Here is a 288,358-nt window from a genome sequence, read left to right on the forward strand (position 1 = left end):
ATGGAAAACTAAAAACAAGCCTTTCTTATAGGACAAGTTCAGTTAGTCCCTTGCAGTTTCAGTCCATTTTCATTCTGTTTGGTGCTGATTGAATACGAGCCTGTACTGCCTCCAACCAAGTCCCAGGCTTTTGTGGGCACACTGCCCCACGACGGCTCATTTGCTCTTCTATAGTTTCAGTTTAGTTTTTGTGTAGAGTAGTCTGGTCCATTGGTTGTTGACCAATGGCCGACCCAGATCAAAAGGAATAATGTGACGGACTGGTGTGGTCTCCCGTCTCATCTGTGTGTTGTGCCTTTAGATTGGTCTGTTACACTGGTCACAGCAAGACTCTTTATTGCCACACAGAGTTGGTGATAATTTATTTTGGTACAGCATGATAGGAAAAAACTCCCACAAAGCTTTAGTTTGAATTTATTAGTAGACAAGTAGAACATTAAGGCCAAGTGTGAATTGCATTGACTCTTGAATTCCAAGAGACAAAATAATATAGAACAGCAAAAGTACATGAAAAAACAGACCTTAGGTTGGGCTGAGGATGGAGGTTTGGCTGAGGATGGAGGTTTGGCTGAGGATGGAGATTTGGCTGAGGATGGAGGTTTGGCTGAGGATGGAGGTTTGGCTGAGGATGGAGGTTTGGCTGAGGATGGAGCTGGAGGTTGGGCTGAGGATGGAGGTTTGGCTGAGGATGGAGGTTTGGCTGAGGATGGAGATTTGGCTGAGGATGGAGGTTTGGCTGAGGATGGAGGTTTGGCTGAGGATGGAGGTTTGGCTGAGGATGGAGCTGGAGGTTGGGCTGAGGATGGAGCTGGAGGTTGGGCTGAGGATGGAGCTGGAGGTTGGGCTGAGGATGGAGCTGGAGGTTGGGCTGAGGATGGAGCTGGAGGTTGGGCTGAGGATGCAGCTGGAGGTTGGGCTGAGGATGGAGCTGGAGGTTGGGCCGAGGATGGAGCTGGAGGTTGGGCCGAGGATGGAGCTGGAGGTTGGGCCGAGGATGGAGCTGGAGGTTGGGCCGAGGATGGAGCTGGAGGTTGGGCCGAGGATGGAGCTGGAGGTTGGGCCGAGGATGGAGCTGGAGGTTGGGCCGAGGATGGAGCTGGAGGTTGGGCCGAGGATGGAGCTGGAGGTTGGGCCGAGGATGGAGCTGGAGGTTTGGCCGAGGATGGAGCTGGAGGTTTGGCCGAGGATGGAGCTGGAGGTTTGGCCGAGGATGGAGCTGGAGGTTTGGCCGAGGATGGAGCTGGAGGTTTGGCCGAGGATGGAGCTGGAGGTTTGGCCGAGGATGGAGCTGGAGGTTTGGCCGAGGATGGAGCTGGAGGTTGGGCCGAGGCTGGAGCTGGAGGTTGGGCTGAGGCAGGAGGTTGGGCTGCACCAGGACCTGTATCTAATTCCCTGGAGGTTGGTAGTAATATATGCATGTACACAGTATAATAAACATTAAGGACACCTGCTCTTTCCACTACAGACTGACCAGGTGAATCCAGGTGAAAGTTATGATCCCTTATTGATGTCACTTGTTAAATCCACTTCAATCAGTTGAGATGAAGGGGAGGAGACAGGTTAAAGAAGGATTTCTAAGCCTTGAGACAATTGAGACATGGATTGTGTATGTGTGCCATTCAGAGGGTGAATGGACAAGACAAATTATTTAAGTGCCTTTAAATGGGGAATGGTAGTAGGTGCCAGGCGCACTGGTTTGTGTCAGGAACTGCAACGCTGATGGGCTTTTCACGCTGAAATGTTTCCTGTCTGTATCAAGAATGGTCCACCACCCAAAGGACATCCGGCCGATTATGGGAAGTTTGAGTCAACATGGGCCAGTATCCCTGTGGAATGCTTTTGACACCATGCCCTGACGAATTGAGGCAGTTCTGAGGGCAAAAGGGGGGGCCGGGTGCAACTCAATATTAGGAAAGTGTTAATGTTCTATAAACTCAGTATAATTGTATGTTATATAGTTAGTGTGTATGTTATGAATGATGCTTGGATTCGTTCAATACTCAATTCCAGATAAACAGTGCACTGCTGTCACGCCCTGACCTGAGTATTCTTTGTTTTCTTTATATATTTTGGTTAGGTCAGGGTGTAACAAGGGTGGTATGTGTGTTTGTCTCATCTAGGGTGTTTGGACTGTCTAGGGGTTTTGTAGATTTATCGGGTTGTTTCCATCTAGGTGTTTATGTAGGTCTATGGTTGCCTAGATTGGTTCTCAATTAGAGTCAGGAGTTTATCGTTGTCTCTGATTGGGAACCATATTTAGGCAGCCATCTTCTTTGGGTATTTTGTGGGTTATTGTCTGTTATGTTGCACGTTAGCACATTGTTTATATGGCGGTCACGGTTGTCTTATTCGTTTTTGTTTAAGTGTTCATTAAATAATGTATTCTAACCACGCTGCGCTTTGGTCTGCTCCATACGACGATTGTGACAACTGCACGATAAGAGTAATTGTAGTCAATGACCAGAATCTTGGCTGGCGTAGAAAGAGTCAGTTCAGAAATTGGGTAAATGTGTGGAAACCCATTTACCACACTACGTAGTGAATGAGGTGTTTCAGAGCAGACACTATTTAAAAATACATCTGTTTGACTGTATTTTTGTCCAAGTGTACTGTGAATGTAGCCAACAAGTTACCCTGTATTTTGTCTTTGATTGTGAAGAAAATACTTCAATACCTTACATATAGTCCTCCTTGCAGTTGCAATGACCATTTTTACTTACCCACAATGAATTGTTTTTTAATAAGTGTTATTGAACATTGTGTTGGGGGAAATTACATTGATAGATCTAGTGAACATTGGATAAGCAATACTGAACTGCTCTGGTTGGGCGTGACAGAGAGAAGTTGTCACTAAAGGCCTTACATCAAAGTGGTCTGAAGCTGAATGGAAAGTGCTATGCCCTGATCAGTTATTCAAAGAAAAATGCCATCATGCTCCTTTTATTTGGCCTCCACGGCTGGTTGGCACTTTACCCTAATTACCTACACTTAGCTGTCTGTGACGGGGTGCCCAGCTCCCGTATTCCCAGCAGAGGGAGCCAACGTCGCCTCACGTACCTCCCCTCTATTACCATCCCCCAGGGTAGACCTCCTGGGATACCACAGTATGATTTGTATTATTATGATAGGGCTCTTAAACCCATAGCCGATTGGCTTCAGACTGAGCATTTCACACTGGAAATGGCTGCCAACAGTGAACTCAAATTAGGGGTTATATTTAATGTCAGACTGTCCTATACCACTTTGCCCAACACGTTATACCCCAGAGGTTGTAAATAAACCCTTTAAAGGTTGGTATGATTTGTATTATTATGTACTAAAAGCTATTAGCCGAATGGCTATGCTTGAAACAGAACGAGCCATTCTCCAATATGGAGAAATCATGTAGCACAATGGAACGAGCCACAATTGAAAGTTATGGTGTAGTTTACAATGCACTGCTGGAATGGGTTAAGTGTATATTCGATTCCTAAAATTATTTTCATCGATACACTGGGTCACATTTATTTGGATAGTCCGGATTTTTCATCTGTAGATGCGCTACAGATAGTCATACTATTAACTATGTGTTCTGCCCTCCCCATGTGTAAGCTACAAAGCTTGGCAGACAGCTTACACTCTTCCAATAAAGAATCAGGGAGACACTGGTGCCGTTAAGAATCTTTAGTAGAATATATTAGAACAATTACAATATACATCACACAAATGGATACAAATAAAGAACAGCATTTCTATCACGAGCTAGCAGCAAGCAAATAAGCTGAAAGGAATTTTATAATATCTGTACATTATAGGAACACCTGTAATTACAAAAGTACCATGATTCATGTTTTGCATTAGTTTGAGTTCAAGAATCAGTGGTAGAAACTTTGTAAGTGCATGAAGAGGTCAACTGTTGTTACGGCTCTTGTTTGTGGACCGGACCAAGGTGCAGCGGGGTAGGCGTTCATCGTTCTTTTCATTGATGACACCAACAGCAAAATGACAAAAACGATAGCGCACAGTTCTGTAAGGCAAAATAAACTATACAGAAAACAAGATCCCACAAAACCCAAAAGAAAAAAGACAACCTATATATGATCCCCAATCAGAGACAACAATAGACAGCTGCCTCTGATTGGGAACAAAGAAATATAAAACAGATTTTCCCACCCAAGTCACACCTTGACCTAACCAAAAATAGAGAATAATAAGGATCTCTAAGGTCAGGGCGTGACAACTGTACAAAATTCATATGCCTGTTTGTTTAAACTATACTTTCAGTTCCTGTTGATACTAAACTCAGCAAAAAAAGAAACATCCCTTTTTCAGGACCCTGTCTTTCAAAGATAATTCATAAAAATCCAAATAACTTCACAGATCTTCATTGTAAAGGGTTTAAACCATTTACAATTAAGATTTACAAAGGGTTTAAACCCTTTACAGTGAAGATCTGTGAAGTTATTTTCTTTTTTTGCTGTTTATGGGTCGAGCTGTGAGTGCAGTGAGGACTTCATGTGTGAGACGAGTAGAACAAACTTCCAGAATCATGGGAGGATTGAAAGTCCATGTGCATCCTTGGTCTTGAAGGTAAGTACTCATCTCAGAGTCAGCTGTTCTGATCTTCAGCTCTTTGCAGGCTCCAATGAAGTTTGTGCCACGATCCAAGCATAGTTGCTTTGCAGGTCCTTGGATAGAGAAGAATCTTCTCAAAGCATTGATGAAGCTGGGGGTGAACATGGACTCTATCACTTCAATGTGTACCACTCTTGTACCCATGCAGGAGAACAGGACGGCCCAGCGTTTACTTTCATCGCTGCCTCCTCTGGTCCGAAGAGAGGTGATGATCCAGGGTCCCAAGATGTCCAGTCCAACATGACTGAACGGAGGATCAGAGGCAAGTCTGTCTGCAGGAAAGTCTGACATCTTTTGTTCTTCCAGTTTTCCTCTACGTTTTCTGCAGATCACACACTTATAGATTATGCTGGATACCAGTCTTTTACTTCCAATGATCCACAATCCAGCTGACCAGAATGCGCTTTCAAATAAAATCAAATGTATTTATATAGCCCTTCGTACATCAGCTGATATCTCAAAGTGTTGTACAGAAACCCAGCCTAAAACCCCAAACGGCAAGCAATGCAGGTGTAGAAGCACTGTGGCTAGGAAAAACTCCCTAGAAAGGCCAAAACCTAGGAAGAAACCTAGAGAGGAACAGGCTATGTGGGGTGGCCAGTCCTCTTCTGGCTGTGCCAGGTGGAGATTATAACAGAACATGGCCAAGATGACCAGCATGGTCAAATAATAATAATCACAGGCAGAACAGTTGAAACTGGAGCAGCAGCACGGCCATGTGGACTGGGGACAGCAAGGAGTCATCATGCCCGGTAGTCCTGAGGCATGGTCCTAGGGCTCAGGTCCTCCAAGAGAGCGAAGTACACCGGATAGGACAGGAGAAGTACTCCAGATAAAACTAACTGACCCTAGCCCCCCCACATAAACTACTCCAGCATAAATACTGGAGGCTGAGACAGGAGGGGTCAGGAGACACTGTGGCCCCATCCGATGACACCCCCGGACAGGGCCAAACAGGAAGGATATAACCCCACCCACTTTGCCAAAGCACAGCCCCCACACCACTAGAGGGATATCTTCAACCAACTTACCATCCTGAGACAAGGCCGAGTATAGCCCACAAAGATCTCCACCACGGCACAACACAAGGGGGGGGCGCCAACCCAGACAGGAAGATCACATCAGTGATTCAATCCACTCAAGTGACGCACCCCTCCTAGGGACGGTATGAAAGAGCCCTAGTAAGCCAGTGACACAGCCCCTGTAATAGTGTTAGAGGCAGAGAATCCTAGTGGAAAGAGGGGAACCGGCCAGGCAGAGACAGCAAGGGCGGTTCGTTGCTCTAGAGCCTTTCCGTTCACCTTCACACTCCTGGGCCAGACTACACTCAATCATATGACCCACTGAAGAGATGAGTCTTCAGTAAAGACTTAAAGGTTGAGTCCGAGTTGATTGCCTTCAGTGAAGTGACGACCCTGATGTGCAACTTGCTGGTGGTATTGCCTCACCAACAGAGTGGTGACGTGGTGGTTATTGGGCATGATGAGAGGGTGTTTCTCTTCCCATGACATATCAGCTACCCCTGTGCGACCTCCAATTCTTATCAATCCATCCCTACCGATGATAGTGTCCAGCTTCTTTAGTGGACTGTGTTTGGAGACCTATTCTATTTTGGTGAGGCAATTGAGTTAATCTTTGAAGACTTTTTGCTGTACACATCTGATGATGTTGGTTTTGGCTTGTTTAAGATGTTTGCCCTCGTCACTGTCTGGAGCCCTGGAGCTTGGGCTATTTGGAGTAGTTTTGTGATTGCTCGATGAGCGACTTCCAGCTGGAGAAACATTCAAAGCCAAGTTGGACTTCAGTAGCTTCTGTAGTGAAGGTTGTGACTTTCCTCCGGATCTCTGTGTCAGTATCTGATCCCATAAGTTTGACGGTTTCTGACTGAGTAGTCTCTTTTATCTCCAGCTTTGTCAGGAAGAGTGGGCCTGAGAACCAGGTGGTGTGTTTGAGGATGACTGGTGCCACTGGTCTGGCTGTGTGGACTTCCTTATGCGTATTAATCTGACACACAGACAAATAATCTTCTTGAGGTGTTGTGATATATCCAAGCACAATCTTGCTGTCTGTGTTGAACTTCACAGCATGAATCTCAATGTCCATCTCATCAATGATAAGGTCTGCCATCTCAACTGCTAAGACAGCGGCACAAAGCTCTAGGCGTAGAACTGTGTGAGCAGGACGTGGAGCCAGTTTGGACTTTCCCATGATGAACCCAACCTGACTTCTTCCTTCGACATCGACCACTCTGAGCTGATATGGCCATAGTGGATGCATCTGAGAAGACGCACAGTTCTCTTTGCTGGGTGGAAGACAAGGAGACAGGGACATAGGCCCTTCGGATGGTGAGCTGTTCGAGTTCCATCAGTGAGTCTTTCCACATTTTCCACTGCATCTCTTTCTCTTTTGGTAGAGGGGTGTCCCGTTCATGTTCAGTAGAGATTTCTCTCATTAGAGCCTTGCCTTGCATAGTGATAGGTGCTACAAACCCTAGGGGGTCGTATAGGCTGTTGACCATGGACAGGACACCTCTTCTTGTGAACAGTTTCTCTTCTTGGGATACACGAAAGGTGAAGCTGTCTCTTTCCAGATTACAACTGATGGCTAAGCTTTGCTGAAGAGGTAGTGGGTCTACCCCTAGATCCAGATCTTTGAGATCTTTTGCGCGAACCTCTGGAAGAAATGCTTCCATGACTTTGCTGCTGTTGGAGGCTATCTTGTGCAGCTTTATGCTCGACTAGGCTAACATTTCTCTTGTTCTTTACAGGATGTCAATTGCTTCTTCGTCGCTGGAGAATGAGGTAAGTCCATCGTCTACATAGAAGTTTCTAGTGAAAAACTGTTTCACATCTGTGCCGTGCTCTTCTTCACCCTTCTGGGCTGCACGCCTCAGGCCGTAGCTGGCCACAGCTGGAGAGGGGCTGTTGCCGAACACAAGTACTTTCATCCTGTATTCTGTGGTATCTTCGCTCAGGTCGTTGTCTTCATACCACAGGAAATTCAGGTAATCTCGGTGGTCATTTCTGACAAAGAAGCAGTAGAACATCTGTTGCACATCAGCTGTGACTGCAATACGTTATTTTCGGATGAGGACTCCGAGGAGTGTGTTATTCAGGTCTGGTCCACTGAGGAGGGAGACTCCTTCATGCTTAGAGCTGGAGTCAAACAACTGGATCCTGGACTTCCTGACGGGCCGAACCAGGTGGTAAGGGTAGGTAACAACACTTCCGCCACGCTGATCCTCAACACAGGGGCCCCTCAGGGGTGCGTGCTCAGCCCCCTCCTGTACTCCCTGTTCACTCATGACTGCACGGCCAGGCACGACTCCTACACCATCATTAAATTTGCCGATGACACAACAGTGGTAGGCCTGATCACAGACAACAACGAGACAGCCTATAGGGAGGAGGTCAGAGATCTGGCCGTGTGGTGCCAGGACAACAACCTCTCCCTCAACGTGATCAATACAAAGGTGATGATTGTGGACGACAGGAAAAAGAGGTCTGAGCATGCCCCCATTCTCATCTATAGTGGAGCAGGTTGAGAGCTTCAAGTTCCTTGGTGTCCACATCACCAACAAACTAACATGGTCCAAGCACACCATGACAGTTGTGAAGCGGGCATGACAAAACCTCAGGAGACTGAAAAGATTTGGCATGGGTCCTCAGATCCTCAAAAGGTTCTACAGCTGCACAACTGGTTGCATCACTGCCTGGTATGGAAACTGCTCGGCCTTCAACTGCAAGTCACTAAAGAAGCTAGTGCGAACGGCCCAGTACATCACTGGGGCCAAGCTTCCTGCCATCCAGGACCTCTATACCAGGCGGTGTCAGAGGAAGGCCCTGAAAATTGTCAAACACTCCAGCCACCCTAGTCATAGACTGTTCTCTCTGCAATCAGACGACAAGCGGTACCGGAGCGCCAAGTCTAGGTCCAAGAGGCTTCTAAACAGCTTCTACCCCCAAGCCATAAGATTCCTGAACATTTTGTCAAATGGCTATCCAGACTATTAACATTGCCCTCCCCACTCCACACAACTGCCACTCTCTGTTGTCATCTATGCATAGTTTCTTTAATTAACTGTACCTACATGTACATACTACCTCAACTAACCGGTGGCCCCGCACATTGACTCTGTACCGACACCCCCTGTATATGGCCTCCACATTGACTCTGTACCGGTATCCCCTGTAACAAGCCTCCACATTGACTCTGTACCAGCACCCCCTGTATATAACCTCCACATTGACTCTGTACTGTAATACCCTGTATATAGCCTCCACATTGACTCTGTACCGTAATACCCTGTATATAGCCTCCACATTGACTCTGTACTGTAATACCCTGTATATAGCCTCCACATTGACTCTGTACCGTAATACCCTGTATTACGGTACAGAGCCTCCACACACCCCTGTATATATTGTTATTTTTTACTGCTCCTCTTTAATTACTTGTTACTTTTATCTCTTATTCTCATCTGTATTTTTTAAAATCTCTTATCCATATTTTTTTAAACTGCAGAAGTCGTGGCATACTGCATGGTTTGCTTTCTCCGTAAAGTTTTTTTAAAATCTGACAGTGGTTGCATTAAGGAGAAGTTTATCTAAATGTCCATATATAATAGTTGTATCTTTATCGATGTTTATTATGACTATTTCTGTAAATTGATGTGGCTCTCTGCAATATCACTGCATGTTTTAGAACTACTGAACGTAATACGCCAATGTAAACTCAGATTTTTTTATATAAATATGAACTTTATCAAACAAAACATGCATGTATTGTGTAACATGAAGTCCTATGAGTGTCATCTGATGAAGATCATCAAAGGTTAGTGATTCATTTTTATCTCTATTTCTGATTTGTGTGACTCCTCTCTTTGGCTTGAGAAATGGCTGTGTTTTTCTGTGGCTTGGTGGTGACCTAACATAATCGTTTGTGGTGCTTTCGCTGTAAATCCTTTTTGAAATCAGACACTGTGGCTGGATTAACGAGAATGTTATCTTTAAAATGGTGTAAAATATTTGTGTGCTTGAGGAATTTTATTTATGAGATTTTTGTTGTTTTGAATTTGGCACCTTGCACTTTCACTGACTGTTGCGGGGGGGGGCGCTAATAACTATAATTTAGCTCTGTCACAAGAGATATCTGAACACTTAAAATAGTTGTATACATCCAAAACCCAAAGAAGCTAAATTCCGTCACGAAACATTAGCTAGCATGGTAACACACAATGTTAAGTGAATGGGCAATAGTTAGCGCAATTAGCTTAGCATCATCGGAACTTAGAAACTAGAATAAACATGTAAAAAACATTAATATTCTCGAAACACAATTTGAATTAGCAAAAGCATGTCCTAATAACTAAAAGTACTTATACTTTAACCAAGGCCTAGTAAAATGGTAAAATAGAGGTAGTCTGTCTGTTGTTCTCGGAATGTTCTGACAGGAAATAGCTCTGCCCCGAGAGTTAGCAAATTAAAAGCTACAGTACCCAACTTCGCAACTAGATGACAACATTTAAATAATAATTGTGTTCTTCAAACTTTGATTTCTTACGGTCAAGCTTATCTCACAGCAGCTCAATAGGTTTGCGATCCGTTGACTGTGCTGGCCACTCCATTAAAGACAGAATACCAGTTGACTGCTTCTTCCCTAAATAGTTATTGCATAGTCTGGAGCTGTGCTTTGTGTCATTGCCCTGATGTTGGAGGAAATTGGCTCCTTCTTCAAGATCCCGTTTACCCTGTACAAATCTCCCACTTTATCACCACCAAAGCACCCCCCAAACCATCACATCATACTTGACAGATGGCGTCAAGCACTCTTCCAGCATCTTTTCATTTGTTTGCGTCTCACGAATGTTCTTCTTTGTGATCCGAACTCCTCCAACTTAGATTTGGCTGTCCATAATAGATTTTTCCAATCTTCCTCTGTCCAATGTCTGTATTCTTTTGCCAAAAAAGTGTTAAACAAATCAAAATATAATTTAGATTCTTCAAAATAGCCACCCTTTGCCTTGATGACATATATGCACACTCTTGGCATTCTCTCAACCAGCTTCACCTGGAATGCTTTCCCAACAGTCTTGAAGGAATTTTCACATATGCTGAGCACTTGTTGGCTGCTTTTCTTTCACTCTGCAGTCCAACTTATCCTAAACCATCTCAGTTGGGTTGAGGTCGGGAGATTGTGGATATCAAGTCATCTGATGCAGTACTCCATCACTCTCCCTCTTGGTCAAATTGTGTTTTGAGTCATTGTCCTGCTTTAAAAACAAATGACAGTCCCACTAAGCTTAAACCAGATAGGATAACATATCTCTGCAGAATGCTTTGGTAGCCATGCTGGTTAAGTGTTCCTTGAATTCTAAATAAATCACAGACAGTGTCACCAGTAAGTCACCCCTGTACCATCACACCTCCTCCTCCATTCTTCATGGTGGTACCACACATGCGGATATCATCCATTCACGTACTCTGCGTACATAGCGGTTGGAACCAAAAATCTCAAATTTGGACTCATCAGACCAAAGGACAGATTTCCACGTCTAATGTCCGTTGCTCGTGTTTCTTGGCCCAACCAAGTCTTTTCTTCTAAATTGGTGTCCTTTAGTAGTGATTTCTTTGCATCAATTCAGTCATGAAGGCCTGATTTATGCAGTCTCCTCTGAACAGTTGATGTTGTGTCTGTTACTTGAACTTTGAACTTTGGCTTTATTTATTTGGCCTGCATTTACATCTAATGAACTTATCCTCTGCAGCACAGGTAACTCTGAGTCTTCCTTTCCAGTGGCAGTCCTCATGAGAGACAGTTTCATCATAGCGCTTGATTTTTGCGACTGCACTTGAAGAAACTTCAAAAGTTCTTGAAATTTCCTGATTGACCTTTTCGGTGTCAAGAGATATGACGACAAGGTCCACGTTGGGTAACCTCTGAGAATACATAATGTTGAAGAGGCGCCTGAGATTGAAGAATGAGTTTCTGTTAGGGATAAAGCCGGTCTGGTCCGAATGGACCAATTTGCCAAATAAAGTGCTAAGCCTCTTAGCCAGAGTTTTTGCTAAAATCTTTTGGTCTGTATTAAGGAGAGGTATTGGTCTGTATGACCTCTTCCGGATCTTTATCCTTATGTATAACTGCAATGAACGCTTCATCCAAAGTAGATGGGAGAGCTCCATCCTCATTGGCCTGAACCAACATTTTGTGCAGGTAGGGAGAGAGCATGTTGCTGAATGTTTTATAGAATTCACCAGGGTATCCATCTGGGGTCTTGCCACTCTTTAGATATTTAATTGTTTTTCGAATTTCATCGAGATATTTCCTTATTCAGGAAGTTCGAATATTCCTGATTCAGGGCAGGAAGATTACAGTCCTCCAAAAAGTTTTGCATAATTAAGGGGTTAGGATCCGTTTTAGATGTACAGTACATATGCACATACAAACATTCATACTGTCACGCCCTGGTCTAAGTATTTTGTGTTTTTCTTCATGTATTGGGTCAGGCCAGGGTGTTGCATCGGGTTTTTTGTATTGTGGTGTGTTTTGTCCTGGGGTTTTGGTGTGTATGTTTTGGGATTGTAGCTAGTGGGGTTCTCTAGCAAAGTCTATGGCTGTCTGGAGTGGTTCTCAATCAGAGGCAGGTGTTTATCGTTGTCTCTGATTGGGAACCATATTTAGGCAGCCATATTCTTTGAGTTTGTCGTGGGTGATTGTCCTGAGTGTCTTGATGTCCTTGTTTGATGTTAGTTGACATAAGTATAGGCTGTTTTCGGGTTTCGTTTATTGTTTTGTAGTGTTCGTGTTTAGTCGTGTTTACGTTTGTTTAAATAAACATTGATCACAATCGACACGCTGCAGTTTGGTCCGACTCTCCTTCTCATACAGAAAACTGTAACAGAATCACCCACCACCAACGGACCAAGCAGCATGTTAACAGGCAGGAGCCACAGGAGAGGCAACAGAGGCAGCAGCAGCAGGAGCAGCAGCAGCTGCAGTGGGAGAGGCTGCACCACCTGGAGAAATGGACATGGGAGGAAGAACTGGACGGTAAAGGACCCTGGGCTCAGCCTGGAGAATATCGCTGCCCCAAGGAAGAACTGGAGGCGGCGAAAGCTGAGAGGCGCAGATATGAGGAGGCAGCACGGCGTAGCGGATGGAAGCCTGAGAATCAGCCCCAAAAATGTCTTGGGGGGGGGGGCTCAGGGAGAGTGTGGCAGAGTCAGGAGTCAGACCTGAGCCAACTCTCCCTGTTTATCGTGAGGAGCCAAGGAGGAGACCAGAGCCGGTGTTGGACGTGAGCGAAACAGAGACTGTGAAGGAGTTAATGGGGAAATTGGAGGAGAGAGAAATGAGGGAGTTGCTGTGTTGGTGCTTTTTGCATGGAATTCGCCCGACGGAACGTGTTGGGGATTTGATGGCACCTGGGTTAGCGCTCCATACTCGTCCTGAGGTGCGTGTCAGTCGGCTGGTGAAGTCGGTGCCAGCCTCACGCACCAGGCCTCCTGTGCACATCCCTAGCCTTGCACGTCCTGTGCCAACACTGCTCTCAAGATCTCCAGTACGCCTTCACGGTCTAGCCCATCCTGTGCCACCTCCACACTCCAGTCCTCCGGAAGCAGCTCCCCGCACCAGGCTTCCTGTGCGTGTCCTCGATCCAGTTCCAGCACCACGCACCAGGCCTTCAGTGCGCCTCGCCTGTTTAGCGCAGCCAGAGCCTTTCTCCTCTACAGCGCTGCCGGAGCCTCCCGCCTGTTTAGCGCAGCCAGAGCTTTTCTCCTCTCCTGCGCTGCTGGAGTCTCCCGCCTGTTTAGCGCAGCCAGAGCCTTTCTCCTCTCCTGCGCTGCCGGAGTCTCCCGCCTGTTCAGCGCAGCCAGAGCTGCCAGCCTGCATAGAGCGGCCAGAGCTGCCAGCCTGCATGGAGAAGCCAGAGCTGCCAGCCTGCATGGAGAAGCCAGAGCTGCCAGCCTGCATGGAGAAGCCAGAGCTGCCAGCCTGCATGGAGAAGCCAGAGCTGCCAGCCTGCATGAAGCAGCCAGAGCTGTCAATCTGCATGGAGCAGCCAGAGCTGTCAGTCTGCATGAAGCAGCCAGAGCTGTCAGTCTGCATGGAGCAGCCTGAGCTGTCAGTCTGCATGGAGCAGCCTGAGCTGTCAGTCTGCATGGAGCAGCCTGAGCTGTCAGTCTGCAAGGAGCTGCCAGTCTGCAAGGAGCTGCCAGTCTGCACGGAGCCGCCAGAGCTGCCAGTCTGTAAGAAGCCAGAAAACCGTGACACATACCCCAGAATAACAATCTACACTGATTTAAAATATACACATACATAATACTAAAATGCTAAAAGAAAATAATAATAAAGTACAAATAATAATTACAGTGCCTTGCGAAAGTATTCGGCCCCCTTGAACTTTGCGACCTTTTGTCACATTTCAGGCTTCAAACATAAAGATATAAAACTGTATTTTTTTGTGAAGAATCAACAACAAGTGGGACACAATCATGAAGTGGAACAAGATTTATTGGATATTTCAAACTTTTTAACAAATCAAAAACTGAAAAATTGGGCGTGCAAAATTATTCAGCCACCTTAAGTTAATACTTTGTAGCGCCACCTTTTGCTGCGATTACAGCTGTAAGTCGCTTGGGGTATGTCTATCAGTTTTGCACATCGAGAGACTGACATTTTTTCCCATTCCTCCTTGCAAAACAGCTCGAGCTCAGTGAGGTTGGATGGAGAGCATTTGTGAACAGCAGTTTTCAGTTCTTTCCACAGATTTTCGATTGGATTCAGGTCTGGACTTTGACTTGGCCATTCTAACACCTGGATATGTTTATTTTTGAACCATTCCATTGTAGATTTTGCTTTATGTTTTGGATCATTGTCTTGTTGGAAGACAAATCTCCGTCCCAGTCTCAGGTCTTTTGCAGACTCCATCAGGTTTTCTTCCAGAATGGTCCTGTATTTGGCTCCATCCATCTTCCCATCAATTTTAACCATCTTCCCTGTCCCTGCTGAAGAAAAGCAGGCCCAAACCATGATGCTGCCACCACCATGTTTGACAGTGGGGATGGTGTGTTCAGGGTGATGAGCTGTGTTGCTTTTACGCCAAACATAACGTTTTGCATTGTTGCCAAAAAGTTCAATTTTGGTTTCTTCTGACCAGAGCACCTTCTTCCTTCTTGTGGCAAACTTTAAACGACACTTTTTATGGATATCTTTAAGAAAATGCTTTCTTCTTGCCACTCTTCCATAAAGGCCAGATTTGTGCAATATACGACTGATTGTTGTCCTATAGACAGAGTCTCCCACCTCAGCTGTAGATCTCAGCAGTTCATCCAGAGTGATCATGGGCCTCTTGGCTGCATCTCTGATCAGTCTTCTCCTTGTATGAGCTGAAAGTTTAAAGGGACGGCCAGGTCTTGGTAGATTTGCAGTGGTCTGAGACTCCTTCCATTTCAATATTATCGCTTGCACAGTGCTCCTTGGGATGTTTAAAGCTTGGGAAATCTTTTTGTATCCAAATCCGGCTTTAAAAGTCTTCACAACAGTATCTCGGACCTGCCTGGTGTGTTCCTTGTTCTTCATGATGCTCTCTGCGCTTTTGACGGACCTCTGAGACTATCACAGTGCAGGTGCATTTATACGGAGACTTGATTACACACAGGTGGATTGTATTTATCATCATTAGTCATTTAGGTCTCATTCAGAGATCCTCACTGAACTTCTGGAGAGAGTTTGCTGCACTGAAAGTAAAGGGGCTGAATAATTTTGCACGCCCAATTGTTCAGTTTTTGATTTGTTAAAAAAGTTTGAAATATCCAATAAATGTCGTTCCACTTCATGATTGTGTCCCACTTGTTGTTGATTCTTCTTCTTTTGAAGCCTGAAATGTGGCAAAAGGTCGCAAAGTTCAAGGGGGCCGAATACTTTCGCAAGGCACTGTATATGTACGCACACCTACACAGACACAAGCACTACAGAGAGCTGGTGGGAATCTAGTCGGGAGAGCGGCCCATGGCTAGACAAAGGCAGAATGGCACAAAACATCAACTTGCTAACCAGGTGTCTTCGTCTGCCCCTTCCCAACCATCACCACCAGTCCCCTGCAAGCAATAAGTAAATGGTATGGTAATAAGAATAATGTAAGGATGGAAAAATAAATAACGAAACAAAACAAAAATGGGGGAATATAAGTATATCCATCCGAAAGTTTCAATGATCAAACCTGGAAGGCATCCCAAATATGCATCGCTCTGAACACAGCCAGGAAGAAAGTAAACTTAACGTTAAATGAGAGCTCTGACCGACATTGGTCGGCTCATCGTCTTACATGTTCTCAACTAGCCTGAGACCTGGCCAAGATAAAGCATAGCAGTGTGAACAGACAACAACATAAGAGTTACACATGAGGGCCTCCCGGGTGGCGCAGGTGGATCAGGGAATCGCCCGCAGCAAGAGCAACATCATTGATATATACAGAGAAAAGAGTCGGCCCGAGAATTGAACCCTGTGGCACCCCCATAGAGACTGCCAGAGGACCGAACAACATGCCCTCCGATTTGACACACTGAACTCTGTCTGCAAAGTAGTTGGTGAACCAGGCAAGGCAGTCATTACAAAAACCGAGGCTACTGAGTCTGCCGATTAAAATATGATGATTGACAGAGTCGAAAGCTTTGGCCAGGTCTTTTATTGATGGCGGTTATGATATCGTTTAGTACCTTGAGCGTGGCTGAAGTGCACCCGTGACCGGCTCGGAAACCAGATTGCACAGCGGAGAAGGTACGGTGGGATTCGAGATGGTCAGTGATCTGTTTGTTGACTTAGTTTTCAAAGACCTTAGATAGGCAGGGCAGGATGGATATAGGTCTGTAACAGTTTGGGTCCAGGGTGTCTCCCCCTTTGAAGAGGGGGATGACCACGCCACCTTTCCAATCCTTGGGGATCTCAGAAAGAGAGGTTGAACAGGCTGGTAATAGGGGTTGCGACAATGGCGGCGGATAGTTTCAGAAATAGAGGGTCCAGATTGTCAAGCCCAGCTGATTTGTATGGGTCCAGGTTTTGCAGCTCTTTCAGAACATCTGCTATCTGGATTTGGGTAAAGGAGAAGCTGGGGAGGCTTGGGCGAGTAGCTGCGGGGGGGGGGCGGAGCTGTTGGCAGAGGTTGGAGTAGCCAGGAGGAAGGCATGGCCAGCCGTTGAGAAATGCTTGTTGACGTTTTCGATTATCATGGATTTATCGGTGGTGACCGTGTTACCTAGCCTCAGTGCAGTGGGCAGCTGGGAGGAGGTGCACTTGTTCTCAATGGACTTTACAGTGTCCCAGAACTTTTTGGAGTTAAAGCTACAGGATGCAAATTTCTGCTTGACTGCGTGTATTGGTTCCTGACTTCCCTGAACAGTTGCATATCGCGGGGACTATTCGATGCTATTGCAGTCCGCCACAGGATGTTATTGTGCTGGTTCGAGGGCAGTCAGGTCTGGAGTGAACCAAGGTCTATATATGTTCTTAGTTCTGCATTTTTTGAAAGGAGCATGCTTATCTAAGATGGTGAGGAAGTTACTTTTAAAGAATGACCAGGCATCCTCAACTGACCGGATGAGGTCAATATCCTTCCAGGATATCCGGGCCATGTCGATTAGAAAGGCCTGCTCGCAGAAGTGTTTTAGGGAGCGTTTGACAATGACGAGGGGTGGTCGTTTGACTGCGGACCCGTAGCGGATACAGGCAATGAGGCAGTGATCGCTGAGATCCTGGTTGAAGACAGCGGAGGTGTATTTGGAGGGCCAGTTGGTCAGGATGACGTCTAGGAGGGTGCCCTTGTTTACAGATTTAGGGTTGTACCTGATGGGTTCCTTGATGATTTGTGTGAGATTGAGGGCATCTAGCTTAGATTGTATGACTGCCGGGGTGTTAAGTATATCCCAGTTTAGGTCACCTAACAGAACAAACTCTGAAACTAGATGGGGGGCGATCAATTCACAAATGGTGTCCAGGGCACAGCTGGGAGCTGAGGGGGGTCGGTAGCAGGTGGCAACAGTGAGAGACTTATTTCTGGAGTGTAATTTTTAAAATGAGTAGTTCGAACTGTTTGGGTATGGACCTGGAAAGTATGACATTACTTTGCAGGCTATCTCTGCAGTAGACTGCAACTCCTCCCCCTTTGGCAGTTCTATCTTGATGGAAAATGTTATAGTTGGGTATGGAAATATCAGAATTTTTGGTGGCCTTCCTAAGCCAGGATTCAGACATGGCAAGTACATCAGGGTTGGCAGAGTGTGCTAAAGCAGTGAGTAAAACAAACTTAGGTAGGAGGCTTCTGATGTTGACTTGCATGAAACCAAGGCTTTTTCGATCACAGAAGTCAACAAATGAGGGTGCCTGGGGACATGCGGAGCCTGGGTTTACCTCCACACCCGCGGAACAGAGGAGGAGTAGTATGAGGGTGCGGCTAAAGGCTATCAAAACTGGTCGCCTAGAGCGTTGGGGACAAAGAATAAAAGGAGCAGATTTCTGGGCATGGTAGAATATATTCAGGGCATAATGCGCAGAGGTATGGGTATGGTGGGGTGTGGGTACAGCGGGGGTAAGCCCAGGCACTGGGTGATGATAAGAGAGGTTGTATCTCTGGACATGCCTGTTGTAATGGGTGAGGTCACCGCATGTGTGGGAGCTGGGACAAAGGAGGTATCAGAGGTATGGAGAGTGGAACTAGGGGCTCCATTTGTAAACTAAAACAATGATAACTAACCTGAACAACAGTATACAAGGCATATTGACATTTTGAGAGAGACATACAGCGAGGCATAAAGTAATCACAGGTGTTGATTGGGAGAGTTAGCTAAAACAACAGGTGAGACAACAGCTAATCAGCTAACACAACAACAGCAGGTAAAATGGCGATGACTAGGCAGAGAGGGTCGGATTAACTACACACAGAGCCTGAGTTCGCGGCTGGGGCCGATAGATACAACATTAAAAAAAAATAACAGAATGGAGTACCGTGATTAATGGACTGTCCAGCAGGCATCAGCTATGTAGCCAAGTGATCATAGTGTCCAGGGGGCAGCAGTAGGTGGAACAGGTAACGCCACTACGCTAGCACGCGGGCGACACAGCGTTTAAGGTTAGTAGCCCGGGGCTAGTAGGAGCGTCTGCTCCGACGGAGGCCAGTTGAAGGCACAGTGGATGGAGTATTCGTCGGCAGGCCAGTCGTGGTGGCGCGGAGGGGCGCCGTGTCGACAGAGAATCCAAGCCAGATGGCGAAAGAGGTATTGTAGAATTTAGTTTGCTAGCCGGGAGATTCGCCTGGCTCACGGCTAACTGGTGCTAGCTTCGTGGCAGTGGCGTTAGCCACTATAGCCAATCGGTAGCAGTGGTGATCCGGTGCCAAGGTCCAGAGTTTACAGCAAGGATCCGGTGGAGTATTGGGCTCTAGCCGTGTATCATTGGGGTTCTGTTGAACAGCTGAGTAGATCGGGAGGTGGGCCTCAGGGATAGCTTCAGTACTGGGTGCCACGGTGAGTGCAAGCCAGCTGTGAGCTAGCTAGCTGCAAGCTGTGAGCTAGCTAGCTGCAAGCTAGCTGTGAAGATCAGAAGTAGTGGTCCAGGGATTACGGCAGGAATCCGGCGTTGTGGAGAGACAGTCCGATACTGGTAGACTGGCGAGTATTATCCAGGCAGAAAAACAGGGCTGGTATCTGTGCAGAAGGTAAAAGCTGCTAGCAGTGGCTAACAATGACTAAATAGCGTGTAGCTAATTAGCTGGTTAGCTTCTGGAGGTTCTTGTGTTCTAAAATAAAAAATAATAGCGATTCTGTATCACATTGGGTGACGCAGGTTACCGGAAGGTATAATCAAATTAAAAATCGAAAAGAGATTGAAAATAAAATTGATATATATATATATATATATACAAAAGTACACGAGAAGACGAACAAAACACGTCTTCACTGCTACGCCATCTTGGACCTGTACCGGGGATTGGGGTATATTCCTGGGTAAACTTATCTGTGTCCAAAACCAAGGAGAGCCAAATCTTCTCACCGGAAGGCGGGGTAATTCTTAGTCTTGCAGGGAAGAGCAAGGCTGGGCGAAGATGGAGTTTATAGAGTTTGGTCATGACATCTCTGTGGTCGGTGCGATGCTTTGCAACATCGGGAGCATAATCTTCATAGACACGGAATGGGTGCCCTTTATGTGACAGGTTGCCCCTCATTCGAGCTTCACGCAGGATAAGATCCTTGGTCTTGAAACTGTGACAACTGGGTGAGGACGTTGGCCCGGTCCAGGCACTGGGACAAGGGAGCGATGTGCACGGTCCAGCTGGGGATCCGAAGCCAAAACATCCGATCCCATTGCATCCTTCAATAGCTTGGCGAAGAAGTCGGTGGGGCGAGAGCCCGCCTCCACCCCCTCTGCCAGACCAACAACGCAAAGGTTAGTACGCCTGGATCGGCTCTCCAGGTCGATCACTTTCACAGAAAGCCTCTGCACACTATCCTGCAATGATGTGCATAGCTTCTCTAACTCGTCGATCTTACCAGCGTTGAATTCAGAAGCTTTCTCAAGGTCCACAATACCCTGGCCATGCGAAGCGACCGTTCGAATGATGCTATCGATTTTGGTGTCCAGTTCAGCAATAGTAGCCTTAAGATCCTCAGCTATAGCAACACGTAGCTCCCCCAAAGCCCGGGTAAGTTCTGTAAGTGTCACGTTGTTGCCTGTGCCTTCCACCATGTCTGTCTCGTTGTTTAGTGGGGAGTAGGCCTCCGCTGTGGATTTATTGTCCTTTGGTCGCTTATTACTTGGCATTTTCACATAGAAAGTTACAATCTTGTATTAGAAAGAAACGTTTGTTGTAAAAAGTGCTATAAAGTAGGTTAAATTAGATTATTTCGCAAAAAAGTTGCAGGAGCCTCTCACACACAGCGGTAGTGGTTCACTCCAACATGCTAGCTCCGCCCCCCTATCCAATTGATCTTAAATGTATTATTTAAGGTAGGAAAGTCCAGAACATTCAGCCCACCAATCATAACTGTTCATAACAACAGTTTTCCTAATGTAATGAGTACGGTTTATCCACAGAAAGTTGAAAAGCATCTGGTCTGTCTCTGCTTTTTTTACTGTCAAAATATAAAGATACCCTCAGACTTGATTATTACTCTTTCTTTTAAAGATAAGTCCTGCTATAGCCATTGATTTAGCGTCTTCTGAGTTTTTTTTAATATGAGGGATAAAATTTAGTAAGCCTCGAGACTTCTGATCCTTAGGAATGGTTATGCCTAAATATGTTCTTCCTTCACTGGAATATCATAATATGAGGGTGTTACAGTCTTTGACAGCCATGAGTTCACACTTATTAATGTTAAAGACATAGACCAGATGCTTTGGGAAAGGATTCTATCACATTGATCGACATGGGAATACTAGCTTCTAGCTTAGACTGGCTTCTTTCAGAAAAAGTGTAGTATTGTCAGCCAGTTGACTTATAATAATTTCTTTACCAGCTATAGATATACCTTTTATTTATAGAAACTGTAAGAAGTTGGGTGACTAATAAAAACTGAGACAGTGATTGGTTGGTCAAGGTTGTCCTAAATCCTCCTCCTTAACTCAAATCTACAGTGCCTTCGGAAAGTATTCAGACCCCTTAACTTTTTCCGCATTTTGTTACGTTACAGCCTTATTTTAAAATGGATTAAATCAAAAAATAAATAATGACAAAGTGAAAAGAGGTTTTTAGAAATTTTGCAAATGTATTAAAAATAAATAACTGAAATACCTTATTTACATAACTATTTAGACCCTTTGCTATGAAACATGAAATTGAGCTCAGGTGCATCCTGTTTCCATTGATCATCCTTAAAATGTTTCTTCAATTTGATTGGAGTCCACCTGTGGTAAAATCAATTGATTGGACATGATTTGGAAAGGCACACACCTGTCTATATAAGGTCCCTGTTATGATTTTACTGAATAATGACTAAATTATGTACACATTTAACGTAGAACTATAACTGATAGAATTCTACCCTGTCACTGTATGATTGTCTGAAATGTATTAGAATCATACAGCTATAAATCTGATGTGTGTAGTTTTAGTCAGAATGAGAACAAGGACTTTTTGTTCCTTTTTAGTATGCAAGCAGGGTGCAAGTGTGAAACAAATAAGAGGAGCTATCGACAGACAAGCTGTACTACTGTGTTCCTTACAGGACATTCTGTCCCCACCCAGGGAGGGGAGAGACCTTGGGCTTGTAGTAGATTGTATAACAGGTGGCAGACAATGTACGAGTAGGAGAAGACTTGTGAACTATATTGTCATTGTTTCTGAGAAGAGGCGGGACACTTAATACGAAATGTGAGGTATATAGACCAATGTACAGGAAATGATAAGCAGAGCTCTCGTAAATAAACATGCTGACTATTGTAGTGGCCTCTGTCCGTTTCATTTTAATAAGAACCTTACAAATTCTTAGTAACAGAGTATTTTAATTGAAGTTCAGTTTATGAACATTGAGAACAAAATTCTCCTGGCATTCCTACAGTTGATAGTGCATGTCAGAGCAAAAACCATGCCATGAGGTTGAAGGAATTGTCCGTAGAGCTCCGAGACTGTGTCGAAGGCACAGTTCTGGGAAATGGTAGCAAAAAATGTTTGAATCATTGAAGGTCCCCAAACACACAGTGGCCTCCATCATTCTTAAATGGAAAAAGTTTGGAACCACCAAGACTCTTCCTAGAGCTGGCCGCCCGGTCAAACTGAGCAATCAGGGGAGAAAGGCCTTGGTCAGGGAGGTGACCAAGAACCTGAAAGGTCACTCTGACAGAGTTCTAGAGTTCCTCTGTGGAGATGGGAGAACCTTCCAGAAGGACAACCATCTCTGCAGCACTCCACCAATCAGGCCTTTATGGTAGAGTGGCCAGGCGGAAGCCACTTCTTCAGTAAAAGGCACATGACAGAGATTGCCAAAAGGCACCTAAAGAGTCTCCGACCATGAGAAACAGGATTCTCTGGTCTGATGAAAACAAGATTGAACCCTTTGGACTCCATGCTAAGCGTCACATCTGGATGAAACCTGGCACCATCCCTACGGTGAAGCATGGTGGTGGCAGCATCATGCTGTGCTGGTGTTTTTCAGTGTTATGGCTGGGAGACTAGTCAGGTTTGAGGGAAAGATGAATGGAGCAAAGTATAGAGAAATCCTTGATGAAAACATGCTTCAGAGCATTCAGGACATAAGACTGGGGTGAAGGTTCACCTTCCAACAGGACAAAGACACAAAGCACACGTCCAAAACAACGCAGGTGTGGCATCGGGACAAGTCTCTGAATGTCCTTGAGTGGCCCAGCCAGAGCCCGGACTTGAACCCGATCAAATATCTCTGGATAGACCTTGAAATAGCTTTGCAGAAATGCTCCCCATCCAACCAGATAGAGCTTGACAGGATCTGCAGAGAAAATTGGGAGAAACTCCCCAAATACAGGTGTGCCAAGTTTGTAGTGTCATACCCAAGAAGACTCGTGGCCAGTGGAAATTTTAGCATGTAAATCTTGGTGTGGCCCCAACAAAACATTTGTGGGATGCATGCCAGCAATGCCACTACACAACACTAAACCTTACATTAATTGCACTATAACGGTGACAAACGGTGCCCACAAAGTACCAACAGCAGTCCCAACACCTTACCACTGCTACACCTGGCTACCAGCGGAGCCTTGTCTGGCAGCGAAACAGTTAATTCAGCCTAATTTACTGCCTTTGAAAATAGCATAGCTGATATGGCTGACTTTCATAAAGAAATGTGGTTCTATTGAAATTGAGATGTACAAACTATGGCGTAAAATGACAAGCGGATAAGAGGCAATCCATAATTTCGATTAAGACAATGTGCGAGCTCCAGTGGTTCTTCCTTTAAAAGTTGCGTCATACTGCAGCACACCTTGTGGGCTGCTGAAACATTCTATTGCACGTTCTTTAATTGCCAGCCATTTTTTACGTTAATGCAAGTTAGTGCTAGTTTGACCACCAGAGAGCATCTTTGAGAAGCATTTGACAGTTTTTAATATCATCTGTACTAGATAATTAAAAAACAAACATTTGTAAGAACATGGGATTGATATTAACTAATTTGATTAATATTATGGTGTTTATATTCGAAGAAATACTAAAGCCTCAGGGTTTCAGTTGTTAGGAAACTATGGCACTGTACAATGTGACCATTCGGGAGTGGGCTACTAAGAGGAAAATAATCCTAAAATGTCCACACCCTAATTGTAGGCTAACCAATTGTCACGTTTCTTCAAAATCAAACCCAGAAGCAGACCAGGACAAGGAGAGTAGGAAGAAGGTGAGTATTTATTTACAAGTGAATGTGAATGGGTAGATATATCCAGGTGGCGTAGCGGGTAGCGGTGGTGAGTTGATGGGAGTAAATAGGTGGATCCAATGGGGAAGCGGAATCCTCCGACGACCAGGCGGGAATGGGGTAAATGATTCGGGTGAGTAACTGAAGACAGAACAAACGGAGATAAGTTCAAGGCAAGCAATACGTAACAAACAACAAAACAAATTCTATCCAACTTGAGGCTGATACTCTGGCACAACATACTGTTCATGGCTAACGATCCGGCAGGGAATGGATGTCAGGTCCGGGCTTATGAAGAGGAGAGATGATGATCAGGACCAGGTGTGCAGATAGCTGATGGGATACAGGTGCGGGTAATCAGAAACCCCAACTGGCTACATTGCCCGGCAACCAGACAGGGTGCGTTCCAGGACGCCGGAAAAAACTCTCCAGGACAGAACGTCAAAAAACAGACTCAGGAAATGGGATTCGTGACAGTACCCCCCCTCCGACGAACGCCACCGGGCGGACTACCCGGAGCGCCAGGGTGGAGGCGGTAAAAGTCACGAAGCAGGTCATCGTCAAGGATCTGACGCCGAGGAATCCAACTCCTCTCCTCAGGACCATATCCTTCCCAATCCACTAAATACTGGAACCCTCGACCCCGCCGTCTGGAGTCCATGATGCGGCGCACCGTGTAGACAGGACCACCTCCAATCATCCGAGGAGGTGGAGGGGGTAACAGAGGACTGAGTTGAACCGGCTTGAGGCAGGAGACATGAAAGGTGGGGTGTACTCGAAGCGTTGCCGGCAATTTGAGTCGGACCACAACAGGGTTAATGATTCTCTCCATCACGAACGGACCAATGAACTTTGGTGACAGTTTCCTCGACTCAGTCCGTAGAGGAAGATCCCGTGTAGCCAACCACACCTTATCTCCGATGGTATAAGCGGGAGCAGGAATACGGCGACGATTCGCCTGGATCTGATACCGGTCAGAAACTCTAAGGAGGACCTTCCTGGCCCGATGCCAGGTCCGGTGGCAACGACGAATGTGGGCCTGGACAGAAGGGACCGAAAGATCCCTCTCCTGAGAAGGAAACAAGGGAGGTTGGTATCCGTACAGGCATTGGAAGGGGGACATCCCAGTGGCAGATGAAGGAAGGGTATTATGGGCATACTCGACCCAGGGTAAATGAGATGACCAAGAGGTGGGATCAGAGGAGACAAGACAACGCAGCGTGGACTCCATCTTCTGGTTGGCTCTCTCCGCCTGACCATTAGATTGGGGGTGAAATCCAGATGTGAGACTGACTGTAGCTCCAATGGCCAAACAGAAGGATTTCCAGACAGCAGAGGTAAACTGAGGACCACGGTCAGAAACAATGTCACAGGGCAACCCGTGGACCCTGAACACCTCCCTAACCAGGATCTCGGACGTCTCAGTGGCAGAAGGCAGCTTGGAGAGGGGAACAAAGTGGGCAAACTTGCTGAACCTACAGTGCCTTGCGGAAGTATTCGGCCCCCTTGAACTTTGCGAGCTTTTGCCACATTTCAGGCTTCAAACATAAAGATATAAAACTGTATTTTTTTGTGAAGAATCAACAACAAGTGGGACACAATCATGAAGTGGAACGACATTTATTGGATATTTCAAACTTTTTTAACAAATCAAAAACTGAAAAATTGGGCGTGCAAAATTATTCAGCCCCCTTAAGTTAATACTTTGTAGCGCCACCTTTTGCTGCGAATACAGCTGTAAGTCGCTTGGGGTATGTCTCTATCAGTTTTGCACATCGAGAGACTGACATTTTTTCCCATTCCTCCTTGCAAAACAGCTCGAGCTCAGTGAGGTTGGATGGAGAGCATTTGTGAACAGCAGTTTTCAGTTCTTTCCACAGATTTTCGATTGGATTCAGGTCTGGACTTTGACTTGGCCATTCTAACACCTGGATATGTTTATTTTTGAACCATTCCATTGTAGATTTTGCTTTATGTTTTGGATCATTGTCTTGTTGGAAGACAAATCTCCGTCCCAGTCTCAGGTCTTTTGCAGACTCCATCAGGTTTTCTTCCAGAATGGTCCTGTATTTGGCTCCATCCATCTTCCCATCAATTTTAACCATCTTCCCTGTCCCTGCTGAAGAAAAGCAGGCCCAAACCATGATGCTGCCACCGCCATGTTTGACAATGGGGATGGTGTGTTCAGCTGTGTTGCTTTTACGCTAAACATAACGTTTTGCATTGTTGCCAAAAAGTTCTGACCAGAGCACCTTCTTCCACATGTTTGGTGTGTCTCCTAGGTGGCTTGTGGCAAACTTTAAACAAAACTTTTTATGGATATCTTTAAGAAATGGCTTTCTTCTTGCCACTCTTCCATAAAGGCCAGATTTGTGCAATATAAGACTGATTGTTGTCCTATGGACAGAGTCTCCCACCTCAGCTGTAGATCTCTGCAGTTCATCCAGAGTGATCATGGGCCTCTTGGCTGCATCTCTGATCAGTCTTCTCCTTGTATGAGCTGAAAGTTTAGAGGGACGGCCAGGTCTTGGTAGATTTTCAGTGGTCTGATACTCCTTCCATTTCAATATTATCGCTTGCACAGTGCTCCTTGGGATGTTTAAAGCTTGGGAAATCTTTTTGTATCCAAATCCGGCTTTAAACTTCTTCACAACAGTATCTCGGACCTGCCTGGTGTGTTCCTTGTTCTTCATAATGCTCTCTGCGCTTTTAACGGACCTCTGAGACTATCACAGTGCAGGTGCATTTATACGGAGACTTGATTACACACAGGTGGATTGTATTTATCATCATTAGTCATTTAGGTCAACATTGGATCATTCAGAGATCCTCACTGAACTTCTGGAGAGAGTTTGCTGCACTGAAAGTAAAGGGGGCTGAATAATTTTGCACGCCCAAGTTTTCAGTTTTTGATTTGTTAAAAAAGTTTGAAATATCCAATAAATGTCGTTCCACTTCATGATTGTGTCCCACTTGTTGTTGATTCTTCACAAAAAAATACAGTTTTATATCTTTATGTTTGAAGCCTGAAATGTGGCAAAAGCTCGCAAAGTTCAAGGGGGCCGAATACTTTCGCAAGCCACTGTATCCACAATGGTCAGAATAACCGTGTTACCAACAGAAGAGGGCAACCCCGTGACAAAATCCAGGGCCAGATGCGACCAAGGTCGCCGGGGAATAGGTAGGGGGTGAAGAAGCCCAGAGCTGGCCCGATTGGTACTCTTATTCTGCGCACAAACAGGACAAGCGGCAACAAACCCCCGGGTATCTTCTCCCATGGCAGGCCACCAAAATCGTCTGCGCAGTAACGCCATAGTCCGAGCAACACCAGGGTGACAAGCTATCTTGCTGGCGTGGGACCACTGAAGGACAGCAGAACGAACCGACTCAGGCACGAACAACCGACCGGTGGACCGTTATCGGGCCCGGGCTGTGTCCGAAGAGCCGCCATCACCTCCTCCTCAATCCTCCATGTAACGGCTCCCACGACAACGTTCTGGGGAAGAATCGTCTCAGTCTTGGCCCCACTCTCCTCCGTCTTGGAGAACATCCGGGACAGGGCGTCCGCCTTCCCGTTCTTCGACCCAGGTCGGAACGTCAGGGAAAAATTGAAGCGTCCAAAAAACAAAGCCCACCGGGCCTGACGGGAGTTGAGACGTTTAGCCGATTGCACGTAAGCCAGATTCTTGTGGTCAGTCCAGACCACAAACGGTTGCTCCACTCCCTCCAACCAGTGACGCCACTCCTCCAAGGCAAGCTTCACAGCGAGAAGCTCCCGGTTACCCACATCGTAGTTTCTTTCAGCTGGAGAAAGACGACAAGAGTAGAAGGCGCAGGGATGGAGCTACGCTGGGACAGGATGGCGCCCACCCCCACACCTCCACCTCCACAACGAACTGATGGGAAGTGTCAGGTTGAGAGAGAATCGGGGCGTTGGTGAATCGGCTCTTCAAATCTAGAAATGCTCGGTCTGCCTCAGGAGACCAACAGAACTTTCTGGTGCAAGACGTCAGTACAGTTAAAGGGGCGGCCACCCGGCTGTAATCACGGATAAACCTCCGATAAAAATTTGCAAACCCCGGGAATCTCTGGAGCTGCAATCTCGTACCGGGCTGGACCCAATCCCGAACCGCCCGAACCTTCTCTTGGTCCATCTTGATCTCTCCCCTGGAGATGATGTACCCGAGGAAGGACGTCGTGTGGGCATGAAAATCGCACTTCTCAGCCTTCATGAACAGACGGTTCTCCAATAACCGCTGCAGGACCTGCTTGACATGCTGAACGTGGCTAGAAAGCTCCTTCGAGAAGATGAGGATATCATCCAGGTAAACTAACACAAAAAAAACAATCATATCTCTCAGAACGTCATTCACCATACTTTGGAACACAGCAGGAGCGTTGGTCAGTCCAAACGGCATCACCTGGTACTCGAAATGTCCCATCGGAGTATTGAACCCAGTCAACCACTCGTCCCCCTCTTTGATCCGAACCAAATGATAAGCATTACGTAAATCAAGCTTCGTAAAAACCGTAGCACCCTGTAAAGAATCGAAAGCCGAGCTCATCAAGGGCAGGGGATACTTGTTCTTGACCGTAATATCATTCAAACCCCGATAATCAATACACGGTCGACGAGAGCCATCCTTCTTGCTCACAAAAAAAAAATCCTGCTCCCAGAGGTGATGACGAGGGCCGAATGAGACTTGCAGCTAGAGACTCCTTGATGTAGGTCTCCAAGGCCTCACGTTCAGGTCGAGAGATACTGTATAACCGTCCCTTGGGAAAGGCGGCTCCAGGAAACAGATTAATCGCACAGTCATAAGGTCGGTGGGGAGGACGGGACTGAGCCTTCTGTTTACTGAATACTTCACCCAACTCGTGATATGTTTCTGGAACCAGGGACAAATCAGGAGGAGCAGAGTCACTGACCTGACTGGAAACGGCAGGAGAACAGGCAGTCCTAAGACAGTTAGCATGACAATCAATGCTCCAACTAGTTACCTTACCCGTCACCCAATCAAACGAGGGATTGTGTTCCTTCAGCCAGGGGTAACCAAGAACCAGAGGAACATGGGGCGAGGACAGAATGAAGAAGGAGATAAACTCTGAATGATTCCCCGACAACAACATCTTAACCGGTTCAGTCCTCATAGTGATCCGTGCCAGACTACTGCCGTTCAGAGTGGTTGCTTCAATGGCTTCCGGCAATTGCTCCTTGGAAAGCCCCAGCTGTTCCACCAAGTCGGCATCAATAAAGCTGCCATCGGCACCTGAATCGATAAAAGCGTTCATCTCTAAGCTCTGATCCTTATTCATAAGGGTCGCAGGAAAACGGGGTCTGACAGGATTCTTGAGAGGTTGAATCTGGCTCGCTAAAATTCCTCCCAAAACTTGCGAGCCGGGCAGTTTAACGAGCGCTGTGGACAAGCGGAGATGTAATGTCCTGAGCTACCACAGTAGAGACAGCTGTTGGTCTCACGTCTACGTTGGCGCTCCTCCTTAGTTAGCCCGTGTCGCCCCACTTGCATTGGTTCAGGATCTGGTGGCAAGACCCCTCCACTAATCCCGTGTGGGGAATAACGATCAATACGTTCTGGTTCACTTCCTGAACCGAATGGTAACCGAGTTGCTGATTGATTTGATGGGCCCCACTGCTTCTCCCTCCTTCTCTCTCGGACTCTATTATCTACCCGAATAGATAAAGTGACCAAGCTGTCTAGGTCACTAGGCTCTGGATAGGATATCAGCTCGTCCTTGAGTTGCTCCGACAACCCCTGGTAAAAAGCCGCTTGTAGTGACTCCTCATTCCAACCACTCTCCACAGACAATGTCCTGAACTCGATCATAAAGTCTGCCACACTGCGAGCTCCTTGGCGAAGAGTGAACAAACGTTTAGCTGCGTCCTTACCTCGGACTGGATGGTCAAAAAGCCTTCTCATCTCTCCCGTGAATTCCTGGTATGAAGCCATGCAGGTCCCCTGTCGTTCCCAAACGGCTGAAGCCCATTCCAGAGCTCTTCCACGCAGCAGTTCAATAACAAAGGCTATCCTAGCCTTGTCAGTGGCGTAAGAATGGGGCTGCAGATCAAACACTAACCCACACTGCATAAGAAACGAACGGCATCTTCCCAAATCCCCTTCATATTTATCAGGCGTCGGTACTTTGGGTTCACGGAAGGAAACCGCATCAGACACGGCAGGTGAGATGGGTGAAACAGGTGGTGAATGAATCGCCAGCAAACTGAGCTGATCCTGGATTTGTGTCAAGCTAGCAGATAAGTTCTGGATTGCAACCACTATCTCCTGTAGCGCCGTCTTGTGTTGTCCCAATGTCTTCCCCTGCTGGGTAATGGCATGGCAAACGGAATCCAGGTCCGCTGGGTTCATTCTTGGCCGGATCGTTCTGTCACGTTTCTTCAAAATCAAACCCAGAAGCAGACCAGGACAAGGAGAGTAGGAAGAAGGTGAGTATTTATTTACAAGTGAATGTGAATGGGTAGATATATCCAGGTGGCGTAGCGGGTAGCGGTGGTGAGTTGATGGGAGTAAATAGGTGGATCCAATGGGGAAGCGGAATCCTCCTCAGGCGGAAATGGGGTAAATGATCCGGGTGAGTAACTGAAGACAGAACAAACGGAGGTAAGTTCAAGGCAAGCAATACGTAACAAACAGCAAAACAAATTCTATCCAACTTGAGGCTGATACTCTGGCACAACATACTGTTCATGGCTAACGATCCGGCAGGGAATGGATGTCAGGTCCGGGCTTATGAAGAGGAGAGATGATGATCAGGACCAGGTGTGCAGATAGCTGATGGGATACAGGTGCGGGTAATCAGAAACCCCAACTGGCTACATTGCCCGGCAACCAGACAGGGTGCGTTCCAGGACGCCGGAAAAAACTCTCCAGGACAGAACATAGGCAAAAAAACAGACTCAGGAAACGGGATTCGTGACACCTATACCGAATGGCAACAATGGCTGACACTTAAATAACGTGACATAAAATGATATTATTCCAAGGTGGCGTAGCAGTCAGACGTCTTTGTCCTGTCGTGTCCCTTGTATACAGTGGGGCAAAAAAGTATTTAGTCAGCCACCAATTGTGCAAGTTCTCCCACTTAAAAAGATGAGAGAGGCCTGTAATTTTCATCATAGGTACACTTCAACTTTGACAGACAATGAGAAAAAAAAATCCAGAAAATCACATAGTAGGATTTTTAATGAATTTATTTGCAAATTATGGTGGAAAATAAGTATTTGGTCAATAACAAAAGTTTATCTCAATACTTTGTTATATACCTTTTGTTGGCAATGACAGAGGTCAAACGTTTTCTGTAAGTCTTCACAAGGTTTTCACACACTGTTGCTGGTATTTTGGCCCATTCCTCCATGCAGATATCCTCTATAGTAGTGATGTTTTGGGGCTGTTGCTGGGCAACACGGACTTTCAACTCCCTCCAAAGATTTTCTATGGGGTTGAGATCTGGAGACTGGCTAGGCCAGTCCAGGACCTTGAAATGTTTCTTACGAAGCCACTCCTTCGTTGCCCGGGCGGTGTGTTTGGGATCATTGTCATGCTGAAAGACCCAGCCAGGTTTCATCTTCAATGCCCTTGCTGATGGAAGGAGGTTTTCACTCAAAATCTCACGATACATGGCCCCATTCATTCTTTCCTTTACACGGATCAGTCGTCCTGGTCCCTTTGCAGAAAAACAGCCCCAAAGCATGATGTTTCCACCCCCATGCTTCACAGTAGGTATGGTGTTCTTTGGATGCAACTCAGCATTCTTTGTCCTCCATACACAACGAGTTGAGTTTTTACCAATTAGTTATATTTTGGTTTCATCTGACCATATGACATTCTCCCAATCATCTTTTTTTTTTTTTTTTTTTTTTTTTTTGTGAATTTTTACCCCTTTTTCTCCCCAATTTCGTAGTATCCAATTGTTGTAGTAGCTACTATCTTGTCTCTTCGCTACAACTCCCGTACGGGCTCGGGAGAGACGAAGGTTGAAAGTCATGCGTCCTCCGATACACAACCAACCAAGCCGCTGCTTCTTTAACACAGCGCACATCCAACCCGGAAGCCAGCCGCACCAATGCGCCGGAGGAAACACCGTGCACCTGGCCACCTTGGTTTAGCGTACACTGCGCCCAGCCCGCCACAGGAGTCGCTGGTGCGCGATGAGACAAGGACACCCCTACCGACCAAGCCCTCCCTAACCCGGGCGACGCTAGGCCAATTGTGCGTCACCCCACGGACCTCCCGGTCGCGGCCGGTTACGACAGAGCCTGGGCGCGAACCCAGGGACTCTGATGGCACAGCTGGCGCTGCAGTACAGCGCCCTTAACCACTGCGCCAATCCCAATCATCTTCTTGATCATCCAAATGCTCTCTAGCAAACTTCAGACGGGCCTGGACATGTACTGGCTTAAGCAGGGGGACACGTCTGGCACTGCAGGATTTGAGTCCCTGGCAGCGTAGTGTGTTACTCATGGTAGGCTTTGTTACTTTGGTCCCAGCTCTCTGCAGGTAATTCACTAGGTCCCCCCCGTGTGGTTCTGGGATTTTTGCTCACCGTTCTTGTGATCATTTTGACCCCACGGGTGAGATCTGGCGTGGAGCCCCAGATCGAGGGAGATTATCAGTGGTCTTGTATGTCTTCCATTTCCTAATAATTGCTCCCACAGTTGATTACTTCAAACCAAGCTGCTTACCTATTGCAGATTCAGTCTTCCCAGCCTGGTGCAGGTCTACAATTTTGTTTCTGGTGTCCTTTGACAGCTCTTTGGTCTTGGCCATAGTGGAGTTTGGAGTGTGACTGTTTGAGGTTGTGGACAGGTGTCTTTTATACTGATAACTTCAAACAGGTGCCATTAATACAGGTAACGAGTGGAGGACAGAGGAGCCTCTTAAAGAAGTTGTTACAGGTCTGTGAGAGCCAGAAATCTTGCTTTTTTGTAGGTGACCAAATACTTATTTTCCATGCAAATAAATTCATAAAAAATCCTACAGTGATTCTCTGGATTTTTTTTCTCATTTTGTCTGTCATAGTTGAAGTGTACCTATGATGAAAATTACAGGCCTCATCTTTTTAAGTGGGAGAACTTGCACAAATGGTGGCTGACTAAATACTTCTTTACCCCACTGTATATCTTTTTATATATTTCTATTCGCATATCTTTTAAAAATATTTTCCTAAACCTCAACTTCTAAATACTCTCCTGCAACCCGCCTCACCCAAGGCGTGGATCTGATTTTTTCTAAGGTATTTCTATTTACTTCGGATCTGGAATCCCTCAACTGAAGCTAGCCAGCTAACTAGCTACCAGCTTTCAGTCAGCAAACCACTGCTAGCGGTCATCAGCTAACCTTTAGCTCGGAAAGCTCTCGCCAGTTCGTACAACGTGACTCAAACCAGAGCATAATGGACCTTTTCTTCTCTCCATATCCCCAGATTCCTAACGCAAACTCTGAACCTTTTCATCTGGAAACGGATATACCGTTTTAAAGGTAATATTGTTGTTAATCCCACCACAGTGTCCGATTTCAAATATGCTTTACAGCGAAAGCACCACAAACGATTATGTTAGGTCGCCACCAAGCCACAGAAAAACACTGCCATTTTTCCAGCCAAAGAGAGGAGTCACAAAAAGCAGAAATAGAGATAAAATGAATCACTAACTTTGATGATCTTCATCAGATGACACTCATAGGACTTCATGTTACACAATACATGTATGTTTTGTTTGATAAAGTTCATATTTATATAAAAAAATCTAATTGGTGTGTTACGTTCAGTAGTTCTAAAACATGCAGTGATTGTGCAGAGAGCCACATCAATTTACAGAAATACTCATAATAAACATCGATAAAGATACGACTATTATACATGGAACTTTAGATAAACTTCTCCTTAATGCAACCGCTGTGTCAGATTTTTTAAAAACTTTACGGAGAAAGCAAACCATGCAATCATCTGAGTACAGCCTTTAGACAACAAAGCAGCCAAAAAGATACCCGCCATATTGGGTGGTCAACATTACTCAGAAATAGCATTTTAAATATTCACTAACCTTTGATGATCTTCATCAGAATGCACTCCCAGGAATCTCAGTTCCACCATAAATGTTTGATTTGTTCGATAATGTCCATCAGTTATGTCCAAATATCTTCTTTTGTTAGGGCGTTTGGTAAACAAACCAATAAGCGTGTTCAGGTCGCGTCGAACGTCGGATGAAAAGTTTAAAAAAAAGTTCAGTTACAGCCCGTAGAAACATGTTAAACTAAGTATGGAATCAATCTTTAGGATGCTTTTAACATAAAACTTCATTAATGTTCCAACCGGGCATTTCCTTTGGCTGTACAAATGAAGTGGAACGTAGATACCTTTTACGTGAGTGCGCCAGACCGAGGCTGTGGCACTCTGCCAGACCACTCACTCAAAGAGCCCTTATGAGCCCCTTCTTTAGAATAGAATCATCAAAACAGGTTCTAAATACTGTTGACATCTAGTGGAAGGATTGGGAAGTGAAACATAACTAATATCACCCTGTATCTTCAATGGGGGCTGAGTTGAAAAACTACAAACCTCAGATTTCCCACTTCCTGGTTGGATTGTTTTCTCAGGTTTTTGCCTGCCATATGAGTTCTGTTATACTCACAGACATCATTCAAACAATTTTAGAAACTTCAGAGTGTTTTCTATCCAATACTACTAATAATTTGCATATATTAGCATCTGGGACATAGGAGGCAGTTCACTCTGGGCACGCTATTCATCCAAATGTGAAAATGCTAGCCCCTATCCCAAAAAGGTTTAACATCATAGTTGGGTTGGCTGCTTTATTGGTTAATGCATCATATGAAAGAGGATAGATGTTGGGGTAATTGTAGTCTAAACATTTTGAAGGCATTAACGTGAAAGCATATACAGTGCTGGGTTACCTCAAGAGGATGCAACGTTGATTAGGGATACACACTTGCATATCAGGTGATGTCCCTATCAGGTGAAATGGCGGAGATGGGGAACAAAGTGAAAATGACATAACTTGGGAACAACTCTCGGAACCTGTGGCCAGAAAGGGGACGACTGGGCGAAAGCATGAGGAGGCTTTTTATGTCCTTCATTTTTGTGGAGTCCAGCAGAAAAGTATCCTGGAGGCATATAGTCAGGTGAAAAGAGGTTGGGAATTTTCATGGTCTCAGACTTTGGTTTTCATGCATCTCTACTTATGCATAACTTATCACATTGTTAATTCTGTTATGTTTTGTGTTTTTCGTTGCTTTCCAAGTCTTATGCTATCACTCTCTTAGGAACCAGGAGGAGAAAGTGAAGAAACTAAAAGAAGCTCAGCTGAAGTGAAGGAAGTCACCAGCTTCAGCTGGAATGTCATTCTGTCATTCTGCTAGGACCTACATGGTGGTCCTAGCAACACAAACAGCCGCCCAGGTGGAAGGAAGCATCATGTGGTACCATCTAAATCACTGCACCAAAGCTCCAAGGGTGATTGAATGACCATTGAGCCTGGAGAGAACGGAAGGAAAGGATGCTGATACACCAGGCAGGAGTCCGGAGGGAATGGATGGAGAGGATGCTGATTCGCCAGGCAGGAGTCCGGTGGGAATGATTGGAGAGGGTGCTGATACTCCAGGAAGGAGTCCGGAGGGAATGGAAGGAGAGGATGCTGATACACCAGACAGGAGTCCGGAGGGAACGGAAGGAGAGGATGCTGATACTCCAGGTAGGAGCCCGGAGGGAACGGAAGGAGAGGATGCTGATACTCCAGGTAGGAGTCCGGAGGGAATGGAAGGAGAGGATGCTGATACACCAGACAGGAGTCCGGAGGGAACGGAAGGAGAGGACACTGATACACCAGGCAGGAGTCCGGAGGGAACGGAGGAGAGGATGCTGATACACCAGGCAGGAGTCCGGAGGGAACGGAAGGAGAGGATGCTGATACTCCAAGTAGGAGCCCAGAGGGAATGGAAGGAGAGGATGCTGATACACCAGGCAGGAGCCTGGAGGAATGGAAGAGAGGATGCTGATACTCCAGACAGGAGTCCGGAGGGAACGGAAGGAGAGGATGCTGATACTCCAGGTAGGAGCCCGGAGGGAATGGAAGGAGAGGATGCTGATTCTCCAGGTAGGAGCCCGGAGGGAATGGAAGGAGAGGATGCTGATACCCCAGGCAGGAGCCCGGAGGGAACGGTAGGAAAGGTTGCTGATACACCAGGCAGGAGCCTGGAGGAACGGAGGTGAGGATGTTGATACTCCAGGCAGGAGTCCGGAGGGAACGGAAGGAGAGGACGCTGATACACCAGGCAGGGCCTGGAGGAACGGAGGAGAGGATGCTGATACTCCAAGCAGGAGTCCGGAGGGAAGGGAAGGAGAGGATGCTGATACACCAGGCAGGAGCCCGGAGGGAATGGAAGGAGAGGATGCTGTTATCCCAGGCAGGAGTCCGGAGGGAATGGAAGGAGAGGATGCTGATACTCCAGGCAGGAGCCCAGAGGGAATGGAAGGAGTGTTTGCTGATACACCAGGCAGGAGCCTGGAGGAATGGAAGAGAGGATGCTGATACTCCAGACAGGAGTCCAGAGGGAACGGAAGGAGAGGATGCTGATACACCAGGCAGGAGTCCGGTGGGAACGAAAGGAGAGGATGCTGATACTCCAGGTAGGAGCCCGGAGGGAATGGAAGGAGAGGATGCTGATACCCCAGGCAGGAGCCCGGAGGGAACGGAAGGAGAGGATACTGATACTCCAGGTAGGGGTCCGGAGGGATTGGAAGGAGAGGATGCTGATATTCCAGACAGGAGTCCAGAGGGAATGGTAGGAAAGGTTGCTGATACACCAGGCAGGAGCCTGGAGGAATGGAGGTGAGGATGTTGATACTCCAGGCAGGAGTCCGGAGGGAACGGAAGGAGAGGACGCTGATACACCAGGCAGGGCCTGGAGGAACGGAGGAGAGGATGCTGATACTCCGAGCAGGAGTCCGGAGGGAAGGGAAGGAGAGGATGCTGATACTCCAGGCAGGAGTCCGGAGGGAAGGGAAGGAGAGGATGCTGATACTCCAGGCAGGAGTCCGGAGGAAACAGAAGAAGAGAAGATCCACTGCGCAACTCCCAATAGTCAACAGATACACTAGCCTGAAGATCCGGAGAGTCCAGGGATGGGGAGGAGTGACATGCCTGTTGCTTCTGATGACACACCTACTCTGGCAGATACCACTGACAGAGGCACTGTCAAAGTGGATGGAGAAACATCGGCAGGAGGATGGGGAGGAGATTTCCCTACCATCGACTTCTCTGCCCTCACATGGTCTGTCTGACAGTGGAAATCAAAACAACTGAAGAGTGGTAAAATAGCCTTCACAGCAACAGCAGCAAACCTAGGAAACGTGGTAATAGATCCACTTATAACTACAGAGTATGTCAGAAGTAGGGTAAGAAAACAAGTGTCTATTAAATCTCCTTTGGATAAAAGTAGGATTAGCATCCCCATTCCATCACAAATAATAATAATATCGGGTGCAGAAGTTCAGAGGTCCCTCTCAATTAGGAGAATCAGACCTCTACCAGAAATGGCACTCTGTGGATCATCATCAGACGTTGGGAGAAGCCATCTGGGACTTAAATGGATGTAAAATAAAAATAAACAAAGGAGAAGCTAATTGGCTGATTACCATGGACAAGTGTGTTCAAAAGGAAGGTGAAGAATATATAATAGAAATAATTAGCACTAAATGGTTTGAAGGGAATAATGTGTCTATTATCCAACTTGACCACAAACTAGAGCCTCTGACAAGACAGACAGAAGTAACGGCTGTAGTAAAGACAACAGCAGTAATAGATGTAATTAAAACAGCAGCAGTAACAACCCAGCTACCGCCCACTGTCATTAGAGATACGTCAGAAACGTCAGTGCCAGTTTGGTACCTCCAAAACATTTGGAACACTCCAATCAATCCCAGTAGTTTACGCCAAGAAATGGTGACTGTAACCCCAATTGGTGATTCAACCCCAGAACAATCAAGGACAAAATAGTAAAGAAAGTAGCAAGTAATGAATGGTATGAATGGGCTCAATATACAGCGTGTAACGGCTGTTGGAAGGAGGTGAGGACCAAGGTGCAGCGTGGTACATGTTCATCCTTTATTAGTTGAACTGAACACTGAATAGCAAAACAACAATGAGAACAACCGAAACAGTTCTGTCTGGTGCAGACACAAAAACAGAAAGCAACTACCCACAAAAACCCAGTGGGAAAAGCTACCTAAGTATGGTTCTCAATCAGAGACAACGAAGACAGCTGCCTCTGATTGAGAACCACACCCGGCCAAACAACAAAGAAATACAAACCATTGAAATTGAACATAGAATGCCCACCCTAGTCACACCCTGGCCTAACCAAAATAGAGAATAAAAGCCTCTCTATGGCCAGGTCATGACAGACTCACCAGGCTGGAGAGACCTATTGGAGGCCTGGTCCGTGGAGGAGGCACAGGATAGACCGGGCCGTGGAAGCGCACTGGAGGTCTCGAACTAAGGGCCTGCACAACCTGGCCTGGCTGGATGGTGACTTTAGCCCAGCACGTGCGGGGCGCAGGCACAGGACGCACTGGGCTGTGCAGACGCACTGGAGACACAGTGAGCAGAGCCGACGCAGGATATCCTGGCCCGAGGAGATGTACTGGAGGTCTGGAGAGCAGGGCTGGCACCATCTGCCCTGGCTGGATCCTCACCCTAGCCCGGCAGATGCGGGAGCTGGAATGTAGAGCACCGGGCTCAGAGCATGTATTGGAGATCTGTAGCGCCAAGCTAGCACAGGACGTGCATGGCTGGGGAGGCGCACAGGAGGCCAGGTGCGTGGGGCTGGCACAGTCTTCATCAGACGGCTAACACGCACCTCAGGACGAGTATGGAGAGCTGACTCAGGTGACATCAAATCGCGGACACTCTTCCTCAGGCGGATGTAGTGCCTCATGCACCAACACAGCAGCTCTCTCATCGCTCTCTCCTCCAATCTCCCCATCAACTCCTTCACAGTCTCGGCTTCGCTTCCTTCGCTCACCTCCAATTTCACCCCATAGCCCGGGGCCTGACCAGTCCCATGATCGCCACGTAAGCACGGGGAGTTGGCTCAGGTCACCAACCTGACTCTGCCACACTCCCCGTGTGCCCCTCCACCATTTTTTTTTTTTGGGGGGGGGGGGGGGCTGCCTCTCGGGCTTCCTTGCCAGCTGTGTTCCCTCGTCATGTTGCCGCTCAGCCTTAGCTGCCTCCAGTTCCTCCTGTGGACGGCGATTCTCCCCCGCCTGCCTCCAGGGTCCCTTCCCGTCCAGGATCTCCTCCCATGTCCAGGAGTCCATTACACCACGCTGCTTGGTCCTTTGGTGGTGGGTAGTTCTGTACGCTAAATAGGGAAGAAAATCAAGCACATACTGTACAAAATAGGAACAGGTGTAACAAATGAGACAAAACTAACCAAAAAGAAAAAGGGATCAGTGGCGGCTAGTAGTCCGGTGACGACGACCGCCGAGCACCACTCGAACAGGCGGGGGAGCCAACTTCGGCGGGAGTCGTGACCCAGCGTCTAAATTAAGATTGACAAATTGCTTATTGTGTGCACCCTCTCCACTAAAATAGTTAGTGGGTGGTACCTAATCCTCATGATTATAGGGACTGTGCTGACTTTAATAAAAACTTTGTTATTGGAGGGAGTCAGAAAGGCCTTATTGTGCAGCTGAATGTTTGTCATATTTGGGAAATCCACACTTTCACAGATATTACAACCAAACAGACTGGGGAAAATGGTGTCAAGAGTTGGATGTACGGGTGGAAGCACAGAGGTTAGAGACCCCATATAAATATTGAATAGATTTTGAACAACCATATGAATGTTTTAACAGCACAAAAGGACAGCATGAGAAGTTTAGAGGCACATGTGAGACCACATGACACTTAACTAATAACACCAGTTGGAATGCAGACACACCAAAAAGGGCTGCGTATCAAGCAGCTGGGAGTTGGGTGGGAACAGTAATTACTCCTGATAGTTCAATCAAACTCTAGCACTACCATTAATTGAACCATATGAAGAACAGACAGTGGTAGTGGCAGATTTATTCTGGATAAGGGCGACATTACCAAAAGGATGGACAGGCCTTTGTGCAAGGGTTAGGTTGATTCAACAGATAACTATCATTAAATGGAATCCCAGTGATGCTAAGCCACAAAGTACAAAATATTGAGAAAGGAGAGAATATAAGTCTGACCCCAAGGTCTATTTAGATGCCCCCAGGGAATACAAAGCAAGAGATGAGTTAAGTCAGGATTTGAATCAACATTTCTTTGGATAACACCAAACAAAAACCTAGAATGGATAAATGACATTTACTATAACCAACAATGATTAATTAACTATACAGACTCTTTGGGAGAACATGTTACGGTGCGTGAATGAGGACCCAAAAGCGAATCAACTTAAACAGAGCTTCTTTAATTACCAAACATAGGTAGGCTCAGATGGACCGGCAGATTCCGACAGGACAGGACAAGGTTACAGCAAACATGACGACAGTCTGGTTCAGGCATGAATGACACAAACAAACAAGAATCCGACAAGGACAGGAGCAGAAACAGAGAGAGATATAGGGACCTAATCAGAGGGAAAAAGGGAACAGGTGGGGAACGGGGTGAATGGGTAGTTAGAGGAGACAAGGGACAGCTGGGGGAAAGCGGGGGAGAAAAGGTAACCTAACACGACCAGCAGAGGGAGACAGGGTGAAGGGAAAGGACAGAGACAAGACAACATGACAGTACATGACAGTACCCCCCCACTCACCGAGCGCCTCCTGGCGCACTCGAGGAGGAAACCTGGCGGCAACGGAGGAAATCATCAATCAGCGCACGGTCCAGCACGTCCCGAGAGGGAACCCAACTCCTCTCCTCAGGACCGTACCCCTCCCAGTCAACTAGGTACTGATGACCACGGCCCCGAGGACGCATGTCCAAGATTTTACGGACCCTGTAGATAGGTGCGCCCTCGACAAGGATGGGGGGGGGGGGGGGAAGACGAACGGGGGCGCGAAGAACGGGCTTAACACAGGAGACATGGAAGACCGGGTGGACGCGACGAAGATATCGCGGAAGAAGAAGTCGCACTGCGACAGGATTAATGACCTGAGAGATACGGAATGGACCAATGAACCGCGGGGTCAACTTGCGAGAAGCCGTCTTAAGGGGAAGGTTCTGAGTGGAGAACCAAACTCTGACCGCGACAATATCTAGGGCTCTTCGTTCTACGCTTATTAGCAGCTCTCACAGTCTGCGCCCTATAACGGCAAAGTGCAGACCTGACCCTCTTCCAGGTGCGCTCGCAACGTTGGACAAAAGCCTGAGCGGAGGGGACGCTGGACTCGGCGAACTGAGATGAGAACAACGGAGGCTGGTACCCGAGGCTACTCTGAAAAGGAGATAGCCCGGTCGCAGACGAAGGAAGCGAGTTGTGGGCGTATTCTGCCCAGGGGAGCTGTTCTGACCAAGACGCAGGGTTGCGAAAAGAAAGACTGCGTAAGATGCGACCAATAGTCTGATTGGCCCGTTCTGCTTGACCGTTAGACTGGGGGTGAAAGCCGGAAGAGAGACTGACGGAAGCCCCAATCAAACGGCAAAACTCCCTCCAAAATTGAGACGTGAATTGCGGACCTCTGTCCGAAACGACGTCTGACGGAAGGCCATGAATTCTGAAAACATTCTCGATGATGATTTGTGCCGTCTCTTTAGCAGAAGGAAGCTTAGCAAGGGGAATGAAATGAGCCGCCTTAGAGAACCTATCGACAACCGTAAGAATAACAGTCTTCCCCGCTGACGAAGGCAGTCCGGTGACAAAATCTAAGGCGATGTGAGACCACGGTCGAGAGGGAATAGGAAGCGGCCTGAGACGGCCGGCAGGAGGAGAGTTACCGGACTTAGTCTGCGCGCAGACCGAACAAACAGCCACGAAACGACGCGTGTCATGCTCCCGGGTGGGCCACCAGAAACGCTGGCGAATGGAAGCAAGCGTACCCCGAACGCCAGGGTGGCCGGCTAACTTGGCAGAGTGAGCCCACTGAAGAACGGCCAGACGAGTAGGAACGGGAACGAAAAGAAGGTTCCTAGGACAAGCGCGCGGCGACGGAGTTTGAGTGAGTGCTTGCTTTACCTGCCTCTCAATTCCCCAGACAGTCAACCCGACAACACGCCCCTCAGGGAGAATCCCCTCGGGGTCAGTGGAGGCTACTGAAGAACTGAAGAGACGAGACAAAGCATCAGGCTTGGTGTTCTTAGAGCCCGGACGATAAGAAATCACGAACTCGAAACGAGCGAAAAACAGCGCCCAACGCGCATTAAGTCGTTTGGCAGAACGGATGTACTCAAGGTTCCTATGGTCAGTCCAAACGACAAAAGGAACGGTCGCCCCCTCCAACCACTGTCGCCATTCGCCTAGGGCTAACCGGATGGCGAGCAGTTCGCGGTTACCCACATCATAGTTACGTTCCGACGGCGACAGGCGATGAGAAAAATACGCGCATGGGTGGACCTTGTCGTCAGAGAGGGAGCGCTGAGAAAGGATGGCTCCCACTCCCACCTCTGACGCGTCAACCTCGACAACGAACTGTCTAGAGACGTCAGGTGTAACAAGGATAGGAGCGGATGTAAAACGATTCTTGAGGAGATCAAAAGCTCCCTGGGCGGAAACGGACCACTTAAAGCACGTCTTGACAGAAGTAAGGGCTGTGAGAGGAGCTGCCACCTGACCGAAATTACGGATGAAACGACGATAGAAGTTCGCGAAGCCGAGAAAGCGCTGCAGCTCGACGCGTGACTTAGGGACGGGCCAATCAATGACAGCTTGGACCTTAGCGGGATCCATCTTAATGCCTTCAGCGGAAATAACAGAACCGAGAAATGTGACGGAGGAGGCATGAAAAGTGCACTTCTCAGCCTTCACAAAAAGACAATTCTCTAAAAGGCGCTGGAGGACACGTCAAACGTGCTGAACATGAATCTGGAGTGACGGTGAAAAAAATCAGGATATCGTCAAGGTAAACGAAAACAAAGATGTTCAGCATGTCTCTCAGGACATCATTGACTAATGCCTGAAAGACAGCTGGAGCGTTAGCGAGGCCGAAAGGAAGAACCCGGTATTCAAAGTGCCCTAACGGAGTGTTAAACGCCGTCTTCCACTCGTCCCCCTCCCTGATGCGCACGAGATGGTAAGCGTTACGAAGGTCCAACTTAGTGAAAAACCTGGCTCCCTGCAGGATCTCGAAGGCTGAAGACATAAGAGGAAGCGGATAACGATTCTTCACTGTTATGTCATTCAGCCCTCGATAATCTATGCAGGGGCGCAGAGACCCGTCCTTCTTCTTGACAAAAAAAAACCCCGCTCCGGCGGGAGAGGAGGAGGGGACTATGGTACCGGCGTCAAGAGCTACAGACAAATAATCTTCGAGAGCCTTACGTTCGGGAGCCGACAGAGAGTATAGTCTACCCCGGGGGGGGGGTGGTTCCCGGAAGGAGATCAATACTACAATCATACGACCGGTGTGGAGGAAGAGAGGTGGCCCTGGACCGACTGAACACCGTGCGCAGATCGTGATATTCCTCCGGCACCCCTGTCAAATCACCAGGCTCCTCCTGTGAAGAAGAGACAGAGGAAACAGGAGGGATAGCAGACATTAAACATTTCACATGACAAGAGACGTTCCAGGAGAGGATAGAATTACTAGACCAATTAATGGAAGGATTATGACAAACTAGCCAGGGATGGCCCAAAACAACAGGTGTAAAAGGTGAACGAAAAATTAAAAAAGAAATGGTTTCACTATGATTACCAGAAACAGTGAGGGTTAAAGGTAGCGTCTCACGCTGAATCCTGGGGAGAGGACTACCATCCAGGGCGAACAAGGCCGTGGGCTCCTTTAACTGTCTGAGAGGAATGTCATGTTCCCGAGCCCAGGTCTCGTCCATAAAACAGCCCTCCGCCCCAGAGTCTATTAAGGCACTGCAGGAAGCTGACGAACCGGTCCAGCGTAGATGGACCGACAAGGTAGTGCAGGATCTTGAAGGAGAGACAGGAGTAGTAGCGCTCACCAGTAGCCCTCCGCTTACTGACGAGCTCTGGCCTTTTACTGGACATGAAGTGACAAAATGACCAGCGGAACCGCAATAGAGACAGAGGCGGTTGGTGATTCTCCGTTCCCTCTCCTTAGTCGAGATGCGGATACCTCCCAGCTGCATGGGCTCAGCACCCGAGCCGGCAGAGGAAGATGGTAGTGATGCGGAGAGGGAGGCGACGGAGAGCGCGAGCTCCTTTCCACGAGCTCGGTGACGAAGATCAACCCGTCGCTCAATGCGAATAGCGAGTTCAATCAAGGAATCCACGCTGGAAGGAACCTCCCGGGAGAGAATCTCATCCTTTACCTCTGCGCGGAAACCCTCCAGAAGACGAGCGAGCAAGGCCGGCTCGTTCCAGCCACTGGAGACAGCAAGAGTGCGAAACTCAATAGAGTAGTCTGTTATGGATCGATTGCCTTGACATAGGGAAGACAGGGCCCTGGAAGCCTCCTCCCCAAAAACAGATCGATCAAAAACCCGTATCATCTCATCAGCCCTTGCCTCCCAGATTGCCGTGCCCCACTCACGAGCCCGTCCAATAAGGAGAGATATGACGTAGGCGACACGAGCAGTGCTCCTGGAGTAAGTGTTGGGCTGGAGAGAAAACACAATATCACACTGGGTGAGGAACGAGCGGCATTCCGTGGGTTCCCCAGAGTAACACGGCGGGTTATTGATTCTGGGCTCCGGAGATTCGAAAGCCCTGGAAGTGGCCGGTGGATCGAGGCGGAGATGGTGAACCTGTTCTGTGAGGTTGGAGACTTGGGTGGCCAGGGTCTCAACGGCATGTCGAGCAGCAGACAATTCCTGCTTGTGTCTGCCTAGCATCGCTCCCTGGATCTCGACGGCTGAGTGGAGAGGATCCGAAGTCGCTGGGTCCATTCTTGGTCGGATTCTTCTGTTACGGTGCGTGAATGAGGACCCAAAAGCGAATCAACTTAAACAGAGCTTCTTTAATTACCAAACATAGGTAGGCTCAGATGGACCGGCAGATTCCGACAGGACAGGACAAGGTTACAGCAAACATGACGGCAGTCTGGTTCAGGCATGAATGACACAAACAAACAAGAATCCGACAAGGACAGGAGCAGAAACAGAGAGAGATATAGGGACCTAATCAGAGGGAAAAAGGGAACAGGTGGGGAACGGGGTGAATGGGTAGTTAGAGGAGACAAGGGACAGCTGGGGGAAAGCGGGGGAGAAAAGGTAACCTAACACGACCAGCAGAGGGAGACAGGGTGAAGGGAAAGGACAGAGACAAGACAACATGACAGTACATGACAGAACAAGTACAGGCCACTAGCAAAATGACATGGCCGAACAGGCAAGCTTTAAATTGGCTCTTGGCAGAGAAAGGTGGGGTTTGTGTTATGTTTGGAGATGAATGCTGAACCTTCATCCCCAATAACACTGCACCAGATGGTTCATTTACTAAAGCAATGACCAAGCTGAAAGGACTACGACATGAAGTAAAGGACAATGCTGGACATGATTCCCATGCCTGGGACTGGTTGGACTCAATCCTGGGAAAATGGGGTGCAATGTTTACAAAAATGGTAATCATGATAGGTATAGCACTAGTGGTGATGGGTGTTGTATTCTGTTATGTTTTACCTTTACTGAAATCTCTCCTCATCCAAACCACAGTAAAACAGATGTCTGTAAAAACTGTCATTACAAACCCATTTGTGGAGGTGTACCCTGTTTTTGGAGCTCCTGGACAATACACTGACTAGAGTGGAAAACCATGCAATACTAAAAAGGTGGACCGTTTGACTGTCCATTTGGAAATCCTGAATGCCTATGGGGTGTAGTTCCAGGGGCAGGATGGGGTTGTCGTACCTATCAAGAACGACCTCAATTGTTATAGAATGTAATAGATGTTGAACTTCCTGACATATATCCAGTTCTGTCGAGGATAATGAGGATCCTGATCCTGATCACAGCTGTTAACCAATGTAAGTGGTGCTCAAAAGACTGAACAGAAGGGGATGGACATTATCATCACATTGAACCTTTGTACATTGTATCAAAGGGGTGATTGCCCATTGTGTTGTGATAAAGAGTATGTTTAGTAAATAAAGTTAGTAAATTAAGTTAGACCTTCTGTTAATATGTTCTCCTAGACATGTGACATAGGGTTTTCCGGTTACAACAGTCCATGGATCATGCCCTTATTCCTTTTAACAGGTATTTTCATTACAGACCCGAATAGTGGTTAGAGAGCTGTCTGTGTGGGAGGGCCATATGTTTAGGTGTCATATTAAGAACAACATTATAAGGGTTGATGACGTTTGGTTTAGTATTTTTTATGTTTTTATTGTTTTTATTTTATTTTACATAACTAAAACTCTCGGGCAAGGCTGAGAAATGCATGCATTTGCTTCTACACTGTATGTTAAATGATAAATGGCTTGAGGAGGGATATTATACTTCTTTATAGCTATGGGAGGAGGTTTGTTTGGTCCTACCTCCTCTTGTACGAATGAGAAAGGGGGGGCTGAGGTGCTTCCTTTCTTACTTGTACTGGGGTAAATTATAAGGTATGGGGCTTTTTAGCCCGAGAGGAGGGATATATTGAGAATTGTCCAGACCATGTGTGTTAATTATTAAATGTAGAAGAGCTATTAAGATGGGTGCACTCTGTATGTGCTCGGTCATTAGAAACCATTAGACATGCACCTGTCTGGGGTGTGGACACGACTGGTTATTCCTGTAACTGTGTTATGGCCTACTATGTACTGTTGCTGTGGTCACACCTCTTGGTTTTTTGTCAGAACATGGGTGTTTCTTTCAGAGGAGTTAGCAGGATGACATGTCTGGTTATTTATGTAAAGTACCTAAGACTGTTGCTTGGGTCCTACATTTATGCACCTGTCTTAGTAGAAAACATGTCTGTCTATTTGAACAGTCTCTGTGGCTCTACGGGTTCCATGCCCTAATATGAAACCAAACTAAAATTAGTGTGAGGCAATAAGACAATGGTGGCTAAATGCCAGAGGGGATGAGTCATTAAGAGGAGTTACTATGGGTATGACGTAAGGAGGAACAATGTATAAGAAGTCTGATTGGAAAGGGAGTTACTTCCTGAATTATCCTGACATTTGTTATATTGATTAATAAAAGTCTATTTGAACACACATGCTCCGCTATTTGAGAATTATTATTGACTGAATATTTCCACGACACCAGCAGCAGACTATGATCGATAATGTCAAAAGCTGCACTTGAGTCTAACAATCTTTTTACCCCACAATCTTTTTATCATCAATTTCTCTCAGCCAATCATCAGTAATTTGTGTAAGTGCTGTGCTTGTTGAATGTCCTACTCTATAAGAACGCTGAAAGTTTGTTGTCAATTTGTTTACTGTGAAATAGCATTGTATCTGGTCAAACACAATTTTTTCCAGAAGTTTACTAAGGGTTGGTAACAGGCTGATTGGTCAGCCATTTGAGCCGGTAAAGGGGCCTTAACTATTCTTAGGTAGCGGAATGACTTTTGTTTCCTTCCAGGCCTGAGGGTACACACATTCTAGTAGGCTTAAATTGAAGATATGGCAAATAGGAGTGGCAATATCTTCCGCTATTATCCTCAGTAATATTCCATCTAAGTTGTCAGACCCCGGTGGCTTGTCATTGTTGATAGACAACAATAATTTGTTCACCTCTTTCCCACTAACTTTAGGATTTTAAAATTACAATGCTTGTCTTTCATAATTTGGTCCGATATACTTGGATGTGGTGTCAGCATTTGTTGCTGGCATGTAATTTCTAAAGTTTGCTAATCTTGCCAATGAAAAAATCATTAAAGTAGTTGAAAAAATCAGTTGGTTTTGTGATGAATGAGCCATCTGATTCAATGAATGATGGAGCTGAGTTTGCCCTTTTTCCCAGAACTTAATTTAAGGTGCTCCATAGCTTTTACATGCATTCTTTATTTAACTTATCTTTGTTTCATAGTCTAGCTTCTTATTATTTTTATTCAGCTTAGTCAGATGATTTCTCAATTTGCAATACGTTTGCCAATCGGTTGAGCAGTCAGACTTATTTGCCATTCATTTTGCCTCATCCCTCTCAACCATACAAATTTTCAATTCCAGTTTTTACAGTCAATTTATTAATGGGTGCATGCTTATTAGCAACTGGAATAAGCAACGTAATAAATGTGTCAAGTCCAGTGTCTGTTTGCTCCTCACTACACACCACAGACCAACAGATATTGTTACATATTGTTTACATCAGTACTAGTCTGAGATTGTTAGAGATATGACTGTGTTTCATCAATGATTGAATCCAGGACTTTTTTATTCTCTTTGCAAGTAGCAATGCTAATATCTTATAGTCATTACTAAGAAGATAAATTGGACGGCAGTTATCAATGAGAAGCATTTATTTTTTAGGCTTAGGGATCAGTGTTATTAATCCCTGATTCATTGTAGACGGGAGAACAATGTTTTTAATTCTGTCTAAAAATACCACAAGTAGGAAGGGAGCAACTTATTCAGGAAATAACTTGCAAAATTCTGACATAATTCCATCAATACCTGGGTATTTATTGTTCTTTAGATGTTTGATACTCAATAATCACTGCAGAGATGATGGGTTCATTACACATGTGTAGGTATTTGCTCTTTATTAAAAAAACAACAGGACCGACAGACTTTCTTATTTTCTCCATTCACCCACCGGGTCAGACACTGGGCACCACCCACACCAGGAATTATCTTCAGTTATTCAACCTGAACACATGTCGTCAACCCTGAGATGACTCCTTTGACATGTGCAGTTGTGGAAAAAAAGTACCCAATTGTCATACTTGAGGAAATGTAAAGATACCGTAATAGAAAATGACTCAAGTAAAAGTTAGTCACCCACTAAATTAAAAGTCCAAATGTAATTGTTTTTGAAAATACTTAAGTATCAAAAGTACAATTAATTTCAAATTCTTTGTATTAAAGCAAACCAGACAACATACATCTATTTTATTTTTTTAAAACATTTACAAATAGCCAGGGGGCACACTCCAACACTCAGACATAATTTACAAACAAAGCATTTGTGTTTAGTCAGTCTGCCAGATCAGCTGCAGTAGGGATGACCAGGGATTTTGTGTAAATACATGAATTCCTGTCCTGCGAAGCATTCAAAATGTAACTAGTACTTTTGGGTGCCAGGGAAAATGTATGGAGTAGAAAGTACATTATTTTCTTAAGGAATGTAGTGGAGTAAAAGTTGTCAAAAATATAAATAGTAAAGTCAAATACAGATGCACCAAAAAACTACTTAAGTAGTACTTTCAAGTATTTTTACACCACAGGACGGGTACTGTCTTCCGAAGTTCAAAACACAACTTCTGTTGTCCGGATTATTTTGCCCAATGCCATCTTCATGAATACAGTTCATCAAAATAAGACCACTCCTGGTCACTCTGATAGACTCCACTTTTCCAAGCGCATACTTCACCATTTGACACCTCAAACGGGTTTCCCACATATGCATTCTTACTCAACAAACGCATCGCAACAAGAAGCGATTCATTATCATTTATACACGTATCCTCCAATCCAATTTTAGACTATGTCCTTTTAGTTCCAGTTTTAGATACTTCTGTAGTCGATTCACAACATTCGTCTTCACCAAATTCACCCGACGCGCTGCTTAATTTGAACTCAGCATCCACTTCCGCCATCTTCCCGTTCAAACCAATCTAGCAAGGATCTTTCCTGCAGTGGCCATGTTTGTTGATGTGTCACCAAAGATGGTGCATTAATGAAGATAGGACCTTCACGTGGTCAATAGCTCCCTCAGGACTTTTACGATTGTCAGTTCCGGGTTGGTCTACTTAGTTAATTGACTTTCATTCAACCAGAAAAAAAACTGGGGAAAAAAGCGAGAGGGGTGTCTCGTTTTCTTTTCCGTCTCTGGTGTTACTGTCACCTCAGCGACTTGTTGGGGGTAACCAGCTGAGCTGGATCAGCTGTCAAGGAAAGTGTCGATTTTTTTGAAACATCGGAACCTTACAAAATGGATATGTCATATAAGGTGGGTATTTGCAATGCAAACTATCAATTTATCGTATTTTCTGTCTAGTTAACAGAAGACATTTTAGTGGTAGCTAACGCGTTGGTTAGCTAGCTATCGTTAGCTAGCTAGCTAACGTAAGCTAACTTGCTAGATGTGTTTATCTAGCTATTTCTATTGGTCGTTGTATCATTACTAGATAGAAAATGACTTCAACATCAATATATATGGCATTCAATATGACTTGCGCTAGCCAGAATACCAGCTATGCATCATATTATCACATTCAAAACAACTGGGAACTCGGAAAAAAATTAGCTCCGACTAGGAAGAATGTTTTGAACGTTAACCCAACTCGGGACAGTTTGTAGAGCCCCGACTAGGACAAATCTTTTGAACGTTAACCCAACTCGGGCCAGTTTGTAGAGCCCCGACTAGGACAAATCTTTTGAACGTTAACCCAACTCGGGCCAGTTTGTAGAGCTCCGACGCCATGATTTCGTATGTTCCGAGTTCCCAGGTGGTCTAAACGCGGCATATGAGCTAGCTGACGAAAGCTGTCTAGCCACCTGCTTGTATACAAACTTAGGTTGTACTTGTTACATAGGGTATGTAGCTAAGTTAGGTTATTGACTTTTGACACAGGCAGAGTCATTACCAGAATCCTAGTTATATGGCACTCGTGCCAACTTAAATTACCACTGCCCCCATCATTTTCTAAAGGACCTCCAGTCGTGGGGTATTCTAACAAAATACTTTAGTTATGTTTGAATACTCACACTACCACACTATTTGTGACGTAAATTGAGTATATAGTATGCGTATTGGTCATAGTATGGGTATAGGTAGTATACCAAAAGTTCCCGGATGTCGTACTAAATTCGCCAAAATACGAAGTATATCAGCAGTGGACACTTTCCGTGCTTTTAGGGCCCATAATGCAGTTCTTCCGGAAATGGGCGGGGCTTCACAACGTTTTCAGATTTGAAGGAAACGAAGGACAATATGCAGCGGAAGTACAACAAGAGGGGATACAAATTCATTGCTTTAACCTATTATACGAAATGTTAAGAAAATGTTGAGCAATGTAATAAATGAATGACTTTAACAATAAGTTACCTTATATTATATTGGCTGACAATTTGTTAGCTACCCTGTCCTTACGAACAACATAGCGTGTCATTACAGCAGTATGTACCGGTATGTTGTTTGCTAAATTTAGTTGGCTACTTAAACATCAAACTTGCCAGTATATTAACTATAGGCTAACTAACTACCCAATGTTTATTGACTTAATTATTCCTGTCATTCTTAGCTGGACATTGAGGTGCTTTTGTAAATTCGCTCTGGCTATCTACTCCGATTTCAGCTCACTTTCGTCTGAGTGTACCAGAGCGCAGAATAATGAATTTACGAGTGCTCAACACCCTTTGAATGTGACCGGTGTCAGTAAAATGGTCAGAGTGAGGTGTTCTCTCATTTGTCTGGAAATAGCTAGCAAGCTAGCCAGCGTTAGCCAGTTAGCTTTGGTGTGTTACAGCAGTTGTGAGGTCAGAACACTCAGATCAACCCTACTCTTCGGCCAGAGCATCCAGTGAATAGCTCTGAGAGTGAAACGCTCTGAAATTACAAACGACAATCTGACAACGCTCTGAATTTACGAGCGTACTCTGGCACTCCCAATTGAATTTAAGAACACACCCGAAGTCGTAAAATTTCTAACTAGTAATTTGTTAAGCTAGCAAGAGGTTCCATATCAACAGAATCAACTTCCGATAAACAGGCGAAGAGAGAGTGCGTGCAACTGAAAGCATACTGTTCGTTTATAGTATACTAAAATTAACTAATAGTATGTAGCATATACTCATTAAGTATGTAGTATACAGTATGTTAGTATGGGTATTCGAACACAGCTACAAATTCATTGCTTTAACTAATTATGACAAATGTTAAGAAAATGTTGAGCAATGTAATAAAGTAACAACTTTTCAAATAAGTTACCTTACACGTTATGTTGGCTGACAATTTGATACCTATGCTATCCTTACGAACCACATAGCATCACAGCAGCATGTATGTTAGCCAATTACCTAACGTTAGTTGGCTTCTAATACATCTAACTTGCCAGGCAGTATATTAACTATAATCTAACTATCCAATGTTTCTTGTTTTGATTACTCACGTCATTCTTAGCTAAGTGGTATAGTCATTGTGCGTTCTCACTGGACATTGTTAATTCTGGTTATCTTCTCTGATTTCAGTGCACGTTTGTCTGAGTGTGCCAGAACGCAGAATAACTGATGAATTTACGAACGTTCAACACCCATTGAATGTGACCGGTGTCAGTAAACATTGTCAATAAAGCGTAATTAAATTGTTCCCAGCAGCACAGTTAAAGTCAACAACGCTCTGGATATCATGAAAACAGCCTAACCAGCTCTACTAGGGCGAGTAAAATGGTCAGAGTGAGGTGTTGTCTCATTTTTGTCTGGAAATAGCAAGCAAGCTAACCAACATTAGCCAGTTTAGCTTAGGTGCTTGACTGATCAACCATGCTCCTCGCCCAGAGCATCCAGTGACGAGCACCGAGAGCGAGCAAAACACTCTGAATTTGCGAACGGACAACCTGACAACACTCTGGCACTCCAGATTGACCTTACGAACATATCTGAAATTGTAAAATGTCTAGCTAGCCTTTTGTTATGCTAATAAGCTAGCACGAGGTTGCATAGCAACATCATCAACTTCTGGTCGACAGGTGAAGTGTTAGTACATGCAACTGAAAGGATACCATTTGTTTAAAGTATACTACAATGAACTAATAGTATATCATATGTAGTACATACTCATTAAGTATGTAGTATACAGTATGGGTATTCGAACACAGCTTTTGTCTTGGGGAAACAGGTAGCCTAGCTTTGTGACATAACATCTGGAGTCAGTGGGGCGTTCGATTGGATCACTTATGACAAAGTGGATGACCAGCCTTTCAAAGTGTTGCATTATGGGCAAAAACAATTCCGACATGTCGACTGCATGGGTGATTCTCATGAAACCAGTTTTAACTATGGCAGTACCAAATTGAGTAAGAAATGAGCACAAGTTCATTTAATTTCTTCACTTATATTTCTTCAGAATGAGAACCTTATTCTCAAACACCCCCTTTAAAACACTTAACCTTCCCTTTCCAAAAAACTAAAATTGGGAAAAACCTTGAGAACAATTACCTCACCAACATGGAGGAATGAATGGGCTTTAGTCATGTGGTCAATTGTTTGCTGGTTCATAATGGCAGTCTCCTATTATTTGCAGATTGAGCTAAGGGCCTTTCATTACTGAAAAACACATTTCTAATTTCCACATTTTTAGGTCAGCTTCGGTAATGATAATAAGCTAATTCTAAGGTATAGTTGCTGGTAACTTTAATTATTTACTAGGACCAATGCTTACAACTATTGTATCGATTATTATTATATATTTTTTGAAAAACAATTGGAATGATTAAGTTAGGGTTTATAGAAATATGAGTTTTATAAACCCTGTTTAATTTACTTAAAGAATCAATCTGGAGTTTTTTCAGTAAAGAGCATCCTCCACTTAAAGGTGTATTTTCCACATTTTGACATGTGTACCTGTTTTAGCCCTTACCTATACTGTTGTTTGATATCCCAAGAAAGTTTTCGGTCAATATCCCACATATTTAGATACTTTATAGGCATATCATGTTACGCCATTTGCCCATAGGATCCCATTAGATGTGGAAATACATCTACAGTGCCTTGCGAAAGTATTCGGCCCCCTTGAACTTTGCGACCTTTTGCCACATTTCAGGCTTCAAACGTAAAGATATAAAACTGTATTTTTTTGTGAAGAATCAACAACAAGTGGGACACAATCATGAAGTGGAACGACATTTATTGGATATTTCAAACTTTTTTAACAAATCAAAAACTGAAAAATTGGGCGTGCAAAATTATTCAGCCCCCTTAAGTTAATACTTTGTAGCGCCACCTTTTGCTGCGATTACAGCTGTAAGTCGCTTGGGGTATGTCTCTATCAGTTTTGCACATCGAGAGACTGAAATTTTTTCCCATTCCTCCTTGCAAAACAGCTCGAGCTCAGTGAGGTTGGATGGAGAGCATTTGTGAACAGCAGTTTTCAGTTCTTTCCACAGATTCTCGATTGGATTCAGGTCTGGACTTTGACTTGGCCATTCTAACACCTGGATATGTTTATTTTTGAACCATTCCATTGTAGATTTTGCTTTATGTTTTGGATCATTGTCTTGTTGGAAGACAAATCTCCGTCCCAGTCTCAGGTCTTTTGCAGACTCCATCAGGTTTTCTTCTAGAATGGTCCTGTATTTGGCTCCATCCATCTTCCCATCAATTTTAACCATCTTCCCTGTCCCTGCTGAAGAAAAGCAGGCCCAAACCATGATGCTGCCACCACCATGTTTGACAGTGGGGATGGTGTGTTCAGGGTGATGAGCTGTGTTGCTTTTACGCCAAACATAACGTTTTGCATTGTTGCCAAAAAGTTCAATTTTGGTTTCATCTGACCAGAGCACCTTCTTCCACATGTTTGGTGTGTCTCCCAGGTGGCTTGTGGCAAACTTTAAACAACACTTTTTATGGATATCTTTAAGAAATGGCTTTCTTCTTGCCACTCTTCCATAAAGGCCAGATTTGTGCAATATACAACTGATTGTTGTCCTATGGACAGAGTCTCCCACCTCAGCTGTAGATCTCTGCAGTTCATCCAGAGTGATCATGGGCCTCTTGGCTGCATCTCTGATCAGTCTTCTCCTTGTATGAGCTGAAAGTTTAGAGGGACGGCCAGGTCTTGGTAGATTTGCAGTGGTCTGATACTCCTTCCATTTCAATATTATCGCTTTCATAGTGCTCCTTGGGATGTTTAAAGCTTGGGAAATCTTTTTGTATCCAAATCCAGCTTTAAACTTCTTCACAACAGTATCTCGGACCTGCCTGGTGTGTTCCTTGTTCTTCATGATGCTCTCTGCGCTTTTAACGGACCTCCTGAGACTATCACAGTGCAGGTGCATTTATACGGAGATTTGATTACACACAGGTGGATTGTATTTATCATCATTAGTCATTTAGGTCAACATTGGATCATTCAGAGATCCTCACTGAACTTCTGGAGAGAGTTTGCTGCACTGAAAGTAAAGGGGCTGAATAATTTTGCACGCCCAATTTTTCAGTTTTTGATTTGTTAAAAAAGTTTGAAATATCCAATAAATGTCGTTACACTTCATGATTGTGTCCCACTTGTTGTTGATTCTTCACAAAAAAAATACAGTTTTATATCTTTATGTTTGAAGCCTGAAATGTGGCAAAAGGTCGCAAAGTTCAAGGGGGCCGAATACTTTCGCAAGGCACTGTACAATACCTTCGAACCACACATCTCTATCTCTATCTCCTATCTATCTATCTATCTATCTATCTATCTATCAATAAAAATGTGTGTGTATAATATATATATGTGTGTAACAACCTGTAAAGACCTTGGAGAAATTACTTAAGCATAAAGTTTTTATTTTGTACTTTTTAAGACCACTTTTTTGACTTTTGAAACTACATGCATGCAATTACAGTCAGGGGCATGACCCCACCACATTCTACAATTTGTGTGTCCCCCAGTTTTATCATTGGAATATGCTACAAAACAGGGCAACAGTGTGCTTTAGGACCACACGGACACCACTGAGTGGGCTGACAGGCTGTGTGAAGGCAAAGCTTCTGGAAGGCTGGCTGGACCAGCACAGGAGAGTTAAGCATATTTCAGTGTACACGTTGCGCTCTTTCACCGAGTTGTTTAAAAATAACATTCATTTTCTACTCTTTAGTTGACTGATACAGCTGGCAAGGTAACTGCTGTTTAACTTAACATACATTTTTTATAACGAGGGGTTAATCGCAGTGCTGAGCTAGGATTTTAACTGACATGTAATGTTAGCTATTGTTTCATTCCCTCTCTTGAGGTGAATGATTAAGCTAAGCTAGTGAGTAGCTACTAACGTAAACTCACTCACTTTTGTACATCGCCTTGGTCCGTACAATTGACCTTATTTTAGTGCCCCAAAAACGTAATACTTTCAGATCAACTGTAATGTCAATACCATTGTAAAGCACATTTTCTCCCCTTTCCAACAAAATTAATGAGATGACCTCCACGCTGCCCGTTTCTGCATAATTCAAGAAGGCAATGAGCTCCTTCGGGTTTAAAAAAAAATGGCGGGTGGGGAAGCGAAACTATGCGTGATAGTGAGAAGGAGAGATCTTGTGTGGGAAAATGGCTTTTTTCACTCGATCTGTCCAACTTATCACCTTATCGCCTCTAAAATGTAAATAAAACACTATAAAGAGTTTACATAATGTGTCATTACACACCTATTTGAAGGTTTATGTCGAATTTGAATCGGGTTTTTAGGGCGGTGCTAAAGTAATCTTAGAAGTAAACAACGGCTTTGAGAATGATGATCGCATGCAATGATGACGCAAAAAAGGACTAGGTATCCCCCCTTACCCCCGTCACTGTCCATTTATTGTTTTTAAAGGATGTTAGAAGTGCTACACCCGGTGGAGAGAGATTTGTAAGACAGAAATAGTTGCTTTATGTGTGCTGTACGTTACGGCATGACACATCACGGTGTAACAGAGGGTCCATTTTTTTCTACTTTTCTCCAATACTATAGAGCCATTACCATGTCGATCAACGCTTGAATAGAAACTTAGTTCACACCCCAGATTTTGAAGTCAACACAGTCGCTACAGTCCCATTCGTTTTCTTTGTAGCCTCGTTTGAATGTCGCGGTTGCGCACAATTGTACGGAATGGGGTGAGTTTACGTTACAGCAAGGTCAGCTCTAGCCTCAAGTTATCTTGTCAAATAGCGATATGAGGTGGCTGTTATGAGGTGGCTATTATTACTATCTAATAGCAGTAGAGCAATAGAGGCAGCAAGAATGATGACAGTGACACTTGCTATGTTTGCATAGGCCTATAGGACATAGCCTACCTTTTAGGGGGACTATTTGCTGGCAGAGACAAATAAATGGGTAATCCATACTTATTGAAAACTGAAAAGGCGCAACTCTCGCCCACCATAGTAGTTTAACCTATGTGCGTGTTGTGCCTTTTTCCTTTTCAATTATGATAAAACATTTTGATTGCACTTTGACTCACGTTTGTTGGGCGCCCTCCTTCTTTTCATCTGGATTGTCCAGTGTTTGCTGAACGGAGAGAATAAAATGTTGTACCTGCAAAAATTCACCTCACCTCTGTCACAGACTGGTCTTCCCTGGCTGCCTGACCCTGAGACCCCTGTCACTACGTAACAGGTTGACCAATACAAGGCTTGACAAATTGGTGGCCATCCAGGCAAATTTGAGGCTTTTTGAGCCTGACAACGAGCCATCCTCAACAAGGTTGGAAAGTGATGATATATGGAGTTTACATCCTTATTAATCATCAGCTGTAATAGAGAAATGAGGGGTGCCATAGCCGAGGGGCTACACCAGAGGTTAATGGTTATCTGTAGGAGGAAAGTATATGGTTAATTAAGCTTGGCAGGCATTGATTAGAGGAGAGTGCCCTGGATTAGTGATGGGGGGCAGGGGGGGTCGAGATCAGGTCAGGTCACGTTAAGGGTGAAATAAAAGTTTATGGCCCTTATCACTTAGTGTCCTGCCTAGCAATAAAGATACAATGATTGTACAGTGTTTGTACAGATGTGTAGGAGGAGACAGCCTAGGAGAAAGGGTTAAATATCAGTGCTTGTGTGAAAAGGTCTCTGTTTAATGCAGCTGTATTATATTCCACATAAGGCATCCAGACCTTGTAAAAGTTGCACAGTATAACTTTAATCTTAAAACAAATCTAGTGATACTGTACATAACTTGACATTTCTTACATACATTGTGGGAGGATAACAAAACTTCCAATTAAATGGCAAAGCATTTATACTATAAATGTTAGGTTACAGTTTCTTCTTCTTCCATTTTTCCTGCTGCAAGCGGGAGCGGACTGTCATATAAACGACCTGAGTATGAAAATACGTTTGGTGTTCCACAGAATATTTTGAAACTGTAATTTCTGCTTTGTTTGCATTAGCCTACCAGCATCAACATTTCCAAGCAAACAAAAAAACAGGGAGAAGAGAAAATCTGTAGACAGAGGTCCACCAGTTATGATTTTTCAGCCCAGATAACAATACCGATTATTGGAGGACCAAAAAAAGCTGATACCGTTTAAATCGGCCGATTTGTGTGTTTTCATATACTCCAGAATGTTATGAAGAGTGATCAGATGAATTGCAATTAATTGTAAAGTCCCTCTTTGCCATGCAAATTAACTGAATCCCAAAACAACATTTCCACTGCATTTCAGCCCTGCCACAAAAGGACCAGCTGACATCATGTCAGTGATTCTCTCATTAACACAGGTGTGAGTGACGAGGACAAGGATGGAGATCACTCTGTCATGCTGATTGAGTTGGAATAACAGACTGGAAGCTTCAAAAGGAGGGTGGTGCTTTGAATCATTGTTCTTCCTTTGTCAACCATGGTTACCTGCAAGGAAACACGTGCGTTCATCATTGCTTTGCACAAAATGGGCTTCACAGGCAAGGATATTGCTGCGAGTAAGATTGCACCTAAATCAACCATTTATTGGATCATCAAGAACTTTCAAGGAAAGCGGTTCAATTGTTGTGAAGAAGGCTTCAGGGTGCCCAAGAAAGTCCAGTGCCAGGACCGTCTCCTAAAGTTGATTCAGCTGCGGGATCGGGGCCCCACCAGTACAGGAATGGCTGCAGGCAGGCGTAAGTGCATCTGCACGCACAGTGAGGCTAAGACTTTGAGGATGGCCTGGTGTCAAGAAGGGCAGCAAATAAGCCAGGGATTGGACTGCTGAGGACTGGGGTAAAGTCATTTTCTCTGATGAATCCCCTTTCCAATTGTTTGGGGCATCTGGAAAAAAGCTTGTCCAGAGAAGACAAGGCGAGGGCTACTATCAGTCCTGTGTCATGCCAACAGTAAAGCATCCTGAGACCATTCATGTGTGGGGTTTCTTCTCAGCCAAGGAAGTGGGCTCACTCACAATTTTGCCTAAGAACACAGCCATGAATAAAGAATGGTACCAACACAACCTCAGAGAGCAACTTCTCCCAACCATCCTTGAACAGTTTGGTGGAGCGCATGATGGAGCGCCTTGGCAAAAGTGATAACTAAGTGGCTCGGGGAACAAAACATCAATATTTTGTGTCCATGGCCAGGGAACTCTCCAGACCTTAATCCCATTGAGAACTTGTGGTCAATCCTCAAGAGGTGGGTGGACAAACAAAAACCCACAAATTCTTACAAACTCCAAATATTGATTATGCAAGAATGGGCTGCCATCAGTCAGGATGTGGCCCAGAAGTTAATTGACAGCATGCCAGGGTGGATTGCAGAGGTCTTGAAAAAGAAGGGTCAACACTGCAAATATTGACTCTTTGCATCAACTTCATGTAATTGTCAATAAAAGCCTTTGACACTTGAAATGCTTGTAATTGTACTTCAGTATTCCATAGTAACATCTGACAAAAAATATCTAAAGACACTGAAGCAGCAAACTTTGTGGTAATTAATATTTGTGTCATTCTCAACTTTTGGCCGCGACTGTAATAGTGTGGGCTCAATACCATCTCATTAGTGTGTGATATTGAGAATCAGCTGCACATGTGATGGAAGAATGCATTGTGCATGCAGAGGGTTGCAATTCCATTGATTTGGGGATAGTTGAACCAAAATTGTTGCCACACATTCTCCTTGTTTGACTGGTGAAGGAGAGTCAGGTGTGTTCTACAGGTCTTTCTGGTGGGAGGCATTAGAACATTCTCCTTGTTTGACTGGTGAAGGAGAGTCAGGTGTGTTCTACAGGTCTTTCTGATGGGAGGCATTAGAACATTCTCATTGTTTGACTGGTGAAGGAGAGTCAGGTGTGTTCTACAGGTCTTTCTGGTGGGAGGCATTAGAACATTCTCCTTGTTTGACTGGTGAAGGAGAGTCAGGTGTGTTCTACAGGTCTTTCTGGTGGGAGGCATTAGAACATTCTCATTGTATGACTGGTGAAGGAGAGTCAGGTGTGTTCTACAGGTCTTTGTGATGGGAGGCATTAGAACATTCAGGTGTGTTCTACGGATGCTGAAAGACATTCCAGATAGCTGTAATCACCGTCAGACACACCTGGCTAACTTGATGGGTCATTGTAATCATCTGGTGAAGTGGAGTCTTTTGTTTAGACATGCTATCTGAACAATGAACCATAATCCTAATCCATAGAGTACTAGCAATACAAACCGATTGTCATAGCTAGCTAAAGTTAACCAAATAGGTTCAATGTTAGCTAGCTAACATTCCTGGCAACAATTTAGGTATGCTTTTTTGCCGACGTTTACTTACACAGACAATATTCAACTGGTGTTGAGTTTTCCTAAATTCATCAGTTATTCTGTACGCTGGTATACTCAGACGAGAGTGCTCTGAAACAGTTTTTGCAGTGACATTCTATTGAAATGGATACTTGCATAGTGAGTCATATAGAGTCTTTTTATTTTTTTACTACGCAATACATTTTATTTTATTTTTAAAAAGCAGTGTTAAATCAGATTAATTATACTGAACAGCTCAAATAGACAGAAGCGTGCTAAATGGCAGACCAATCCAAACTCATCCCTCAGCATGTCCAGCCCACTCATTATCTGAGCCAATCATGGCTGGCGGGAAGATTGCGGTCTTTTTCTGTGGCTAAACCAACTAGGCTCGTAATTTAACAATTGTATTTGTATTTTCAGATTGCATACAAGTTTATTATTAAGACATATGAAAGTTCAGATGTTCGAGAAGGTATTTCTGACAAAAAAAAAAATTTGATAAAAATTAAATTTACGTTCAAACGTCTCTCCTGTGAAGTAGTGACCCTAGTTTCCTGAATCCTGAAGTTTCCTGAATCGGGTCACGTGTTATTTCATAGTTATCAAGGCCACTTAGCGCTTATAATGATGTTTAAGCTGCTGATGTTTTCATCAGTTGACTGCCTGGATTTTGACTGTGGTTGGGGCATTTTAATTTAATTTTTTAAAAATAAGTTGTTACCATCTTCCAACACATGCTTTCTGTTTCATAGCTGTAACAAAGGCACTCCATGAATAATAACATTGATTGAACACTTGAATTTTTTTTTCTCATAAAGCCTAGAGTAACATAAACTAATAAATTCTATTGTGGTATTGGAAATAACATACAAATCATATTCATTTCAAGCTAAAGTGTACTGTTAGCTAGCTAGCTGATAGCTGTTATTATTTGTTTCACAGAGCCGTTTGCTGTTCTAGTTAGAGCCTAATGTTAGCTTGCTAACATTGAACATGGTTGGTTAGCTCCCAGCACTGTGGCAAAATTATATTCGCAATGTCAATAAGCAAAAAACAAACAACCAAAACAGCGATAGCCACTATAATGTCAAATCAGATTTTTTTGTCATGAGTAGAGTACCATTCGATCAATTTTTGTGGCTCCATGACTATGGTGTGTTGACATTAACCTGTTGACGTTAGCTAGCTAGCTATGTATGGAATGCAGGCACATCAGGTTCTGTATGGAATGCAGGCACATTATGGGACACAGGCCAGGTCATTATCAATTATATTTGTATTTATTTTTAAAATGGTGTGACCAAATCATATGCTGTGGGAAAAGTTAGTGTAGAACCCCTGATTTGCCCCGCTGGGTTAATGGTAAGAAGGAAAAGGAAATTAATGCCATCATCGCTGTCTGTTACTGTAAAAGGAAGTGGTGTTAGTCCCATTTTAAGCAAAAGTCCCATTAAAACTATTAGCCTACCTCCTGCCCTGTCAAATTCCAAAGGGTATCCTCTAGGCCTAGGCTATATGTGCAATTTATGCTCGAAGTGTTTCATATTACTCAATCCCATTGATCTCTCTCTACCCCACATCCCTCTCTGTCTCTGTGTGTCAGGTGTGAAGCTGAGGAAAACCATGGAGCAGTCTGACCCAGCCTCTGCCTCAGACCTGGCCGAGGAATCTGAGGTCAACTCCCTGCCAAAGGGGTCATCAGTGGTCAACAAGAGCAACAGGAGTGACACAACGATGGAGGAAAATGAGGTCTGTGCAGAAAGGGGGATTGACATCAAACAGGAGAGTCTGGAGGGAGATGGAATACAACACGAGAAGAAGAAAAAGTGCCAGCAAGAGGGTGGAGAGGAGTCTGTCAATGTGGACATTAGCTGTGATATTGGGACAGCCTCAATCGAAGACGCAAGAACTCTTGTAGATGAGACAACTGAACCTCCACTCTCGGTCTTGGAAAGCACCAACTCGGTTTTGGAGGTGACGATAGAAAGCTTGTCGTCGCTTCTGGGCAAGGCAGTGGAATCTCCACCCGCTATTCTAGTTGGAGTGGGTGACTGCTCAACCGCTATTCCGAACAGATACGCAGAATCTCAACCAGCAGATGTCGATGTCCCCCTCAAGTGCTCCCTGGAACCCTCCCCCACAAAGGAAAACGTCACCAATAGCCCAGCCACACCCTCCACACCCAGCTCTGCCTTTGCGGACCCTGGAATTTCCAGTCCACGAACGATGGCCCCCACGAACACCAACTCTTTGCCCAGCCCCTACGACACGGACTGCAGCCGCAAGCTCATGACTCAGATCCAGCGGTCGGTCTCCCAGGAGTCCCTATTGGATGAGCTGGAGCAGGAGCTGTTCTCCTGCCAGCTGCCTGAGAGAGGGGGAGGGGGGCGCAAGGGTGGACCCCATGTAAATGGCATGCAGGCTGACCAGGACGGCTCCCCAATGGTTTTCGAGAAGTGCATCCAGTACAAGTATGTGCAGCAGGAAAAGGCTATTAAAAGGTAATCCATTCCATGGTGATGTGTAACAAAGTCTTGACGTTTGTTAGCAGTTGATGTTACTCTTCAATAACCCCAAAGCAAATCGGGGACGAAATTTGGTTTATTCAAAGGGGACAAATCATAAATGTTATGCTGAGAGGTAGATGTTCATTCTCCCCTGTCCTCAGTGATTCTCTCTACAGAACAAAGGGACAGGATGTAGTTTTATAACTCAACTCTAGCCTGTGGTTGACCAATTAGAATTCCTTGCAATAAAATTTGGCCAATGGCCAGATAACAAGTATCTTGTTTCAGGCTCAATGCCTAGACAAATTCATCCCATGTCTCTGACCCATTGATAATTAATTCCCCTTTACAGAAAAAAAACACTTTCCATTGATTGTTAATTCCCTCTTGACCTTTAGTACGCGTGGTGTATTTATCTTCAAAATATTCTTACAAGTTGTATGTCGCTATAATTTGGTATATTGTGTGCCAAGTAAACATTCACATGATACCATTGTAGGTCTACTGTATATCCCTGCATTTTTTGCGGATAGATGAATTATCCTATATCCTATCCTTATGCACGTTCTGCAATCACAAGCTGTAATATCCCAAACCTGTTCTGTAGAAAATGGCCTCTTGTCTATTTGAAAAGTTTTGCTAAGCTATGCTTTTTAATAGAGATATTGTACTTTTGAAGGACAAAAACATACTTCATATACAATTTCCATCCCTGTTCATGCGTCTGTGTGGCTGTACCCTTACGCTTGGATTGTTGACCTTTTTATAGGCTACTGGATGAAAACAACAAGCATCAGGAGCTGGTCCTGGGTATCTGCTCAGAGAAGGACACCATGAGGGAAGAACTGAAGAGGAGGGTGGAGACTGAGAAAAAGCACATGGGCACCGTGAAGAAGGTAAGCACTCCAACTCCAGACTGGTGTCACTTCCATTAAGCTGCCTCATGGCTGGCTCGGACAAGGCTGGCTTACTACTTACTCCAACGGTTTCCATTTAGACATCTTCTCACCTGAGTTTCCCTTTTGAATGATCTAATATCGGCAGTTTACGGAGATGCTACAAGTTCACTCAATTGTGAATAATGATACTGATGCCGCAATAATACTGTTCCCCCCCCCCCCCCCCCCCCCCCCCCCACACAAATGCATCTCAACCTACTTTACTAATGAAAACCCAGGTTGAACCTTCAAAAGATCAAGCCATGGTGGCAAGAGAAAACTGACTGTTGAGAAATCATACTCTTGAGGTGGAGCCCATCCTCTTTGCCTGGCTAGGGCTGTGTCGGTAATGCAAATAACTGCCGATCTGATGGTAATCCACTGATCTGATGGTAATCCACTGATTTGATGGTAATCCACTGATTTGATGGTAATCCACTGATCTGATATGGTAATCCACTGATCTGATATGGTAATCCACTGATCTGATATGGTAATCCACTGATCTGATATGGTAATCCACTGATCTGATGGTAATCCACTGATCTGATAAACACTTTTAGCATCTCCGGGCTTCCGTGCACAGCCTAAAAGCCACTGATGCAGACCTTTTGGAACATCTACATTTTAAAATGTCTAACAAATCTATTTAATAGAGCCTCCACCATCACAGTAAATATATTTATTTTAGGCAGGTCTAAAGAAACATGATATGAGGGAAATGTAGCCTATTTCAGATGAACAGAATAGCATATTTTGAGTTGTCCTTATGTTTGGCCTTGATCTGGCAATGTGGGCTACACTTGTTCATTTAGCAGAAATATGTGCTTGTAATTCCCGTGGAATTATTTTATAGTAAGAAGTATACAATTGAACATAGCTGAATAAAATACAAATGATATTGTTCCCAACCGATTTCCAAGGGACTGCGCCCACACGGCTATTCTGTATTGAGCGGTTAAAGTTTATCATTTGAAACAGGTCTTTCTATACAGCTGTATCACAGTCAACACACCTACAGTGCATTCGGAAAGTATTCAGTTCCCCTTGACTTTTTCCACATTTTGTTATGTTACAGCCTTATTCTGAAATGGATTAAATAGTTTTCCCCCCTCATCAATCTACACATCTACACCCCATAATAACAAAGCAAAAACAGGATAATTTTTTTTAACATCTTACCATAAATGTTCCAGTAGATTTTACTGTAACTCGGCCACTCAGGAACAATCACTGTTTTCTTGGTAAGCATCTCCAATGACAATTTGGCCTTTGGAAAAACTACGCAATCCTTAATGATTACAAGCGTACCCATAACATGATCCACTATGCTTGTAAATATGGAGAGTGGTACTCTGTAATGTGTTGTAATGGATTTGCCCCAAACATACTTTTAATTTTTATTATTTTTTTATTTAAATGTTACATTTTTACCCCTTTTTCTCCCCAATCTCGTGGTATCCAATTGTTTTAGTAGCTACTATCTTGTCTCATCGCTACAACTCCCGTACGGGAGAGACGAAGGTTGAAAGTCATGCGTCTCCCGATACACAACCCAACCAAGCTGCACTACTTCTTAACACAGCGCGCATCCAACCCGGAAGCCAGCCGCACCAATGTGTCGGAGGAAACACCGTGCACCTGGCAACCTTGGTTAGCGTGCATTGCGCCCGGCCCGCCACAGGAGTCGCTGGTGTGCGATGAGTCAAGGATATCCCTACCGGCCAAGCCCTCCCTAACCCGGACGACGCTGGGCCAATTGTGCGTCACCCCACGGACCTCCCGGTTGCGACAGAGCCTGGGCGCGAACCCAGAGTCTCTGGTGGCACAGCTGGCGCTGCAGTACAGCGCCCTTTTATTACTTTAGTGCCTTGTTACAAACCGGATGCATGTTTTGGAATAATTTTATTCTGCACAGGCTTCTTAATTTTCACTCTTTCAATTAAGTTAGTATTGTGGTGTAACTACAATGTTGTTGATCCATCCTCAGTTTTCTCCTATCAAAGCCATTAAACTCTGTAACTGTTTTAAAGTCGCCGTTGGCCGCGGGGTGAATTCCCTGAGCGGTTTCCTTCCTCTCCGGCAACGCCTGTATCTTTGTAGTGCTTGGTTGTATTAAAATACCATCCAAAGTGTAATTTATAACTTCACCATGCTCAAAGGGATATTCAATGTGGTTGAATCTGTGTTAGAAATTCACTGCTCGACTGAGGGACCTTACAGACAAATGTATGTGTGGGGTACAGAGATGAGGTCATCACAGAGTGATTTCTGCTCCAGAATGTATTATTGCAAGCGTAAATAAGGAGGTTGAATACTTATTGACTACAAATATTTCAGTTTTTAATTTTAAAATAATTTGTTTACATTTCGAAAAAATGTGATTACACTTTGACATTATGGAGTATTGTGTGTAGGCAAGTGACAAAAAAAATCTACATTTTAATACATTTTTTCGGGCTGTAACACAGAAAAATGTGGATACAGTGAAGGGTTTTGAATAGTTTCTGAAGCACTGTTATGTATGTTGGCATGCTTATCAGTCAGGCAGGTTAAGCCAGGTCTGTCCCTGTCTAACCTGACGGACCTGTCCTCTACTCTTTGTTGCTCCTGGGTGATGTTTCTCCTAGATACAGCTCTAGGATCATCTTTTCCTCCCCCTATCCTAACCATTAGGGGGGGGAAATGCACAAAGATAAGTGTCTAGGGGCAACTTCACCCTACAACGTATTTTGTGTCTCTCCCAGTTGGAGGGCCGGGTGGAGGAGCTGCTGAGGGAGCTGAAGGAGTCCAGGGACAAACTGGTTTACCAGGATGGCGCCGCGAAGAACGCCCTGCAACAGTTGCACAGAGAGACTGCCTACCGGCTGGAGCAGGTAAGCTCCCGGAGAAAGAGGATGTCAAGAAGACCCTTGCATAGCAGTGCACGACAGTCCGAGACAGGTAGAAAAAAAATGTCAGGCAAGCAGTATAATATATTTAAATTAGCTCAATGTGTCTTCAGCATGAAGTGAGAAAACACTTGTCTCCGGATTACATCTTCAAACTAAGGGCAACCATGGCATCCGACAGGAGACGCATCCAATCATGAATGATGTATAGGGGTAAGAAAGTCTAGCTAGCTACTTTATCAGATATTACATGTTTCTGATTTTGACAGAAATAGGCATTTGCTTGGCTAGCTGTAGCCTAATGTTAGCTAGCTAACATTGAACCTGGTTGGTTGGCTACCTAATTAATGTGGGGTAGTGAGTTGTGATTATGGTTCATTGTTTACCTCGCTAGTTAGCTAACGTTACGTGTATGACCTTATTCGTATCTCAGAGCTATTTGCTTAGCTAGCTATAGCCTAATGTTAGCTAGCTAACATTGAACCTGGTTGGTTAGCTACCTGCAGGGATTATGGGTTATTGTTTACCTAGATAGCTACATGTATTTACAAAAGACTATGCAAGTAACCATTTTGAGTGCGTTCGTAAATTCAGTCTGGCCGTCTACTCTGATTTCAGAGCACTCTCGTCTGAGTGTGCCAGAGAGCGCAGTTTAATTTGCGAACGTTCAACACATGTTGAATATGGCTGGTGTCAGTAAACGTTGGCAAAAAAGCAAATTAAAATGTTGCCAGCAGCGCAGTTACAGTCCCCAACGCCCTGGATAACATGAAAACAGCCTAACCAGCTCTGCTTAGGTGAGTTAAATGGTCAGAGTGGGGTGTTCTCTCATTATTTGTCTGGAAGTAGCTAGCCAATGTTAGCCAGTTAGCTTTGGTTCTTGACTGTCGTCGTGAGGTCTGACCGTTCGGATCAACCCTACTCATCGACCTGAGCGTCCGGTGTGCGCTCTGAACGCGAAACTCTCTGAATTTACGAACAGACAATCTGACAGCACAGTTACAGTCACCAACCCCCTGGATAACATAACAGCCTTCTCTGCTAGGGTGAGTAATGTTCAGTGAGCTGTTCGCAAGTTACCTTGGGTGCTTGACTGCTCTTAGTACATTCAGATCAACCCTTAAAGATATGGGTGGGACTAAAATTAAAGTGGGTGTGAACGATGCTGAATTGGTGTAGACAAAGAAGGGGTCTCCAATAGTAGTACCAAAACATTCAAATGCCATTTTCTCAAAAGTGCACAGGGCCAGATATGATGGGCCTTCTGTTAATATTTAGCAGAGAGTCAATCAGCTCTTTAAAATCCAGTTTCAGCTGTTCAGATCTGCCCTTCAGGGAGCAGCTTAGTAATGTAATTTACTCGATCTCCGGGATAGGACATTGTTTTTGCACCAGGAAATGTCACATTTCTTACCATGGAGCTGCCCAAAAAAACAGCTTGTGAGAAGGATGAGGAAATCCTCCCACGCTTCACAGGATTCAGAGAACCCTTTATGGACAGGCGAGAGGCAGGATTACTTGACCCCGTTGCTCCTGGTGCAGGCATCCGACAGATGGAGAAGCCTCCCTCAATCCAGAGCAGGGACGGAAGGCTACTTCGAAATCATATTAGTAGGTACTGTGGCTGCAGACAGAGGCACCCTCAAAGGTGCAGGATGATCAGGCTAGACGGCAAGACGATCCGCTCCGGGCCTCTTGTTGGGAGTGTAGATTGCTTTGCGGCAGGCTGTTGTTTTCGGATTCCACTGCTCGTGACATGCGACCATTGTTGATTGCCTTGCTCCTCTTGCTGTGCTCCTTCAACTCCGCTATCAGATGTGGGAGCTCCGGGCAACACCGGCCAGTCGGATGAAGACAAACATCAAGGTGGAGATGCATCCAACAATCACCAACGCCGTCCAGCGGCGTCCAGCCACCTCAATCCTATAATTGTCCCAAAACAAAGCATGGTAGATACAGCGATGGCACCGTTAATTTATTTCTCCAGACAGTGGGCTCCACTGCAAAACTTATCTGGTACCAAATTTGTTCTCTTGATGGCCTGCAGCTTATCGTCTCTGTCAAGCATGCTTCAACCTGTCTTTTAGGCGGGATTCTGGGAGAAGAAATAGCTCTGTATTCATTTTTAATGAATAGCGGTTTGGTTTTAATCAGAAATAACAAACCGAGTTTTTCCAGCATACAATGTTCAGCTTCGCACTATGGCGAGATCCTGAGGCTCATTGCTGTTCATTTTCATGTCTCACATGATAATGCACGGCCCATGTCACAAGGACATGTACCCAATTCCTGGAAGTTGAAAATGTTCCTGTACTTCCATAGAACATAGTCACCAGACATGTCACCCATTGAGCATGTTAGGGATGCTCTGGATCGATGTGTATGACCGCATGTTCCATTTCCCGCCAATATCCAGTGAGTTCACACAGCCATTGGAGAGGACAACATTCCACAGGCCACAATCAACAGCCTGATCAACTCTATGCGAAGGAGATGTGTCGCGTAGCATGATGCAAATGGTGGTCACACCAGATACTGACTAGTTTTCGGATACAGCTAGCTTTAATGTATCTGTATTCTCAGTCAGGTGAAATCCATAGATTAGGGCCGAATGAATTTACTTCCCTTAATTTGATGCACATACCACTACCCACCGCCAGTTACAAACACAAACAAACTCATCCACATCATACAGGAATATTCATACAGTGAGTAACCTTGTGTAAGACTTGAAGACTTGTGTTAGTTCCCCTGAGATAAAGAAGATTTCACATTTGAATGGTTTTGTGGTTGTGCCTTGCTCATGGGCCCAATAGCGTCTTGGTCTACCTCTCGTCTAACCTGGCTTAGGCTTACATCCTGCCCCATAGATCAGCAAGGTAACAAGAGACCAGGTTTTAACAACAGCAACTGTCTGGCTCAAACCCGCAAGATTTGTTGTCAGCCCTGGAATTTAAACTTTCAACTTTCCATTTACTGGCCTGCCACTCTAACCTCTTTAGTTATCAAATAAGGTTACTCAACATGCAAGCATGGTTTACAGAACTACATTCGTTACACTCCACCACCCATTTGACCTCCTCACAGATCCCAGTCATGGCACCAATGGTACAGACTGGTTTTTAACCTATGTCTCCTGCAGGCCACAAGACGGTTACCCTGCTAAGCTTAAGCGTAGACAATAGCTCAGGAAGTGTACACAAGTCTCCAGGTCTGAGACAAGTTTACTACACACCTACATCAACTTTTCAAGTGCCATCCCCTACTGCCTCTGTCTCTTTGATTAAAGCACTTTCTCCCTAAACTGCTACAAGGGCAATACTGTACTGCTCCAAGCCTGTTCAGTGTTTGGTGTGTCATGGAGTTGGTACTGGGACAGCAAAAACACATGTTTCCATTATGCAGTATACTTTTATTTATATATTTTAATATATTTGTAATATATTTTATTTTTTTGTGCGTGATTTTGTCACGCTCCCCGTAGCCAATGTGAGGAAGACCTTTCAAACAGGTTAACATTCAGTCAGATTACCAGGACGCTTACTGACCAGCTAGCAAGTGTCTTCAATTACATTTTCAACTTCTCCCTGACCGAGTCTCTAATACCTACATGTTTCAAGCAGACCTCCATAGTCCCTGTGCCCTAGAACACCAAGGTAACCTGTCTAAATTATTTTTGCTGTTCACCCACAACTGCGTGGCCGCGCACGACTCCAACACCACCATTTAGTTTGCCAATGACACAATGGTAATAGGCTTGACAACCGACGACAATGAGACAGCCTATAGGGAGGAGTTCAGAGACCTAGCAGTGTGGTGCCAGGACAACAACCTCTCCCTCAATGTTAGCAAGACAAAGGTGCTGAGTGTGGACTACAGGGAACAGAGGGCCTAGCACGCCCCCATTCACAGCTGTAGTGGAGCAGGTCAAGAGTTTCATGTTCCTCTGTGTCCACATCACTAAGGATCTATCATGTTCCAAACACACCAACACTGTCATGAAGAGGGCACGACATTGCCCCTTCCCCCTCGGGGCTGAACCGATTTGGCCCTCAGATCCTCAAAAAGTTCTACAGCTACACCATTGAGATCATCTTGACTGGCTGCATCACCGCTTTGTGTGGCAACTGTTTGGCGAAACGACCGTAAGGCGCTACAGAGGGCAGTTTGTACGGCCCAGTACATCACTGGGGCCGAGCTTCCTGCCATCCAGGACCTGCAGGAGACATAGGTTAAAAACCAGTCTGTACCATTGGTGCCATGACTGGGATCTGTGAGGAGGTCAAATGGGTGGTGGAGTGTAACGAATGTAGTTCTGTAAACCATGCTTGCATGTTGAGTAACCTTATTTGATAACTAAAGAGGTTAGAGTGGCAGGCCAGTAAATGGAAAGTTGAAAGTTTAAATTCCAGGGCTGACAACAAATCTTGCGGGTTTGAGCCAGACAGTTGCTGTTGTTAAAACCTGGTCTCTTGTTACCTGGTCTCTTGCTATACCAGGAGGTGTCAGAGGAAGGCCCTAAGAATTTTCAGACTCCAGCCACCCAACTCATACTGTTCTCTCTGCAAGCAGTACAGGAGTGCCAAGTCTGGGACCAAAAGGCTCCTGAGCAGGTTCTAGCCCCAAGGCATAAGACTGCTAAATACAGTAGTTTGTCCGGGTAGCTATTTGGTTAACTATTTAACAATCTGCATTGAACATTTTTGCACTTTTTTGACTCATCACATACGCTGCTGCTACCGTTTACTACCTGTCACTTTATTCCTAGTTACAGTGCATTCAGAAAGTCTTCAGACTCCTTGACTTTTTCCACATTTTGTTACGTTTCACCGTTACTCGGGCTATTTTCAGGTCTCTCCAGAGATGTTCGATCGGGTTGAAGTCCCAGCTCTGGTTGGGCCACTCAAGGACATTCAGAGACTTGTCCCGAAGCCGCTCCTGCCTTGTCTTTGCTGTGTGCTTAGGGTCATTATCCTGTTGGAAGGTGAACCTTCACCCCAGTCTGAGGCCCTGAGCACTCTGGAGCAGATTTTCATCAAGGATCTCTCTGTACTTGGCTTCGTTCATCTTTCCCTCGATCCTGACTCGTCTCCCAGTCCCTGCCGCTGAAAAATATCCCCACAGCATGATGCTGCCACCACCATGCTTCACCGTAGGGATGGGGCCAGGTTTCCTCCAGATGTGATGCTTGGCATTCAGGCCAAAGAGTTCAATCTTGGTTTTCATCAGACCAGAGAATCTTGTTCTTAATGGTCTGAGAATATTTTAGGTGCCTTTTGGCCAACTCCGAGTGAGTTATGTGCCTTTTACTGAGGAGTGGCTTTCGTCTGGCCACTCTACCATAAAGGCCTGATTGGTGGAGTGTTGCAAAGATTGTTGTCCTTCTGGAAGGTTCTCCCATCTCCACAGAGGAAATCAAGAACCCTGTCAAAGTGACCATCGGTTCTTGGTCACCCACCTGACCAAGGCCCCTCTCCCCTGATTGCTCAGTTTGCCCAGGCGGCCAGCTCTTGGAATAATCTTGGTAGTTCCACACTTCGTTCATTTTAAGAATGATGGAGGCCACTGTGTGCTTGAGGACCTTCAATGGTGCAGACATTTTTTGGTACCCTGCCTGCAATTTTGCTTTAGTAAATAATAGCCTACTTCTTACTACTCATTTATCTATTGTTGTTTAGACTAAGCTGTCTGATCATAACATATAAGTTAGCTTATTTGTACTTTTTGAAGTGTTGATTATATGAAGTGAAGTGTTTAAACTTAAGAGATCTGTTATTAATAATGAACTAGTGTCCAATATCGATTAATCACTTAATCCTGCAATAAAGAGGGAAAAGTGGTTCTGTCCAATGTGTGTGTGTGTTGTATTCTCAAATTAACTTTCCCTTTTTTGTCTAATTGTAAGATCTCCAATCTGTTTTATTTGATACTCACTCACTCACTCACTCACTCACTCACTCACTCGCTCACTCGCTCACTCGCTCACTCGCTCACTCACTCACTCACTCACTCACTCACTCGCTCACTCGCTCACTCGCTCACTCACTCGCAAACCATATACCAGATTCTGTACATGTCCTTTAAGTGCTGACATAAAATTGTTTAGTGGAACCCTGGTAATTTAGGTACAGTATGGAGATGAAAATTAGACTACAGAAAATGAACATTACATATTTTATTCATTTTAATGTTGCTTGCAAAAATGTTGCAGTTGTTCCCATAGATAGACAGTACATGGTTGTTCTATGTATGACTGATCCTGGATAAGCTGGCGACAGGGCTAACACAACTAAACCTTTAGGTCAATAATATGCTGTTTTATAAAAATGTTGTTGGCTTTTAAATCTTAAGAGAATTTGAACTTGCTATTAGCTATCTAATTATACCTAGTTAGCGTACAAGGTTAGCTGACTTTTCTCTAAACAAACCTCAATGTCGCTAGCTACTTCTTGTCCCTCATGCTAGCTTGTGGCTCTTTTACAAGATTCAGACATTTGTATATGGCAGTAATAATCAAATCACATTTTATTGGTCACATACACATATTTAGCAGATGTTATTGCTGGTGTAGAGAAATGCTTGTAAAAGAGCTAGAAACAGAGTGGCCATATTTGTTGGTGCAGTCTTTAAAACCTTGCCTCATCTTAACCTAATAAGCATGATGATCAGATATGATCATATGTCAAATGTATTTTCTTGATGAATGAAAAATGAGGAGTAGATAATCGTACGAAATAGATTCGGGAGTGCTTGTTTGATTAGAAAGTGTACTCTTTAAAAAATATATTTATATTTTTTTTAGGGTTATGAGGTCGCCAGGCATCAATCCGAGAGTATATATGACCCACCACCTTCATTTGGTCCTATGTAGCAACATTTTAATGACTATCTCTGATAAACACACACTATATCAAATAAAATGAAAGTTTGCTCCATGGCAGACCAATCCGAACTCATCTCTCGGCATGTCCAGCCCACCCATTATCTTAGCCAATCATGGCTAAGGGGAAAGTTCCTGTCTTTTTCTGTGGCTAAACCAACTAGGCTAATAATTTAACAATTTTATTCATATTTACAGATGGAATACAAGTTTGTTATTAAGGCACGTGTTCCAGATGGCATTTCTGCTCCAAAGAAATTCTCAAATTCCTCTGCTGTGAAGTAGTGATGTGCTACATATACCTATCTTCCTGGAATAGGTCACATACGTTGGAGAGCTTTTGGATTGTAGTTGGTCTTATTAGATTTGTCCCGCATGTCCAGAATGGCATTCATGTCTGTCTCTCAATAACCAGTTGGAATTAAGTTAAATCTAACATGTATAATGTTCAGAGAATCAGAAAAGATTCAGAAAACTTAGGATCATATGAATTTGGAGCATACACATCAATAAAGGCAATTTTCTTTCCATTATGGATACGTTTAAGGAAAGGAAAGTGATAATGCCTTCTTGGACTTTGCCTTTACCAAGGACGGTGATTTTCATTTTATTATATATCATTATGGTTACACCTTTAGTTTTGTTTGGGGCTGATGAAAAAGGAGTCCATTTGTACAAATAGTACTCTATTCTAAGTGCGTCCTTTTGGAGCAGGTGTGTTTTTGGAGCATTGCTAAATCAATATGGTTTCTTGCTAGAATATCAAGACAGCTGGAATGCTTGATAGGAATATTAAGGCCGTTCAAATTCCACGAGAAATGTGAGAAAGTTATTTAATCAGGCGTCATTTATTTTTATTTAACCTTTATTTAAATAGGCAAGTCAGTTAAGAACAAATTCTTATTTACAATGAAGGCCTACCAAAAGGCAAAAGGCCTCCTGTGGGGACGGGGGCTGGGATTAAACATGATAAAAAAAAAAATATATATATATATATATATATATATATATATATATAACACACATCACGACAAGAGACAACACTACATAAAGAGAGACCTAAGATAAAAACATAGCAAGGCAGCAACAGATGACAACACAACACGGTAGCAACACAAAACATGGTACAAACATTATTGGGCACAGGCAAAAGCACAAAGGGCAAGAAGGTGGCAACAACATAACAGGTGTTGTATGTGGAGGATGAGGGCTGCAGTAGATATCTAAGATGGGGGGAGTGAGGCCTAAGAGGGTTTTATAAATAAGCATCAACAAGTGGGTCTTGAGACGAGGATACAGAGATGACGATCAGTTTACAGAGGAGAATAGAGTGCAGTGACGTGTCCTATAAGGAACATCTAACCGCTCGAAAGTACCCTTATCTGTCCGATCAATAAGGTATTTCTCCGTAATCTCGCATGGGTAGGATGGTCATCTGAATCAGGGTTAGTTTGGCAGCTGAGGTGAAAGAGGAATGATTACTATAGAGGAAACTAAATCTAGATGTATCTTTAGCCTGCTGCTTTGATATGTGCTGAGAGAAGAACAGTGTACTGTCTAGCCATACTCCCAATTACTTGTATGAGGTGACTACCTCAAGTACTAAACCCTCAGAGGTAGTAATCACACCTGTGGGGAGAGGGACATTCTTCTTACCAAACCACAATACCTTTTGTTTTGGAGGAGTTAAGGGCAGAGGAAAGCTTGTTGGACACTAAGAAAGCTTTGTTGTAGAGCGTTTAACACAAAACCCGGGGAGGGGCCAGCTGAGTATAAGACTGTATCATCCACATATAAATGTATGAGAGAGCTTCCTACTGCTTGAGTTATGTTGATGTAAATTGAGAACAGCGTGGGACCTAGGATCGAGCCTTGGGGTACTCCCTTGGTGACAGGGAGTGGCTGAGACAGCAGATGTTCTGACTTTATACACTGCACTCTTTGAGAGCGGAAGTTAGCAAACCAGGCCAAAGACCCCTCAGAGACACCAATACTCCTTAGCCGCCCCACAATAATGGTCTACCGTATCAAAAGCTTTGGCAGCACAACATTGCTTAGAATCAAGGGCAATGGTGACATCATTGAGGACCTTTAAGGTTGCAGCGACACATCCATGAACTGAGCGGAAACCAGATTGCATAAAAGAGAGAATATGATAGACATCAAGAAATGCAGTCAGTTGATTATTGACAAGTTTTTCCAGCACTTGATAAACAGGGCAAAATAGAAATAGGCCTATAACAGTTAGGATCAGCTTGATCTCCCCCTTTAAATAAACGACGAACTGTGGCGGCCTTCCAAGCGATGGGAACCTCCCCAGAGAGGAGAGACAGGTTAAAAAGGTCAGAGATAGACTTGGCAATGGTATCGGAAGCAACCTGGACCCAGATGATGATTTTTTGGGGTCAAGTTTAAGGAGCTCCTTTAGCACCTCGGACTCGGTGACGCCCTGCAGGGAGAAACTTTGTAGCAGGGCAGGGGGAAAAGTGGGAGGAGCATTGAGGCTAGTGACATTGGATGGGGTGGGAGATGAGGAAATGTTGGACGGGCAAGGAGGCATGTCTGAGTCAAATAGGAATCCTGACTTAATGAAGTGGTGATTAAAGAGCTCAGCCATGTGCTTCTTGTCAGTAATAACCACATCAACATTAAGGGACATGGGCAGCTGTGAGGAGGAGGGTTTATTCTTGAGATATTTAACCGTTTTCCAGAATTTCTTGGGATTAGACCTAGAAAGACAGAACTGTTCCTTAAAGTAACTAACTTTGGCCTTCTGGATAACCTGAGTGCACTTATTTCTCATTTTCCTGAATGAGAGCCAGTCAGCCTGAGTATGCCTGTGCCGAGCGATTCGCCAAATGCAATTCTTGAGTTGGAGTAACTCTGCAAGATCATGGTCGAACAAAGGGCTGAACCTATTTTTAATTATAATTTTCTTTTTGTTTGTTAAAAAGAAGGTCCAAGCGTCTTCTACAGAGGGGATCAAGCTGATTCTATACAGTTTTACAGAGGCCAGTTAATGAAGGAAGGCTTGCTCATTAAAGTTTTTTAGCACGCGTTTGTGACTAATCAAGACAGGTCACTTCACTGAGAAGCTATTACGAACACAGGCTGTAAAACAGTTGTGCTTTAAACACCACTAAGGCCATTACAGAAAACACCAGACTGATACCTATCAGGATTATTTGTGAGGATAACATTGAGGAGAAGAGCCTGGCACTTACCTGGCTTCCTAATATTCATGCCCGCTATGGGAGTACCCTACTACGGCCCTCTACCAATGGGGGCCGGCCTGAGTGATTTATGGAAGGTTTAAGATATTTTTTGAAAAACGGATTAGGATATACCTCCGTGCACCTGGTGATTGAAAATAGGCACCTGATAACCCAAAACTAAAAATGTCTGGGTGTTTTGGAGTCATAACTTGTGGGATTAGTAATAATCTGAGAAAGATTTAGGGAGTCCCATTGCTATAGGAATTGGTCAGATGGTTCCAGTGTAGGTCACCTAGCAGGACAAATGCAGACTCATTATAAGGGGCCAGGAGCGAGCTTGAAGGTGCACTGAAGGTGATCCTTGGTAAAGATTGCCACTCCCCCACCTTTGGAAGATCTGTCTTGCCGAAAAAGGTTATAACCAGGAAGGTTGTCAGTATTCAAAACACTCTTCCTGAACCACGTCTCAGTAATGACCATCACATCTGGATTGGAGCTGTGAACTCAAACTTTCAATTGATCCGTTTTAGGTAATACGCTTCTAGTGTTAACGTGCAGAAAACCCAGGCTTTTATGAGAGCAGAAATCAGTGAAGCAGATATCAGAGTCAGAATTGGGGCTAGCAACAGTTGATGGGCTGTGTAACCAATAGACAGTCAGAGTCCTGAGTATGGGAACAAACATAATCTGGCCCATGGTTGGGTAAACAAGACAGTTCATAGTCAACAAAGCATGCAGGAGACATGAGGCAAATAGCAAAATGCACAATATAAAAAAAAATATATAACAACTTTGGGCTAGCCATTGTAAGTTCAGAGTAACTCGCCCCAGAGTCACTCGCTCCAGTGTGTGCTGGAGGCGAGTAAAAGCTCGGGAGAGAGGGGTGAGTGTGGTGGGGGTAGCTGTACCAGATGGGGAGACAGGCCAGGGTAGATGGTGAACAGATCACCAGGTGGAATCCAAGCAGCAGTGCAGCAGGCAACGGGAGTAGGTGTTGTGGTGGTTATTTTCTGTATTATCAAATGAGGAGAGACAAACTTATCACACAAGTCAATTATACTAAATCTGTATTCAGTTATTAATAAGGGAGCAGGTCAATACAACACACACATACAAAGTGAATCGATTGAGTGCTCTGCAATAACGATGGCTGGTCGATGACTCACCCGTAGGTGATTCGTTGAAAGCCCCGACACAAAGAATACATCACCTTTTTGTAGCGAAGACACACCCTCCTGAATGTTCATAACAAACAACAGATGTATGGAATCGTCACAAGGTTAGGATTTGTATGAAAGATACTAATAATTCACAGCAGACAGTATCTGCAGTGAATACTGTTCTTATTGTGTAGAAATCAGGGTCTGGTCCCCAAAACAAGGTTCCTCATAATTATCCATACCTGAGCCATCTATCCCTTGTACCTTCCTGTCAAATCGGCGCAATCTCTCTCACATGATTGGAATGTGGCCTTAGGCATCGTACATCTACTTGTCAGCATTAAGTCAGAGGCCCACTCTCAGTTCACACAGACACAAACTTTTAAGAACCCTATTCAGTTGCATAAAACAATCAGTTGATGTTATAATAGCATTAAAACAATCTTGTAGTTTCACTCTCACATTCCCCCATTTTGCAAAATCTTTCAACTTAAAAGGAAATTACAAGGTTTAAAGAGACATTAATATTTGTAGAAAATGCATACATTCTTCATAAAACAAGAAGCATAAAAGCAATATTTAATTTCATGGGTTCCTGCATGTGACCGGCTGCTATAGCACGGGCTAAGCCTCCTCCCAAGAATCTTGGCACCGTCTCCAATTTAAACCTCCAACACAAATTCTAAGCATTCTACTAATTTGTCTGGGGAGGTCATGCTACACAGTCATCTGCACGAACCCATGAAGAAAACAAAAGATGCATACAGTTTATATGATTCAAAGCTATATCTTCATAGACAGTGAAAAGCACATATTAAAAGCATAATGCAGTGCATGCAACAATGGAGTTTAAGAAAATAAGCTTTAGTTATCTAGCACACTCCAATGGACCAGCCTGGTGGAAAAAATCCCAGAAACTAAATTTAGCGTATCTTGTTGGACAAATCCAGGTAGTGACTCCTGGTTTAAGTAAAATATCTTGTGTTGGTGCCTAATGAATATGACCCAGGACAAGCATCATGATTCCCCTATTTATAAGGCAACTTATAGATTAGGATCAGTTTCACTCTCAGGATCAGAGTTCACCCTCTCCTATCACCAATCAAGCAAAAATACATGAATTGCTTCTCTCATATAATTATTAACATACTAAACTCAAATTTTAAACTCTTTTCTAAACTCAGTTTAAAAAAAAAATCATCCATTTTCCAAATCATAATCAAAACCTAATTCAAAATTTAGTGATATTCTTCAGTGATTCACATTGGTCATATCACTCATTGTGAAAATCCTCAATTTAACACACATTGACCCCACCCCCGTCAGGCACTGATTCTTCTGGTGTCTTCTTCAGATAGCTTTACAGTTCAAAGGGGATGGCCCATGATAATGTCCCAATTTCAATATCCCACCTGGGCCGCCACCACCTCTACCACCAATTATGTCTTGTCCATTTCCCAACCAATATACCAGCAACATGAGCGTAGTTTTGGAACGGATTTCTCTCCTTGCTCACTCCACGTGGACTCCTGTCACACTCCTGAGATAAAAAGCATGAGAGAAAAAACAGTTGACAGTCTCGATTGGAGGCTGTACACTGGTTGTTGGCTCAGACTCAGGTCTCTCGGTAGAAGTGGTGCGGACAGGGCCTTATTGAACACCTTTGTCACTCTTCTTCAGCCGGTTAGAGGGGGTTTTGAGGTTCACACCGTTCTCGGCCAAATTATCCCTGCTATGCATCAAGACACCATCTGACGTCACCTTTCGTGATAACCTCGAGAAAGGACAGATCAGAACAACAGTTTAGTTCAGTTCATTTCTGATTCTGGAAATCCAGACAAACATGGACTATATGACAAATTATTACTTTTACCAATTATTCTTACTACAAATCTCAACATATGTGAAAGAGAATAACAACATATTCTATTGGAACAGTTTTTTTTAAAGTTGGCTTATACTCCCCTCATCGCAGAGCCACAGGATCAGGAAGTTAGATCTCTAACCCACCAGGAGAAATTCCAGCAGACTCAATCTGGGAGATTTGTATCGAAACAGAACAGAACAAGCAACACAACAATATACTCCTTCAAATATCACTCAATACACTCCTACATATCACTTGAGGTGTGTAAACTTCAATCCAAACCCCCCAGAGGACTGGTAATTCCATGTGTCATGTGTAAAAACAAAACAATTTCAAATAACAAAATCGAATTAGGATCACTACCCATAACGATTTTTTTTTTTACCCATATGGTCATAGTAAAATAGACTTAAGACAGCCTACCCTTTTCAAAGGCAACGCCCTCTCCCTCTTCCCGATGGTGTGAATTACAAATATGGCTATGAACTATAAACTTCATCATAATTATCAGTATTACAAATTACCTTAAATTCATCATCCATATGGCTTTCCATTGAAGGCGATCAAACCACACTGGAAAGTCAGGACAGAGGTCATACAAACCCTTAAAAGAAGTGTTTCTCACTGTATTAGACTAATTCATGAAAAACAGTCAAACATTTCATATCCCAGTTGACATTAAGTTTCCAGTACATTTCTTATCAAAATAATTGTTTAATTAAAACTCAGAAAATAAAGACTTCAGAAAATTGTGTGTGTGTGTGTGCCTCTTTAAGATACCTCGGCACTAACCCATATTCATAACTAGTAAGGTGTGTGTGTGTGTGTGTGTTGTAAACCATATGGCAAAAACAAACAGTTTGGATACCTTTATGCTAACAACACTGCAGAATTTCACTCACTGCTCTCCCAAGACCATAGCCTCAGGAAACATTTCAAAGAGAGACAAAATATATCATAAGGTTTTAACTACGAACAAAATATAATGTTTTTATGCACTGTACTCCCCCAAATCATTAATAGTTTGTTTTCATATATCCCAATGTTTATGTGCACTTAATTTAGCATGCCCTACCCTTAGACACCGCAACATATATCTTGCCAACAAGTATAACAATTCACTCCCATATCATATTATATGACTGGTCTCTCTCTTACATAACCATGTACAATTATCCTGATATTATTACTAGGAAAGGAAAGGGGGACACCTAGGCAGTTGTACAACTGAAAGGTGTCTTCGAATTTAACCCAGCCCCTCTGAAGGGGGGGGGCTGGGGTAGAGTTGGTTTACTTCCTTGCTCAGGGGCAGAACGACAGATGTTTGCCTTGTTAGCTCAGGGATTTGATCCAGCAACCTTTCAGTTACTGGCCCAACGCTCTAACCAATCACTAGGCTACCTGCCGCCCCCAATGTCCAACGACATACAGTGGGGCAAAATAGTATTTAGTCAGCCACCAGTTGTGCAAGTTCTCCCACTTAAAAAGATGAGAGAGGCCTGTAATTTTCATCATAGGTACACTTCAACTATGACAGACAAAGTCAGAAAAAAAGAATTCTCCAGAAAATCACATTTTTTTATGAATTTATTTGCAAATTATGGTGGAAAATAAGTATTTGGTCAATAACAAAAGTTTATCGCAATACTTTGTTATATACCCTTTGTTGGCAATGACAGAGGTCAAATGTTTTCTGTAAGTCTTCACAAGGTTTTCACACACTGTTGCTGGTATTTTGGCCCATTCCTCCATGCAGATCTCCTCTAGAGCAGTGATGCTTTGGGGCTGTTGCTGGGCAACACGGACTTTCAACTCCCTCCAAAGATTTTCTATGGGGTTGAGATCTGGAGACTGTCTAGGCCAGTCCAGGACCTTGAAGTGCTTCTTACGAAGCCACTCCTTTGTTGTCCAGGCGGTGTGTTTGGGATCATTGTCATGCTGAAAGACCCAGCCACGTTTCATCTTCTGATGGAAGGAGGTTTTCACTCAAAATCTCACGATACATGGCCCCATTCATTCTTTCCTTTACACGGATCAGTCATCCTGGTCCCTTTGCAGAAAAACAGCCCCAAAGCATGATGTTTCCATCCCCATGCTTCACAGTAGCTATGGTGTTCTTTGGATGCAACTCAGCATTCTTTGTCCTCCAAACACGACGAGTTGAGTTTTTACCAATACGTTCTATTTTGGTTTCATCTGACCATATGACATTCTCCCAATCTTCTTCTGGATCATCCAAATGCTCTCTAGCTAACTTCAGATGGGCCTGGACATGTACTGGCTTAAGCAGGGGGACACGTCTGGCACTGCAGGATTTGAGTCCCAGGCAGCGTAGTGTGTTACTGATGGTAGGCTTTGTTACTTTGGTCCCAGCTCTCTGCAGGTAATTCACTAGGTCCCCCCCGTGTGGTTCTGGGATTTTTGCTCACCGTTCTTGTGATCATTTTGACCCCACGGGGTGCGATCTTGCGTGGAGCCCCAGATCGAGGGAGATTATCAGTGGTCTTGTATGTCTTCCATTTCCTAATAATTGCTCCCACAGTTGATTTCTTCAAACCAAGCTGCTTACCTATTGCAGATTAGGTCTTCCCAGCCTGGTGCAGGTCTACAATTTTGTTTCTGGTGTCCTTTGACATCTCTTTGGTCTTGGCCATAGTGGAGTTTGGAGTGTGACTGTTTGAGGTTGTGGACAGGTGTCTTTTATACTGATAACAAGTTCAAACAGGTGCCATTAATACAGGTAACGAGTGGAGGACAGAGGAATCCTCTTAAAGAAGAAGTTTACAGGTCTGTGAGAGCCAGAAATCTTGCTTGTTTGTAGGTGACCAAATACTCATTTTCCACCATAATTTGCAAAGAAATTCATTAAAAATCCTACAATGTGATTTTCTGATGATATGACAACAGCCAGTGAAAGTGCAGGGTGCCAAATTCAAAACAACAGAAATCTCATAATTAAAATTCCTCAAACATACATGTATCTTATACCGTTTTAAAGGTAGTCTTGTTGTTAATCCCACCACAGTGTCTGATTTTCAAATATGCTTTCCAGCGAAAGCACCACAAACGATTGTTACGTGACCACCAAACCCCAATAAACACAGCCATTTTTCCAGCCAAAGAGAGGAGTCACAAAAAGCACAAATAGAGATCAAATTAATCACTAACCTTTGATGATCATCATCAGATGACACTCATAGGACTTCATGTTACACAATACATGTATGTTTTTTTTAATAAAGTTTATATTTTTACTTTAAAAAAACTCAGTATACATTGGCGCGTTACATTCACTTGTTCCAAAAACATTGTGATTTTGCATAGCCACAAAGATTTAAGAGAAATGTTGATGATAATACAAGTTATACACATGGAATTATAGATATACCTGTCCTTAATGCAACCGCTGTGTCAGATTTCAAAAAGTTAGCCTCCCAGAAACTGTAGAATTTCTGCTACGATCTAAAATAACATCCCGCTCTCAATACCACCCCGAGATATTCTATGATGGGCAGTGATGGACGGAACCCCAAGATAACGTTATATCAAAACTTATTATCCAAATTTCAATCATCTTATTATGCAAACGTCTATATCCTATTATCCGAACTTAAGATTAACTCTTATTTCTACCCTCACACACTCTTGTATCACATTCGCAGAAAACACAAACAAAAGACCTCGCCACTGCAGACCACAGCAATCCCCACTGTGATAAAATCAGTGTCAGGACGGCTTTAACATGCTGTCCACACCGCGAGCGTTGCCGTAAAATCCAAATTCAATTAACTCCAAATCTCTCTCTTTTTTTATTTACCCCCCCCCCCCCCCCTTTTCTCCCAAATTTACGTGGTATCCAATTGGTAGTAGTTACTGTCTTGTTTCATCGCTGAAACTCCCGTAGGGACTCAGGAGAGGCAAAGGTCGAGAGTCATGCGTCCTCCGAAACACAACCCAACCAAGCCGCACAGCTTCTTGATACAATGCATCCATCCCGGAAGCCAGCTGCATCAATGTGTCGGAGGAAACACCGTACACCTAGCGACCTGGTCAGCATGCACTGCGGCTAAACAGTCCCTAACCCAGACGGCACTTGGCCAATTGTGCGGAGCGGAGTAGCCGAGTAGGTCGAGAGCAGCTTTAAGTTCCTTGGTGTCCAAATCACTAAAGACTTAAAATGGTCCTAACACACTCACACAGTTGTGAAGGAGTGACCGCACCTCTTCCCCCTCAGAAGGTTGACATGGGCCCTCAATTAGTATTTGGTAGCCTTACCTTTAAATTGTTTAATTTGGGTTGAATGTTTCGGTAGCCTTCCACAAGCTTCCCACAATAAATTGGGTGAATTTTGGCCCATTCCTCCTGACAGAGCTGGTGTAACTGAGTCAGATTTGTATGCCTCCTTGCTCGCACACGCCTTTTGAGTTCTGCCCACAAATCTTCTATAGGATTGAGGTCAGGGCTTTGTGATGGCCACTCCAATACCTTGAATTTGTTGTCCTTAAGCCATTTTGCCACAACTTTGGAAGTACGCTTGGGGTTATTGTCCATTTGGAAGACCCATTTGCGACCAAGCTTTAACTTCCTGATGTCTTGATATGTTGCTTCAATATATCCACATAATTTTCATCCCTCATGACGCCATCTATTTTGTGAAGTGCACCAGTCCCTCCTTGCAGCAAAGCACCCCCACAACATGATGCTGCCACCCCGTGGTTCATTGTTGGGATGATGTTCTTTGGCTTGCAAGCCTCCCCCTTTTTCTTCCAATCATAACAATGGTCATTTTGGCCAAACAGTTCTATTTTTGTTTCATCAGACCATTTCTCCAAAAATCTTTGTCATCATGTGCAGTTGCAAACCGTAGTCTGGCTTTTTTGTGGAGGTTTTAGAGCAGTGGCTTCTTCCTTGCTGAGCGGCCTTTCAGGTTATGTCGATATAGGACTTGTTTTACTGTGGATTTAGATACTTTTGTACCTGTTTCCTCTTCACAAGGTCCTTTGCTGCTGTTTGCACTTTTCGCACCAAGTACGTTTAACTCTGAGACAGACATCTCCTTCCTGAGTAGTATGACGGCTGCGTGGTCCCATGGTGTTTATACTTGCGTACTATTGTTTGTACAGATGAACGTGGTACCTTCAGGAATTTGCTCCCAAGGATGAACCATACATGTGGAGGTCTACACATTTTTTTCCTCTGGTCTTGGCTGATTTCTTTTGATTTTCCCATGATGTCAAGCAAAGAGCAAAGAGGCACTGAGTTTGAAGGTATGCCTTGAAATACATCCACAGGTACACCTCCAATTGACTCAAATTATGTCAATTAGCCTATCAGAAGCTTCTAAAGCCATGACATAATTTTGTGGAATTTTCCAAGCTGTTTAAAGTCATAGTCAACTTAGTGTATGTAAACTTTTGACCTACTGGAATTGTGATACAGTGAATTATAAGTGAAATAATCTGTCTGAAAACAATTGCCAAACTATAGTTTGAACAAGTTAACAAATGTGTGGAGTGGTTGAAAAACGAGGTTAAATGACTCCAACTTAAGTTTCTGAAAACTTCAAACTACAACTATACTTCCGTCACTCCATTATCCCTGCACATTGTAAATATGGTATTGGATTGACCCTGTATATAGTAGGCTTACTTACTTACTTACCTATTGTGTTCAATCTTTCTTATTTTTTCAAGTTTTTTTTGTCTTTAGTACATTGTTATTGATGATTGCGTTGTTGGGTTTTGCGTTTTCAGGAAAGGCATTTCACTGTACTTGTGCATGTGCCATTAATTTAACTTGTATGTATCATGTATCCAAATAAATGTCACTAGAAAACAGCTTAAACGCAAGTGCATGTCCTTTGCTCTTATTCTATTTGCAGAGTTTGACGTGACTGTGTTAGCTGTAGTTGGCTTGCTAGCAAGCAAGGGATAAGAACGTTGCCAGTCGGCATAGCAATCGAACAAATCAAAGTCCGCTTCTCTAGCAACATTTCAAATTGAATGAACGACCATTCCGCTTCTCTAGCAACCTAACCGATAGAATTAACGACCAGGTTTAGTGAAAGGATGAAATAGTAGGACTTATCAAAATTAAAATATTCATGAAAACATTCCATTTCTTTTGTTAAATGTGTGATTTAGGATTGTTTTCTTTGGCAACCTTGGTATAAGCGGGATAAACGCCTCCTCTGTACATTCTCTGGAACTAAGGAACTCCACGGAGGGACTCCGCTGTGCGTCGCCCTTACCAGGTCGTCCATTATTTCCAGATCATGTACACAACGTTTATCCCTTACCTATTACGTTATCCGGCAAGGTATTACATGAACAGGTTTTATTACATAAAAAATGTGAAAGTTACGCCATTACTTTTTATTATTACAATAACCAGTGTTATTACATGAACTGTTACAGAGCTGTATGTTGAGACAGGCTTGAATATACAAGGAAGCCAAGAGGTTATCCTACGTTGTCTGATTTTCTGTATGGTAATAATGACGATGATGATGATGAATTTTATTTTGTAAAGTGGTTCCCTGCATAAAGCATCAACATGTTCATTCACCTTTCTAGCCCATGGTGTTACAGAAAATGTTTTGTGTGATTTGAGCTTTCGGACGAGTAAAAATTAGAAGGTTAATGTCAAGCCCTGCATTGAAAACACAGTCCCTCCCAATTTAGAGTAACTGAACTAGCTAATTTCGCCTCACGTTGTTCCACGTGAAACCAATCAAAAAGGGGAATTTTGACCGCACCTGTTTGATTTGAACATACATATTTGCCCGTTTTAGAAAAGGTCAGAATGTGAATATTGGATCTGAATGAGCTCTCAAATGTATCTTTTGAAGTCAATTATCTAAATAAGCGTAAATACAGATGTCATCTTCGCATGTTTTACCCACCACTTATTTCCACATCATCTGAGGTGTATGTGTTTTGCCCGCCATCGGATGAGACTAAGAATATTCTTGAATGCAGGGTGGGTGTCATGTTTGGCTGATAAATGTACTAAAATGTGAAAATATTTGAAATTTCAACTTTAAAATGGTACCACAAGATGGTTGCAGGTCCAACCCATTATAAACTGTTGACTTGAATGGGAATACACATTGTTTTAAATTATTTTGTCAATAGTAAACTTTCATAGTCAACTTAATTGAAATCATAGAAACTCAGATAATACAATAGGCACTCCCATTCAAGTTGATATTCGACTGTGTGTGGACAATTCAATTAAAATGTCAGTTGTGTTCCAGCTAGTTTACGGTGGTCTGAAGGGATTTTTCTATGATTGAAATGACACACTGGGCGGCAGGTAGCCTCGTGGTTAGAGCATTGGACTAGTAACCGAAAGGTTGCAAGATCGAATCCCCGAGCTGACAAGGTAAAAATCTGTTGTTCTGCCCCTGAACAAGGCAGTTAACCCACTGTTCCTAGGCCGTCATTGAAAATAAGAATTTGTTCTTAACTGATTTGCCTAGTTAAATGAAGGTTAAATAAAAAACTCACCATGTATTAAAGTGTATGTTGGGTCTCAACCGATGGTGAGCACAACACAAACACCTCAGATTATTTAAAATGGGGTCTAAGCTACAACATTTGCAAGGATTTTGTTTTGTGTGGAGTTTGTGTTTTTGTACATAGTTGACGTTAGTTAACATTTTATTTTAAAGAAATTATACGTTATTTGACAACCCTCTTTGTAAGCCTTCAACTGATATAATTCGCAGCGGTTTTACCTTTTTCAGTGATGAAGAAGTTACATGGTAGCGTGTGGTATGCAAAATGGGTCAACTTTGAGAACCTCTATCACCTGAATGTTTTTGCATTCAGGTCCAAAAGGTATCTTCCTGACCACTTCTACAAACGTGTATGGAAATGTTTTCTTCAAATCAAAGGGGTGCAGTGAAAAAGGCAATTCCATTCCTATATAGTGGGTTCCAGAATTATTGGATCCCTTGATATAGATGAGCAACAAATACTCTATAAAATAAATAATACTTTTCTGAGCTATATTGTATGCAAAAAAATATTATTTTATACTAAGACAATTGCTCAGAGAAAGTAATACATTTTCAAATAATACATTTTTCTTCTCATTGGAACCCCTCTTCAATATTCCAGAACCCTCCGCTTGTGAGGATAATGACACTGAGCCTTTTACAAAAATGTTTTAGGAGATTGGAGAACACATTTGGAGGGATCTTGGACCATTCCTCGATACAGAATATTTTCAGATCCTTGAAGTCCATCTACGTTTATGGACTGCCCTCTTCTATTCAAACCACAGGTTTTCAATGGGGTTCAACTGGAGACTGAGATGGCCATTGAACATTTTTATTTTGTGTTCAATTAACAATTTCTTAGTGCAGTTGTATGTGTGCTTTTGGTTATTGACATGCTAGAAGATCCACTTGCAGCCAAGTTTTTTGGCTAAAATGGTCTGTGACGGTCTGGTAGCTCTGGAAAGATAACACATTCCATTTCACTGTTCGCTGAACAATATAAGATTGTTTTGGGGAAGTTTATTAGCTTTTTCACGCCATCTAAATATTAATCCATATCTCAAGATGATGCCTGCATTCTACCCTCACTAAATCTCTAAAAGTCTCAAACAATTTCTGCCATACAGACATGAACACTACTGCAATATACCACCTCTCTCTCGGTCTGTCTTGCTCTCTCTTTCTATTTCTCTTTCACTCTTTCTCATCTTCCCTCGCACATAGTCCCTTGTGTTTGTGTTGATGGAGATATCAATTGAGGATGAGCATGGTAACGTTTTGCTAATATTGTCTGACAGATCGAGGGGAAAGCGTTCTCTTGAGAAATGAACACACCTGTGTGAGAACACCCAACTGTCCTTCGGCCAGCTGGCATTTTTTACCCTGACCAATGACTGAGGATTTTCCTAACTGGCAGATTACAAGCTGACCTATCAATGCACTGCCCTACCATTTTGTATGGCTCTTGTTTAGATCTCACACATACTCATTGTGGATTTTTGTATTGAAACCTCAACCAAACTGCCACGTTCAATTGCAGCACTATCCACTTACAACATGCAATCAGGGAGACCGTCACTACACCCCCAGATATAATACAAGAGTTTTAATTAAGCATGAATGAGTGTGCACTTGAGCATGCATCATTTCTGTCTATTTTTCTGCATGTCTGTGTGTAAACTTGCATAATGCATGCGCCTGTGTTTCTGTGTAGATCAGTGAATGTGTGTCTGCATGTTTGTCCATGTCTGTGTCTACCTGTCCACATAACTGCATACTAACCTGTGGTGGCTGGTGGCACTTTACATCGGAGGACAGGCTCATAGTAGGACTAATGGCTGGAACGAAGTTAATGGAACATGTGATTGATACCATTCAATCGATTCCATTCCATCCCCCATTTACTATGAGCCGTCCTCCTCTCGCCAGCCTATACTGATGATATAATCAATGTAATACATAATGATATAATCAATGTAACAGCTACTAATTCATGTGTCCCTCCCAGGCTGGGAAGAAGTGTGAGGAGGCGCGTCAGGAGAAGGAGGCCATGGTGATGAAGTATGTTCGCGGGGAGAAGGAGGCTCTGGACCTGCGCAGGGACAAGGAGGGGCTGGAAAGGAGGCTGAGGGAGGCCACCAAGGAGGTGGACCGCCAGGCCCTCAGGGGAAACAGTTTGGCCCAGGAGAAAGGCCGGCTGCAGCAGCTCCACGACGCCAAGGTAACGCAGGGTTAATGTCTAAGGTGGCGCTGGTGCAATATTAGATGGACTTTCTGACACCGCTGATTTATTTGCACTGGAAAATCTATTTTGCCTTGAGACTTTCATATTTATTGTAGGTAATTGGAAGGAGTCTGCTCAAAGGATTTTGATGATGATGAACATGATAGTGGTGGAATGTTTTTCTTTGTACCTGCTGCTTTTTGCATTATCACAACGTGTGCTTTTTACTGAAACTTTACTGCTGTGGACTAATGAACAAAATACTGAAATATGTTTTTTGAGTAAAGTGATCCTTTAACATTAATTACAAATGAAATGGCATACCGTGCCTGTTACATCCTAATGGAATCCATCTCTTGTTGTCCTCAGGAGGGCGAGGTGAGCAGGCTGAATCGGGAGTTGGAGAACGTCAAGGAGGGGATCAACTCTCACCTCATCAAGGTCAAATGGGCCCAGAACAAGCTGAGTAGTGAGACCGAGGCCCATAAGGTAAGACCAACTGCATTTTTTTACACTGTTGAATAGTAAGGCGACAGCCACAAAGAATGAGCATGGATGAAATCCTACATGCGTTCTTCAATTGTCTATTTTTGTCTGTCAAAAGTTCAACTCAAGTTTATTTTTGGACAAACTAAAAAAGCAAACATCGTGTTTTTTGATGGACAATCATCTCCGTTGATGATCAACGGATGACTCCCATTGAAAAACCATTGGCTCAATCTGTGATTTTCAGACACAGAATCGCTGTGGCCAAAGCCTGAATATTAATCGCATCAGAACAAAAGTTAAAAGACAGGAAGAAACATGATGGAAGTGGCAGAAGAATAATAGCATTATATATATTATTATACGCCAAAATACAGTATGATTGTGTGTGACTTAGTTTATGATTTTCAAGGGCATTATGAATTTGCACTATTTGTATAATGGAGATTTAAAAACAAATTCAAGATTTTAATCAAATCACATACATGGGTTTAGCAGTTGTTATTGTGGTTGTAGTGAAATGCTTGTGTTTCTAGCTCTAACAGTGGAGTAATATCTAATAGTAATACCAATCAATTTCACAACAATGCACACAAATCTAAAGTAAAGGAATTGGAATGAAGAACATATAAATATGTGGGCGAGCAATGTCAGAGCGTCATAGACACAGTAGAATAGTATAGAATTGTGTGTAATGCAAAATATGTAAATGTGATTAAAGTGACTACTGTTCCATTATTAAAGTGGCCAGTGATTCCAGGTCTGTGTATAGAGGGCAGCAGCCTCTAAGGTGCTAGTGATAGCTATTTAACAGTCTGATGGCCTTGAGATAGAAGCTGTTTTTCAGTTTCTCGGTCCCTGCTTTGATGCACCTGTACTGACCTCGCCTTCTGGATGATAGCGGAGTGAACAGTCAGTGACTTGGGTGGTTGTTGTCCTTGATGATCTTTTTTGGCCTTCCTGTGACATCGGGTGCTGTAGGTGTCCTGGAGGGCAGATAGTTTGCCTCTGGTGATGCGTTGGGCAGACCTCACCACCCTCTGGAGTGCCCTGCGGTTGTGGGCGGAGCACTTGCCGTACCAGGCGGTGATACAGTCCGACAGGACTCTCTCAATTGTGCATCTGCAAAAGTTTGAATGTTTTAGGTGCCGAGCCAAATTTCTTCAGCCTCCTGATGTTCACCACAGTTTGTCATTGACGTGTTCGCCGTTTGTCATTGACGTGTTCGCCGAAGAACTTGAAGCTTTCCACCTTCTCCACTGCGGTCCCATCGATGTGGGTAGGGGGGTGCCTGAAGTCCACGATCAGCTCCTTTGTTTTGTTGACGTTGGGTGAGAGGTTATTTTCCTGACACTATACTCCTAGGGCCCTCACCTCCTCCCTGTAGGCCGTCTCGTAATTGTTGGTATTCAGGCCTACTACTGTTGTCGTCTGGCAACTTGATGATTGAGTTGTAGGCGTGCATGGCCATGCAGTCATGAGTGAACAGGGAGTAAAGGAGGAGGCTGAGCATGCATCCTTGTGGGGCCCCAGGGTTTAGTATCAGCGATGTGGAGGTGTTTTTTTCCTACCTTCACCACCTGGGGGCGGCCCGTCAGGAAGTCCAGGACCCAGTTGCACAGGGCGGGGTTCAGACCCAGGGCCTCTAGCTTAATGATGCACTTGGAGGGTACTATGGTGTTGAATGCTGAGCTATTGTCCAGATGGGATAGGGCAGTGTGATGGCGATTGCATCGCCTGTCGATCTATTGGGGCGGTAAGCAAATTGAAGTGGGTCTAGGGTGTCAGGTAAAGTAGAGGTGATATGATCCTTGACTAGTCTCTCAATCTTAAAACAAAAATGTTTACCTTTGTTTATCCAGTTGAGAACAAGTTGTCATTTACAGCTGCGACCTGGCCAAGATAAAGCAATGCAACATAAACGACAATACAGAGTTACACACAAACAAACGTACAGTCAATAACACAATAGAAACATCTATGTACTGTGTGTGCAAATGCAGAAGAGTAGGGAGGTAGGCAATAAATAGTCCATAGAGGTCTTTATGTGTTTTGGATACTTTTATTTTTCCACATTGTTGTACAGAGCTTCTACCATACTTATCATATCCACGTTCAAAATTTAAAAAGGCAATCGCATATCTGAGCTATCTTGTTGCAGGTGTATGGTAACAATGAGATACAGTGCATTCGGAAAGTATTCAGCCATATTCTCTTTATCCACATTTTGTTACATTTAGCCTTATTCTAAAATGGGTTAAATAAGTACAAATCCTCAGCAATCTACACACAATACCCCATAATGACAAAGTGTAAACAGGTTTTTAGAAATGTTTGCAAATGTATTAAAAAATAAAAAACAGATACTGATCTGGTGAAGGATACTAAAAAATGTCTGCAGCGTTGAAGGTCCCCAAGAACACAGTGGCCTCCATCATTCTTAAATGGAAGAAGGTTGGAACCACCAAGACTTTTCCTAGAGCTTGCCACCCAACAGAACACGATGGTCACTCTGATAGAGTATACTTTTTTAGCTAGGGTCCTGTGCCCTCTCTTAGCTAGCTAACATTACACTTCAACTTGAAATGAAAACATCTTTCTGACAAAATTAGAAGTGTGTAATATCGGAAAATGTAGCTAGCTAGACTCTCTTACTTGTATACATGGATGGACGTTTCTCCCTCTCTGTCACGGATGTCATAGTTGCCCTTAGTTTGAAGATGTAATCCGGAGACAGGTGTTTTATACAACAGCCCATCTCCTTAGCTATCATACTCTAATTCCACTGATTTCAAAACTCGGTCCACCAGAAAGTAGAGAGCAACAGTTATGCTGTTCTACTACGCGACAGCTTTCAAAAAAAGCTTGCTACATGGCAGACCAATCCGAACTCATCTCTCGGCATGTCCTTCCCAATCATTATCTCAGCCAATCATGACTAGCCGAAAGGTTGCTGGCTTTTTCCGTGGCTAAACCAACTAAAATGTACGTTCAAATGGCACTGCTGTGAAGTTGTGACGCACGACATACGCCTAGTTTCCTGAAACAAGTCACAAATATCAATCAAGCCAATGACTATATACATTTTTTGGACTTCTGTCCACATCAAATTTTCAGCAAAACAAAAAGCCCAATCACACAATTGTCTGTCCCTCACATGCTCTGCCACAGGTGAAAGCCATCCCTTCACACTCATTAGTGGGACTAGGTCCTCATCTACTGGCCTTCATGAATATTGCACCCAAGGGAAAGCTCAAACTAATGACTGTTTATAGGCAGAGTTTCTTGTACATGATGAAGCAGTTGGTCACAGCAATGTCAATGAGATGGTAAAACAGGGTCCTGTGCCATCTCTTAGTCTTGTGGTGCGCAGAGTAGTACTGTAGTGTTCATTCACCTGGTAAGGAAGAGGTTGCCATCTCTGTCCACCTCAGTGGGGTTGGTTGACTCGTCTGGCTCATCTTATCATCTTGACTAAAAGAAAAATAGATTTAGGAGTTAGTTCAACATTGTAAAAATTGCCACATTTCAAAAGCAGAAAATCCTTCATGACAAACATTCATACTTTTTAAACTAAATGATCTACCATTCCCCATAGGGAATGGAGGTTTGAAAGGTAAGAATGTTATAGCCTGCGCTATGCTATTGTTTTGTTAGAGTGGTAGGGGAAATGTAGCATTGTCCTACTAGGCTACATTCAATGTTTATTTTCTGTGCTGTAGCCTATCATGATGTAGGCTTATTCCAATATAAAATAAACCCCGTATCACCAAGTGTGTTTATTTTTAATATCAACACAGTAGAGTAATACTGTGGGGTTGGGGGAAGTTCTGTGCTGTAAAATATAACATACTAGGCTACATTGTTTATTTTCTGTGTTGTAGCCTATCATGATGTAAGCCTATTTCAATATAGAATAAACTCTATCACCAAATGTGTATATTTTCATATACAATTGTATTTATCAATTAAAAACCTCTCAGATGTAATGGCAAAATGTGGATTTCCGCCTAAATAGACATACCCAAAAGTAACTGCTATTCATGTGTAATTACATGATTCTGACATGAATATAACTTGGTATATTTGGAAAGATTATGAGGAAATTATCAGAAGATCGGTAGGAGTTACGTAGTTCAGAATACACAAGATTAAGCACACACAAAATATATTTTATTTTCAGAGTCATCTTTTTGTTTGCAAGCCATAAGTGAATTATTGATGCCCAGAGCTGGAAACACATCAGATGGCTTCCACAACATGTGAACAATATCAGAAAAATGTTGTAGTAAGTGGTGTCAGGTGTGGTCGCAGGACTTTTCCAAGTGTCCCTCCAAACCTCCAAACCTCTCCAAAGTGACATGTCTTATTAGATAATTCCAGTGCTATTACATATTTGCAATTCCTAAATGCTATTTGTTATAAAAACAAAATGTATACAACACCAACCTCTGTCAAACATTGCAGGGGATATCCAAGTGTTTTCATCATATTTTTAATGTGCAAAGATATAGTCACTCGGTGGACATTCGATGTTGCCATTAACTCATATAACATTGGCAATAGCCTAAATTTGTTCCTACCGAACCCTTTGATTCATTTCATACCCCCATGTAGCTATAGCTCAAACACAGACCAAATCGAAGCTTACCTTGTAAAATGTTTGCTGTTTGGTGAAAACGTTAAAAAAAATATTTTGACTCTCGGGGCTGGAGGTCAGTAACGGTAGGTCACAGGCAGACAAATAGGACATCCTCATGATCTTAGGAGACCTGTCTTTCGGTGTGAATCAACGTATTCCGTGTTTATTTAATTTATGCTTCACAACGCTAACCGGAATGTAGGTAGCAGCCATCTTGAAATTAGATTAATCGCCTTCGCCTTCCCTTATACAATCGTATGCCCATATAGGGTAGTAAGTGTCTCCGGTCAATAGCCAAGATACTCAGCTTTCTGCAAACATCCTGCTTTTCCAGATAGGGGCTACCGTTCTCATACCAGACTGAATTTAATAAAATACATCTAATCGGGTCTCCAAATATGGGGACTTTACATTTAAGAGGTTTTAAGTAAATAATAACAGCACATCCAATAAAGATATTGTAGACTAGGCTACTCCCATATTGTATCAACATAGCAAATAATAGACGGCGACTTTACCGTTGGACTATCAACACAGAAAATAGAATGCCTTGGACGTTGCCATTTTAAAATAAACTAAATTGCCAATGTGTTATCTTTCCAAATACTGTCACAATTATGAGGTAGGCCTACTTACGATTCTGCCACAATGAATTTCAGCCTGTTCATCATAATCAGGAAGCTGTCCTGACCAGACAATCTACGATTCTGCCACAATGAATTTCAGCCTGTTCATCATAATCAGGAAGCTGTCAGGACCAGATAATCTACGATTCTGCCACAATGAATTTCAGCCTGTTTGTCATAATCAGGAAGCTGTCCTGACCAGATAATCTACGATTCTGCCACAATGAATTTCAGCCTGTTCATCATAATCAGGAAGCTGTCCGGACCAGATAATCTACGATTCTGCCACAATGAATTTCAGCCTGTTAATCATAATCAGGAAGCTGTCAGGACCAGATAATCTTCTTCATCCTCACTGTTCTTCAAAGTCGCATCTAATGCTTGGTGTTCTTCAAAGTCGCATCTAATGCTTGGTTTTCGTGGTGACGATTTACTTTCCATATTTCTTCATGCACAACACAAACAAATTATATTTCTGCCTCACAGAAGTGTTGACTCACCCTGTTGGAGTCTCTGAGTTTCATCACTCCGTGACCCTTCGTGTACACTAACACGTGGTGCTGTGTGGGGAAACGCCACTTCCCATTCAATTTCAATGGAAGTAAAGTGGTGAAAAGCAGAGTGGGCAGGGGACCGTTGGGCGGCACGAACGTGGTGTGGGAGGCGGTGGAAAAAGTAAATTTTACAACTTTATGCAAATCACTAGCGGCGACCGCTGGGCGATAACCAGTCATATCGAGTGGTTTCCATTACGAATTTGAAGCTATGCAACCCAACGCTGGAGACTTTCTTCAGCAAAGATGTCTGAGAAAAATACTAGGATGGAAGCAAATGTAAGTAACTATAATGTCACAACAAATCATTAAAAAGTGGGCGTTGTGACTTGAGTATGCAATTGTAATTTGTGTTGTTTCATGTTTTCGGGACTCCTGAGAGAACCAGTTGACAAGTCTTGTGAAATAGTGGATGTAAAGAATCTAGCTAGTTAAAGCAGTTACTGCAAATTGAAGAAAAAAAGCTTGCCTTGCTGATATGTTCATGCTATGCACCAGAAGTAACGTAGCTAGCTGACTATGTTCTTGCTTATTGTGCAGTGGAGGATAACCATTCCTGTATGCCTATGGATGTGTAGCTAGCTATGTAGCCGATCTGTGTATGGACCCTAAAACGTTTGGTGTATATATATTAGTCTGGAACCTTGTTATGAACCTCAGCTATCATAGCCGGTTGTATCAACTTCAAAACAGTCTGAATGGTATTAATGAAGCCCATGGATTGAGTAGAATATACAGTGCCTTCGGAAAGTATTCAGACCACTTCACCTTTGCCACATTTTGCTACTTTACAGCCTCATTCTAAAATTGATTCAATTGTTTTTTACCCCCTCATCAATCTACACACTTTACTCTGTACTTTGTTGAAGCCCCTTTAGCAGCAATTACAGAAACAAGTCTTCTAGGGGTGACACTACAAGCTTGGCACACCTGTATTTGGAGAGTTTCTCCTGTTCCTCTCTGGAGATCCTCTCAAGCTCTGTCAAGTTGGATAGGGAGCATTGGTGCACAGCTATTTTTAGGTCTCTCCAGATATGTTCAATCAGGTTCAAGCTCTGGCTGGGCCACTCAAGGACATTCAGAGACTTGTCCAGAAGCCACTCCTGTGTTGTCTTGGCTGTGTGCTTAAGGTCATTGTCCTGTTGGAAGGTGAACCTTCGCCCCAGTCTGAGGTCCGGAGCGCTCTGGAGCAGGTTTTTATCAAGGATCTCTCTGTACTTTGCTCCGTTCATCTTTTCTGCGATCCTAACTAGTCTTCCAGTACGTGCAGCTAAAAAACATCCCTACAGCATGATGCTGCCACCACCATGCTTCACCGTAGGGATGGTGCCAGGTTTCCTCCAGATGTGACGCTTGGCATTCAGGCCAAAGAGTTCAATCATCGTTTCATCAGACCAGAGAATCTGGTTTTCATGGTCTGAGAGTCCTTTAAGTGCCCTTTGGGCCATCTCCACAGTGGAAATCTAGAGCTCTGTCAGAGTGACCATCCTGTTTTTGGTCACCTCCCTGACCAAGGCCCTTCTCCCCCGATTGTTCAGTTTGGCCGGGCGGCCAGCTCTAGGAAGAGTCTTGGTGGTTCTAAACTTCTTCCATTTAAGAATGATGGAGGCCACTGCGTTCTTGGGGACCTTCAATGCTGCAGAAATGTTTTTGTTCCCTTCCCCAGATCTGTGCCTCGACACAATCCTGTCTGGGAACTGGACAATTCCTTGGACCTCATAGCTTGGTTTTTACACTGACATGCACTGTCAACTGTGGGACCTTATATAGACAGGTGTGTGCCTTTCCAAACCATGTCCAATCATTGAATTTACCGCAGGTGGACTCCAATCAAGTTGTACTAACATCTCAAGGAAACATCTCCTTGGAAACAAGATGCACCTGAGTTCAATATTGGGGCGGCAGGGTAGCCTAGTGGTTAGAGCGTTGGACTAGTAACCGGAAGGTTGCGAGTTCAAACCCCCGAGCTGACAAGGTACAAATCTGTCGTTCTGCCCCTGAACAGGCAGTTAACCCACTGTTCCCAGGCCGTCATTGAAAATAAGAATTTGTTCTTAACTGACTTGCCTGGTTAAATAAAGGTAAAATAAAAAAAATAAAAAAAATATTGAGTCTCATAGCAAAGTGTCTGAATACTTATGTAAATAAGGTATTTCAGTTTTAAAAAATGTATACCTTTGCAAAAATTTGTACAATACGTTTTTGGTTTGTTATTGTGGGATATTGTGTGTAGATTGCTACGTTTTACATTAAAAAATATATATATATTTTAGAGTAAGACTGTAAGGTAACAAAATGTGGAAAAAACCAAGGGGTCTGAGTAGGCACTGTAATTTAACTTTATTGTGCCACGGATGCAAGTCGTGTATATACATTTAGTTATTACCAAGCATTAGATCTCCACATTGGAGCCTGTACATTGAATATGCTCATTGACTCTACCTTGGCAAATAAAGGTGCAGTTCAGGAATGCATGTCTTTTTCAGTCCTATCCAATACCAGGAGTATCAAACTCCAGTCTTTTGAGTGATGCTGTGTCTGCATTAATGTATTATAATTATACACTTCAACAGTGTTTACAAGTCCTGGTCCTGGGAGATCAATGGTTACACGTTGTAACTATGCAATAGACTAGAAACATGATTTAACTAGCTTAAGGCTGATTTGTAATTCATATATACAGAAATATAATTTTAAAAACAGTACACTTCCTATGTGCCATGTAAATACTCTAAAACCGGTTAATTTCCTTCATCTGCATTGATCTGATAAGCACAGGATAGGTGTAGTATTTCATCAAATGAGAGAATTTCAACCAGTAGGGAATGTGAAAGGCTTTATTGAAATAAGTTCATTATCCAAGTGTTCTAAATACATACATGCATTATAAAGATTAGAATTGTAATTTAAGTTAAATCTGTAGGTACACACCTGGTGTGCATGATAAAAACAGAGGGAGAAGGTGGGGAGAGAGGTATGAGAGACTGTAAAAGGAAAGAGGTAAGAACAGAGGAGCAGGGAAGACTGCAAATGCTTTATGAGTAACAGTGCAACTAAACATACTATTCTCTCAGTTCATCACAATTACATAATAGTGTCTCTTGCGGTGTGTCCTAACCGACCTTCTGGCCATCTGGGGGCAGACGCTATCTGAACCCCCAGGTCACCCCCCCCCATTTTTTTTTAGAAATATTTAACTTTCACACATTTTAAGAGCATGTTTTGGTTTTGTACAGACATCACCCTTACCTAAACAGCACCCTCACTTGAGAAGTAGAAATAAAAGGGAGAAAAACTGGGAATTTAATAACTACAGTTGACATAGCTAAGTAAATGGAAGATGGACTCTTATTGCTATGCGGAAGGCTCTTGAAAGAGCCTTTGGTTGTGCATAGTATAGTCTATGGGATTGCCAGGGAACAGCACCCTCTTCGAAGAAGTAGGGGATGAAGATCTCCTGCACAAGGATTGCTTCTCTTACTGCGTTGTTCGACCCCATCCTTGAAACATCCTGCAGAGCAGCAGACCTTTCCTCTGGCACACGAGGTGCAGATCCTCTCCTGGAACGCGTGTCCAAGTTATGCAGGACACAGGTAGCCTTCACACGCTCAAATTCCCCCAGGAGGCAGTCTCAGATGGCCCTGGTCACCCAACCGTGCAGTGTCCTACAATGGTTCCTCCTTTAAAAGTTGCGTCATACTGCAGCACACCTTGCATCCTGTGGCACGTCACTTAATTCTCAGCCATTTCTTCTGTTACTGCAAGTTATTGCTAGTTTGACCACCAGAGGGCATCTTTGAGAAGCATTTGATAGTATTCCATATTGGCATTACCAGAGAATTTAACAACTTTTTTGTAGTAACATAGTATATGGAATTGATTTGAAGAAATTTGGCTTAATTAATTTGATTAATATTATGGTGTTTCCGTTGGATGGAATGGAAAATATGGTGCTGTACAACGTGATTGTCGGGAGTAGGCTACAGGATTGGAGGATTCTAAATGGTTCGCCTTTATTAGACAACTTTGTTCCAATACATCTATAAATCAGTGATATTTATTCCCATAGTAATTTGTTATGGATCCATAACTAAATCAACATCTCTATTTTTTTCATCTATTTTTTTTAACAAAATGTGGTTATTTGTGTATTAGGCTACTGTGCTCTGGTATTCTGCGCTCTGGTACACTCGACGAGAGTGCTATGAAATCCATGTAGATAGTAGGCTAGACACATGAATTTTTTAACAACGTTATTTTCTGATAAGAACAAGTTAATTGCATCTGCCGTGGAGCCCAGTTTCATAATATGACCATATTTCCCAGCTGCTTGGTGTCGTTTTGAAGTAATCGTGAAAAAACATGCCTTATTTTAGTGCATTTTTCACCCTGCCAGCTCCTATCAGTTCATTTGAGCACCGTGGCACCAACTCGCCTTCCGAACGTTCTATTTCCAGCATATTGTTCAACGTCACAATGCCTGCTTTGCTATGGTTGGCAATGAGACCTACTCACATTGTTTTATAGTTAAAATGTAAACAACAAAAATAATATTGGAACTCTGCGGTCTTCCCATTGTTTCCTACGGGGAGGAAATTTAGGCATGTCTGTTTATTTCGCAATGTGTATATTTAGATTTTTTCCAAGTCGGACGCCATTTTATTCATGAGAATCTCCTCTTTCTAATTATGTAAGCCTGGGCAGCTAGCTTGGTTGTCATCAAATGCTAGCCCCAAAATACTTTTTGCCCTTGGAACGCTGAGCTCCCCCCATTGTTTTCCTACGGAGAGGCATGTCAGTGTATTTCGCCAAATATCTCACTGTGTATATTTAGTTTTTTTCAAGTCTGGTGTAACCGGTGTGACATGGCCAGCTAGTTAGCAGGGTGCATGCTAATAGCGTTTCAATCGGTGAAGTCACTCGCTCTGAGACCTTGAAGTAGTAGCCGCGGGTTTTGTTGATCGATGGGTAACAATGTTTCGAGGGTGGCTGTTGTTGATGTGTGCTTAGGGTCCCTGGTTCGAGCCCAGGTAGGGGCGAGGAGAGGGACGGAAGCTATTTCTACTTTGCACATTCTTCCATTGCTATCTACCATTCCAGTGTTTTACTTGCTATATTGTATTTACTTTGCCACCATGGCCTTTTTTTGCCTTTTACCTCCCTTATCTCACCTCATTTGCTCACATTGTATATAGACTTGTTTATACTGTATTATTGACTGTATGTTTGTTTTACTCCATGTGTAACTCTGTGTTGTTGTATGTGTCGAACTGCTTTGCTTTATCTTGGCCAGGTCGCAATTGTAAATGAGAACTTGTTCTCAACTTGCCTACCTGGTTAAATACAGGTGAAATAAAAAAATATGGATAGAGTAGAATATAATAATTTTATTGTGCCAAGGATGCAAGTCCTATATACACATCTACTGTAGTTATTACCACGCATGAGATTCCCACATTCTAGCCTGTACATTGAATATATTCACTGATCATGCACCTCTCCTTGGCAAATAAAGGTGTTGTTCAGGTATGAATCTCTGAGACATTCTTTTTCAGTCATATCAAACTCCAGTCTTTGAATGATGCTGTGTCTGCATGTATGTATTACAATTATACACTTCAACAGTGTTTACCGCTCCTGGGACATCAACGATTACACATTGTAACTATGCAATAGTGCTACTGTATGCAGAATTCTTGACGCACAACCGAAGATGCTGCCATATCCTGCCAGCACGCCCACAAGCGAGCCACTCGGGAAAAGAATGATGACGCGAGGAAGAGGGAAAGGAATGAGATGGGAACAAAAATTTGTTGCATAATTGGGGAGGGGTGTTAATAGTTGAACAATAGACTATTCAACCATTACTAAAGAATAGTCAAATAGCCTAGCTAGGTGTGAACCCCCCCCCCCCTCCTCCTATCACAGACCAGATTTGCCCTAACGACCAAGGGGTAGCTTACTTCTCAATGTAAGAAAGTAATGACTTTTCAAATAAGTTACCTTGCACGTTATGTTGGCTGACAATTTGTTAGCTTCCCTATCCTTATGAACCACACAGCATATCATTACAGCAGTATGTAGTAGAAGTTATACATCAAACTTGCCAGTATGTTAACTATAGGCTAACTAACTACCCAACGTTTATTGACTTGATAATTCTCGTCATTCTTAGCTTAGCTAAATGGTATAGTCGTTGTGCTTTCTCAATGGACATTCGGGTGTTAAATTCACTCTGGCTATCTATAGGTTGGACAATAGAACGATCACCCGGCTGAAAAACGGCTTCAGAACGTTGGCTAAACTGGAACACTAGGTCGAGCCCATAGAAAATGAATGTAATCGAATGTTCGCAGACCCTGTTTTGACTGGAGTGATGCTTAGATTCCATTAAAAATGTATCCCTTTTTATTTTACCACTACAATCTGTTCGTCGGACGAAACTGGGAAAAAAACTACTTGTGTAGCAAGTAAACATCCGCACCTCGATAATGTCAACTGTGCTAGCTACACATCCATAGGCATACAGTTATTTTTTATATTCCACTACACAATAAGAAAGTAAATAGTTAGCTAGCTATGTTACTTCAGTTGCATTGCAAGGCAAGCTTACACAATTGTACATTCAATTTTCAGTAAATGCTTTAGCTAGCTAGATTCTTTACACCAATGTTTCACAAGACGACAGCCTGGTTTGCTGGTTTTCTCAGGAGTCCCTAAAACATTAAACAACACGAATTACAAATTCATTCTCGCAACACAAGCAAGTCAGAACTTGCTAAATAGCGATTTCCGTAAATTAACTTTGCGCATATTTTTTTGTTTGTCTCTACATTACATTAACTAAAATATTCCTCTCAATTGTACATTTTGTCAGCCATCTTCACCCAGGGACGGGTGGCTCGCGTCAAAAAAATCATCATTGGAACCACCCCTTGTGGTGGTCAAGAGCAATGAAGCCCTGACGCCTACCTCTAAGTCCCACGGTGCAAGCTCGCAACTTTTAAAGGAGGAACCACTGTACACGGTAACTGTAGGCAATGATTTTGAAGGAATCTCCAGTTGCAAGATATCTGTAGGAATATGGAAGATAATATCATTAGTAATCCACAATGACCTGGCAATGTAAAATTCTAATAAAGTATAATATCTATTATAACAAAGGATCATATCAAGGATAGCATCACAAATGAACACATAAATAACACTTGATGGATGCACATGCTGCGTTAGCACCGTTACAAGATCTAAATGAAACCGACTTTTTAGTGACTAAGCACTAAAAAGCGTGAACGATGCGCACTGAGCAGCTAGCTGCCTGTGCCGCCACCAAATTAAACGGTGTGAGGCAGGAGAGTGGAAGGGATGGCATCGTTGGGATAGAACAAGCCACAGTCTGATTATCAGAACAAAATGTCATCACTAAGAGAGCAGGCCTGACATCTCAAGCAAAAAACATCAGCAACGCGCTCACCAGCTTTTGTTGTTTTCTGACATGCTACGTCACATCAGGCACTGTACTTGCACAGGGAGCAAGGAGACACTGCCTGGTGTATATATGGAGAGCTTCTGGTCAGACATACAGTACCAGTCAAATGTTTGGATTTATTTAGATTTCAAGGCACGCTTAACCATCATGGCGACCACAGCATTCTGCAGTAATACGCCATTCCATCTGGTTTGCGCTTAGTGGGACTATCATTTGTTTTTCAATAGGACAATGACCCAACACATCTCCAGGCTGTGTAAGGGCTATTTGATCAAGAAGGAGAGTGGTGGGGTGCTGCATCAGATGACCTGGCCTCCACAATCACCCGACCTAAACCCAATTGAGATGGTTTGGGATGAGTTAGACCACAGAGTGAAGGAAAAACAGCAAACAAGTGCTCAGCAGATGTGGGAACTCCTTCAAGACTGTTGGAAATGCATTCCAGGTGAAGCGGGTTGAGAGAATGCCAAGAATGTGCAAAGATGTCATCAAGGCAAAGGGTGGCTACTCCAATATAAAATATATTTTGGATTTGTTTAACCATTTTTTTAGTTACTACATGATTCCATATGTGTTATTGTGCATCATTTTGATGTCTTCACTATTATTCTACAATGTTGAAAATAGTAAAAAATAATGAGTAGGTGTGTCCAAACTTTTGACTGGTACTGTATATGGGATACCTTTCTTTGGAGAGAACATTTCATGGGATCGCTTAAGAGAGATCATGCCTTACCTCTGTTTTGATGACAAAGCGAGAATGCGACTCCTGGAAACACACATTTGCAATGGTATCGACATACAAAAATCATGGACTTTTTATCTGCTGTCATATCGACACCTACAGTGCCTTCAGAAAGTATAAAGACCCATTCACTTTTTCCACATTTTGTTACGTTACAGCCTTATTCTAAAATAAAATAAAAAATCCTCAGCAATCTACACACAATACCCCATATTGACAAAGTGAAAACAGTTTTATTAAAAATAAATGACAGAAATACCTTATTTACATAAGTATTCAACCCCTTTTGCAGTGAGACTCGAAATTGAGCCCAGGTGCATCCTGTTCCATTGATCATCCTTGAGATGTTTCTACAACTTGATTGGAGTCCACCTGTGTTAAATTCAATTGATTGGACATGATTTGGAAAGGTACACACCCGTCTATATACTCCTGTCACAGTTGACAGGACAACGACCCTAAGCCCACAGCCAAGACAACGCAGGAGTGGCTTCTGGACAAGTCTCTGAATGTCCTTGAGTGGCCCAACCAGCGCCTGGACTTGAAACTGATGTAACATCTCTGGAGACGTCTGAAAATAGCTGTGCCGCAACGCTCCCCATTCAACCTGACAGAGCTTGAGAGGATCTGCAGAGAAGAATGGGAGAAACTCCCCAAATACAGGTGTGCCAAGCTTGTAGCATCATTCCCAAGAAGACTCGAGGCTGGAATCGCTGTCTAAGGTGCTTCAAAAAGTACTGAGTAAAGGGTCTGAATACTTATGTAAATGTGATATTTCAATTTTATTGCAAACCTGTTTTTGCTTTGTCATTATGGGGTATTGTGTGTAGAGTGATGAGGGGGAAAAACTATTTAAATCTCACGAGAACCGCCAAAGGCCACTGACACTTGATTTTGTAAATAAAAAAAATAAAAAGCTTTGTCCGGCTCCTTCCCTGACTTTCCTAAATGGTGGTATTTTACACTGCTCATTTGTCAGAATTTTGAAATTGCAAATAGAAAAGTATTTAGAGCCTTTTAACCTTTTATTTTTCACACCTATTCGTAACTTAACCCGCCAAGACAATGTGCTATAGGTGCAAATGCGTCTCTCTCCTTACTGAATGAATGACAAATAGGTGAATGGGCGATAATTGTGCACCTACTTCACAATTTAAATTAAATTACGCTTAACTGAATGATGAGGGTGAAGAGGTTGAATTAATTTAGAAAGAGAATTGTGTAATGATGAGTTTGTTATGCTCATATCAGCAGCAAATCATTTGATGCGTGCCTTGGGGGTTGATACTATTCTATTTAATTTTTTTCTTTGTAAAAATAAGCTCTTATGGAACTGTTTTATTTACTATAACTCTATTACTAATCGTATGTCTTGTAAGGGAAACGATAACATTCATCATGTTGCAGTAGACCTCTGGAATAATGCGAAACATATCCTTGACTCTGTCAAGCGACGCAAACTATGTCAATTACTGAATTAATGACAATGGGCGATGATTGTGCAAATTACTTAACAATAACATTTAAATTAGGCCTAACTGTATGTTGAGGTTGTTTTAATTTAGAACAACAATAGTGTAATGAGTTTGTGTTATGCATATTTATCAGCGTTGGCGCTCATGTTAGTAATTTGACTGCACACCTTGCTGGTCGATATCATTCTCTTTTATATTTTACATCGTAAAAATAAGCTGTTACAGTGACCGTATTACCGCCACACGGGCAGGCACGAGTCATGAAGGCAGTCAAATTCCAGGTGACTGTTTAGTCATGGTAATTAGGTTTCTCCAAGCTATGATGCTGCTGCTGGTCATTAGTAGCCTGCCAAACTTCCTAACTGCATGTTACTCAGCACTCTACTGTCCCCCTAATCATTCTGACATCAATGAAAATGTTATCGAAAATCTAATCAAACTCTTCACGAGAGCGTATGAGCTCATGTTGCGCAACATTTCTATAGGCTTTGCAATTGCAGGAGAAAACAGAGTGATGGCCTCTATTAAAAAGAGGAGGATTCCATCAGCTTTCAAAAGGCTAGACCTACTATATTTATCAACTTTCCTAGTATTAAGCACATTGCTTGTCTTTACAACAGGAGTATCGGGTACCTGGCTGGCATGAAAATTAACCATGGGAAAAGCATCCTCCATTTGCTATTTAAGTGCATAGATGACATGTATTTATTTCAGAGACGGATGCATGATAATGGTTCATTCTAAATCAAAAGAAAGTTCACACTTATTTAGTATATGTAAAGACGAGATTAAGGCCTATATGTTGTGATAAGGTTTTAATCACAACTAAAGTGTCCAAATACCTTTTTAAAATGAAGCCCATTAATCTGCTTTACAACTAGTGTACAGCCTAACTGGCATTCATACACAGCGCAGCGCGTGAGTTTCAAGTTTGGGAAGACCATTTTCACCATTTATAAATGCACCTTTATAATAAAAGCATTACCTTCATAATCACATTTGTGGTCACTTGATAATGGTATTTTCCTGCTAATGGAACATTCACGCTTATAGCCTACTGCCTTCCTGCACTTATAATGTGAAGAAATAGCCTAATAGTTTATCACCATTTTAAGCTGAAAATTCTGATCTGTTGTGTCAGGCTCATTGCTTAAAACAGTTATTTTGATGCTCGTGGTTGTATTAATTTGGGATCTAGAGCATGTCCCAGACTGTTTGGAATATGTATTTCTCACACAGAATAGAATGGGTCAACTTTTGTACTATAAGGGATAGTAGATTGACATAGGCTAGTGCATTTGCTGTTCATTAGGTCTACTCATCTTTTAGGCTGACAAAGTCAATTAACCTCCCAAGTTTAGATAAGAATAATAACCTCATACAATGCAATGAAAATTATATTCACTTGAAGTGCTGGTACTGTTTGATCTGTGGCAGCGGCCTGAAGTACAGAGTCAGGTGTTGTTGCCAGCCATAGCTTTCCACCAGCACCGTACCATCCTCCAGTCCAACCAACTGTGGGATGTTGACCTCTGTCACAGTGCTGTCCTTCATAACACCAGCAATCTCAGACAAATGGTCACAATGGTCTTTCTGAAGCACTGCTTGATGAGGCCGAAGCATCCGTCGGAGCAAACTTGATGTGGCCTGTGATCAGGAAGTGAAGGTCCAGACTGTGGTGGAGCTTGTGCATGGTCCGCCAGGCACTTACTTGTTTTGGCCACCGCAGTTATCACAATTCAGGTCCACACATGTTTCCCCAACTCCGTAGTTGGTGAAGAAATGGTGCATGTAGTTGATGACTGCGCTGCTGCCTTTGCTGGATGACATGCCTTCATCAGTCAAGTAGTTGACTTGTGGTATTCCTTCACAGCAGACACCAAACAAGCCACACTTGTGATGGGTTAAAAAGTTGATGGAACCTGGCTGCATAGGGTCAGAAGGATAGTGCACCTGCAAACAACAAAATAATATTAAAATATGTTTATCAAAGGAAAATGTAATGTAAAACGTAATCATTTTTTTATGCATCATTATCAGGTAAGTTTCACTTACCTCCAAATGTGCAGAGCAGGATCCATAATAAATACAAATACAATACTGCATACAGAAACTGAAATGGTCCACCCACTCACACACAGTGTGGTGAAGAAGGCGCAACAGTGCCTCTTCAACCTCAGGAGGCTGAAGAAATTTGGCTTGGCACCTAAAACCCTCAATCTTTTGGATGCACGAGAGCATCCTGTCGGGTTGTATCATTGCTTGGTACAGCAACTGCACAGCCCGCAACCGCAGGGCTCTCCAGAGGGTGGTGTGGTCTGCCCAACGCATCACCGTTGCATTGGGCAGACTGTTAAACAGCCATCACTAGCACAGTAAGGCTGCTGCCTATATACATAGACTTGAAATCACTGGCCACTTTAATAAATGGAACACTAGTCACTTTAATAATGTTTACATCTCTTCTCATATGTATATGCTGTATTCTATACTATTCTACTGTAATGTAGTCTATGCCACTCTGATATTTCTCATCCATATATTTATATATTCTTAATTGCAATCCTTTACTTAGACTTGTGTGTATTGGGTATATGTTGTGAAATGGTTAGATATTACTTGTTAGATATTACTGCACTGTCGGAGCTAGAAACACAAGCATTTCGCTACACCCGCAATAACATATGCTGAGCATATGCATGTGACCAATACAATTTGATTTGAAACATCTTGGAAACTGAAAGTGATAACACACCTAAAATGATAACACATAGCCCGACTACACGTACCTCTGGAAAATACAGAAATAATGTCAGACATATAAATGTAGTGCCAATCATGTTGGAGGTCAATTAAATAATCAAAATGTGTTGTTTATGCTTTACATACCAAGTGTAGTAATTTATTCCTTGTAGAGATGCCACGCTGCTGCTTTTGTCACATGGGATGGCATCAGCTTTCCATCAAAGTGTTTGTGTCCAGGGTGGTGTCTTGATAACACTATTGCATTATCCTCTGCGTAGTTGTTGAAGTTCACAATTCGCTGCAAGTCCTCATGCTTCAGGTGCAACCTGTGCTTGCTTGGGCCAGCTCTCTTTTTGCTGGGAGGCATTAGACCATTCTTCTTGTAAGACTGGTGGAGGAGAGTCAGGCATTTTACTGATGCTGAAAGACTAATTCCAGATATAAATATTTTTGCGTTATTATACAATAAATAACCGTAATCACCGTCAGACACACCTGGCTATTTTGATGGGTCATGTAGTTATCTGGTGAAGTGGAGTCTTGTTTAGACATGCTAGCTAAACAATGAACCATAATCCTAATCCATAGAGCACTAGCAATACAAACTGATAGTCATAGTTAGGTAGTTAGCTTGCTAACATTAGGATATAACTAGCAATGCAAAATGGCATTCTGAAATAATGTTACTACACACAGATCATAAACGTAATGTTAGCTAGCGAGCCAGACATCTAACGTCAGCTTTAACTTGGGGTCTTTTGTTAAGCTAGCTAGCTCCCTGTTTAAACAATTAATCATAATACTAATCCATAGAGTACTAGCAATACAAACCGATTGTCATAGCTAGCTAAAGTTAACCAAATAGGTTCAATGTTAGCTAGTTAGCTAGCTAAAATTTGGCTATAACTAGCAATCCGGAATTGACATTCTGAGAGATCATTACTACACACAAATTATACACGTAATGTTAGCTAGCTAACATCATGCTTTAACTTGCAATGAAAACAACTTTCTGTCAAAATTTGAAATGCATATTTCAAACTGTAGCTAAACTCTTACCCGTATACAGAAGTTTACATACACTTAGTTTGGAGTCATTAAAACTACATTTTCAACCACTCCACAAATGACTTGTAAACAAGCTATAGTTTTGGCAAGTTGGTTAGGACATCTACTTTGTGCATGACACAAGTAATTTTTCCAACAGTTGTTTACAGACAGATTATTTCACTTATAATTCACTGTATCACACTTCCAGTGGGTCAGAAGTTTATGTAGACTAAATTGACTGTGCCTTTAACTTCTTACGGCTGAGATCCCGCTAACGGGATCGATATGACAACAGCCAGTGAAAGTGCAGGGCGCCAAATTCAAACAGAAATCTCATAATTAAAATTCCTCAAACATACAAGTATTTTACACCATTTTAAAGATAAACTTGTTGTTAATCCCACCACAGTGTCCGATTTCAAAAAGGCTTTACGGCGAAAGCACCACAAACGATTATGTTAGGTCAGCACCTAGTCACAGAAAAACACAGCCATTTTTCCAGCCAAAGATAGGAGTCACAAAAAGCAGAAATTGAGATGAAATGAATCACCAACCTTTGATGATCTTCATCAGATGACACTCATAGGACTTCATGTTACACAATACATGTATGTTTTGTTTGATAAAGTTCATATTTATATCCAAAAATCTGTTTACATTGGTGCGTTATGTTCAGTAATGTTTTTGCTTCCAAAACATCCAGTGATTTTGCAGAGAGCCACACTAATTTACAGAAATACTCATAATAGACATTTGATAGAAGATACAAGTGTAATGCATGGAATTATAGATCCACTTCCCCTTAATGCAACCGCAGTGTCAGATTTTAAAAAAAGCTTTACGGAAAAAGCAAACCATGCAATAATCTGAGTACAGCGCTCAGACACAAAAGCAAGCCATACAGATACCCGCCATGTTGTGAAGAAGACAGAAATAGCATTAGAAATATTCACTTACCTTTGATGATCTTCATCAGAATGCACTCCCAGGAATCCCAGTTCCACAATAAATGTTTGCGTTTGAAAAAGTCCATTTATGTTCAAATACCTCCTTTTTGTTCGCGCGTTTAGTTCACAAATCTAAATTCATGAGGCGTGAGCACTAGATCCAGACAAAGGAAATTTTTGACGTTACAGTTCGTAGAAACATGTCAAACGAAGTATAGAATCAATCTTTAGGATGTTTTTAACATAAATGTTCAATAATGTTTTAACCGGAGAATTCTTTTGTCTTTAGACATGCAATGGAACGCAGCTAAATCTCACAGGAGCGTGCGAGACTGAGCTCTGGGCACTCTGCCAGACCTCTGGTTGAAACAGCTCTCTTTCTCTCCCACTTCACAGTAGAAGCCTCAAACAAGGTTCTAAAGACTGTTGATATCTAGTGGAAGTGCAATCGGACCAAATTTACACTGTATCTTGGATAGGCAGAGTTGAAAAACTACAAACCTCAGATTTCCCACTTCCTGGTTGGATTTTTCTCTCAGGTTTTTGTCTGCCATATGAGTTCTGTTATACTCACAGACATCATTCAAACAGTTTTAGAAACTACAGAGTGTTTTCTATCCAATATTACTACTAATATGCATATATTATCATCTGTGACAGAGTAGCAGGCAGTTTACTCGCCAAATGCTAATCGTACTCGATAAAACTCAAACTTCCATTAAAACACACATGCAGGGTACTCAATTAAAGCTACACTCGTTGTGAATCTAGCCAACATGTCAGATTTTTAAAATGCTTTTCGGCGAAAGCATGAGAAGCTATTATCTGATAGCATGCAACACCCCGAAATACCTGAAGGGAACGTAAACAAAATAATTAGCGCAGCCGGCTACACAAAACGCAGAAATAAAATATAAAACATTCATTACCTTTGACGAGCTTCTTTGTTGGCACTCCTATATGTCCCATAAACATCACAATTGGGTCTTTTTCCCGATTAAATCCGTCCATGTATGCCCAAAATGTCAATTTATATAGCCCGTCTGAATCATGGAAAACCTTCGTTCCAAAACACAACGTCATTTTTTAAAATTAAAAAAGTTGCCTATAAACTTTTACAAAACACTTCAAACTACGTTTGTAACCCAACTTTAGGTATTTGTAAGCGTTAATAATCGATCAAATTGATCACTGGGCGATCTGTATTCAATAGCAGCTACTCTTGAAATCATGGTCCATTGTCTCTCTCCCATAAGTCTCTTCCTGTTTACTGGATGACAGGAAGGGCCTATTTGTCATTTTACCAAGGATTTAAACAAATGAAAATGCCAGTATTGGCGACATCGTGTGGAAGTTGTAGGTACTGCAACCTCACCGTTAACTATTTTTGCCTGCAATAAACAATTCAGAGACTGGCGGATGAATACTTTTCTGTTGTTTTTGTGACCAGGTTTTTCTTGGGATTTCGCTTGCTGTTCACGTTCTGTTATAGTCACAGACATTATTTAACCAGTTTTAGAAACTTCCGAGTGTTTTCTATCCACACATACTAATCCTATGCATATACTATATTCCTGGCATGAGTAGCAGGACATTGAAATGTTGCGCGATTTTTAACAAAATGTTGAAATAATTCAGGGGAGCCCTAAGAAGGTTTACCCGCATTTGGCAGGCTTAATTTTTTCCCCCTGTGTTTATTTTTTGAGCTTAAACTAGGTGGTCAGGCTTTTGTTAAAAATGAAAGGAAGTAGATTATTCTGATGAAAATAATCTCTTTTCTTTTATGAACACAATGTAGGGAGAAGAATTGTTGTATATTTCCTTGTTTCTTTGTTGTTGTGTGATGCACATGAACAAATGGAACAGTATAGTCAATGCAAAGTAACGGTTGTCTTCGGGACCAAATTCCACCTGCCTGACTGTTCAGTTCGCCTTATCCCCGGGCCATCAGGCAACCGTTAATGACAACCCCTGCAATGTAATTGTAATTGTAATTGGTTTGTGATTATACCGATGGAACAATCTTTGATTTGATGCCTATGAAATTGTTTGGTGAAATAAGGATAAAATGAGAGTAGCCGAATTACCCATAATTCTGCACATTTTGATGGTTGTATTTGTGTGACTGCATTTTTGATTGACTGTAAAGAAATATTGATTTAAATGTTTTTTATTTATTTAGACAAGCTAACTTTGTTTTGTCATTTTGACTCAAGTGGTATGTATGTTTGATCATCTTTTTGTCGGCAGTCGTGTTCTTTTGTGTAATGTATTTGCAATTTTTATGGTACCAATTATTTTTGATGGCAACTACATTTTGAAAATACATTTACTGTTTTGCAAAAGGCCACAGTTCTGTGTCGTGTGTGTGTGTACAGGGTTCACAAAATGCTTGTCTGTGATTGCGAAAAACTGTAACATTCACTGGCTTCTTCTCGCCACAGGAGACTAAAGTTAAACTACGAGAGACCACGGCCAAACTCACCCAGGCCAAGGAGGAGACGGAGCAGATCCGCAAGAACTGCCAGGACATGATCCGCACATATCAGGTGTGCGTCTGTGTGTTTTCAAAGATGGAAAACCTGTGTTGATGAGCTTTATTTGAAATCCAAGAAAGTATCATGTGATTTATATTCTGAAATCAGGCTAGTTTCTGTCCACTAGGGGCCAGTAGAGGGCTGTATCCTTTCATATGCTATCTGGTGCCGTATTATGTATCAAGCGAAATGCTGTAGGAGTGCAGATTTCTGCCTTTTAGAGCACGATGAAAAAGATTACATGGATATGGGGGGGGGGGGGGGGGCTGCTTAATACATATGACCTCGGATCTTTGCTTTGGAATTGATTATGTTTATTCAATGTTTTACATTAGTGCCGGCTGTGGGCAAATCGGCCAGTTACAGATGGCTACATTTTCTACTACTTTTAATTTAAAAGTTTCAATTTGCCAGTCCGTTTTGTCCTGAATGGAATGATACTTTTTTTTGTTCCACTGCTCCGACCAGCAAAGTTCTGAACTGGTTCGAACCCTCAAAAAGTACCGGTTTACATCATTCCTTTCTGTTCCTTTTTAAACCTCTGAAATATACTTTTTTGTATTATTATGATTTTAGCAAACATTAAATGAAGTGCAGATAAAGTAGCTTGCTGTGGAGCGGGTAAGCAATTTAATCTGTATAGGAAATTCATTAAGATAATTTTATTTTGCCCTAACAGCATGGTTTAAGCATAATGAAAGCCAAACACACTGCTGCCTGTCAGTGTAGGGTGCGAGATGCAACTGAAAGTTTGAGGGTGAGGAGACAGCGAGAGAGGATGGAGGAAGCTTGCTTTGAAGCTGAATTGGGCCCACAGAATTATACCTACAGATGAACGGCTTCTATGGAGGAAAGTTTAATGTCTTTGAACTTCAGAGTTGGTTTAACGTTGGACCAGAGCAAACATTTAGCTAGATTGCTAACAAGCTTGTATGTGCAGAACGCCACTGCAGTCTTACCTTTTTGTTAAGAAATCCAATGTGAAATGTGATGACCTTTAACCTGTCTAGGAACGGGGTTCCGCTAGCGGATGAACAGAAATCTCATAATTCAAATTTCTCAAACTTATAAGTATTTGACGCCATTTTAAAGATAAAATTCTCGTTAATCCAACCAGTGTCCGATTTCAAAAAAGCTTTTTGGCGAAAGCAGAACATATCATTATGTTAGGTCAGCAACTAGTCACAGAAAGCATACAGCGATTTTTCAACCAAAGAGAGGAGTCACAAAAATCTGAAATATTGATCAAATTAATCACGAACCTTTTGATATTCTTCATCAGATGACACTCCCGGGACAACATGTTACACAATAATCTCTTTTCTCTTTACTTCTTGTTTCTTTCCTTCCTCTCTTATGATTTCTCTCCATCTGTCTTTACTCCTCTTTCTCTTACCACATCCTGGTTTATTTTTCAATTCTCTATCCCCATCCTCTCTCACTCCATCTGTTGCTCCTTCCCCCCTGTTCCTCTCTGTGCTTTCTCTCTTTAACCCCCCCGGCTTTCTCAGGAGTCAGAGGAGATCAAGTCGAACGAATTGGACGCCAAGCTGCGCGAGACCAAAGGCGAACTGGAGAAACACAAACAGGAACAGACAGACCAGCTAGAGGTCCAACACAACACACACACAGACACACACACACACCGACATACACTTACACACGGCCCCATATCCACTGCCCTCTTTTAAGATTAACACTTCAGAGAAATGATCAATATTTAAGCAATCGGTCACAACTCAAAACACTTCAGAACTGCTGTTTCTCATTTATGCAATGCCCCGTTGCCATGGATATTACTGCCAAGAGAACTTAATTCAAGGGCACATTTTGTAGTATTTTGGGAAGTTTGTTTTTATGAGGATGTTTTAGCTTCGATTTGATTAATGTTGCTTTACTGGAAGTGATATTGCTGGTTTGCATTCACCTCACCTATGCTCTCCAGATTCAAACCTTTCACGTATTGCTTGAGTAATATCCCAAAGTCACTTCAGGCTACTGAGAAATAGGAAAGCTTTAAAATATTCTTAAAATTATGCTAAATGAGCTATTCTTCTTACTACTGTACATATTCTAGTACATATTCTAGAAAGCATTTTGTAACGTCATCGCGAATAGGTGGCAATTGGATCTGAAACACTAGCTTTTCAGACTGTTAGCTAACCAAGCGAATCCTCTGCTTTAATTGACAGATGCACCGTTCCAAGGCCAAGGAGCTAGAAGACCTAAAGAGGACATTCAATGAGGGAATGGATGAACTGACCACTCTGCGGGCAAAGGTGTGTGTGTGTGTGTCTTGGCCTCTGCGTGTGTGTGTCTGTCTCTCTAGCCTCATTTACACCTTGCACTAACGTGGCTTTCATTATCCAATCAAGATAATCCATTCGCTATCTAATTAAGTTCTGTCACATTTACACATGGTATTGAAATGTGTCTGCCTTACTACGTCCGGAGACAAAACATTTTGCTGACAAAATGTTGCTGTTTTAAATATAATTTCCTACAATTCTACACATTTTGCCATTGGGCAGAGAGAACATTTGACAGTTTTAAAGCTATTTTCCTGTAATTCTACACATTTAGTCATGGGTATGAGAGAAAATTGCAGTTTCAAAGCAAATTTCCTGCAATTATACACATTTTGCCATGGCTTATGTTTTGTTCTTATGCTATCTGAGTGACTCAAACATTATCACAAAATCAATGGGGGGCCCCATGCCATGACATGTCTGGAATTTTTTTTATCTCCCTGACTCTATTTTTTGGGGGGGATGATTTGTTAGTTCTCAAAGATGATGTCATTACAAAATATATAGCTCCATTATCTATTCTACATGCTTTATATCTGGTTTTACTCATTTAAGTTTATACTGAAAATGTTTTACCCCCCCCAAAATTATTGAAATTAAGTCATTTGTATTATAATTTTTTAAATTGCAGTGGCGGCTGCGATTTAGCAGTGGAGGTGCGCCGCTGCTAAATGCATATATGGAAAACACTGACACCTTTCAAAAAATGTGGGCACAAACAATGTGGACAAGATCAGGACAAAGGACACATGTTAGCACCAGGTATAAATTGGGATTCTCTCGTGTGTGTGTGTGTGTGTGTGTGTGTGTGCACTCGCTTGTGCATGCGCGGTGCTGGGTCCTAGGTGAAGTGTCTGGAGGATGAGAGGCCTCGCTGGGAGGATGAGCTCTCCAAGTACAGAGAGATCATCAACAGGCAGAAGGCTGAGATCGCGAGGCAGAGAGACAAGCTGGGAGAGATACACGCACTGGAGGAACAGCACCAACGGTGAGCCAACACTTGTGTACACACACAGACAAACAAAGACAGTCACACTCGTTTTCCCTCTCACACACTATAACATTCCCTACACACACACACACACACACACACACACACACACACACACACACACAGACAAACAAAGACAGTCACACTCGTTTTCCCTCTCACACACTATAACATTCCCTACACACACACACACACACACACACACACACACACACACACACACACACACACACACAAACAGACAAACAAAGACAGTCACACTCGTTTTCCCTCTCACACACTATAACATTCCCTCCACACACACACACACACACACACACACACAAACAGACAAACAAAGACAGTCACACTCGTTTTCCCTCTCACACACTATAACATTCCCTCCACACACACACACACACACACACACACACACACACACACACACACACACACACACACACACACACACACACACACACACACACACACACACACACACACACAAACAAAGACAGTCACACTCGTTTTCCCTCTCACACACTATAACATTCCCTACACACACACACACACACACACACACACACACACACACAGACTAGTCGGTTGATCTTGTATTGCTTGCCTCTGCACCATTTGGCTGATTCTAGTGTGTGACCTTGTGAATGAATGCCAATTCTCTGAAGTGGCATCCTGTCCTATCTCTCCCAATCCTCATTGATTCGACAGCACTGTAAAGGGAAACGCAACACAGTAGAGGTTGACTTTCCATACCATTTTTTTCACCTGTCAAAGCATTCTGAGGACAAATACATGGGCCATAGGAAAGGGAGCAACTTAAGAGAAATGGCTGTCACTGTCCGTATTGACATCCCTGTGCACTAATCCACACGTACACTTCTAAGGGCACACTGACTTATGGTGTGTGTGTGTCTTACTAGCACTGATTTTGCTGATAGCTTCTTTGAGGATAGCTTTACTTGCAATGACTGTGATTTTGTATGAAATGTCGTTTTCTCACCTACCTTAGTTGAATGCGCTGTGACTGTAAATCGCTACAAATAATTGTCTGCTAGATAATTAGAAAAAAAATTTAATGTGCAATGTATCTTCCTCAGGGATGAGCATGAGATGGTCAGTCTACGCGAGGAGGTGGAGAGCGTGAACGTCCAGATCTGCGACCTCCAGCTGGATGTGCAAGGCAGCCGGGAGCGGGAGGCTGAGCTCCTGGGCTTCACGGAGAAGCTAAGCAGCAAGAACGCCCTGCTGCAGTCGGAGAGCAATGGCCTACAGGCCCAGTTGGACCGACTTGGCACCAACTCCATGGAGTTGCAGGGCCGCCTAGACGAGACGCAGACAGCACTGGCCGACCAGGTGAGTTGACACAACACAGACTGTTTTTTTCAATGTTTTTGTCATTTTTGATTGAGGTTTTCAAGGTAATTTCAGGTAGTACATTTTTTCCCAGGGGAAAGGAAGCAATGATCAAACTGACTATAATAGTACAGAAGAAAACAGAATAGAAAGAGAAAAACATAGTACAACACACACGCACATTACAAAAAGGGCAGCAATATTTAATTACCTACAGAGAAAGAGTCCAAAAAGTACTGGCTCCCATTCTTTCCTTTTTGTTTAAGGCCCAGTGCAATCGAAAACAAAATTTGCCTGAGTTTTATATACAGTACCAGTCAAACGTTTGGACACAACTACTCATTCAAGGCTTTTTCTTTGTTTACTGTTTTATACATTGTAGAATAATAGTGAAGACATCAAAACTATGAAATAACACATATGGAATCATGTAGTAAACAAAAAACAAGCATGGCGACCACAGCATTCTGCAGCGATACGTCATCCCATCTGGTTTGCGCTTAGTGGGAGTATAATTTATTTTTCAACAGGACAATGACCCACCACACCTCCAGACTGTGTAAGGGCTATTTGACCAAGAAGGAGAGTGATGGACTGCTGCATCAAATGACCTGGCCTCCACAATCATCCGACCTCAACCTAATTGAGATGGTTTTCGACGAGTTGGACCGCAGAGTGAAGGAAAAGCAGCCAACAAGTGCTCAGCATATGTGGGAACTCCTTCAAGACTGTTGGAAAAGCATTCCAGCTGAAGCTGGTTGAAGGAAGCATTAAGAAGGAAAGAAATTCCACAAATTAACTTTTAACAAGGCACACCTGTTAATTGAAATGCATTCCAGGTGACTGCCGCATGATGCTGGTTGAGAGAATGCCAAAAGTGTGCAAAGCTGTCAAGGCAAAGGGTGGCTACTATGAATAATCTCAAATATAAAATATATTTAGATTTGTTTAACACTTTTTTGCTTACTACATGATTCCATGTGTTATTTCATAGTTTTGATGTCTTCACTATTACCCTTGAAAACACTTGACTGGTACTGTATATTTCCATACTGAGGTTGGAATAGTACTGTGAATTAGTTCACATGATGATAATGCTCTTTTAAGATTGCCTGTGGCGGTCATGACATTTTGTCTGCCGGTTATTTTTATGCAACAGACTGCCGGTCTCATGGTAATTGACCGTTAATTAACATACACACGTTTAGCATCTCCAGGCCTCTATGCATACAAGCAGCTGAACTTTGGAACATCTACATCTACTTGAAGCAAAACTGAAAGAGATTCTGCTTATAAACAGGGCAAGGGCAAGGGGACCGGGGACAATAGTTTGGTTAAACAGTACAAATATGACTTACGCAGATCAATCAAGATGGAGAAATACAAGCATAGGGACAAAGTGGAGGAGCGATTCAGCGGGTTGGACACAAGGCCTATATGGTAGGGGCTCATAACGATCATGGTATAAAAAAAAGAAAGCCAGCCACATCACGGACATGTTCAATCTCTCCCTAGCTCAGGCCGCTATAACTACCTGCTTCAAGATGTCTATCATCCCGTGCCCAAAAAGGGAAAGTAACTGAACTAAATGACTACCGACCAGTAGCAGTCACTTCAGTTATGATGAAGTGCTTCAAGAGACTAAGATCATATCGCCTCCCTCCCCAACCAATTCGGCTACCGCACTGACAGATCCACGAACGATGCAATCGCCATTGCGCTGCACACTGCACACTGCCCTTAGCCACCTGTACAAAAGGAATGCATATGTAAGGATGCTGTTCATCGACTACAGCTCGGTCTTCAATATCATAGTGCCCTCCCTATAAGCTCATTACAAAGCTCACTTCCTGACAAGCCGCCCCCAGGTGGTGAAGGTAGGCAACATTACCTCCGCGACACTGATTATCATCACGTGGACCCACAAGGGTGCGTCCTCAGTCCCTGTATACCCACGACCGCATGGCCTCACACAGTTCCAACTCTATCATCGAGTTCGCTGACGACACAACAGTAGTAGATCACCATCAATGACCATCAATGACGAGACAGCCTACAGGAGGAGGTAGGCACTCTGATTGCGTGGTACCAGGTAAACAACCTCTCCCTCAACGTTAGCAAATCAAAGGAGCTGATTGTGGACTTCAGGAGGAACCCGGCTGGACACGCCCTCATCCTCATCAACAGGGCAGTCGTGGAGACGGTCAATAACTTCAAATTCCTCGGCATACACATCTCAGAGAAGCTGAAATGCTCTAATCACACGGACACCGTTGTGCAACCTCAGGATCCTGAAGAAATTCGGCCTGTCCCCGAGGACCCTCAGTGTTCTACAGTAGCACCATCGAGAGCATACTGTCGGGCAGCATCACAGCCTGGTACGACAACTCCACCGCCGTGGAACACCTGGTCCCCCTGCTACTCCGCCTATGGATGTATTTTATTGTTTTTATTTCACTTGGTCCCCACACCCCTTCAAGGGTCATGTTGCTCTCCCTATGGTCATTCTCACCCACCCCCTCAACAGTCTTTACTCTGCCTCTACCCCAATGGACATTTATTTATTAATCACTGCCACAGTTGTTATGTGTATATTTCTATTATTGTTTTTGACTCTGAATCTGAAAATATACACCATCACAATAAATCCATTATTTATTTTGGTCAGGTCTGAAGAAACATTTAACGAAAAACAGTACTGTATGTTATCTGGCTATGCTCCATGACAGGTTGTAGGCTTGTTCATTTAGCTGACAAGATATAAAAGTGCTCATTTGAAACAGGTCCTATACGCTAGACTTAGGGTTATTTGGCAACTTTAGTTGTGAACAATACAAACCTTAGAATGTCATAGAAATCAAAACATATACGGGCTGCATGATGCAACTATAGGCTATTGATGATATGATACATTTGCAAAAAACCTTGTGCTCTGTTCCTTGTCTCAGGCAGCACAGCTGTTCTCTCATCAAGTGATCATATGTTCACCCATCAGACTATTCTCAATTTAATCTTGTCTTTACTAGTATGTAATATTTAGAGTGGCCCATTTATCAAATGGGCAGGGGAAAAAGACATGCACTCGAATAGCGAATGGAGGCCACACGGTTTCCTACCGGTCCATTTTTTAATGATGCCCATTTCGGTGTTATAGCGGAGCTGTACTTAAAATGAGCAGCTGAGAAATAAATATAAGAACACTTATTTCTCTCCATGCATCAACCACTGTTTGAGGAGCATGCTCACACTGCGCAACTGGTGATATTTATTAATATGCCATGGGCTCTCCAAACCCTGTTCCTACAGCTACCCAGTACTTAATTTGGAAAACCAAGTGAAACATCGATAGTAACATGTTTGGGAACATCGATAGTAACATATACATGTTTTTGCAACAAAACCTATTTCACTAAACGGTTGACAGCCCCTCTGCACGCTCGAGAAAGGAATAAAGGAGAGAGAGGAAATGGAAACGTGGTGGTGATAGTTTTGGCCCCGACAATTTTTTTAAGTAACTCACAATTTCCCCTAAAAATAAGTTGAAGTTGAGTGAAGTATTTGGTCTCGACAGATCTTTATTTTACTGTTAATATTACAGAACCTTTGTTTTTGATTCAGAACTTAATATATAAATTTAAATCAGAAAATAATTATTAACACCCTAGACTAAATACAGTGGTTTGTCTGTTAAAAGTTGCAATGTACTGTGGCGCAGCTTGCATGGTGCCACAGAATTCTATGGCACGTTAATTAAGTGCCATTAAGTGAACCACTGGTACTATTAATGCTAGTTTGACCACCAGAGAGCATCTTTGAGAAGCATTTGATAGTCTGCAATAGTGGCTGTACTAGAGAATGCAAGCACGCGGGAGACCGGGGTTCAATTCCCCGACGGGGAGGAAGAAGTAGGATGTCCTTGTAAATTAGAATTTGTTCTTAACTGATTCCATGTTTGTTATTTCATAGTTGTGATGTCTTCACTATTATTCTACAATGTAGAACATAGTAAAAAATAAATACAAATCCTGGAATGAGTAGTTGTGTCCAAACCTTTGACTGGTACTTGCTTAATTAATTAGATTAATATTATGGTGTTTCTATTCCAAGAAAAACTAAAAACCCTCTGGATTTCCGTTAGGATGGAATGGAAAATATGGCACTGTACAACGTGAAGGTCGGGAGCACACTACTGGGCTATTTAGCTAAAGAAGCTCCGGGCATGCCGGAGACTGGGGTTCAATTCCCCGACGGGGAGGAAGGAGTAGGCTGTCCTTGTAAATAAGAATTTGTTCTTAACTGACTTGCCTAGTTAAATAAAGGTTACACTAAGAGCATAACATTTCTAGAGACTAATTTTCTAATTCTAGTCTAAACCAAGACCCAAACGGAGATTAAGTGAAAATAAAAATCTCATTATCAAGACCAGTCCCCATGCTTGTCTCAGAGCAGCGCGAAATGGTGGTAAAATAGTTGTAGGCTATTGCTTCAAATCCTATTGCTTCTAACTTCAATATGCTCTTTAAATAAATAAGACCTACACCACTTTTAACAGCACATTACTCAATACCAGTAAGACTCTTGTCGCCTATGGTATATCGCAAAATATTACGTGATTCTCCACCAATAATTACATATAGAGGATTGGAGGATATTTCTGTAATTCAGTCATTTTTATTCCCAATAGTAATTTGTTAACTAAATAAACATCGTCATTTTGAAAGAGTATTTTTATAATTATTTTATTAACGAAAGCATAAAGATGTCATTATTAGTTACATTGTTCTAGTTTGAACGTGCAGACTGGCACTAAGAACAGCGGGAACGTTTCCCTAGTCAGCGCCATTATTAGTGCAATGCCCCTTAGTGTTGCCAGTGTGGTGGGCGGCACGGGTATTGAACCAGCATCTGTAGCAACACAGCTTGCTATGCAGTGTCTTAGACCGTTGCGCCACTTATCTCCAATATATCGTCCATGTAAAAAACCTGTCTGCTCAGGATGAACAATATCTGGTAAAACCTTTTTTATGTGCTATGCATTTCGCCAGGATTTTCGCATCACAACATTGAAGTGTATGAGGCCTCCAGTTTTTAAATGAACTGGATACTTACCACCTGGGTCCTGTTTTAGTAGTTATGAAATCAGACCACCTTCTTGAGTACCTGTAGTAGGGTGGCTACTTTGAAGAATCTCAAATATAAAATATATTTAGATTTGTTTCACTTTTTTGGTTACTACATGATTCCAAATGTGTTATTTCATAGTTTTTTTTGTCTTCACTATAATTCTACAATGTACAAAATTGAAAAAATAAAGGAAAAACCTTGAATGAGTAGCTGTCCAAACTTTTGACTGATATATATTTTTAAAAAGTTGCAAATTATTCCTGTACTGCCCGTTCCTGTGGATTGTCATTCCTTTCCCGTCCTGTCCCGAAATTTACTTTAGAATTTCATGCCCATTGCTGTAGGAGTCCCGCAGGAACCTTAAGACTAGCGGGACTCCCAAGGTAATATCAACCTCTAGCGGGAGGGCAAAGCATAATTTAACAATGCACTTATCTGTTCTACGAGTATCCCAAGTCTTTAATTACAAGAGTTTTGGTTAGGTACAACTTTAGTAACAATGGTTTTGAGAAACAGCTCAGATATAACAATGCTCCTATGAGCATTTTAATGATTTAGGAAACGGGGCCCAAGGATTGCAGACCTTCAGAATTGGAGCTGAGCACCCCTGCCCTTAAAAAAATGTGATTCTGTTTGTGTGTTTATCTTGTATTATCTGACTTGCATATTCAATGTATTTTGCAGACTGAGCGTCTCCGGAAGGAGGAGGCCCTGCGGCAGGATGAGGTCGAGGCTCTGCAGGCGGAGAGGGCCACGCTGCAGATGGAGACGGCCCAGCTGAAGACCCGTGTGGAGGAGCAGAGGGACGAGTTGCATACCCAGAAGAGGAAACAGGCGGCCAACATCAAGGACCTGACCAAGCAGCTAATTCTAGGTCAGAATCCGTCCACAGTCTAACTACATAGTTGATGGTGCGTCAGAAATCAACCACACTCAAATCAAGATGTTATCACAAGGTTAGAAACCTTCCACGTTTCAGACCTGGGTTCAATTACATGTGATGTATTCTATTTGAAAGTATTTAAAATGGAAATATTGCCAATTACCATCATCCAAAATTCCATGACCATCAGAGCCCTAGTTATGGTATGTAACCCCGGTTCTCTGAAGGAGTTGAGGGAGACATTTCACTATGGGAAATGGCCTTGTGTGGGTCATTCGCTGAAGACATATTCAATCTCGCCTAACAGGCAAATAAGAGATTTGCGGGTGTAAGCCTTGCCTGCCTATACTGTATAACACGCCCCAAGCCATGGATCCCTCGTGCAAGAGGGTCAATCTGGTGAGAAGTCTCCCTCATCCCTTTCGGGGGAACCTGCAGGTAGCTTAGTGGTTAAGAGCGTTGGGCCGGTAACCAAAAGGATGAAGCCCTACCCCGGGCAGGGTTGGCAAGCAATCAAACAATTGATCAAACAATATCCCAAGTATAAATACAGTAATGTAAGGGTAAAAACAATTTTTTCAGCTAAAATAGTGTTTTTTTTTTAGACTACTTGGGTTTTTTTTCTGCCTAGAAAAGTATTGGGCAGACCGTCTAGGTGTAAAACAATTAATTAAAAATGACAAAAAATAAATAAGGTTTATATGTAAACAAACAGTTAAACCAGATAGGAGGTATTTAGAAAAGTTAAAGCTGCAGTATGTGACTTTTTGGGGCGACCTGAGAAATGTGCGTTTTAGATCTGATCTGTTGGATGTACTGCCAAATTCTCATGGCTTATGGTAGAGAAATTAACATTACATTTTCTGGCAACAGCTCTGGTGGACATTCCTGCAGTCAGCATGCCAATTGCACTCTTCCTCAACTTTGGCATTGTGTTGTGACATAACTACACATTTTAATCGGCTTCATGATATGCCACACCTGTCAGGTGGATGGATTATCTTGGCAAAGGAGAAATGCTCACGAACAGGGATGTAAACACATTTTTGCACAAAATTTGATTAGAAATAAGCGCATGGACATTTTCTTGGATCTTTAATTTCAGCTCATGAAACAAGTCAACACTTTACATGTTGCATTTATATTTTTGCTCAGTGTAGCTTTTAAAACCACAATTCTCTCAATTCCATGACAAAATGTGTAGAATTGGAGGAAATTAGGTTTAAAACAGCCAAATGTGTTCTTCCCTGCCAAGATGGGGGGGCCTCAAAATTTTTATTTCCCAGGTCCCGGATCGAATTTGCAGCCCACCTCCCCACTTGAGCTGTGTCATGACATACCTGAACCACCTATTGAGATGTATCTTTTGTTAAGTAAATCGGTTGATAAATTAAGTGAAAAGGAGACTGGAGTGAGTCTTTAAAATCCACCGTTTCTGGGGGTTCAAAGTGATGGGGGGGGGGTCTACTAGGCTAACATATGGAATAGTGAGTGTTGCACATTTTACCAATACAATTTGAAAAACGGTTCGGTACTAGAATTGTTGTAACTTTCGGTACTGCTGTCAATTCATGTACGAATTGAGCACATCGAGTCTGTCTAGTAATTTGCCTGAATGTTCTCATGGGAGCAGGTGCTAGCCAGGCTACTTGCGCATGCAGCTGATAGTGTGAGACACTTTTGAGAAGCAAGAGAGAGGAGAGAGAAATTGCGAACAGCATGGCTCCTTCTAATGAAAACATCATACCTTTATGTCTGTAGTTTGACAAAACTGGCTGCAGAAGCGAACTATGGGATTACATTGATTACAGAGCTGATGAGGGCCAGCCCACAGAAACAACTAAGTAAAAGGTGAACAACGCAGTGCAGTGCACGGACAATTTAGTTTCTAAACGACATAGAAATCAATTTTACACATAGGCATTGTAACATGTTGTTATTCTACTAAATTATAATAATTTTTGTGTGACAATAGCTAGGTTTCCATGGGTTTCCATCGCATTTTCAACTCTACTGATGTTTTTCCTCACAAAAAATATTGTGCTATATAGTTTAGTGCGCGCTCTGTTGGCTAGAGCGCACGTATAAGCCTACATGATGAGATTATTATGGACAAAAGAGCAAGATAATTTTTATTTGTTGAACGGCAGCCAGGCGTCAATGATCATGTCACCAGAATAAGACCCTCGATATTTATTGGAAAGCAGCATTAAGCTTTCATAACTTATTTCATCTGTATCCTAATGAACTGCATGCTTTCCTGGCGAGTTATAGTGTCATCGCGTGATTCTAAGTTTACTTCGATATGTTGGTTCTTATATCAATATTTATACATAAGTGTTTCCACCTATATTTCTCGCATAATTCATTTTAATGACACTAAAGATCCCATCTAGTCTAGATTATTTTGTTTTGTGGACTTTTGGAAAGTCTACAGAATAATGTTCTGTTTCCATCAGGCCTGACATAATGTTTTATCTGACATGTACTTCACTCGCATAAAACGTTTGGATGGAAAGCTGGTTGTAGTCATGAATGTACATTCAGCATCACATTCATGTGAGAATTATAATATAATTACACAACCCAAAGTAATGGGAAATGCACTCATAACTTGACAGCAATATATTTACACTACTTTGCATTTGTCTGAGCTGCAGAGAAGAATGGGAGAAACTCCCCACGTTCTCATTTACAGCAACGACCTGGGGAATAGTTGCAGGGGAATAGATACAGGGGACATGAATGAGCCAATTGTAAGCTGGGGATGATTAGGTGACCGTGATGGTATGAGGGACATCTTGGGAATTTAGCTAGGACACCGGGGTTAACACCACTACTCTTACGATAAGTGCCATGGGATCTTTAATGACCTCAGAGAGTCATGACACCCATTTAGTGTCCCGTCAGAAAGACGACGCCCTACACAGAGCAATGTCCCCAATCACTGCCCTGGGGCATTGGGATATTTTTTAGACCAGAGGAAAGAGTGCCTCCTACTGGCCCTCCAACACCACTTCCAGCAGCATCTGGTCTCCCATCCAGGGACTGACCAGGTCCAACTCTGCTTAGCTTCAGAAGCAAGCTAGCAGTGGGCTGCAGGGTGGTATGCTGCTGGCAAATAATGAATCATAGGTCTAATGAATGTCATTTAACCCAATATTATGGCCATCAATTAGCAAATTAACCCTGATATGTATCAAATTACATTTAAAACCGTTTAGATGTAATTGTACCATTATTTTGTCTGCTCTGAGTCTCCGATATGGTTTGCATAAGGAAATTGATGGTATTTTTGTTTATTTAATATGGTGTTTTATTTTTGCAAGAAATTTCATGTAGAATAGAAATTATATTTATTTCTACCAGTAATCAACATACACTGAGTATACAAAACAAACTGTTCTTTACATGACAGACTGACCAGGTGAATTAAGGTGAAAGCTATGAACCCTTATTGATGTCACTTGTTAAATCCACTTCAATCATTGTAGATGAAGGGGAAGAGACAAGTTAAAGGATTTGTAAGCCTTGATACAATTGAGACATGTGAATAGGCAAGACAAAATATTTAACTTCTTCGATATAGGGGGAGCTCTTTTAATTTTTGGATGAAAAACGTTCCCGTTTTAAACAAGATATTTTGTCACGAAAAGATGCTCGACTATGCATATAATTGACAGCTTTGGAAAGAAAACACTCTGACGTTTCCAAAACTGCAAAGATATTGTCTGTGAGTGCCACAGAACTGATGCTACAGGCGAAACCAAGATTCAATTTCAAACAGGAAGTGCCCCAGATTTTGAAGGCGCTGTGTTCCAATGACACCTTATATGGCTGTGAATGCGCCAGGAATGAGCTTACACTTTTTGTCGTTTCCCCATAGTGTCGACAGCATTGTGACGTATTTGTAGGCATATCATTGTAAGATTGACCATTTTACACTACATCTACCAGGTGCTCGCTTGGTGTCCTCCGTCGCAATTATTGCGTAATCTCCAGCTGCGTGTATTTTTCCATTTGCTTCCAAGGAGAAACCCAACTGCCACGAATGATTTATCATCGAATAGATATGTGAAAAACACCTTGAGGATTGATTCTAAACAACGTTTGCCATGTTTCTGTCGATATTATGGAGTTAATTTGGAAAAAAGTTTGGCGTTGTAATGACTGAATTTTCGGGGTTTTTTCTTAGCCAAACTTGATGAATAAAACGGAGCGATTTCTCCTACACAAATAATATTTTTGGAAAAACTGAACATTTGCTATCTAACTGAGAGTCTCCTCATTGAAAACATCCGAAGTTCTTCAAAGGTAAATGATTTTATTTGAATGCTTTTCTTGTTTTTGTGAAAATGTTGCATGCTGAATGCTAGGCTTAATGCTATGCTAGCTATCAATACTCTTACACAAATGCTTGTGTAGCTATGGTTGAAAAGCATATTTTGAAAATCTGAGATGACAGTGTTGTTAACAAAAGGCTAAGCTTGTGAGTGAATATATTTATTTCATTTCATTTGCGATTTTCATGAATAGTTAACGTTGTGTTATGGTAATGAGCTTGACGTTATGATTACGCTCCCGGATACGGGATTGCTCGACGCAAGAAGTTAAGTGCCTTTGAACGGGGTATGGTAGTAGGTGCCAGGCACACCGGTTTGTGTCAAGAACGGGAACACTGCTGGGTTTTTCACGCTCAACAGTTTCCCGTGTGTATCAAGAATGGTCCACCATCCAAAGGACATCCAGCCAACTTGACACAGCTGTGGGAAGCAATGGCATCAACATGGGCCAGCATCCCTGTGGAACGCTTTTGACACCTTGTAAAGGCGTGTTTTGGCCGCAGTAGACAGGCCTCAGTGGATAGGGTCAAAACCTTCAAGTTTCTTAGCGTGCACATTACTGAGGTCCTGAAATGGTCTCGGCACACCAACATCTTTGTGAAGAAGGTAAAACAGCACCTCTACAACCTCAGGCAGCTGAAGAAATTTGGCATGGCCCTAGACCGTCACAAACTTCTACAGATGCACCATTGAGAGTATTCTACAGGCTGCATCACCGCCTGGAATGGTTAACAGCTCCGCTCTCAACCGCATGCCTCTCCAGAGGGTGGTGTAAGCAGCCCAACTCATCACCGCCTGGAATGGTTAACAGCTCCGCTCTCCACCGCATGCCTCTCCAGAGGGTGGTGTAAGCAGCCCAACTCATCACCGCCTGGAATGGTTAACAGCTCCGCTCTCCACCGCATGCCTCTCCAGAGGGTGGTGTAAGCAGCCCAACTCATCACCGGGGGCACTCTGCTTACCCTCCAGGTCATCTACAGCACCCGATGTCAAAGAAAGGCCAAGAGGATCATTATTAAGGACCCCAACTCATCACCGGGGGCACTCTGCTTACCCTCCAGGTCATCTACAGCACCCGATGTCAAAGAAAGGCCAAGAAGATCATTATTAAGGACCTCAACCACTCAAGCCACGGCCTGTTCACACGGCTACCGTCTGACAGGAGACGGTACAGGTGCATCAGAACTAAGATGGAGATGTAAAAAAACATCTTCTATTACCATGACAGACAGTTTAACAGTCACCACTAGCCGGCCTCTGCCCAGTACCGTCCCCTTGATGCACACTCACTGACATAAAACACACACACAAGCTATCACACACACACGTCAAACCCTTGCACACACACTTACATACACACTCACACTCGTGCGCACACACAGCCAATCCTGCGGTCTCATGATATAGACACATTGAACCACTGGTCACTTCTGTTGTACATACGTATAGACTGATTTTGAGTACTGTTACAGTGCTATTTGGGTGGATGATTGGATTTGTCCCGGTGTTCTTGATTTCTTATATTTCTTATATATATTATAGAAATATTTTTGTTCCTTATTTTAATTGTTTGACATTTTATTGCATTGTTAGGAGCTAGTAACATAATTATTTCACTGCACCCTCTATTCACCTGCTGAACTGCGTACTCGTGATAACTTTTGATTTGATTAGTTGGCTACTAATATATCAAACTTGCCAGTATATTAACTATATGGTAGGTATAACTAACTACCCAACGTTTATTGACTTGATTATTCACGTCATTCTTAGTTTAGCTAAGTGGGATAGTCGTTGTAGTTTCCGATGGACATTCGGGGGCTTTCATGAATTGGCTCTGGTTATCTACTCCGATTTCAGTGTACAAGATTAGAGCGCAGAACAACTGATGAATTTACGAACGCTCAACACCTGATGAATATGGCCAGTTTGTCACCAACGCTCTGGATAATATGAAAACTGCTTATCCAGCTCTGCTAGGGCGAGTAAAATGGTCAGAGTGCAAGCTAGCCAACATGAGCCAGTTAGCTTGGGTGCTTGACTGCTGCTGTTAGGTCAGAACGCTGGAATCAACCTTACTCCTTGGCTAGAGCGTCCAGTGTGCGCTCTGAGAGTGAAACGCTCTGAATTTACAAACGCCCAGAGCGCACTCTGGCACTCCAGACTGAATTTAAGAACACAGCCGAAGTTGTAAAATGTCTAGCTAGTAATTTGTTATCCTAACAAGCTAGTGAGATGTTGCATAGCAACAGCATGAACTTCCGGTAGACGGGCAAAGCGCTCGCAAGCTCAACTGAAAGGATTGTGTTCGTTTACAGTATACTAAAATTAACTAATAATATATAGTATCTAGTGTATATACTCGTTAAGTATGTAGTATACAGTATGTTAGTATGGGTTTTCAAACACAGCTTTTGATTTGATTTGACGTGCGGCTCCCTTGTGCATGTGAGCAACTTGTCCCAGGAAGGGACGGGGAACTGCCCGGCCTGGTGATGTTGTACCCACAATAAAAAATCTGGACATACCCCAACCAAAAACCCCTCGATGATCGGAGGTATCCATACAATGCTGAGAGCCTGTACTGCAGCATTCAATGTCAGCAGAACGAACCCCGACGACTCAGTGGCGCACTACACGTACAAGGCAAGCAGGTGCAAGCTCCACAAATCCATTAGGAACGCAAAAAGACAACACAAACCCAAACTTGAATTGATGTTTGACAACTCAGACTCGTGAACACTATTGTTCCCTCCAAGCTTGACACCAAGCTGAGAGCCCTGGGTCTGGACACCACCCTCTGCAACTTGATCCAGGACTGCCTGACGGGCAGACAACAGGCGGTGAGGATTGGCAACAACACCTCCACACTGACTCTTAATACAGGGGCACCCCAGGAGTGTTTCCTCAGCCCTCTGCTATACTCACTGTTCACCCACGACTGTATGGCTTTGCACAACATCAAGTTTGCTGACGACACCACCGTTGTAGGCCTGATAACTAACAACGACGAGTCAGCCTATAGGGAGGAGGTAGGTGAATTGGCATTGTTGTTCCAGGACTACAACCTCTCCTTTAACATCAGCATAACTAAAGTTTTGATTGTTGACTTCAGGAAGCAGAGGAGCGAACATGCTCCGATCCACATCAATGGGACTGCAGTAGAGAATCAGCAGCTTTAAGTTCCTCTGCGTCCACATCATCGAGGACTTAACATGTACCAACAACACCACAGCTCTTGTTAAGAGAGTGCAACAGTGTCGCTACTTCCTAAAGTGTCTGAATTGCTCGTCCAGGACGACAAGGCCCTCCAGCGTGTGGTGAAAATGGCCTAGTACATCACTGGGACTGTGCTCCCACCCATCCAGGACATCTTCTCAAAATGTTGCCTGAGGAAGGCCCACAGCATCAAGGACCTCACACACCCCAGCCACGAGCTGTTCACTCCCTTACTGTCAGGCAGACGGTATCGGAGCATGATGTCTGATACCAACAGGCTCAGAGACAGTTTTTATCTACAAGTCATTTCAACTTGCTCAGACTGCTGAACAATTGAACTGGACTGACCACCTGCTCTGATTTTCTGCACCTTAGCACACATGCAATCACTCATGCACACACACACCCACACAGACATACACACATATACAGTGCCTTTGGAAAGTATTGACTTTAAAAAAAAAAATTTAAAAAAAGAAACTTTACAGCCTCATTCTAAAATTGATTCTATCTTTTTTTTCTCATCAATCTACACACAATACCCCATAATGACAAAGCAAAAACAGGGTTTTAGAAACTTTTGCAAAAGTATTAAAAATAAATAACTGATATACCTTATTTACACAAGTATTCAGACCCTTTGCTATGAGACTCTAAATTGAGCTCAGGTGAATCCGGTTTCCATTGATCATCCTTGAGATGTTTCTACAACTTGATTGGAGTCTATCTCTGGTAAATTCATATGATTAGGCATGATTTGGAAAGGCACACACCTGTCTTTTTAAGGTCCCACAGTTGACAGTGCATGTCAGAGCAAAAAACACTAAATGAGGTCGAATGGATTGTCCGTAGAGCTCCGAGACAGGATTGTGTTGAGGCACAGATCTGGGCAAGGGTACAAAAAAATAATTCTGGCCAAAACATTACTGCAGCATTGAACGTCCCCAAGCACACATTGGCCTCGGTTCTTAAATGAAAGAAGTTTTGAGCTGGCTGCCCGGCCAACTGAGCAATCGGGGGAGAAGGGCTTTGGTCAGGGAGGTGACCAAGAACCCGATGGTCACTCTGACAGAGCTCTAGAGTTCCTCTGTGGAGATGGGAGAACCTTCTGAAGGTTCTCCCATCTCTGCAGCACTCCACCAATTAAGCCTTTATGGTAGAGTGGCCAGACGGAAGCCACTCCTCAGTAAAAAGCATGTGACAGCCCGGTTGGGGTTTGGCAAAAGGCACCTAAAGACTCTGACCAAGAGAAACAAGATTCTCTGGTATGATGAAACCAAGATTGAACTCTTTGGCCTGAATGCCAAGTGTCACGTCTGTAGGAAACCTGACACCATCCCTACGGTGAAGCATGGTGGTGGCAGCATGTTGTTTTTCAGCGGAAGGGACTGGGAGACTAGTCAGGATCCAGGGAAATATGAATAAGTACAAAGATATCCTTGATGAAAACCTGCTCCAGAACACTCAGTCTGGGGTGAAGGTTCGCCTTCCAACAGGTCAACGACCCCTAAGCACACAGCCAAGACAACGCAGGAGTAGCTGAAAATATCTGTGCGGCAATGCTCCCCATCCCACCTGACAGAGCTTGAGAGGATCTGCAGAGAAGAATGGGAGAAACTCCCCAAATACAGGTGTGCCAAGCTTGTAGCGTCATAAACATGCAAACATAAAAAATAAATAAATGTTTTTGCATTGTCTTTATGGGGTATTGTTTTTAGATATATGAGGAAAAAACAGTTCATTCCATTTTAGGATAAGGCTGTAACGTAACAAAATGTGAAAAAGTCAAGGGGTTTGAATACTACCCACGCATCACAACTACTGCTTTCAGACTCATTATGATTGCTAATACTGCACAATTTAAATACTTGCCTCCCAATTTCCCCTTCCCCAAAACGTGTTAAAATGGACTGTAAATTATGCCTTCCTGTAGTAAAACATTTATTCTATTCTACTGATCCATCTACTTTATGTGCGTATTCTTTTATTATTTGTTATTGTTGCATTGTTGAGACGGAAACCTGCAAGTAAGTATTTTGTTCGACGATTTATACCATGTGATTCCCATCTTGAAACTTGTAACCCAAACAGAATGGAACAGTAAAGTTGAGAGCAAATTTTTCTGAAGAAAGCTGCTAAACAGGCTCAAAAGCAAACAGACTTGTGAACTGGTGAAGAATGAGGGAACCAGGGCTTTTTTTATATAGGATGGTGGGGCTTACACCCGCAAAGCCATGATTGGCCTGTTGGGCATGATTGAATAAGGCTTCAGCGAATGACCCGCACGAGGGCGTTTTTTGTGCATTGTTTAATGTAGTCAGGGCAAGCAAATTGGCTTGTCCCAGTGGTGATGATTAAAGTTGTAGTGACATATTTTGGGGATTTAGAGAGATCTATTATTTTGAATGCTAGAAAGTAAACTAAATATTTAAAATATAGTATAGAACAATGAAAACAAAGGTTATTAAAATACCTTTTCTATTTATTTTATATAATGGGGCTCCTGACTTCCCTAGTTAAATTAAGGTTAAATCAAAAATAAAAAAATAATAAAATGCTTCTAAGATTTGTAATTGGTGTAACCGCCTTGAAAATCACTAATTACAAAGATCGACAAGGACCTTGACCATTTCCTCCAGTGAGAAACTATAATCGTGGGATGGGTCTATATTAAAGAAAATGATTCGTTAATCATAAATTTGAGCTTCCCAGTGATCATTTGGTGGTATTCTGTCTAAATGAAAAGGTTCTTTACTGTGTTACTCAATTTAATTTAAATTAAATTACATTGTGAGCAAAATGATTAATGAAATGACTTCACTAAATATTATTATTTTTTACCCCTTTTTCTCCCCAATTTCATGGTATCCAATGGGTAGTTAGTCTTGTCCCATCGCTGCAACTCCTATACGGACTCGTATGAGGCGAAGGTCGAGAGTTGTGCATCCTCGGAAACACAACCCAGCCAAGCCGCACTGCTTCTTTACACAATGCCCGCTTAACTCGGAAGCCATTCGCACCAATATGTCGGAGGAAACACTGTACTCCTGGTGACTGTGTCAGCGTGTGCCCGCCACAGGATTCGCTAGTGTGCGATGGGACAGGAACATCCCTGCCGGCCAAACCCTGCCGGCATATTAGTAGATTTGGAGTCGGAAGATGTACCCAAATACATTTTAAATAAATACAAAATCTAGAAACTTCATTTTTTCCAAAATGCCATGCCCAAATACCACTGCTATTCAAGAACAAACTTAACGCTAGGTCAGAAATGTATCACGTTCTAACAAAACAATGAAGTTGCAGACTAGCATTGGGCTAAGCTGTTGGAAGGTAAGGATTTTGCTCCAGTTACGCTGTGAGATGGAGTGAGAAAGAGAGCGAGAGCAGGAGCTAGAGCGCTCAGGGACCCACTCTTAGGACTTTGAGAAAGATAAAGGTGGGGATATTTTTAAAGAGCCACACTGCTCCTTCTCTATAGGTGCTAATAGAAATTATTTCATGTCAGCTGCTCCCTATCTCAGCTGGAGAAGCTCTTAGTTTAAGGTATTTTGACATGCAGTGCAGGCAGACTTTCTCACGGGACAAAGTACTATCATTGGTCATAAGCCTTTGCCATCACTCTGGAATGACGTATACTGTTTCAAATTGAGGTTGGTGTGTGTGATCATGAGCATGTGAGGATGCATCTGTGTGTGTGTGTGTGTGTGTGTGTGTGTGTGTGTGTGATCATGAGCATGTGAGGATGCATCTTTGTGTGTTTGTGCATGTGATCGTGAGCATTCAAGGATGTATCTTTATACTGTATGTTTATGTGCTGAGTGTTTTAGTGCGTGTCCCTTTCTGTGTGTATCAGTTTAATTGACCGGTGTGTTTCTCTGACTGTGAGCAGCCCGTAAGAGGCTGGAGCAGGTGGAGAATGGTGGCTGTGACCGGGATGTCAGCAGCATGGGAAGTCGCTCCAGCTCCTCAGGTATGTTCACTTGGCACCTGTTCATCTCTGACTACATTACTCACAAGACCTCAGTATACACATTCGGCAGACATATGTTGAATCAGTGTTCTTTGATGTGCCTGCAAAGCAATGCACAACTCTAGATTTCTTTCATATTATTATTAGGTGGGACTTGCACAGCAATAGTCCCGACTTTAGATCTTCGTCATACTTCTTCTTATTATTGTTCTTCACGCTACTCTTACATCATTTAAGCTGGAAACGTCTTTCAAACTTTGTAACGTGTAGACTGTGGATTTGGTTGCTTGCGTACAACGTTTTGATATCTTTTAAATTAATACACTTTTTTTCTTTCTTTTGTCCATCTTCATTCACTGTAATGGGAGTTTTTTCAGCAGTCTAAAGCTCCCCACTTTGCAATCAACTTAGACAACAAGTTGGGGAATATTAAATCTTCCTGTACTTCTCTGCTGTTCAAAGCTGAAATAATAGCATATCATGTCATTGAGCAGCCCAAATGGAGACGTTGCTATGGATACCAGTACATTTCAATGCCAAAAAAGTGCCATAGACTAGAATGGTAAAAAAAACAACGCTGAGATATTTAGACTGACCATACTTAGATTACTTGTCAAAAGATTTTAGAAACTATATATACTTTTTAACTATATAAAATACCATTTTATTTCTCACATTTGTACTTGTATTTATTTGGGATCCCCATTAGCTGCTGCTAAGGCAGTAGCAACTCTTCCTGGGGTCCAAACATATTAAAGCACTTACATATAAAACAAAAGATGAAACAGTACATCATATACTATTACACCACTACACATCTACAATACAAAATGTTTAATACCGCCATACAACAATATCACAACGTGTGTGTATGAATGGGTCTGTACCTTTGTGTGTGTCTCTTCACAGCCCCCATTGTTCCATAAGGTGTATATTTATCTGTTTTTTAAAATCTGATTCTAACTGCTTGTTTTGACCATGACCGTTTACAATCTAGGGTTACTCTAAGCAGTTTAGTCACCTCAATTTCCAGATTATTCATTACGAGATGTAGTTGAGGTTTAGGGTTTAGTGAATGATTACTCCCAAATACAATGCTTTTAGTTTTGGAATTATTTAGGACAAACGTATCCCTTGCTACCCATTCTGGTCTTCCTACTAGGGCACACTGCCTCAGTGCTAACCTTATAACTCTGGTTCATAGGCTCATGATTAAGCATCCAATAGCTGTAGGATCAACAGAGGTATTCAGGGAAATTAGAGGGACATAAATTACGTTACTTACATTGTGTCTTCCAATGCCCCAAGGATAATGTACATTTGATGCAGCATTATGACGACTCATTGTCACAATGGTAGGGATTAACTGAACTGGTCTTGGGTCATTGATAAATCATTGTTTCAACGCTGCCTTGAAATGCGTGGATGGAGTCCAGGAGCCAAGCTGCGCCTAATACAACAGGTGTAGACCTTCCCGAGAAATGCTTACTTACAAGCCCTTAAAACTTCTAATGGCTGAGATCCTGCTAACGGGATTGATATGACAACAGCCAGTGAAAGTGCAGGGCGCCAAATTCAAAACAACAGAAATCCCATAATTAAAATTCCTCAAACATACAAGTATTTCACACCATTTTAAAGATACACTTCTTGTTAATCCCACAACAGTGTCCGATTTCAAATAGGCTTTACGGCGAAAGCACCACAAACGATTGTTAGGTCAGAGCCAAGTCACAGAAAAACACAGCCGTTTCTACAGCCAAAGCGAGGAGTCACAAAAATCAGAAATAGAGATAAAAATGAATCACTAACCTTTGATGATCTTCATCAGATGACACTCATAGGACTTCATGTTACACAATACATGTATGTTTTGTTCGATAAAGTTCATATTTATATAAAGAAATCTCAGTATACATTGGCGCGTTATGTTCAGTAGTTCCAAAAACATTCGGTGATTTTGCAGAGAGCCACATCAATTTACAGAAATACTCATCATAAATGTTGATGAAAATGCAAGTGTTATACATGGAACTTTAGATACACTTCTCCTTAATGCAACCACTGTCAGATTTCAAAAAAGCTTTACGGAAAAAGTTAACCATGCAATAATCTGAGTACGGCGCTCAGAGACCAACACAACCCGAAAAGATATCTGCCATATTGTGCAGTCAACAGAAGTCAGAAATAACATTATGAATATTCACTTACCTTTGATCTTCATCAGAATGCACTCCCAGATATCCCAGTTCCACAATAAATGTTTGTTTTATTCGATAATGTCCGTCATTTATGTCCAAATAGCTCCTTTTGTTAGCGCGTTTGGTAAACAAATCCAAACTCACAAAGCACGTTCACTAGGAGCAGACGAAAAGTCAAAAAGTTCCGTTACAGTCCGTAGAAACATGTCAAATGAAGTATAGAATCAATCTTTAGGATGTTTTTAACATAAATCTTCAGTTATGTTCCAACTAGAGAATTCCTTTGTCTGTAGAAATGCAATGGAACAGAGCTCGCTCTCACGTGAACAAGCATCACCAGCTCGTGGCTCTCTGGCAGACCTCTGACTCATTCTCCTCTCATTCGCCCCCACTTCACAGTAGAAGCATCAAACAAGGTTCTAAAGACTGTTGACATCTTGTGGAAGCCTTAGGAAGTGCAACATGACCAATATCCCACTGTATCTTCAATAGGGAATGAGTTGAAAAACGACCAACCTCAGATTTCGCATTTCCTGGTTGGATTTCTTCTCAGGTTTTTGCCTGCCATTTGAGTTCTGTTATACTCACAGACATCATTCAAACAGTTCTAGAAACTCCAGAGTGTTTTCTATCCAAATATACTAATAATATGCATATATTAGCAACTGGGACTGAGTAGCAGGCAGTTTACTCTGGGCACCTTATTTATCCAAGCTACTCAATACTGCCCCCAGCCATTAGAAGTTAACCAACAATGCAGTTCAAGAAATAGAGTTTACAAAATAAACTAAATTAGAAAATAAAATAAAAATGAACAGAATAAAATAAATAATAACAGTAACGAGGCTATATAAAGGGAGTACTGATACCGAGTCAATGTGCAGGGGTACAGGTTGGGGGCGTTCAATATAAAAAGTTTAGGTGGCCGTTTGATTAACACAACCATTTAAAATGTGCCTAAATTAACATGGGTTTGAATGAGAACTATGGCAATACAGAAATAGCAATTAAAAATGGTCCTGCTCCTTGGACAATTAAGCTACAAGATCAACTTTACAATATTCAGGCTATCAAATTCTTTAACGCTTTTATAAACTGTAACTATCTACATTAGACGTATTCAAGCTAGAGATTCTAAACTACTTTGCTCATGTTCATAAGTACATTTTCTTAAACACTTATCAACTAATAAGTATATATATTTGCATAAATTAGCATAACATGACTTACCAACAGTAACTCTTGAACTGTTCAAGCTAGAGGCACCAAACCAAAAATTCACATATTCAGGCTATCCTAACTTCAAATTCTTAAAAATGTTTATCAACCATCCATCAATTATTGAGTAGGAAGTATCTTCACTGTATAATGCTGAATTGTTGATACATTTCAATGTTAAACAAATTACTTTAAACATTAACACTACAATTAAAATGGCTGCTGTATTTGTGGCTATTTCCAGCAATGCAAAAACTAATGTCAAGGAAAATGAGACCTTGAGCAAGGTTGTGGGACAAAATGTCAAAAAAGGAGACTGTTTTACCTATTTTTATCATGAAAGAGAAATTCTGACAAAGGAGGAGGCCATAGCCAACCCCATTAAGGAGGATAATCTCTACCACAGTCTCATACATGAAACTCATCCAAACCATTTCAAATAGAATCTAACTTTATTTGTTAATGCGCCGAATACAACAAGTGTAGACCTTATCGTGAAATACTTACAATCCCTTGACTCTTCTTTAACTGCACTGTTGGTTAAGAAAATATTTACCAAATAAACTAAAGTAAAAATAACCAAAAAGTAACACCATAACAATAACGGAGCTGTATACAGGGGGTACCAGTACCGAGTCAGTGTGCGGCGGTACAGGTTAGAGGTCATTTGTACATGTAGGTAGGGATGAAGTGACTATGCATAGATAATAAAAAGTGAGTAGCAGCAGTGTACAAAACAAATGGAGGGGGGGGGGGGGTCAATGGAATAGTCCGGTGGCCATTTGATTAGTTGTTCAGCAGTCTTATGGCTTGGGGGTAGAAGCTGTTAAGGAGCCTTTTGGTCCAAGACTTGGTGCTCCGGTACCGCTTGCCGTACGGTAGCAGAGAAAACAGTCTATGACTTGGGTGACTGGAGTGTCTGACAATTTTATGGGCTTTCCTCTGACACCGCCTATTATATATAGTTGAAGTTGGAAGTTTACATACACCTTAGCCAAATACATTTAAACTCAGTTTTTCACAATTCTTGACATTTAACCCAAGTAAAAGTTCACTGTTTTAGGTCAGTTAGAATTACCACTTTATTTTAAGAATGTGAAATGTCAGAATAATAGTAGAGAGACTGATTTCTTTCAGCTTTTATTTCCTTCATCAAAATCTAGTGGGTCAGAAGTTTACATACACTCAATTAGTATTTGGTAGCATTGCCTTTAAATTGTTTAACTTTGGTCAAATGTTTCGGGTAGCCTTCCACAAGCTTCCCTCAATAAGTTGGGTGAATTTTGACCCATTCCTCCTGACAGAGCTGGTGTAACGGAGTCAGGTTTGTAGGCCTCCTTGCTCGCAACTGCCCACAACTGTTTTATGGGATTGAGGTCAGGGCTTTGTGATGGCCACTCCAATACCTTGACTTTGTTGTCCTTAAGCCATTTTGCCACAACTTTGGAAGTATGCTTGGGGTCATTGTCCAGTTGGAAGACCCATTTGCGACCAAGCTTTAACTTCCTGACTGATATCTTGAGATGATGCTTCAATTTATCCACATAATTTCCTGCCTCATGATGCCATCTATTTTGTGAAGTGCACCAGTCCCTCCTGCAGCAAAGCACCCCTACAACATGAAACTGCACCCCCGTGCTTCACGGTTGGGATGGTGTTCTTCGGGTTGCAAGCATCCCCCTTTTTCCTCCAAACATAATGATGGTCATTATGGCCAAACAGTTATATTTTTGTTTCATCAGACCAGAGGACATTTTTCCAAAAAGTATGATCTTTGTCCCCATGTGCAGTTGCAAACCGTAGTCTGGCTTTTTTATGGCGGTTTTGGATCAGTGGTTTCTGCCTTGCTGAGTGGCCTTTCAGGTTATGTCGATATAGGACTCATTTAACTGTGGATATTGATACTTTTGTACCTGTTTCCTCCAGCATCTTCACAAGGTCCTTTGCTGTTGTTCTGGGATTGATTTGCACTTTTTGCACCGAGTACGTTCATCTCTAGGATACAGAATGCGTCTCCTTCCTGAGCGGTATGACGGCTGCGTGGTCCAATGGTGTTTATACTTGCATAGTATTGTTTGTACAGATGAATGTGTTGCCTTCAGGCATTTGGAAATTGCTCCCAAGGATGAACCAGAATTGTGGAGGTCTACAATATTTTTTCTGAGGTCTTGGCTGATTTTAAAAAAAAATCTCATGATGTCAAGCAAAGATGCACAGAGTTTGAAGGTACGCCTTGAAATACATCCACAGGTACACCTCCAATTGACTGAAATTATGTTAATTAGCCTTTCAGAAGCTCTGAAGCTCCAATCTGTTTAAAGACACAGTCAACTTTATATGTAAACTTTTGACCTGCTGGAATTGTGATACAGTGAATTATAAGTGAAATAATCTGTCTGTAAACAATTGTTGGAAAAATGACCTGTCATAGATGACCTAACTGACTTAAAACCTCTTACAGCTACCCCCCTACTTTTTTCAATTTCCGCCTGAAGACATACCCAAATCTAACTGCCTGTAGCTCAGGCCCAGAACCAAGGATATGCTTATTATTGGTTTCATTTGAAAGAAAACACTCTGAAGTTAGTAAATGTGAATTGAATGTAGGAGAATATAACACACTAGATCTGGTTTAGATAATACAATGAAAAAAACATACGTTTTTGATTTTTATTGTATCATCGTCTTTAAAATGAACAAGACAAAACAAACATTCAGATAGTATGATGGGGACAATTTCAGTGAAAAATATAAGAGGGCAACAGTACTTGTGCAAAGTTTCAGAATGATAACTTCCAAAATGAGTTTGCTACATGACATGTATCATGAAGTCACCCAGGTGTCCCACACAAGTAGCCCAAATGTACCCAAGTGGCCAAATTGGTGAAGTTATACATTTTCAATTGAATAACTATATACAAAATACCAAAATGGTATTCTAACACCCCCCCCCCCCCAAATTCTTTTGGGGAGAAAAAACATTAATAAAAAAAATACATTTACAAAATAACACTTTCAATATTTGGAAGACCCTCAGTCCTCTACACAATATTGTGCTGCTGATGCCAGGTGCCATAGCAGTCTCTTTCTGCTGTAAAGCAGAGGGGCACCAAGCATGTGCAGGTGATGGGGGACTTCATTTTGCAAAGAACACAGCGACGCCTCTATGCTTGTGCCCTTTTGGCCCTGAGGCACATCCATGCCTGCAGAAATACATTTGGGCAGATGAACACCACTTGTGGCAGGAGCAGAACGTGGTGCTGTAGCCAGCAAGCTCCTTGATGAGCAGCTCTCTGAAGGCTAGCTGTGAGATGGGGGGGCTTTTCACAGCTCTTAGCCATTTCCTTGTGTAGGATGAATGCATTCACCACAGCAATGTCGATGAAATGATAGAAGAAGGTCTTGTACCATTTCATCGTCTTATGGAGAACATTGTAATAGCCTATCAGCACATCTGACAAGTCCACACCTCCCATGCTCTTAAGGTCCTTTAGTGCAGTTGGAATGGGGACATTTTTTGCGGCCCATGCCCCAGTAGCGCTGAGACAACAGGTGTCCGGCTGGATGAACCAGCTTCAGTGGGGGATGGACACCTTGGCACTGGGGGCTCTCATTTGGAGTCAGTGTCACTGTGAAAGAAAATGTTCAGTTAGAATACTTAGAATAAATATGAGCCCTGTATCAACAGGTAAAATAAACATATATACAGTGCCTTGCGAAAGTATTCGGCCCCCTTGAACTTTGCGACCTTTTGCCACATTTCAGGCTTCAAACATAAAGATATAAAACTGTATTTTTTTGTGAAGAATCAACAACAAGTGGGACACAATCATGAAGTGGAATGACATTTATTGGATATTTCAAACTTTTTTAACAAATATAAAACTGAAAAATTGGGCGTGCAAAATTATTCAGCCCACTTAAGTTAATACTTTGTAGCGCCACCTTTTGCTGCGATTACAGCTGTAAGTCGCTTGGGGTATGTCTCTATCAGTTTTGCACATCGAGAGACTGAATTTTTTTCCCATTCCTCCTTGCAAAACAGCTCGAGCTCAGTGAGGTTGGATGGAGAGCATTTGTGAACAGCAGTTTTCAGTTCTTTCCACAGATTCTCGATTGGATTCAGGTCTGGACTTTGACTTGGCCATTCTAACACCTGGATATGTTTATTTTTGAACCATTCCATTGTAGATTTTGCTTTATGTTTTGGATCATTGTCTTGTTGGAAGACCTCTGTCCCAGTCTCAGGTCTTTTGCAGACTCCATCAGGTTTTCTTCCAGAATGGTCCTGTATTTGGCTCCATCCATCTTCCCATCAATTTTAACCATCTTCCCTGTCCCTGCTGAAGAAAAGCAGGCCCAAACCATGATGCTGCCACCACCATGTTTGACAGTGGGGATGGTGTGTTCAGCTGTGTTGCTTTTACGCCAAACATAACGTTTTGCATTGTTGCCAAAATGTTCAATTTTGGTTTCATCTGACCAGAGCACCTTCTTCCACATGTTTGGTGTGTCTCCCAGGTGGCTTGTGGCAAACTTTAAACGACACTTTTTATGGATATCTTTAAGAAATGGCTTTCTTCTTGCCACTCTTCCATAAAGGCCAGATTTGTGCAATATACGACTGATTGTTGTCCTATGGACAGTCTCCCACCTCAGCTGTAGATCTCTGCAGTTCATCCAGAGTGATCATGGGCCTCTTGGCTGCATCTCTGATCAGTCTTCTCCTTGTATGAGCTGAAAGTTTAGAGGGACGGCCAGGTCTTGGTAGATTTGCAGTGGTCTGATACTCCTTCCATTTCAATATTATCGCTTGCACAGTGCTCCTTGGGATGTTTAAAGCTTGGGAAATTTTTGTTGTATCCAAATCCGGCTTTAAACTTCTTCACAACAGTATCTCGGACCTGCCTGGTGTGTTCCTTGTTCTTCATGATGCTCTCTGCGCTTTTAACGGACCTCTGAGACTATCACAGTGCAGGTGCATTTATACGGAGACTTGATTACACACAGGTGGATTGTATTTATCATCATTAGTCATTTAGGTCAACATTGGATCATTCAGAGATCCTCACTGAACTTCTGGAGAGAGTTTGCTGCACTGAAAGTAAAGGGGCTGAATAATTTTGCACGCCCAATTTTTCAGTTTTTGATTTGTTAAAAAAGTTTGAAATATCCAATAAATGTCATTCCACTTCATGATTGTGTCCCACTTGTTGTTGATTCTTCACAAAAAAATACAGTTTTATATCTTTATGTTTGAGGCCTGAAATGTGGCAAAAGGTCGCAAAGTTCAAGGGGGCCGAATACTTTCGCAAGGCACTGTATATCTTCTCAGTAAGGAAGCAAGGGCAAAGCTTCTGATCAAAGGAATAACAGTCAGAGGAAAACATGTGTTCAATTCAAGTTACAATTCAAGTTACAATTAAAGAACTACCTGAATCAGCAGATGATAGTGTTGTGACTGAGTTTCTGGCTAAAGCTGGATGTAAGGTGGTGGGGAGATTGTTGAGGGAAATGATAAGATACAAGGGTCAACTCACAAACTGCTCCTATGAAGATAGTTTTGTATATGTTGAAGCAGCACCCATCACTCCCATGACATGGTCTGTAAAGATAGGCCCTCACTGGATCAAAGTATTTTATAATGGACAAGGCCCTGCGTGTAGACAGGACTGGCAGACACAATCTCACTCTAGAGGGGGTCAGGAGATGGTAGAGTACAGTCCTACTACACTGGACAACATAAGGTGCATAGAGGAAACTTTTTCACACTGTGCAGGACAACAATCCAGTCCCCATGAGTAGGGCAGACGTATCACGCATCCCAGCTGAAATGACAGAAAGTGAGACAGGTTGAAGAACAGAACTTCTCGGCTCCCGAGGACAATGGTGGAGTAAATTAATAATTTGAGTTGGTATCTGGTGAGTCAGAGTCTACAGCAATGACCTCTCATTCCAAGAAAAAGAAGAAGAAGAAGAAGAAGAGGGAAGATGTTTAAAATGAAGCTGGGAAAGGGGCTACTGAGACCAGTGACAATCATAACCCAAAAACTCTGAGGATAATAAGGGACCCCGAAGGCGGTGCAACTCTCTGGGGAATACAATAGAAGGCAGCCAAACATCAATGCTGGCCTTCATTCAAACAATCCGGAATCAACAAACACCCAAGCAGCCCAGGGTAACACGCTCTCTGGAGTTAGGACACCTGCAGAAAAAATGGCTGGTATGGAGGATGTAATTCTGGGAGTGGCAAAGTCCCCCTAATTAGCTATCCAGACCCGAAATCATTGATGAACGGTGGAACATGCATGATTTGAAATAATCTATATTTGAGTAGCCTATATTGCCTGGTTCAGAGAAGGTGATTATGTGTATGTGAGCATAACCTCTGTCACTAACATGGCTTTTCAAGAGAATGAGCAATCTGCAGATAATCTAATTTTAATGCAAACTCTTGATACGTGTCCCAAACAAAATCCGCCTTCGAGACAGAAACTCAGTTCCCTTAACCCAGCTATTAGAAAACATTGTACTATGAACCTTTTTCAAACCGTTAATCAGGCTAAAATACTCTAGGACCCTCGTTCCAAGCCTAGAGAAATATTAGGAGGTCATCTGAAAATTCATCACATTATTTTGAATCTTGATTTCTTTCTGTTTCTTTGAAACATGGCTGAATAAATCCTCTCCTATTTCTGCCTTTACTGTCCCTGGATATCCCATATTCCGGAGGGAGAGGGCAGAGGGGGTTAGATTCGTTATGTACATTAACAATAACTTTAAATGCAATCGTATCATATGTAAACATGCCAATGACCTTGGATGTATGGGGCTGAATGTCTTCTTCTCCCCTAATGTCTTAAACTGTTATTGGATTATATCGACCACCAACATCTGATATCTAATTTTTTCACCATGTTAATGCCATGCTTAAAGAATGTCATCATAAGAAGGAGCTCATCTTCATGGGCGATTTTCAATTTAAACTGGAAAAACAAAACTTGCAGGAAAAAAATTTAATCACAGAGCATTTCAACCTGAGTCAAATAATACAAGGATCAACCAGAGTAACACAGACATCCCAGACTATAATTGATCTGGTGTTCACCAACAGACCTGATTGAATAACTAAATCCTTTAACTTACTAACTGGCATATCTGAAAATCCCGAAAAGTGATGAAGCTATAAGTCAAATTGACTGGTCTGATCTATTACGCAATGAAGACCCAGAGTCTGGATACACAACATTTCTGTCAGCTATTGACAAAGTGGATACCTCTTTTACCAGGAAATTTCAACGTAAGCCAAGATGGAAAACCTCTCTACCATGGCTCAACAAGGACCTCTGGAGGCAGATCAGAGAACGGGAGTTTTCCTTGAAAAGGCACTGAAGTCTGGTAAGAATGATGACAGATGTATATTTAACATCACTGAGAAGTACGGTGGCATATATATATATTTTTTAAGTCTTCAGTTCTTCCTGATCAATGAAGCAAAAGGAAATGGCAAAGGGATTTGGGAAAATCTCAACAAACTAACAGGGAGAGGAGCTGAAAAGTCCAAAAAGCATCCTGAATTAAAGATGAATGGGATTCTAATTCAAGGCTCCAATTTCATATCCACCACCTTTAACAATGTTTTGTTGACACTGTCAGGGAACTGGCTCAAAGATTTTCAACCAAGACCACAGTTCTCACTCCCATAGATAATAATAAACCAATATTCAGAATTCTTGAAATCTCAGCATTAGCAGTGGACAGTATTATTAGCTTCTTCAGGAGCTCTAGAACAAAATATGTATTTGGTCTAGACACTGTATTCCTGAAGAAATACAAATATTATCTGATTGCCCCTATTGTACATACAGTTAATCTGTCCATCAAATATGGGTTCTTTCTCAATGCTTGGAAGTATGCTGCAGTGATACCCGTTTTAAAATCTGGCAACCCAACACTGGTGGAAAATGACCGACCTATAAGCATTCTTCCAGTGCTATCAAAAGGTAGCTGAAAGATGGGTGGCTGACTGATCACCTCATTCAGGGCAACTCCATACATCAAATGGTTCAGAACTAACCATTCTACACAAACAGCCAATTGCTATTTTCTGGAGTGCAATTAAATCTAAACTGGACATAGGTGGTGAAGTGGGCGCAGTCTTTTTGGATCTTAAAAAGGCCTTTGATAGTGTGAATCATGAGGTCCTTCTATCCAAACTATCCTCCCTTAATGTGTCCACTGAAGCCACTAATTGGATTACAAACCGAAGTCAAAGGGTTCATCTGGGGGACACTCAGTTGGACTCTCTTTACTGAAACATTGGCATCCCACGAGGGTCCAACTTAGGCCCCCTTCGGTTTACCATCTACAGTTGAAGTCAGAAGTTTACATACACCTTTAAACTCAGTTTTTCACAATTTCTGACATTTAATCCAAGTAAGAATACCCTGTTTTAGGTCAGTTAGGATCACCACTTTATTTGAAGAATGTGAAATGTCAGAATAATAGTAGAGAGAATGATTTATTTAAACTTTTCTTTCTTTCATTACATTCCCAGTGGGTCAGAAGTTTACCTGCACTCAATTAGTATTTGGTAGCATTGCCTTTAAATGATTTAACTTGGGTCAAATGTTTTGGGTAGCCTTCCACAAGCTTCCCACAATACGTTGGGTGAATTTTGGCCCATTCCTCCTGACAGAGCTGGTGTAACTGAGACAGGTTTGTAGGCCTCCTTGCTCACACACACTTTTTCAGTTCTGCCCACACATTTTCTATAGGATTGAGGTCAGGGCTTTGTGATGGCAGCTCCAATACCTTGAATTTGTTGTCCTTAAGCCCTTTTGCCACAACTTTGGATGTATGCCTGGGGTCATTGTCCATTTGGAAGACCCATTTTGCGACCAAGCTTTAACTTCCTGACTGATGTCTTGAGATGTTGCTTCAATATATCCACATGATGTCATTTATTTTGTGAAGTGCACCAGTCCCTCCTGCAGCAAAGCACCCCCACAACATGATGCTGCCACCCCCGTGCTTCACGGTTGGGATGGTGTTCTTCAGCTTGCAAGCATCCCCCTTTTTCCTCCAAACATAACAATGGTCATTATGGCCAAACAGTTCTTTTTTTGTTTCAGACCAGAGGACATTTTTCCAAAAAGTCTGATCTTTGTCACCATGTGCAGTTGCAAACCGTATTCTGGCATTTTTATGGCGGTTTTGGAGCAGTGGCCTTCTTCCTTGCTGAGTGGCCTTTCAGGTTATGTCGATATAGGACTCGTTTTACTGTGGATTTAGATACTTTTGTACCTGTTTCCTCCAGCATCTTCACAAGGTCCTTTGCTGTTGTTCTGGGATTGATTTGCACTTTTTGCACCAAGTACGTTCATCTCTAGGATACAGAATGTGTCTCCTTCCTGAGCGGTATGACGGCAGTGTGGTTCCATGGTGTTTATACTTGTGTACTATTGTTTGTACTGATGAACGTGGTACCTTCAGGCATTTGGACATTGCTCCCAAGAATGAACCAGACTTGTGGAGGTCTACAATTTTTTTTCTGAGGTCTTGGCTGATTTCTTTTGATTTTCCCATGATGTCAAGCAAAGAGGCACTGTGGTTGAAGGTAGACCATGAAATTCATCCACAGGTAAACCTCCAATTGACTCAAATGATGTCAATTAGCCTATCAGAAGCTTCAAAAGCCATTTTCCAAGCTGTTTAATGGCACAGTCAACTTAGTGTATGTAAACTTCTGAGTCCCTGGAATTGTGATACAGTGAATTATAAGTGTAAACAATTTTTGGAAAAAGTACTTGTCATGCACAAAGTAGATGTCCTAACCAATTTGCCAAAAATATACATCGTTAACAAGAAATTTGTGGAGTGGTTGAAAAATGTTTTAAAGTTTTAATGACTCCAACCTAAGTGTATGTAAACTTCCGACTTGAACTGTACAGTATATACAGCTAACATATACACTATACACATGTACACATGGATTTTGTGTTATAGAAATTTGTTTTTTAGAGTAGTGGCCTGTAGTGAAATGTATTGTAACGCGCTGCCAAAGCAGCAGCTAATGGGGATCCATAATAAATACATAACAAAACTATATACATTTGCTTTAATATTCATAAAATACTTCACCAACTGTAACTCTTTATCCAAAAAAAAGTATTTAAAAAATAGTAAAAATAATTAGACCAATTCCAATTTGGGTTGTTTATGGAGTTGTGAAATTACCTGGGTCCATGTTTTCTACAAAGGATAGGAAACCCCTAACAGAGTTGTGAATTTTCTCTAGCTTGAGATGTTACATAGCTACCTTTTATCCAATGGTTAAAAGTAGGAGGAAACCAATCCTTCCACTTAAATAGTAGAAAACGTCTAGCTAGAAGAGTAGTAAATGCCAGCATGTTGCCCATAGAACTGTTGAGGGGCCTCCCGTGGTGCCACTCTGAATAATTTAATAAAGGCAGAAGGTTCTGTAGGTTTCTCCAGTATCTTAGAAAACCGTTGTTCAGTGAGGAGAACCCTTTTTCAGACCAGATATGAAACACCCGGTCTATTAATGATGGAGAGAATGTATGGTTCTTTAATAATGGGGCAGAAGTTGAAAATTCACTGAGACCAAACGATGGCCTGAACTGTTTCCATATTTTTAGAGAATGTTTCACAATAGGGTTTTTAGTGTATTTGGAAACTAGTAATGCAAGTTTTGAGCAGAGGAAGACTGCCAAGGAAGTGGTGCCGCAGGATGAGATCTCCAACGTCATTCATTTTGGGCCTGTAACATCAGGGATTTCTGTCATCCAATATAGAATGATTCTTATATTAGCTGCCCAGTAATAATATTGGAAGTTTTGGAAGTGCTTGACCTGGGGACGAGATCTCTGTAATACGCTCTTACATATCCAAGGGTTTTTCTTGTTCCAGATAAAAGCAGATATCAGTTTATCTATGGAGATGGAATACATTGAAATAAGTATTACAATTGATGTAATATATTCATTTTAACAGTACTAATTCTTCCACCCAAAGAAAGTAAATCCCAGCGTTCCAGATCCTGTTTCAGGCGGAGGGTTTTCCCTCAAGGGAGGGAAATTGGCTTTGTAGAGATCTTTTGAAATTGTGTGTGACCCAAATTCATAAATATTTACATTTCTGAGTCATCACATGACTAAAATAAGTTTGCATGGCAGAAGGATTAATAGGCATCAATTAACCTTATACCCAAATATTTTACCAAATGTCTTTAGTAGAACCACCCACATAGAGTGAAACTATATGCTCTATGCCCCCTCTTTGAATACCTTTGATAGTGATGTTATTACGTATTGCTATGGCTAAAGGCTCAATTGCGATTGCAAACAACTGAGGGGATAGAAGACATCCCTGTCTTGGTCCACGTTGGAAAATAGGAAGGTCATTATTTGTGCACACTGCAGCCGTAGGTGAAAAGTGAAAGACTTTGAACCAGGACATAAAATTGGGACCGAATCCAAATAGTTTGAGAGTATAAAATAGATAATCCCACTCCTCCCAATCAAACGTCTTCTCTGCATCAAGTGATAACAGTATCTCTGCCAGATGAAGAGGGGTTATAACCTATATTGTAAAGACGTCTAATTTTGAAAAATAGAATGACGATATTTAAGATAATGGAGGGATCGCAATTGAGTAAAGAAATTGGCCTATATGAACCACATTCAAGTTTTTTTTCCCCCTTTTCAGAATAATTGAAATACATGCTTGTCTCACTGTTGAGGGTAAAGAGTTTGAGGAGAATGATTCCTCAAATACGCAAAGCAAGAGAAGAGAGAGTTGATCTGATAATTTATTTGATATATTTTTCCTGGAATTCCATCGGGTCCAGGGGATTTGCCACACTGCATAGATTTAATTGCTAAAACAATCTATTCTACAGAGGAACTGTTTTTCTAATTCAGCAGCTATCTCAGGTTCAACTGTAGGAATAACTAAGTTCTCAAAGAAGGTGTCGAGTAAGGTAGGATTGCCAGCAGATTCTGAAGTGTATAATTGTGAGTAAAAGCTACGAAAGCATGAATTGACCTCTAAATCATCAATACATTTGTTACCCAGCTCGTCAGTTATCTCAGGTATGGTTTGATTTGCGGTTCTCTGACGCAGCTGGTGTATTAAGTTTTTTTGCACTGCAAGTGTGCGACGAAAAGCATTTTCATGCATAAACATTTTCAGTCATCAGCACATGCCATTTACAATTGAAAAACAGTGAGGTCCAAAAGTATTTAGACAGTGACACATTTGTTTGTATCTTGGCTCTGTACTCCAGCAGATTTTAATGATACAATGACTATGAAGTTAAACTGCAGAACTGCAGGCTGTGTCGGTCACTAAATGCTGTTAGCCGGTGATTGTCAAGCTCTCGGTAATTGACCATTAATGAGCATAAACACATTTATCCTCTCCTGGCTTCCACACAACACTTCATCAGTCTCTCATTCACAATTTGATAATGCCTCAAATTTTCCATTGGCATCCCCTTTGTGTGGCCCTAATGCCCCCTAAAAAAAATCCATGGCTTTTGGGGCCAGTGGTCTTTGTGCCCTTGGGCCAAATATAATAATTATAATTCCCTTCTTCCTGAGCGCTGCACCTCTCACTCACAAGACAGATACATCAACTGCGCACGTCCTTACCAATTCCGAGGTGCATATTGAAGATATTGGGAGAAGTCCACATTTACTTTTCGTCAGCCAACAAGATGACTAAGCCTAACGAACAGCAATGTCAATATACTCTCCCCCATAGTACAAAAGTTGACCTATTCTGTGCGAATAAATACAATTCAAATAAATATTCCAAATATAGTTTGGGACAGTTGTGGGATGTGGTAGATCCCAAATTAATTCAACCACTAGCATCAGTACATATTTTTTACGCAATGAGGCTGACGCAACAGATCAGAATGTTTAGCTTAAAATGATGATAAACTATTTGGCTATTTCTACACACACAGCAGTAGGCTATAAGCGTGAATGTTCCATTAGCGGAAAACACCATTATCAAAAGTGACCACAAATGTGATTATTCATTTAATGCGTTTATTATAAATGTGCATTTTTATGGTGAAAATTATCTTCCCCAAACGTGAATGTCACACGCTGCCAGTTAGGCTCTACACCCCTTGTGCTGCGGATTAATGAGGCTTAATTTTAATAAATTATTTGGCCACTTTAGTTGTGATATAAACCTTATCCAAACATATAGGCCTATGGGCTAGGCTACATGATGTGTGCGACTATGATTAGAAAAAGTGCTGGGAATCATTCACAAGTGATAATATATAATTAATAAGTGATAGACTAATATTGTCACTCATCAAACTATTCTTGATTTAATCTTGTCTTTACATATACTAAATAATATGTGTGAAATTTGTTTTGATTTCGAATGGACCATTATCACCTGTGTCTAAATGGGCAGCGGGGGGAAAAAATACATTTCATCTATACACTTAAATAGCGAATGGAGGCTTTTCCCCGTGTCATTTTCATACCAGTCAGGTAGACTATATACTCCTGTTGTAAATATAAGCAATGTGCTTAATATTAGGAACGTTGAGAGATCAATAAAGTAGACCTAGCCTATAGATACAGTGAGGAGAACAAGTATTTGATACACTGCCGATTTTGCAGGTTTTCCTACTTACAAAGCATGTAGAGGTCTGTAATTTTTTATCATAGGTACACTTTGACTGTGAGAGACGGAATATAAAACAAAAATCCAGAAAATCACATGGTATGATTTTTAAGAAATTAATTAGCATTTTATTGCATGACATAAGTATTTGAACACCTACCAACCAGTAAGAATTCCGTCTCTCACAGACTTGTTAGTTTTTCTTTAAGAAGTCCTCCTGTTCTCCACTCATTACCTGTATTAACTGCACCTGTTTGAACTCGTTACCTGTATAAAAGAAACCTGTCCACACACTCAATCAAACAGACTCCAACCTCTCCACAATGGCCAAGACCAGAGAGCTGTGTAAGGACATCAGGGAGAAAATTGTAGACCTGCACAAGGCTGGGATGGGCCACAGGACAATAGGCAAGCAGCTTGGTGAGAAGGCAACAACTGTTGGCGCAATTATTAGAAAATGGAAGAAGTTCAAGATGACGGTCAATCACCCTCGGTCTGGGGCTCCATGCAAGATCTCACCTCGTTGGGCATCAATGATCATGAGGAAGGTGAGGGATCAGCCCAGAACTACACGGCAGGACCTGGTCAATGACCTGAAGAGAGCTGGGACCACAGTCTCAAAGAAAACCATTAGTAACACATTACACCGTCATGGATTAAAATCCTGCAGCGCACGCAAGGTCCCCCTGCTCAAGCCAGCGTATGTCCAGGCCCGTCTGAAGTTTGCCAGTGACCATCTGGATGATTCAGAGGAGGAATGGGAGAAGGTCATGTGGTCTTATGAGACAAAAAATAGAGCTTTTTGGTCTAAACTCCACTCGCCGTGTTTGGAAGAAGAAGAAGGATGAGTACAACCCCAAGAACACCATCTCAACCGTGAAGCATGGAGGTGAAAACATTATTATTTGGGGATGCTTTTCTGCAAAGGGGACAGGACAGCTGCACCGTATTGAGGGGAGGATGGATGGGGCCATATATCGCGAGATCTTGGCCAACAACCTCCTTCCCTCAGTAAGAGCATTGAAGATGAGTCGTGGCTGGGTCTTCCAGCATGACAATGACCCGAAACACACAGCCAGGGCAACTAAGGAGTGGCTCCGTAAGAAGCATCTCAAGGTCCTGGAGTTGCCTAGCCAGTCTCCAGACCTGAACCCAATAGAAAATCTTTGGAGGGAGCTGAAAGTCTGTATTGCCCAGTGACAGCCCCGAAACCTGAAGGATCTGGAGAAGGTCTGAATGGAGGAGTTGGCCAAATCCCTAATGTAGTGTGTGTAAACCTGGTCATGAACTACAGGAAACGTATGATCTCTGTAATTGCAAACAAACATTTCTGTACCAAATATTAAGTTCTGCTTTTCTGATGTATCAAATACTTATGTCATGCAATAAAATGCAAATGAATTGCTTAATAGTCATAAAATGTGATTTTCTGGATTTTTGTTTTAGATTCTGTCTCTCACAGTTGAAGTGTACCAATGATTTAAATTACAGACCTCTACATGCTTTGTGGGTAGGAAAACCTGCAAAATCGGCAGTGTATCAAATACTTGTTCTCCCCACTGTAGCTGATGGGATCCTCCTCTTTTTACTGTAATAGAGGCCATCACTGTTTTCTCACGCAATTCCATAGCCTATAGAAGTGTTAGATTCGATTTTAGATTACATTTTTATTGATGTCAGAGTGATTAGAGGGACAATCGAGTGCTGAGTCAGGCAGTTAGCAAGTTTGGAAGGCTATCAGCTGCATCAGAGCTTGAAGAAGCCTAATTACCGTGACTAGACGGTCACATGGAATTTTTACGACCTTCATGACTCGTGACTCGTGTGGCGTTTAATACGGTCACCATAACAGATCTGGAACCTGCGTTCCTGGCACCAACAATCCTACCACTCTCAAAGTCGCTTAGGTCACTGGTTTAGCCCGTTCAGACGTAAAATAGAATAGTAACTGAATGCCGTGATGCCTGTCTGCCTGCTTTATATACTGCAGACTGTCAGTTTTATCGTGTATTTTCATGCATATCGGGTGAACCGTTTAGAAATCAGAGCAATTTTTGTACATATTTATTGCACCAAAAGTTGCCAGGGGGAAAATTCACTTATGTGTATTAAAGTAGGATAAAGTTTTCTATTTGGTCCCATATTCCTTGCATTTGCAACTAACTTGTTGGACGCCATTTGCCGTTTGTTTTGGTTGTTTCAGATTATTTTGTGCCCTATCGAAATTTATAGTAAATAATGTATTATAAACTGGGTGGTTCGAAGCCTGAATTATGATTGTTTGACAGCGGTGGTATATCAGACTGTATACCCGGGTATGACAAAACATGTATTTTTACTGCTCTAATTACGTTGGTAACCAGTTAATAAGGCACCTCGGGGGGTTTGTGGTATATTTATTTTATTTAACCTTTATTTAACTAGGAAAGTCGGTTAAGAACCCATTCTTATTTACAATGACGGCCTACCGGGGAGCAGTGTGTTAACTGCCTTGTTCAGAGACAGAACGACAGATTTTTACTTTGTCAGCGTTTGGGATTTGATCCAGCCATCTTTCGGTTACTGGCCCAACGCTCTAACTAAGCTACCTGCCACTAGGCTACCTGCCGTCCCTATATTGCCAATATACCACAGCTAGGAGCTGTATTCAGGCACTGCACGTTGCGTTGTGTATAAGAGCAGCCCTTAGCCGTGGTATATTTGCCATATACCACAAACCCCTGAGGTGCCTAATTGCTTCATTTTGTCATTTTGGAGTCACTGTTATTGTAAATTACAGAAGTCCTATGCTCTCCCACATCCTTCTCGTTCAAATCCCAGGGCTGATTTGGTAAATCTGGGGGAATGAGCCGGCAACCAGAGTGTAGCTGGCATCAGAATCTCTGGTGCCACCTACTGAAAAATAATTAGATGTCTATGTTTGTGCCCTTGAGGCACTTAACAACTAACCTGCTGCACGGACGCTCCTCTGTGGCTGAGCCTGTGCTGTTCCAGCGTCTTGTGTGTGTGTGTGCATGGGGTTGGGAATTTAAGATAGGAAAACGTTTCCATAGACAATGAAGTTGTATGTTATGTTCTCCAGGCTCCCTGAATGCGCGGCACGGTGGCAGCAGCATGGAGGAGCGCTCACTGGAGAGCCAGTCGGGCCCGACGGTGGTGGACAGCTACCCCGAGGTGGACAAGGCCGTGCTTGTGGAGCGTATTGTGCGTCTGCAGAAGTCCCACGCTCGCAAGCAGGAGAAGATAGAGTTCATGGAGGACCACATCAAGCAGCTGGTGGAGGAGATCCGCAAGAAGACAAAGTTAGTGAGAGAAGTGTTAACACTCCCAGCAGAAAGCACACATGTACAACTCCAATGGTTGTGGGTTCAATCCCTTATTTAGACTTTTTCTCCTTGCGGCAAAAGAGAGATGTTGGAGACGGATAAGGATTTGTTTTACTGGCAGGTGTTGGCTTGCCATTGGATTTGAGTTTTTTTGTTCTACAAAACTGTTTAGTCTACTTGCTTTGTTGGTATGGTTTGTGTTTTGCCACACTAGATGCTTGGGAAAGTATGGCTATAACAGCTAATACAAGCAGCCTAGAAAAACATGAAGACTAAGTCAAATAGGAAGCTAATGGCAAGCAGAAACATAGCAAAACATGATGCTAATGGTTAGAAAATTCAGCAAACTAATGCTAATGTAAGGGTTAGTAGAGGTCTTACCAAAGTGTATGCTAATGACGAGCAGAGAGTCTCTACCATGGGAGCTAATAACTTTAATTTAGCCTTAACCTGGCTTTAGCCTCTGCTAACTCACTCTGCTCTTACAAACTCTGCTTTGATTTGCTGACACCGTCACAGAGTCAGGTGGTGTCACATGACGTCATTCCTTTTTAGAGTGCTTGGTGGATTCTTGAAGGCTGTGTTTGAGTGATTTTTGGCAGGGGATTGGCACGCCATCTCTTTATCAATGTTTTGTCAGCCAGTAAGCATTTCACTCGTTCGCTCTCTCTCTCACAAACACACATACACTTGTCCATCCCCTCTTCTGACAGACAAGACTATCGGATATTTATAGCTGCTCGTCCATGATGCGTGAGTGTCGATCACTAACGATGGCATATCCATATTCATGCCCACCTCCAAAGCCAAACAGACAGTATGGAACACATCACAAGCTAGGGGGACTCCTTACCATGTTTAATCACATTAAACACTTTATCAGCAGCCAGACTATTGAGTGATAGCTGGAGAGAAGAGTTAGGGTTATGCAATCGTTTTTTTAGGGACACAAGTTTCTGTCAATTTTGCTGTTGGCCAACTGTTTTAGTATCTAGTGAAGAGCTCTAATTTGTCTACAACGATTCAGCATAATTTACACCTTCTTAAGCTTTAGCCCCACCCATCTTGTTTCGCTCTCGGGGGGTTCAGAGCGCACACTCTGGCCAATGATTTGTTTACCTCTGTATAACATGAAAACATCCTAACCAGCTCTGCTGGTAATAATTTCATTACTCTTTTTTGCCAACGTTTACTGACACCGGCCATATTCACCGGGTGTTGTAACACTTGTAGCTAGCTAGATAGATGTGTAGCTAGCTAGCTAGGGAAACAATGATCCTAGCTATGTAAACAACTTGTAAGATCACACATGTAACGTTAGCTAATAAGCAGGCCAGCTAACGTTAGGTAGTTAAACAACAATGAACATAGTGCCAAATCATGTCATTGCTACCCTGCATGAATCTGCTGGGAGCTAACATTAGGCTCTAACTAGCAAAGCAAACAGCTCTGGGATATAAATAATGTCAGCTAGGGAGCCAGCCAGCTAATGTTAGCTAGCTAGCTTGAAATGAAACCATTTTCTGTCAAATTTAGAAATGTGTAATATCTGAAAAGGTAGCTAGCTAACGTTAGACTATCTTAACCGTATACATCCTCATGCATGATGGACGCGTCTCCCTGTCACGAATGCCATGCCACGGTTGCCCTTAGTTTGAAGATGTAATCTGGAGACAGGTGTTTTCTCTTAGCTATCATACTTTAGCTATCATAGACCACTGTGCCACTCGTGCCACACCTTATTTTTTATAGGTATCTGTGACCAACCGATGCATATCTGTATTCACCGTCATGCGAAATCCATAGCTCATTGTAGCTTGTTTATAGACTTTGATTTGGAGCTGATGCTAAGAAAATGAACAAGTGAAACATTGAAGCATTATAGCCTATGCACGCACGCACACACACACATACTGATTAGATGGGTGATTTTGATTAATAGGGTCTTGGCAACCCTCTCTCCTGTGGTGACCTGCTTAATTAACTCTTATGTGCACAACTACTGCCATTAGGGCTCTGATTGAATGTGCCCAACAGTTTAAAATGGGTATTGAGTGTGGATGGCAGTCACCTGAAATGGTAGTCTAATGTGCTCAACTGACTGGACTATTGTTTCTCTGCCCCCTACAGGATCATCCAGAGCTATGTGCTGAGAGAGGAGTCGGGCGCCCTCTCTTCAGAGGCCTCAGACTTTAACAAAGCCCAATTTGGCAGGCGGGGGGGCATTATGGCCTCCCTATACACCTCCCACCCGGCTGACAGCGGCCTGACCCTTGACCTCTCGCTGGAGATCAACAGGAAGCTGCAGGCCGTGCTGGAGGACACGCTGCTCAAGAACATCACACTCAAGGTGGGTCCCCCGAACACACTGTCTCACCTTGTGTTGCTGGGAATAAAAGCCCCAGAGTTCAGTTTATTAAGCTATACAATTAACTTCTGCTCACACTACATACCCCTGCACTATCAGTCAGTAACCATGTTTCCATCCAACCATTTTATGCAGATTAATTACCTGACACATAAAAGAACAGGCATGATGCAAACTAGAAAAATGTACATTACATTTTTTTGTCGGGAATAAAGATGAAGCAACAAATTGCAGTGGAAACGCTTTTATGCACACACAGGGCCGGCCCGCTCATTAAGCAGGATTAGATGGCCACCAATGGTGGCAGATTGACGAGGGTGGCATTTTCTGAGCTAAACCGACCAAGACGCAACTCCAACACATAAAACCTCACATAATTCTGCCTAAAAACAACCTACAATTTCTCTCAACCACTGGCATATTGGCTTTTTAGCTGAGTGCTGATGTCGCCATGTGACCACCTTGTAAAAGGCAGGGACGCAAAATATTTATTTTGTACATTCCCAGCGCGCCTCTCCAGGGTGCTGTTGGAGAGACACATCGCTGGGGGCTCCAACATTTCACCCGAAAAAATTATTTAGCAGATGTAGCATATGGTAGAAAGAGTATGTGGCCTTTTCTGTAGCCTCCAGGCTACAGAAATGAGACGGAAACTTTTTAGATCTTGCAGGTTTCTCCGATCAAATAGCCTAATCTAAATAAAAAATGTGCTGACATGCTAACAAACACTGTATCCTAAAAACAGGACAGGTCAAGGTAAAATGGACCATAGGGAATGGACAATCAGGCTGCTCACAACTGCTGTCCAGAAATGTCATCCTGTGGACTAAATTGTCATGATCAGTGGTTTCAAGTTTGTATCCGTCAATTTTTTAGGTGCTGATCATAGTGAAAAATATAAAATTTCTGCATTTCCCGCTATGTAAACACATTGCAAATAGGCTCATGATAAGTCCTCCTGATAAAGTTGTGTAGCTGATAAATACCCAAATTGAGTAGTCATAGGAATCAAGACTAATAAAGCCAATGCAACCGACTGTTTTACAAACAGTGGGCCTACCACATATATGGGCGTTCATAAAATTCCATAGTGGGCCGACATGGTAGGCTATACCCCAGTAAGCACGGACCAACGCCAACTTCTTTTGGATGTCTTTTTCTGGTCCAGCTGTCTTTTTTTTAATATTTTTTTTACAAACGGTAGGCCTACCTCATAAATGGCCATTCCTAAAATGTAACTTCAGGCCACACTGTAGGCTATACCTCAGTCAGCACAGCCCGACGCTGACACCTTTTGGACATATTTTTTTTGGTCCGGACCGGCGTTGGTTTACATGTCCGGGTTTTTGGTCAACGTCTGGAAAAAAATGTATTTTCAATGTCTGGAAAATACGTCTTTTCAACTTTCATTCAGAGAATAAATTGAAATGAACTTCAACGTCTGGAAAATAAAATATTTCAGTGTAGTTTTGCTTACTGGGATTATTCTAGTTAGTTGGCATGACCAACGGTTTCCTGCAATAGTACACATTTTGTCATGGCTGTCAAGAACATTATAACAAAATCAATGACATTTGGAATTTTTATTTTGGTGATAGTACTCAAAGATGACTTATTAAAAATATATTGCTCCTTTCTACATACTTTGTCTGGTTTTAGATGTTTAAGCAAAAATGGGGAATTCAAGTGGAAACACTGGCTGTAATGTAGCAATGGTTTTTAGAAGACTGCTCTGATCTGTTGAATCTAGCAATATGATCTTGACATTTCCAAGATAGTCATTTGAAAGTTTTCAATGATTTACTTTTACCTCTTAAATCTTTTTTTATTATATGTTTTTAATGACGGACTGGGGACTCATTGTTTAGTATGGCATTGGCCAAGGTACAGTGTGAGGACAATGACATTCTTGTGAGCAAAATTACGTTGAAAATACATATTTTATGGACATTGAAGTCACATTCATTTTTGGTTCTAAGTGAAAGATTAAAATAAGTGTTTTACGGATGTTAAAAATACGTATTTTACGGATGTGGAAAATACTTATTTTACGGACATTGAAAATAGGTCTTTCACGGATGTTGAGAATGTTTTTTTGGGGTCATTGTTTCTATTGGCAAATTTCAACCGTACATTTCACTTTTCTATCTATATGTCAACAAATATTGTCACGTTTAAAAGTTGTTACATTGAATAAAGGATAATGGATTAAAATGAAGATTACAGTATGGAATACGTATTATTACTCCCATTGTGTTAACCAAGAGCTTTGGAACTGGCAGTGGCCATATTCAAAGTTTCCTAACACAAACCAACAGAACCTTTCAACTACAATGACATTCTCAGTAAAGGTTACAGAAACTTTTTTACAGTGGTTGAGACTTAATAATTAATTTAAGATGGAATTTGTGGCTTAGTACTGTACCCTGCGTCACTGCTTCATTGCTCCAGGCCAGTGCAAGGGGGAGTTAGAGCACTGATTATGCTTTTGGGTCCCAAGGCGCTAATGTGTCACTAACTGACAATGAATGGGCGACATAAACCAAATAGAAACTGATAATTGTGCACGACTTCAAAATTGAATTTCAATGACCTGAATGATGAGGATGAAGAAGGTGATTGAATTTAGAACAATTGTGTAAGAATTGCTATTCCTCTGTACAGCACGCACACCCGCACGCACACCTATTTTTGTGTTACTACTCGCCAGTATTACAGTAAGGTTTTTATTCTAAGAGAAATAAACTTTTCAATTATATTGAACTCCCGACCAGTCACGTTGTACAGCGCCATTATGGGCTATTAGCAGTACAATAGACTCTTACCAACATGCAATTGATCAGCATTTAAAACTTTTACAACTTTGTGGATGGGGCCTCCCTAGTGGCGCAGCGGTCTAAGACACTGTATAGCAGTGCAAACGGCGTTGCTACAGATGCTGGTTCGATGCCGTGCCGGCCGCGACCGGAAGACCAATGAGGCGACTTACATTTGGCCCAGTGTCGTCCGGTTTAGGGGAGGTCTTTGAAAACGAAATCATCTCCAAAATATCATTATTTTTTTAAACAAACTATTTAGAATCCTCCAATTCCTCTAAATGTAATTGTTGGTTGCGAGCAATATAGATTGCAAAATAGTTGGGAAGAGATTTTTGATGTTCGATGGCACATGGTTTATGAATTGACATGCAATTTTCCGTTCCTCCTGAACAATAGTGTAAGAATTGCTATTCCTCTGTCCTGCATGCGCACCCGGAAAAATACATATATATTTTTTTGTTACTACATGTCAGTATTGCTTACTAAAAGGGTTGTTACACTAAGGTTTTTATTCTAAGAAAACATAAGCAAGTGATGTCTGCTAAAAAGTCAAACTGATGGCACAGTCATATAGCCTCGGCACCTACATAAAGCTGAGTGACTCATTCATGGCTTTTGATCAAAATAAATAAGTACCAACATTCTTTCTGATATTCTTTTAATTAATACATGTTTTGGTTATCCTGACCTGGACACCATGTATTATAGTCTGTAAAAGGAAAAATATTTCCACCATCTCTCATGATCCATAAGGAATAAATATAACTGAATGACAGAATTATTTTGTATTGGTACAAAATAGGCTAATGAAGGGGAACAAATTGTTGCTTACTGGAAAATACTATTTCAAAATTAATGGAAGAGGCAAGCGGAAGGGGGGAAAGACAGCATTCAGAGGTCAAGACATCGCTGCTCTAAAACAAGCATGGGGACTGGTCTTGATAAATCAATGAGATTTTTATTTTCACTGAATCTCCGTTTGGTTATTGGTTAGACTACAATTAGGGTGTGGAAATGTTAGGGTTATTTTTCTCTTGGTGTAGTACTGTAGCCTACTCCCTACCGGTCATGTTGTACAGTGCCATTATGGGATGTGAGCAGAACAATAGACTCTTGCAAAGAAGGAGGGTAGGAGGAGAATTATATCGTCAAATGTATTCTTTAGTTAGGTTTGCTGTATCACAATAGGCCCAGCGTCGTCCAGGTTTGACCGATGTAGGCTGCCATTGTAAATAAGAATTTGTCCTTAACTGACGTGCCTAGTTAAATAAAGGTCACGTTGTACAACGCAATATTTTCCTAGCGGAAACCCTGGGGATTTTGTTTTTCATGGAATAGAAACTCCATAATATTATTCAAATTAATTCAGCTTTCTTAAAGTCAAGTCCCATTCTAAATGACAAACTGGCTTCATTTACAAATTTGTCTCACCTCATGTTCAAGAATGGCCTTTTTTTCGCTCACTTTCGGTTATTTGAAACCAAAATATGATTATTTTTTAAATAAACCATAGAAAGTTGGTTGCAATTTCAGTATAATCCACCAGAAAACAGAACAAATAATATAACAAATATTATGGTTAAACTGGTTAATGCAAATGTATTACTTAAAAAAATAAATAAATTGGAACCTTTAACAAGTGAAAAAGTAGTACCTTGGTTTTCACAAGCATAGCAGGCAGGGAATTCTGCAAACAACGTTTCTAGGAAGGGCTATTAGCAAGACAATATATATTGGTTATATTGTGCATGGCTCCCGAGTGGCGCAGTGGTCTAAAGCACTGCATCTCCGTGCATGAGGCATCACTACAGTCCCTGGTTCGAATCCAGGCTGTATCACATGATAGAGTCCCATAGGGCTGCACACAATTGGCCCAGCATCATTTGGGTTAGGGTTTGGTGGGCCGGGATGTCCTTATAGGCATGGCGGGCTTTTGGTTTCTCTCCCTCTAAAAATATAAATTATATTTTTGACTTTATAAATATAATTTGGGCCTTTATTCAGATTACAAACACTCACTTTCGGTTATTTGAAAATGAAATAATCTCCAAAATATAGTTATTTTTTAAACAAAACAAATATTATTATTTATTTTAGAATTATATAAAAGTCCCTTAGATATTCTCACATATCAGATTTGCCCTAATGAAAAATGCCCCTTTAGATATTAATTTAGAATCCTCCAATCCTTTAAATATAATTATTGGCAGAGAGTCACGTCATTGAAAAAAATATTTGTAGATATGCTGTAGGCCTACCGTGGGCAACATGAGTCTCACTAGTGTTGAGTAATGTGCTGTTAAAAGTGGTGTATGTCTTATTTATTTTAAAAGCATATTGAAGTTAGAAGCAATAGGATTTGAAGCAACAGCCTACCTGCGTGTGGTCAACTGTTTCAGCATTGTTTTGCACTGCTCTGAGACAAGCATGGGGACTGGTCTTGGTAAATCAATGAGATTTTTATTTTCACTTAATCTCTGTTTGGGATTTGGTTAGACTACAATTAGGTTGTGGAAATGTTATGCTCTTAGTACTGTAGCCTACTCCCGACCGTCACGTTGTACAGCACCATATTTTCCTAACGGAACCCAAGGGTTTCGCTTTTTGTTTTCCTTGGAATAGAAACACTATAATGTTAATTAATCAATAAGGCTACATTTCTTCAAATCAATCCCATATACTATGTTCTTATAAAAAAAGGTTTTAAATTCTCTAGTACAGCCAATATTGAAGACTATCAAATGCTTCACAAAGATGCCCTATGGTGGTCAAACTAGCAATAATTAGCATTGGCAACAATGGCTGACAATTAAATAAACCGGACCAAATCTGAACCAATCATAGACATCTGTTTCACAAGTTTGTACAGTAGAGTTCACTAGAGTACTGTATAGTAGAGTACAGTAAAACAGTATTGACGTCTATGTTTGGGTCAAATCAAGGCCGGTTCAGACCTGACCAAAAATCTACGTCTGTAGACGCAAGCATCTTTCTGTTTTTCACTGTTTTTCTCTCTCCTCTCTCGTTCTTTCTTCTGTGCGTCTTTTTCACCATCTTGTTCCCTCTCTCTGTCTTGTACTCTCTCTCTCTGTCCTCATTCTCATCTTCCATTTCTCCAGTCTTCTAACTTTGATGACCTAGAAATGTGCAAGGCGAAGGACTTCAAATGACCCACGGGAAACAATGTAGTCCAGCTCAGAATATTTCACTGTTGAATGGGTTGCCTGATATCTCTCTCGCTCTCTCTCTCTCTCTCTCTCTGTCTCTGTCTCTGTGTAGGAAAATCTTCAGACGTTAGGGGCGGAGATTGAGCGACTTATCAAACAGCAACGATAGCTGGAGGACATTGCTCAGAGGAAGTTGCGCATGCTAGACGACAGTGTCTGAAGGAAATTATAGAGGACCAAGTGAAGAGGGAATGTTGAAGACCCCACCAACTAACTATCTTGTGCCACATCAAGAATTTAACTGAGACACACACATGCGAACACACACATGCACACGCAGTGTAACGGAGAAATTTGAATGTTGAATACCAGTCGCCTGTTCTTTTTGAAAAACCCCATGTTCTCAACTCTTCTCTCCAATGGGATGAGTACTCAGATCCTCTGACCAATGGATTGCCCCCCCCCCCCCCCGCATAATCTAATACACTTTCCTGGGATGCCAAGGACAGCTTTATTTATGAATGAATTGAAAGGATTATGTTGGTTAGCATTTTCTGAAGCCAGTTGCTAATGCAGGTCCATGTGCATGCCAATCCTTATTACTCTCCCAAAAAAGTGTTTGTGCCAATTTGCTGAATATATTTTTGAATTCCTGCTGTGACCCCTAACGCATACAGTAGTACTCTCACTGTGAACCAGTAACTAAAGACTACTAATGCACTCAACCCACAACCCTTCAAACATTTGTCCACCAGGTCCACTTTCCTTTCTCACCGTAGCCCTACAAAGCACTTAAGGCAAAAATGTTACTTGAGATGATCATTCATAACTTGTATTTGTATGCATATCTCCCATTGACATCAAATGTTCGATTTCTGACAAAGTATCTGGAGTCACGATTCGCTATTTGGCCTACATTCTGCAAACACCAATGTCAAAAAAGAACTCCTGGCTTGACCCCAAATGTCCTACTATGAAGTTGTATAAATAATAATGAGTTCAGCTGGATAATCTAGGGCTGGTCTTTAGTTGTTAATTTAATGTGATTTATTTATTTCTGTCGGTTTTGATTGGCATTTAATGTTTTCTTTGCTTTTCTTTAGTTTAAAATCAAGTCCATTGCTCTCTCCTTTTTGTTCTTCATTTTGTCCATTCACTGAAGGAAATCTTTTATATTATTATTTTATATTCAATTGTTTGTTTCCATCCTTTCTCACACACTCCCTTGTTTTTACTGTCATTAATTTGTAGGACAACGCATTGTAGCCTCCCTCCATTTGCTTCTTCACCAGTATGTTCTTCAGCTGTCATAGTGAGGGTCACCTGGCCGAGCTAGAGGCCTATGGTCCCAGGGATGGGTGTAAACAACATTTACATTTTAAAGGTAGCCCGACCACTCGCAGAGGAGCTGACATGCACCTGCAACACACTGTCTACTGGCAAGGACATGATAAAGAGTGAATTTTCCTCAGCCACGGCTGCCTATGCTACAACCAACACACCACACACACACACAGAAGTATGGAGAATTCTGATGAAGACTAGCTCCTAAGCTGCAGTCTTTGGTTGTAGTTATTTTCCCCAATTTGTTTTTTGTCACCTATGTGTAACTATTTCGAGTATAGTGTAAAGGAGGCCCCTCTTGACTCCTGGGATTTTAGTGTTTCTCCAACCATTGTTTAGGTGGGATGCCTTCTCCCCCAAACAAGTCTACTTGGCCCTTCGCTATTGAACAATCACAGGATCAATTTGTGTAATTTGATTACGGCTTGTTGGTTTGAGGGCTTTTAAGTCCCGCCTAGGGAAAAAAAAATCTAGGGGGAAACACTACTGTTCTTTTTGCACCCTTTCAACTTGGTAAACCTAAAACACAGGATTCCCAGTCTGGCTCTCTACTCCGCAACAGTGTGTAGAGAACATGCAGCGTGGGCAAATGTGTCAATCAATTTTTCAGGAGCAGCTTGAGAGAATATTCAAGAAGGAATTCATCTGAATAAATACATTAACATAATGAAATGGCTGGCAGACATCTCGTTATTATCACTGAGTTACCCAAATACCCCAGAAGCAGAGCTATTTACACTATGGGTAAAACAGTTTATCATTGATCAGCAAACTGTTGATATGGCTTAAAGATTAACGTTGTAGAGTATCTTCAACCAATGAAGACTTTCACCAATCAATGATTTTTGTAACTTATGTTACAAAGGCAACACTTGTTCATTTGACACAGCAAAAATAATTTGCCTGAATCGTTTCATTACTGTTTAATTTGATTGTCAAATGAATAACATACTAGATATCTTGGTAAGACAAATGTAGTGACTGTGGATATTGTGGTACTCTTATGGTTAAAGAAATGTGTCCTCCATGACAACAAAACCATTGGAAGCATAACTGTAGTACCCGTTTCACACTACTAAGCCATGCACTGGCCTGGTTCCGCATCCACCATAGTTGCTGGAACCTTTACTTTGAACGTGCTGGAAAGTACCATTTGAATTGTGAAAAGGGTCAAGCACTCCCATGTGTGGTCCAACCTAGGCCTACATTCTCACAACATGAAAACATTGGAGCAATGTTAAATGAATGTTATTTGCCTGGGAGACCAGTCCACAAAGAGAGAGAGTGGAAAATTTGTCTCCCGTAACAGTGAAATTAGCAATATGAACAGATGTGTTGTGAGTGTAAAATTATGACTGACTATAGCGAGATGTTGGTATTTTCTGTTGATTGTCTTGGTGTTGTTCAATGTGCTCTGTTTGATTGAATATTCAAACTGTGATTATTATACATTTGTAGATATGATCTTCTGTAAAATGGTCAAATGTTTTTAATATTCCAGATCCAATATGTATATATGGTGTTTACAGGGAATAAAAGAGATGAATCTCTTTGTTTCTCTTCATTATTGTCTTGTTTGTATTGTCCCTTACACAGAAAGCAAAAAGAAAGTGAATTAATGTACAGCCCAGAGGAAATTGTCTTTGTAATAAGCATCACTAGAAACATGTAACATATTAATACAAAAAAGTTAAGTGAAATATTAGCTTTCGTCTGAATCCGAAAAAAAACAACAGGAAATCCAAAAGCTAATTTACCCTATGCACTAACAAGGCTTTTCAGCATAAGCATTTTGCCTACTGCTAGGGTAATGTAGTTCAATGAATTGGTTGACAACTTTTTAGGGTTTTTATTTATTTGACTATTTTCTACATTAAATTGAAGACTTCGTTTTTATGAAAGATTCTCTGTAATTAGTATTACGCGATCAAACTGATTAATCATGTAACTGTAATTAACTAGGAAGTCGGGGCACCAAGGAAAATATTCAGATTACAAAGTTATAATTTCCTAATATAACCTTTCAGATATTTTATATCTGATCAATTAGTGTTCGAATTAATTAATTATTTACTTTACCTCACGTTAGTCTCATTCCAAACGTCGTAAATTGTTGGTTATCTGCACGAACCCAGTCTTCACTATAAGTCATCCATACATCAATTGTCTTAAATCATTTATTTACTAAGTAATTCACAGAAATGCATAAACAAACAGATAGTTACAAGGAAATGATAATGGAGATTCCCTAGTGGGATAAACCGGAATCGCGGCTTGGTGGACAAAAGGGGAAGTGGGGGTCAACTGAGATGAGACACTACAAAGTTGATAATTATAACAATTGAAATGCTAATCCTTTGCACATGAACGCTCACTCATTCGGGAACAATTGCAATCAATATACACTGCTCAAAAAAATAAAGGCAAGAATGTTTGCTGTGTCTGTCAGCGTAGTGTCCAGAGCATGGAGGCGCTACCAGGAGACAGGCCAGTACATCAGGAGATGTGGAGGAGGCCGTAGGAGGGCAACAACCCAGCAGCAGGACCGCTACCTCCGCCTTTGTGCAAGGGGGGGCAGGAGCAGCACGGCCAGAGCCCTGCAAAATGACCTCCAGCAGGCCACAAAAGTGCATGTCTGCTCAAACGGTCAGAAACAGACTCCATGAGGGTGGTATGAGGGCCCGACGTCCACAGGTGGGGGTTGTGCTTACAGCCCAACACCGTGCAGGACGTTTGGCATTTGCCAGAGAACACCAAGATTGGCAAATTCGCCACTGGCGCCCTGTGCTCTTCACAGATGAAAGCAGGTTCACACTGAGCACATGTGACAGAGTCTGGAGACGCTGTGGAGAACGTTCTGCTGCCTGCAACATCCTCATGACCGGTTTGGCAGTGGGTCAGTCATGGTGTGGGGTGGCATTTCTTTGGGGGGCCGCACAGCCCTCCATGTGCTCGCCAGAGGTAGCCTGACTGCCATTAGGTACCGAGATGAGATCCTTAGACTTGTGAGACCATATGCTGGTGCGGTTGGCCCTGGGTTCCTCCTAATGCAGACAATGCTAGACCTCGTGTGGCTGGAGTGTGTCAGCAGTTCCTGCAAGAGTAAGGCATTGATGCTATGGACTGGCCTGCCCGTTCCCCAGACCTGAATCCAATTGAGCACATCTGGGACATCATGTCTCGCTCCATCCACCAACGCAACGTTGCACCACAGACTGTCCAGGAGTTGGCGGATGCTTTAGTCCAGGTCTGGGAGGAGATCCCTCAGGAGACCATCCGCCACCTCATAAGGAGCATGCCCAGGCATTGTAGGGAGGTCATACAGGCACGTGGAGGCCACACACACTACTGAGCCTCATTTTGACTTGTTTTAAGGACATTACATCAAAGTTGGATCAGCCTGTAGTGTGGTTTTTCACTTTAATTTTGAGTGACTCCAAATCCAGACCTCCATGGGTTGATACATTTGATTTCCATTGATCATTTTTGTGTGATTTTGTTGTCAGCACATTCAACTATGTAAAGAAAAAAATATTTAATAAGAATATTTCATTCATTCAGATCTAGGATGTGTTATTTTAGTGTTCCCTTTATTTTTTAGAGCAGTGTATATATTTACGCTCAGTGTGTCGTCGGGACCTTTGTTGAAAAGTTAGTTTTCGTCCTCTCTCTCTCTCTCTCTGTCGTTGTTAGAGGGGATAGTTCAGAGCGACATTCATGTTGTTGTAGGATGGATGCTTCGGCGGTTGTCGTTCTTTGTTCAATGATACCGAATTCCTAGCTGCAGACTAGTAATTAATATCAAAGATTTGTTCTTATTCTGTTGGTATCGATAGTCTAAGAGTTTAACCACGTGGGATGGTTAAAAGATTCAGCAATGGTCTGCAACCTTTGTCCCCTCGTAATGGAGAAAAACATGGTCTAGTGAGAACTTCTCAAAAGTTGGGGTGTTATTCGGAATTGCAGAAAAGGGCCTGTCCCTGGATGCCCGACCCTAACTGGGCTCATGGGCGGTCCTCTGATATTAGTTAAACTCAAAAGGGAATTGGAGTTTCCTTAATTAAACAGTCCAAAATCACATTACACAATTTTACAAACAGTATCATCCTCACTCATTCAGCTTATACAACAATTAGATGTTAACCTCATATCTGAGGCTATTATATAAACAGTGTTATGGTAATGTGGCTGCACCGTCTCCCATAAGCTTCACCAAAATGTAACAAACGGACCAGTTCGTAGCTGGATTCTTCACCGATCTTTTATACCTTCTCCGGAACATGAATGTTGTTCGGACCTCAAGTTCTGTGAACTGGAAGAAATTCCTTTGTTCTCTATGAAACTTCACTCTATCTCTATACTGTGTGGCCATGAGGCAGGATCTTCCTGGAATGTACGACCTCTCTGACCACAGCAGCCTAGTTGAAGGAGGCAGGGAGAGGGGGATGGGGCTTGCTGTACCCAAAGAGGGCAACGTCATGACACATGGAACCAAAAAAAAAGTTAAACAAATACAAATATTTTATATTTCAGTTTCTTCAAAGTAGCCACCCTTTGCCTAGATGACAGCTTTGCACACTTTTGGCATTCTCTCAACCAGCTTCATCTTGAATGCTTTTCCAACAGTGTTGAAGGAGCTCCCACATATGCTGAACACTTGTTGGCTGCTTTTCCTTCAGTCTGCGGTCCAAATCATCCCAAACCATCTCAATTGGTTGATTGGATTCCAGAACATGTGTGGCCCTTATACATTTCACTTATACATTACATTTCAGTGTGTGCCAAGGCTGGAAAGGGAGTTACTTCATGAACCAGCTCGGCTTATATTACTTTGTAATTAAGTCTATTTGAACTCGCAGGCTCCAGTATTTCAGAAATATTATTGACTGAATATTTCCACAAGATAAATGACGAGCTTGCCAGGAGTGGCAAAAAGGGACCAGAGACGGTGAAAATCTACAGCTGTGAATGGGCCTCTTGGACGAACAGCACAAACAGCCACTTGAAAACAAAGGTACATTTCTTGCCTATAGTATAGTTTGTGTGGTTCGCTTCAGGAACGTGTCTCAGCGGTAGATCACCAAGTTGGTCTCCAAATTAACGAACCAAAGAAATATTGGGAGCTTTTCAGTTCAAATGAAATGCATGCAAAATATTGGGGGTATAATAAGAAACTTTGAGGGTTGAAAATGTGAATAATGTATAGTAATGGGTGTGTGACCACTGCAGAGGGAGAGTTGTGTGCTTCATCTGTCTTGACTGGCTCAGTTGAGTGGGGTTATTCGCTCATTTGTTCAGATGGTTCATCTGACCAGTTTGTTCAGTCTGTTTGAGTTGTGATTGTGTTGTCTGATTCAGTTTGGCTGGACTTATTTGTTCAGTCTGTTTGAGTTGTGACTGTGTTGTCTGATTCAGTTTGGCTGGACTTATTTGTTTAGACCTGTCTGAGTTTGTGCACAAAATGCAACCCATTCATCTTATTCAATCACTCCAAGTCAGTGGGCCATTCAATTCATCGCTCAGATGCTCATCTGGGGTGGGTGTGTTCAGTCTCATTCAGGTTGTCTGTCTGTTTGGAGTGGCAACCGTCCATCTGCATGGTCAAATAATAGAAATAGAAATCCTGTAATACCACTTATCGTGTTGAGTAAGTGAATCGATAAGGACTGCTTGGATGGGTAGAAATCCTGTAATACTACTTATCGTGTTGAGTAAGTGAATCGATAAGGACTGCTTGGATGGGTAGAAATCCTGTAATACCACTTATCGTGTTGAGTAAGTGAATCGATAAGGACTGCTTGGATGGGTAGAAATCCTGTAATACCACTTATCGTGTTGAGTAAGTGAATCGATAAGGACTGCTTGGATGGGTAGAAATCCTGTAATACCACTTATCGTGTTGAGTAAGTGAATCGATAAGGACTGCTTGGATGGGTAGAAATCCTGTAATACCACTTATCGTGTTGAGTAAGTGAATCGATAAGGACTGCTTGGATGGGTAGAAATCCTGTAATACCACTTATCGTGTTGAGTAAGTGAATCGATAAGGACTGCTTGGATGGGTAGAAATCCTGTAATACCACTTATCGTGTTGAGTAAGTGAATCGATAAGGACTGCTTGGATGGGTAGAAATCCTGTAATACCACTTATCGTGTTGAGTAAGTGAATCGATAAGGACTGCTTGGATGGGTAGAAATCCTGTAATACCACTTATCGTGTTGAGTAAGTGAATCGATAAGGACTGCTTGGATGGGTAGAAATCCTGTAATACCACTTATCGTGTTGAGTAAGTGAATCGATAAGGACTGCTTGGATGGGTAGAAATCCTGTAATACCACTTATCGTGTTGAGTAAGTGAATCGATAAGGACTGCTTGGATGGGTAGAAATCCTGTAATACTACTTATCGTGTTGAGTAAGTGAATCGATAAGGACTGCTTGGATGGGTAGAAATCCTGTGATACCACTTATCGTGTTGAGTAAGTGAATCGATAAGGACTGCTTGGATGGGTAGAAATCCTGTAATACCACTTATCGTGTTGAGTAAGTGAATCGATAAGGACTGCTTGGATGGGTAGAAATCCTGTGATACCACTTATCGTGTTGAGTAAGTGAATCGATAAGGACTGCTTGGATGGGTAGAAATCCTGTGATACCACTTATCGTGTTGAGTAAGTGAATCGATAAGGACTGCTTGGATGGGTAGAAATCCTGTAATACCACTTATCGTGTTGAGTAAGTGAATCGATAAGGACTGCTTGGATGGGTAGAAATCCTGTAATACCACTTATCGTGTTGAGTAAGTGAATCGATAAGGACTGCTTGGATGGGTAGAAATCCTGTAATACCACTTATCGTGTTGAGTAAGTGAATCGATAAGGACTGCTTGGATGGGTAGAAATCCTGTAATACCACTTATCGTGTTGAGTAAGTGAATCGATAAGGACTGCTTGGATGGGTAGAAATCCTGTAATACCACTTATCGTGTTGAGTAAGTGAATCGATAAGGACTGCTTGGATGGGTAGAAATCCTGTGATACCGCCTATTTTTTATTGATTTATTTATTTCATCTTTATTTAACCAGGTAGGCAAGTTGAGAACACCTTTATTTAACCAGGTAGGCAAGTTGAGAACAAGTTCTTATTTACAATTGCGACCTGGCCAAGATAAAGCAAAGCAGTTCGACACATACAACAACACAGTTACACATGGAGTAAAACAAACATACAGTCAATAATACAGTAGAAAAATAAGTCTATATACAATGTGAGCAAATGAGGTGAGATAAGGGAGGTAAAGGCAAAAAAGGCCATGGTGGCAAAGTAAATACAACATAGCAAATAAAACACTGGAATGGTAGATTTGCAGTGGAAGAATGTGCAAAGTAGAAAAATAAAAATAATGGGGTGCAAAGGAGCTAAATAAATAAATACAATATAGAAAGTAAAACACTGGAATGGTAGATTTGCAGTTGAAGAATGTGCAAAGTAGAAATAATGGGGTGCAAAGGAGCTAAATAAATACAATATAGAAAGTAAAACACTGGAATGGTAGGTAAAGTAGGGAAAGAGGTAGTTGTTTGGGATAAATTATAGATGGGCTATGTACAGGTGCAGTAATCTGTGAGCTGCCCTGACAGCTGGTGCTTAAAGCTAGTGAGGGAGATAAGTGTTGCCAGTTTCAAAGATTTTTGTAGTTTGTTCCAGTCATTGGCAGCAGAGAAGTGGAAGGAGAGGCGGCCAAAGGAAGAATTGGTTTTGGTGGTGACCAGAGAGATATACCTGCTGGAGCGCGTGCTACAGGTGGGTGCTGCTATGGTGACCAGCGAGCTGAGATAAGGGGGGACTTTACCTAGCAGGGTCTTGTAGATGACCTGGAGCCATTGGGTTTGGCGACGAGTATGAAGCGAGGGCCAGCCAACGAGAGAGTACAGGTCGCAGTGGTGGGTAGTATATGGGGCTTTGGTGACAAAACGGATTGCACTGCGATAGACTGCATCCAATTTATTGAGTAGGGTATTGGAGGCTATTTTGTAAATGACATCGCCGAAGTCGAGGATTGGTAGGATGGTCAGTTTTACAAGGGTATGTTTGGCAGCATGAGTGAAGGATGCTTTGTTGCGAAATAGGAAGCCAATTCTAGATTTAACTTTGGATTGGATATGTTTGATATGAGTCTGGAAGGAGAGTTTTACAGTCTAACCAGACACCTAGGTATTTGTAGTTGTCCACATATTCTAAGTCAGAGCCGTCCAGAGTAGTGATGTTGGACAGGCGGGCAGGTGCAGGCAGCGATCGGTTGAAGAGCATGCATTTAGTTTTACTTGTATTTAAGAGCAATTAGAGGCCACGGAAGGAGAGTTGTGTGGCATTGAAGCTCGTCTGGAGGGTTGTTAACAGTGTCCAAAGAAGGGCCAGAAGTATACAGAATGGTGTCGTCTGCGTAGAGGTGGATCAGTGACTCACCAGCAGCAAGAGCGACATCATTGATGTATACAGAGAAGAGAGTCGGTCCAAGAATTGAACCCTGTGGCACCCCCATAGAGACTGCCAGAGGCCCGGACAACAGACCCTCCAATTTGACACACTGAACTCTATCAGAGAAGTAGTTGGTGAACCAGGCGAGGCAATCATTTGAGAAACTAAGGCTGCCGAGTCTGCCGATGAGGATGTGATGATTGACAGAGTCGAAAGCCTTGGCCAGGTCAATGAATACGGCTGCACAGTATTGTTTCTTATCGATTGCGGTTAAGATATCGTTTAGGACCTTGAGCATGGCTGAGGTGCACCCATGACCAGGTCTGAAACCAGATTGCATAGCGGAGGGATTCGAAATGGTCGGTAATCTGTTTGTTGACTTGGCTTTCGAAGACCTTAGAAAGGCAGGGTAGGATAGATATAGGTCTGTAGCAGTTTGGGTCAAGAGTGTCCCCCCCTTTGAAGAGGGGGATGACCGCAGCTGCTTTCCAATCTTTGGGAATCTCAGACGACATGAAAGAGAGGTTGAACAGGCTAGTAATAGGGGTGGCAACAATTTCGGCAGATTGTCTAGCCCGGCTGATTTGTAGGGGTCCAGATTTTGCAGCTCTTTTAGAGCATCAGCTATCTGGATTTGGGTGAAGGAGAAATGGTGGAGGCTTGGGCAGGTTGCTGTGGAGGGTGCCGGGCAGTTGACCGGTGTAGCGGTAGCCAGGTGAAAAGCTTGGCCAGCCGTAGAGAAATGCTTGTTGAAATTCTCAATTATAGTGGATTTATCTATCGGTGGTAAGTGTTTCCTGGCCTCAGAGAAGTGGGCAGCTGGGAGGTGGTGCTCTTATTCTCCATGGACTTTAGTGTCCCAGAACTTTTTTGAGTTTGTACTACAGGATGCAAATTTCTGTTTGAAAAAGCTAGCCTTAGCTTTCCTAACTGCCTGTGTATATTTCCTAACTTCCCTGAAAAGTTGCATATCACAGGGGCTATTCGATGCTAATGCAGAACGCCACAGTATGTTTTTGTGCTGGTCAATGGCAGACCGTTCCGGAGTGAACCAAGGACTATATCTATTCCTAGTTATATTTTTTTGCATGGAGCATGCTTATTTAAGATGGTGAGGAAGGCACTTCTAAAGAATAACCAAGCATCCTCTACTGACGGGATGAGGTCATTGTCATTCCAGGATACCACGGCCAGGTCGATTAGAAAGGCCTGCTCGCAGAAGTGTTTTAGGGAGCGTTTGACAGTGATGAGGGGTGGTCGTTTGATCGCAGACCCATTATGGATGCAGGGAATGAGGCAGTGATCGCTGAGCTCTTGATTGAAAACAGCAGAGGTGTATTTGGAGGGCGAGTTAGTTAGGGTGCTATCTATGAGGGTGCCCGTGTTAACGGATTTGGGGTTGTACCTGGTAGGTTCATTGATAACTTACAGAAAACGTTTGACCTCTGTCATTGCCAACAAAGGTTATATAACAAAGTATTGAGATAAACTTTTGTTATTGACTACTTATTTTCCACCATAATTTGCAAATAAATTCATAAAAAATCCTACAATGTGATTTTCTGGATTTTTTTTCTCATTTTGTCTGTCATAGTTGAAGTGTACCTTTGATGGAAATTACAGGCCTCTCATCTTTGTGGGAGAACTTGCACAATTGGTGGCTGACTAAATACTTTTTTGCCCCACTGTATTTATTTTTTAGATTTGTTTAACACTTTTTTGGTTACTACATGATTCCATATGTGTGCAAATGTCTAAATTGTAGAATAATAGTGAAGACATAAAAAGTCAAAAGTTTGGACACACCTACTCATTCAAGTGGAGCTACACAGCCTCTTTAGTTAGCTGCTGCTCATCGCCATATCATCGCCGCAAGTCGGGTTATACTATTTTTATAAGTGTGGCATAGTCTCAGACACTCCTGCTAGCAGCTGGTACTCCCTTTCTAGTTGACCGGACCTCACCCTCACGGGTGAATCACACTCGCTAAGTCCCGGGTATAGGGTTTCAGCTAAGACTAATTTCTTGAAATAAATTTTTAGCTGAAAAGCCGTGGTTCGACACTTCGTCTGAGTAAGGACTAACAATAGATATCCAGTGCTCCTTTTGTGTTTATTAACACAAATTTGCCCCTTTACACAGAATGTCTAGAGTCAGGTACCACATTGGTTCTTTCGTAGGTGACAAAAATCCATGGTGTCATCTGCTTCATGGCCCACGTGCCATCAAGCAACTCTTCCAACTCCATCCCAGGGCCAAGATCTGACGGGATGTCGCCATGTAAGATGAACCTCTGACCGTCATTTCCTCTCTGCCTTTGTCTGGGTTTGCTGCTCCCCAGCTACCTGTGTTTGAGGCCTCTTCCTGTCCTTCTGCTTCATCTTCCTTGTTTCAGTGTTACCACATATCTGACTGGAAGAGTCACCAGGTCATACTGACTTGGCTCATTCACAACACGACATAAGCCTAGTTTCCTGAAACGAGTCACATACATGAATCTGTGCCATTCACTTTGAACTGAGTTTACAGCATGAGTGGTCATGAGTAGATGCGCTTGTTTTGAGATCAAAGCGAGAGCTGCATGTAGAAACGTTTGCACATTTTGTTCATAATCTTTGCTAGTAAGTGAGATATGAGCCCAGTTAAAAATATATTTTATTTATAGACTTCATAGTTCATTGAAGTTGATGGGTCACTTATAACAAAACCTTTCGATATTGCCAATCATTTCGATTACCATTTCCCAAGTAAAGTTGATAAACTCAGAAGTTAAATGACAACATTGAACAGTGAATCATCATATTTTAATAATAAGGGTCAAGTTAGTGTGGGAGAGCTGTAAAATGTATTGTTATCCATCAATAATGATAATCAACCTTGATGTGAAACTATTGAGAATGGTAGCAAACTGTATTGTCACCCCTATTTGCTATATCTTTAACTACTGACTTTCAGCATGCATATAGAGAAGGGCATTCAACTTGAACTGCACTGACTCAGATTACTGATGATTGGTTAAAATAAATGGATAAAATGATAGTTGGAGCTGTATTGTTAGATTTCAGTGCAGCCTTTGATGTTATTTATCATACATTGTTATTGAAAAAAACTCACTTGCTATGGCTTTACATCACCTGGAGAGTTATTTATCTAATATAACAGAGATGTACAGTGTGGTGTCCTTCAGGGCAGTTACCTTGGGCCGTTACTCTTCTCTATTTTTACAAATGATTTGCCACTGGTCTTACACGAAGCTAGAATTACTATGTAGGTAGATGATTCCACACTCTATATGTCAGCACCCAAAGCCAGTGAGCTGACTGAAATTCTAAATAAGGACATATTAGTATCAGAATGGGTGATTAATAATAAACTGGTCTTAAATACATCTAAAACTAAAATCAGTGTATTTGGTTCAAAACATTGTCTAAGAGATAAACCTCAACTGGAGTTGTGCATAAGAAAGTTGAGGGAGCTAAACTAGGTAAAACATTGTATGTTCAGTTATCATGGGCAAAGTAATCTTGACAAATTTGTGAAGATGCATGTCTGTTAACAAAAATATGTTCTGCATTTTTCTACTATACTAGTTGTTCAGGAACTTGTCTTGTCCCATCGTGATAACTGTTTGGTAATTTGGTCAAGTGCAGCAAAACAGAGCAGCACGCCTTCCCCTTAACTGCACATACCTAACAAACATCAACAACATGCATGCCAGTGTTTCCTGGATGACAAGAGATTAACTGCTTCTTTTCTAGTTTTTATGAGGAATGAAAATCCCAGATTGCCTGCATAATCAAATAACATACAGCTCAGACACCCATACATACCCCACAAAATGCCACCAGGAGTCACTTTACAGTCCCCAAGTCCAAAACAAATTCACAGCAATGCACAATATTATACAGAGCCATGATTGCATGGAACACCCATCTCCAATTACCCAAAAAATTAAAACAATTAAAATAATTGATAAAAACAACATCTCATGGCACACACAGACACTGTAACGAACATAATTTAGACACAAATTATTCTTTAGTTGTATTGTTTGTATATCGGTGTATTTTAAATTTGTATAACTGTTCTTGTGTATCAGGGTTTTGTTATTTGTGTTTTAGTGTGGACCGCAGGAAGAATAGCCGCTGCTTTGGCAAAAGCTAATGGGGATCCGAATAAACTAATTAGCTAACACTCAAGTATTGTGTCATATACTGTTTTCACTGTGTGTGAACACTGAAGTGTCCTGTTTTAGATTCCTTTAACATTATTAGCCTCGTAAGCCTCTGTTAGCCACTCGCTGAAGCACCTCTCCATGGCCTTCCGGCTAGCCCAGCTGCCCACGTTGACTGTGGGGATAATCTTGAGGGGCCGCAGCCACTGGACAAAACGCCTCAGCTCCAGGTAGCTGCTGTGCTCACTGTAGGGGATGCCTAGAGTAAGAGAGAGACAGGGGGGGGGGGGGGGGGGGAGTGAGAGCATCAAAATAGAAGTCAGAAACAGAAGCAGCAAAATAGACCAACACCCCCCACCCCTAGGGCCTGATAAGGGGGCCTACCAACCCATCTAACATTTTTGCTGATTCAAAGCTAATTTACTGCAATTTTACATATTTTGCCATGGTTTATGATGTGTTCATATGCTATCATGGAGCCCCCGATCTCCAGTGGGCCCCCTATCAAAATAAATAGAGAAGTGAGGAATCAGGCCAATGGGTTTAAATTACTCAATTTTGGATGTGTTCAGAATTATAGCTAGACAATAATGTCCATAATTTTTTCCATTACATGCTATAAAAAGGGAAGCACAGCTGCGAGCTGCCCAGTGACACGAGCCTACCAGACGAGCTAAATTACTTCTATGCTTGCTTCGAGGCAAGCAACACTGAAGCATTCATGAGAGCACCAGCTGTTCTGGAAGACTGTGTGATCAAAGACCGCCGCGCCACTCGGGAGCCCCATTCACAAGGTCGCAGGGCCAGACGGATTACCAGGACGTGTACTCCGAGCATGCGCTGACTAACTTTCAAGTGTCTTCACTGACATCTTCAACCTGTCCCTGATTTGAGTCTGTAATACCAACATGTTTCAAGCAGACCACCATAGTCCTGGTGCCCAAGAACACCAGGTATGCCAGAGTTTCCACAAGGTTTCTTAGTGTCTCCTTCAAGTCCCTCTTTGTGCACCTGCTGAGCCTATGACTACCATTGTTTGCGGAGCTGCTGTCGTAGTTGTCTTCCTCTGCAGTAGGCCAAGCTTATATGTAGGTGTACGGTTTTCAAGTGCGCGTGACAATGTGTAACCACTTGACATGGGTAAACTGGACAAGGGCAGAGATTTGTTTACTGTGTTGCATAGCACAGGTAGTAAATTCACTGCCGTATTAGGCCTAATATTTAGCTAATAACCGATGAGTTGATATGCATAAGCATTTAACTTAGGCTTGAGATCTCTAGCCTATCTCTCACGGTTCTCTTGCAAAATTACGCACCAGGGCCTGGTTTCCCAAAAGCATCTTAAGGCTAAGTTAATCAATAGGCCCTTCATATGAGCAATGTTAAATCTCTGGGCTGTTTTTGTCAAAATCATTGTTACTAAAGTTGCACTTAAAACCCTTGTTATTTCTGGACTGCCTCAGACCCCTCGTGGAGCAGCTAAGTGCTTCATTAGGTGCTTTTTTGTCTTTCCGTGTGAGACACTTTTTTACACAGAAGATCTGTACTAAACAAAGAATCCAGGTCTATCTATCTCTCTGTGACCGAGCTTATCCGAGGGGCACTGCCTTTCTTTCGATATTTTATATTCTTGATACTGCCTTTGAAAAGAGGTCTAGATCTGGCTCAGAGGAATAAACAGCGATACAATCTAAAAACATTGTCGCAAACAGCACAGATTAAAGTCTAGATTTTTTTTCCACTAAAAGCACTCGTCCTCTTACATAATTCCATGTTGGTCTGCTATTCTATGCCCTTGTTCTTTTTGCATTAAATAATAATACATTTCATTTCTAAAGCACTTATTAAAATGGCGCCGGAAGAAATGGCAGCAGTTTTACGGGCGCCAACCAATTGTGCTATTATGTGTTTTTTTCCCCCGCATTATTTGTAACTTATTTTGTACATAATGTTTCTGCAACCGTATCTTAAGGCATAAAAGAGCTTCCTGATATCAGGACAGCGATCACTCACCTCGGATTAGACTAAATATTTTTCTACAACAAGCAGGACACAGGACATTCTCCAAACACCCGACAGGGCCTACATCCCCGTTATTTGCAAGAGGAAGCGACGCAGGTACAGAGGACAAAGAGCCGGATGCCTCGTGAGGACCCGGAGAAGGCGAGTGGGAAAGATGCCGTTACCCTCAATACTACTCGCCAACGTGCAATCATTGGACAATAAATTAGACGAAGTACGATCGCGAATATCCAACTGTAATATCCTATGTTTCACAGAATCCTGGCTGAATGATGACGTGGATATTCAGCTAGCGGGAAATATGCTGCACCGGCAAGATAGAAGAGCACACTCCGGTAAAACGAGGGGGGCGGTCTGTGCATATTTGTAAACAACAGCTGTGCACGAAATCTAAGGAAGTCTCTAGATTTTGCTCGCCTGAAGTAGAACTAAATTGCAGGCCACACTACTTGCCTAGAGAGTTTTCAGCTATACTTTTCGTGGCTGTTTATTTACCACCACAGACAGATGCTGGCACTAAGACCACACTCAGTCAGCTGTATATAAGGAAATAAGCAAACAGGAAACAACTCACCCAGAGGTGGCACTCCTAGTGGCCAGAGACTTTAAATCAGTCCAACCAAATTTCTATCAACAAATGTGCAACCAGAGGGAAAACATTCTAGATCACCTGTACTCCACACACAAAGACGTGTACAAAGCTCTCCCTCGCCCTCCATTTGGAAAATCCGACCACAACGCTATCCTCCTGATTCCCGCTTACAAGCAAAAATTAAAGCAGGGAGCACCAGTGACTTGGTCAGACGAAGCAGATGCAATCTCTATTGCACTCCACACTGCCCTTTCCCACCTGGACAAAAGGAACACCTATGTGAGAATGCTATTCATTGACAGCTCAGCGTTCAACACTATAGTACCCGCAAAGCTCATCACTAAGCTAAGGATCCTGGGACTAAACACCTCCCTCTGCAACTGGATCCTGGACTTCCTGACGGGCCACCCCCAGGTGGTGAGGGTAGGTAACAAGCTCATATAGGCCTAGTTCAGTTGTTTCATAATATTCCAAATAGCCTACAGTAAGCTAGACTACTACATTGCATTCAGTAATTGAATTAAGCAACACATCTGCCACGCTGATCCTCAACACTGGAGCTCCCCAGGGGTGCATGCTCAGTCCCCTCCTGTACTCCCTGTTCACCCACTACTGCCAGGCACGACTCCAACACCATCATTAAGTATGCAGACGACACAACAGTGGTAGGCCTGATCACCGACAATGATGAGACAGCCTATAGGGAGAAGGTCAGAGACCTGGCCGGGAATAACAACCTGTCACTCAACGTAACCAAGACTAAAGAGATGATTGCCGCCTTTCCTTCCAGTTCTCTGCTGCCTGCGACTGGAACGAATTGCAAAAATCGCTGAAGTTGGAGACTCCCTCACCAACTTTAAACATCTGCTATCTGAGCAGTTAACCTATCGCTTCAGCTGTACATATCCCACCCAATTGACCTACCTCATCCCCATACTGTTTTTATTTCATTTACTTTTCTGCTCTTTTGCACACCAGTATCTCTACCTGCACATGTTCATCTGATCATTTATCACTCGTGTTAATCTGCTAAATTGTAATTATTCACTCCTATGGCCTATTTATTGCTTACCTCATGCCTTTTGCACAATGTATATAGATTATTTTTTTCTACTATGTTATTGACTTGTTTATTGTTTACTCCATGTTTAACTCTGTGGTGTTGTCTGTTCACACTGCTATGCTTTATCTTGGCCAGATCGCAGTTGCAAATGAGAACTTGTTCTCAACTAGCCTACCTGGTTAAATAAAGGTGAAATAAAAACATTAAAAAAAATGGTATACTACAGGAAAAGGAGGACCGAGCACGCCCCCATTCTCATCGACGGGGCTGTAGTGGAGCAGGTTGAGAGCTTCAAGTTCCTTGGTGTTCACATCAACAACAAACTAGAATGGTCAAAACACACCCAGCGGGTTGTGAAGAGGGCACAACAAAGCCCCTCAGGAAACTAAAAAGATTTGGCATGGGTCCTGAGATCCTCAAAAGGCGCTACAGCTGCAACATCGAGAGCATAACTGGTTGCATCACTGCCTGGTACGGCAATTACTCGGCCTCCGACCGCAAGGCACTACAGAGGGTAGTGCGTACGGCCCAGTACATCACTGGCGGTGTCAGAGGAAGGCCCTAAAAATTGTCAAAGACCCCAGCCACCCCAGTCATAGACTATTCTCTCTACTACCGCATGGCAAGCGGTACCGGAGTGCCAAGTCTAGGACAAAGAGGCTTCTCAACAGTTTTTACCCCCAAGCCATAAGACTCCTGAACAGGTAATCAAATGGCTAACTGGACTATTTGCATTGTGTGCCCCCCACCAACCCCTCTTTTACGCTACTCTCCGTTTATCATATATGCATAGTCCCTTTAACTATACAATCATGTACATACTACCTCAATTGGGCAGACCAACCAATGCTCCCGCACATTGGCTAACCAGGCTATCTGCATTGTGTCCCGCCACCCACCACCCCTCTTTTACGCTACTGCTACTCTCTGTTCATCATATATGCATAGTCACTTTAACCATATCTACATGTACATACTACCTCAAATCAGCCTGACTAACCGGTGTCTGTATGTAACCTCGCTACTTTTATAGCCTCACTACTGTATATAGCCTGTCTTTTTACTGTTGTTTTATTTCTTTACTTACCTATTGTTCACCTAATGCATTTTTTTTGCGCTATTGGTTAGAGCCTGTAAGTAAGCATTTCACTGTAAGCTCTACACCTGTTGTATTCGGCGCACATGACAAATAAAACTTTGATTTGATCTCACACCCAAGGCAAAAAAAACCAACATAATCCAGAACACAGACAACAATCAAAGCTATATACAGGTGTCGTCATTAGCAGAGGTTCTTGAAAGCTCTTCTGAACGTTCTTGAAATGTGCCTTAAAGGACGACAGAGACTCCGCAGCCCTATTAGTGTCTGGAAGTAAGTAACACAGCCGCGGAGCCATGCAACTGAAAGCCCAGTCACGCATAGTTTTATGTCTGCTGCGGGGCTGCTGAAGGGGGACGGACCTGAAGGAGAAGGGTGTGGGGCAGTAGGGTAGAATGAGGTCAGACAGGTACTTGGGTCCAGAGTTGTGGATAGCTTGGTAAGTGTAAACCAGGATGCGTGAGCATATGGGGATCCAGTGGATGTTGAGAAGCACTGTGAAGTGCTCTCGGGAGGAGGTGTGGGTGAGGACCCGTGCAGCACAGTTCTGGACATATTGTAGCCTGTTTAGACACTTGGCAGATGCGCCAACAAAAAGGGCATTACAATAATCCAGACGGGATGAAATAAAGGCATGGATGAGTCACTCAGCTGCAGGTTGTGATAGCTGGCAATGTTCAGTAGATGGAAACATTTGACTTTGGGGACACTCTTGGTGTCAAACGAGACCTTTGACAGCTGTAGCTGCTGATGTTGTTTATGATTGTGCGGTTGCCAATTAGGACCTCCTCTTTCTTTTTTTTAGCTAAATTGCAGGAAACTCAACTGCATCTACACTTTGATGTCCTGCAGGCAGCTAACTAGGAGTGCAGTGTCGAATGCTGCACTGAGGTCGAGCAGTATGAAGATGCTGGCAGCCCCATGGTCAGCATTCATGAGGAGGTCATTGGAGACCCTTTCCAGGGCAGTTTCGATGCTGTGTCCAGCCTTGAAACCCAACTGGGTTTCAACATAGGTTGTGAGTGGCCAGATGGTTTTACAGTTGACTAGGAACAGCACGTTCAAGGAGCTTAGTCAGGAAGGGCAGGTTGGAAATAGGCCTGTAGTTCTGGAGGTTGTCAGGGCCAGATCCACATTTTTACATACTGGTGTCACCAGTTTGAGCTGAGAGACACATCCAGTGATGAGGGACTTGTTGAACAGGTGGATCACTGAAGCAGAGCTGAAATAACACAGGAATATTTTTAGGCGGAGCACTGATGCCGTTGTCCACTGAATGTGGTCAGCCGGCCTGGTTGCATTTACACGGAGCAGAGATTGGAACACAATGCGAGCCCATCCACCTCCGGAGGTCAGGCAAATGTGATTACATTCCGAACACAATGCGCATTGTTGCCCTGTCATTAACACACATTTCTTGTTATGTAAATGGGAACATATCTGATGCTGCTCCTCGTTCTGCCTTTTTACCTTGTCAACTCAGGGATTCGATCTCACAACCTTTCGGTTACTGGCCCAACGCTCTAACCACTAGGCCTCAAGTTTCATGATAGTCAATACACAATGAAAGTTATAAGCTACGCAAGTGACGTTTTCTATTAGTGAGCGTTGTGATCACTGGTCTAATGTGTGAATGATAGTTTGCACATGCATGTTTGTATTTTTGCATAGAAATAGTATATTATTGTTCCTGAGATCCCGTCATTTTTCTCTCGGGAAGGAGCTTGCTCGGAAAATCTTGGGATCCCGGTTTCCAGTGTTAATCCCTAGTATGGATGTGTGAAAAGATTAGCCAAAGACCAGCCAGGTTATGCATCCACCACATATCCACCATATTTGCTGGAACCGTGCTGAAAAGGACAATGTGAAAAGAAAATATCTGAGCCAGGTTGTGAATCAGGTACCAGATAGCTCAGTGGTTAGAGTATGGTGACGTTAACACCATGGTTTTAATTCCCCATGGGCCCCATACATCCCTAGATTTATTTCATTTCTTAACTGTAAGCTGCCTTGGATAAAAGAGTCTGCTAAATTACCATGTCATCATTATCATACAGAGCAGTGCCGTAGGTAGAGTCCTATACCATAGACAGGGGTGCACAACTCAGGACCTTGAGTTCCGCAGTCCTGCTACTTTCCCTTCCTACTAGTTCTTCTCCTGGCACGTAATTTATCATTTCATGTGCACACACATTGTTTCCTCAGTTTCTGGTGAAAGGCATTCTTCAGCAAAATTAGAAATATACATCATTGTTTCCGTATGTTGAAAGCAGTCTATGGGCCAGTAGAGACAGCAATCCACACATAGGTTTTGTAAAACTAGCCACAAATGTTCTAATCTGGCATTTTCGAACAAAAAAACAAGAACAAATAATCTTACTTGCGTTCTAAATAGTATGTAACATTTTAATCATTGAGTATGCTTTAAAGGGATAATGCGAGAGTCTGGTAATTATACTTACCCAGAGTCAGATGAACTCATGGATACCATTTATATGTCTCTGCAGTTTGAAGGAAGTTAGAGGTCGTTCTGTGAGCCAATGCTAGCTAGCTGTACCGGTAGACTTCCAGTCATTGGCTCACGAAACTATCTCTAAACTTCCTTCATACTGGACGCAGACATAAAAATGTTCATTAATTGCCAGAATCTCGCACTATCCCTTTAAATGCTCGGATGTCATACTCATTCCGGCTTTTCATCAAGTATAATTCGCTGCGAGCCATTGAGGAAGATTGAGGAAGACTGAGTGAGATTGACCAGTTGATAATTGGCTCATGGGATGCTAAACCAACATTAACGGATGGATGGAAACAGCACAATTGAGCATAAGATGACGCATTCACATAATGGGTGAGCCTAGTATGTTGATATTTGTTGCTAACTGTATGCATTTTTACTAAAACAGTACATTCTAAATAGTATGTAGTATGATTCATTTTAGTAAGTAGTAGGCATGACATGGCTAATGTGAGTCAATGTCTCCTAGTTAGCATGCTTTAAATTTCATGCCTAGAACCAAAACCAGCAGTGCTCTGGGCCTCGAGAGCCACATCTGAGCACACCTGCTATTGATGGTATAGATACTGGGCTGTACCATAGATGCTGATGTTGCCATGGACCATAGGCTTGATATCCTCCACAGCCTCCACCCTCTGACTGAAGGTCCAGCCCGTGGGCTTGAAGGCCACCAGCTGGTCGTACTGCCTCGAGAATCTACTCAGATGAGCCTGCAGGTTCTGGAAAGGAAAAAAGGACATCGGAGTACGTACTTTGGTTTAGTAAGTGTGAGGAGTGAACAGATAGTTTGAGCCTGTTATTTTCTGAGAGGATTGAAAACCAAAGCGGCATTACCGACATGTGACATAGAGTTTGTCATACTCTTGTGTTTGACAATTTAGCTCCACCCTTTACATTTTGAAATGTTGTATTATATCAGGTGCAAACTTTCCACTAGTGCAGGGGTAAGCAATCGTAGTGCTATAATGCTGCAGGTACTCAGCATCCCACTGCTGGCTTGCCTCTGAAGCTAAACAGGGTCAGTCCTGGTCGGTCTCTGGATGGGAAACCAGATGCTGCTGGAAGTAGTGTTTAGATTGCCAGTAGGGGGCATTCTTCCCTCTGAGGAGATCCCATGGCAGTGAAGGGGACATTGCCCTGCGTAGAAGGTGCCGTCTTTTGGACAGGATGTGTCCTGAACCTCTGTGGTCATTATAAAATCCCATGGCACTTATCATGAGAGTATTTTATTTAACAAGGCAAGTAGGGGTGTTTGCCCCGGTGTAAATGGCTAAACTCCCAACGGGGCCCCATTCCATCATAGCCACCTAATCAGCCCCCTCAAACCAAATTGGCATACAGTGCATTCGGAAGGTATTCAGACCCCTTGACTTTTCCACATTTTGTTACGTTCCAGCCCTGTTTTATTTATATATAAATATATATAAATCATATATTTTAGAATATCTACACACAATAACCCATAATGACAAAGCAAAAACAGGTTTTTAGAAATGTTCGCAAAAATAAAACAAACAACTGAAATATTACATTTATGTAACTATTCAGACCCTTTACTCAGTACTTTGTTGAAGCACCTTTGGCAGCGATTACAGCTTTGAGTCTTCTTGGGTATGACGCTGCAAGCTTGGAACACCTGTATTTCGGGAGTTTCTCCCATTCTTCTCAACAGATCCTCTGAAGCTCTGTCAGGTTGGATGGGGAACGGCGCTGCACAGCTATTTTCAGGTCACTTCAGAGATATTCGATTGGGTTCAAGTCCGGTGTCTGGCTGGACAACTCAAGGACATTCAGAGACTTGTCCCGAAGCCACTCCTGCGTTGTCTTGGCTGTGTGCTTAGGGTCATTATCTGGTTGGAAGGTGAACCTTCGTCCCAGTCTGAGATCCTGAGCGCACTGGAGCAGGTTTTCATCAAGGATCTCTCTGTACTTTGCTCCGTTCATCTTTCCCTCGATCCTGACTCATCTTCCAGTCCCTGATGCTGAAAAACATCCCATCAGCATGATGCTGCCACCACCATGCTTCACAGTAGAGAAGGTGCCAGATTTCCTCCAGACGTTATGCTTGGCATTCAAGCTAAAGAGTTCAAATCTTGGTTTCATCAGACCAGAGAATCTTGTTTCTCAAGGTCTGAGAATCCTTTAGGTGCCTTTTGGCAAACTCCAAGCAAGCTGTTACTGATGTGTTACCCATGTGTCTGTTACTGAGGAGTGGCTTCTGTCTGGCCCCTCTACCATAAAGGCCTGATTGGTGGAGTGCTGCAGAGATGGTTGTCCTTCTGGAAGGATCTCCACAGAGGAACTCTGGAGTTCTGTCAGAGTGACCATCGGGTTATTGGTCACCTCCTTGACCAAGGCCCTTCTTGGTTGCTCAGTTTGGCAGGGAGACCAGCTCTAGGAAGTGTCTTGGTGGTTCCAAACTTCTTCCATTAAATGATGGAGGGCACTGAGTTCTTGGGGACCTTCAATGCTGCACAAATTTTTTGGTACCCTTCCCCAGATCTGTGCCTCGACACAATTCTGTCTCGGAGCTCTACAGACAATTCCTTCAACTTCATGGCTTGGTTATTTGCTCTTTTGCCTTTCCAAATCATGTCCAATCAATTGAATTTACCACAGGTGGACTCAAATCAAGTTGTAGAAACATCTCAAGGATGATAAATGGATACACGATGCACCTGAGCTCAATTTCGAGTCTCGTGGCAAGGGGTCTGAATAATTATGTAAATAATTAAAACTTTAATTTGTAATAAATTTGCTAACATTTCAAAAAATCTAAAATATAATTCATTTGAATTGCTTCTATATTCTCTTAGTAGACTTAAAAGCAGGAATCCGCAGGCCGTGGGCGACCCTATGTCGCCCCATTTCTTGTGTAGTGTTTTCACTTTGAACAAAAAGGGGGTTGAGCCCTGGACTGCCTTGGCATTCTGGGCAAGGTGTGTCTTTATGCTAATCCCGTCTACTCGAATAACCCGTTGCCCCGGAGCTGGAGAGGAAGTGAAAGTCACTTGCAAACTAATGTTAGAACTGCCAGAAACAAACAGAGCAGATGAAGCCAACCAAGCATCATTCTCAGTTCTTGGATCTGAATGAACTGGACCCAAAGAAAAAAATAAGCGAGAAAAATATAACATTCTGTATTCGGACTGTATTGAACTCAAAGGAATCTAACGATACCATCATGTCCAGTAGCTAAATCCAACAAGATGCCCAATGCTTTTATTTCAACTAGGCAGCGTTAGCTAGCTAAAGCTAGATGTGCAGATTGTTGACATGATAGTGTTTAGTTTGTAGATGATAATGATAGCTAGCTAGGTGGTCAAACGCATTTTCAGCCCAGGACCACCCCCCCAAAATTATATGAAATTCAGTACAGTAACATTACCCAAACTTGTATTTCTCAGGGAGAGATTGGTGGAGATCGTCTGACAGAGGGAACCTGAGGTTCCACAAGTTGTGGTTGTGCAAACCCCAACACTGAAAGAGGTAAAGAATGCAGTATGCATGTTATGTTATGCTTTGTGATTCAATAATTATTTTGTTGGTAATCAACCAAAATAGTTAGCTATGGTAATACGGTTAGCAGTAGGTCATATACTGCCCATGGTCTCACCTGAGAGAGAAGGTAATATAATGGCAATTGTTGTGACTTTTGGCAAGATTAGATTGGATTGATTAATTAATTTGGTTATCTTATGCAAATTAATCGAAGAGGGGCACCATAAAGGGTTAGATATAGAGAAACTCTTGAATTAACTTAATCAGTAGTTATCATGAACCGTTATACCATTAACAATATAAATCAGTCAATTTGACCATATTCTCATTCTGAAGTCGTCAGCTCTGGAACTGCAAACACCCAATCGCTCACAAATGAACTAGATGCCACAAATAACTGTACAGCAAAATGAATTTTTTGGGGTGGTCCTGGACCGGAAATGCTGTCGACCACCTAGCGTGATCATCTACAAACTAAACAATATCATGCCAACAATCTGAATATCTAAATTTAAGCTAATCTAAGCTAATGTTAGCTAGTTGAAATAAAGGCATTGAGCATCTTGTGGGGTTTATGCAGTGTAGCTACATGATGCTATCATTAGATTCCTTTGAGTACAAAACAATCCGAATACAAAAGATGTTAGCTGGATGGAACATTGGACACACTTAGGTTAGCAGCTAACATAGCTAGCAGGCTAAATACGCAACCCAACACTTACTTAACATGAATAATCCATGACAACGGTTGCCATTTCGGTGTCCTTTCAAAATTAATTCCAATGTTTATCTGGATTGGTCATGGCCAGTCTTTTTCTCGCTTTTTAAAAATATTTTGGGGTCGAATTGATTCAGATCCAAGAATGACGCTTGTTGACTTCGTCTACTCTGTTTGTTTCTGGCAGCTGTAACATTAGGTTGCAAGTGACTTTCACTTCCTCTCCAGCTCCAGGACAGCAGGGTCATTAGAGTAGGCAGGATTAGCGCAAAGATGCACCTTACCCAGAAGGCCAGACCAAGTCGGCTCAACCACCTTGTTTTCGTTCAAAGTGAAAACACTACACAAGAAGTAGGGCGGCATAGGGTCGCCCCCAACCTGCAGATTTCTGCTCTAAGTCTACTAAGAGAATATAGAAGCAATTCAAATGAATTATATTTTACAACTTGAACAGCATTTTGAATGTGTCAATCTAAAGCAGTAAAACGTGAAATATGTCAATATCAACATCCTCTGCCTCGTCATGTCTCATTATTGTATGAAAATGTGGAGGAATCTCAAAAGAAAATACACATTTTCAAAAGCTTCTCAAATTCTATTTTGGACTGCATTTTTAGATGGAAAAGATGGATTTTTTTTTACTTTGTCCAGGGAATTTAAATTATATGCCCTTGTGCAGTACAGGGTTTTTTATTTATAACAGTTTTGAATGAGCACTTCTGTCGAAAGTGTTTGTGTTATGCCAGATCCAGAATAAGAGTAATAACATCTATTTTTCTGAATGTAAAAAAGAAAAATATACACAAAGCTTGCCTTGTGTAGCAAGTTTTTTCTATTATTTCATGTTTAACTGTATCGTGTTCTTTTGCTATAAGGACAGCACAAAAGTGGTTGTTGTTTAAGGTAGACTCAGCAATATACACAGCAGGGTGATTACCTGATTACAAACAACAACATAATTTAAAGCTGACAGGACTTCCACTATTGTCTTTTACAATGTATGCCCTCCCTTGAAATATGTCAACACTGGGAAAAGACAACTGTGGCAGTTTGAATTTTGTTGCATTTCTGTGAGGTTGCTGCCCTGCTTTGTAGGAGAATGTTGTCTTACTAACTCAACCTTTAAGCACTTTTGACATACAGTACCAGTCAAAAGTTGACACCCTACTCATGCAAGGGGTTTTCTTTATTTTTACATTGTAGAATAATAGTGAAGACAAACTATAAAACCACACATATGGAATAATGTAGTAACCAAAAAAGTATATATATATTTTACATTGAGATTCTTCAAAGTAGCCACAACTTTGCACACTCTTGGCATTCTTTCAACCAGCTTCATGAGGTAGTCACCTGGAATGCATTTCAATTAACAGGTGTGTCTTCTTAAAAGTAAATTTGTGGAAGTTCTTTCCTTCTTAATGTGTTTGAGTCAACACAATCAGCTGTGTTGTGACATGGTAGGGATGGTATACAGGAGCTAGCCCTATTGGTAAAAGACCAAGTCCATATTATGGGAAGAACAGCTCAAATAAGCAAAGAGAAATGACAGTCCATCATTACTTTAAGACATGAAGGTCAGTCAAAACAGAAAACGGCAAGAACTTTTAAAGTTTCTTCAAGTGCAGTTGCACAAACCATCAAACGCTATGATGAAACTGGCTCTCATGAGGACCGCCACAGGAAAGGAAGACCCAGAGTTATCCTCTGCAGCAGAGGATAAGTTCATTAGTTACCAGCCTCAGAAATTGCAGCCCAAATAGATGCTTCAGAGTTCAAGTAACAGACTCATCTGTTCAGAGGAGACTGTGTGAATCAGGCTTTCATGGTCAAATTTCTGCAAAAGAAACCACTACTAAAAGCACACCAATAAGAAGAGACTTTCTTGGGTCAAGAAACATGAGCAATGGACATTAGACAGGTGGAAAATCTGTCCTTTGGTCTGGAGTCCAAATTTGAGATTATTGGTTCCAACCAACATGTCTTTGTGAGACGCAGAGTAGATGAATGGATGATCTCCGCATGTGTGGTTCCCACCGTGAAGCATGGAGGAGGAGGTGTGATAGTGTCACCAGCAAAGCCTCCCCACACTGTCTGTGATTTATTTTTAATATTCAATTTATTTTTAATATATATTTATTTATAATATTCAAGGCACACTTAACTTCTTTGGGATAGGGGGGCAGTATTTTCACGTCTGGATGAAAAGCGTGTCCAAAGTAAATGGCCTGCTACCCTGGCTCAGAAGCCAGGATATGCATATTATTAGTATATTTAGATATAAAACACTCTGAAGTTTCTAAAACTGTTTGAATGATGCCTGTGAGTATAACATAACTTATTTGGCAGGCGAAACTCTGAGGACAAAGCATCCAGGATTATTTATTTTTTAGGTCACTCTCTTTTCAATGGGTTTTCATTGGGAATCTAGAATTCTTTAGAAATTGGTTGAGATTTTTCCTTTGTGTAATAAAGATGTACGGCTATCCAGAACGAGGGTAACTTGAAGTGTACTGTTAGATAGAGGCGCATGACCAGAAATGCTCGCTACACTTTGTATCATCCTGTATTGAACGCTGTTTAAATGTTTGGACAATGCTTACAGGTAACTTCTGAGATATTTTGTAGTCACATTGCGCAAGTTGGAACCAGTGTTTTTCTGGATCAAACGCGCCAAATAAATTGACATTTTGGATATATATCGACGGAATTAATCGAACAAAAGAACCATTTGTGATGTTTATGGAACATATTGGAGTACCAACAGAAGAAGCTCGTCAAAGGTAAGGCATGAATTATATTTATATTTCTGCGTTTTGTGTCACGTCTGCAAGGTTGAAATATGCTTTTCTCTCTTTGTATACTGGGGTGCTATCCTAAGATAATAGCATCGTTTGCTTTCGCCGTAAAGCATTTTTGAAATCTGACAAGTGTAGCTTTAATTTGGTATATTGAATGTGTGATTTCATCAAAGTTAAATTTTTATAGTAATTTATTTGAATTTGGCGCTCTGCATTTTCACTGGATGTTGGCTGGGTGGGACGCACATATCCCACATATGCCAGAGAGGTTAACTAGCATGAGTACAACAGCATTCTGCAGCGATACGCCATCCCATCTGGTTTCCGCTTAGTGGGACTATCAATTGTTTTTCAACAGGACAATGACCCATCACACCTCCAGGCTGTGTAGGGGCTATTTGACCAAGAAGGAGAGTGATGGAGTGTTGCATCAGATGACCTGGCCTCCACAATCAGACCTCAACCCAATTGAGATGGTTTGGGATGAGTTGAACCGCAGAGTAAAGGAAAAGCTGCCAACAAGTGCTCAGCATATGTGGGAATTCCTTCAACACTGTGGGGAAAGCATTCCAGGCGAAGCTGGTTGAGAGAATGCCAAGAGTGTGCAAAGCTTCTATCAAGGCAAAGGGTGGCTACTTTGAAGAACCTCAAATACAACACATATTTTGAGTTGTTAAATACTTTTTTGGTTACTACATGATTCCATGTGTTATTTCATAGTTTTGAATTTTTACTTGACATTTTTTAAATTTGAATTAATCTTTATTTAACTAGGCAAGTCAGTTAAGAACACATTTTTATTTACGATGACGGCCTAGGAACAGTGGGTTAAATGCCTTGTTCAGGGGCAGAACAACAGATTTTTTACTTGTCAGCTCGGGATTCGATCTAGCAACCTTTCAGTTACTGGCCCAACGCTCTAACCACTAGGCTACCTGTTGCCCCAAATTGAATGAGTAGGTGTGTCAGAACTTTTCACTGGTACTGTATAGGAACTGTAAAAATCACTACAGGACCCACTTTGAAGTTCAGTTGCATCATGGGTAGCACATGGACCTGTGCGGCCTTCCAGTCGGTGGTGATGAGCTGGCGGATGCGCTCTGACTCCAGACAACACATGGTGTTGAACTTGTCCCGGGACAGGCAAACTTTGGAGCCCAGTACCTCTGCCAGAGCTATGGACAAGACATAGTAAAACAGTTAAGCCAGAGTCATATATACACAGAGAGTATAGACAATTTTTATTCAACGATTCATGATGAGTATTGTTGGATTCTACTTCTAGTAGTTCTGTTGGCTACCCAAGATTAAAATCCTGGAAGTGGCTTTTTAAAATGGCCACACTCTCTCTTAAGCTCTAAGCAAAGCATTTTGTCGACCATCCAATGCATGTCAAATTTTTGCATTGTTCGCAGTTCATGTCCAAATCATCCTAAAGTGTCTCAAATTGATTGTAGCTCGGTGGACACCAACTGTTCGATCACGATCGACTGGTAGATCTTTAAGGCATTCCTAGTCGATCACCAAACATTTCTGTAGAAAAGTCAACGATAGCTATGGAAAGTTTAAAAAATAAATCAGAATTGCGCTGTTGACGGTACATGCACCCGATTAGCCCTTTGATTATCTGTTCAGGAGTCATGGCTTGGGGGTAGAAACTGTTAAGAAGCCTTTTGGACCTAGACTTGGCGCTCCGTTACCGCTTGCCTTGCAGTAGCAGAGAACAATTTTTAGGACCTTCCTCTGACACCGCCTGGTATAGAGGTCCTGGATGGCAGGAAGCTTGGCCCCAGTGATGTACTGGGCCGTACGCACTACCCTCTGTAGCACCTTACAGTTGGAGGACAAGCAGTTGCCATACAAGGCAGTGATGCAACCAGTTCTCTCAATGGTGCAACTGTAGAACCTTTTGAGGATCTGAGGACCAATGCCGAATATTTTCAGTCTCCTGAGGGGGAATAGGTTTTGTTGTGCCGTCTTCACGACTGTTTGTTGGTGATGTTGACACCAAGGAACACAAAGCTCTCAACCTGCTCCACTACAGCTTGTCAATGAGAATGGGGGCGTGCTCGGTCCTCCTTTTCCTGTAGTCCACAATCATCTCCTTAGTCTTGATCACGTTGAGGGACAGGTTGTTGTCCTGGCACCCACGGCCAGGTCTCTGACCTCCTCCCTATAGGCTGTCTCACTGTTGTGTCATCTGCAAACTTGATGATGGTGTTGGAGTCGTGCCTGGCCAGGGAGTACAGGAGGGGACTGAGCACGCACCCCTGAGGGGCCCCTGTGTTGAGGATCAGCGTGGCGGATGTGTTGTTACCTACCCTTACCACCTGGGGGCGGATATCCAGGATCCAGTTGCAGCGGGAGGTGTTTAGTCCCAGGGTCCTTAGCTTAGTGATGAGCTCTGAGGGCCCTATGGTGTTGAACGCTGAGCTTTAGTCAATGAATAGCATACTCACATAGGTGTTCCTTTTGTCCAGATGGGAAGGGGCAGTGTGGAGTGCAAAAGAGATTGCATCATCTGTGGATCTGTTGGGGCGGTATGCAAATTGGAGTGGGTCTAGGGTTTCTGGTATAATGGTGTTGTGAGCCATGAACAGCCTTTCAAAGCGCTTCACGGCTACAGACGTGGGTCGGTAGTCATTTAGGCAGATTACCGTAGTGTTCTTGGGCCTGTGGTGGTCTGCTTGAAACCTGTTGGTATTACAGAAAATGACAGTGAAGATACTTCCAGTTGGTCAGTGCAGGCTCGGAGGACACGTCCTGGTAATCTGTCTGGCCCTGCGGCCTCGTGGATGTTGACCTGTTTAAAGGTCTTACATTGGCTACGGAGAACGTGATCACACAGTCATCCGGAACAGCTGATGCTCTCATGCATGTTTCAGTGTTACTTGCCTGTTACTTGAGAAGTGAGCATAAAAGTAATTCAGTTCGTCTGTTAGGCTCGTGTCACTGGTCAGCTCGCGGCTGTACTTCCCTTTGTAGTCTGTAATAGTTTGCAAGCACTGCCACATCCGACGAGCTTCGGAGCCAGTGTAGTACGATTCAAACTTAGTCCTGTATTGATGCTTTGCCTGCTTGGTCCTTCGCAAGGCATAGCGAGATTTCCAGGTTAGTCCTCCTGCTCTTTAAGCGGCAACTCTACCCTACCCTTTAGCTCATTGTGGATATTGCCTGTAATCTATGGATTCTGGTTGGGGTATGTATGTACTAGAGGTCGACCGATTAATCAGAATGGCCGATTAATTAGGGCCGATTTCAAGTTATCATAACAATCGGAAATCGGTATTTTTGGGCGCCGATTTTGCCGATTTTTTTTTTGACACCTTTATTTAATCTTTATTTAACTAGGCAAGTCAGTTAAGAACACATACTTATTTTCAATGACGGCCTAGGAACGAGGCAGAACGACAGATTTTTACCTTGTCAGCTCGGGGGATCCAATCTTGCAACCTTAAAGTTAACTAGTCCAACGCTCTAACCACCTGCCTCACGAGGAGCCTGCCTGTTACGCGAATGCAGTAAGCCAAGGTAAGTTGCTAGCTAGCATTTAACTTATCTGATAAAAACAATCAATCAACGACTGTCGTTGCTCCAATGTGTACTTAACCATAAACATCAATGCCTTTCTTAAAATCAATACACAAGTAAATATTAAACCTGCATATTTAGCTAAAAGAAATCCAGGTTAGCAGACAATATTAACCAGGTGAAATTGTGTCACTTCTCTTGCGTTCATTGCACGCAGAGTCAGGGTATATGCAACAGTTTGGGCCGCCTGCCTCTTTGCGAACTAATTTGCCAGAATTTTACGTAATTATGACATAACATTGAAGGTTGTGCAATGTAACAGGAATATTTAGACTCATGGATGCCACCCGTTAGATAAAATACGGAACGGAATAAACGTTTTGTTTTCGAGGTGATAGTTTCCGGATTTTACCTAAGGCACGTATTTCTGTGTGTTTATTATAGTTAAGTCTATGATTTGATAGAGCAGTCTGACTGAGGGGTGGTAGGCAGCAGCAGACTCGTAATAGTCAAAGGTATATGGTTTAGAGAGAAATAGTCGACGCGTTATAATTCCTGTAATAACTTGCGGCTGAACTTGAAAGGGGTTCCTTCGTTATTTTACCGTTCACGTCTTCCATAGAGAATGTCTTGATCTACTTCCAATAAGGTCTGTGTTTTGTGCAGGTTAGGGTGCAGGCTTAAACCGCCTCTGTTCATGTCTTCCATAGAGAATGTCTTGATCTACTTCCAATAAGGTCTGTGTTTCGTGCAGGTTAGGGTGCAGGTTAGGGTGCAGGCTTAAACTGCCTTTGCGTTTTGATACCCGTGTAAAACTCACTAGGATAAGGTAACGTTTGTCAAAATATTTTCATAAATCCACTCTACAAAAAAAAAAAGATCTTATATTTAGCCAATATTGATCAGTTACCTTGTCCTATGGATATCTACACAGTTAAAAAAATTGTCAAGGTGGTGTAAGCCTACACGAAACACAACCTTATTTTAAGTTAATCTAAAAATATCCTATGGAATAAATGAATGAAGGAACCGCTTTTCAGATTTTGCTAGAAGGTGTCATGGGAATTATGACTCGCACTTTGGTAGTCAATTCTTACCATGTCCATTATTAAAATAGGATTTCCTGCATATAGAAATTACAGCTTTTGTTTTCAACATTCATCACAGGTAACTGAAACTACTTGAGAGTATTTGTCTCCTAAGCAGACTTTTCAGTATCATTGTCACTTCAGAGCTGTGTGTTTTACAGATGGCAGAGAAAAGCAGAGAACCAGTGTGGGACTATTACATGGAATTGGCACCAGGGAAAGCAAGGTGTCTTATTTGTGATAAAGATGTAAGCATGGGGTCAGCAACGGCTAAATAAAAAAATACCACCAACCTGTGGAATCAACTTAAGAACAGCCACCCAAAAGCCCATATGTATTATATTAAATTAAAATAAAAGTGTTCATCGTTCATTCAGTATTGTTGCAATTGTCATTATTACAAAAATATATATACATTTTTTATTTTTTATTTTTTTAAATCGGCCGATTAATCGCTATCGGCTTTTTTTGTCCTCCAATAATCGGTATCGGCATTGAAAAATCATAATCAGTCGACCTCTAGTATGTACAGTCACTGTGGGGACGACTTCATCGATGCACTTATTGATGAAAGCAGTGACAGATGTGGTGTACTCCTCAATGACATCGTAGGAATCCGGAACATATTCCAGTCTGTTCTTGCAAAACAGTCCTGTAGCTTAGCATCTGCTTCATCTGACCACTTTCTTATTGACCGAATCACTAGTGCTTCCTGCTTTAGTTGTGGGTGTAAGTAGGAATCAGGAGGATAGAATTATGATCAGATTTGCCAAATAGAGGGTGAGGGAGAGCTTTGTATGCGTCTCTGTGTGTGGAGTAAAGGTGATCTAGAGTTGTTTTCCCTCTGGTTGCACATTTAACATGCAGGTAGAAATGAGGTAAAACAGGTTTAAGTTTACCTGCGTTAAAGTCCCTGGCCACAAGGAGCGCTGCCTCCGGATGAGTGTTTTCCTGTTTGCTTATGGCTGTATACAGCTCATTGAGTGCGGTATTAGTGCCAGCATCAGTTTGTGGTGGTAAATAGACTGCTACGAAGAATGTAGATGAAAATTATCTTGGTAAATAGTGTGGTCTACAGCTTATCATGAGATATCATGAGATACCTCAGGTGAGCAAAACCTTGAGACTTCCTTAGATTTCATGCACCAGCAGAGACTGTGAGAGGCAGACCCTCCGCTGACACTGGGAACTCTGCGAACTTGGAAATCTCAGACTTCCGATTTCAGTGTGTTCAAGGCAACTGGGGAAAATCTTTTTGAACGGTCATCCAACTCTGAATTCCAAGTCGAAAACTGGCATCTTTCTAGAGCGCCAACTTTCCAACCTGAAGATCACTGACATCATGATTTGACCTAGTTTTTTTCTTTCGAGTTCCCAGTTGCCTTGAAAGCACCATGACCATCAGATGCATCTCTACCATAAGTCCAGTAAAGTAAAAAAGCTAATTATTTGCAATTTATGCTCAGCTGTGCCTCGCAAGTGCTATACCAACTGATGTGTTTTGTTAACAAAAGTTTGACTTTTGAAATATAATATTGTCTGAGGAGAACAATATTGGCAGGCCTATAGCCAATATGCTGTGACAAATAGGCCTATTGCACAAACGTAATTACAACAGACTGGTTTTTATTAGGTTCATGGTAAAAATAAAATCTGGTTCAACAAAAACAATCTTAGCGGTAGATACCGGCTTACTTTTTGACTGTGAAAGTAATCTTGACTCAGAAAAGGTTGGTGACCACTGGTGTAGCTCAATAAAGTTACTTTAAGGTGATCAAACACTCAAATCAGCACTCACCCAAGAACACTTTCTCTTTGCCAACTGAATAGGAGCCACACACCACCAGAGTGCGAGGGTTGAGGGTCACACACATGAAGGCTGTGTTGGCCGCAAGGTTTATGACCTCCTGCTGCGTGGGGAAGGTGTATTCAGGACTGCAGTAGCTAGAGAGTGAAAGAGAGGAAAAAGGGTTTGAGGTGTTTAACAGCAGTGGTTAAATTGAGTCGTAACCCTAGCTTCATGTCAACACCCCGGCTCAACCCTAACCATAGCCATAACCCTAACAGTGGCTTTATGTCAACAGCCTGGCTCAACCCTAACCATAGCTCTAACTCTAACCCTATCTTCATGACCACACCCCGACTCAACCCTAACCATAGCTCTAACCCTAACAGTGGCTTCATGTCAACACCCCGGCTCAACCCTAACCATAGCCATAACCCTAACAGTGGCTTTATGTCAACAGCCCGGCTCAACCCTAACCATAGCCATAACCCTAACAGTGGCTTTATGTCAACAGCCTGGCTCAACCCTAACCATAGCCATAACCCTAACAGTGGTTTTATGTCAACAGCCCGGCTCAACCCTAACCATAGCTCTAACCCTAGTTTCATGACCACACCCCGACTCAAGCCTGACCCTAGCCATAACCCTAACAGTGGCTTTATGTCAACAGCCTGGCTCAACCCTAACCGTAGCCATTACCCTAACAGTGGCTTTATGTCAACAGCCTGGCTCAACCCTAACCATAGCTCTAACCCTAACAGTGGCTTTATGTCAACAGCCTGGCTCAACCCTAACCATAGCTCTAACCCTAACAGTGGCTTTATGTCAACAGCCTGGCTCAACCCTAACCATAGCTCTAACCCTAACAGTGGCTTTATGTCAACAGCCTGGCTCAACCCTAACCATAGCCATAACCCTAACAGTGGCTTTATGTCAACAGCCTGGCTCAACCCTAACCATAGCCATAACCCTAACAGTGGTTTTATGTCAACAGCCCGGCTCAACCCTAACCATAGCTCTAACCCTAGTTTCATGACCACACCCCGACTCAAGCCTGACCCTAGCCATAACCCTAACAGTGGCTTTATGTCAACACCCTGGCTCAACCCTAACCATAGCTCTAACCCTAACAGTGGCTTTATGTCAACACCCTGGCTCAACCCTAACCATAGCTCTAACTCTAACCCTAGTTTCATGACCACACCATGGCTCTACCCTTAGCCTAACCCTAGCTTAAAAAACGAACGTGGTGTCCAGGTAGAGTGTCTGGACTCGGCAGCTCAGCAGCTCGTGGTAGGCCTCCATAGAAGGGTCAGCTCTAAAATCTCCCGTGTGAAGCACAGTCTGGCCATCAGGAAGGAACAGCAGCAGCATGGCAGCTCCTGGACAGCTGTGGGCAGAGAGGAAGTAACATATTACGACTCAAGACCATTTCTGAATATCAAATAGAATTCAACCCCCTAAGAAGACCAGTAGATGTGCAAGGAATGGGTAGGTTCTGTATGGTAATTGTTTAAAAAAAACAATTCTTATTTTCAATGATGGCATAGGAACAGTGGGTTAACTGCCTGTTCAGGGGCAGAACGACAGATTTGTACCTTGTCAGCTCGGGGGTTTGAACTTGCAACCTTCCGGTTACTAGTCTAACGCTCTAACTACTAGGCTACCCTGCCGCCCCGTGCGGTTTCACCGCACACTGAGTGGAATTCACATCATATGACATTTTTCATACTAATATAGGGAAGAAGAGGCAAGATGGGTCAGCAATTCACACACTATTTAAAGCCATTTGATTTCTTCATACTCACTGGCTGGCGTCAAGCAGTGTGACCTTGAACCCATCCACAGTGACCTGGGTGTTCATGGGCAGGATGTGGACGTACTGCTCAGCCACCCTCAGCTTACTCTTCACCAGGTTACCTGTGATCTGGGGAGATGCACAGCTGTGAGCTGTCAATAAATGGGCTGCAGTGCCGGACCACATATACGGTGCCTTCACACCCCTGGACTTTTCCCACTTTTTGTTGTGTTACAGTCGGAATTTTAAATAAATTAAATTGGGATTGTTTTGTCACCAGCCTACACACAATACCTCATATTGTCAAAGTGGAATTATGTTTTTCAAAATTTTACAAATTAATCACAAATGAAAGCTGAAATGACTCGAGTCAATAATAATACTTTTTTTTAAATAAAATGAAAAAATGGTGCCGACTGGTTTGCTTAATATAAGGAATTTGATATGATTTATAATTTTACTTTTGATACTTAAGTATATTTTAGCAATTACATTTACATTTTATACTTAAGAATATTTAAAACCCAAATACTTTTAGACTTTTACTCAAGTAGTATTGTTCTGGGTGACTTTTACTTGAGTCACTTTCTATTAAGGTATCTATACTTTTACTGAAGTTTGACATTTGGGTGCTTTTTCCACCACTGCCCAGACCCAAATCCAGTTTTACTTAATGAGGAGGTCAAAAACCAGGGCGAAATCAGTGAGTTCAGCTGCCCTTTAAAGGGGCAATCTGCAGTTCCTACATCCAAGACCCAAATCCAGTTTTACTTAATGAGGAGGTCAAAAACCAGGGCGAAATCAGTGAGTTCAGCTGCCCTTTAAAGGGGCAATCTGCAGTTCCTACATCCAAGACCCAAATCCAGTTTTACTTAATGAGGAGGTCAAAAACCAGGGCGAAATCAGTGAGTTCAGCTGCCCTTTAAAGGGGCAATCTGCAGTTCCTACATTCAAGACCCAAATCCAGTTTTACTTAATGAGGAGGTCAAAAACCAGGGCGAAATCAGTGAGTTCAGCTGCCCTTTAAAGGGGCAATCTGCAGTTCCTACATCCAAGACCCAAATCCAGTTTTACTTAATGAGGAGGTCAAAAACCAGGGCGAAATCAGTGAGTTCAGCTGCCCTTTAAAGGGGCAATCTGCAGTTCCTACATCCAAGACCCAAATCCAGTTTTACTTAATGAGGAGGTCAAAAACCAGGGCGAAATCAGTGAGTTCAGCTGCCCTTTAAAGGGGCAATCTGCAGTTCCTACATCCAAGACCCAAATCCAGTTTTACTTAATGAGGAGGTCAAAAACCAGGGCGAAATCAGTGAGTTCAGCTGCCCTTTAAAGGGGCAATCTGCAGTTCCTACATCCAAGACCCAAATCCAGTTTTACTTAATGAGGAGGTCAAAAACCAGGGCGAAATCAGTGAGTTCAGCTGCCCTTTAAAGGGGCAATCTGCAGTTCCTACATTCAAGACCCAAATCCAGTTTTACTTAATGAGGAGGTCAAAAACCAGGGCGAAATCAGTGAGTTCAGCTGCCCTTTAAAGGGGCAATCTGCAGTTCCTACATCCAAGACCCAAATCCAGTTTTACTTAATGAGGAGGTCAAAAACCAGGGCGAAATCAGTGAGTTCAGCTGCCCTTTAAAGGGGCAATCTGCAGTTCCTACATCCAAGACCCAAATCCAGTTTTACTTAATGAGGTCGTCAAAAACCAGGGCGAAATCAGTGAGTTCAGCTGCCCTTTAAAGGGGCAATCTGCAGTTCCTACATCCAAGACCCAAATCCAGTTTTACTTAATGAGGAGGTCAAAAACCAGGGCGAAATCAGTGAGTTCAGCTGCCCTTTAAAGGGGCAATCTGCAGTTCCTACATCCAAGACCCAAATCCAGTTTTACTTAATGAGGAGGTCAAAAACCAGGGCGAAATCAGTGAGTTCAGCTGCCCTTTAAAGGGGCAATCTGCAGTTCCTACATCCAAGACCCAAATCCAGTTTTACTTAATGAGGAGGTCAAAAACCAGGGCGAAATCAGTGAGTTCAGCTGCCCTTTAAAGGGGCAATCTGCAGTTCCTACATTCATTTTTGAACTTATACATTTATGATACAGTATATACTACCCATTGATTCTTGACGAATATAACTTCTAAATGTCCCATGAGCTTAGCTCAACTATTATACCCCCATCAGAACCTATAATATAAGCTTGTTTAAGTCCAATATTTGTAAACAAAGTAAATGTAAACAAATACTATATAGCCTCAAAACATAGTTAAAACTATTATGTTGGTATCATGGATGGTCAGTCATTGCATCCATAGCTCTGTCTATGAATTTGAGAGTGGCTAAGACCGAAGACTTATCTCTTCAGTCAGTCTTATAATTGAGTCTGGCCCAGGGATGGGAAGGTGAACGGCAAGGTACTGGAGTGACAAGCCACCCTTGCCGTCTCTGCTTGGCCCCAACTCTCTATTGGGATACCTGACGCAATCAAAATTAATTTATTGACCGCATGCATTGCTCCACATGTTGCATCTGTTTTAGTTGGGAAGTGCCCTTACTCTGTTACAGTAGATATGGAATGTAGAGCTCTTCTTCAGTCCTCCATAGTGGTCTGAGTGGAAGTGTGTGAGGAAGTAAGTGGTGATGCCCTCAACCAGCCCATACTGAAAAGCATCCACAGCAAACTTAGTGCCTGCGCAAAAAGAGAGAAAAAAATAAAGCTGTGTTTGAATACCCATACTAACAATGTATACTACATACATAAAGTATATACTACATACTATTAGTTCATTTTAGTATACTATAAACAAACGGTATTGTTTCAAGTTGAGCGTATTAGCGCTTCGCCTGTCTACCGGAAGTTGATGCTGTTGCTATCCAACCTCTTGATAGCTTGTTAACAAATGACTAACTAGTCTTTTTACGATTCCGGGTGTGTTCGTAAATTCATTCAATCTGGAGTGCCAGAGTACGCTCTGGGCGTTCCTAAATCCAGAGTGTTGTCAAATGGTCCATTTGTAAATTCAGAGCGTTCAGAGCGCAAAATGGACGCTCTGGCCGTGGTGTAGGGTTGATCTGAGCATTCAACAGCAGTCAAGACCCAAGTTAACTGGCTAACGTTGGCTAGCTACTTCCAGAAAAAAAAATGAGAGAACACCTCACTCTGACCATTTTACTCACCCTAGTAGAGCTGGTTAGGCTGTTTTCATGTTATCCACAGCGTTGGTGACTAACTGTGCTGCTGGCAACAATTTAATTACGCTTTTTTTGCCGAAGTTTACTGACACCAGCCATATTCAACGGGTGTTAAGCGTTCAGTAAATTCATCAGTTATTCTGCGCTTAGGCAAACTCAGACGAGTGTGCTCTGAAATCGGAGTAGATAGCCATAATTAACAATGTCCATTGAATGCACAACAACTATACCACTTAGCTAAGAATGATCAAGTCAATAAACGTTGAGTAGTTATAGTTAGTTAATATACTGCCTGGCAAGTTTGTTGTATTAGTAGCCAACTAACGTTACATACTGCTCTAATGTAACAAATTGTCAGCCAACATAACTCATTTCAAAAGGCATTACTTTATTACATTGCTCAACATTTTCTTAACTTTAGTCATAATTAGATAAAGCAATGAATTTGTATCTGCTCTCGTTGGACTTTGTCTGCATATTTTCCGTCATTTTCTTCAAATCCAAAAAGCCACGCCCATTTTTTAAAAGAATTGCATTATGGGCCCTAAAAGCTCGGAAATAGTGTCCACTGGTTGTATACTTTGTATATTGGCAAATTTAGTGCGACATTCGGGAACTTTGGCATACTAACTATATCCATATTATATACTCATTTTACATCACAAATAGTACGGTTAGTGTGAGTATTCCAAAACAGCTTAAGACAATAAGGCCATGAGAAGGACGCTAGTCACTTCCAGACATACTTGAGAAAAACATGTTGCAAAATTAAATTACTTTTAAATGTGTAGATTTCCACCAGGTGCTCTTGATTTAGCTCTCCTAGAGCTGACTGGAATGTGCACTTTTTTAAACATGTATTTTGTCTTAAACGCTAAAGCCAGGTAGGCCTAAGCCTTTTGCACTGTAGCATAGGGTTAGCCGGAATATCTTGATATTGCTAGCAGTATTCTAAGCCATCTACAGTCGGAGACTAAGGTATAATACAATATGTTTCATGGAAAGGTGCTAGGGGTGGCTATCTTCAAAAAGTCCCCCATAAGTACATTTAATAATACTTTCCTGTGGATAGCCTACGCCAGTCTCCGACTGCACTGTTAGCAGTATGTTAAGTGATTTCAGGAGGTTGTTCCTGCTACCAATTAGTAGAGGTCGACCCTACTAATAGTTAATAATAGATCATTTTGCACGCCCAATTTTTCAGTTTTTGATTTGTTAAAAAAGTTTGAAATATCCAATAAATGTCGTTCCACTTCATGATTGTGTCCCACTTGTTGTTGATTCTTCACAAAAAAATACAGTTTTATATCTTTATGTTTGAAGCCTGAAATGTGGCAAAAGGTCGCAAAGTTCAAGGGGGCTTAATACTTTCGCATGGCACTGTAGTTACTATTGCCTGCTAACATAATTTTTTTTTTAACTAGGGAAATTGTGTCACTTCTCTTGCGTTCTGTGCAACAGAGTCAGGGTATATGCTGTAGTTTGGGCCGCCAGGCTCGTTGCGAACTGTGTGAAGACTATTTCTTCCTAACAAAGACTGCCAACTTCACTAAACTGGGGATGATTTCACAAAATCGCATTTGCGAAAAAAGAACAATCGTTGGAAGAATGTATCTAACCATAAACATCAATGACTTTCTTAAAATCAATACACAGAAGTATATATTTTTTAAACCTGCATATTTAGTTAAAAGAAATTCATGTTAGCAGGCAATATTAACTAGGGAAATTGTGTCACTTCTCTTGCGTTCATTACACGCAGAGTCAGGCTATATGCAACAGTTTGGGCCACCTGGCTAGTTGCGAACTAATTTGCCAGAATTTTACGTAATTATGACATAACATTGAAGCTTGTGCAAAGTAACAGCAATATTTAGACTTATGGATACCACCCGTTAGATAAAATACGGGACGGTTACGTATTTCACTTAAAGAATAAGCGTTGTGTTTTCGAAATGATAGTTTCCGGGTTTTGACCATATTAATGACCTAAGGCTCGTATTTCTGTGTGTTATTATATTATAATTAAGTCTATGTTTTGATATTTGATAGAGCAGTCTGACTGAGCGGTGGTAGGCAGCAGCAGGCTTCATTCAAACAGCACTTTCCTGCATTTGCCAGCAGCTCTTCGCAATGCTTCAAGCCTATCAACTCCTGAGATTAGGCTGGCAATAATAAAGTTCCTATTAGAACATCAAATAGTCAAAGGAATATGAAATACAAATGGTATTGAGAGAAATAGTCCTATAATAACTACAACCTAAAACTTCTTACCTGGGAATATTGAAGACATGTTAAAAGGAACCACCAGCTTTCATATGTTCTCATGTTCTGAGCAAGGAACTTAAACGTTATCTTTCTTACATGGCACATATTGCACTTTTTCTTTCTTCTCCAACACTTTGTTTTTGCATTATTTAAACTAAATTGAACATGTTTCATTATTTATTTGAGACCAAATAGATTTTATTGATGTATTATATTAAGTTAAAAGTGTTCATTGTTCATTCAGTCTTGTTGTAATTGTCATTATTACAAATATGTATATAATGAAAAAAAAAATAATAATAATAATAATATATATATATTTTTTTTTTAAATCGGCCGATTAATTCGTATCGGCTTTTTTTGGTCGACCTCTACCAATTAGCCATCCACAGGGCACACTGCATGCTACTTACACTAGTCACTGACCAACTCACCTGGAATCTTTTTATAAAACGGGCATCGCTTGGACTCCCTTTGCTCTCCATTGGTTCTCCCCCTGTTCCACCTCTTCCTACCTCCCTCACTTGGAGTCTGTGTACTCCCACCGTCTGATCGCACTCCAACTTTAGGGGTCACCGTGGCATTTGCACTTCTGCCTTTCCTCTGACGTCCTCCATGGTCCTCTTTTCCTCCCTTGCGCTCTTCAAGTACAGGTCCCTTATGGAGACTCACCCCAGGTAAAACGTTCCCAGCCTCTTGCTCCTTCCCTTTGTCCTTCAGGGGCTTGAGCCCAAAAAACACCCCAATGTCTGTCTGTTTGAGCCCAGAGGCCTTGCCCTTCCTAGTTGTCATGGTTGCCTGAGAATGTTGGGTGGGGGAAGCTTGGAAAGATGGAGGCATTTGAGGTAATGACATGTTCAACTCCGTGTTTGTGTAAGTGGGGCACTGATCCAAGCTTTTGGAATGGAGGCTGCAATTGCTGCTTGGGCTGAACAGGCTCTCCCGTAAGCTTTCTAATACTATACTTTTTGGAGACTGGAGTGAAGGCCTAGCACTGAAGGCATTACAGTAATCCTCTGTATGCTCTTCTCTTGAGAAGCTAGGTAGGTGATTGCTATGCACTAATGAGCTAATCGATACCACCTGGCTGTCGCTGAATACTGGAGAACCTACAACTTCATTTGTTTCAGAATGAGCCACAAGGTTGGAAAATAACTCATTATCACTTGAGACTCCATCACTGAACAACAACATTGAGTCATTATTTTCCCCATCTTCCAACATACTGCTTGGAAATAGAGCTTTTTTTGGTTGTGTCCCATTAACTTCTATATCTTGGGGAAACTCAGACATGGGGGAATAGGAGATCTCATCATCACTAGAAGCAGAGGGCTCTGCTTTGACAAAACCACCCTCAAGGCCTTCACTCCCCCTATTGTCCTTATGGGGGTTTGATACTGTTGTTTTATTGTCTTGGAGGGTAGACTTCAAGACTTTGGTTGAGGGTGACCAGCCTTTTTTTTTTCGGATTACCTCTGGAGCAGGAGACCGGAGCAGCAGAAGGGCATTTGGCTTTGTGGGGGATGTAGCTCCACTGTGTCTGTTAATAGGAGAAGAACTCTGGCTGTCCTGTGAGCTCTCCACGCTTAAATTGGCCCCGCCATTGGTTACCAACTCCAAGCTGAGGCAGGGCGCCTCATTGGTTGCTCGGCTGTGGGCAAGCAGGGAGTGGCTGTATCTCTGGTAGTGGCTCAGAATTGTGGAGTAGCACTGGACACCATCGGGACATTCTGCACACATGACATAAAAGACAAAGACAGAGCAGGATTAGGAATTACAAGGGATATGAGATTATGGTTAAGAATGGCATTTGCATGTAATATGCTAAAATAGACATGGGACATCATGAAACTAGAAAAAAAGGAAATGCTTTTTTGGAACTTTCTGAAATTCAATACAATAATTTATTGAAGTTGGAATTGTCTGGTTATAACTTGAAATATACTTACTCCTGTTGCTATATTAGACACGATTGATTATGTTATCTGCGTAATGAATGTATATGTTATGTGTAAATGAATGGTGAAGAGGAACTTTGTGTATGGAAAGTTACTGTGAGAGAAAAGGGGAACAGAATGTATGTCCAAAGTCTGTTGAACAGAAAGTCACTTGTAAACATCATGGAGAAGTGACCGGATGAAGAATCACTGCTAACAGACCGCTTGACCACGAAGACAACAGCGCAACATTTAGCTAGTTTTGGGAAACAGATGAATAGTTCTGAGAAGTCACACCCCTCTGTAATGAGTAGTATTTTGATTTCAATAACAACTTACATAAATGTATGAATATTGAAAAATACAATCATGAATAATGTTTATATATGATTCAACATAATATACGGGCATATCAAAATTCCAGAATGGTATCTCTACTTTTAAAATGATGATTCAATTTGTAAGCATTACCAACAGAGTGAATGGTGATTTGAAGGATGTGCAATGATACTAGTAAAAGGAGGGCAATCTTTGGTTACATTGCCTACTATGCCAATTTCTCTGTAGAAAATGCACCATAACTTTGAAGGACCCTCCCCCAGAGGAAGTTGCTGCCACTATTACGACGAAATGCATGTTTAGGTTACACCTCCGAAGAATGACAAAGGCTACTTATACATATTAATGAATTCCCAGAGTTGATAAACATCAACAAATAGGTCACTGTCAGTGGAGCTAGAGTAGCTAGCTATCAAATCAAACTTTGTCACATGCGCCGAATACACCTTAGCGTCAATTGCTAATTTACAAGCCCTTAAGGACAAAGTCAAGGTATTGGAGTGGCCATCAAAGTCCTGACCTCAACCCTATAGACAATTTGTGGGCAGAACTGAAAAAGCATGTGCGAGCAAGGAGGCCAACAAACCTGACTCAGTTACACCAGCTCTATCAGGAGGAATGGGCCAAAATTCACCCAACTTGTTGTGGGAAGCTTGTCGAAGGCTACCTGAAACGCTTAACCCAAGTTAAACAATGTAAAGGCAATGCTACCAGATACTAATTGAGTGTATGTAAACTTCTGACCCACTGGGAATGTGATGAAAGAAATGAAAGCTGAAATAAATCCTTCTCTACTATTATTCTGACATTCTTCAAAAAAAGTGGTGATCCTAACTGACCTAAGACCTAAGGAATTCTTACTAAGATTAAATGTCAGGAATTTTGAAAAACTGAGTTTAAATGTAAATGTGTATGTAAACTTCTGACCTCAACTGTACATACATACATACATACCAGGTACACACAGGCACACTTATCATGTGCTGCTCCTACTGTATTATATATCCTGTTTCCTAGTCACTTTACCCCTACCTATTTGTATATACAGTATCTACCTTAATTTCCCTGTACCCCTGCACATCAACTCGGTACTGGTACCCCATGTATATAGCCAAGCTATCACTACTAATTGTGTATTTATTCCTCGAGTTGGAATTATTATCTTTTATATAAATTGTATTATGCATTGTTTGGGAAGGGCCGTAAGTAAGCATTTCACTATTAGTCAGCACCTGTTGTTTACGAAGCATGTGAATGCATCCAAAAGGTATTTATTTAGGACTTCACAACTGGTCAATTCCCACCTGGTTAAGAACGCAGCACTAAAGGAGGCCGGGTAAGGGCAAAATGTCACAAATATTCCTGTTCAATTAATTATTTCTAAACAATACTTTTACATACAAATGTCAAATAAAGCCATTTCATGTAGGCTTATCGAATTTCAGAAAAATCCAGGTGTTCCAGTTTGGGGGGGGGGGGGGGGGGGTGGCGCCCCCCCCTTGTGTTGTGCCGTGGCGGAGATCTTTGTGGGCTATACTCGGACTTGTCTCAGGATGGTAAGTTGGTGGTTGAAGATATCCTTCTAGTGGTGTGGGGGCTGTGCTTTGGCAAAGTGGGTGGGGTTATATTCTTCCTGTTTGGCCCTGTCCAGGGGTAACATCAGATGGGGCCAGTGTCTCCTGACCCCTCCTGTCTCAGCCTACAGTATTTATGCTGCAGTAGTTTATGTGTTGGGGGGCTAGGGTCAGTTTGTTTTATCTGGAGTACTTCTCCTGTCTTATCCGGTGTCCAGTGTGAATTTAAGTATGCTCTCTCTAATTCTCTCTTTCTCTCTCTCGGGGGACCTGAGCCCTAGGACATGCCTCAGGACTACCTGGCATGATGACTCCTTGCTGTCACCAGTCCACCTGGCCGTGCCGCTGCTCCAGTTTCAACTGTTCTGCCTGCAGCTATGGAATCCTGGCCTGTTCACCGGACATGCTACCTGTCCCAGACCTATTATTTGACCATGCTGGTCATTTATGAACATTTGAACATCTTGGCCATGTTCTGTTATAATCTCCACCCGGCACAGCCAGAAGAGGACTGGCCACCCCTCATAGCCTGGTTCCTCTCTAGGTTTCTTCCTAGGTTTTGGCCTTTCTAGGGAGTTTTTCCTAGCCACCGTGCTTCTACACCTGCATTGCTTGCTGTTTGGGGTTTTAGGCTGGGTTTCTGTACAGCACTTTGAGATATCAGCTGATGTACGAAGGGCTATATAAATACATTTGATTTGATTGAGGAACGTCTCACGTCGCAACCTGAAACAACAATACTGTACCTTTGCGGTCTTCCCCAGGATTGGCAAGACATTCTGCGACATGCCATCTTTGCGATTGCACCACCAATATAGAGAATGGCATCTGACAGATCGGACAGTAACTTCCTCCAGGGGAAGATGCCCGTTGCACGTTCCCTCCAGCAGTACGTTTACTATCATTATCTTGTGTTGACTGTGGAAAGGCGATATTTTGAGTTGAAAGTGTCCTACGCGCCACCTCTTTATTTTGAATAGACTCATTTGCCTTCACACCGAGGGTTTTATTTGGAGCTACTTTGGTGAGCTTCACATGTCTGACTGTGTTCTTCACTTGGACAGACGTTTCTCCTTCGGTTAAACATTGTGAGGCTTGTCTGTACTTAGCCATGGATCCATTAAAAGTTTCAGGTGTCTCTTTGTTCTTTCTTTTCTTCTTCTTGAGAGGCTTATATTCCCATATGTCATCTTCCAAATCGTTCTTTGACATTTGAAGCAGCAGAGAGAAGGACACACAATGTTTTAAAACACCTCGTTGTTGCTACAATGTAGCCTGTTTAACCGCGCTTTTCTGTAACATCCTGCAAAAAGTCAGATGACAACATTCCATACCGTTTTGGAAAAGTTGCAATCACCAAATCAAAACCGAAAACAGCTAATTGTGTTAGAATTTTTTTCTAAATAATAACCTGTCAACAAGAAACTCTAGCAACCAGACTTAAAGCCATTGCAATGCTAAAATTAGCTATTTCGTAAAAATGTATGAAACGTATCCGATTACGGGCGATTCTGATCTATATTATACCCTGCATCATGAATAACTACTACATATTATTTGCACATCAGTCAGTCACAATTTACCCATGATACATCACGGTGATGCTCTCGTCCTGGTTTTCCACTAGTTACCCCAGCCACAAAGTCAAACATGGCAAAACATTTATGAAAACAAAAAAAACATTTTTGTTCTTAACTTGTGCTTACGGTTATGCATAACGTTAACCACACTGCTAAGGTTAGGTTTAAAATATATATATTTATATATATTTGTAGAAGATACATTACAGAAAATGGGCGGGGTTTATGACTTTGTGGCTGTGGTAACTATTGACGACACCCTCGAACACGGACTCGTCTGTATTGTTGTTAGGAAATACAACAGCAGTTTCCAAACAATTAGCAGTTATTTTTTTAATATAATGTACTTTTAAAATAAACATGTATCCAAAAGATCCTATGTTAATAAGAGCACCATTTTTTGAAAGAATTGAATTCCATATACTAAATATTGCTAATTGTGTCACCGTTGAAAAATGCTGGTGCAGAATGTAGCATTGACTTTACTCAATGAAATTGTGGTTGGAAAGATGGCGTCCAAGTGCAACCTTTCTGCTTTATTTCCAATCCAGAGTCAGTTGGACGACGCCCTGGACAACGCTACGAACCAACAAGAGAAAGAAAACCTTGTCTACCAGTACTTGAAAAAACTAGACGACAAAGATGACTTGAGGATTCCCGATTTTGACGAAGGTTAGGAAAATGTACATTAATGACAGCAAGCTGGGTGTTATTTCAAATTAGAATTGTCGAGCGTCGGCTGGCGCAGCCTGAAGATTGTGTGTGTGTGGAGATCACAAGTAAAAAGTTTAGACACACCTACTCATTCAAGGGGTTTTCTTTAATTTGACTATTTTCAACATTGTAGATTAATTGTGAATACGTCACAACTATGAAATAACACATTGCATCATGTAGTAACCAAAAAAGTGTTAAACAAATCAAAGCTTTACACACTCTTGGCATTCTCTCAACCAGCTTCATGAGGTAGTCACCTGGAATGCATTTCAATTAACAGATGTGCCTTGTTATAAGATCATTTGTGGAATTTCTTTCCTTGATGTGTTTGAGCCAATCAGTTGTTGTGACAAGGTAGGGGTGGTACACAGAAGATGGACCTGTTTGGTAAAAGACCCAGTCCATATTATGGCAAGAACAGCTTAAATAAGCAAAGAGAATTGATAGTCCATTACTTTAAGACATGAAGGTCAGTCAATGTGGGAAATTTCAAGAACTTTGAATGTTTCTTCAAGTGCAGTTGCGAAAACTATGAAGTGCTATGATGAAACTGGCTTTCTTGAGGACAACTACAGGAAAGGAAGACCCAGAGGTACCTCTGTTGCAGAGGACAAGTTCAGTAGAGATACCAGCCTCAGAAATTGCAGCCCAAATAAATGCTTCAAGTAACAGACACATCTCAACATCAACTGTTCAGATGAGACTGTGTGAATCAGGCCTTTGTGGTCAAATTGCTGCAAATACACCACTACTAAAGGACACCAATAAGACGAAGAGACTTGCTTGGGCCACGAAGCACAAGCAATGTATTTTGGTCTGATGTGTCCAAATTTGGGATTTTTGGTTCCAACAGCTGTCTTTGCGAGACGCAGAATAGGTGAACGAATGATCTCCGTGTGTGGTTCCCTCCGTGAAGCATGGAGGTGTGATGGTGTGGGGGTGCTTTTCTGGTGACACTGTCAGTGATTTATTTAGAATTCAAGGCACACTTAACCAGCATGATTACCACAGCGTTCTGCAGCGATACACCATCCCATCAGGTTTGGGCTTAGTGGGACTATCATTTGTTTTTGTTGTGTCCAACTTTTGACTAGTACTGTATGTCCAGTTGAAGTCGGACGTTTACGTACACCTTAGCTAACAACATTTAAACTCAGTTTTTCACAATTCCTGACATTTAATCTTAGTAAAATTCCCTGTCTTAGGTCAGTTAGGATCACCACATTATTTGAAGAATGTGAAGTGTCAGAATAATAGTAGAGGGAATGATTTCAGCTTTTATTTCTTTTATCACATTCCCAGTGGGTCAGAAGTTTACATACACTCAATTAGTATTTGGTAGCATTGCCTTTAAATTGTTTAACTTGGGTCAAACGTTTCAGGTAGCCTTCCACAAGCTTCCCACAATAAGTTAGGTGAAATTTAGCCCATTCCTCCTGACAGAGCAGGTGTAACTGAGTCCGGTTTGTAGGCCTCCTTGCGCACACATGCTTTTTCAGTTCTGCGCACACATGCTTTTTCAGTTCTGCCCACAAATGTTCTATAAGTTTGAGGTCAGGACTTTGTGATGGCCTCTCCAATACCTTGACTTTGTTGTCCTTAAGCCATTTTGCCACAACTTTGGAAGTATTCTTGGGGTCATTGTCCAGTTGGAAGACCCCTTTGTGACCAAGCTTTAATTTCCTGACTGATGTCTTGAGCTGTTGCTTCAATATATCCACAATTTTCCTCCCTCAATCTATTTCATAAAGTGCACCAGTCCTTCCTGCAGCAAAGCAGCCCCACAACATGATGCTGCCACCCCCGTGCTTCACGGTCGGGATGGTGTTCTTCGGCTTGCAAGCATCCCCCTTTTTCTTCCAAACATAACGATGGTCATTATGGTCAAACAGTTCTATTTTTGTTTCATCAGACCAGAGGACATTTCTCCAAAAGTCTGATCTTTGTCCCCATGTGCAGTTGCAAACTGTAGTCTCGCTCTTTATGGCAGTTTTGGAGCAGTGGCTTCTTCCTTGCTGAGCGGCTTTTCAGGTTATGTCGACATAGGACTCATTTTACTGTGGATATTGGTACTTTTGTACCTGTTTCCTCCAGCATCTTCACAAGGTCCTTTGCTGTTGTTCTGGGATTGATTTGCACTTTTCGCACCAAAGTACGTTCATCTCTAGGAGACAGAACGCGTCTCCTTCCTGAGCGGTATGACTGCTGCGTGATCACATGGAGTTTATACTTGTGTACTATTGTTTGTACTGATGAACGTGGTACCTTCAGGCGTTTGGAAATTGCTACCAAGGATGAACCAGAATTGTGGCGGTCTACAATTTATTTTCTGAGGTCTTTGCTGATTTCTTTTGATTTTCTCATGATGTCAAGCAAAGATGCACTGAGTTTGAAGGTAGGCCTTGAAATACATCCACAGGTACACCTCCAATTGACTCCAATGATGTCAATTAGCCTATCAAGAAGCTTCTAAAGCCATGACATCATTTTCTGGAATTTTCCAAGCTGTTGAAAGGCACAGTCAACTTATTGTATGTAAACTTCTGACCCACTGGAATTGTGATACAGTGAATTACAAGTGAAATAAATTGTCTGTAAACAATTGTTGGAAAAATTACTTGTCATGCACAAAGTAGATGTCCTAACCGACTTGTCAAAGCTAAAGTTTGTTAACAAGAAATTTGTGGAGTCAAAGAAAAACAAGTTTTAATGACTCCAACCTAAGTATATGTAAACTTCCGACTTGTATACGGGCAGGCAGTTGCTGCTTATTTTGTAATCAGTGTTGAATGGTCTGCATATTTTGACATGAAGCAACATATAACATATATAGGTATAGCTCTTCTTGCAACATTGTAGCCTAAAGTAGAATGTGGTCTAAGACGATGTTTGCTGTATTTTCATTCTCTCACTGTCGACTAGTTTGCAAACGCTGCGACTACAGGCTCTTTCTTGATTAATATTTGACATGTATGAAATGTTGCATCCACAGCTCTGAATGTCATTATACCATTGGTTGTAAAATGGTAATGATACTGTTTGGTAATGCATATTTTTCTGCAGGTCTCGAATGGCTGAACACAGAAGGCCCCCTTTCTTTCACAAGAGAGCTTGCTGGTAAAGTGGTGGTGTTGGACTTCTTTACTTACTGCTGCATAAACTGCATCCATATCCTACCTGACCTGCATCAGCTGGAGAAAAAGCACTCTGTCAAAGGTATACGCACACATACACACCATTTTTAATCCACAAATCATGTTACATCAAGAAGGATTAAAACATGTCGAAGGCTACATGGACACTTAAGGATACAAAGCACATCTGTACCAAATGTGTCCAAAACATCGTCAGACCTTTACTGCATTAATGAGAGTACTTTCACTGGGTGTGCTGAAGTTATGTTAGTAGATTGCCATGATTTGGCACAGCTGCAGCACTCACATCTGCTGCTGGCGGACACACACACACTGGTTCTTGCCCCCTTTTTTAAAATGCACAGTAATGACCCCATATATTGAGTTTAGAATATTATCCTATTTGCACGGTATGCTATTACAAGCTTTTTAGGCAATGTCACTGCTACCAACTCCTAATGGCACTGAATCTTTAAACAGGCTGTATATTTTTTTGGGACCAAGTTCCAAAGCACGTTGTGCTTACTCCCTTGTGCTATAATGTGATACATTTCTAAACAATAATAAGCCATGATGGATTGGAATTTATTTTCCCACCATAGCTACTGGCTTTCTGTGGCTTTACACGTACAGTCAATAACACAAAATAACTAGAAAAATCTATGTACAGTGTGTGTAAATGTAGGGAGGTAGGCAATAGTAGAGATACTGGGGTGCAAAAGGGTAAGTAATAATATGGGGATGAGGCAGTCGGGTGTGCTATTTACAGATTAGCTATGTACAGGCACAGTGATCAGTAAGCTGCTCTGACAGCTGATGCTTAAAGTTAGAGAGGGAGATAGAAGACTCCAGCTTCAGAGATTTCTGCAATTCGTTCCAGTCATTAGCAGCAGAGAACTGGAAGGAAAGGCAGCCAAAGGAAGTGTTGGCTTTGGGGATGACCAGTGAAAAATACCTACTGGAGCGTGTGCTACGGGTGGGTGTTGCTATGGTAACCAGTGAGCTGCGATAAGGCGGTGCTTTACCTAGCAAAGACTCTTAGATGACCTGGAGCCAGTGGGTTTGGTGACGGATATGTAGTGAGGGCCAGCCAACGAGAGCATACAGGTCGCAGTGGTGGGATGTATATGGTTCTCTGGTGATAAAAAGGATGGCATTGTGATAGACTACATCCAGTTTGCTGAGTAGAGTGTTGGGGGCTATTTTGTAAATGCCGAAGTCAAGGATCGGTAGGATAGTCAGTTTTACAAGGGTATGTTTGGCGGCATGAGTGAAGGAGGCTTTGTTGCGAAATAGGAAGCCGATTCTAGATTTAATTTTGGATTGGAGATGCTTAATGTGAGTCTGGAAGGAGAGTTTACAGTCTAACCAGACACCTAGAATATGTGGACAACTACAAATACCTAAGTCAGAACCGTCCAGAACAGTGATGCTTGTCCGACGGGAGTGTGCGGGCAGCAATCAGTTGACGATCATGCACTTAGTTTTACTAGTGTTTAAAAGCAGTTGGAGGCCACGGAAGGAGTGTTGTATGGCGTTGAAGCTCGTTTGGCAGTTTGTTAGCACAGTGTCCAAAGAAGGACCAGATGTATACAGAATGGTGTCGTCTGTGTAGAGGTGGATCAGAGAATCACCAGCAGCAAGAGCGACATCATTGATATATACAGAGAAAGAGTCGGCCTGAGAATATAACCCTGTGGCACCCCCATAGAGAATGCCAGAGGTCCGGACAATAGGCCCTCCAATTTGACACACTGAACTCTATCAGAGAAGTAGTTGGTGAACCAGGCGAGAGTCATTTGAGATGCCAATGCTATTGAGTCTGCCGATAAGAATGCGGTGATTGATAAGAGTCGAAAGCCTGGGCCAGGTCGATGAAGACGGCTGCACAGTACTGTCTTTTATCGTTTAGGACCTCGAGCATGGCTGAGGTGCATCCATGACCAGCTCGGAAACCAGATTGCATAGTGGAGAAGGTACGGTGGGATAAGAAATGGTCGGTGATCTGTAGGGATCCAGATTTTGCAGTTCTTTCAGAACATCAGCTGTCTAGATTTGGGTGAAAGAGAAGTGCAGGGATTTGGACAAGTTGCTGCAGGTGGTGCTGAGCATGGCCAGCTGTGGAAAAATGCTTATTGAAATTATCGATTATCGTAGATTTATCGGTGGTGACAGTGTTTCCTATCCTCAGTGCAGTGGCAGCTGGGAGGAGGTGCTCTTGTTCTCCATGGACTTTAGTGTCCCAAAACCTTTTTGAATTAGTGATACAGGAAGCAAATTTCTGTTTGAAAAAGTTAGCCTTTGCTTTCCTGACTGACTGAGTATATTGGTTCCTGACTTCCCTGAAAAGTTGCACATCGCGGGTGCTATGCGACGCTAATACAGAATGCCACAGGATGTTTTTGTGCTGGTCAAGGGCAGTGAAGTCTGGGGTGAACTAGGGGCTATATCTGTACCTGGTTTTACATTTTTTGAATGGGGCATGCTTATTTAAGATGGAGAGGAAAGCACTTTTGAAGAGCAACCAGGCATCCTCTACTGATGGGATGAGGTTAATATCCTTCCAGGATACCCTGGCCAGGTCAATTAGAAAGGCCTGCTCGCTGAAGTGTTTCAGAGAGTGTTTGACAGTGATGAGGGGTGGTCGTTTTACCGCGGACCCATTACACATGCAGGCAGTGATTGCTGAGATCTTGGTTGAAAAAAGCAGAGGTGTATTTAGAGGGGAAGTTTGTCAGGATAATATCTAAGAGGGTGCCCATGGTTACGGATTTAGGGTTGTACCTGGTAGGTTCCTTGATAATTTGTGCGAGATTGAGAGCGTCTTGCTTAGATTGTAGGATGGCTGGGGTGTTAAAGATTTACCCAGAAATATTCACAGCTGAAATTTCTGCCAAAGGTGCTTCAACAAAGTATTGCCTCAGTAGTGTGAATACTTATGTACTTGAGCTATTTTCAAAAATGTCTAAAAACATGTTTTCATATTATTATGTGTAGATGGTTGAGAAAATAATAAATGTAATACATTTTGAATTCAGGCTGTAACAACAAAATGTGTAATAAGTCAAAGGGTATGAATACTTTATGAAGGCTTTGTACGTGCATGATTCCAGTTGGGTCCGTTGTCATGTTCAGCACTGTCACTGTCCCTTGGATGAGCCACCCCGACACACTTTGGTCACCCAATGAGTATTCCCAATTATTGCGTCTCCATGCCACTCACGACTGTATAGACCTTTACCCTCAACTTCTGTGCGTAATTATTCTCCTGCCACCTTCATGATTGAAGTACACGCTTGTGAAATTTGATCTGTAACTGGTCATTCATTGCATGAGAGTTATCTTGACTGATGAAGCTACACTGGTTACCCCCATCTAATAGAGAATGATTTAATGGTCTCTTGACTGGTGTCTGTATCCATACTGTAGCTGTCTGTAACAGGACTGCATTTCTATTGGAATTCCTTGGAGACACGGATCACTGCGTCAGTGGGTAGGTTGTTATACCTTCGCTTCTACTCATTACTCACATTGGCCGTGTGGTGATGTCTGCCATACTTCCCACATGCCACTTCTTCAGTCCGATTGTACTTTGCTATGTGCATTGTTCCTAAGCACACCAAACATCTTTGTTGTTGTCATCTGAGTCTGTTGCGTCTTTCTTGTAGTCTGCTCTGTGCATTATTTCCATCTGTGGTCTGTTTTGTCGCAAAATTCTAAACGAGCCATCTCTGACTCCGTATATAGGGATTAGATTCATTACACAGCATAACCACACAAAATAAAAAATAAAGGCCAATCAATGGATATTACAAGCACTGGAAAGTATAGGCTGGATTTGTGCAAAATGCAATAATATGCATAGGCTACAGGTTAAAGTGCATACGGTTGTGGAAGTGGCTGTCTCATTGGCCAATTTGGACTGGTCACGTGACCCACTACAGTGACTGTCAATCATTGGATTGAGAAACAAAAAAAGTAAATAAATGACTTCTGCTTATTCGATTTCTTATGCAGATCAAAAACATGAAGAACGACCCATTTTAATATTTTTGTGCGAAAACATTTTATTTATTTATTAGCCAAATACTATGTAGGCCTGTGTGGCCTATGCAATAATTGGACTACCTTCAGCTGCTCAGGTTATGAATTTTAATGTTTGATGGAATGCAAAAAATATACTTCCGTCTGTCTTTTCCATACATAAACCTCTGTGTTTCATGCCCAGGGGATAAGTCACGTCAGAATTGTAAGGTGCAAAAGTGGTTCTGACATCTCGGTTAAATTACACAAACCACAACAGAGTGAGTGGCGGCCATAAAAATACGAGGGAGTCAAACAAGCTAACTTACTCAGAGATGCCGCTGATCTTGGGAATGACTGTGCCTGGAAGCTTCCATTTCCCAGCCTTTTTTTCACATTCTACAGAGTTTTTGCTGACTATATCCCTGGATATATTCATCTCAAGCATAAGAACAAGTAATTGGATGACTGAGATCTCATCATCATCTTGCTGATAGAATGGCTGATGGTCTGGACTACATGTGAAGTGACATTGTGTTAGAAGCTTTATCCCACATTGCTCTTTCATGAACTTACCGGAACAATCTCAAATGTATTACATGTTGTTCCATCCATAAGGTATGATCCTTAAAGGTATAAGGTCACTTGTGACAGACAAATGTAAGATTTGGTTGAGTTCTGCGATTTATATGATCCAAAACATGTGGCCTCCACTTTCCCTGTGAGGATACTTAAAAGGCCTGTTGTTTAAGTACTGCCTTTGTGATGACTCGGTGAACACTGAGTTAAGAATGAACCAGGACATTTTTTATTTACCATTTAATCTTGGATGCACTAAACTACTTCCAAGATATATTTTTTTTTCCAAAGAAATTCTCATTGAGGCTTCTGAGATGCACCGCAATCTGATAAAGCTTTCTGTGCATTTGACCCATTCGAGTTACCAGTGAAATGAATTAGATTGTTTTTCCTATATCATGAAATTTGAATTGAGAGTTGTCTATTTGTAATTGCTTACATGATACATGTTAGTTCTTCCTTATCGTAATATGCAGTTCAAACCCTAACACAATTACACCCAGCCACTGTTTCGGTAATCAGCTGATGGATGGGGCTGGAGACATGTTTCCACTCAAATCCATAGACTGAGCTAGGATACAAGGACTGAACCTTCATGATATCAAAATGATCGTTTTAACCATGTTTTGAGGCTATACAGTGCTTGTTTACAACTACGTTGTTTACAAACGAAGGGGTAAAACAAGCTTATATTATCAGTTTAGACAGTTGAACTAAGCTCATGAGGCATTTCTAAGTTCTATTCTTCAAGAATCAATGGCTATACACTTGTTGTGAAATTATATTGGCACTCTTGCACTTTAAATCAAGTCAATTTTTATTGGTCACATACACATGGTATACAGATGTTAATGCAAGTGTAGCAAACTGCTTGTGCTTCTTGTTCCAACTATGCAGTAATATCTAACAGTAATCTAACAAATTCACAACTACCTTATACACACAAATGTAAAGGGATGAATAGAATATGTACATATAAATATATGGATGAGCGATGGAGTGCAGCATAGGCAAGATGCAGTAGATGGTATAGAATACAGTAAATGAGATGAGTAATGTAGGATATGTAAACATTATTAAAGTGGTGTTATTTAAAGTGACTAGTGATACCTTTTATTAAGTCAATTTATTTAAGTGACCATAGATTTGACTCTGTATGTAGGCAGAAGCCTCTGTGTTAGTGATGGCCTTGAGATAGAAGCTGTTTTTCAGTCTCGGTCCCAGCTTTGATGCACCTGTACTGATCTCACCTTCTGGATGATAGCGGGGTGAACAGGCAGGGGCTCAGGTGGTTGTTGTCCTTGATGATCTTTTTGGCCTTCCGGTGACATCGGGCGTTGTAGGTGTCCTGGAGGGTAGGTGGTTTTCCCCCGGTGATGCGTTGTGCAGACCGCACTACCCTCTGGAGAGCCTTGCGATTGAGGTTGGTGCAATTGCCGTACCAGGCGGGTGAGGGTGGTGCAATCGCCGTACCACACGCTGTAGCACCAGGAGGGTTGTGCAGCATGTTTTAGATGGCAAGCCACATTTCTTCAGCCTCCTGAGGTTGAAGAGGTGAGATCAAGGTGCTGTTGTGCCTTCTTCACCACGCTGTCTGTGTGGGTGGACCATTTCAGTTTGTCCGTGATGTGTACGCTGAGGAACTTTCCACCATCGCCACTGTGGTCCCATTGACGCAGATGGATGGGTGCTCCCTCTGCTATTTCCTGTTGTCCATGGTCATCTCCTTTGTTTTGTTGACGTTGAGTGAGAGGTTGCTTTCCTGACACCACACTCCGAGGGCCCTCACCTCCTCCCTGTAGGCCGTTTCATCATAAGTTGTTTAACTTGTCTGGTTTTACAATGGAGTGCAAAAGAGCAGAATGTTCTGTTTTCAAAACCTGTTGAATGGCTATTTTCACCCTGTAGGCAACCTGTGGTAAACAGGTGAGATCAATTACGCAGTAAACAAGAACCACTTGCCTCCAACCAAATGTAATTTACACTTTTTATAATTTATTCCAGGCCTTTTTGGGACTTTGAAGGTAAATATCAAATAAGTTTTAATTATACATTTTTCAGGTCCAGTACATTTTCCTAAATGAAACCTATACATGAACACCAAAAGTTTTTTAACTCATTTTCAAATATATAGCGAATCGTGCAATGGTGCCAATATATTGGACCTAAACTGTTTATCATTAATTTAAAAGTAAAAAAAATAATGCATGTAGCAACTGCAGATTCTCCCTTTTTAAAATGAGCCACATCAGGATATTTGTTTAATCAGCAATGGCAGTAAGTAACAAACCGGATCCGTTGTGTAGACTGTGTAGAGCCCTTTAGACTCTTCTGTTTGCTATTGTGTATAGAAAGCAAATGTCACTTTTTTGGTCAAAAAAAAGTATGCAAATCCATGTTTAATCTTTTTCCTACCCTCTCTCCGCTTGTTAGATATTATGCACATACCGTAATTTCTGGACTATTATGCACACCTGAATATAAGCCGCACACACTGAATTAAAAAAAATACATGTATTTTGTACATAAATAATGTCTATGAGCCGCAGGTGCCTACCGGTACATTGAAACAAATGAACTTTACACAGCCTTTAAACGAAACACGGCTTGTAACAAAAATAAATAGGCTTTTAAACGAAACACGGCTTGTTACAAAAATAAATAGGCTTTTAAACGAAGCACTGCTTGTAACAATTTTTTTTTAAATAGCAGTAAACCGTAGCCTACCAAGAAAGTCATTGGTCACTATCTTCCTCCTCCTGTGCACTGAAACCACTGAAGTCATCTTCTTCGGTGTTGGAGTTGAATAGCCTCAGAATTGCTTCATCCGATGTTGGATCGTTTTCATTGTCGCTCTCGTCACTTTCATCCGGAGGCAAATTCCCCACTGAGCTCAAGCTGCCCTCTTCAACACGCAGGAGTCCAGCTTTTCGAAACCCGTTGATGATAGTGGATTTTTTGACAATGCTCCACGCTGTCAGGACTCACTGGCAAACTTGACCATAAGTTGCTCTTCGCATGCGGCCCGTTTTAGTGAAGGATTTCTCCCCACTTATCATCCAAGCCTCCCACTGAACACGGAGCGCCACCTTAAATGCACGATTTACACTGATGTCGAGTGGCTGCAAATACTTTGTTGTGCCCCCAGGAATCACAGCTGGAATTGAGTTTGTCCTCTTGATGGCTTCTTTCACAGAATCTGTTATGTGGGCCCTCATGCTGTCCAACACGAGCAATGCCTTGTTCTTGTGAAAGAATCCTCCCTGTCGCTTGCCGTAACACTCCGTATGCCATTCATGCATTAGGCCTTCCGTCATCCATCCTTTCTTGTTGACTTTCACAACAATTCCTCTCGGGAATTTTTCTTTTGGCATCGTCATGCGTTTAAACATCAACATCGGTGGAAGCTTTTCTCCCGATGCGGTGCAGCTCAGAACACAGGTGAAGTGCGTTTTTTTCATGCCCAGTTGTTTTCAGCGTGATGGATGATTCGCCTTTCCTGTTGACAGTCCGAGTGAGAGGCAGGTCAAACGTCAGAGGAACCTCATCCATATTTATGATGTCGTGCGGGCCGATGGAATGCTCTGCCATCTTTGCATCAGTGAATTTGCGGAAGTTTGAAACTTTTTCCTCTTAGTCGGGAGGGAGCTGCTGACACACTCGTCTGTACCCTGATGGACAGGCCTTTACGTATCATAAATATTAGACACCTGGTCCACCTCTAAAATCCTCAATCTTCATTGTGGTGGCGATTGTTTTGGCTTTCAGTCGAATCTGCACAGTTGAAACATCTCGGCCGTCTGCTCTCTGTGTGTTGACCCAGTCTTCAAGCTCATTTTCTAGTTCGGGCCATCTGCTTTTCTTATCTCTGAAAGCTTTTGTTGTCTTTTTGCACTGAGTCAGTTCCTTAGGCTGCTGTTTCCAACATCTTATCATCGACTCATTAAGGCCAAGCTCCCGTGCAGCAGCTCTATTTCCTTTTCCAACAGCCAGATCGATTGCCTTCAACTTGAAAGCTGCATCATTTCTCTGTGTCTTTGCCATGATGAGGGTGACAAAATGACTACACTCAGTTTTTTGGCGGCATGAATCTTGTGAAAAATCCATAAATTAGCCGCGCCGTTGTATAAGCCGCGAGGTTCAAAGGAAAAAAGTAGCGGCTTATAGTCCGGAGGTTACGATAGATAGCTTACTAACAAATGTCCTCGCCATCTAATTTTTTTAATAGCAGCAGCAGACAATTGACTAAACATGATAGTGAACATTTAATAGACAGCTCAAGGACAGAACTACATAAACTCAGCGAAGACAGGACGGACAGCTGATCGTCCTTGCAGCGGCAGACCACGTGTTACAACACCTGCACAGGAACGGTACATCCGAACATCACACCTGCGGGACAGGTACAGGATGGCAACAACAACTACCCGAGTTACACCAGGAACGCACAATCCCTCCATCAGTGCTGAGACTATCCGGCCTATTGTAAGGCAGGTGCTCACCAGACATCACCGGCAACAACGTCACCTATGGGCATAAACCCACCGTCACTGGACCAGACGGGACTGGCAAAAATTGCTCTTCACTGAAGAGTCGCGATTTTGTCTCACCAGGGTGATGGTCGGATTTGCGTTTCATCAAAGGAATGAACGTTACACCGAGGCCTGTACTCTGGTGCGGGATCGATTTGGAGGTGGAGGGTCCGTCATGGTCTGTGGCGGTGTGTCACAGCATCATTGGACTGAGCTTGTTGTCATTGCAGGCAATCTCAACGCTGTGCGTTACAGGGAAGACATCCTCCCCCATGTGGTACCCTTCCTGCAGGCTCATCCTGACATGACCCTCCAGCATGACAATGTCATCAGCCTTACTGCTCGTTCTTTGTGTGATTTCCTGCAAGACAGGAATGTCAGTGTTCTGCCATGGCCAGCAAAGAGCCCGGATCTCAATCCCATTGAGCATGTCTGGGACCTGTTGGATCGGAGGGTGAGTGCTCGGGCCATTCCCCCCAGAAATGTCCCGGAACTTGCAGGTGCCATGGTGGAAGAGTGGGATAAGATCTCACCGCAAGGGCTGGAGAATCTGGTGCAGTCCATGAGGAGGAGATGCACTGCAGTACTTAATGCAGCTGGGGGCCACACCAGATACTGACTGTTACTTTTGATGTTGACCCCCCCCCCCCTTTATTCAGAGACACATCATTCCATTTCTGTTAGTCACATGTCTGTGGAACTTGTTCAGTTTGTTTCAGTTGTTGAATCTTGTTATGTCCATACAAATATTTACACGGTAAGTTTGCTGAAAATAAACGCAGTTGACAGTGAGAGGACGTTTCTTTTTTTGATGAGTTTACATTTAAAAGGAGAGAATAAATGCATTAAAAGCATTTCTGTGAAGCTTTGTAATTGCTTTGTAATTGCCTCACAATTGAGCGTCGTCCCAAAGCCTAGAAATGTTTTTAAGGCTCGGTTTTCAGAGCCGTTGGCGGAATTTAATCTACCGCGTTTGTTCCCGGCTACACCTTTCACATATAAAGGAAAGGCGCTATAAAGAAGACGGTATGGTAAAGATATCGGGATTTAGTTTGGGTATAAAAGGGATATAATTGTTCATGACTTATTTCACATTCTCTCTTTCAATCTGTTTTTCTTTTTTAAGATGGGCTTGTTATCGTGGGTGTCCACTCTGCCAAGTTCCCCAACGAAAAGGTAAGCCATTGTCATGTTTTATTTGAAGATATGTGATCTTAATAATTACATTCTTCATTAATATTGCAACACAGCTTCTCCATTATTAAAGGGATAGTTTACACACCATTTAAGTCATGGTACTTTAAAAATTCCTTGACTCAAAACTACTCTGGAACAGGACCAGGCCAGATTGCAATCCACACTCTGGGTGTGTGTGCATAGTCACAAGTACTATTTGCTCACATTGGCACTGAACAAAAACAATAAAAGTGAATGGTAGAAATATCTTATTTGCATAACATTGAAATGTTAGTTGTTGGAGGTAGTAGCTAAATAGGTAAACAAATCCAAAGTCTGTGTGTGTGTGTATGGAAACAGCAAGTAATATTATAATTCAAGTTAACCATTTACCATAAAATGTTTTACTAAGTGGAATGGATTTGACCTCCTGTTCAAGGTGCTGCAGAACGTGCAGAGCGCTGTGCTCCGCTACAACATCACCCACCCGGTGGTGAACGATGGAGACGCTCGGCTGTGGCATGAGCTGGAGGTGGCCTGTTGGCCCACCCTGGTGCTCATTGGGCCCAAGGGCAACCTGCTCTTCTCGCTGGTGGGAGAGGGCCACCGTGAGCGCCTAGCGCTCTTCACCAACACCTCCCTTCGACACTACAGGGACCAGGTCCTGCTCAGTGACCACCTTGTGGGGACCAAGCTTTACAGGGACTCTCTGCCCCCATCGCTTCTTTCGTTTCCTGGGAAGGTAGCAGTGGATTCCAGTAGGAAGAGACTGGCTATAGCAGATACGGGCCATCATCGGGTACTTGTGGTGTCCAGCATTGGGCTGGTGCTTTACTCTATAGGAGGTAAGGGCTGGATGAGCATCGCCTCAAAATAAATCAGATAAACGGGCATCCCCATTCTACACATTCTAATTCTATGATCGCCTCAAGGCTTGACAGAGCTTGTGGTGAGAAATCCAAATATACCCGTGGGGAATAGAACATGCTGTATTTTCTGACCCAGTTGAAGGGTGGGGTGTCAGAAGAATCTCAGACATATTTATGTAGCAAACCTATTAGGGGATGTTTATGTCCAACAACACCTTAACCCCTGCTTTGACATCAGGAATCAGAAATGGAGCAGTGTTAAAGAATTGTTAACCCCCTAGAGTCGATTGACGCACCGGTGTGTCAGATACAGCTAGAGCGGTGTTAATCAGACCATGAGACATCCTGAAAATCAGTGTTCTCATAAAAAATTGCTCCACAACTGCCACAAGTGGCAGTGAACTAGTCTGAAGTCGGTACCGTCGATGTGCCATCTCCTGTTTTTAGCGTCTGAACCGTTTGGGCTGCAAACTAAAGTGACCTCACTGTGGAAAGCGGTGGTGTTTTGCTGTACTACCCCAACAAGTGTGACGGGACTCGTCTGAAGGTAACCAGTACCGGTTGAACAAAAACTTAAGGTTGTTTTGTGCCTTTGCCAAGGTAATCCCATCCACCTGACCCATCCACCTGACCATCCAATCCCATCCACCTCACCTGTTAATTTCTCTACCATAACCTGCCGTCAATGTCATTTTTGTGAATTTAGCTGTATGTCCAACCATCCTCACAACCGTGGACCTTGTGTATGGCGTCATGTGGGCGAGTGGTTTGTTGATGTCAACGTTGTGAACAGAGTGCCCCATTTGGCAGTGGAGTCATGGTATTTGTATGTATTATGGATCCCCATTAGCTGCTGCCAAAGCAGATACTACTCTCCCTGGGGTCGAAACACACCAAAGCATCCACATTACATATAAAACAAAATATAAAACAGTGAACTATGTTTGTACTGAATGAGCTAAAGATAAAACGGTACATCATATAACATGTCTACACCACCACATAACCACAACACAAAATGTTCAATACCAACATTCAACAATGTATGCGTGTGTCTTCACAGTCCCCGATGTTCCATAAGGTGTATTTTTACCTGCCTTTTAAATCTAATGCTTGCATCAGTTACCTGATGTGGAATTGGGTTCCATGTAGTCATGGTTCTATGTAGTACTGTGTGTCTCCCATAGTCTGTTCTGGACCCTGAAGAGACCTCTGGTAGCATGTCTTGTGGGGTATGCATGGGTGTCTGAGCTATATGCTAGTATTTTAAACAGACAGCTCGGTACATTCAGCTTGTCAACACCTCTTACAAAAACAAGTAATGATGAAGTCAATCTCTTCCACTTTGAGCCAGGAGAGATTGACATGCATGTCATTAATGTTAGCTCTCCGTGTACTTTTATGGGCAGCTAACACAATTGCATTTTATTGATGGCAATTTGAATGCACAGAGATACCGTGAAGAGATCCTGAAGCCCGTTGTCGTAACATTCAGCCGCCGCCATAACCTCATATTTCAGCATGATAATGCACGGCCCCATGTTAATGCACGGCCCCAATTGTGTTCACACCAGATACTGACTAGTTTTCTGATTCATGTCCTTTAAAACATTTTTAGGGCAGGCGTTCCGCTAGCGGAACTCAAAAATATTTTTGAAATATGTAACTTTCACACATTAACAAGTCCAATACAGCAAATTAAAGATAAGCTTCTTGTTAATCTACCCATCGTGTCCGATTTCAAAAAGGCTTTACAGCAAAAGCACAACATATGATTATGTTAGGTCATAGCCAAGTCAAAAAAACACAGCCATTTTTCCAGCCAAAGATAGGAGTCACAAAAAGCAGAAATATAGATAAGATTCATCACTAACCTTTGATGATCATCAGATGACACTCATAGGACATCATGTTACACAATGCATGTATGTTTTGTTTGATAATGTATGCATATTTATATCCAGAAATCTCAGTTTACATTGGCGCGTTACATGCAGTAATGTTTTGATTCCAAAACATCTGGTGATTTTGCAGAAATACTCATAATAAACATCAATAAAAGATACAAGTGTTATTCACAGAACTAAAGATAGACGTCTCCTTAATGCAACCGCTGTCTCAGATTTTTTTTTTTACTTTACGGAAAAAGCATAATCTGAGTAGGGCGCTCAGAGCCCAATCCAGCCAAAGAAATATCCGCCATGTTGGAGTCAACAGAAGTTGGAAATAACACTATATATATTCACTTACCTTTGATGATCTTCATCAGAAGGCACTCTCAGGAATCCCAGTTCGACAATAAATGACTGATTTGTTCCATCATTAATGTCCAAATAGCCACTTGTTGTTCAAATCTAATTTATTTATATAGCCCTTCGTACATCAGCTGATATCTCAAAGTGCTGTACAGAAACCCAGCCTAAAACCCCAAACAGCAAGCAATGCAGGTGTAGAAGCACGGTGGCTAGGAAAAACTCCCTAGAAAGGCCAAAACCTAGGAAGAAACCTAGAGAGGAACCAGGCTATGTGGGGTGGCCAGTCCTCTTCTGGCTGTGCCGGGTGGAGATTATAACAGAACATGGTCAAGATGTTCAAATGTTCATAAATGACCAGCATGGTCGAATAATAATAAGGCAGAACAGTTGAAACTGGAGCAGCAGCACAGTCAGGTGGACTGGGGACAGCAAGGAGTCATCATGTCAGGTATTCCTGGGGCATGGTCCTAGGGCTCAGGTCCTCCGAGAGAGAGAGAGAATTAGAGAGAGCGTGTTAGCGTGTTCAGCCCAGTAATCCATCTTCATGAGGCGTGAACACTTCGTCCAGACAAAAACTCAAAGTTCCGTTAAAGGTCGTACAAACAAGCTAAACGATGTATGGAATCAATCTTTAGGATGTTTTTAACATAAATCATAAGGTTCCAACCGGAGAATTTCATTGTCTGAATAAAAGCACGAGAGCTAACTCTGTCGGAAGCGCGCGTCACGAGCCTGAGACACTCTGCCAGACCACTGACTCATTCAGCTCCCATTCCCTCCTCCTTTATAGCAAAAGCCTGAAACCAGTTTCTAAAGACGGTTGACATCTAGTGGAAGCCATAGGAAGTGCAACTTGACTCCATAGACACTGTGTATTCAGTAGGCCAAGCTTTGAAAAACTACAAACCTCAGATTTCCCACTTCCTGTTTGGACTTTTCTCAGGTTTTCGCCTGCCATATGAGTTCTGTTATACTCCGACATCATTTAAAACCACTTACAGTGCATCAAAATCTGTCCTAAATTGCTAATATATGCATATTATTATTAATATTGGATAGAAAACACTCTGAAGTTTCTAAAACCGTTTGAATTATGTCTGTGAGTATAACAGAACTCACAGGGCAGGCAATCTTCCAAACAAGTTTTGAAAATCCTGAAAGTTGTGGCAACTTTGACGTCATCGCCCACTCCCTTCCCAACAAGTTATGGATCTGGAAACACTTCGTACGTCTTCCAGTAGATGTCCTCATTCAGTAGAAAGTGTAATGGAGCATTTGCTGTGAACTTTGACCTAATGGGAAAGAAAGTAGTCGGTGTCGCAAGAGAATGCCATTTTGTTGTGGCGCATTTCTCTTTGAGTGCTACGGCTGTTCCAATCAGCCCCAGATGAAAACTAATGATCCGGTTGGAATGTTATTGGATATATATGATTATAACATCCTGAAGATTGATTCTGCACTTAGTTTGACTAGTTTCTTCGACCTGTAATATGTCTTTTGGAAGTTTTGGAAGTTTTCATGCAAAGTTATCCTGGACCAGAAGTAATTTTTTGGGCATGTGAGCTGAAAGTGATAGCAAATGCTTCTACTTGGACACTAGAATTGAACATTATGGAACAAAACAATTTATTGTGGAACTAGGACTCCTGGCACTGCATTCTGATGAAAGATCATCAAAGGTAAGGGAATATTTATGATGTAATTTTGTATTTCTGTTGACTCCAACATGGCGGAGAAATATTGTTACGTCTGAGCGCCGTCTCAGATTATTGCAATGGTAGGCTTTTTCCGTAACGTTAAAAAAAAAATGTGACACAGCGGTTGCATTAAGAACCAGTGTATCTTTTTAATTATATGTAGAACATGTATCTTTAGTCAAAGTTTATGATGAGTATTTATGATGGATTTTTGTTTTAGATTTCGTCTCTCACAGTTGAAGTGTACCTATGATAAAAATGACTGACCTCTACATGCTTTGTAAGCAGGAAACACTGCCAATTTTGCAGGTTATCAAATGATTGTTCTCCCCACTGTATATGTCTTAATTTACCCAAAATATAGACTCTTGGCTTTCATTTGACACCCAATCTGATATTATATGTTGGTCCTCAATGGTCCTTTACGTGTAAATGCCATTTGTCTATTTATTGGTAATATTCAATTTTGTTAACCTTGTGTTTTACTAGAGACTGCTACCTAATGAAAAGATGTGATGCAAGTTTATGCTGTGTTTGTATAGAAATGTAATGGTATGAATAGTCTGTTAGCTAGGAGGCAAGGGTCTGTACTCCAACCTGCCCAGGTCTTTGACATGTCAATGCAAATGAAGAAAATACTAACTTAAAAGGCCTCTTTAGACTATTGGCATGCACCCCAAATGAAGTCTTGCATACCTGTCATCCTGTTATGTCACAGGGCCTGAGAGTGGTAGGAAAGACGGTAATCTCGACGAAGCAACCTTCTGCTCCCCACAGGGGATTGTCATCAAAGGAGATACTGTCTTTGTGGCCGACACTGAAAACCATCTGATCAGAAAGGTAAGAAAGAGGGTGCCCAATAATGGCCCTTTGCCTTTTTATTGGCAAAAGATCTGATCTGATTGGTCAAAAGACCAATACTTCCAAATAGAACCTCCTCAGACTCTTTCATCTTTATTACTGTCCAATCTCTCGCTCACTCTCGCTCTCAGATTGACTTGTTGGAGGGACAGGTCAGCACCCTGGCAGGAGTGGGATTTCAAGGCACAGACATGGAGGGAGGGGCCATGGGACCCCAGCAGCCTATCAGCTCACCCTGGGACTTGGCCCTTGGGACTGCAGGTAAGTCTACAGCCAACTTACTGGTAGGTCTCCGCTTAGAATGGATTTAAATTGATCCAACTTGGGGTGACTAAGTACCAAATTAAATACAACAGATTCAAAACCACTGGGTCTATACTTGCGAACATTAGGTACTTTTTTTTCCCATCTCAAAATGCGCATCAACCAATCACAGTCATTGGACGTATTTGCACATGATAAAATGCTACATATTAGCTGTTCCCCTTACATAACCTGGCTCATTTAGCCTTATGCTAACCTGACCAGGTGGCAGTGATTATGTCTGGTAACACATTCTGCATCATTTAATTACAAACGTGATCAAATACATTTTATTGGAAATGGCCTTAACAGAAGTCAAACGGCACGATATGCTATTCAGAGTTACTAAAACGCGCCAGATTTCAACTGAACCAATAGCTCACAGCCTGGCTCCAGGTACTTTTCACCGTTTGCGGCCTAGGTGAGATATTGTTTTTCTTCCTGTGAAATGTACAATTATATTTATTGTGATAGTGTGTTGCGAAAGGAAGTGCAGCCAAACCTTGTCAATACAACTATTCTATCAACAAAAAAAGCTGTTGTCCTTTAAAAAAAAATATTACGAAAAAATAAGCATCCTAGAAGTAACTTGAAGTTAAATAGAGATTGTCAGCTTGTCTTCCTAAAAAATGGACATTTTTATTATGCATTGGGTGCGTAACCCATTAGGGGATCCACCCACACAGCCAGCACCGTCAATAAATAAGGGATATTGGCCAAATGAGCCACATTTTCTTGTCCTTAATGGCCTATAACAAAATACAAAAATAAGTTTTTGTTTCGATGTGTAGCATATGTTAAACTTTTATAGACTATTGTTTTATTGGTTTTTACTTTCCTAAAACAGTAAATGTCCGTGTCCTGGTTCAGCTGTCGGGGATTTGAGCACTAAATGCATCAGGGCATTGCATGCATAGACTTAGGCGTGCACTATATGATATTAATGTTTAAAAGCAAAATATAAAGGAAGAGAAGCTTAGGCCTAGCCCAGAGAGCAAGAGATGGAGATATGCCGGCTGCATGCTACGACACCGACATTTCTTTATCCTTGTCAGATAGGCTACTGCTAAACGGAAATAGGCATAGGCTAATTCATTCATTTTCAATATGAATATGTGTTTATAAAGATAAGCATTATAATGTTAGATTATAGGAGTAACTCTGGTATCACTAAACTAACTCAAGTTCAATTGTCAGTCAATTGGAGCACAAAGTTTTGAACAGGCGATATTGCAGCAATTACCAAGAAATGCTAGTGCCGCTACCATTTCGCCAACAGGTATTAAGAGAATGAAACAAACACATTTAGCATCTTTAAAGAACTCTTTAAAGAACTGGAACTTGATTAATAAAGGGCTCCCGAGTGGCGCAGTGGTCCAAGGCACTGCATCTCAGTGCTAGAGGTGTCATTAGACACCCTGGTTCGAATCCGGGCTGTATTACAACTGGCAGTGATTGGGAATCCCTTAGGGCGGCGCACAATTGGCCCAGCGTCGTCCGGTGTAGGTCGTCATTGTGAATAAGAATTTCTTCTTAACTGACTTGCCTAGTTAAATAAAGGTCAACATATTTTTTTTTGAAGTGGCCTACAGTAACAAGGATACAAGGCTACTGTGCAAATCGCTAGGAGTAGGATGCAATTTGGGAACTTTTTTTTTTTCATATTTAAAATATTTGTTTTATTATTATAACAATGATCCGATTAGTATCTATGAAAGAAAATTGTAAATTAAGTTCCTAACTTGCATCCTACCTGAATAGTGAGCTGCACAGTAGCCTGCATTTGGCCGTGCCAACGTTCTTGTCTTTATACACCGCAATATTAAAACTTGTTCATACGGAGGACTTGTAGGCTTTTCACTATTTGCATACTCTCATTTTATTTCAATGAAGAAGTCCTCCATCTTTGCAATCAACAGTAGCTAAAGGCTCGTCTCTCGCTCTCTCTTTCTCCTAAGGCAGCGCGTAAGGAGTGAGAGAATGGTACTGATGTGCAAAATCGGGGCATACGATATGCAGCTCTGGACAATTTGGCCATCTGCAATTTTATTTATTTGCTTTAAATTATTTTATTGTCCTTAAACAATTGTTAGTTTTTCACGGTGTTTGTCAGAACCTAACGGACAACTAGTCAAAGCTCAAACCAAGTTTATTCACCCACTGGGTCAAACAGCTGAAAAGACAAAGATGTGTTTACACAAGCACATGTATTTATACCCTTCTCCTAGGCAGAGTCCACTCCTTGCAACTCAATACATCTGTTGCTAGGCAGGAACTGAAGTGGTGACTGTTCCTTCTCACTTCATTTGACATGACCTCGGCCCCCATTTCTCACTGCTCCCTAACTCACGGCTGTCCTACCCTTATCAGTGACTGAAACCAGACGATTACCCCTTTCCTCTCTCCCTAAGATCATTGAGATTCAACAATAACACGTTCTAACAGAATGTAAGATCTCTGCCTTACTCACTCAGTAACTTTCCATACACCTAGTTGTAATCTCTCCATCGTCCCCAACATATACATTCATTAAACATGTACCGTAATCAGTAATCTCTCTTACGGTAACATGAATAAGTATATTTCAAGCTAGAATCCAACAGTCCCTTTTTTTTTAATAATATCTCCATACTCTTCAACATTATATAAACTTGGAAATTACTTATAAATAAAACATTTTTATAAAACCTGATTTAACATTCAGTTGATTTGTATATTTCCATCTCTCGTCAGACAACTGATAATGACATTTCAGCTGGAGCTTTTGAAACTCCCCATATCCTCCTTCTGGTTCCTAAGAGAGTTATAGCGCAAGACTTGAAAAGCAAAAGGAAACACAAAACATAAGTATTAATAATGCATTAAGATATGCAAAGATGATGATTCCCACTCTCGCTTAACCTGACTCTATACCTTCGGGATGCTGTTCTGCTGGGTTCCACAAACATTAAGGTCCTAAAAAACCTCATGCTTTCAACCAGTCTTCCACGTTAAGTCACAGGTTACAAAAGGTGTTCTCACGCCATATCATCTCTTCGGCCCCCATCTCCTTCTTCCTCCAGGGCCACCCAATATACACGTGTGGTGACCTTAATCAACTTTACTTTATCTTGAGCCAATTCAGCACCACATATACGTTTCAACGTCAATGCCCTCAGAAGGTGATATCCCCACAATGCTATCAAGGTAACCCCTGCTACCACTAACACTGCCCATGATGCATCCTTCAAAATCCCCCTAATTTGCACCGTAGTCCAGTTCCATGCTTTTACTATAGCATACTTCATCACTACTACTGCCCCTCCAGTTACTGTCCCTACAGCGACTGCCGTGAGAATAGCTATTGCAATGAATCGGTCTCCTGCTCCTGATCTCCTATTGCCTTTGCGGTTCACTGATAGATTTAGGACTGAATCTTTCAGATATTCCCTACCGGTCTCCCAATTCATACCCGGTTTTCTAGCCACCAACATCTCCAATGACATCCTACAGTGTTTCTTCCCGTAAAAGTTGTCATACTGTAGCACACATTGTAGCACACATACTGTAGCACAATTCTATGGCACGTTATTTAATTGTCAGTCATTGTTGCCATTAATGCAATTTAGTGCTAGTTTGTCTTTGGAAAGCAATTGATAGTCATCAATATTGGCTGTACTAGAGAATTTAAAACCTTTTTTTTAAGAACATAGAATATAGGATTTCCACACCCTAATTGTAGTCTAACCAAATCCCAAACAGCGATTCAGTGAAAATAAAAATCTCATTGTTTTATCAAGACCAGTCCCCATGCTTGTCTCAGAGCAGTGGGAAACGGTGCTGAAATAGTTGACCACACGCGAGTAGGCAAAAGTCCTATTGCCTCTAACTTCAATATGCTTTTTTAATTAAAAAAAAAGACCTACACCACTTAACAGCACATTACTCAACGCTAGTGAGACTCATGTCGCCTACAGTAAATCTAAAAATATTTTTTTCAATGATGTGACTCTCCGCCAATAATTAAATTTAGAGGATTGGAGGATTCTAAATTAATATCTAAGGGGCATTTTTCGTTAGGGCAAATCTGATATGTGAGAATATCTAAGGAGTTTTTATATAATTTAAAATTTATAATCGCTTTGTTTAAAAATAATGATATTTTGGAGATGATTTTGTTTCCGAAAGTGAGCAAGAAAAAGGCCATTCTTGAACATGGGGTGAGACATTCTTACTAATTTGTCAATTAAAGCCAGTTTGTTATTTTAAATGATTTATCTCTGTTTTTAGAGGGAGAGAAACCAAAAGGCCACCGTTACCTTATTTTTATAGTTTGGGATTTACAAATGTGTGCTTCTCATGTAATTTATTGTAAGTAATATGCTACAGTCCAGTTACAGATTGTTCTGATCAAGTAGAAACAAAAAAATAAGTGTCTCTTTTTTTGGGGGTGTGCGTGCAAGACCGAGAACTAGCAATTCTTACACTATTGTTCAGGAGGAACGGAAAACTTCAAAACCATGTCCCATCAAATCTCTTAACTATTTTGCAATCTATATGGCTCTCTGCAAATAATTACATTTAGAGGATTCTATATTGTTTGTTTAAAAAATAATGATATTTTGGAGATCATTTTTTCAAAGACATCCTGGCCAACCAAAACCCTCCCCTAAACCGGATGACGCTGGGCCAATTGTACGTCACCTCATGGGTGTCCCGGTCGGCACGGTATCGAACCAGCATCTGTAGCAACGTCGTTTGCACTGCGATGCAGTGTCTTAGACCGCTGCGCCACTCATGAGACCCCATCCACAAAGTTTTTAATGCTAATCAATTGCCTTGCACAAAGTATCAAAATACAGAGAGGTCTAATAGTCTATTGTCCTGCTAATAGCCAATAATGGGGCTGCACAACGTGACTGGTTGGGAGTTCAATATAATTGAAAAGTTAAATTTCTCTTAGAATAAAAACATGCTCATCCTCGGGTGTCAAAGCAAGACGCAGACTACAAGCCTTAATTAACTGTACTGTATCACCCAGAAAGCCATATGTATTGATGCGCTTTAACAAGATTATGATGATATATGGTAAAACAAAACCCCTACTGTCGTGGTTAGCCCAACTACAAAACCCCTGCTATCCTGGGAGGAAACCCTCTCTAGACTCCATAGATTGGAGCACTGCACCCTCCCCTCACTTTGTGCTCTCTCTCTCCTAGCCTTTCCGAATCATCGTTAGAACTATTGATAACTTATTCAACCCAAATTTAGAATGACAGACTCAACGTGAAGCACTATCACTCGAATTCAAGACCCTTAACTTAGCACACACCGACTGTGGCAGAATGTACATTTACAGACAAAGGGAAATATACACTACTGTTCAAAAGTTTGGGGTCACTTAGAAATGTTCTTGTTTTTGAAAGAAAAGCACATTTTTGCCCATTAACATCGAATTGATCAGACATACAGTGTAGACATTGTTTAATGTTGTAATTGACTATTGTAGCTGGAAACGGCTGATTTTTAATGGAATATCTACATAGGTGTGCAGAGGCCCATTATCAGCAACCATCACTCCTGTGTTCCAATGGCACGTTGTGTTAGCTAATCCAAGTTGATCATTTTAAAAGGGAAATTGACATTAGAAAACCCTTTTGCAATTATGTTAGCACAGCTGGAAACTGTGTCCTGATTAAAGAAGCAATAAAAACTGGCCTTCTTTAGACTAGTTGAGTATCTGGAGCATCAGCATTTTTGCGTTCGATTACAGGCTCAAAATGGTCAGAAACAAATAACTTTCTGCTGAAACTTGTCAGTCTATTCTAAAATAGATTCAATAAAACATTTTCCTCATCAATCTACACATAATACCCCATAATGACAAAGCGAAAACAGGGTTTTAGAGAATTTTGCTAATGTATAAAACAGAAATGCCTTATTTACATAAGTATTCAGACCCTTTGCTATGAGACTCGAATTTCAGCTCCGGTGCATCCTGCTTCCATTGATCATCCTTGAGATATTTCTACAACTTGATTGGAGTCCACCTGTAGTAAATTCAATTGATTGGACATGATTTGGAAAAGGCACACACCTGTCTATGTAAGGTCCCACATTTGACAGTGCATGTCAGAGCAAAAACCCAACCATGAGGTAGAAGGAATTGTCCATAGAGCTCCGAGACAGTATTGTTAAGGCACAGATCTGGGCAAGGGTACAAAAAAATTATTCTGGTCCCCAAGAACACAGTTGCCTCCATCATTCTTAATTGAAAGAAGTTTGGAGCCACCAAGTCTCTTCCTAGAGCTGACTGCCCGGCCAAACTGAGCAATCGGGGGACCTGATGGTCACTCTGACAGAGGTCCAGAGTTCCTCTGTGGAGTTAGGAGAAGCTTCCAGAAAGATAACCATCTCTGCAGCACTCCATGAATAAGGCCTTTATGGTAGAGTGGCCAGACAGAAGCTACTCCTAGGTAAAAGGCATATGACAGCCCGTTTGGAGATTGCCAAAAGGAACCTAAAGACTCTCAGACCATGAGAAACAAGATTATCTGGTCTGATGAAACCATGATTGAACTCTTTCACCTGAATGCCAAGCGTCACATCTGGAGGAAACCTGGCACCATCCCTACGGTGAAGCATGGTGGTGGCAGCATCATGCGGTGGGGATGTTTTTCATACATAAGATACTTCTCCATCCCTAGAGCTATCCACCAATAAACTGGCCTCAGATTTAATAACAATGGTTCTATCCACCAGTTACGGAGAGGATGCATCCACCTGTCACAAGCACACACAGGATTTTTCCTAAATAGCCATATCGCCGATTCGCTTAAACATTTTAAAACTTCACTCTCCACATATACTTTGATTCAACAATCTCAAGGCTCACGACAGGTTGACAAACAGAATGGGTAGATGGCCCTTAAGGGGCACATGAGGAATTGGTAGGATACAAGCGTACCTTTATTTATTGGCTGGCCTCCTCCACTACTGATTCTCCTTCCTCCCAAACCTGTTCCTTAAGCTTGAAATCCTGCTGAAAACGGCAATTAATAAGAAGACCAATATACAATAAACATATCATGCAAAAGAAAACTCCCAGTGACGTTTCAAATATTTACTCAGAGAAGATGTACAGCTGAATACCTTGAATCAATTGCAGTGTCAACTTTATTTATTTTATTTATTTTATTTATTTTACCTTTATTTAACCAGGTAGTCAAGTTGAGAACAAGTTCTCATTTACAATTGCGACCTGGCCAAGATAAAGCAAAGCAGTTCGACAGATACAACGACACAGAGTTACACATGGAGTAAAACAAACATACAGTCAATAATACAGTATAAACAAGTCTATATACAATGTGAGCAAATGAGGTGAGAAGGGAGGTAAAGGCAAAAAAGGCCATGGTGGCAAGGTAAATACAATATAGCAAGTAAAACACTGGAATGGTAGTTTTGCAATGGAAGAATGTGCAAAGTAGAAATAAAAATAATGGGGTGCAAAGGAGCAAAATAAATAAATAAATAAAATACAGTTGGGAAAGAGGTAGTTGTTTGGGCTAAATTATAGGTGGGCTATGTACAGGTGCAGTAATCTGTGAGCTGCTCTGACAGTTGGTGCTTAAAGCTAGTGAGGGAGATAAGTGTTTCCAGTTTCAGAGATTTTTGTAGTTCGTTCCAGTCATTGGCAGCAGAGAACTGGAAAGAGAGGCGGCCAAAGAAAGAATTGGTTTTGGGGGTGACTAGAGAGATATACCTGCTGGAGCGTGTGCTACAGGTGGAAGATGCTATGGTGACCAGCGAGCTGAGATAAGGGGGGACTTTACCTAGCAGGGTCTTGTAGATGACATGGAGCCAGTGGGTTTGGCGACAAGTATGAAGCGAGGGCCAGCCAACGAGAGCGTACAGGTCGCAATGGTGGGTAGTATATGGGGCTTTGGTGACAAAACGGATTGCACTGTGATAGACTGCATCCAATTTGTTGAGTAGGGTATTGGAGGCTATTTTGTAAATGACATCGCCAAAGTCGAGGATTGGTAGGATGGTCAGTTTTACAAGGGTATGTTTGGCATGTTTATACCCTTAGCTCTCACCCCCTCCCTTCCACAAAGATGTACTTCAGTACTTTTCCATCACCCAGGATTTCTCATATCACAGGACTTCTTATCAGAGGCATTGAGTTGTTGGGAGTGCACATTCCTACAGTCTATTGCAGTCCACTAAATAATTACACTCTTCTCGTACACAGAGCTGCAAGGAAATAAAAACTATTCTATTCATACTAAGAGGATATAATGATATAAAAGTAATTTACAATCTGTCAAGATAAAATATATATATTTTTAGAATTGTAAACTATCAAAACCGAAACAAAAAAACAAAAAAACTCATGCAAATATATTTACAGCAAGAGCATATTATTTGAAAACAAATGCATTTTTTTTTCAGTTTTCCACCTTCCTCTGTCTATTCAGCTCATTGATTTGGTTACGATGAATCGTCACTCCAAAACTAGTGGACCAATAAAGACTCATTATCTACTCCTCCCTCCAAGCCCTGCCTTCTCAGAAACGTGTTTCCAAAACCATCAAAAACAACTGCCAGTGAAAGCAAAGATCCCATGTAGGCGAAATAGATTCAATAGGTTACATTCAACAAGTACAGCACTTACACAAATGAATGATGATTGGCTAAGAGAAATTGATGATAAAAAGATTGTTGGGTCTGTTTTGTTAGACTTCAGTGCGGGTTTTGACATTATTGATCATAGCCTGTTGCTGGAAAAACCTGTTATGACTTTACACCCCCTGCTACATTGTGGATAAAGAGTTACCCATCTAACAGAACACAGAGGGTGGTCTTTAATGGAAGCCTCCAACAAAATCCAGGTGGTATCAGGAATTCCCCTGGGCAGCTGGGGAATTCCCCTTACTTTTTTCCATCTTTACTAACGACATGCCACTGGCTTTGAGTATTTACTTTTTTTTTATTGAACCTTTATTTAACTAGGCAAGTCAGTTAAGAGCAAATTCTTATTTTACAATGACAGCCTACCCCGGCCAAACCATAACCCGGACGACGCTGGGCCAATTGTGCGCCGTCCTATGGGACGCCCAATCACGGCCTGTTGTGATACAGCACGGGATCGAACCAGGGTCAGTAGTGACGCCTCTAGCACTGAGATGCAGTGCCTTAGAAGGCTATGTACAGTTGATGTCGGACGTTTACATACACCCTAGCCAAATACATTTAACTTCTTGACGCTACCCATCCCTTTAGCGGGATAATTGTCATCAACAACCGCTGAATTGCATAGCGCCACATTCAAATAATATTACTAAAAGTATTTATATTCATGAAATCACAAGTGCAATATAGCAAAACACAGCTTAGCTTTTTGTTAATCCACCTGTCGTGTCAGATTTTGAAAATCCAAGCGTTTGTAAGTTTATCGATCGCTTGACAACATCATGAACACCTAGCATCAAGTAGCTTGGTCACGAAAATCAGAAAAGCAATCAAATTAATCGTTTACCTTTGATCTTCAGATGTTTTCACTCACGAGACTCCCAGTTACACAAATGTTCCTTTTGTTCCATAAAGATTATTTTTATATCCAAAATACCTCCGTTTGTTTGGCGCGTTATGTTCAGAAATCCACAGGAAAGAGCGGTCACGACAACGCAGACAAATTCCAAATAGTATCCGTCATGTCCACAGAAACATGTCAAACGTTTTTTATTATCAATCCTCATGTTGTTTTTAAAATATATAATCGATAATATATCAACCACAACTGTCTTTTTCAGTAAAAGAGGGAAAGGCATTGGCTGCCCAAACTCTGTTGCGCCAAGCAAAACGCTGCTGGCACCCGGCCATAAAATGACACGTTATCTTTCTCGATCATTTTTCAAAATAAAAGCCTGAAACTATGTCTGCAGACTGTTGACACTTTGAGGAAGCGATGGGAAAAGGAATCTGGTTGATATCCCTTTAAATGGAGCAAAGGCAGGCTATGGAACAGGGAGTTTTCAAAATAGAAACCACCTCCTGGTTTGATTTTCCTCAGGGTTTCACCTGCAAAATCAGTTCTGTTATACTCACAGACAATATTTTGACAGTTTTTGAAACTTTAGAGTGTTTTCTATCCTAAGCTGTCAATTATATGCATATTCTAGCATCTGGTCCTGAGAAATAGGCCGTTTACTTTGGGAACGTTATTTATCCAAACATAAAAATAGTGCCCTCTAGCTTCAAGAGGTTATTAAACTCAGGTTCTCACAATTCCTGACATTTAATCTGAGTAAAAATTCCCTGTCATTGGTCAGTTAGGATCACCACTTTATTTTAAGAACGTGACATTTCAGAATAATAGTAGAGAATAATTTAATTCCGCTTTTATTTATTTCATCAGATTCCCAGTGGGTCAGAAGTTTACATACACTCAATTAGTATTTGGCAGCATTGCTTTTAAATTGTTTAACTAGGGTCAAATATTTCGGGTAGCCTTCCGCAAGCTTCCCACAATAAGTTGGGTGAATTTTGGCCCATTCCTCCTGACAGAGCTGGTATGTAGGCCTCCTTGCTCGCACAAGCTTTTTCAGTTCTGCCCACAAATGTTCAAATACGATAGAGGTCAGGGCTTTGTGATGGCCACTCCAATACCTTGACTTTGTTGTTCGTAAGCCATTTTGCCACAACTTTAAGAGTATGCTTGGGGTCATTGTCCATTTGGAAGACCCATTTGCGACCAATCTTTAACTTCCTGACTGATGTCTTGAGATGTTTCTTCAATATATCCACATGATTTCCCTCCCTCATGATGCCATCTAGTTTGTGAAGTGCACCCAGTTCCTCCTGCAGCAAAGCACCCCCACAACATGATGCTGCCACCCCCGTGCTTCACGGTTGGGATGGTGTTCTTCAGCTTGCAAGCGTCCCCCTTTTTCCTCCAAACATAACGATGACCAAACAGTTCTATTTTTGTTTCATCAAACTAGAGGACATTTCTCCAAAAGTACGATCTTCGTCACCATGTGTAGTTGCAAATCGTAGTCTGGCTTTTTTTTATGGCGGTTTTGGAGCAGTGGCTTCTTCCTTGCTAATCAGCCTTTCAGGTTATGTCAATATAGGACTCGTTTTACTGTGGATATAGATACTTTTGTACCTGTTTCCTCCAGCATCTTCACATCTTGTACTTTTCGTACCAAAGTACGTTAATCTCTAGGAGACAGAACGCGTCTCCTTCCTGAGCAGTATGACGGCTGCGTGGTCCCATGGTGTTTATGCCTGCGTACTATTGTTTGTACAGATGAACATGGTACCTTCAGGCGTTTGGAAATTGCTCCCAAGGATGAACCAGACTTGTGGAGGTCTACAATGTATTATCTGAGGTCTTGGCTGATTTTCTTTTGATTTTCTCATGATGTCAAGCAAAGAGGCACTGAGTTTGAAGGTATGCCTTGAAATACATCCAACTTAGTGTATGTAAACTTCTGACCCACTGGAATTGTGAATCAGTGAATTATAAGTGAAGTAATCTGTCTGTAAACAATTGTTGGAAAAATTACTTGTCATGCACAAAGTAGATGTCCTAACCGACTTGCCAAACCTATAGTTTGTTAACAAGAAATTTGGGGAGTGGTTGAAAAACTAGTTTTAACGATTCCAACCTAAGTGTATGTAAACTTATGACTTAAACTTTATGCGGATGACTCAACACTATACACGTCAGCTACCACAGCTACTGAAATGACTGCAACACTTAACAAAGAGCTGCAGTTAGTTTCAGAATGGGTGCCAAAATAAGTTAATCCTAAATATTTCAAAAACTAAAAGAATTGTATTTGGGACAAATAATTCACCAAACCCTAAACCTCAACTAAATCTTGTAATAAAGAATGTGGTAATTGACCAAGTTGAGGAGAGTAAACTGCTTGGAGTAACCCTGAATTGTAAAATGTCATGGTCAAAACATATTGATACAACAGTATCTGTCCAAAATAAATTGCTGCTCTGCCTTCTTAACAACACTATCAACAAGGCAGGTCCTACAGGCCCTAGTTTCTACCTTCTTAACAACACTATCAACAAGGCAGGTCCTACAGGCCCTAGTTTCTGCCTTCTTAACAACACTATCAACAAGGCAGGTCCTACAGGCCCTAGTTTCTGCCTTCTTAACAACACTATCAACAAGGCAGGTCCTACAGGCCCTAGTTTCTGCCTTCTTAACAACACTATCAACAAGGCAGGTCCTACAGGCCCTAGTTTCTACCTTCTTAACAACACTATCAACAAGGCAGGTCCTACAGGCCCTAGTTTCTGCCTTCTTAACAACACTATCAACAAGGCAGGTCCTACAGGCCCTAGTTTCTGCCTTCTTAACAACACTATCAACAAGGCAGGTCCTACAGGCCCTAGTTTCTGCCTTCTTAACAACACTATCAACAAGGCAGGTCCTACAGGCCCTAGTTTCTACCTTCTTAACAACACTATCAACAAGGCAGGTCCTACAGGCCCTAGTTTCTGCCTTCTTAACAACACTATCAACAAGGCAGGTCCTACAGGCCCTAGTTTCTGCCTTCTTAACAACACTATCAACAAGGCAGGTCCTACAGGCCCTAGTTTCTACCTTCTTAACAACACTATCAACAAGGCAGGTCCTACAGGCCCTAGTTTCTGCCTTCTTAACAACACTATCAACAAGGCAGGTCCTACAGGCCCTAGTTTCTGCCTTCTTAACAACACTATCAACAAGGCAGGTCCTACAGGCCCTAGTTTCTGCCTTCTTAACAACACTATCAACAAGGCAGGTCCTACAGGCCCTAGTTTTGTCGCACCGGGGCTACTGTTCAGTCCAGTGGTCAGGTGCCACAGAGAGACTTAGGACCATTGCAATTGGTTCAGAACAGAGCAACATGGCTGGCCCTTGGATGGACACATAGAGCTAACATTAATAATATGCATGTCTATCTCTCCTGGCTCAAAGTAGAGGAGAGATTGACTTCATCACAACTTGTATTTGTTAGAGGTATGTTGAATGCACCGAGCTGTCTGTTTGAACTACTGGCACACAGCTCAGACCCCACAAGACATGTCAACAGAGGTCTCTTCACAGTCCCCAAGTCCAGAACAGACTCTGGGAGGCGCATAGTACTACATAGAGCCATGACCACATGGAACTCTAGTCCACATCAATAACTCATGCAAGCAGTAAAATTATATTTAAAAAACAGACAAATACACCTTATGGAACAGTGGGGACTATGTGAAATCTGTTGTGAATGTTTTTGTTTACAATTCTACACATGTTCCTTTTCATTTGTTTTGTTATCTCAACATCCATCATTTCACTTCTCCTCAAATATTATTTTTTACATTTTCAACTTTATTTTTCATATTTACAATTTATTTTATTTTGAATTCAATACTTAAGGTGTGAAATTGACCCCATAGAGATTTGCTAGCAAATATTACTCTGTTTAAGCTGATATGGGTAGCATGTGAGTATAGGAGAGATGTTTTGTGTCCTTGCTTGAATATAAAGGATTTATTTTAGACTGTATCCAATGACTAAAAGCATTAGTACGAGCTCTGAAATATTTGGGTCCTGTGTACTCAATGTCTTGTTGCAGATCTAAAGTATTCAAGTGTATGGCCCTGGTATATGCCTTGAATACTTTTTTAAAATCCATCTGGCCTTCCTGGTTATTTGAGGTAATCTCAGATCAAGTCAATGGATCTGGTAAAGAAAGGTGGATGTGTGATCAGGCAAGAGCAGTACAGTATAGCTCGGCTTTGCTCGATTCGGCTCGCTCAGTAGTGTGAAAGGTGTATTTCGGTGTTACTTTCCAGGCGGTGAGGAGGATAACATGCTGTGGGTGGCCATGGCAGGGACACACCAGATCTGGGCTCTGTTCCTGGAAAATGGGAAGTTGCCTAAAAGAAGGTGAGCGACTGGCACATAATTGCACTGGCAACTGTTTCAGGGCCTGATAATGTTGTTCTTCCGTATATTCAGTCTAGAATCAAGTAGGCTATTAGCTTCTATCTACCCCTTTTGGTGTTTTCAAATCTGTACGAGAACCCAATAATGTGACAGATGTCAGGGGAGCTTGCACCATATTACTTAAGTAACACCAATCCAGTTCCTTCGGATCAAACAATGGGCCTCCTGTGGCTAGGATTGGTTTACAGACCAATGTTGTGATATTTCACCATTCCATCGATTTGACTGTAAGCTTTAGTGCCTGTGATGGATTATCATTTTATTTTGGAGGGTTTTATGTATTCATTGAGAGAGGACAGGAAAGTTAGGCGATATTATGAGTCAGAAGGGCATGGGTCGGATTCGAGCCCATGCCGACTGATATACATGTGTGCCAGGTTCCGCGGAACTAACCACTGGATCACATAGGCTACATACGCACAGATGATAATATTAACAGCATGACAACTCCCTCCAGCGAGTCCAAAGCGGGGACGTGTGTGCGCTTCGCCGGCAGTGGCAACGAAGAGAACCGCAACAACGCCTACCCCCAAAAGGCCGGCTTTGCCCAGCCCTCGGGCCTGGCCCCCGCACCGGAGGAGCCCTGGGGGTGCCTGTACGTGGCCGACAGTGAGAGCAGCACTGTGCGCTCCCTGGCTCTGAAGGACGGCGCCGTCAAACTGCTGGTGGGGGGCGAGAGAGATCCCCTGGTGAGTCAGTCCTGTGATGGAACGGTTAGGGGGGGGCTCAAGGTAAAAGATACCCCTAACCTCACATTAGCATAACCCCAATCTTAACCTTAACCCTTAGGAGGAGGAAAAAATATCTATGCCCGTATCAGTGGTTAGGGGTAACCCATAGACAATACAGCAAGAACAATAGTCTTCTATATCTATGGGGTAACCTCCACTTATTCTTAGAGGTATTTCTGAGCGTCAAGGATTGGGACACAGGGTTTTATGTTTAGCTTTTTTCCCTCATGAATCCAAAATTAAAACCAAACCAAAGTTTCTGGGCACAATCTAGTTGCAACCCCAAAGGAATCCGCTGGTCATTTTTATCTCAATTTATCATCAATATATTAGTATCAATGTCAACTGAGGACTCCATGGTTCAAGTGTTGCAGTTCCAGTTCCCCACACTTAGTAGAATGACGCCACCTCTAGACACTGATCCAGGGTCAGAGAAGTTTCGACCCCCTTTCACCTAAAGATGAAGATTTATACTTTTAAGCTGATCCTTGATGTTAGGCTGTTCTCTCCTGAGCCCGACAAACACTATACAGTAGGGGTGCATCCCAAATGGCACCTATGGGCCTTGTTCTCTCTAAATAGGGCGAGGGTGCAGGGGGCTGGTGAAGGGAGAACTTGATTCCAGGCTATCGCTCAGTGCTCTGTGAGGCATTGCTTACCCCCCTCTAATCACACCCAGTTTATGTTCCTCTCACCACTTTGTCTTCCTGGTTCTTTATAAAGGAAGGATAAACCATATTGTGCCGTAGGGGTTACAACAAACAAGCAACGAGGGAGTTTTTTTATGATTTAATTGGAGCAGTGGCCGAATTATTACAGCATTTGTCGTGACAAGATTTGAAAAGCATTACTAGCGCCATGTAACATTTGTTGCAAGTTTAGTTGACAGTCGTGGCAAGTTTCCAAACCTTTTGAAATGATTAATATCTTTATAATGGGTGTGTTATCCAACCATTTTGATTTATTGAGCACAAGGAGATTATATGGCTATTTATTTGAATTCCCGAAATTCCACTACAGTCAAACCAATATGATTTCTTTGTTGCGTCACTCTTGTTTTCTGAAGCAGAAGATGAATATAAATTGGATTTAATAATATACATCCGTTTTCGCCTAAAATGACATACCCAAAGCTCAGGATCTGAAGCAAGGATATGCATATTCTTGATACCATTTGAATGGAAACACTTTGAAGTTTGTGGTAATGTGAAATTAATGTAGGAGAATATAACACATTCAATATTGTACAAGATAATACAAAGCAAAAACCATATTTATTTTGTACCATCTTTGAAATGCAAGAGAAAGGCCATAATGTATTATTCCAGCCAAGGCGCAATTTAGATTTTGGCCACTTGTGTATGTGCAACATTTTCGACTGATCCAATGAACCTTTGCATTTCTGTTCAAAATGTTGTACTAAGACTGCCCAAATGTGACTAATTGGTTAATTCATAACTTTTCATAAGTTCATAACTGTGCACTCCTCAAACAATAGCATTGTATTATTTCACTGTAATAGCTACTGTAAATTGGACAGTGCAGTTAGATTAACAAGAATTTAAGCTTTCTGCCAATATCAGATATGTCTATGTCCTGGGAAATGTTCTTGTTACTTACACCCTCATGCTAATCGCATTAGCCTACGTTAGCTCAACCGTCCCATGGGGGACCCACCGATCCTGTAGAGTTAACTTCTTACGGCTTGGGGGCAGTATTTTGACGTCTGGATGAGAAGCATGCCCAAAGTAAACTGCCTGTTACTCAGGCCCAGAAGCTAGGATATGCATATAATTGGTAGATTTGAATAGAAAACACTCTAACGTTTCCAAAACTGTTAAAATAATGTCTGACTATAACAGAACTGATACGGCAGGCAAAAACCTAAGGAAAATCCATACAGGAAGTGGGATTTTTTTTTGATGTGGGCATTTTTCAATTGAATTCCTATAGAGTATCTAATGGGTTAGGACCCAGATTGCAGTTCCTATGGCTTCCACTAGATGTCAACAGTCTTTAGACATTGTTTTAGGCTTGTTTTCTGAAAAATGAAGAAGAATGAGACCTTTCTGTCAGTGGACTGTAGAATCATGCAGTGCTGGTTTGCGCGTGTGACCGATTTACGTGCCCTTCGTTGTTTTTCCTTTCTATTGAATACGCTATTGTCCAGTTGAAATATTATCATTTATTTAAACAATAGACAACCTGAGGATTAATTATAAACATCGTTTGACATGTTTCAACGAACTTTACCGGTACTATTAGGATTTATTCGTCTGCATGTTTTGACCGCTTTTGAGCCAGTGGATTACTGAACAAAATGAGTTTTTGGGATATAAAGAGGGACTTTATTGAACAAAGTGAACATTTATTGTGTAGCTGGGACTCTTGTGACTGCAACCATATGAAGATCTTCAAAGCTTTTGTAATTCCTTTACTTGGTTGTAAAATGTTTGTATGTTTTTGTATGCGGGGCGCTGTCCTCAGATAATCGCATTCGCCTTAAAGCCTTTTTGAAATCTGACAGAGCGGCTGGATTAACAAGAAGTTCCTCTTTTAAACCAATGTATAACACTTGTATTTTTTATGAATGTTTATTATGACTTGCTGTATTTTGAATTTGGCGCTCTGCAATTTCACCGGATGTTGTCGAGGAGGGTCGCTAGCGGATAGCCTGCGCCAGAAAGGTTAAACTACTTTCTTCAAAGTAGCCACCCTTTGCAGTGATGACAGCTTTGCACGCTCTTGGCATTTTCTCAACCATCTTCGAGGTAGTCACTGGGACTGCGTTTCAATTAACAGGTGTGCCTTGTTAAAAGTTAATTTGTGAAATTTATTTTCTAAATGCGTTTGAGCCATTCAGTTGTATTGTGATAAGGTAGGGGTGGTGTACAGATGATTTGGTAAAAGACCACGTCCATATTATGGCAAGAACAGCTCAAATAAGCAAAGAGAAATGACAGACCATTACTTTAACACATCAAGGTCAGTCAATGTGGAACATTTTCAAGAACTTTGAATGATTCTTCAAGTGCAGTTGTAAAAAACATTAAGCACTATGATGAAACTGGCTCTCATGAGGACTGCCACAGGACAGGAAGACCCAGAGTTACCTATGCTGCAGATGAAAAGTTCATTAGAGTTACCAGCCTCAGATTGCAGCCCAAATAAATGCTTCACAAAATTCAAGTAACAGACATTTCAACATCAACTGTTCAGAGGAGACTGCGTGAATCAGGCCTTCATGGTTGAATTGCTGCAAAGAAACCTCTACTGAAGGACACCAATAAGAAGAAAGACTTGCTTAGGCCAAGAAACACTAGCAATGGACATTAGACCGGTGGAAATCTGTCGTTTGCTATTTTTGGTTCCAATTGCTATGTCTTTTTGAGACGGAGTAGGTGAACGGATGATCTCCATGAAGCATGGAGGAGGAGGTGTATTTGTAAGCAGTAGAATCAGATTTAAAAAGCAGGTAAAAAATACTCCTTTTGGAACAGCGGGGACTGTGAAGTAACAAACGTAGACGCAGACACATGCATACACACACATGATAACATACGTGCTATACACAAACGTACACATGGATTTTGTGTTGTAGATATGTGGAGGTGGAGTATGGGCCTGAGGGCACACACTTAGTGAATTCTGTAATGAATGTATTGTAATGTTTTAAAAACTGTATAGCTGCCTTAATTCTGCCAGACCCAAGGAAGAGTACCTGCTGCCTTGGCAACAGCTGATGGGAATCCATAATAAATAAAAATACAATGACCCAAATCACATTTCCAGGCTGTGTAAGTGCCATTTGACCAAGGAGAGTGATGCAGTGCTGCATCAGATAACCTGGCCACCACAATCCCCCAACCTCAACCAAATTGAGATGGGTTGGGATGAGTTGGACCACAGAGTGAAGGAAAAGCAGCCAACAAGTGCTCAGCATATGTGGGAATTCCTTCAAGACTGTTGGAAATGCCTTCCAGGTGAAGCTGGTTGAGTGAATACCAAGAGTGTGCAAAGCTGTCATCAAGGCAAAGGGTGGCTACTTTGAAAAATCTAAAATATATTTTGATTAGTTTGACACTTTTTTTTTTTTTGGTTACTACATGATTTCATATCTGTTATTTCATAGTTGTGATGTCTTCACTATTATTCTACAATGTAGAAAATAGTAAAAAATAAATAAAAACCCTTGAATGAGTAGGTGCAGACAAACTTTCGACTGTTACTGTAAGTATTCACACCCCTAAGTCAGTACTCTGTAGAAGCGCCTTTGGCAGCGATGACAGCAGTGAGTCTTTATAGTTAATAAAGCAAGGTGGGGCTCCCGAGTGGCGCAGCAGTCTAAGGCACTGCATCTCAGTGCTAGAGGCGTCACTACAGACCCTGTGATCACAACCGTGATTGGGAGTCCCATAGGACGGCGCACAATTGGCCCGTTGTCTGGGTTACGGTTTGGCATGGGGTAGGATGTCATTGTAAAGAATAACTTGATCTTAACTGACTTGCCTAGTTAAATAAAGGTTAAATTAATATTTAAATATAAAGATGGCGCTGACAGCGCAGCTCTGCTTCTAGCTCCTAAGTAACTTTGCAGTATTTGCATTTTTTGTGTGTTTTTTTTCTTGCATTATTAGTCCAGGGAATTGTTTATTACATACTGCCGGAAAGACATTTTGGATATCAGAGCGGTGGTAACTCACCAGCATTACGACCGGGAATACGAACTGATTCCAGAGGCTGATCCAAAATACCGCCGGGGTAGAAGAGGTATTCGGAGTGGACTTCTTCTTCACCATCCACTGCTTCCAAGTATATTACTCGCTAATGTTCAGTCTCTGGATAAAAATGTAGACAAGCTCATGGTGAGAATCTCCTTCCAGGGATTGTAGCATACTCTATTTCATGAAAACATGGCTCTTTGGGGATATACTGTCTGTCCATACAGCCAGCTGGGTTCTCAGTATATCGCACAGACAAGAATAAAGAACTAATAAAGAAGTGTATAGGAGATGTTGTACCCACTGTGACTATTTAAAACCTACCCTAACCAAAAACCGTGGATAGATGGCAGCATTCGTGCAAATCTGAAAGTGTTAGCCACCGCATTTAACCATGGCAAGGTGACTGGGAATATGGAAGAATACGAACAGTATAGCTATTCCTTTCGTAAGGCAATCAAACGGGCAAAAAGTCAGTATAGAGACAAAGTAGAGTCGCAATTATACGGCCCAGACACGAGACGTATGTGGCAGGGTCTACAGACAATCACAGACTACAAAAGGAAAACCAGCCACGTCGCGGACACTGAGGTCTTGCTTCTGGACAAGCTAAACACCTTCTTTGCCCGCTTTGAGGATAACACAGTGCCACCAACACGGCCCCTTGTGGGCTCTCCTTCTCCGTGGCCGACTTGAGTAAGACATTTAAGCGTGTTAACCCTCGCAAGGCTTCCGGCCCAGATGGCATCCCTAGCTGCGTTCTCAGAGCATGCGCAGACCAGCTGGCTGGAGTGTTTACGGACCTATTCGATCTCTCCCTATCCCAGTCTGCTGTCCCCACTTGCTTCAAGATGTCTACCATTGTTCCTGTACCCAAGAAGCAAAGGTAGCTGAACTAAATAACCATCGCCCCATAGCACTCACTTCTGTCATCATGAAGTGCTTTGAGAGGCTAGTTAAGGATCAATCCTCTACCTTACACCCTAGACCCACTTAGGGGCTTACCGCCCCAATAGATCCACAGACGATGCAATCACACTGCACACTGACCTATCTCATCTGTACAAGAGAGCTACCTGTGTAAGAATCCCGTTCATTGACTATCGCTCAGCATTCAACACCATAGTACCCCTCCAAGCTCATCTTTAAGCTCGGGGCCCTGGGACTGAACCCCATCGTGTGCAACTGGGTCCTGGACTTTCTGACGGGTTGCTCCCAGGTGGTGAAGGTAGAAACAACACCTCCACTTCGTTGATCCTCAACTCAGGGGCCCCACAATTGTGAGTGCTCAGCCCCCTCCTGTAGTCCCTGTTCACCCAGGACTGCGTGGCCACGCAATCTTCCAACTCAATCATCAAGTTTGCAGAAGACACAACAGTAGTAGGTCTGATTACCAACAATGATGAGACCGCCTACAGAGAGTTGAGGACCCTGGGAGTGTGGTGCCAAGAAAATAACCTCTCACTCAATGTCGACAAAACAAAGGAGCTGATAGTGTACTTCAGGAAACGACAGAGGGAGCACCCCCCTATCCACTTCAACGGGGCCGCAGTGGAGCAGGTGGAAAGCTTCAAGTTCCTCGGCATACACATCGCTGACGATCTGAAATGGCCCACCCACACACTGTGTGGCGAAGAAGTATATGTATTGATACACTATCCAACGTGTAATTAATAACTTCACCATGCTCAAAGGGATATTCAGTCTTTTTTTTTTTTTTTACCCATCTACCAATAGGTGCCATTCTTTGTGAGGCATTCGGAAAGTATTCAGACCCCTTCGCTTTTTCCTTTTAGGTGCCTTTTGGCAAACTCCAAGCGGCTGTCATGCCTTTTACTGAGGAGTGGCTTCTGTCTGGCCACTCTACCAACAAGGCCTGATTGGTGGAGTGCTGCAGAGATGGTTGTCCTTCTTTACGGTTCGCCACATAGGAACTCTGGAGCTCTGTCAGAGTGACCATCGGGTTCTTGGTCACCTCCCTTACCAAGGCCCTTCTACCCCGATTGGTCAGTTTGGCCAGGTGTTCAGCTCCAGGAAGTCTTGGTGGTTCCAAATGTCTTACATTTAAGAATAATGGAGGCCACTGTTCTTGGGGACCTTCAATGCTGCAGAAATGATTTGGTACCCTTCCCCAGATCTGTGCCTCGACATAATCCTGTCTCAAAGCTCTACGGACAATTCCTTTGACCTCATGGCTTGGTTTTTGCTTTGACATGCACTGTCAACTGTAATACTTTATATAGGCAGATGTGCCTTTCCAAATCATGTCCAATCAATTGTATTTACCACAGGTAATTCCAATCAACCTGTATAAATATTTCAAGGATGATCACTGGAAACAGGATGCACATGAACTCAATTTTGAGTCTTATTGCCTGAATACTTATGTAAATAAGCTATTTCTGTTTTTTAAAACCACAGCAAAAATGTGTGCTTTTGGGGGGTACTCAAGGACTAGAGTTGGGAACCACTGGGCTGGAAATTGGAAATACCAGACCTAGGGCAACAGCACTAGGTCTGGGGAACACATGGTTTTCTCTTGGCCCCTTTGAAAGGGGAGAAAAACAATTCCGGGGAGGGTGCTCTTCAGACAGACAACAGTCCCAACAAATCACGAGTTTGGGAATTGTGCTCTTTAAAAAACATATCGGAAACATGACAGATGCACAATGCGGACGTACAGATGAAGTCGGAAGTTTACATACACCTTAGCCAACTACATTTAAACTAAGTTTTTCACAATTCCTGACGTTTAATCCTAGTAAAAATTCCCTGTCTTAGGTCAGTTAGAATCACCACTTTATTTTAAGAATGTGAAACGTCAGAATAATGGTAGAGTGATTTATTTCAGCTTTTATTTCTTTCATCACATTCCCAGTGGGTCAGAAATTTACATGCTACCAAATACTAATTGAGTGTATCGCCTTTAAATTGTTTAACTTGGGTCAAACGTTTCGGGTAGCCTTCCACAAGCTTACCACAATCAGTTGGGTGAATTTTGGCCCATTCCTCCTGACAGCTGGTGTAACTGAGTCAGGTTTGTAGGCCTCATTGCTCGCACACGCTTTTTCAGTTCTGCCCACAAATTTTCAATGGGATTGAGGTCAGGACTTTGTGATGGCCACTCCAATACCTTGACTTTGTTGTCCTTAAGCCATTTTGCCACAACTTTGGAAGTATGCTTGGGGTCATTGTCCATTTGGAAGACCCATTTGTGACCAAGCTTTAACTTCCTGACTGATGTCTTGTGGATATATTGAAGCAACATCTCATAATTTCCCTCCCTCATGATGCCATCTATTTTGTGAAGTGCACCAGTCCCTCCTGCAGCAAAGCACCCCCATGATGCTGCCACCCCCGTGCTTCACGGTTGGGATGGTGTTCTTTGGCTTGCAAGCATCCCCCTTTTTCCTCCAAACATAACAATGGTCATTATGGCCAAACAGTTCTATTTTTGTTTCATCAGACCAGAGGACATTTCTCCAAAAGTCTGATCTTTGTCCCCATGTGCAGTTGCAAACCGTAGTCTGGCTTTTTTATGGCGGTTTTGGAGCAGTGGCTTCTTCCTTGCTGTGCGCCCTTTCAGGTTATGTTGATATAGGACTCATTTTACTGTGGATATATAGATACTTTTGTACCTGTTTCCTCCAGCATCTCCACAAGGTCCTTTTGCTGTTGTTCTGGGATTGATTTGCACTTTTCGCACGTTCATCTCTAGAAGACAGAACGCGTCTCCTTCCTAAGTGGTATGACGGCTGTGTGGTCCCATAGTGTTTATACTTGCATACTATTGTTTGTACAGATGAATGTAGTACCTTCAGGCATTTTGGAAAATTCTCCCAAGGATGAACCAGACTTATGGAGGTCTACAATTTGTTTTCTGAGGTCTTGGCTGATTTCTATTGATTTTCCCATGATGTCAAGCAAAGAGGCACTGAGTTTGAAGGTAGGCCTTGAAATACATCCACAGGTACACCTCCAATTGACTCCAATGATATCAATTAGCCTATCAAGAAGCTTCTAAAGCCATGACATCATTTTCTGGAATTTTCCAAGCTGTTGAAAGGCACAGTCAACTTAGTGTATGTAAACTTCTGACCCGCTGGAATTGTGATAATTATAAGTGGAATAATCTGTCCATAAACAATTGTTGGAAAAATTACTTGTGTCACGCACAAAGTAATGTCCTAACCGACTTGCCAAAACTATAGTTTGTTAGAATACATTTATGGAGAGGTTGAAAAACGAGTTTTAATGACTCCAACCCAAGTGTATGTAAACTTCTGACTTCAACTGTAGATAGCTAGGCTAATTATAGTTACAACCAGTAAGTGGTTGAAAGCTTGTAATGTTAGCTTTCATGGCGCAGGCAAAAAAACTACTCACGTTTGAAATACACTCATTGAAAATACCCTCTGCAAGCTCCATTTAGCTACCAATTTTGTGTCCGGTGAGGATGTTTAGGCCAGGGCACAAATGAGTGGATTTCCTTTGTGTCCATTTCTGCTTAGCCCAACCGATGCTTAGTACCTGTGCTAGGGATTTGATACATGTAAACATTTTCTTAAAATTTGAAACATTTGAATTTTTTAAAATCTAAATTAAATTAACAGAGATGGTCATCCGTATGACCTCTAGGGCGCAATGCATTTCAATCTACCTCAGTCCTGGCTACCTACCAGAAGGCTCACCTTACTGCTGTTCCCCACCCACTAAGCAACGATGATATTAATGCTGTTCTCTGTTGTCTCTCCTCCATGTTCTCATTTGTCAGTACATGGGACTTCATGCCCCACTTCTCATCAATGTGATGGCTCGTTGCAGTGATGTTCATAGACGTCCAACAATCTTTTGTTGAAGCCACGTATGGCTCGCGCTTTGTACATGCAGAACGATCATTGTACAATTTCTCCATCATGGCCGTCACGGTTTTTCGACATGGCATCTTGTATTCTGGTTCTAGATATGCCATTAGGGTATTGAAGCCGACATCCTCTACCATTGACAATGGCTGCACATTAACTGCAATCATTTCTCTCTATGTCCCTTATCGCACTGCTGCCAGCAACGGGTTGGGTCTCTCTTTAACAAGAGCAAGGTATTGTGTTTCATTTGAAAACAGCATAACATTTTGTAGAATATTTCAGAAAAGACTGCCTGAAATTTCAACCTGTTTTGGTGGGATAGACTTTTGGCATTCCATGGTGACATCACCGTGTGGTAAATTAGTTAATAGACCAATAAGAAAGAGTTCCACCTCTCTGCCAATAACAGCTCATTTTCGGTTTTCGCCTCCCCAAACAATCCTAGTCCATTTCTTGCTAGAGAAATTGCCCTTTGCTAAGAAGCTATTTTTTATTTATTTTTGACAATTTTAATTGAAAACAATCACAGTAAGGTACTTAATTGTTGCCCAGAAAGGATTTGATATTGAGATAAAAACATCTGCATTGGACCTTCTTAAGAAACACTCGTTCTCATTAGCAAACCGTTGCAAAATGTTTTACCTGATGTTAATAATGAATACACACCTACACTAACCTCCCTCAAGCAGAGCATTGTTTTCAACTTTCTACATATGAGAGTAATCTGTCTTGAGAAACTTCAGATGATTTGTCGAGGATAGGCTTAATATAGTACCATTCTGAAATACAGTCAATGCGCTGCTTCATCATCAAGTCAATCAGAAGGCTTCATTTAACAAATAGTTGACTCAGTTCAGATTCCTAATACTCTGAAAAATGGCTGCTGAATCGAAATTGGCCCTAGAACAGGTGAGCCAAACAAATTCTGCCCCAGGGGCAACCTCTTCAATGAGGTTCACACTGAAATTTAGCAACATTTCCTCTCTCCGTAGTTTGGTGGATTTTCAATGCTTTCATTTGAGTAATTGATTAAGCGAGCTGGACAGTTAAGCTGTATGAATGTAGGTCTATTATTCTTCCTACACAGGTTCAAAACAAAATATCCCAAACAATCTGTTGCCTGGATTGGAATCCCTCCAACTGGGCCACATGTTTGACAACCCTGCCCTAGATGGATGGATGGATGACTAGTGGCATTGAAATGAGTTGAAACATGTAACGTCACTCATGTTTTTCATGTGGTGTTTTTTGGGGACAGAACCTGTTTGCGTTTGGGGACGTGGACGGGAAAGGAGTGGAGGCAAAGCTCCAGCACCCTCTCGATGTGGCCTGGGCTCCTGACCAAGGCCTCCTCTATGTGGCGGATTCCTATAACCACAAGGTCCGTTTTTCAGACGTGGTAATGTTCACATGTCCTAAAATAGTTCAGTTTCACATCAGTGACAATGTCATCAAGAGGAAGAGCTTGTGGGGTGTCATTGGATGTTTTCTCTGAAACAGCCAATAGACAATACAAATGTAAAGCCTTCATATTCTCTGCTGTGAGATTGCTTCTTGAAAAGACAGTAGGCCTTCAGGGCATAGTGCATGTATGTTTGGTCTGGTTGTATAGAGTACTCACAAATCAAATCCCTCTTAGCCTTGCTGTGTTTGTTTGTTTCAGATCAAAGTGGTGGACCCAAAAACCAGGCAGTGTCTGGTTGTGGCTGGGACAGGGGAAGCAGGTGACGTGTTAGGGCCAGGGTTGACTGAGTCCAGCTTCAATGAGCCTGGTGGCCTTTGTGTCGGGGAGGGGGGCAGGGTGCTGTATGTAGCTGACACCAACAACCACCACCTCAAAGTCTTGGACCTGGACACCAAGACCGTGTCACTGGTGAGGGGTGTGTGTGACAGAAAGAGCATGATTGTGTGTGTGAAGCCATAGATGTTATGGGGATTGCTTTTCCTTTGACTCTTTTTTTAATACAGCTTCTCTTTTAGAAACACCAAACAAGTGTTTCTTCTCTCCCCCTCTTGTAGTTCCCCATTTCATTGGAGGACGCGGTAGACTCTGCACCAACTAAGTCCTCTGGACCTTGTAAAGTCCCCAAGCTCCCCAAATCTGCTTCTAGGGTGAAGATGCCACCACTGGCAGTGTCACCAGGACAGACTGTCAACTTGGAGCTGGTGCTATCGCTACCAGAGGGCACCAAGCTCACTGAAGACGCACCCAGCTTTTGGACCCTGTCAGCAGAAGGTAATGAAAATTACACCAGTGTAATGTTCAGTAGGGCACAATGTTGTCAACATTTTGAAACATAATCTTGTTCATGTGACTGTGAAGCTGTTCCCATTCATGCCTCAAGCTGGAAAAAGTTACTAAAACATTCCCTTTCAATTTAATGTTCTGTAATGGGCTCCAGTGAGTGTTCCAGTTAAATTGCTGTGGTTTGAAGGGCATTATAGTTTCCACTCCCCAATTCAAGGTCAAAGCAAACCTGGATATGAAATAAACCTTATATCGGGGGTCGTAGTGGCATCCCAATCCCTAGGCCCTTTTTGCCGTGCCTTCTCAATAGCTCCCCCTAACCCACTGGCTGGCGACACCGATCTTTTTTAAATGGTTAAACAGGTGTGAAGGATATTTTAGAAATTGTGCCAGATTGTCCCAGGCAGCAGACACACACACTCTCTCACACCATATGTTGAAATACAAATTGACATGCTGACTGATGTAGCTGCAGCTTTTTTCTCGCTTTGTTCCCTCTTTCCAGACATGCCCTTAGCTTCAAACACTGTTCTCAGTCTCTCTCTAAATCAAATCAAATGTATTTATATAGCCCTTAGATCAGCTGGTATCTCAAAGTGCTGTACAGAAAGCCAGCCTAAAACCCCAAACAGCAAGCAATACTACCATTTATGTTATGTTAAGATATTATGTCTTGATAGAGTGAAATGTGTGCTTGTTATCCGCTATATTATATTATTCTATGATGAGTTTGACTGTATGTGTGCCATTAAATAGGATATTGCCTAACTATTTCCTGTGTTGTACAGGTAACGAGTGGTTGGTAGGGAACCAGGTGGTGACCGGGGACATCCAAAATCTTTCCCAGCCCCTTTCCATCCCTGCCATACTTCCAAAGGTTCTCAAGGCGACAGAGGCCAGCCCCTCCCTCACCCTGAGTGTTTGGGTTTACTGCTGTCTGGCAGGAGGCGGGGCTTGTATGATGAAAGCCGCCTCCTTCACGCAACCTCTCCAGATAGGCTCTACACCCAGGAACGGCTCGGTTACCGTGACGCTGGCTCATGCCTTCTAACTTAACAAGCCTCTAGCCCTTCCCTCTCGTTGTGGCTTTGTGTTTCAAATATGTTTCATTTTTAAATGAAGATTCAAGTTTACAAATGTACAAATCCTTTTGATAGCTCCTTTTGAACACAAACGATAACAGTAACAAATAATTTATCACAGAAGTTGATTGACATGTTTAAACAAAGTAGATATATCAAAAATAGCATGGAAATGGGAAGAAAAGGTCAAACCCGGACTTAATTCAATCAACAGACAAATAAGTTAGAAAAAAATACCCCTCAAAAGGATAAGCCCACCCTACCTGCTTCCTTCCCCTTCGGGGTAAATCCTATGTAACTTTGTCTTAGATAAAATACCCCTCAAAAGGATAAGCCCACCCTACCTGCTTCCTTCCCCTTCGGGGTAAATCCTATGTAACTTTGTCTTAGATAAAATACCCCTCAAAAGGATAAGCCCACCCTACCTGCTTCCTTCCCCTTCGGGGTAAATCCTATGTAACTTTGTCTTAGATAAAATACCCCTCAAAAGGATAAGCCCACCCTACCTGCTTCCTTCCCCTTCGGGGTAAATCCTATGTAACTTTGTCTTAGATAAAATACCCCTCAAAAGGATAAGCCCACCCTACCTGCTTCCTTCCCCTTCGGGGTAAATCCTATGTAACTTTGTCTTAGATAAAATACCCCTCAAAAGGATAAGCCCACCCTACCTGCTTCCTTCCCCTTCGGGGTAAATCCTATGTAACTTTGTCTTAGATAAGTGTACTGTACAATTGTCTCATTTATCTCCCTCCTCTCCTCTAACTATTCCCTAATTCGTTGCTGTAAATGAGAATGTGTTCTCAGTCAACTTACCTGGTAAAATAAAGAAATACAAATTTTAAAGTCCTTAAATTGTATCAAACAATGCCTGGAGTAAAAAATGTTTTTATTTTATTTAACTAGGCAATCAGTTAAGAACAAATTCTTATTTACAATGATGGCCTACCGCGGCCAAACCCTAACCCGGACGATGCTGGCCAATTGTGCGCCGCCCTATGGGACTCCCAATCACGGCCGGTTGTGATACAGCCTGGAATCTAACCAGGGTCTGTAGTGACGCCTCTAGCACTGAGATGCAGTGCCTTAGACCGCTGCGCCACTCGGACGCCCTCAAATTGAATGGGTATTGATGTATTCTAAGGTAACCTCCCAGTCTGCAACAGGTATTTCGGTGTCCAGCTCTTCCTCCCATTTTTGCATTAGTAGGATCTGTGGAGGGTGGATAGACTGAAATGTGTCATAATACCGAGATATCAGTTTGTTTGATCCTGAGCACAGTTTAATGCACCCATCAAACATGGAAGGTTTGCCATTCTCGAATGCAGGTAGTTTTCTTATACTGAAAAAAAAAAAAATATATATATATATATATATACACACACACACATGTAAAGTGTTGAAATAAAAGATCCCAGAAATGTTCCATATGCAGAAAAAGCTTATTTCTCTCAAATGTTGTGCACATATGTGTTTACATCCCTGTTAGTGAGCATTTCTCCTTTGCCAAGAAAATCCATCCACATGACAGGTGTGGCATATCAAGAAGCTGATTAAACAGCATGATCATTACATAGGTGCACCTTGTGCTGGGGACACTCTAAAATGTGCCGTCTAACACAACTCTATGCCACAGATTGAGGGAACAGGCAATTGGCATGCTGACTGCAGGGATGTCCACCAGAGCTGTTGCCAGAGCATTAATTTGTCTACCATAAGCCACCTCCAACAAAAAAAAATAGAATTTGGCAAAACGTGTAACCATGTCAGCCCAGGACCACATCCGGCTTCTTCACCTGTGGGATCGTCTGAGACCAGCCACCCAGAAAGCTGATGATACTGAGGAGTATTCCTGTCTGTAATAAAGCCTTTTTTTTGTAGATAAAAACTCTGATTGGCTGGGCCTGGCTCCGAAGTGGGTGGGCCTATGCCCTCCCAGGCCCACCAATGGCCCTGCCCATCATGTGAAATCCATAAACTAGGGTCTACTGAATTCATTTCATTTGACTTGACTTCCTTCTATCAACTGTGTAACTCCATAAGATCATTGTCCATTCATTTTAGATCAGTGAACACTGCTTAGGTAGGCATTAGGGGAACTAGACTTGGGGTCGAAATGGAATTGGGTCACTATTATATGTCACATGAGGGAGTGCATGGTTTTCTCTGCACAAGTATTCCCTGTCTTTATTTTACAGAATCTCAGCACCAAAGTGCATGTATCGTCTTCCTCTTCACTGTGTGTTTATGGATGGGGGGAAAACATGTGGGCTCTAAATGAGGTTTACATAATACATCCATAAGCACACAGTAACACCTCTAGAAAACCTTTCATAGACTTTTATGTCCACAACAACACTGTGTCTGCTGACTGGCTTGGATTTGTGCCAGCCAACTTGCTTACTTAAATAATACTTCAGAGCTGGCAAAACTGCTACAATTACATGTCAACCAATTTTGTCCTGTTGGTTTTGTCATAAGGCATTTACAAAAAGTTTGCTCACACTTAATCATTACGCCCACATTTGTAAATGTTAGTAACCTAGTTATTCACACATTTATAAACTTTTTTATTTTAACTGATGTATTAATGATTAATAAGATAATAAGATGTTTAATATAGGTCCTTTTATAAACCATTTAGTAATCATTAGTTTATCCCTAATCTAAAGTGAGGGCTTAGCGTTAGTGTTACCGGCACTCATGAGGCCTACCTCCAGAGGTGGTCAGGAATATCGGATCACAATGCGTCTTTTAATCGTCTACACCTGAAAACATTTAGGGCACAATCGGAACGTGGACAAGATCAGGATCAAGGACGAGTGTTAGTATCAGGTGTAAACAGGGATTCTGATTTCTCTGTCCCAGCTTCACCTCAGTGCTGTCCGGCATGTGTGTTTTTATACTTTCCAAGGGCAGTGCTTTTTACAACTGGTTTCTTTTATTATGCAATGTAACAAGGGCAAAGTAATAAAACATATTTGATCATCCTTTTGTGTGTGTTGTTTCTTTCTTTGCTGACATCAATGACTAACAAGGCCCTTGGGATTATGTATCCCATCAGCACACACATGGGGTGCGTTCGTAAATTCACTCTGGCTATCTACTCCGATTTCAGAGTATTCTAGTCTGAGTGTGTCAGAGCGCAAAATAACTGACGAATTTACTAAGGCTAACCCATTGAATAGGGCCGGTGCCACAAGTTCAGAACGCTCAGATCAACCCTACTCCTTGACCAGAGCATCCAGTGTGCGCTATGAACCCCCCGAGAGCAAAACGATCTGAATTAACGAATGGACAATCTGACAATACTCCATTTACAAACACCCAGAGGGCTCTCTGGCACTCCGGATTGTTGTTAAAGGTATATGGGGACTTGACATTGGAGGGCTGTCGTCTTGTATGGGAAAAGTAGTGGTTAAGTGAAATATAGATAGAATATGTATATATATATATATATACAGTGCCTTCGGAAAGTATTCTGACCCCTTCTGACTTTTTCTACATTTTGTAACGTGACAGCCTTATTCTAAAATGTATTAAATAAATGCTTTTACTCATCAGTAACCCATAATAACCAAGCGAAAACAGGTTTTTAGAAATGTTTGCAAATTTATACAAAATAAAAACAGATACCTTATTTGCATAAGTATTCAGACCCTTTGTTATGAGACTCGAAATTGAACTCAGGTGCATCATGTTTCCATTGATCAACTTTGAGATATTTCTACAACTTGATTGGAGTCCACCTGTGGTAAATTCAATTGATAGGACATGATTTGGAAAGGCAAACACCTGTCTATATAAGGTAACACAGTTGACAGTGCATGTTTAGGGCAAAAACAAAGAAATGAGGTTGAAGGAATTGTCTGTAGAGCTCCGAGACAGGATTGTGTCGAGGCACCGATTTCGGGAAGGGTACCAAACAATGTCTGCAGCATTGGAGATCTACCAACAACACAGTGGCCTCCATTATTCTTAAATGGAAGAAGTTTGAAACCACCAAAACTCTTCCTAGAGCTGGTCGCCAGGCCAAACTAAGTAATAGGGAGGTGACCAAGAACCTGATGGTCATTCTGACAGAGCTCTAGAGTTCCTCTGTGGAGATGGAGAACCTTCCAGAAGAACAACCATCTCTGCAGCACTCCACCAATCAGGCCTTTATGGTAGAGTGGCCAGACGGAAGCCACTCATCAGTAACAGGCACATGACAGCCTGCTTGGAGTTTGCCAAAAGGTACCTAAAGACCATGTGGAGCAAGATAATCTGGTCTGATGAAACCAAGATTGAACTCTAGCCTGAATGCCAAGTGTAATGCCTGGAGGAAACCTGGCACCATCCCTACGGTGAAGCATGATGTTTTTCAGCGGCAGGGATTGGGAGTCAGGATCAAGGCAAAGATGAACGGAGCAAAGTACAGATAGATCCTTGATGAAAACCTGCTCCAGAGCTCTCAGGACCTCAGACTGCGACGAAGGTTCACCTTCCAACAGGACAACGACGCTAAGCACACAGCCAAGACAAAGCAGGAGTGGAGGCCGGACCAGCCAGAGGCCGGACTTGAACCCGATCTAACATCACTGGAGAGACCTGAAAATAGCGTGCAGCAACGCTCCCATCTAACCTGACAGAGTTTGAGAGGATCTGCAGAGAAGAATGGGAGTAACTCCTCAAATATAGGTGTGCCAAGCTTGTAGCGTCATTCCCAAGAAGACTCGATTCTGTAATCGCTGCCAAAGGTGCTTCAACAATGTACTGAGTAAAGGGTCTGAATACTTATGTAAATGTTTTATTTTAGTTTATTTTTAATAAATTAGCAAAAATGTCTGAACCTGTTTTTGCCTTGTCATATTGTGTGTAGAGTGGTTATGGGGGGGGGGGGGGGGGGGGACGGGACGATTTAAGGCTGTAATGTAACAAAATGTGGGAAAAGTAATGGGGTCTGAATACTTTCCGAAGGCTCTGAAATATAGTGTTTTTTTTTTTTTATTTAATATTTTCTATATTGTAGAATAATAGTGAATACATCCAACAAATAAATAACACATATGGAACATGTAGTAACCAAAAAAGTGTTAAACAAATCAAACGTTCTTTCTATTTTAGTTTTTTCAAAGTAGCCCTAACCCTTTGCCTTTGACAGCTTTGCACACTCTTGGCATTCTCTTAACCAGCTTCACCTGGAATGCTCTTCCAACAGTCCTGAAGAAGTTCTGACATATGCTGAGCACTTGTTGGATACTTTTCCTTCATTCTGCAGTCCAACTCATCCCAAACAATATCAATTGGGTTGAGGTCAGGTGATTATGGAGGCCAGGTCATCTGATGCAGCACTCCATCACTCTCCATCTTGGTAAAATAGCCCTTACACAGCCTGGAGGTGTGCTGGGTCATTGACCTGTTGAAAAACAAATGATAGTCCCACTAAGTGCAAACCAGATGAGATGGCGTATCGCTGCAGAATGCTGTGGTAGCCATGCTGGTTAAGTCTGCCTTGAAATCTAAATAAATTACAGAAAATGTCACCAGCAAAGCACCATCACACCACCTCCTCCATACTTCACGGTGGGAACTACAAAGACACGGCGGTTGGAACCAAAAATCTCTAATTTGGACTCATCAGACCAAAGGACAGATTTCTACTGGTCTGATTGCTCATGCTACTACTGTTTCTTGGCCCAAGCAAGTTTTTTTCTTCTTATTTGTGTCCTTTAGTAGTGGTTTCTTTGCAGCAATTTGACCATGAAGGCCTGATTCACGAATCCTCTGAACAGTTGATGTTGAGATGTCTGTTACTTGAACTCTGAAGCATTTATTTGGGCTGCAATTTCTAAGGCGGGTAACTCTAATGAAGTCATCCTCTTCTCTGGGTCTTCCTTTCCTGTGGGGGTCCTTATGAGATCCAGTTTCATCATAGTGCTTGATAGTTTTTGCGACTGCACTTTCGAACTTCTTGACATTTTCTGGATTGACTGACCATGTCTTAAAGTATTGATGGACTCTTGTTTCTCTTTGCTTATTTGAGCTGTTCTTGCCATATTATAGACTTATCCATATTTGGTAAAAGACCATCTTCTGTATACCACCCCTACCTTCTCACAACACAACTAATTGGCTCAAACGCATTAAGAAGAAAATGAATTCCACAAATTCACTTTTAACAAGGCACACCTGTTAATTGAAATGAATTCCAGATGACAATATTGTGAAGCTGGTTGAGAGAATGTCAAGAGTGTGCAAAGCTGCCATGAAGGCAAAGGGTGGATTTGTTTAACACTTTTTTGGTTACTACATGATTCCATATGTGTTGTTTCATAGTTTTCATGTCTTCACTATTATTCTGCAATATGGAAAATAGTAAAATAAAGAAAGACTGTTGAATGAGTAGGTGTGTACAAACTTTTGACTGGTACTGACTGTAGAATAGTCTTCTCCCCTTTTTAAAATGCACCCTTCCTTGGATAATTTTGATTGGTGTCTGGTAACACTTAGGCCCCAGATAAAGATAAAGGAACCACACTGGAACCACATAAAGGAACCACATAATTTACGCCGTATGGGAGGTTAATATTCTGATTTTAGCCAACCGGAGGGGAGTTCCCCTGGGCATTCCACTGCACAGTGAGTTCCACATTTAGTTGAACCAGCCAAATCATCCAAACAAATGATTTGTTGAAAGGGTGTCACAAAATAGAAGTACTCTGCACTTAAGAAAACAGTTCTAGTTACTGACACCCTTGAAACTTTTCACAGACACTTATTTGAAGCATATTGATCTGTTTAACAAATTAGTAACTTAACAATTAAAGAACAAATGTTACATTTGAAAGGCTTTAAGTACAGTTCCTTCAGAAAGTATTCACACCCCTTGACATTTTTTTTAGGATTAAATTGTGATGTGTCACTGGCCCACATACAGACTCCATAATGTCAAAGTGCAATAATGTTTTGAGAATTTTTTACAAATTAATAAAAAATTAAAAGCTGAAATCTTGAGTCAATAATTATTCAACCACTTTGTTATGGCAAGCCTATCGAACCTTTATTTTGACAGGGAAGACATAGAGACCTAGGTCTCTTTTACAAATAAGCCCTGTATAATACAATATAAAGTACACATTAAACACTACATACTGTATATTATGTACAGTATGTAGTGTGGTGTCAAGAAAATAACCTCACACTCAACGTCAACAAAACAAAGGAGATGATTGTGGACTTCAGAAAACAGCAAAGGGAGCACCCCCCTATCCACATCGACGGGACAGTAGTGGAGAGGGTAGTAAGTTCCTCGGCGTACACATCACGGACAAGCTGAATTGGTCCACCCACACAGACAGCGTTGTGAAGAAGGCGCAGCAGCGCCTCTTCAACCTCAGGAGGCTGAAGAAATTCTGCTTGTCAACAAAAGCACTCACAAACTTCTCCAGATGCACAATTGAGAGCATCCTGTCGGGCTGTATCACCGCCTGGTACGGCAACTGCTCCGCCCACAACCGTAAGGCTCTCCAGAGGGTAGTGAGGTCTGCACAACGCATCACCGGGGGCAAACTACCTGCCCTCCAGGACACCTACACCACCCGATGTCACAGGAAGGCCATAAAGATCATCAAGGACAACAACCACCCGAGCCACTGGCTGTTCACCCCGCTATCATCCAGAAGGCGAGGTCAGTACAGGTGCATCAAAGCAGGGACAGAGAGACTGAAAAACAGCTTCTATCTCAAGGCCATCAGACTGTTAAACAGCCACCACTAACATTGAGTGGCTGCTGCCAACATACTGACAACTCCAGCCACTTTAATGATGGAAGTTGATGTAAAAATGTATCACTAGCCACTTTAAACAATGCCACTTAATATAATGTTTACATACCCTACATTACTCATCTCATATGTATATGTATATACTGTACACTATATCATCTACTGCATCTTGCCATCTTTATGTAATACATGTATCACTAGCCACTTTAAACTGTGCCACTTTATGTTTATATACCCTACATTACTCATCTAATATGTATATACTGTACTCGATACCATCTACTGCATCTTGCCTATGCCGTTCAGTACCATCACTCATTCATATATCTTTATGTACATATTCTTTATCCCTTTACACTTGTGTGTATAAGGTAGTAGTTGTGGAATTGTTAGGTTAGATTACTCGTTGGTTATTACTGCATTGTCGGAACTAGAAGCACAAGTATTTCGCTATACTCGCATTAACATCTGCTAACCATGTGTATGTGACAAATTATTGGATTTGATTTGATTCAAATACAAACACAAAGCACAAATAAAACATCACAAATCATTCCTCCACAGATAAATTCCCAATCAATACTTTATATGATATCAAACGGCACCAGAACATCAATATTAAACTAATTTTTAATTTTGTTCCAACTGTACACAATAAAGCTAAAAACAGATTCACATAGCTCGGTGAAGACCCTCGAATTAACCAATCGTGTGAACAGGTTAGGCAACTCAGGTGTCTATACTTAAACAGCAAAGTTAGATAAGACGGAAGTTTATCTACAGACCTGCTAAAATCAATAAATGGTTAATTGTGCGTACTTTAACTCAGTCAGTAAAGAAATAAAGGAGATAAAGTCGAGCCTCAAAAATGAATGACGAAAAAGCTGTGACATTGGAGAAACAAGCTAAAAGGTACAGTCAGTACTATTGAAACTGAACTTAAAAAGGTGAACATGTTTCTGAGAGAAGCCTTACTTGGAATAGAGACGAGATCCATGTGAGAAAACACTTACTGGTATTCAGTGGCGACCCATCATTCAGGGCAGGTGGGGCTAAGCTAAACAGGTGAGCCCCACCTGTTTAGCTAAAAAAATAACAATTCATTTAAAAAAAATACATATTTTGCATGTTGTTTTGGCATTAATACATGTCACATATCAGTTTGCAGACAATGTAATTATGGTCGCAAATAAATACGCACACAAACATGGTCTCTCTTTTTGCTTTCTTGAGTAAGGCCGCTCAGCCTAGCTCAGTGGTGGTGGGGCAACCAGCAGAAAACACGGAGCGTAAGGGTTGGTAATGTTCTCTCGTTGTGCTGTGATTGGCTCAGTGTTCTGTCACTCATCGGGACACTACATCACCGCAAAATCTACAGGCAGAGCTCGAAAATTCAAGCCCCTTGGATGCTGCCATAGATTTAAATTAGAAGAACCCATCCAAGAAGGCTCAAGGTCATTGGCCACAGATAAAATGACGTCAAATCACTTTATATCTATTGTACCTTTGGCTGGACTAATCATGTCAACATCATACTTTCAAAATCCTAGCTAGCAAGCTAGACAAGCAGTCATTAGATAAACATTACACATCAAGTTGGAAATCGCAAAATCAACCATGAGTGGTTTGGAAGGAATCAGTGGCTAACTGAGAGAAGTGTTGCAAATCAATCACTAACCTGCTATTCAGTGGAGTGGGTATGTGGTCCAAGTCTGGGTTTAAGGGTCTCTTTTCCAAACTTAAAAGGATAAACATTCACATACAACACCATGGGCCAGAAAAGGTTGAATACATTGGCCAGGCTGTCAATCGAGCATGACTTCTGCCGCGTTCAAAACAACGGCAAACTCACAACTGGGAAATCTCAGTAAATGAGCTCCGACTGGGAAAATACGTTTTGAACGGTCATCCAACTCGGAATTCCAAGTCGGGAACTCTGGCATTTTTCTAGAGCTCCGGCCTGAAGATCACTGACATCATGATTCAACCTTGTTTTTTTTCAGAGTTCCCAGTTGTCTTGAAAGCATCATAAAACCAGAAAATGAGTTTGAAAGTTTGATGACAAAATTTGCCCACAAGATGGACCACCACACCACCTTTCTGTTCAAGTGAGCACAGAACAACAAGGTGAGTCCAAAAATGTCTTGCATGATGCTGCATGAATTATGTAATATGCCGGGGAGATATGAATACTGTAGCTAAGAAAGTAATACTTAGTGTATGTTGTGTGGTAAGCTGTTAGTAGCCCATGTTCCTCACACTAATAATTTGGTCCCTTTCTTAACTTAGCCTACTGTCCTGACTTGGTGGTGCACATGTAGCCTATAGCCTGTTTTAGAGACATGTAATCATTGAATATTGTAAGAGGTTTCATTGTCTGCTTATATGCCCCCTTAACTTATCCTACAGTCCTGACTTGGTGTTCCGGGAAAATACTGTAAGAACAGCCTGTGTTTTGAATTCTGTCGCTGTACATTTCTAAAGTGCTGAATAAATAGTTATATTGACTACGTTCGTCCTAGCTCGCTCATGACCTTGTACCTAGCTGGTGGGGATTCCGGTGGGGTGCCCCCACCCAGGGAGTGGCGGTGCTGGAAACACTAGCTGGAGTAACCCATGGGGAGGGGGTCACACTCGGACAATCATTGTGGCCCTGGTGGCACAAAATAATCAAAAGGTCTGACTGCACAGAGATGCTTCAGAAAATGGTCACAACGGGGGACCAGTGTGTCTGTGTCTCCGGGTAGGGGGGTGTATCTAAGCGCCATCAGCTAGGACTTGACATTGGTTAATGAAATCTCCCCATTCTTGCTCAATGTTGCATGCCTTCTCAAACAGCTACAACTGTATGCATTTGCACATCAAGTCTTCTGTTGAGTTAGGCTCAGGATGGAACAACTGTTGAACATCTGAGCTGGTTGTTGTGTGTGTGTGTGTGGTTGTGTGTGTGTGTGTGTGTGTGTGTGTGTGTGTGTGTGTGTGTGTGTGTGATCTATCAAGATCTATCAAGAATGCCTAGTTCATCTCAGACTATGCTGCCCTCCAGTCCCTTGACTGTTGGCCCTGACTGAGACATGGATCACCCCAGAGAACACTGCTACTCCAGCTGCTTTTTCTTCAGCTGACTACATTTTCTCTCATAGTCTGAGAGCATCTAGTCGTCGCGGAGGTGGTACGTCTACTGATTTCTCCCTCTCTCACCAGTCCATCTCCTCCTTTGAATTCCATGCTGTCACTGTCACTTCTCCACTTAAGATTAACATTATTGTTACCTACTTTACTGACTTTATTGTCCCTTTGGGGACATTTTGTTGCAGTGTCATGTACACGTTTAAAGTGGCGTTTAAATAAAACACATTGACAATACAACTTTCATAACAGTTACATACCGATAAAAAAAGACTAGCCTAAAAAAAGACCCGAGCAGTTCCTGCTGAGGGGTGCCCTATACCTGCGCCCAGAGGGGAGTAATTCAAAGTCCAGGTACAAAATGATTTTGTGAGCCTTTTTGGAGGGCCCTGACCTTAAAGATCTCATCCAGGCCTGTCTGTTTGACTCCAAGTACCTTGCTTGCTGTGGTGCTAATCCTTCTCAGCATGTTTCTCTGGCTGACAGTGGCAATGCCAAACCAACAAACAATACAAAAAGTTAAAATACTGTCAATGAAAGATTTGTAAAACAGAGTCAATATAATACAGTCTACATTAAAAGATCCCAGCTTTTTGAGAAAGTACAGTCTCTGTTGGCTCTTTTTGTAGATCAGGTCTGTACATTTACTGCACTGAAGCTTATTGTCCAACACCCAGGTATTTGTATTCCTCTGCAATCTCTATATTCTGACCTCTGATAGATGTTGCAGAGGCAGGTGTTGCATGCTTATTGAAGTCTATGCACATCTCTTTGGTCTTGTTGGTATTAAGGACCAAGTGTGATTCGTAACACCATTCTACAAAGTTAGTACAACTATTAGTGTACAAGACGTACAGGAGTGGGGTCACAACACATCTCTGAGGAGAGCCTGTGTTGGTGTTGCGTATGTCTGACACGTGGGGACCTACTTTGACCCGCTGCGACCGTTGGCTCAGGAAGTCCAACAGCCACAAAACCAGCCCCCCATCTAAGGAGAAGTACTGAATGTGTCTCTGTGCCAGAATGTAAGGCTGGATTGTGTTGAAGGCAGAAGAAAAGTCAACAAACAATACCCTGACATGGGATTTGGCACCCTCTAGATGTCTGTAGACAGGAGAGAGTAAGAATGGCAGAGGTGTGACCAAGTCATTGTTTTACAAGTCACAAGTAAGTCTCAAGTCTTAGCACTCAAGTCGTCCCAAGTCAAGTCCCAAGTCAAGACAGGCAAGTCCAAGTCAAGTCTCAAGTCAAGACCGTCAAGTATCAAGTCAAGTCTCAAGCCCCTAACTTGAGTTTCGAGTCCTAAACAAGTCATAATGTGCTCTTCACCAAATGTAATACCATTTCATATTTTTAACAAGAGTAATAGTTAGTATATTACATTTATGCAAATCATGGATGCTTTTAAAAATATCTATATATTTATTACTTTCCAAATAAATGTTATATTTCCATGGAAATACATGGGTAGCCATGAGAAAGATCCCCCTCTCGCTCTGTGACAGCGGGAGATGCGTGATAGGCTGGGTCGGGTCGTGTAGGGTGGTTGCTCTCCTGTAGATGAATTAAGCAGTCGTTCTTCATTCATTATCAATGGAGAAAGCTCAAAACTGCGGGGGACAGCAGAGAGGGGGATGGTGGGATTTGTGTGAAGCATAAACACAGAGGTTGAAGCACTTGCCATAATCAGCAGGTTAGGAAGAGTACACAACCATTCTAGGAGGCACTCTACCACAAATGTGCTCATTTGATCTTTTCCAGCTCCAAACAGCGTGTTGGCGAGTCAATCTGCAAGTCTAATCTAGGCAAGCAGTGAGGAGGGCACATAACAATACAGGCTCCAGACATCACAAGCCAGCAAGAAGAAACACATGAAACTAACAAGTTACAGGGTTTCTCCCGCTCCAAGAGCCGACAGTAGGTTGGCCAGAGGTTGACCACATTGTGGTCTGAGAACGCCTTGGGTATTGTCCCATAGCACAAATCAAGAGTCCTATTTTTCCTAGTGTGACATTTCACATACTGGTGGTATGTGTGCAGGACTTTGTGCGAAGTACAGTTGTTAAAATCCCCTAAAATACATTGGGTGCGTCGGGGGAGATGGATGCCAGTTTCTGTGACAGATTATAAATAATCTCTGATGCCTTTGTTATATTAGCTTTCAGTTGAATGTACACAACAGTAACAAACAATTGGGGGAACTCACGGGGCAGATAGTAAGGTCACAATGACACAGACAGCAGTTCAATGTTGGGGGTACAGAGTCTCTCTCTTACCAGGATCGATTTACACCACTGGTCCCTGACAAGCAGGCAGACGCCCCCGCCGTGAAGTTTCCCTGTGATGGTCAGATCACGGTCCGCTCTGACCAGAGTGAAGCCGGCCGGCTCCAATTCTCTGTCCGGGACTCTGTCATCCAGCCAAGTCTCAGTAAATGCCAGCAAACAGGCCTCCCGTTATTCGTGTAGGAAGCGCAGATTCGCTGACAGCTCATCCACTTTTCCCCTCAGTGACTGGGCGTTTTTCAGCAAGGTGGTGAGTAAGGGAAGTTTGTTCTTTAATTTTTAAAGTCTTTGTCTGATTCCCCTGCGTTTTACACGTTTGCATTTTGGTTTGTAATCAGACAATCGGAGATGGGCCATTGGGATATCCATCGCGTTCGTGTTTGAGTTGCATTGTAGTAGGAGCTCTGCTGTATTGAATTCCGCTGCCAGCAGCGTTCTCATAATTTAGTCAGTTTGTAGCGGGTATGTACACGATCAACAAGATCAGTCCAACACCACACCACTGTAAATCCATCGTTGACAGATGGCAGATTGTTTGTAAGCTAAGTGTACAAATTAAAACATAAAAGAATGCCACACCAAACGTCACACACACTGCGGGATGCAACAGAGCCGCCCCCCTTTCCTACCGCCCACCAGGAGCCCTTGGAGAGTTCCTAAAGGAGCTTGACACCTTGATAAACTAATTTCTTGACGATTGCTCATCGCTCTCTTGGTGACTTCAAACTCCCGATGTCTGCCTTAGATTAATTTCTTTCCAACTGTCTCTTTCCCCTCTGTGGCTCTTTTGATCTCAACCTTTCTCAATCCCCTCCAACTCACAAGGCAGGCAATATGCTTGACCTCATCTTTACTAGAGGCTGTTCACCTACGAATCTCACTGCTACCCCCCCTCCCCCCCAGGTCTCTGATCACTACCTGGTTCCTTTTCTGTCTCCCTTTCCTCCAAGCTTACCCAGATGGCCATGCTCCGTCGCAATCTTCGCTCTCTCTCTCTCCCACAACTTTCTCCTTTTCTATGCTATCATCTCTCCCTTCTAAATCCTTCTCCCTCCTGTCTCCTGATTCTGCCTCTTTCGACCCTACTCTCCTCCCTTTTCATGTCCTACAGTATGACTCGCGCTGTCCCCTTAACTCCCTTGCTTCTCTGTGGCTGAGTGACTCATTGTGATGTTACAGAACAGGGCTGAGAGAAAATAGAGAGAAACTAAACTTCCGGAGGACCTATCATCCTTTCACTCTGTCCTTTATATCTTCTCTTCCTCTGTATCCCCTTCTAAATCTGTGTTCTACCACTATAAATTCCAAGCTTTTGCCTCTAACCCTCGGAAAGTTTTTTCCTCCCTCCTCCTTTCCTCCTCCCTCTCTGCGGACAATTTTGTCAACCACTTTGAAAAGAAGGTTGACGACATCCACTAGTCATTCACTCAGCCTATTGAGTCCACTGGTCTCACACACACAGAACTACCCTATGCCTTGACCTCTTTCTCCCCTCTTTCTCCAGATGACATCTTGCGACTAGTGAGGTCTGGCCGCGCGACAACATGCCCGCTACACCCCACCCCTCCTTACTTCTCCAGACCATCTCTGGAGACCTTCTCCTATTCCGCAATTCCCTCATCAACTCATCCCTGACCACTGGCTGTGTTCCCTCTTACTTCAAAATGGCCCGAGTTGCTCCCCTCCTCAAGAAACCAACCCTTGACTCATCTGACGTCAAAAACTATAGACCTGTGTCCCTTCTTTCTTTTCTTTCCAAAATACTTGAGTGTGCTGTCGCTGATTATCTCTCGTTATCTCTCTCACAACGATCTTCTTGACCCTAACCAATCAGGCTTCAAGACGGGTCACTCAACTGAGACTGCTTTTCTCTGTGTCACGGAGGATCTTCTGGACCCCTAACCAGTCAGTCTTCAAGACGGGTCACTCAACCCAGACTGCTCAACTCTTCGTCAAGGAGGATCTTCTGGACCCCTAACCAGTCAGGCTTCAAGACGGGTCACTCAACCCAGACTGCTCTTCTCTTTGTCACGGAGGATCTTCTGGACCCCTAACCAGTCAGTTTTCAAGACGGGTCTCTCAACCCAGACTGCTCTTCTCAATGGCACTTTGTGAGCTAGTTTGCTCTGTTCTGTGAAGGGAGTAGTACACAGCGTTGTACGAGATCTTCAATTTCTTGGCAATTTCTCACATGGAATAGCCTTCATTTCTCAGAACAAGAATAGGCTGAAGAAGTTCAGCAGAAAGTTATTTATTTCTGGCCATTTTGAGCCTGTAATCGAACCCACAAATGCTGATGCTCCAGATACTCAACTAGTCTAAAGAAGGCCAGTTTTATTGCTTCTTTAATCAAGACAAGTTTTCAGCTGTGCTAACAAAATTGCAAAATGGTTTTCTAATGATCAATTAGCCTTTTAAATTATAAACTTGGATTAGGTAACACAACGTGCCATTGGAACACAGTAGTGATGGTTGCTAATAATGGGCCTCAGTACGCCTATGTAGATATTCCATTAAAAATCAGCCGTTTCCAGCTACAATAGTCATTTACAACATTAACAATGTCTACACTGTATTTATGATCAATTTGATGTTATTTTAATGGACAAAAATTTGCTTTTCTTTAAAAAACAAGGACATTTCTAAGTGACCCCAAACTTTTTAAATGTAGTGTAGATTGCTGAACGGGTGCACCAATAGACTCTTAAGGATTTAATAGGCCACATTTAGTTATTGTGATATCTGTTAAAATGCTGGGTAATAATTTAACAATGTAATTGCATTCATTTTTGTTTCTAAAGTATGTCATTTTGAGAAGATTTATTTTACATCTCAAAATAGGACGCTGTGTCACTCCCTGACCTTAGAGATCCTTTTTATGTCTCTACTTTGGTTTGGTCAGGGCGTGAGTTGGGGTCGGCATTCTATGTTTTTGTGTTCTGTTTTCTATTTCTGTGTGTTTGGCGGGGTGTGGTTCTCAATGAGAGGCAGCTCTCTATCATTGTCTCTGATTGAGAACCATACTTAGGTAGCCTTTTCCCACCTGTGTCTGTGGGTAGTTATTTTCTGTTTAATGTTTTCTGCGCCTTACAGGACTGTTTCGGTTTAGTTTATTCACGTTTTGTGTTTTAGTGTTCAGTCAAATAAAAATCATGAACATGTACCACGCTGCACTTTGGTCCACACCTTCTTCATACGACGACCGCTACACGCTGTTGTCGATGGCTCGCTCACTCTGGGCAGAAATTGAACCAAACTGATCTCGGAAATCTCAGACCTAGGATAAGAGCACTAGGTTTGTGTATTTTTTTGGCCACTTCGAAAGGGAAGGACATGTTATGGGGGGATAGTGCTCATCAGATGGGGGGATAGTGCTCTTCAGAAAGACAACTCTCCCAACAAATTACGAACTTGGGTAGGCGGGGCCCAAAAATGATCCCCTCGGAAACATGACAGAGGTGGACACAATGCAGACACAGAAAGCTAGGCTAGGCTTTTACAGCTAGGCCACAGCTGGTTGAAAGCTTGTAACACTAACGTCATTGAGCATGCAAACTACTCACTTGCAAAATACTGATTGACTCTCAAAATCAATGAGGGTGTCTCAGGGGGAGTTGGGATATGCAAAAAACAAATGTCCAATTTACACTTGTATAAAATACACTTGTACATGTGTGAAATAAGACAAATACAAGCACCCACCAAATTATTATTATCAGGGGGAGTTCATTATTAGGAGGCCAAGACACGACGCTGGAATAATTGCTGGGATTATTATTAAGGGTTTAATTCCTCGAAAGTGCTGGAACCCTATTGTTATTGTAGGGATTATTATTTATTTTTTTCCAATCTTTGGAAGGTTTAGCTCTTAAATGGTAAGACGTACAGAGACCACACTTGGTGTGATGGTGTAAGTTGGTGGGCTAATACATCTGATAATACATGGTGCAACTTGGCCGAATGGTGGCCCTATAAACAGCATTTGACTTCAAAAGGTCAGCCCCGCCTCCTCATTTGACTGAGTAGGAATTTGGAATGCAGGTTCCTCTCTAGCCAAGGAACAAATGTACCTCTAGGACTGATGATGTCACCATGATGGATCAACTGCCATTTTGAAAATGGTGTACATTTGTGTACAGCATCTATAGACCAAGATCATTACATGTATTGAAGTTGATATCTTAAATGACGTGACTGCTGTACGCTTATGAAGTTGAGTGAGTTCGGACATGACAATTCGTCGTTCTTGGAGGGAATGGAGACCCCTGCTGGCCATGAATCTCAATACTATTCTTATTGGCAGACTCAATAGCCTTGGTTTCTCAAATGACTGCCTTGCCTGGTTCACCAACTACTTCTCAGATAGAGTTCAGTGTGTCAAATCGGAGGGCCTGTTGTCCGGACCTCTGGCAGTCTCTATGGGGGTGCCACAGGGTTCAATTCTTGGGCCGACTCTTTTCTCTGTATATATCAATGATGTCGCTCTTGCTGCGGGCGGTTTTCTGATCCACCTGTACGCAGACGACGCCTTTCTGCATACATCTGGCCCTTCTTTGGACACTGAGTTAACTAACCTCCAGACGAGCTTCAATGCCATACAACTCTCCTTCCGTGGCTTCCAACTGTTCTTAAATACAAGTAAAACTAAATGCATGCTCTTCAACCGATCACTGCCCACACCTGCCTGCCCTTCTAGCATCACTACTCTGGACAGTTCTGATATGTGGACAACTACAAATACCTAGGTGTCTGGTTAGACTGACATTAAGCATCTCCAATCCAAAATTACATCTAGAATCGGCTTCCTATTTCGCAACAAAGAATCCTTCACTCATGCTGCCAAACGTACCCTCATAAAACTGACTATCCTACCGATCCTCGACTTCGGCGATGTCATTTACAAAATAGCCTCCAACACTCTACTCAGCAAATTGGATGCAGTCTATCACAGTGACATCCGTTTTGTCAACAAATCCCCATATACTAACCACCACTCTCGTTGGCTGGCCCTCTCTTCATATTCGTTGCCAAACCCACTGTCTCCAGGTCATCTATAAGTCCTTGCTAGGTAAAGCCCCGCCTTATCTCAGCTCACTGGTCACCATAGCAGCACCCACCTGTAGCACGCGCTCCAGCAGGTATATTTCACTGGTCATCCCCAAAGCCAATTCCTACTTTGGCCGCCTTTCCTTCCAGTTCTCTGCTGCCAATGACTGGAACGAACTGCAAAAATCACTGAAGCTGGAGACAAATATCTCCCTCACTAACTTTAAGCACCAGCTGTCAGAGTAGCTCACAGATCACTGCACCTGTGCATAGCCCATCTGTAAATAGCCCATCCAACTACCTCATCCCCATACTGTTATTTATTTTATATATTTTGCTCCTTTGCTCCTTTGCTCCTTATATATTTTGCTCCTTTGTATCTCTACTTGCACACTCATCTTCTGCACATCTATCACTCCTGTGTTTAATTGCTATATTGTAAGTATCTTGCCACTATGAGCTATTTATTGCCTTACCTCCCTCATCCTACCTCATTTGCACACACTGTATATAGACTTTTTCTATTTTATTATTGACTGTATGTTTTGTTTATTATTATTTTGATGTCTTTACTATTATTCTACAATGTAGAAAATAGTACAAATAAATAAAAACCCTGGAGTGAGTAGGTGTGTCCAAACTCTTGACTGGTACTGTATGTTTGGAATATTTATTTGTTGCTGTCACGTTCTGACCATAGTTCTTTTGTGTTTTCTTTGTTTTAGTGTTGGTCAGGACGTGAGCTGAGTGGGCATTCTATGTTGTGTGTCTAGTTTTCCCGTTTCTATGTTTGGCCTGATATGGTTCTCAATCAGAGGCAGGTGTTAGTCATTGTCTCTGATTGGGAACCATATTTAGGTAGCCTGTTTTTTTTGTTAGATTTTGTGGGTGGTTGTCTTCTGTCTTCGTGTGTCTGCACCAGACAGAACTGTTTAGTTTTTTCACATTTGTTGTTTTGTATTTTGTAGTGTTCACGTTTATCGTCTTTATTAAACATGATGAACACTAACCATGCTGCGTTTTGGTCCTCTCCTTCATCCACAGAAGAAAGCCGTTACAGAACCACCCACCAACCAAGGACCAACCAAGGACCAGGACTAGCGAGGGCCAGTGTGATAACAGGCAGCAGGAGAGGCAGCAATATTTAGAGAAATTGACTTGGGAGGCGATTCTGGACGGCAAAGGACCCTGGACTCAGCGAGGCAGCGAAAGCAGAGAGGCGGCATTATGAGGAGCTAGAGCGGCTGGAAGCACGAGAGGCAGCCCCAAAAATGTATTGGGGGAGGCACACAAGTAATTGGTCAAATCAAATCAAATTTTATTTGTCACATATACATGGTTAGCAGATGTTAATGCGAGTGTAGCGAAATGCTTGTGCTTCTAGTTCCGACAATGCAGTAATAACCAACGAGTAATCTAACTAACAATTCCAAAACTACTACCTTATACACAAGTGTAAAGTGATAAAGAATATGTACATAAAGATATATGAATGAGTGATGGTACAGAACGGCATAGGCAAGATGCAGTAGATGGTATAGAGTACAGTATATACATATGAGATGAGTAATGTAGGGTATGTAAACATTATATTATATATAAACATAAAGTGGCATAGTTTAAAGTGGCGAGTTATACATGTATTACATAAAGATGTAGTAGATGATATAGAGTACAGTATATACGTAGACATACAGTGCCTTGCGAAAGTATTCGGCCCCCTTGAACTTTGCGACCTTTTGCCACATTTCAGGCTTCAAACATAAAGATATAAAACTGTATTTTTTTGTGAAGAATCAACAACAAGTGGGACACAATCATGAAGTGGAACGACATTTATTGGATATTTCACACTTTTTAACAAATCAAAAACTGAAAAGTTGGGCGTGCAAAATTATTCTGCCACCTTAAGTTAATACTTTGTAGCGCCACCTTTTGCTGCGATTACAGCTGTAAGTCGCTTGGGGTATGTCTCTATCAGTTTTGCACATCGAGAGACTGAATTTTTTTCCCATTCCTCCTTGCAAAACAGCTCGAGCTCAGTGAGGTTGGATGGAGAGCATTTGTGAACAGCAGTTTTCAGTTCTTTCCACAGATTCTCGATTGGATTCAGGTCTGGATTTTGACTTGGCCATTCTAACACCTGGACATGTTTATTTTTGAACCATTCTATTGTAGATTTTGCTTTATGTTTTGGATCATTGTCTTGTTGGAAGACAAATCTCCGTCCCAGTCTCAGGTCTTTTGCAGACTCCATCAGGTTTTCTTCCAGAATGGTCCTGTATTTGGCTCCCTCCATCTTCCCATCAATTTTAACAATCTTCCCTGTCCCTGCTAAAGAAAAGCAGGCCCAAACCATGATGCTGCCACCACCATGTTTGACAGTGGGGATGGTGTGTTCAGCTGTGTTGCTTTTACGCCAAACATTACGTTTTGCATTGTTGCCAAAAAGTTCAATTTTGGTTTCATCTGACCAGAGCACCTTCTTGGCATCCCAGGTGGCATGTGGCAAACTTTAAACAACACTTTTTATGGATATCTTTAAGAAATGGCTTTCTTCTTGCCACTCTTCCATAAAGGCCAGATTTGTGCAATATACAACTGATTGTTGTCCTATGGACAGAGTCCCCCACCTCAGCTGTAGATCTCTGCAGTTCATCCAGAGTGATCATGGGCCTCTTGGCTGCATCTCTGATCAGTCTTCTCCTTGTATGAGCTGAAAGTTTAGAGGGACGGCCAGGTCTTGGTAGATTTGCAGTGGTCTGATACTCCTTCCATTTCAATATTATCGCTTGCACAGTGCTCCTTGGGATGTTTAAAGCTTGGGAAATCTTTTTGTATCCAAATCCGGCTTTAAACGTCTACACAACAGTATCTCGGACCTGCCTGGTGTGTTCCTTGTTCTTCATGATGCTCTCTGCGCTTTTAACGGACCTCTGAGACTATCACAGTGCAGGTGCATTTATACGGAGACTTGATTACACACAGGTGGATTGTATTTATCATCATTAGTCATTTAGGTCAACATTGGATCATTCAGAGATCCTCACTGAACTTCTGTAGAGAGTTTGCTGCACTGAAAGTAAAGGGGCTGAATAATTCTGCACGCCCAATTTTTCAGTTTTTGATATGTTAAACATTTTTGAAATATCCAATAAATGTCGTTCCACTTCATGATTGTGTCCCACTTGTTGTTGATTCTTCACAAAAAAATACAGTTTTATATCTTTATGTTTGAAGCCTGAAATGTGGCAAAAGCTCGCAAAGTTCAAGGGGGCCGAATACTTTCGCAAGGCACTGTATGAGATGAATAATGTAGGGTATGTAAACATTATATTAAGTAGCATTGTTTAAAGTGGCTAGTGATGTATTTTACATCAATTCCCATCATTAAAGTGGCTGGAGTTGAGTCAGTGTGTTGGCAGCAGCCACTCAATGTTAGTGGTGGCTGTTTAACAGATGGCCTTGAGATAGAAGCTGTTTTTCAGTCTCTCGGTCCCAGCTTTGATGCACCTGTACTGACCTCGCCTTCTGGATGATAGCGGGGTGAACAGGCAGTGGCTCGGGTGGTTGTTGTCCTTGATGATCTTTATGGTCTTCCTATGACATCGGGTGGTGTAGGTGTCCTGGAGGGCAGGTAGTTTGCCCCCGGTGATGCGTTGTGCGGACCTCACTACCCTCTGGAGAGCCTTACGGTTGTGGGCGGAGCAGTTGCCGTACCAGGCGGTGATACAGCCCGTCAGGATGCTCTCGATTGTGCATCTGAAGAAGTTTGTGAGTGAGTTTGGTGACAAGCCAAATTTCTTCAGCCTCCTGAGGTTGAAGAGGCGCTGCTGCGCCTTCTTCACGATGCTGTCTGTGTGGGTGGACCAATTCAGTTTGTCTGTGATGTGTACGCCGAGGAACTTAAAACTTACTACCCTCTCCACTGCTGTTCCATCGATGTGGATAGGGGGGTGTTCCCTCTGCTGTTTCCTGAAGTCCACAATCATCTCCTTAGTTTTGTTGACGTTGAGTGTGAGGTTATTTTCCTGACACCACACTCCGAGGGCCCTCACCTCCTCCCTGTAGGCCGTCTCGTCGTTGTTGGTAATCAAGCCTACCACTGTTGTGTCGTCCGCAAACTTGATGATTGAGTGAGTTGGAGGCGTGCGTGGCCACGCAGTCGTGGGTGAACAGGGAGTACAGGAGAGGGCTCAGAACGCACCGTTGTGGGGCCCGAGTGTTGAGAATCAGCGGGGTGGAGATGTTGATGCCTACCCTCACCACCTGGGGGTGGCCCGTCAGGAAGTCCAGTACCCAGTTACACAGGGCGGGGTCGAGACCCAGGGTCTTGAGCTTGATGACGAGTTAGGAGGGCACTATGGTGTTAAATGCTGAGCTGTAGTCGATGAACAGCATTCTCACATAGGTATTCCTCTTGTCCAGATGGGTTAGGGCAGTGTGGTTGAGATTGCATCGTCTGTGGACCTATTTGGGCGGTAAGCAAATTGGAGTGGGTCTAGGGTGTCAGGTAGGGTGGAGGTGATATGGTCCTTGACTAGTCTCTCAAAGCACTTCATGATGACGGAAGTGAGTGCTACGGGGCGGTAGTCGTTTAGCTCAGTTACCTTAGCTTTCTTGGGAACCGAAACAATGGTGGCCCTCTTGAAGCATGTGGGAACAGCAGACTGGTATAGGGATTGATTGAATATGTCCGTAAACACACCAGCCAGCTGGTCTGCGCATGCTCTGAGGGCGCGGCTGGGGATGCCGTCTGGGCCTGCAGCCTTGCGAGGGTTAACACGTTTAAATGTTTTACTCACCTCGGCTGCAGTGAAGGAGAGTTTTGGTTGCGGGCCGTGTCAGTGGCACTGTATTGTCCTCAAAGCGGGCAAAAAAGTTACTTAGTCTGCCTGGGAGCAAGGCATCCTGGTCCGTGACTGGGCTGGTTTTCTTTTTGTAATCTGTGATTGACTGTAGACCCTGCCACATACTTCTTGTGTCTGAGCCGTTGAATTGCGATTCTACTTTGTCTCTATATTGACACTTAGCTTGTTTGATTGCCTTGCGGAGGGAATAGCTACACTGTTTGTATTCATTCATGTTTCCGGTCACCTTGCCCTGATTAAAAGCAGTGGTTCGCGCTTTCAGTTTCACGCGAATGCTGCCATCAATCCACGGTTTCTGGTTTGGGAATGTTTTAATCGTTGCTATGGGAACGACATCTTCAACGCACGTTCTAATGAACTCGCTCACCGAATCAGCGTATTCGTCAATGTTGTTGTCTGACGCAATACGAAACATATCCCAGTCCACGTGATGGAAGCAGTCTTGGAGTGTGGAATCAGATTGGTCGGACCAGCGTTGAACAGACCTCAGCGCGGGAGCTTCTTGTTTTAGTTTCTGTTTGTAGGCAGGGAGCAACAAAATGGAGTCGTGGTCAGCTTTTACGAAAGGAGAGCGGGTGAGGTTCTTATATGCGTCGCAGAAGTTAGAATAGCAATGATCCAAGGTTTTGCCAGCCCTGGTTGCGCAATCGGTATGCTGATACAATTTAGGGAGTCTTGTTTTCAGATAAGCCTTGTTAAAATCCCCAGCTAGATTGAATGCTGCCTCAGGATATGTGGATTCCAGTTTGCAAAGAGTCAAATAAAGTTTGTTCAGAGCCATCGATGTGTCTGCTTGGGGAGGAATATATACGGCTGTGATTATAATAGAAGAGAATTCCCTTGGTAGATAATACGGTCGACATTTGATTGTGAGGAATTCTAAATCAGGTGAACAGAAGGACTTGAGTTCCTGTATGTTGTTGTGACCACACCACGTCTCGTTAACCATAAAGCATACGCCGACGCCCCTCTTCTTACCAGAAAGATGTTTGTTTCTGTCGGCGCGATGCGTGGAGAAACCAGCTGGCTGCACCGACTCCGATAGCATCTCTCCGGTGAGCCATGTTTCCGAGTGCAGGCACAGCTAGGATTCAAATCCATGGTCTTCTGAATCACCAGCTATGCCTGACACGTCAGCAATGCAGGGGACAAGCCTGCTCGAAAGTCCAAGCGGAGGGCTGTTTGCGAAGTGAGTTGGTGCTTCGGCAGAGAAAAGAATCGAACAACGTGGGGCTCAACCCACGGCCCTGAGATTAAGAGTCTCATTCTCCAACGAATCAGCCACTCAGGAACCTCAACGGTAATATTGACTTGGTCAGAATATCGTACAGCTCCGTTTGTGGAAAATGTGGTCATCAGTGAGAGTGTTGTTAGTGGATCCTGTGGTGCAATCGGTTAGCGTATTGTGTTTATACAGTAATATATAGCAAATTGATGACAAGGTTGTGAGTTCAAGCCCGACCAGGAGCAAGTATTCTTCTTGAACCCTGTCTATTTCTTGTCCAGAAAAGGAGCATTTATTCAATACACTTAGGAGGACGTTTCAAAATGAATTGGTATGTCATTGAGATAACAGGTCAGAGTGCAGGCACAGCTAGGATTCAAATCCATAGTCTTCTGAATCACCAGCTATGCCTGACATGTCAGCAATGCAGGGTGGCAAGCCTGCTCGGAAATCCAAGCGGTTGGCTGTTTGAGTAGTGAGTTGGTACTTCGGCAGAGAAAATAATCGACCTACGCGGGGCTCAACCCACGTCCCTGAGATTAAGTCTCATGCTCTACCGACTGAGCTAGCCAGGTACATCAATTGTAGTACTGACTTGGACCGAATACCGTACAGCTCCGTTTGTGCAAAGTATGGTGATCAGTAAGCATGCTTTGCATAGCTCCTGTGGCGCAGTCGGTTAGCGCGTGGTACTTATACAGCAGTATGCAACGAAGCAATGCCGAGGTTGTGAGTTCGAGCCTCACCAGGAGCAAGTGCTTTTCTTGAACCCTCTACCTGTCTATTTCTTGTCTAGAAAAATAGGATTTATTCAATCTATTTCATAAGGAACTGGTATGTCATTGAGATTAAGAGTCTCATGCTCTACCGACTGAGCTAGCCAGGTACCTCAATGACAATATTGTATTGGTCCGAATATCATACAGCTCCGTTTGTGCAAAATATGGTGATCAGTGAGAGTGTTGTTAATGGATACTGTGGTGTAATCTGTGAGCGTGTTGTACTTATACAGCAGTATACAGCAATTAGATGACAGGCAGGTCAATTGTAGTACTGACTTGGACTGAATATCGTACAGATCTGTTGGTGCAAAATATGGTGATCAGTAAGCATGCTTTGCATAGCTCCTGTGGTTCAGTCGGTTTGCGCCTGGTACTTATACAGCAGTATGCAGCGCAGCAAATGCCGAGGTTGTGGGTTTGAGCCTCCCCAGGAGCAACTTTTTTTCTTGAACCCTCTGCCTGTCTATTTCTTGTCCAGAAAAAGAGGATTTATTCAATCTATTTCATAAGTAATTGGTAAGTCATTGCGATAACAGGTCAGAGTGCAGGGACAGCTACTATTCAAAAGTATAGTCTTCTGCATTACCAGCAATGCCTGACACATCAGCAATGCAGGATGGCAAGCCTGCTCGAAAATCCAAGCGGTTGGCTGTTCGCGAAGTGAGTTGGTACTTTGGCAGAGAAAATAATCACCCAACGTGGGGCTCGAACCCACGACCCTGAGATTAAGAGTCTCATGCTCTACCGACTGAGCTAGCCAGGTACCTCAGTGGTAATCTTGTATTGGTCCGAATATCGTACAGCTCCGTTTGTGCAAAATATGGTGATCAGTGAGAGTGTTGTTAATGGATACTGTGGTGTAATCTGTGAGCGTGTTGTACTTATACAGCAGTATACAGCAATTAGATGACAATGTTGTGCGTTCAAGTTCCACCAGGAGCAAGTATTCTTCTTGAACCCTCTCCCTGTCTATTTCTTGTCCAGAAAAAGACCATTTATTCAATCTATTTCATAAGTAATTGGTATGTCATTGAGATAACAGATCAGACTACAGGCACAGCTACGATTCAAGTCCATAGTCTTCTGTATCACCAGCTATGCCTGACACGTCAGCAATGCAAGGTGGCAAGCCTGCTAGAAAGTCCAGGTGAATGGCTGTTTGCAAAGTGAGTTGGTGCTTCGGCTCAGACAAGAATCACCCCATTTGTGGTATCGACCCTACGATTCTGAGGTTAAGAGGCTCATGCTCAAATGTCTGAGCTTGCCAGGCAGGTCAATTGTAGTACTGACCGAATATCGTACAGATATGTTGGTGCAAAATATGGTGATCAGTAAGCATGGTTTGCATAGCTCCTGTGGTTCAGTCGGTTGGCGTGTGGTACTGTTATATAAATATTCATACACATAGCTCATATAAACAAAGACATTCCGTAGTAAGAACACATACACCCAGCCATAAGACTGACCCCCTCTTCCTTATATAAACACACATCTCATCTCCCTCTAACTGGCCTGTCCCAAGAGCAAAGAACTTTTGCTGTGCACCAATGGGGCCCGCTCTGGCTAGAGCAAGGCCCGCCTCCAACCCTCCGACCAGTCAAGAAGACCGAAACGACAAGACTCCACCTACTTTATTCTATGTATAAAAATGTATGTAACCATTGTATAGGCCTCTTTTTCACCTGGCTCCTTGCCGAGTTATGTGAACTAGGTCCGTGCACGTAAAACTGCGGGACAAGATATCTCTGACTCATTAAAACTGTCTTTTGTTACAACTGAAATCCACTCTGTCCAGCGTCCGTGATTTGGTCTCAACTCTCCAGTTTTTGAACACTAACAGAATTGGTAGCAGAGTTTGGTTATTCTTGAATTCGATCTATTATAAGTTAGTGTGAGAGGACGAGACTGATCACGGCTAAAAAATCAGACGGAAGAGTGACTTCCCCAGCCATTCATCTTGCCTCAGGAAATCTGATCGGAGCGCTCTATATAAAGGTGAGCAGAGCCCGTTATATCGAAATCTGCATATTGTATTATAGCCTAAACCAAATTTTGATCAGAAAGTACTGGGCGTGAGTATGAATCGGTGCCCAAATTTTTTACATAAGAACCTAAGACATTGATCGGGGAGATCTTGTTTTGCTCGTTTTTATTTTTTATTTGTATTTTTATTTTTTATCAATTGGCCTATTATTAGAAGTGTAGTATGCATGTAAAAGTTCCTATTAAATAAGTGCTTACTGTTTAATTGGTTTTGTTTAGAAGTGTAGTATGCACGTAAAAGTTCCTATTGAATAAGTTCTAAACTGTTTAATTGGTTGTGTTTAGAGATTTAGTTAATTAATAGATCGACTGAATCTGCATGTAAAAGTTCCTATTAAATAAGTGCTTACTGTTTAATTGGTTTTGTGTAGAAGTGTAGTATGCGCGTAAAAGTTCCTATTGAATAAGTTCTAAACTGTTTAATTGGTTGTGTTTAGAGATTTAGTTAATTAATAGATCGACTGAATCTGCATGTAAAAGATCCTATTGAATGAGTTGTAAACTGTTTAATTGGTTATGTTAGAGGTGTAGTCGAATAGATATAGGATATGTAAGTTTGGCCTTCCACTAGACAGAGATCGGGAATGATGTGGCTATTGCACATCAAACAATAAACATAAGATGAACCAGAGTTGACATTCCATGATTTGGAGATGGGGGAAATTAAATTGAAAGAAACGTTTGTCGCGGAGTAGGTTGGGATACGTAACTGGGCTATTATGCACACGTGCTGGTAGACAAAGCCACCTTAGTATCGAATGGAATACTGATTTTCGTTTTTTTTCATTCCTGTTGATATTGCCTAAAGTTTAAAATTATTCTGACAATTGCTATAGAATCGCTCGAATTTACTGATATAAGTTCATAAAGGAATTTACTGAATTGTTTACAGAAAGTATTTAAATAATTCACTGAACAACTCTTAGTTGTCTAGACATTCTATCTATATTTCCTAAAGAGCTAGAATTACTCTGAAAATTGTTAGAGAACCGCATATATTCACTGATATATTGTTCCAAAAGGAAATCGCAGAATCATTTATAGAAAATACCTAAACGAATCGCTGAACAAATTCAAATAAAATACCGGTGAAATACACACGTGGCGGGCGTCACATACTGATAACCCCCTTTGTCTCGACCAGGGACAGGCTAAGCATACAACGATAGAAATAAACACCACATAGTAAGGATTGAATATACCTAAATAACGCATTATACACATTATCAGACGACTTAGATAAAATGTCTGCAGCCATCACGCCCAAACAAATGATTGCAGTAGAAACTCAAGACCAAGGGGAGCAGCCAGAGAACACTCAGATCGTGGCACAGACTGTCTCTCAGATGATCCAACAGCAGGCAGCCCCACCACCCCATTACCCTCCCCCACAGCGGTATATCCTGCAACGGCAACGGGCTCAACGAGGCCCCTACACTGGACCATACAGAGGGGGAAACTACCAGTGGTATAACTGAGGAATTCCAGGTCACTATGCCAGATATTGCACGAAACCACTCTCCCCGCAGCAACAGCAATGGAGAGAAAGAGGAAGAGGACGTGGAGGGGCACCAGGAAGAGGAAGAGGACCCTCTCCTAGACACATGCAGCAGGAGCAGCAAGATTACAACCAACCCTCCCACTTCAACACCTGATCACCCAGTAAGAATGATGAGGATGCCACTCCTGCCGATGACCACACTGTCTGAAGCCCAAGAAGTGTACTGGCTAAAATGCCTACCCACAGGGCCTGCCACCCCTCACATCCAGTTTAAGTTCAACCAACTGAAAGCTCAAATCTACACTCTGCACCCATATAAGACTCCCCAAGCTGAGATCCATTGCACACTCAATGCAACAGAAACTGATGACTGCCTCTTCACTGCAGACTGGGACGAAGACATGATGCACCTGACCCCACCTATCAGGTGTTGTACCATTGGGTGTGGCCCAGAGGGGGTGGCAG

General features: G+C 42.4%; 3 protein-coding genes, 1 non-coding gene and 1 pseudogene across 8 annotated transcripts; 3 read left to right on the forward strand and 2 right to left on the reverse strand.

The window, feature by feature from the left end:
- Positions 1-38,432: 38,432 nt before the first annotated feature.
- On the reverse strand, positions 38,433-49,840 carry LOC149973628 (uncharacterized; annotated as a pseudogene).
- On the forward strand, positions 49,808-166,962 carry ccdc186 (coiled-coil domain containing 186). 2 transcript variants are annotated; one of them, XR_016489282.1, is made up of 17 exons: positions 49,808-50,193; positions 62,213-63,110; positions 63,886-64,012; positions 66,802-66,930; positions 89,583-89,795; positions 90,168-90,287; positions 113,002-113,106; positions 114,606-114,704; positions 115,287-115,373; positions 116,249-116,391; positions 117,492-117,747; positions 123,556-123,745; positions 135,209-135,289; positions 145,998-146,106; positions 155,471-155,690; positions 157,845-158,064; positions 164,181-166,962. XR_016489282.1 is itself a non-coding variant. In XM_036955616.2 (16 exons), exons 2-16 carry the CDS (start codon positions 62,233-62,235, stop codon positions 164,235-164,237), a joined length of 2,925 nt encoding a protein of 974 aa, XP_036811511.2. In that variant the 5' UTR covers positions 49,808-50,193; positions 62,213-62,232; the 3' UTR covers positions 164,238-166,962. The 2 variants fall into 2 exon arrangements, 1 of the variants encoding a protein (XP_036811511.2); XM_036955616.2 differs by lacking the exon at positions 145,998-146,106.
- A 9,565-nt stretch (positions 166,963-176,527) lies between these two features.
- Positions 176,528-211,717, reverse strand: dclre1a (DNA cross-link repair 1A (PSO2 homolog, S. cerevisiae)). Of its 2 annotated transcripts, none has more exons than XM_036955618.2 (9): positions 210,626-211,717; positions 206,464-207,759; positions 203,125-203,258; positions 200,592-200,710; positions 200,030-200,173; positions 198,796-198,941; positions 193,399-193,553; positions 185,936-186,077; positions 176,528-178,323 (listed from the first exon to the last, which is right to left on the reverse strand). In XM_036955618.2, exons 1-9 carry the CDS (start codon positions 211,089-211,091, stop codon positions 178,142-178,144), a joined length of 2,784 nt encoding a protein of 927 aa, XP_036811513.2. In that variant the 5' UTR covers positions 211,092-211,717; the 3' UTR covers positions 176,528-178,141. The 2 variants fall into 2 exon arrangements, with proteins under 2 accessions (XP_036811513.2, XP_036811514.2); XM_036955619.2 differs by having other exon boundaries at positions 185,904-186,077.
- On the forward strand, positions 211,687-259,575 carry nhlrc2 (NHL repeat containing 2). 3 transcript variants are annotated; one of them, XM_021575469.3, is made up of 12 exons: positions 211,687-212,131; positions 215,240-215,392; positions 225,571-225,620; positions 226,060-226,465; positions 231,160-231,281; positions 231,434-231,563; positions 245,448-245,541; positions 246,059-246,290; positions 257,177-257,299; positions 257,582-257,791; positions 257,938-258,154; positions 258,955-259,575. In XM_021575469.3, exons 1-12 carry the CDS (start codon positions 211,915-211,917, stop codon positions 259,215-259,217), a joined length of 2,217 nt encoding a protein of 738 aa, XP_021431144.3. In that variant the 5' UTR covers positions 211,687-211,914; the 3' UTR covers positions 259,218-259,575. The 3 variants fall into 3 exon arrangements, 2 of the variants coding, with proteins under 2 accessions (XP_021431144.3, XP_090068162.1); XR_016489283.1 differs by lacking the exons at positions 245,448-245,541; positions 246,059-246,290 and having other exon boundaries at positions 211,915-212,131; XM_090212036.1 differs by lacking the exons at positions 211,687-212,131; positions 215,240-215,392; positions 225,571-225,620; positions 226,060-226,465 and adding an exon at positions 230,077-230,423.
- A 24,652-nt stretch (positions 259,576-284,227) lies between these two features.
- On the forward strand, positions 284,228-284,321 carry trnai-uau (transfer RNA isoleucine (anticodon UAU)). The gene is made up of 2 exons: positions 284,228-284,265; positions 284,286-284,321. It is a non-coding gene; the product is annotated as a tRNA-Ile (tRNA).
- Positions 284,322-288,358: the final 4,037 nt, after the last annotated feature.

Source organism: Oncorhynchus mykiss, chromosome 20 (genome assembly GCF_057628025.1).
Source record: "Oncorhynchus mykiss isolate SJ-2025 chromosome 20, ASM5762802v1, whole genome shotgun sequence".
Lineage (NCBI taxonomy): Eukaryota > Metazoa > Chordata > Actinopteri > Salmoniformes > Salmonidae > Oncorhynchus > Oncorhynchus mykiss.

Excerpts from the sequence above, each read along its gene's own strand:
- ccdc186 (XM_036955616.2), top strand. The coding sequence starts at position 62,233 with ATGGAGCAGTCTGACCCAGCCTCTGCCTCAGACCTGGCCGAGGAATCT. Across the intron at positions 115,374-116,248 it reads TGACCACTCTGCGGGCAAAG|GTGAAGTGTCTGGAGGATGA; the intron begins GTGTGTGTGTGT and ends GCTGGGTCCTAG. Across the intron at positions 155,691-157,844 it reads GAGATCCGCAAGAAGACAAA|GATCATCCAGAGCTATGTGC; the intron begins GTTAGTGAGAGA and ends TGCCCCCTACAG.
- dclre1a (XM_036955618.2), bottom strand. The coding sequence starts at position 211,091 with ATGTCAAAGAACGATTTGGAAGATGACATATGGGAATATAAGCCTCTC. Across the intron at positions 200,174-200,591 it reads ACACTGCTTGACGCCAGCCA|CTGTCCAGGAGCTGCCATGC; the intron begins GTGAGTATGAAG and ends CTCTGCCCACAG. Across the intron at positions 178,324-185,935 it reads TGGCAACATCAGCATCTATG|GCATCCCCTACAGTGAGCAC; the intron begins GTACAGCCCAGT and ends CTCTTACTCTAG.
- nhlrc2 (XM_021575469.3), top strand. The coding sequence starts at position 211,915 with ATGCTGGTGCAGAATGTAGCATTGACTTTACTCAATGAAATTGTGGTT. Across the intron at positions 225,621-226,059 it reads CCAAGTTCCCCAACGAAAAG|GTGCTGCAGAACGTGCAGAG; the intron begins GTAAGCCATTGT and ends CTCCTGTTCAAG. Across the intron at positions 246,291-257,176 it reads GGGGCGAGAGAGATCCCCTG|AACCTGTTTGCGTTTGGGGA; the intron begins GTGAGTCAGTCC and ends TTTTGGGGACAG.